At 44.8% G+C, this 288,358-nt stretch overlaps 1 protein-coding gene and 2 long non-coding RNA genes across 3 annotated transcripts in view; 1 reads left to right on the top strand and 2 right to left on the bottom strand.

Annotated features, from left to right (window-relative positions):
• The window catches only part of LOC146813109 (uncharacterized), a 26,223-nt gene extending 10,185 nt beyond the window's left edge, over nt 1–16,038 (bottom strand). The window contains exon 1 of the long non-coding RNA XR_014966011.1: nt 15,801–16,038. This is a non-coding gene — a long non-coding RNA (uncharacterized LOC146813109). The remainder of the gene's footprint in view (nt 1–15,800) is intronic.
• A 29,812-nt stretch (nt 16,039–45,850) lies between these two features.
• LOC146813110 (uncharacterized) lies at nt 45,851–167,382 on the top strand. The gene is made up of 7 exons (XR_014966012.1): nt 45,851–45,918; nt 86,599–86,684; nt 91,643–91,811; nt 92,541–92,637; nt 128,892–128,977; nt 166,136–166,208; nt 166,793–167,382. It is a non-coding gene; the product is annotated as an uncharacterized LOC146813110 (long non-coding RNA).
• Nucleotides 167,383–173,848: 6,466 nt separating this feature from the next.
• On the bottom strand, nt 173,849–174,775 carry LOC146813111 (olfactory receptor 5V1-like). The gene has a single exon (XM_085615265.1). It carries the CDS (start codon nt 174,773–174,775, stop codon nt 173,849–173,851), a length of 927 nt encoding a protein of 308 aa, XP_085471391.1.
• Between the last annotated feature and the right edge of the window lie 113,583 nt (nt 174,776–288,358).

The raw sequence follows: 288,358 nt of genomic DNA on the forward strand, positions 1-288,358 counted from the left end.
AATAGCCATTACAATCAAACACCACTGTGTGGTCCAGGTCCAGGTGCAATCCCTTTAAACTTATTCCCTATTCCCATCTTTTCAATATTATAAAATAGATATGTTTACTCCACTCAATCATCAAATGCTTTCTCTGCATCGAGGAATATGGCCAACGTCTTGTCCACATCGTCTTTGAGATGCCAAAGAAAATAGCACAGGTTTCTCAAGTGGGTGGGATCCTGACAAAGCCTTCCTGTATGCTGTGTACTAAGCAATACTTAACTTTATTCAGGTATTTAACCAGCATTTCTACAAAATGTTCATGTGTACATTAAGTAGAGACACGGGTCAATACTGGTTCACTCTGAGAGAAATTGGATTATTAATTGTGCAGGATGCCAGGGCTTTTCAAGTAATAGGGCCACAATTTCCCCTTACTGGGAACCAACCTCTCCATTGTAGCACTTGAATCTCTCTGGATAGTGAAGCAGAACAGTCTAAACCCTACTCCGGAGAGGTGGTGTGGCTAGTGGGATAGAGGTTGCTGGACTCCCAGGCTGTATAATAAAATATCCAGCCTTAGGGGTGCTTAACTTTTTTCTGAAAAACCAGGAAGCTCATAATTTCTTAGACCCTGTAAACTTATGATCACTGGCTTAATTACTTGGAGTGGGGAGCTGCTGGGATCTTGCAGCCATCCCACACTCTCTTTTATTCAATAGACATTGACGGTACCTCTGCCTTCCTTGGGCTAATACATCCTGTAAAATCTATGGGCTGCAGCTTTGTTTTTGTTGTGTGGAGCTTTCCATCCCATGACTTCTTTGCTATTAGTTCTTTTTTAAGTTTGTTTGAGACTTTTATTTACATTGTGCGAAGTTCGAGGAGCCTAACCTCAGCTGCCCTTGCCAGCTCCCCCAACCACCTGGAATCCTTTACTTCCAGCTAAGGAGTCGACTTATTGTTTCCCCCTGCCCACTCCATGTGGGCAGAGTCCCATGGTGCGGTGGCTGCCTCGCTCTCCGCAGATATGGGCAAGGAAAGCGGGAATGAGCACACTGCAATTTGGAGGAGAGCAATGGCACTCCCCCTATTGTATACCACATCGGGCCCAGGAATGGGGTTGCTTTCCTCTTTATTGGAGAGGCAAGATGATACTCTTCTACTTGGGGCATCAGAGGCCTGAAATGGGCTCCCTGGGTTCCTTGCTGCGTTGTTGAGGGCTGCAATGGTGAGACCCTTTCTCCTATCTCCTTGTGGGCTCGGAGATAGTGTCCTGGGCCCCTCTATTCATGAACTGGCCTGGGATCCCAGGACCTCGAAAGCTCAGCTTCTGGGATCCCATCCCCCTCCTCCTCCCTGGGCTCAATAATTCATAAATAATGAAAGCTTTGTGTCGTCCCACTTGCACTGGCTCACTCTGGGAGTTTTCGAAGGGAATCCTGGAGGACACCACAAGCTCAGTTTCTCAAAAAGGTTAAAAAAAATCCCTGACCTTAAAAGACCATAACTCGGGCCATGTTTGGCTGATCCGGATGGTCCTGGGCTCATTGTACTTCTGGTAGTGAGCTTTGACTACTAAGAGCAGTTTCAGCAGTCCTCTTGGCCTTGAAAGCAGAAAACATTGCAAGGAACTGATTCCACTGCCTCCCCGTACCAGTTTTTCCCCTGGTCTTTGTCTCCTTCTTTGGCACAGATGTCCAGATCTTCCCCCAATTGGTCTTTAGGGGATCCAAAGGGCAAGCATCCCTGGTCCTGGAGAGAGAGATCCACTAGTCCTGGTGTCAACTATAGGGTGAGTCCTTAGTCCATTAGGGCATCAGGGGCCTTCTCCTACCAGTTATCCATGGTGTTGTTGTTGCCACAATAACAACAACTCTCTCTCCCACTTGTGCAAGAGTTTTTGAATGGAGCTGAAAAGTTCTAGAAGCCAGGCATCCTTGGCCAATCCCAGGTTGTTACATTACCCCTCCAACCCTATCCCAATGGTCCTGGGCAGCATGCTGGGACAATTCAAGATTGCACCACCAGGCACCCACTGTTCACATCTCCTCTGGTGGCTGCCAGGATCTTAGTCACCAAACCTCAAAGTGGAGCCAGCTCCTGTGCTGGCTCTATGGTCTGGGCTTCCTTATTCAGTGTGCATGGGTTGTTCCAACCCTGGCACAGGGTGAAATGTAATGTTTAATAGATGCAGATGTAAGGTTAATCTCAGGTGAACACCAAACTAACAACAGAGTCCCCCCTCCTCACCAGGCTACATGTGCAGCTGAACATGTGTAACCAGCTAAGTGCCCCTTACCTTAGCTGTGTGACAGCCACCTTATCTTTAAAGGCAGACACTGATGGTAAAGAAACATACTCCATTTACCATATGATCACGCGCGAACCCCCCGTGTATGTACACCCGTGTACGTGTCGAACCCCCCGTGTATGTACACCCGTGTACGTTTGAGTCGTACCCCCACCTGGGGGTACGCACCGCACATACACGGGTGGGGGTACGACTCGAACGTACACGGGTGGGGGTACGACTCGAACGTACACGGGTGTACATACACGGGTGGGAGTACGACTCGAACGTACACCGGTGTACATACACGGGGGGTTAGGCGCGTACATACGGGGGCTGGGGGGGTGGTTAGGCGCGTACATACGGGGGCTGGGGGGGTGGTTCGGCGCGTATGTGGGCACATGTCTCCATGGTTGCAATGGGAGTTTGGTGCAGACGGTGTTTTTTCCATACGGTTGTGACATCGGACGCACGGGATGGATCGTACTTGCGCGGTCGGACTTCAATTTTCACGTTTGTATGGTAAATCGTCCGGGGAAGTGTCGGACACATTTTCCGACCCGAGGACGTGTGGGGAATTATTCCCAACGCAATTCGTATGGAGTTTTTCCCATGCGAATCGTACTTGGCAGTTTGTACGGCTCTTGTACGATTCGTACGGTAAAAAGACCGGATACGAGTCGTACGGGGAACATTTTTCCAGGATCGTAATCGGCACCTCTGTGTTTGAAAATTAGGGGTGGGCGGAATTTGTGAAATTCACTTTCGCAAACTATCGTGAAAATGTTAAGAATCTCTGCAAACACGCGGAAATATCGCGAAGTCGCGGAAGTTTTTTTCCCGCCCGTTCGCGGAATTTTCTGCGTGATCACGGCTCGCCAACTTACCCATGCGGTTGCTCACGGCGCGGCATCTTGTTTTCACTTGTCTCGCGGTGCATGATTACGAGAATAAAAACGTGATCTCGCGACGAATAACGTTACTGCTGGCGCGAACTGTCGTGAGACAGTGCAAATGGCAACCAACAATCCAATATCTCGTGGAGAATGCAACCGGAACGGGAAAACTTGTCGGCTAACGCGGGGATTCAGGCAAGGCGATTGCGCGCATGCGAGAATGTATTTTTTTACAGCGCGAGCAAGAAAAAATTTCCGGTAAGTTGCGGATTGCGGAAATTTTTACATTTTAGTGCTCTCCATGGAACGCGAAAATGTCAAATTATCGCAATTTCCGCGAGCGGAACGGAATTTTCACCCAGGCCTATTGCAAATACCACTTTTAACACGTAGGAATTTTCTTGGTTAGCCATCCCGTGTGCCTCTGATAGTTTGTGGATTGACTGTCTGGCTTTAGAGTGACAGGGCTGGGGATGTGCATTCACTGTAGACAGCCTTGAGGGGTTTGAGGTGTGCCTTACCTTTCCTGGATGAGTCAGGCCTGGGCTAAATAGACCTGGGCTGCATTTAGAGTAGGAGGAGGTAATTTCATTTCACCCAAATGGTCCTTGTCTGCCTTATACAATGCTGTCTTCATCTCCTGCCGGTAAGCTGTACCAGAAAGGACAGAAATGGTTTTGAATGAGCACAGAGCCTCTCTGACACCGGAGAACAAAGAGAAAAGGAATATAAATATTGGGGGCCAGATCCCAGATTTTTAGATGACTTCTGGAATTGAATAGGAACCTCTGCCAAGGAGAAGAGCTGGGAAAACTGAAGGAGAAGTACTGCCCCTTTGCTGTGTGCTGTTTGGGGTTGGCCTACAGTGGCTATTTCTGCCAAGGAGAGGACAAAGACTTTTCTGTGTGCTGTGTATCCTCCTTGAGGAAGATCTCCAAGGGCTTGTAGTAGAGCTTGCCTCCTGTTCTGAAGTTTCAGGGCCACAAAGACTTCACCACCAGCTCCCCTGAACTTCCTTGCTGGGAGTTCTGCCCTGCCAAGAGTTGCTTGTGACTGTCTTGGGCCTCTGGAGGTTGTTCCTACTATTGGGAGTTGGAAAAGCGACGCAACTACGAGAAGCATGGTGCATCAGCATCTGTTTCCAATGCATCACCAAAGAAACTAATGCAGCACCAGCCTGCAGTTGGAGAAATCACTGCACGCCGAATCCCAGGCACAGATCTCCAAAGTCTGAGATCACCGTACCGATTCCAAAGCAGGCCCTGATGTGCGGCTGCAAGAACCAACGCATAGTGGGACTGTGGCTGAAGAAACCAATGCTGTGCTGTTGCCCCCGCTGAATCGAGAACTGCTGCATCCCCAAATCCCACGCATCACACCAGTGTGCCAAGTCTACAAAGACACCTGGCCGCAGTAAGAAAGTAGGTATAACGAGAAGGAAAAAAGACAAATTGTAAACAATGCTCTGTGCAAACACTTTTTTTTAATTAAGTAGATGGTGTCACAGTAGCAGTACCTTGCTGGTCTCCTAGGGCCATTGGACTTTGATGTGACTATGATTAGTAGAATCACAACAACTGTATTTCTTCCCCACATATACTGCTTTCACACAGAGCTGCAGGACAGCAGCTATCCAATACGTCACCCTCGTCCACTATTCACAACCCATGAGGAAGGGTCTTATGACCTGAAATACATTTGGTCAATTGAACATTACAACATATCGACAGTGCTGAATATGTAGATGTAGATTTAAAATGTTTATATGCTGGATTTTTGAAGATACTCCTCACAAATATGATTGGGAGAAAAAAAAGACTTAATTGAATAATAAAGACATCAGGGTCCTGAGAAAATTGTTGCTTGAAGTGTATAGACTCATTAAATCAAAAGAAGGTGATACTGGGGCAGGCAAATGGGGATCCACTACCGGCATGTTGGCCATTGTATCAAGTAGTACAATACAGGGACATTGTACAACCTCGTCTCCACACAAGTTAATAATGGAGAAAATTATACAGACGAGAGTGCGCAGTTGGTACATTGCGTTTGAATACCTACAGATGCCTCACAAAAAAGCACTCACAGTCTGGCAGAAAATAATTATTTTTCTTTTAAAGGCTTTTATAGGAACTAAGTTGACACTTTGAGTGGGCAAATATAAAAAAATTACCTCTCAATAATGAGTAAGGCATTATGCTCTATGGAGTACAAGTTTTGGTGCTAAATTAATGAAGGCATGCTAACCAGCGCATCGGTTACTTTGTTGCTGTCGCAGCTGGGGCAGCTGTAGTTGACAATTATCTTTCTTAAATTCCTGTGGCCCTGTTATTCTTTAAATGCCTTTCACTTTCTACCCTGACTCCAAATAGGCAGATGAATAATAAATATGATACTACGTAACACACGTCACATATAAAATGTGGATATTATTATCCTGTCTTCCAAAAGTTGATAGTGGGGAAAATGATGCAAAGCACTATAGGGAAAGGAATGGGCTATATAGATTGTATTTGTCACGTTTGTCAGAGTATCCTATATGCCAAACGTGAAATCATATCAGGCGCTTAGTCCCACTTTACTTACTGGCCTTGCCCACTACCACAAATTATGACCAAGAAATTAATTTGCTTGGCAGTAAGGAAAGTAAACTTGACTTACTCTACTGCAAGGTAAGGTAGAGGCGTTAGGCAGTAAGGTAGAGATTTTGCTACAGAATACAGGGGTATCCCTGATCACCGATTTGTCATGCTCCTAAGATTTGGCTTATTCAGTCACTGCAGTTGACGAAAGTGGAAAGGGAAAAATCTGAACAGACGTAATATAAATCTGTTATGGGAAACCATGAAATATATTTTGGAATCACTTCACATGGCCATAAAAAGATGGCACATGCCAAGAATGGATTTTTTTATTTTTTGGTAGGCTGGGACTGAAGAACTTAGGAAAGAATAAAGGAGTGAAGTACTAGGAGGTGACCTAGTGGGTGAAAGGAAGCACACCTTGTGTGTTCAGTTTGCAATGCATTGAGAACTTTGTAAATCCTGCATTAACTGAAGCAGATGCACATTGTAAAGCCAATACTGCAGTCACAAATTGAAAACCATACTGCACTTCGGTCTTGGGTGGCAAAATGCTATTGGTAGGGAGGCGGGTGATGAATGATGATGGGTGGGATATCTGCCTCATATCTGCCTCACTTTGCAAATACAATGAGTCAAGGGATTAGAACAAAAAGTAAAATACCCCCACCTTAAACCATGACTTTGATAAACCACCATACAAAGCATGGGAAGTAGGTGAGCACCATGTTCCTCTTGAGAAGGTCTCACTTGTTTATTTATCCAAGCAATTATTCATTCATCCTTTCATTCTTCTATATTCACCCATAGCCATCATGATTTAAGCTTTACTTTCTCTCATCGAGTTGTGCACCAAAATTTCCAATCCATTATCTATCCATTCAGTATCCAACCTTTCTTTCAGCCTTCCTTATACCCATCCATCCATTTACCCAATACCCACCCACGCATCCATTTACTCACCCATTCATCCTTTAACTCATATACCATCTCACCCATCTTTTCTTTTAACATTGTGCTCGTTTCCATCTCCATCAAGGCAAACATTTTGTGTGTATATTATGTGAGCTTTTGCTGAGTTACAGCTAGAAGAGGCCATAATTCAACCACTGATGTAGCTGGTAATGTGGGGGGTTCATGATCATGAATCATGCCACTGCCCTTGTAGCTCGTGCATATAATAGTAATTTTCAATAAGCAAGCAATGTGCCTTACAAGTGCCTATCCCTGCCGCCGGTTCTATCCCTCCAACTGAATCTTCTTTTCCTCCTGCAGCAGCACTTGAGCCTGCGGTACTCTGTGTGGCTAGAATTAAACAGTATAAATTTTTGTCTAATATGCCTCCCCTTAATTTTTTAAATAAAAAAATACAATTGCAATACATCACTACAGTTTAGTTAGCACTGCAGTATCTTTTATCAAGAATATCACTCTGTGCATTTTGTTGTTTGAGAATATTAGAAAAGCCAGGTAGTCAAGCCAACCAAAAACTTTTCATAATGGAGGGGTAGAGCTATAGCCTATAATGATAATGACTTTGAGTCACTGAAGCGCAAGGAAGGGATGGAATAATAATGGTCAATGAAAGACATATGGTGTTGGTTGGCAAATGTACTGGGACTTCATACTTTCCAGCCATGCTCCACTGTCATGAAAACTGCTGGTATCCTGTATAAATGAATTACTCAGCTCAACATTCGGTGGGGAGGGAAGGGAAGGTCACAACTCTGTTGTTAACTATTAGAGCATGATCAAGAAGAAGAAAGCCTTCTCAACAAACTTACATGGTGCCCAATTACGATGTTGGACGGACCACCACCGACAGTCCGTCCGTGGCAGTTCTTTCGACATCTGAGCCGTGGTCCCACTGCCGCATTATGATGCGGGCAGTTGGAGGCAGAGGGCGGAGGGACTGACTGATGCCTACGACAGGCTCAAGGAGCCCATTGATGCATCGGTCTAATGCCCTACAAAGGGGGCGGTGCCTGTGGAGGCATCGCAGTAGGGATTACAATGTACCTTTTCCCTCTGCCTTTCAATGGCAGTCCAACCGCCATGTAAATGCAGATGGAATTGGACTTTTGGGGCCCCTAGCAGGACCCCTGTCACCCAGGGGCTTCTGGTATGGACCATACCTCATGTGCCTGGCACCAAATGGTGCCCGGCACACAGAGCATGGATGTTTGTAAACATACCCTTTACTATTGAAGCTTGTGCAGCAGCCCTTTTCCTGCTGGTAGCACATGCCACAATTGTTGATGTAAGAAATAAAGAAGGTAAAAATAATAATAGATTAGTGGTACAGATAATGAATACAAAGTTATTATGACAGGCAAATGCAGTAGCATTGTACTTATGTAAATTTGATCTCCTATAGTACTAGTATCGACTAGCATTGAGTCAGCCATACTAACCCTAAAATCCCTATTCCAAATGTCCTTAATAAAAACTACATTTGGAACTAATGCATTGCAGTGAATGATCTTAGATTCTATTCTCATTTCTCAACACCCTTGATGGACCAAATCAGTCTCCCTTTTATGAAACGCACAGATGCATACCGCACATTACTGTGAAATTGCTTGGGACTGTAAGAGCTACATAAAGAAACAGAGAATGCTAAATCACTGAAATCACAAATTCACGATGATGAAAGGAAGACAGTGTAGTCTGCAAGGGATTTCTAAATATTCAGCCAAAACAAGTGCCAGTGAGTATGATTACACAGTGCTGAGTACCTGCCTAGCTCAAACTGGATCAAACTGGATCATACAATAATATAAACTAAACATAACTTAACTCTGAGTGTGAGCAGCATGTTATTTGGAAAAAAATGTTATCATTGTCATTCATCATTGATAACTTTATTTCGGTCAAAGATCATAAAAGTGCAGATAAAATACATACAAAGCACGTAAGAATAAAAACAAGATAAAAATAGAGTGGTAAAAAGACATTAAATTCAGAGGTTATCAAAAGTCAAATTTAAAGGAGAAAAACTTTATCTATCACATATTTACAAAAAGATTTGTCTTCTGCGCCACATACTAAGAAGAAAACGAGATACGGCAAAGACAATAGGAGGATGGGTATCATAGATCAAAACCCGACAGGCCTGTGCAAAATGGCAAAATCCAAGATTCCTGCATATCGGGATTAACCAGCATTTCCTAATTCGAGCATATGCGGGGCAAAAAAACAAAACATGAGAAACATCTTCGCTTTTGTAGTTACATGTAGGACAGGCTTCCCCTTCTGATTTGGCCCATTTAGAGGTAAAATGCCTAATGGGCAGGCTACCATGCCTCAGTTGGAGGTACAGCATCCTCGCAAGAGGCGGTTGTATTACGTCTAGAAGTTCCTCAAATCGGGGTTCCATTTTTACTAAGAGGAACTCAGCAGACAACCTACCCAATGTTGCAGATTACTGCAGATTTGACAGATTCTGCCGCCTCGTCTGAATTTGAAGATCAAATTTCGTCATTCCCGGACAAGACAGCTCAGGGGTCTCCCAAATCTGTGGAATACCTAGCCTCTTACTAGAAGCCTTGATATGGAGCAACCATGGGATATTTTGATTTTTTAATTGGGGCCAGATCTCCAAAAACTCAGCTCTATAAGGGGCCAACTCAGGAACGGACCACAACCTCTTCCAGTATAACATAGGTCTTGCAGCTACGAGCTCATCTATCGGCTCCAGCCCCAGATCAAAGCGTAGGGGAATGAGTGGTGTACTTAGTGGTAAGCCTACTAGATTCCTCGAAAAATTCTGCTCTGCCCTCAAAAGTTTGGAAATTTTTTTGTGGCCCCAAAATTCAGCACCATAAATTGAGGCCATTCTTGCTTGGAGTCGATAAATTTCTAGGGCCGGGGCTACCGGTTTAAGATCGAATATCCTATGAACTTTGCTAATACCTCCACTCATTTGCGTTAGTTTAAGGGCCGATTTGGAGATTTGAGGGCCCCATTCAAAATTCTCTGTTATGGTTATGCCAAGATAGACAAATATTTTGACCCGCTCCAAAGGGATCCCGTTAAGGACAGGGTTCGGTCGAGTCCGCCTCGGGGGATTGAAGATCATATACGCTGGAGGCCCGATGATGTTTTGGATAGCAACAAGGTGTCATCCGCCAACATCAGAGCGGGCAATCTCCCAGTCGCTAGTCTGGGAGAATCACTGTCTGTAATACCAGACAGATGATCAACCAAACCATTTATATATAGACTGAATAGCGTTGGGGCCAGGACACAACCCTGGCATACTCCCCTTAGGACAGGGAAGCATTTAGATAGATCCCCATGCCTCCCGCATCCAACCCGGGCATAATTGTTAGTATGTAATCTGATTAATGCTGTCAAAAGGTAGGGCGGGAGTCCCAGGTCTGCGAGGACCTCCCATAGCTTGGCCCTGGGGACAAGATCGAATGCTGCCCGCAAGTCAACAAACACAAGGTAGAGGCTGCCACCCTCCACTCTTGCAGTTTTCCAAAATAAGACCTGGAGGTGGAATATTTGGTCCAGAGTATAGATACCTGACCTAAATCCTGCCTGAAGTGTTGTTAATACTTCATTTTCCTCCATCCACCCCAAAATCCGATCCAGAATAATCCTGCCCATTAGCTTTTGGGTTGTATCTATATCATTGTAGAACACAAACACAACATATAATTAATACTGACTAAGCCCCACAATCTTCATGCCTAGCAGGTCGAGCCGGTCCTGCTACCGGTCAAGGATATCTGCCCAGCGGTGTGTCAGTTGCTGGGAGGTGCGCTGGACTTTGCTGGTGCTCCGCGCATACCCGGGCACCCTCTCCAATACAGCGATGCTCCCGCAGGGGATATCTGCTGCCAGGCTTGCCACCTGCTGTCAGAACGGAGGGAAGCACTGTATAAAAGAAACTATTGTTTTCACCTTCACCTCACAAAAGATTGCATGGGGCTGCACCCTTTGGTGGCGCTGCCATCCACAGGGTAGGTGGCTGCTCGCATTTCAGGGGGGCCTGGCATTGCCGCTACCTTGTTTGTCCTTCTCTGATATGGAAGGAAGAAAGGAAGGAAGGAAGGAAGGAAGGAAGGAAGGAAGGAAGACAAATAAGAAAGTAAATGAAAACAAAAAAAAGTAGAAAAAACTCATAAGAAACATGAAAAAAATGAAAAAAAACAGTAAATACACTGACACAAAAACACACATTACTATAATAAAAAAATTAATGGGTAGATTAATTAGGGGTGCAGAGGGTTGAAAAGATTGAGAAGGGTTTCAAAGACAGGCCAATCGCCATCAACAGAACAGGGAAAACAAGATGGCCATGCCCATGCAAACTGCACGGTGCTGTTCATGCGCAATTTCCAACATGAGAACATACTCTGTGCTTCATATGACGTTAAGATGCAACACAAACAGGCTCCAAGAAACTTTGCCCCCCCCCCCGCAGAATTCTGTGTAGCGCTGCAGACTTTTTCGACCACTTCAAGTAGTTTCACTCAGCCAACTCCGCTCGGGTCTAATCAACACAACACACAAAAAAGCTAAAAGTACATAGATCCATAATTTACTTTTAATTACTTAAAAGCATAATTCATTACAATAATGAACATCTAATTAATATAGCTCTTATTATTTGAGTACCCACCCAAACAAAAACAACTCAATATAAAAGATAAACATATCAATGTATTACCAAAAAACAGATCAAAGTTTTTCCTAACATTTATATACCTTAAAATATACTAATCAGTTTTCTTAAAATCTACACAATAAACATCATCAATATATCATTTATCTGAACAAAATGCTAGAACAGAGATCCTCAAGGCTTATGCTTCTTTATAACACATCATAGTGCGAGAAAAAACAGGTGTATATCAACCAGTAGAAGGACAAAGAGGAAACATAACATAGTAATCAAGTAAACAAGCTGTAAGGCATATTAATCAAATTAGCAAGCAATATTACCAATGTAAGGTTGCAGATTCCCAATTTAAAATGGTTCTAAGGATGATTATCTGGCTGTTCTGATACAAAGGATACAAATGTCCCTGCACCAAGGCATAATCTCATTTTATTACTATTTTAAATTCTTTTCATTAGATCATGAAGTCAAAAGACCTGTATAGCTCTAATAACTGCAAGTAACAAACATTTCCTTTTTGTAGCAACATTTCTACAAAAATAAGTCAATGAGGCAGTGTCAATGAACAATGTTTGCAGAAAGGACAAAGAGGGGTAGCTACTCAATCCTGGTTGTTAACCTGCAATGTATACCAGTCGGCACCTGGCCGAACCTGAACTCCAATGTCCACATTCTGATATCAGTGCTTTAAATATCATGAAAGTAGATGTATCCAATAGGTAAAGCAGGTTTTCTTCTAAATCACAATTTCTGGATTTTTCCTTTTCACTAATTTTCATTTGGAGAACTACAATTCTCTGTGTTTCTTTTGGTGATATACCCAGTCTTGCAACAAAATGATGGAGATTTCCAACCGAAGGCACTATTTCCTTTTACTGTAGATGATATCTAACTAACTACCTGAACGATTGGTCAGCCAAGTTGATAAGACAGGCCCAATAGTTAAGGATCTTTTGTTGGTAATTATATACTACATTAGTCAGTCCCAACTTGAGCCTCACTACACTATTAACTTAGCCTCTTGAAAGACCTAGCCATCTTTTCCAAATATTCACGGGCAGATCTACAAGAAAGTGCCGCAGCGCGGCACCAAAAGCTCTTCGGCAGCACCACGCTGCGGCACTTTCAGAGCACAGGAATGCGACATATTTACAATGATATCCACTGAGCTAGCGCACAAACAGCTGCCATGCGGTGGCGCAGGCACCCTTCCACCATTTTGCAAGGATGCCAGCGCCATGGGGAGATTGTTTTTGTGCAGGAAGGGGCACCTTCCTGCACAAAAAAAAACACTACAGGCATCTTCCTCTTTCAATGCGTGCTGTAGAATGCAGCACATATTGAAAAGAAAAAAAACGAGGAGAAATGAAAAACATTTCTCCTCGTTGCGACTCGTGGCACAGCAAACTGACGCATTACCAGATTTACAATTGCTAGTAAATCTGGAAATGTGTCTGGTTCCATGGGTGTTGCGTGAGAACACCCACAGCAACACCCATGGAATGCCCCTTTCACGCAAAGTGCTGCGTGTAAAGGGGCCATATTTACAAGGACAGGAAAAGCCACACAGGGTAGCTTTTCCTGTCCTTGTAAATATGATACAGAGAAATACGCTGCCAGTGTGTCACAAAAAGTGACGTACTGGCAGCGCAAGGGGCTTGTAAATCTGCCCCTCATTTCTAATAAGATGAATTATGTTTTACCCTGAGAGGATTTCACAGCCATACAAAGGCAAAATGACTAATTCTACAGACTTCTACAAATTATGTCCCAATTCAGAGTCTGATAAACATGTATGAGGTCTTAGTATCTGATGTCACTTGTTGTGATTTTACACCCAGCGGGGTTCACTTCCTGTTATGTCACATGAATTGTCACATGTCGTGACATCATGGGCTGTGATGGCACGCGTCCTGATTTCACTTGCATACTTCCTAACATGTTTAGTCCCCCCTCTTCTGTTTTTTAGGACATTTGCCCTAGGCCCCAGGCACTATTAGTAATAACACAGACACGGTATCTTAGTTGGTAGAATTGGCCCAGGGCACGTGCTCCCGGCCCCTTTTTAGGTCTCGGCTAGGCAGCGCATGCGCTTTCTCGTCGAGAGATGCTGTATACAGTATTGTGGGGGGAAGCCCCGCCCACTTTCCGTCTATGTTTTCATTGGCTTCAATTTTAAATGCTGCCTTCTGATTGGTTTTCCACTCGTTAGTCCCTCCTTCAGACGGCCATGGCATAATTTGTGCTCATCCGATGCTATTGGCCCCTTTACTCAAACATTATTTTAAGCCCTATGTCTCCTCCCTGCCCCTCCCGCAGTTCGTCACTTCTCATCCCTCCATCATCCCTTCCACTCCCGTTCTTGCTTTTTTAAATGCCCGAAGTCCCATTTATAATGCAATACGTCTCATGTAAATGCGAGTCGTATTGCATTGCAAATGCTTGTTTTAAAGTAGTGCCTGACGAAGCCGTAGTGTACTGGAAGAGAACCCTCGGTTGCTCCGAAAGTCTTGTTCTTGACCCGAGCTGCTTCAGAGTACGTGACTCACACAGGCACAGCTGCCTTTAATTACCGCACTTTCTGCTACACTATCATCAGCATGCAAGGATCCACACTGGCACTTCCGACAGTGGATGCCTTCCACCACTATGCTCCCATTTCCCTCTATGCCTCAGCCCAGTGCTGGCTTTAGGGTGGCGCGGGTGGTGCCGTCGCAACTGGCGCCAGCTTTGGGGGGGCAAAATTTGCGCATGTACACCGAAAGCATGCAGCATTGTGAGTTGGAATGGAATGTGCTGTCAGATTGCATAAACAAAATCCCCTGAGTTCCGTGGGGGGTGCAGTGCTTAATTTGTGCTAACTGCCAGAATGTATTTTTCAGCACTAGCATACTGCTACTGTCACGGGCCGTATTACCAGTAGGAAAAAATAACTTTCTATGTAATTACCCGTACTTGCTCCAGCATTCACACCATTGGCTTTGGCGAAGACTGGTGACGTTATAATCAGCAAGGCATTTTATCGCGCCTCAGTCTTGCCTACCTCCGATTGGTTAACAGAAATTGGGGAGGGTGAGCTCTGTGGGACGAGCGGTGTGCGATGCTATGTGCACTATAAGACTGATTTCAGAGCGCACGTTCGGTGGTTATGGCACCTACAATGTGATGTGTTGTGAGACCGAGCATGCTCTGGCCCTATTTCCCAACCTGTACCGCTTGTCTTCTCGGCTGTCTGAAGTTCCTTTTTAGGTCTCGGCTAGGCAGCGCGCATGCGCTGTCTCTCCGAGACTTCTAGTAATCTATATGCTTGGAGAAACTCCGCCTATTACCGGGTAATTGCTCGCAGCTTGCCATTGGTTAACTTTTGCATTTTGTTTGTAAGAGTGCCTATTATTGGCTCTTGGTCCGATACATAACTTCCGTTAATTCCGGAAGCAGCACCGCCTAACTACAGTCTCGTTACACAGCGTAATTGTTTATTTTAAAATAGTGCGCATTAACATGCGCGCACTACCTTATATTATACGCATGCGCCAAAAGTACCCCACGTATAATCAGAGCGACCGCCATGCTTTATCTTTAAGTACAGCTGAGAGTCCCCGTTTGAGTCTCTGACAGTTTTAGAAAGAGCTCAGAACGCTCCGCCGTGAAGGACCGAGCACCCCTTCTACTTCAAAGCCCTGGTTCTACCAGACAGTTCCAGGTTCACGCCCTTGGCCAGCTGGACAAGGTGCTGCCTTGGAACTGCCGGTCACTCTGATATATACTGCAGCACCGAGGACGGCTGGCAGCACACTGTGAACAGAGCTGCGCACTTCGGCACTGAGGACAGAATCTAGTGAAATGCTCTGATGGGTGAATCTGATATACTTTAAACAGCTAGCATAGCACATTCCGGGCTAAGCTGACCTGCGTCTTTACTCGCAACAGCTTCCTGTGCTCATTTCGGACAGAGCTGCTCTTCATCAGCACAGATCACTGCTCCAGGAAACATTCCTGGCAGAGCTGCTTCAGGATCGCAGACAGCTCAAGTGATCAATATGGGCTTAGCTGCTCTTCATTAGCAAATAGGACAGTTTCAGGAAACATTTCGGACAGATGTTGCACCTCATTCATATCTTCAATGAGCTTCACTGAGCTTATGTGAAGCAAGACTTTAAGTTGACGCTATTCTATTGTTTCAAAGTGTGCAGTGCGCTGGCGGCTTTATAGAACATAGAAGCCCTTTTCGAAGCACAAACAATACTCTACAAAATAAAGAAAGCAGGATTCCTTCATGAAGAACATTTCAAAATGTAAGAGCTAAGCTGGCGCACCAGACTAGTAAAGTTGCAATCCATAACTGCAAACTGCTGAAAAGCGCTTTTTTCGGCACTCGATAGAGTTACATGAACACAGACGAATCAACTTACTGGACCGGAAACCGCTCTCATACACAACTGTGTATCTTTTCATTAGGTTTTGAAACTCCACCTTTGTTTTAAAATTGCTGATTAAAATTGGAAGCAGCGCCGATAAATCATCCGATTCTAACAAACATTAGCGCAATGGGTAGTTGCCAAGGGCCTTGAGTCTCCTTCCTGACACTTGATGCTGAGGTTAGCTTTCATGTAAGGATGACCCGGCACGCCTGCTTCTCGCTGCCTTACGCTTATTTGTGTGGTTGCTCAGTCTTGCGACTTCGTTGCGCATGACAGCATGCGATGCGTTCAGGGCACAAGTCCTAAAAAAAGAAGTGGGGGGACGCTGTCACCGGAAGTGACGTCACAACAGGAATCTCATGAAAAGAAGTGGGGGGACGCTGTCACCGGAAGTGACGTCACAACAGGAATCTCATGAGTATTCATATGCCTTTAGATGACGGGGCATTTCACAGCACTGCTACCCCTGGTCTGTTCCTCGATGTCCTTTGCAACCCCCCCTCCCCCCCCACTCCCCCGAGGGGGTGCCCCAGTTGCACAACGAAGTGCACAAGATACAGAAGGACACACATTCCAAGCGTTAACCGCCAACGCCTGCTCGCTCCGCCTCCCAATCACTCCAGCCTGCACACACCACCGGTGCCTCTTAAAGTCTCCAATTACAAATATTAGCATATCTTTGGTAATTTACGGGAAACTTCCCTCCCACCCGGGCTCTCTGCTCACACAATGCTGTCCAGCTTTTGGGCAGGGGGGACGGCGTCCACCCGGAAAAACCTGGTAAAATAAGTGGGGGGACGCCGTCCACCCGCGTGGTACCCCGACTCGAGCCCTGGATGCGTTTATATAATTCAACTGTTCTCATGTTATAAACCTGGGTGATTGATGATTGGCTGAGTCAATCTACCGAGGTTCTAATCTGTGACCTCCATATTTGAATTTCACACCGATTTCCTCAAGGTGTCTCTATCCTCCTGCTATTGTAGACTTTTCAGCTGAAAGATAAACCATTGCAAAAAAAGATCCGCACACATGCCAGTACTCGTCCACACTAGAGAAAGATTTTAAAAAGCCCCCCCTTTTTAGGTCTCGGCTAGCTAGGTTCAACATTTACATTCTGGTGCCCGTGCATGCAAGACATTTCGACTTCCAGGGCTTGAGAAAAAGAAATGCATTTATTGCATAATAATGTAGGGTTGAAGGAGACCCGTTCATACGAAACAGGAGCCTTGGGGAATTCTGATTTAAATCAGTAAGGAATAGGGTCTCAAACTGTGTTTCAGCAGCGAAACGCGGTCAATGGAACCATGCAGCAAAAGTGGGCGTCACGATTCATGCAGTGGAAAGGCACAAATACAAGAAATTGCATTACTTCAGTAAATACAGCCTGGAAAACTGTGGCTTGCCACTAATTTGATGGCACTTTTTTCACACCAACCTAGTGAAAACCAAACGTGTTCCAAAGGCCATTTCCGAAGCATCCAATAAAATTTAATTTGTTTTGTGTGCTGTGTAGGAACAATCTACACTATTGATCTCTTAAGAGTGTGTCCCCTCGTTCTAATTTAGAACATTAGACTAAAAAAGGATGATGCCGGAGTCCAGGCCTCAATGTGTAAAATTACCCTTCTAATTACTCATGCTTAGATTCCCCATCCAGCATTATGCACAGTGATCAATCCTGAAATGACACGCATATCCTTCCTTGTCCACGAAGGAAGATTATCGAGTAGAAATGTAATTGGGTTACTCATCTTGTCCTCTGGTTATTTGAGCATTTGTTATAGCCCTAACTTTGGGTCAGTACTGGGGCAATCAGAGATTAGTGCACATACTGATTGGTACTGCACCCTTTCCCTGATTTGCGCACATTAGAACAGTAAGTGTTTCTGTACCCACAATAATGTGCTGCATAGGTAAATACATATAAGATCCAAAAGCCGAGACCGATTGCATTGCAAATGCTTGTTTTGTGTGTGTGCACTTTTTACCCCAAAAAGGACACTTGTCCTTAGCCACAATCCTAAATCAATGACAGCCATTTGATCATAAAGTATGATGGCAGCTCTTTCTGCATTTACCCCAGTCTGAGTGTAACTACTCTTATCTACACTACATTTTGTAATACAAAATATTGCAGTATTTTCCTCATACTTTCATGAGAAGGAGCAATCAGGTTATTAGTTGTGTTAACAAATGTGAGTTCTCACCCTCTAACCTCAAACATGACAACATCTCCTTATGAAATTCTGCACATTGCAGTAGATGCAGATTGAGACGTCCCTACATTGCCTCTTTAAAAAATAACAAGTATTGGCAAGCCAGTAGGCTTGCTTTTAATGTGCTAACACATGCACACACAAGCATACATAAATGTTACTTGAATGTTTTAGCATATGTTAGTTATCATTATTAAAGCCAGTCCTATTGGCTTTGTAATTGCTAAGCTGGTACTAGTTGTCCTAACAGTGAGCAACACAAGCCAACAGCACTGCAGGCCTTTGCTACGTGTTTCGGAACTCAGCAGCAAAGTGGGCGGTACCAAAGGATGAACTTGTTGTCCTAGGATGAAACAAGCATTCTTAAAGCCAATGTGCAGGGACACTGAAATTATGCAATTCTGCAGCCAAATTTCCTATATAATCCATTATATATTGCAGAATCTGCAGATTTTCACCCCAAAAAGTTTTTGTAGTCCAAACGGATCAAAAGTTACTAAAAGCGTGGCGCTGTGTCTCTGCTTAGTGGGTAGCCCTTTGCAAAAATTTGACTGGCTATCTTTCAACTGCTTATTGCTGTATTCTATTCATAAACTGCTATTAATAATAAGGTGAAGTATTTGCCCAAACAATGTTACCATGTTTAAAAATGGCAAAATAATGAAGAAATATTATGGTAAAATGTGCCACATTATGCCGCATAATTTCTCTTTCATTGGTGCATAATTTAGTCAACCCTGACCACATAATTTGGCCCTCCCCTGAGACATATTTTCAGTGGTTCTGCCAATAGGTCTTGGGTTTTCTTTACCAAAGTGGTGCCAAAGCCAATAGCAAGGACCCCACCATGAATCCAAGTCCCTCTTATAGTCCTCCTGCCAAGAGTACTATGTTTGCAGCCATATGGCATGAACTTTAGCATGAGAATCATACTTTAACTTCCCCCTGCCAGTACATCTGACTATCTTGATTTTGACATACCTGTGTAAAGACTGAACAAGCTAAAAGTGACATTGCATCAAAACCAATTCTAGTCACCTGGCCATCTATATAGGAGACTTGCCAGTGAATCCTCCCCCCCCTACACTGGCAACTAGGGGGGGGGGGCAGCGACCCTGTGGCCCGCCACACTAGTTGAGAAGTACACATCTGCCAGGACACCGATGTGGGACTGGGTGCAGCCGGTAGCACGGCTTGCCGACCCACATATGGACAGCGATGAGCCATCGTCGTGGATGCCGTGGTGTTAGAGTGAGGACAAGCTGCATGCACGCCTACCTGCTGACAATCCTGCCATCACCACTGTGGGCCCACAAAGCTTGTTTTCCAGTCACCGCTGAGGCCACTCTGCCTCACATGCTACTCTGTCCCGGCAGCCCCATGACATAAGGCGGCGGTCACACACAGCCGCTGCAATTGAAGTGCCGCCCTGTGGTGCCCTGTGCACCATCCGGCTGTCCTTCTCCAGCCATGCTGAAAGCTCTGCTCCATGACGCAAATCACGTGAGTGCATCCTGCCATCTGTCAAGGTGCTGTAAAGTGCGGTACACAGTTTTAAGCAGGCCTCATCATTCTGAATACCAAATTGAGGAGTGTATATGCCACTAAACCCAAGTCAGACGGGCCCAGCATGTCCACTGCCTTAGTGAATCCTCATGCCCCAAGTCCAGTGAAGACATCTCTTTTGCTCACAGCCCCCAACGCTGAGATATCCGTCCTCACCACTTACTCATCCCCTTGGACAGGTGGCTTTCCTCAACACCACAGGGATAGGACGGTGCTCATGCTGGGAGGTGCCAGAGATGGTGAGACCCCACCCATTGTCTATCTTGGCAGCCATCCCAGCCCTGGAACCCTTCATAGTGGATGGTGCACCATCCACGCTGAAGCCCAAGTGAAAGGACTGGACAGAACGATTGCAGTTCTATTTTGAGGGTGCTGACATCTCTCTCGAGAGACGACGAGAATTGCTACTACATCTGGGAGGGAAGGATATCCACAGAATTTACAAAGCATTGGTGGAAGCTACGCCAAAGGCATACAATACACTTCTGAATGTCCTCCATGCTCACTTCAAGCCTATGGCCAATAGAGATTTCAAATGCTTTGTCTTCGGGCAAGCCCGCCACGAGGCCGAGGAACAGTGGCGGCCGCTCCATTAGGGCGTTGGAGCGCCACCCCACTGCTTTCTTTCAGCACGAGAAGCAGAAAATAAAATGGTATTTAAATTCCATTTTATTTTATGCTTCTCGGGCTGGGAGAAAGCAGACGGCAGGGGTATGCCTGGGTGGGGGCGGGCGAAAGGGTGTACCTGGTTGGGGGCGGGCGGGTGGGCGGATCAGGGAGGAGTGACTTGCACCACTCTGAGTGCCCTGACTGCCTGGTCGGCCCTGGGGCCGACCAAAGCAGTCATGCGCACTCTACATTTTCTCTATGTAGGCAGAAGAAAATTGCATCCCTACTGGTGCCGGGCTGGGCGCCGCCCAGGACTCTGCACCAATCACAATGCAGTCATTGCAGCGTTGTGATTGGCTTACAGCCTTACAGGAGTGGAGGGAGGCAGGGAGCGGCATTCAGGAGCAGCGCAGCAGAGGCGCCCAGTCAGGTAAGTTTTCTATTCTTAAAAATGTATTTTAACGTCCTCAACGCACCCCCACGTGACCCCTCTGTAACCCCTTCCTCGTATTGTGAGCCGTGACTGATTTCCTTATTATTGCATTGCGAATCCGTGTTTTCCTTGTGCACACCGGCATAGCTCCACTGCGAGCAGCGCTTTGAATAGACAGGTGCTGTCCCTTACTGAGTCGCTGCACTTATTAATGTGAATGGGGTCGTACCGGCACTTCTCAGACGTAAACGGGTACTCTAAATAGCGAGTACTACCATCTTTATTTCCATTTAAAGAAGTGTCTGAAAGGACCCCCCACCACCACGTTACGGGGGGAGGGCAGCTAATTAATGCAATAAGTGCCCATTACCAGACTTGCCTTAGGACCGTTTCACCATTGGTGCACCACTCTCCCGATCTTACCCCTCAGGACTGCGCAGAGACAAGCGGCACGTGCAAAGACTGCGCAGAGACAAGCGGCACGTGCGGGTGTGCTGTGTGTGTTTTAGAGGATGGAATGTGAGTGTTAGGGATAGCAGGAAGAAGGATTGCATGCATGACAACTTAGAGGTTGGCACTTTGTCATGTTCGTAAAGTGCGAAAATGTCAGGTGCTGTTTGTTCTGTGGCGCTGACACACTAAAACGAACAGGTCGCCTTCCTTTGAATGGATACCGTAGACTGTAAATCTAGTTGTGCCGCATTTCCTCATATCAAGGACTGTGGGCAAGACGTTGTCCTGTGCTGCACTCATGTGTAGGCAGACGAATGGCCTCCTTCTGTCGCTGGAAGATTTTCACAGCTTAGCACTCAGGGCACGTGCTTTCTACAAACCCAACCGCCCCTTTCTGGTGCAAGAAAGCACATCTTTGCTGCACTTAACTTTTGCAGTTTTACATTGCGGGAAGGTATTGGAGCCCGCTACAAGAGCGCCGGTTACAATACACAAGGCCACATTCATTTTTTAGGTCTCGCGAGCCAAAGGCTCGAAGAGACATTTTATATGTGGGTTTTTCAAAGTGCTACCCAGTCTTTTGGCTGGCCTAAACCTTGAGTGCACGAGATCACATGCACGTGCACAGCTGCTCCTCAGCTCATTGCATTCCCCCCTCCCTTCTCACCCAGCCCTTTGATGCTCTGCTCGATTACTTTCCCTTTCGCCGTTTTGACCCTTGCATTCCCCCCTCCCTTCTCACCCAGCCCTTTGATGCTCTGCTCGCATCTCCCTCCTCCCTGGGCGTGAAGGGAGACAGAGCCATCCTGCTTGATTGCCGTGTCTGGGATCACTTTAATGAAATGCAGCGCTCGCTCCCCTGCTTTCACTAGGCCCGTTTGGCTTCCTCGCGTGTAGATTTTACAGTGTACACCTACATAACTCGCATTTTGTTTTTTATTTATCTTTCTTTATGTTAAGGCTTTGTGTTTTGCTTATTGGTGTATTCTTCTGCTGTTCTCAAAATATAGCGCAAACTCGACTTAAAGGTATTGGAGCGCTTTACATGAGCCTCAGTTCACATGCATTGTGAGATTAAGTGATTTGCCCAGGATCACAGGCTCTTGAACCAACGCCAAGACTGGAACCTCCCAGCCCTTTGATGCTCTGCTCCATTGCTTTCAGATAGGCGCTTCGCCTCCTTGTTAGGGATAACAAGCGCTATAAAAATCCAATTACAATAATATTTTGAAAGGATGCATGCTGGCAGACTTCAACAGATGAAGCACACCGCAGGGAAGGAGAGCATATTTAAGTCAAGGTTGTTTTCTGGAATAATGCAAAACATCTTAAATATTTTGCGAGGGAGCAAACATACGTGCGGATACATGTAGAATAGTGTACACCTACATAACTCGCATTTTGGTTTTTATTTACCTTTCTTTATGTTAAGGCTTTGTGTTTTGCTTATTGGTGTATTCTTCTGCTGTTCTCAAAATATAGCGCAAACTCGACTTAAAGGTATTGGAGCGCTTTACATGAGCCTCAGTTCACATGCATTGTGAGATTAAGTGATTTGCCCAGGATCACAGGCTCTTGAACCAACGCCAAGACTGGAACCTGCTTTCCCAGTTCCATAGTCGCAAAGCAGCCTGGACCGTAATACTACATCCTGGGTAGAGGATGGGAAGGAGGGGGAGAGACAGAAGCCACACGAAAGCTCGGCTCGCTATGAGCTCGAGGTTCCAACAGCACCTCGAGCTGAGCCAGGCTCGAGCTTTCAGTGACTTGCCCGCCTCGAGTTGCTAAGCACCGGTGCCCAGAGGTGTGGCTCCCTCACCAAAGCACAAGTCTGTCTTTTTCTAACACCCTTTGGGTAGGGGCCAGTAGGGCATTTCTCTTGCTCGCGTGAATATCACTCTTGCCACTGATTTCTGATCTGGTGGCCAGTGAGTGAATACGTTGTACAGAGCGCTTTTGGATGTGAGTGTTATAGAATAACTGCTGATTTAGACCCCACTTCTTGTTTGTTTATGGAGCAGAGAGGGTGGGAGGACCTTAGTTTGGCAGCAGAAGTACAACACTAGAGCATGTTCACAAAAGTGGGCTAGTAGTGTCCTATTCATGAAAGTGAATTAAATGGGTTGACTTATTAACCAGGGCTAGTTTGCATAGCGTTCTATTAGATAAAGTGTAGCATAATCGTAAAAAAACACGCCGATTTCTGAAAATCCCTTTTCTACACCCTCCAACAACTTCCTACAAACGCCCACTCCGTTATGGATACTCTGCATCCGCCCTACACCACCACTACTTGCACTGCATTTGTAAGGCATTTATTAACCAAGTCTCGCTGTTTGGAAGAAGGCCTCCTTGAGGCAGACTGAGATGCAAGATTGTGGCGCCCTAACCCCAGCCTGAAACTGGTCTGTTGCTTATTAGGTCTAGCTGAGACAGCGAAAGCTGTCTCTTTGACACATTTTGTAAGTGGATTTTTGAAAGCGCTTCCCCTGGCATAGAGCTACAGTGCACGAGGGGTGCACGCGCGCAAAGCAGCCATATGGCTTTACGTCGCTATCCCTGCCTCTTTGACCCTTGCATTCCCCCCTCCCTTCTCACCCAGCCCTTTGATGTTTGGATAAAATAATGATTAAGCTACTTTGCAGGCACTGATGTTAAGCACAACGCTATGTTACACTGCGGTTACTTCACGGATTGGAGACAACTTTATGTAATGGGCTAATGCTTTCGGTGAGAATATTAAGGAAGAGTGACCACGGAACTGTTCATTGCCTACATCAGATTTGGGTGCATCTGACTAAAGCAGGTGAGGTTACTTTAATATGGGGGCTGGGTTATGTTACATTTGCAAGCCACTTAAGAGTCCACTCTCTGACCCAGACAGTTCCTCTCGCCATCCTTCTGTAGTATTCTGTGCTGAAAGATAACATTTCACAAGTCTGAAAATGCACATTTGAAGCCAGATTTTAACAGGTATCTCCTATGATATAATCAATATTCATCAATCATTTACAAAGCTCAATACACAGCTACTAAACAAGCTGTAACTACTTGTTAGGATTTGATTCGTGCGGAACAGACTACAAAAAAAATATGTATTATTCTTTTGGGAAAGAAAGAGCGCCATTTGGATTATACGGCCATAAACCAAATTGTCTGTCCATGCTGAAATCAAATGAGCCTTAATTATCCAACTCAAAGATGTCCTTTTATCAACTTCATTTGGGTTGACAGTCAGCATTTAAACTTACGAACTACAGGTTATACACAGATCTCCGCCATTGATGTTCAGCTCACTGATGTCGGGTTCTCGGCGATTGCCGTTACCCGACATCCCACGAAGCACGCACAACATTGCCGGGATCCTCACTTCCGGCTGGAAGCTGAGCCCCGGTCTAGTTCTTCTCCTGCCACAGGCTGGTCCTGGAAGCACTTCCGGGGTAAACGCCTTATCTCCGCGTTTCCCGCCGGCTCTGTGCTTTGAATTCCAGTTCCGAGGCTTCAGCGACGGAGGAGTGTTTCTGTCCGCTACCAACACGAAGGTACTTACGGTGTTGGGGGTTCCCGCGCAGGAGCGCTCTCGTTCTGGCACCATTGCTGAAGTGCTACAGCTGTAGCATTTCGATCGGCAAAGAAGCAGCGCAGCAGCGTTGTTGAACTTGTTTCTGTGGGTGAGCAGCGCAGGAGCGCCTTACTCACATTTCTTTGTTTTGTTAGCAGCGCAGGAGTTCTTGACTGTGTATTCGGAGAGCGGCGCAGGAGCGCTTTACGTGCTATTTGATACACCGCGCAGGAGCGCTTGTTTGTTTGTTTTGATATACCGCGCAGGAGCGCTTTACGTGCTATTTGATACACCGCGCAGGAGCGCTTTGTTTGTTTGTTTTGATATACCGCGCAGGAGCGCTTTGTTTGTTTATTTTGGGACTACCGCGCAGGAGCGCTTTACTTGTTTACTTTGGGGGAGCCGCGCAGGAGCGCTTTACTTGTTTACTTTGGGGGAGCCGTGCAGGAGAGCTATTATTTGGTTACAGTTAGGGCTTCTGCTGAATCACCTTTAGTAGGAGAGTCTCGCTGGATTCCGGAAACAGAAGCACTGGTGAGTCCCGGCAAGAAAACAGTTGTGTGTGTTTTAGGGATAGTCTGGAATAGCCTGGGGTTAGGTTACCAATCCTGTTATTGTTTGTTTTCCAGCTACCCCGGGATACCCTGCACGCTCCATTCCCATACCACCGCCCTACGTCCTTAATCGGCTCCCATCCTTGTGTCCATCTCATCCCTGTTGAGTTTCCTATCCAAGGGGGGTCAGGTTGGTACACGGACGGGCGCTCTTGTCGTCTCTGCGGAATTACTTCACAAGCAAAGGTAAGTCTTGTGGGGTACTTGACAGAATTCAAAGCCCACGTTTACTATTCCACCCAGACGACATGGGCGACCCGGAAGTCACCTTGCAGGACATAGCAGTCATGTTGGCTGCCATGCAAGCCGAGAACCTTAGTCTACGCCATGATGTAACGTCCATCCAGAGTCACATGGCATCCGGGGTTTCCAGTCCTTGGGGCACTACCCCTAGTTCCAGAGTCATACAAGAAGGGCTGTTGAGGCCGCCTACCTTCACCTTTGGGGGGGCCCCCGCAGCTCCCACTCAGAGCTCCGCCATTCAAGTCGTAACACCTCATCAGGTACAACTGGCACCACCGGAACGCTTCTACGGCGATAGTACCAAGTATGGGATATTCCTCCATCAATGTCACCTACATTTCATGGCCAGAAATACGGCTTTTCCTGATGATGCCTCCAAGGTCGCCTACATCTTATCATACATGGGAGGTGACGCCGCTCAGTGGTCCATTTCGTTTGTAGAAAACGACGATCCCATGCTCCACCACTTGCCGACGTTCACAGAAGCCATGCGGCGGATGTTCGCTCGCCACACCTTTGTGCAGGCCGCAGATAACGAGTTGCTTGGCTTAAAACAAGGCAACCAAGATCTCCTGCATTACATCACCCGTTTCAGCCGGCTGGTCATCGAGGCTAATTGGCCAGAGGACAAGAAGGTGTCAGTCTTCTATCGAGGATTACGTGATGACCTGAAGGACCTCATCGCACAGTTACCCGACCCGCCTGAGGAAATAGGTCCTTTCATCGACTTGGTGGTGAAGATGAATTTTCGTCTCCAGGAAAGAAAGACCGAGAAAGGGAAGGGCAGTGAAAACCGGTTCTTATCCTTTGGAGAAAAAAGCGTTGAGAAAACAAAGGACGAAGCTTCCCCCCAGGGTGAAGCGTCAGAACCCATGCAGATCGGGGGCATACGAGGGCCGTTGACCGCTCACGAGCGAGAAAAGAGAAGGAAGCAGAACCAATGTCTGTATTGTGGGAAAAGCGGACACTTCGTCAGGGAGTGTCCAGTGAAACCCTCTAAATCAAGGGGCAGACGGCCGTTTGCGTTGCCCATCACAAAAGGCGATCAGATGGGAAACGAGACAACCCAGTAGACAAGGGGATCCGTCCTCTGGGTTCTTCGTATCACACTTCAGTGATCCCCGCAGTATTCGATGGCAGTCATCATGTAGGCATCGAAGTCTCCTTACAGAATCAGGCGGGCAGAACCTGGTTGGTAACCGCCATGCTGGATTCCGGTGCGACAGGCAGCTTCATTGACACCGGTTATTCGAGTGCCTTGGGTATACAAACCGTGGCAAAAGAACAACCCGAAGCAGTCAAGGCTGTTGATGGAACGGACTTGACCTCTGGCCCAATCCGACATCAAACCGAAAAGATGTCCATGCTTCTTGCCAACCAACATGCTGAGTCCATCAGTTTCGATGTTATCGACGCTCCGCAATTCAAGGTTATATTGGGGTTGCCGTGGTTGGTGAAGCACAATCCCCGAATCGATTGGGCGGCCAGAATAATTCACCTGGATTCGGAATACTGCTGTGAGACCTGTTATACGAGGGACAATCGTCTGGGGGCTCGCTCGGTGCAGGCGAGATCACTACCCGTTGATGGCATGGGGTCGGTTTCCCACACAACCATACCAGAGGAATATCAGGATCTGGCAGAGGTGTTCGATAAAAAAGGAGCCAACACCCTGCCACCACACCGGTCGTTTGACTGCCGCATAGATTTAATCCCTGGCTCCACGTTGCCATGCAGCAGAATTTATTCTCTCACAGAAAAGGAGAACATCCACCTTCGATCCTATTTGGATGAGTACCTGGATAACGGGTTTATTCGCCATTCCAGGTCTCCGGTTTCCTCTCCTCTTTTCTTCGTGTCGAAGAAGGAAGGTGATCTGAGGACCTGCATTGACTTTCGGGCGATGAACGCCATCACGGTGAAAAACCGGTACCCCCTGCCTTTGATCACCAATCTACTGGATCAAGTAAAAGACGCCTCCATTTATACCAAACTCGACCTGCGGGGTGCCTACCATCTAGTAAGAGTCCGGAAGGGGGACGAATGGAAGACCGCGTTCCGGACGAAGTTCGGTCTCTTCGAATACCAGGTTATGCCTTTCGGACTCTGTAACGCCCCCGCAGCTTTCCAGTACTTCATCGACGAGGTATTGAGGGACTTTATAGATGTCTTCTGTATCGTCTATATAGACGATATTCTGATTTATTCCCGTAACATCGCTGAACACGTGCAGCATGTGCGTTCTGTCCTCCAACAGCTAGGAAGACATCGTTTGTACGTCAAACTGGAGAAGAGCGTCTTTCATGTCACCTCTGTGGAGTTCCTGGGACACATCATAACACCTGAAGGTATCCACATGGACAACAAAAAGGTAGAAGCCATCTTGTCTTGGCCTTCTCCGGAATCCGTAAAAGGGGTTCAGCGGTTCCTAGGCTTTGCCAACTACTACCGCAGGTTCATCACCGGTTTCTCCGCACTGGTAGCTCCCATAACACGCTTGTTGCGAAAAGGTGTGCCATTCGGGTGGGAGCAGAACGCTGAGAGGGCCTTCCAAGAACTAAAAAGACGTTTCACCATAGCCCCCGTGCTGGTGCATCCGGACACGGAGCAACCTTTCATCGTGGAAGCAGACGCCTCGAAGGACGCTATAGGAGGGGTGTTGTCCCAACGAAGCACCGACACAGGACAACTACATCCGGTAGCTTTTTATTCCAAAAAATTACAACCAGCGGAACGCAACTACACCGTGTCTGACCGGGAGCTGCTAGCCATCAAAACGGCGTTCGAGGAATGGCGCCACTTCTTGAAGGACGCCAAACACATAGTGACCATCTACACCGACCATCGGAACCTCCAGTTCCTGCGTTCAGCCCGTGCCCTCACAGCCCGACAGTTGCGATGGACCTTATTCTTTAACGAATATAACTTCGTGATCACGTTCCGACCTGGAAAGGACAACGCCAAGGCCGATGCCCTCTCACGGCTGGACGACCATGACGAACCTGCCGAAAACCCCGAGCCGGTTCCCATCATATCTGAAAAACATTTCCAGGGCGTTATAGCATCTACAGACTTCCTAACTCAAGTAAAAAGGGACGTGAAGCGGTCCGATCCGATAGGCCTGGCCACAGACAGCGATGAGGTGACTTGTGTGGACGGATTGCTGTTCAAAGGGGAACGGTTGTGCTTACCTGGGGTACCAAGTCAACAAAAAGCAGTCCGTATGTGCCATGATCATGTCCTTGCCGGTCATCCTGGCTATCACAAGACACTCGAACTAATACAAAGACAATTTTGGTGGCCAACACTGGTGTCCGACACAAGAACGCATGTAACGAACTGTACCATCTGTCTGTTAGGCAAGAACAGCTCTGAGCCGTCGGTTGGTCTGCTGCGTCCCATTCCGGTGCCACCGTTTCCCTGGCACACCGTCTCCATGGACTTCGTGGTTGACCTTCCCATCACCAAGACTGGACACACCACGGTTCTCACCATAGTCGACCACCTCTCCAAAATGGCGCACTTCGTACCCTTGTTGAAAGTACCCACGGCGAAGGACCTGGCCCTGGTTTTCGTGCACGAGGTGGTTCGCCTCCATGGCATTCCATCTGTGGTCATAACGGACAGGGGCTCGCAGTTCGTATCCCGTTTCTGGAAAGAAGTATGCAGACTCCTCGAGATGGACGTGCGCTTATCCTCAGCGTACCATCCCCAGACCGATGGTCAGGCCGAGAGAACAAACCACACTATGGAGCAGTATCTCCGATGTCTGTTGCTGATGGTGGAGAAGGAATGGTCTGCGGTACTATGGTTAGCAGAATATGCATACAACAACAGCAAGCATTCGGCCATTGGCATGTCCCCCTTCTTTTGTCTCCATGGTCGTCACCCTCGCACATCTGCTTGGGAAGTCCCCCGGGACAGCCAGTTGCCTACGGTGCGCGCCTATCATGAGACTCTACATAGACTATGGCAGCAGGCGCGCTTTGAGTTGGCCAAGGCGAAGGACGCCTACAAGGCGCATGCGGACGCCCACAGACAGAAGGAGCCTGAATACAGAGTGGGTGACAGTGTGTGGCTTTCGATTCGGCACATCAATGTGCATGGTCCCAAGAAACTGTTGCCCCGTTTTGTGGGTCCCTTTGCCATCGACAAGGTGGTTAACCCTGTGGCCATGAGGCTCTCGCTCCCATCACACATGCGGATTCACCCTGTATTCCATGTGTCCCTTCTGCGGGCGGTCCGCTCTGACAACCCAATCCCCTCTCCTCCTTCTCCTGTGGTGGTGGCGGGCCATGTTGAATATGAGGTCAGGGCCATCTTGGGGTCTCGCCGGGTGCGAGGTAAGCTTTTCTATCTGGTGGACTGGAAGGGTTACGGTCCGGATGAGCGGTCTTGGGAGCCCTTGTCCCATGTGCGCCATGCTCCCGTTCTGATCCGTGCTTTTCATCTCAGTCACCCCCTGTGCCCTCGCCCTGCTTGTCCCTTCTAGGTCCGGGGGGTTCGGGGGGGGGGGAAGTCTTTTGGGAGGGGGTTCTGTCGGGTTCTCGGCGATTGCCGTTACCCGACATCCCACGAAGCACGCACAACATTGCCGGGATCCTCACTTCCGGCTGGAAGCTGAGCCCCGGTCTAGTTCTTCTCCTGCCACAGGCTGGTCCTGGAAGCACTTCCGGGGTAAACGCCTTATCTCCGCGTTTCCCGCCGGCTCTGTGCTTTGAATTCCAGTTCCGAGGCTTCAGCGACGGAGGAGTGTTTCTGTCCGCTACCAACACGAAGGTACTTACGGTGTTGGGGGTTCCCGCGCAGGAGCGCTCTCGTTCTGGCACCATTGCTGAAGTGCTACAGCTGTAGCATTTCGATCGGCAAAGAAGCAGCGCAGCAGCGTTGTTGAACTTGTTTCTGTGGGTGAGCAGCGCAGGAGCGCCTTACTCACATTTCTTTGTTTTGTTAGCAGCGCAGGAGTTCTTGACTGTGTATTCGGAGAGCGGCGCAGGAGCGCTTTACGTGCTATTTGATACACCGCGCAGGAGCGCTTGTTTGTTTGTTTTGATATACCGCGCAGGAGCGCTTTACGTGCTATTTGATACACCGCGCAGGAGCGCTTTGTTTGTTTGTTTTGATATACCGCGCAGGAGCGCTTTGTTTGTTTATTTTGGGACTACCGCGCAGGAGCGCTTTACTTGTTTACTTTGGGGGAGCCGCGCAGGAGCGCTTTACTTGTTTACTTTGGGGGAGCCGTGCAGGAGCGCTATTATTTGGTTACAGTTAGGGCTTCTGCTGAATCACCTTTAGTAGGAGAGTCTCGCTGGATTCCGGAAACAGAAGCACTGGTGAGTCCCGGCAAGAAAACAGTTGTGTGTGTTTTAGGGATAGTCTGGAATAGCCTGGGGTTAGGTTACCAATCCTGTTATTGTTTGTTTTCCAGCTACCCCGGGATACCCTGCACGCTCCATTCCCATACCACCGCCCTACGTCCTTAATCGGCTCCCATCCTTGTGTCCATCTCATCCCTGTTGAGTTTCCTATCCAAGGGGGGTCAGGTTGGTACACGGACGGGCGCTCTTGTCGTCTCTGCGGAATTACTTCACAAGCAAAGGTAAGTCTTGTGGGGTACTTGACAACTGAGCCCGCTATTTTAACAACTTCTTGTTCAAAGCAGAAACATTATGAATAACATTCATTGGTTGCATCTGGTGAGAAACAAACAATCCTCTGCAACAGTGCAGGGTGAGAAAATAAAGTTGACCTCAGAAAGTATGCATTACCTTCACATACCTTGAAAAAAAACACTAATAAGCGCCGACAAACTTTACATAAATGGCACCTTAATTTCATTTATTCATTAAAACAAATTCCACAACTAAAAAACTAGCATCAGCTACCTAGCAACACCTTCTTAAAGCTTGAAGAGGTAGGTTGTTTATATCATCGGGGGTGAGGGGGGTCCACATATATGAAAAGAATTTACCTGCTGTCACATGCAAACCTATGAAGCTGCAGCAATCTGAAAACTGTGGCAGCAATTTTACTAATTTAGATCCACCGATTGAGAGGCCTCCATAGCCAGAGTGAATGACAAAAGGTGACTATCGCAAGGATACATTACTCTTGCATAAAAGCTGTAACCGTATAAAATACACTAAAAGTATATGGGATAACTTATTCCTAAGAATGACTATGAAACGATCAGAGAAGCGAAAACACCTCTGCAACTCTTCAAACACTTAAATAACTTAAGCCCAGAGCTGCCATCACAGTACCACAAGCACCAAAAACATTCAAGGGCAAGGTAAGCAAAAAACAGTCTTTGCACAAAAAATAAGCACTCCAACAATGCCTTGACACTGTGCGAAAGCTCTCCTCACCTTGAATTCTAGTCAGATCACTATGTATTTTCAGACGCTGTTCCTTTAGCTATATCAAAATACACCTGCAGCAAGAACAGCTCCAGCATACTCTGTTTATAAGCACACTGAACCCATATTTTGTAAAAAGTTCTTGCACGCCCTCAAACCATTGCACAGAAAAATATCAGCACAACAGCGGGAGGGGAAAAGGAGCCTCCTTAGTTTCAGCCTGCTGAAAAAATACGAGTGAGAGAAAGGAGTCACCACAAGCCAGCTAAGAGAGAGACTACGCTTAATAGCCTGAACTGATCAATGTTGATCTTGGTCAAAAGGCATTGGCTGCCTGGGAAATGGAGGAAAATCCAAACAACTTATAGTCAAAATACCTAATTTACCTAGGAGGAACAGAGCTAAAGAGATGAGAATACATCCTAATGGGCTCTGCAACAGGATACAGAAGTCGGTCTCTCCTCACCCTCCACCTCCGTCTCTCCTCACCCTCCACCTCCGTCTCTCCTCACCCTCCACCTCCGTCTCTCCTCACCCTCCACCTCCGTCTCTCCTCACCCTCCACCTCCGTCTCTCCTCACCCTCCACCTCCGTCTCTCCTCACCCTCCACCTCACCCTCCACGTGTCTCTCCTCACCCTCCACCTCACCCTCCACGTGTCTCTCCTCACCCTCCACGTGTCTCTCCTCACCCTCCACGTGTCTCTCCTCACCCTCCACACGTCTCTCCTCACCCTCCACGTGTCTCTCCTCACCCTCCACGTGTCTCTCCTCACCCTCCACGTGTTTCTCCTCACCCTCCACACGTCTCTCCTCACCCTCCACACGTGTCTCTCCTCACCCTCCACACGTGTCTCTCCTCACCCTCCACACGTGTCTCTCCTCACCCTCCACACGTGTCTCTCCTCACTCTCCACACGTGTCTCCTCCTCACCCTCCACACGTGTCTCCTCCTCGCCCTCCACATGTGTCTCCTCCTCACGCTCCACGTGTCTCTCCTCACCCTCCACACGTGTCTCTGCTCACCCTCCACACGTGTCTCTGCTCACCCTCCACACGTGTCTCTGCTCACCCTCCACACGTGTCTCTGCTCACCCTCCACACGTCTCTCCTCACCCTCCACACGTCTCTCCTCACCCTCCACACGTCTCTCCTCACCCTCCACACGTCTCTCTCCTCACCCTCCACCTCACCCTCCACATGTGTCTCTCCTCACCCTCCGTGTCTCTCCTCACCCTCAACGTGTCTCTCCTCACCCTCCACGTGTCTCTCCTCACCCTCCACACGTCTCTCCTCACCCTCCACACGTCTCTCCTCACCCTCCACACGTCTCTCCTCACCCTCCACACGTCTCTCCTCACCCTCCACACGTCTCTCCTCACCCTCCACACGTCTCTCCTCACCATCCACACGTCTCTCCTCACCATCCACACGTCTCTCCTCACCCTCCACACGTGTCTCTCCTCACCCTCCACATGGGTCTCTCCTCACCCTCCACATGTGTCTCTCTTCACCCTCCACACACGTCTCTCTTCACCCTCCACACGTGTCTCTCTTCACCCTCCACACGTGTCTCTCTTCACCCTCCACACGTGTCTCTCTTCACCCTCCACACGTGTCTCTCTTCAACCTCCACACGTGTCTCTCTTCACCCTCCACACGTGTCGCTCTTCACCCTCCACACGTGTCTCCTCACGTGTCTCCTCCTCACCCTCCACATGTGTCTACTCCTCACCCTCCACATGTGTCTCCTCCTCACGCTCCACACGTGTCTCCTCCTCATGCTCCACACGTGTCTCCTCACGTGTCTCCTCCTCACCCTCCACATGTGTCTCCTCCTCACCCTCCACATGTGTCTCCTCCTCACGCTCCACATGTGTCTCTCCTCACCCTCCACACGTGTCTCTCCTCACCCTCCACACGTGTCTCTCCTCACCCTCCACACGTGTCCCTCCTCACCCTCCACGTGTCTCTCCTCACCCTCCACATGGGTCTCTCCTCACCCTCCACACGTGTCTCTCTTCACCCTCCACACGTGTCTCTCTTCACCCTCCACACGTGTCTCTCTTCACCCTCCACACGTGTCTCTCTTCACCCTCCACACGTGTCTCTCTTCACCCTCCACACGTGTCTCTCTTCACCCTCCACACGTGTCTCCTCACGTGTCTCCTCCTCACCCTCCACATGTGTCTCCTCCTCACCCTCCACATGTGTCTCCTCCTCACGCTCCACATGTGTCTCCTCCTCACGCTCCACACGTGTCTCCTCACGTGTCTCCTCCTCACCCTCCACATGTGTCTCCTCCTCACCCTCCACATGTGTCTCTCCTCACCCTCCACACGTGTCTCTCCTCACCCTCCACACGTGTCTCTCCTCACCCTCCACACGTGTCTCTCCTCACCCTCCACACGTCTCTCCTCACCCTCCACGTGTCTCTCCTCACCCTCCACGTGTCTCTCCTCACCCTCCACGTGTCTCTGCTGAATGCCGCACACTGCTGAACGCCGCACACTGCTGCACGCCGCACACTGCTGCACGCCGCACACTGCTGCATGCCGCACACTGCTGCACGCCGCACACTGCTGCACGCCACACACTGCTGCACGCCACACACTGCTGCATGCCGCACACTGCTGCTCGCCGCACTCCGCTGCACGGCACACACTGATGCAACCGGCACACTGCTGCATGCCACACACTGCTGCACACTGCTGCATTACTCACTGCTGCATGCTGCACGACACTGCTGCACACAGCACACTGCTGCACGCCGCTGCACGTCACAGTGCTGCATGCCTCACACTGCTACACGAAACACTGCTGCACGCCGCACACTGCTGCACGCTGCTGCACGTCACAGTGCTGCATGCCTCACACTGCTACACGAAACACTGCTGCACGCCGCACACTGCTGCACGCCGCACACTGCTGCACGCCGCACACTGCTGCACTCCACACACTGCTTTTATGCGAGTTTATGCTACTGACATTGTAAATGACAATGCCTTTTATTTGTTTTAAAACCAAAACATAAATAAAAGGCATTGTAATTTTACAATGCCAATAGCTCAAAGTCTTAGAAATGCGAGACCTATTGCATTGCAAATGCTTGTTTTCTATGGCACAGGGAGATTAAGTAATTTGCCCAGAATCACAGGATGTTAAACCGAAGCCGAAACTTCGTTCCATAGCTCGAGATTTATAAACAGGAAGATTCATGTTAAAATAAGCAACCGCTCATCACACCCTGGAAGCATTTATGTATGTTTCCACTTTGGCTCGCTGCTAGTCATACCTTTGTTATTTATCTTCTATGTTCTATTTTGACTTGCGTGGAAGACATTTTTTATGAATTGTATAGCCCACAATTCAAACGTAAATAACAATCTATTTTTATATACACCAGAACAGAGCTGCCCTGCTTAGCACAGGAGTCGTGCAAGAATTACTACAAACAAGCAGGCTGCAGCTTGAATAAGCCAGTTGATTTCCCGGTGTTTTTTTATCCATTAGTTATTTTTCTTCAATGATTGACTGATAAAGATCCCAGGGAGTTTGTAGCCAGTTATTAACACGAATAGACACTTTGAATCCCCCTTGTTTAAGCAGTAATACACAATAGTGACATTTATATTTAAATGGTCTCTGGAAATTTTACTTTAAAAAATTTAGAAATCCTTCATTTTGTGCAGCTGTTCTGGAGTGGGTAACTCAGGTTGTGCAGCCTGTGCTGCTGTCTGGTCTTCCTAAAGTCAACATAGCTTGGCACCTTGCGGTTGATGGTCCGGGGAGGGGGCCCGGGAAGAGGCCAGTTATAAGGCGGCCTCCTGACACAGGCCCTGTGAAGGGAATCATTCGGCTCTGGCGGTGGCTGAGTCTCTCCACCCGGTTGGCAGGTGGCTGTTTGCCGTGCGCGTGTGGTGGTGATTTGCCTGAAGGTGGCTCCTGGGCTGTCCTTACTCCAGCGCTACAGTCTTTGATAAATATACGGCACAACTCTTAAGTCCCTTTGTTAAAGAGACTGCATGGTTCTTCCATTTCTGTGGCAAACCGACAGCTCTTCCTACCTCTCTGAAGAAAAACTGCCCATGTAAACAAACACCCTGGCATCCGGTTGTGCCACAGGAACACTGCACTCACTGTTGTGTGTGGAATCCAGTTTGTTGAAACATTAAAGTATTGCAGAAGTGTCACATTCGCAGCAGGGATAATATAGATACGGACCGCTGCTGATTTTCGTAGGTTTTTGAAAACACACTTAGCGGTCTCCAGGGAGCCGAGGAGCGCTTGTGTTTCTGTTTTGCTGCCGAAGCATGCTGAGCCCTCTCTTTATGGCTGGAGGGCACTACCCTGGACCGGAGGGGCCTAGTCAGAGCACTATCACAGCACTAGAGTGCACTGAATACTGTAAAGTATTTTATTTGTCATGTTTCTAGTGGTACAACTTCCCACTCTAAAAACTATCACTCTTTGAAGTGCAAAGTGTTTATAGAGCGAGAACGCAGACTGGTGCAGAAAATGTTTCTCACTCTGAAGCTACAGAGCCTGCCACGCGTGATGCACCTCTGAGAAGCCTACACGCTGAGTGCCAGCACTGGGCCTAGCTTCAAAAACATAACAATAGAAATGTTTCTGACGCTAAGCCCTGCTGGCACACAGTGTGTATATTGCTCAGAGGTGTGTGGCACTGGCAGGGCCTAGCTTCAGAAACATTTCTATCTACATGTTGTTATATGACATCCCTTTATTAATGTAATAACTGCACTTTCACGATTGCTTTATTAACCTTCTTGCTTCTGAAATGTGCTTGAAAATGCACCATGTACCCACTCTTTTTTCAAAATGTTCGTGGGGGAAACCCCCCCCCCTGAATCCCCCTGATGTTGGTTGGGCACGCTAGCTGTGCTTGCTCGCCACGGTGCACTCCGACGGAAAGTTTACGCCTCACCACTTTCAAATGTCACCAGCCACCACTGCCAAGGAATCTCTCGACACATTCCATGGACAACGAAAAGATCTTGCAAGCACCTGCGGGTTCCAGGATGAGCAGGAAGAAATTCGCTCTCAGATCATACAAGAGTGTCACTCCACAAAATACGAGAGACAATTCTCTAAGAATTGGGGACGTCCCTGCAGGACATTCTGTTGATAGGGAGGTCTAAAGAGTTGGCGAAAGCGTGAGCCTCGCATATGGATGCTGCCCTCAACTGACCCATGATAACAGAGCAAGTCAATGGGACCAAGACCTGCTTGACATCAACGCCTCCAAAGCATTTCCAAGGAAGAAAAAAAGAATGTGAGTGTATGGTCTAAAAGATGGGGAGGAGTCTGGCGGTGTTCATGAAGGAAAGAAGGACTGTAAGTAGGCGACAGCGTATTTGTGTGTTTGTATCAGTGGTGGATTGGACATAAGTAGTCACTTGAAAAGGACAACTTTGGGAAAAAGGGTTTCTAAATGTGTAAAACGATGTTGAAAAAAGTGTGTACAGGAGGAAAGACATTACAGAGATTCAATAAGTCAGTTCCAAAAACGATCTTGTCATGTAAGTAAATATATCATTTCATTACTGCATCATGCCCCACATGCCTGAGGTGTAAATCTAGGGTTCTTGAAGGTAATTCAAAGCAAAGAAATACTTTTTTCTGTTCAAGTCGGTTGCTTGCAGCCGTTTTACTGTGAGTTCAAAGCTGTTACATCGCAAATGAGCGAAAGCAACAACAACTACGGGGTCACAAGACAGAGAACACCTTTTGAGGAGGATGGAGTCCGAGTATATAATCAAGCTTAATAGAAAACACCCTGGAGGGCTCAACCGGGATGAGGAACTCCCACATAGCCCTACCTGACCAATACACAAAATCCTGTCTGGGGTGGTGCATGCACCTCCCCTGGCAGGAAACCCTTTGTCCACGTCTCCCAAGCTGGAAGGACTCCCAGCAACAGGAGGGCAGACTTGTGTCTGTGGTGGCAGCATCCATTTTGTGGAGCTGAGGCTATGTCTGATTTTACCCGGGTTTCAGGTACTGTACATGTCGTGTCCCTCTAGAAGGGTGGAATGCTAACCCCGTCGCCAGAATTGGCGAGGGGTTAGTATTCCAATTCGTATGACACCTTACTCGACATGTTTTGATAAAGCCAAACCAAAGATAGCATTTAACCGAGAGGTTCATAATGCACTTAAGAGTATATGGTATGACAATATCTGGAAACGGTAGAAGGAAGTTGTTCCGACCACTGCAGACAGGCTCAGCTCATGCCAGAGCACCATCTCACATGGAACCAAGCACTCTGTCTTCAGGATTGTTAAGGCCTGCCATAGGAGTGACTTATAGGTTAACATGTGTCCCATTTAAGGTTAGGTATAGGTATACTACACCTAAGTAAGAGGTGGTTACACCAACTAACCCCAGCTGAGTGATCAGCCAGTTGTGCCAAATTGTTAGGCCAGGCCAGGGGTGGCACAATACATGCTTCAGCCCCTGGTAGGCCTTAGATACACCAATGCCCTGGGTACCTAGTGTACACTGGTACAGGGGCTCACAGGGTGATCCAGTTCCAATTGGTTATGCACCTAAAGTGCATAGTGTCAATTTAGTAGAGAGAACAGCAGGCTGGGGGTCTGATTAGCAGACCCACAGCCTCAATATGTCAAAAACCAGTGAAGCAAAAAGCAAAAATTTGGGGTGACCATAGGATAGCAGACCCTACTCTCCTACAGCCATACATTACATTGTGTAAACACATGTATGTTACTTTTACTGTTCCCCCGAAGAAAGGTTCAAAGAAACCCGAAATGCATTTGGAATCTAATTACAAACATAGCGGAAGAACTGCTATTGTATGATAGAATGTGATTTAGCATTGGTAAATTTTATGTACGTAAAGGCCACATTGGGCCTCGTGTATTATTGTAAAGCCTTTTTTAGGCCGAGCACTCGAGACCTCTTGTATATACTCTAGTATTTACTTTAGTATATATACTTTAGTATATACTTATATGTGTATGTACTTTGTGGGCTCTGGGGATCAGCCCTATGACTTTTCTGCTTCTGCTTAGGGGCTTTTTTTCTGTTCTACTGCGTCTATTTAACTTTCTTGAGAGAAAACAACCAGCAGAGGTCAGTAGAATACCAGCATTGCATTCTGCTGAGGGACTTTAAAAAAAAAAAAATTCTGCCAACTGCCTCTATTTAACTTTCTTGATAGAAAATGACCAGCAGAGGTCAGTAAAATACCAGAATCACTTTGGCATTCTCTAGATTCAAGTCCATAGAAATTGTCTTCCACGAGCACACGTAGACAATCATATTTTTTTCAAATCTTATATTTTCAGTAATATGAACACAGAAGGCCCTGCTTTTATATTAAAAACAGAGCTGAAAGGCAATATTTCTCTCCATGAGTTCCCCTTACCTGATGTGTCATGCAGTTTGGTGCTTATTTTCCCTCCATGTTAAAGATCAGTAGATGTTTCAGCACCCAGTCTAATGTGCTGCAGGGCTAATTACATATAAGGTCCCAAAGGCGAGACCGATTGCATTGCAAATGCTTGTTTCTCTTGCTTACAATGAAAAATTAATGAAGAAAAAACGAAACGTAGAAATAGAGCATAAATAGATGCATATTGTATCAGATGAAATTGTTGAAATATTTACTTTATTGTTAGAACCCTAGAGGTCTAGAGTGGTGCACATTATGTTGTGTGCACAGTTTTCTGTGCACCTTTCAAAGTAAATTATCATAGGAACACGAGCAGGTCCCATCACAAGGCAGCACACAATGGAATAAAACTTATTAAATTAATGAACACAGATTAGAGCCGAGTGCAGGCGGAATACACTGTTTTTCAAATATCATTGTTAGCTCTTAGCCATTGTGGAGATTTAAGACTTGAGACTGAGGATTAAGCTGCAGTCAAAGTTATATCCCTGTAATTTGGCATTATCCACAACTGTCGTTTAGCAATCCAGGGAAGAAAACAAGTTTTAATCCATGCCTGGACAGGCATGCAGGATTTTGTCATCGAGATTAATAGGCATTCTGGTTCAGATGGATTTTGTTTTAGGTGGTGGTTTGTTGGACATCAACTTTTGAATTTTAATCAGGGTGTCGGCAATCCAGTATGTGATGTTTGGGGATGAAATCTTAAGGTAGATCTGAGTATTGCCTGATTATTGGTGATATAGTATACCAAAATTCCTGAGGATCTGTCCAAGAGGTTCTATATAGAGGGTAAATAGAGTAGAAGACAGATTTAGGCCCTGTTGAACCCCTTGTGGAAGGTTAACTTTGCAAGATAGGAACTCCCAATTTTAACTGCATGGGAGCATTTGGAGAAATAGGATGTTCCTTCAATGCCTATTGATTCTTTCAGGAAGTTAACCAGTGAGCTATGGTTGACTGTATTGAAGGCCGCTAAATGACCTAGAAGAAGAAGAAGGTAGGAGTTACCTGAGTTGAGAAATCGGAGTGCGTCATTGACCACTTATAGGACGTAGGTCTCTGTGCTGCAGCTCTGCCTGAAAAACAGATTAGAAGTCTTCCATAATATTGTTTACCTGGATGTGAATAGAAAGTTGTGGGGCTTTTCAACTGTCTACAGAAAGACATGGAAAGAGTGTGACAGGCTGGAAGTTGTTTAGGTTGTTTGAGTCTGCTAAGGCTTTTTCCAGGAGGGGGAGAGACTATACAAATTTTCAGATAGTGTAGGGAGGTACCTTGTATGACTGACAAGCTCACTAAATTGGTCCAGAAGCTAGCAGATGTTTGGCAAGCTGATGGATCCTCGGACAGCATCTTTTAAGAAATTTGCAGGTTTAAACTTGGCTATGATTTTGAGTAGCTTGGTCTCCGATATTTTGCTTTTGACAGACCTGTGCTCTGAAAAAATTGAATTGTTTCTAGCTACAGATAATGGAAAATAGGTTATCAGGATGTGCTGGGCACAGACACAATGAACATAAAGAGCAAGCATTGACAATGCCAAGACATGCAGATTGCATTGCATGCCTGTAATACGCACAGGCTAGCACAGGGCAGGATCATTATTCACTTTTTGTCAATTTATGAATGTGTGAATAGCCTGATTTCTCTGGATGGGGCTAACATGACGTGGAAGTCTTGTGAGTGTCCAGCTGCACATTTGGTGTGCGATTTCCCTTTCTTTATCTCAGTCAAAGATCAAACTGAGTTGCTGTGGTACTGCAGAACCTTGTAAGAGACATGGACACTGTTCCTCGTATGGACATTGTGAGTGTATTTTCAGCCAAGCTTAAGTGGAGAAGTTGTTAAATAGATGAATCTGCCAGTTTTCTGGTCTTGGGCCTAATTTATAACCATCCCAGAGATCTGCTTTCTTGCTAGAAGGTGTTATTTTACTTTGGTTGGTCACTGCTGTCCACCATGCTAGCTACCTCAGACAAAGGAGCGCCATCTCTCGTTATCTTCTAAGTGCTCAGTATCCATCTGCTAAGTTCTCCAACTGGTCTTCTCTCAAATCCCAAGAAGCTTCCGAAGGTGAAATGTTTATTTCCTCCTTTTGGCATTCTCTGTAAATCTGATCATCTTGGTGCAGAAATTGCGTATGAACAAAATGCAAGTTCATTATACATTGGATCACATCAATCAGTGGTGCAAAGCAAAATGGCGCCCTTCGCAGAACATTTTGATGAGCCTCTGTGACTGCCTTATCTTAACTGCTTTATCTCAAAGATATTCATTGTTCTTGAGCTGATTCGGGACCCCCTGAAGTGTTGATCCCCCTCCTCCCCAAGAGTTGACATCCTCCCTGCACAGCACTGGTTGCAAAGGCCTGGATTACACCCCTACTACCTACTATCAAGTAGTGGTTTACATGGACTCAGGAAGCGCAGAGAGGCCTCTAGTCATCCCTCTCAGTGTTTACTGGTGTAGATAATGGTGTGTTCACTAACAGCAGTACAGGCACTCGGAATGCGTCATTTGGAAGTCATGTTGTTTGGCAACACTGCTCTAATCAGAGCAAATTCAGGGTAAATTCAAGTAAAAATTAACAAATGGAAATTCATAGTTATGAGTCTACCACTCATAAAAAACCAATAACTAGCATTCAGTGGTGATACAAAGTGAAAGCATTGCCATTGTTTATGTCAAGTTAAATATTTCAATCAGACTTGTTGATTGTGTCATTCAGTATTCTTGTAGGGGAATCACATCAAGTCTGTGCTTAATCTCGGTACCTACAATCTGTGCTTGATCTGCTGCAGCAGATCCGGCCTGGAAACATAATGCAAACATCTGGAAATGGATCGTACTGCAGCACTGTGGTTACCGGTGTGGTACAAGTGAAAGGGAGGTTGTGGGGCAGTCACAAACACTAAGGGGCTGATTACGATGTTGATCAGAAAGCCTCCAACCGACACCGTCTCGGACTCGGTACTGACCGACAGGCAGATTGCAATGCGACTTAACACTCTTTGGTCGGATTCCCATTATTCCCTATGGGAGCTTAAACCGGCCGTACCACAGGCTCCTATGGGGAAATGGGGGCGGTGCGTAAACCCTGCACCCTGTCGCAGGTAGCCCATGGTGCCTGCCACACTGTAGAAAATAGGCCTCAGCTAGGCCTACCAGTGCAAGGGGTTCGCCCTTCTCTGCACAGAGTCCTCAGACTATTAGAAAGAAGTTGGCACAGAAACTGAAATAGAAAATACATAGTTTATTAAACCTCAGGAGGTGGAACCACATTCACCCAGCACCCTGTGGTGCTGAATGAAGGTAGCACACAAAGTAGAAGAACCATGGGTCTTTTATACCCACACAGGGGCTCAGGAAAAGAGCGGTGCAAGCATACATGAGAAGAGTTACATACATAGATGGTCATACAGAAATGCACCGTCAACAGTAAAGGAGGAGCTAGCAGTTGCTGACTCTGGTAGGTAGAAACAACCTGATAGTTACAGACTAAAAACAGATGCATGGACAGTTAGATATTCCTGCGCATGTGCAGGGTAGTATAGCCAGTCCTTTAAACAGAGCACAAGGGAAGACAAAATGGCTGCCAGAAATACAAAATGGATTCTACAAAATGTACAGGATAGCCTCTAAATACCAGATGGATTCTGCTAACGCTAATTTAATCGCAGCCAATTTACGACAGACGACCCTTTTAGCGTTAGCTGAAGACATCTCCCATAATCCAGTAGGAAAAATGAAAAATATGCATATTAATTTTTAATAATAATATTTTTTTTTTCCTCATAAATATCCTAATTCATTGCTAGGTGGGCATTTCTCATTCTAAATATTGTTAAGCGGGTATGTATGAGGTATAAACAGAAGTACAAAGGGAACAGAGAATTGGGTCATACAGATAGCAGGAGAGAGTAATTACTATTATCAGAAACAGAATTATTAGCTTTCTAGTCCTAAGCAAATACTAGAACCATCCAGTAAAAACATTTTCAAGGCTCCTATGCATTTCAGTTACCATCAATTTCAACTTCAAAAAATTTTCGCTAGACTTTTCCAGTGTTTCCTTTATGAGGGCTAGAGTATCTATCATTATACCCAATACAAACATTAAAGCAGTCAGACATATTATTTACAAAAATGATCCTGGATCCAGAGGACCAGGAGAACTACACAGGACCATGAGAATTAGGACGAAGAGCTGCAAAGGGTTGCTCCTCCTCAAAAATGGGACGATCAATGGGGTACATTTTCAAGAAAAAGAAAAAGAAGTCCTTGGGAAATTAAAGCCGCTGTACAACCCACCAGAGGAGAGTCTTCTCCCTGTGTCCGTTTGAGCCTCACAGGCAGGCTCTTGTTGTTCCCACGGTGGAGCTGCACAACTCGCAACTCAGGAATCATGGCCTAGTTTCAAGGGAAAAGTTTCTTCTTTCAGGATAGGGCAATCACCCACCAGGGCAAATGCGCTCAGCGATCCTGTCCAGTGTCTCAGGCAGTGCACCAGTTTTATTAATTTCAATCTAACAGGCACCAGAGACACAGCACCTGTACCCTGAACTCAAGTCCTTCCCTAACTCCTGTATTGCTCTGCTGGCACACTGCTCTTTCGTTGGGGCCATAGATCTTGGCCAACAAAGGTGAAAACTTTACAGCCACTTTAGGACCAGGATTCAGAGGCCTGATGCTAGGATCTCTGAAGCAACCCTTGTTTCAAAGGGGGTTACCTCAAGCAAAAACTTTCTCGCCTTCCTTGTCGGTCTGTGACTCTCGGCTGGGCATCAAAAGCTTGATCCACGATTTCTACTTTCTGATTTGTGACCCCGTCTTTCGCCCAAGATAGTAGCAGGGGTACTCTCATCACAATGCTTCCGGCCTTCTACCTTCACTGAGGTCCTGGTTGCCAGTAATGCCTGTGCTGGTTACCTTCACTTTGACTTCAAGCTGGACTGGTGCTGACTCCTCAAGCTGGATCTGATGTCCGCGCCCCTCTGGCAATGGTTGTAAAGCAGCAAATATCTATTGGTGGACAGAACAAAAGGTCTTTAGACAAGGCACAGAAATAATCTATCAACAGAGAGGATAGTCTCAGAATACTTCCTAGTCTAGGGACACCCCATATATTAACAAGGCACCTTGGAACCACTTTCATATATGTGAGAGTAAATAAAACAACAGCCTGAAACTATTGGCAAGTATAAAAGGAACTCTTTAGTGAACTGACAAGAGTAATACGTCACCCAATGCCAAGCAGTCAAGGAAGTCTGTGTTCATTTCTAAAGACCCTCAAGAAAAAGGAAATGTTATACACGTTTACTCCTAAACATTGCATTATTTGTACAGGACTGCAGATACTAATAAAATGATTTTTCTTAATTAAAGCACCTACATTGTATACTCAGGACCATGCTCTCATGTTATAGGAGCAACAGGAAAATCTAACACTGCTAATTTAACAAAGATTCTTATTACATAAAGAACTAAAAACTTCAACATAATGGGTACACGTTCTCCAGTGGAACATCTTGTGACTAACAGACTCCTATAAAACAATATTTTCCTCAAAAATGTTTGCTAAGGATCACATAGACCTCTTCCCTGCATTCTACATTTTCACAATCCAAACTATGCAACATTAGTTCTAGTAAGGACTGTCAGTTTATTTACACAGACTAGCTAATAAAACTAGCAATGCCCTTGCAAAACTGTATGTAGCATGAGAATAACAAACAATAGTGGTGTTGTCACCTGAGAATTTTCAAACAAAAACTACCCACAACTAGTTCCCCTTAAAGATCAAATAAGGAAGCAGCAATCTAGACTACTCATCCTCTCATAATTCCATCAGAGAGGACGGGTAGTAACATAGCAAAATATATTTATTCGTTTTATTAATGCTAATAATGTTTAAAACAGTATTACTGAATAGCCAATTAAATGTCTCATGGTTATTTCACAGACAGTTTAGACAGGCTCGAAAAAAATTAAGAAAAAGAGAGAGAACACATAAATTTGCCTACCCTTAATTTGTAGAGGAGCTAGCCCCCTCTCCCCAGTTTTGACAGTAAGAAACCTGTACCAGGTTTCATTCTGTCAACACTATCAACCCCAATTTGTAGCAACTGGGCATAAACAAACTCTGAGGAGCTAAATAGCACATTTCAGCTAGCCAAAGAATATATTCCTTTAGCAAATGTACTAGTGCAACATGAGGCCGCATGAATTCAAACTGAATCCCATTGCTTCCTGAATTCAACCCTAAAAACATTTATACTATATATATATGGCAGAGCCATTGTCTTTTAAAGAGAGGTCACATATACTATGTTCATTGAGTGCACACAAAAACTTGCTTTTACCAAAAAAAAGGTAAGCAAAAACCTCTTTCTTCCCCTGCCATTTCGTCTTTCAAATGTCGAAATGTCAAAGCACATGTGAAGCCGAGCCCTGCCAGGCTTCTAAATGTAGGAATTCGGCCTTTAACCTATGCAGCTGTTCCAGCTTGTATGCAAGGTTGTCATGCGGTGCTCCCAAGTCAAAGTGACCCTAGAGACCGAAGGCAGAGCAGCAAAACCCACTCTGTGTGTCTACCAGCAATTTCAGAGGTAAGCTTAATAACTTCTGCCAGTTTTTGTACATAGGTATATTGAGAATCAGGGTGCTGAGTGCTTGAGCAATATAAATGTCAGCTATGGAGTTTTATGCATACATATGTGCATTTACTTGAGTCTAAGGCAGTTTAAAAGCTGCTCTGACTGGAGAAATCTCATTTAAATAGTGAATTTTTACTCAATTTCGACTTTGATTTTTAGGGCACTTAAAAATTCATATCCTACAATGTTTTTGCATAATAGTCATCCCCAGAATGTCCTCTACATATCCCAGAGATGTGGCATCAGAAATGTATAATGTATGCCCTTATAAAAATGAGTTTTGTACGCCTGGATAAAGTGACATTTTCACATGTAATTGACCCCCTATTGCTGTATAGCACGGCTTGAATGCAATTTGGATGCTAGGAGGTCACAGTATCATTATTAGGCATTATAAATATTAAAAAACGAATTTAATGCACCTATTTGAAATCAAAAAATAATAAAAATATATGTATATATATATATATTTTTTTTTTTAAATAAATCTAATCATTTTGATGAGTCCACATATGAAAAGCAAGCTGCATCCCTTTGCCTATCATATTGAAACACATTAATTCTTAGCCCTAAGCACAGAAGCTTATCTTGAAACATCTTAAGTCTGAGCCACTTTTAAATGAAGGACAGTCATTATTATTTAACATCAAAAACCACTCTTATCCTTATTTTAAAAAAAGGCATTAAGAAAAGAAATCCCTACTGTCAATCTGCCCTCTGTTTATCAAAAATCATGAAACTATATTTCTAACTTTTAAAACAGCAGTCTGAAATGCCGCATTTTACAACGTGTTTGACTTTAGCTGTTCTCTGTGGCCGGAGTCCGCAGAGAATAGAAATAGTCTTGCTGACACAGCTGTTTGACACGTAAAGGCGTCGAATTCACACGCCTTTCAAGTCAACCTTTCAAGCCAACACAACTCTGTCGTTCTGTATAATGTGAATGCCTTTGAATACCCTATACAAAAGATAAATGCTGTGACATTTTGTATCTGAATTTAGTCTATTGTAAAACACACAATTTCGTTTTTCTCTTTACACAGGTCATCTTAATTTTAACTTTCTAAAGGTAAAACTCTTATCCGATAATCCATGTTAGCTTTGCGCCACAATTTCCACTGAGAAAATTAATTCTCAATTGGAAAATCGTTTTTATATAGGCATATAGCTCTTAAAATTTCAAGCAAGAGCATCATTTTACTTTTTGTCTAGGATTAATGCAACAGTTTAAAAAATAAAATAAAAACAGTTTTCTATGGAAAGTCTAAGTGGTCTTTGCACAAAATAGGGCCGAGGAAGGCTCCTTGAGTTTCGCTCCTCAGCTGCCCTGTCTCATCAGAGAAGCTAAAAATAGCCCCTCAGCGCAGAACCGGGCCACAGCGAGTGCTCCGGGCCCCCACCTCTCTCCAAGGCTGTCTTGCTGCAAGCATTACACATTTTCATGTCAGTAAAGCTTTCTAAGCAGTGATTTCACCTCCTGGTTCACTCCCCTATTTTTAGCCCCCACCTTACAGGCTGCAAGGTCAAAATCTGCCTTGCACAGCCCTGAAGCTGTCAAAGACAAAAAGCCTTCCTAATTTTATCTAAACTGCAATAATTTGCCCTATGGAAAAATTTATTTTAATATACGATTTCTTTTCAAGGGTCATAAATTTAAGTTCAATTCTCAGATTAGCAGGTTCAGCTTAAATTAGAACCTACAACCCTGTGGACCCAGCACATTGGCTCACTGAACCACCAAGAACACAAAGCTGCATAGGAACAATTTGCAAATTCGAAATACCCACAATTTTTTGCAAGCTAAACTTTTAACCGGTCCCTAATTACTCTTCATTAATATTTTTGTACATTAAGGGTGTCATCAAATCACAGGGGTTGCTCTTTCTCTAGCTACACCCCTCTCAATTTCCTTTTGCGACTTATTGATGGTGATGAGACCAAATTAAATTTACTCCTTAACAATTTCACTTCTCAGAATTCTTTCACATATTCACAGTCATTCAATCACACACTTTTTCCAGTGCTAGCAACATCCAAAACACAATTTACCACACCATAACATGTAAACACACATTTAACCCACAGATCAACACTTAAGATAGAAACAAAAGACAGCTCACAGACTGTACTTAAACCAAACCATTTGTAAATACTAGTTGCAAGTCATATTCACCAGATTTGGCTGGCAGAACACCAAAAAAACGCTCTGCATCTCATCACTTATGAATGTTACTAAGTGCACAGACCAGGATCCTTTTATGTACATATTTAGTTCCTCGGGGTACTAGTCACCACTTACAAGTATTTTTATTCCATAATGCGCTGTACATTATAGAAGAAATGTGTAAAGTGGACTGAGAGCGACCCCTCGTACAATACAGGGAAAGGGGTACCCAATAACAGGTATCAACAAGACAATCCCAATATTACCACCCAATGGTATAGTACTATAAAAATATCACACTAATATCACACAGTTTCCGGAAATATATCACATTTATTAAAAAGAGAATTTTGACAATAAAAAATCCTAAATCCATCAATACAGTACACATTAAAAACAATCAATTTGTATCAACATTCATTTTATACATTTTAAAAAATACAAAACACAAACTGTTATGAGCCCGCATAACAGAAAAACAGACAGACAGTGGACTTTGTCATCTAAGACACATCTAAAATGACCGTGATTTTACACCGTGATTTGGGATATATTTGAAACTGCTATCTCCAATCCTCTACGGCGGTCCCTTAGATTGTGTATATCTTTGGCGTCGACGCGTTTCGATGGTTTGAATTTTATAGGACCATCTTTATCAAGACAATTTTATAGGCTTAAGTTACTTCTGGCTTGATTTAAAACCTTTCGAAATACAGCCTGCTGCTATGTGCTCGCTTCCTGAAATAATTGAGGGCGGAAGGCTAGCGTTCTGGTTTCCGTAAAAGAACTTCAATTCCCAGAAGTACACAGACTTCAGTTTCGGTATTCGTAGATGCGCTTGTATAATATACCGCAGCGTATTTCTTGGTAGCGTGTTTCTTAATGAAAAATCAAATAGTTTTATCAGAGACTGGGGTCCATCTATCACACCCTTTTGGCACGTCTCGTAGTGGTTCCTTACGGCTCTCAAATGATTCCGCCGGTATGGAGTCTTATTGCTCCGTCTGTTCTCAGATAGTCTACCCTATGCGGCTATTTGTTAGAAAGGCTTGGCTCTAGTGATTGGCTCACTGGGTCACATGTCCATGCTTACGTGTGCATGGACATGTGACCCAGTGAGCCAATCACTAGAGCCAAGCCTTTCTAACAAATAGCCGCATAGGGTAGACTATCTGAGAACAGACGGAGCAATAAGACTCCATACCGGCGGAATCATTTGAGAGCCGTAAGGAACCACTACGAGACGTGCCAAAAGGGTGTGATAGATGGACCCCAGTCTCTGATAAAACTATTTGATTTTTCATTAAGAAACACGCTACCAAGAAATACGCTGCGGTATATTATACAAGCGCATCTACGAATACCGAAACTGAAGTCTGTGTACTTCTGGGAATTGAAGTTCTTTTACGGAAACCAGAACGCTAGCCTTCCGCCTTCAATTATTTCAGGAAGCGAGCACATAGCAGCAGGCTGTATTTCGAAAGGTTTTAAATCAAGCCAGAAGTAACTTAAGCCTATAAAATTGTCTTGATAAAGATGGTCCTATAAAATTCAAACCATCGAAACGCGTCGACGCCAAAGATATACACAATCTAAGGGACCGCCGTAGAGGATTGGAGATAGCAGTTTCAAATATATCCCAAATCACGGTGTAAAATCACGGTCATTTTAGATGTGTCTTAGATGACAAAGTCCACTGTCTGTCTGTTTTTCTGTTATGCGGGCTCATAACAGTTTGTGTTTTGTATTTTTTAAAATGTATAAAATGAATGTTGATACAAATTGATTGTTTTTAATGTGTACTGTATTGATGGATTTAGGATTTTTTATTGTCAAAATTCTCTTTTTAATAAATGTGATATATTTCCGGAAACTGTGTGATATTAGTGTGATATTTTTATAGTACTATACCATTGGGTGGTAATATTGGGATTGTCTTGTTGATACCCATTATAGAAGAAAGACCATACTTAATATACATATCCCTATTAGGCGTCCCCTCCGGGGGGGGCCAGCTGTGCTTCATCAAGATTCAAGGTACCATTCCAAAAGCAACACATCTTTTGAAGTGTGCTAAAGACAGGCATGCCAAAAATAGTGCAGAATATGCAATATTATAATCAAAGTAGCACTTAAGGTACCTTTAGTACGATGTGCCGTTCAAATCAATTCAGTTAGAGAAAATTCTCCTCATTACCTCCCTATGTGAATTGCAAGTCACATATATCAAAACAAACCAAGTTGGCCAACACAAAATATACCATACTCAAAGCCACAGTAAGCGTTACTAAACTACCTTACCAATCACAGGCATCAAAACCAACAGCAAGCGCCGCAGACACTTACCAATCACTTGGTGTCCAGATTCATCCTGCCAAGTTCTAAAATCGACCAAATGGTCACTGCACGGTGAATCAACAGAAGAGATCTCAGTCGAGGACCGGTGCCACCTGGATGGTCAGATCAGAAAGAAAGGAAAAGTCGCCGTGGATGCCAAGACTCTGGTCTTATCGGGCAGTGATCACGTCCAGAGCGAGATTCCAATCCTTCGTCGCGACCAATCCTTTGGGCATCCGAGTCACCGATGAGCCCCAAGTTGAGGCGCCAATTGTAGAAAATAGGCCTCAGCTAGGCCTACCAGTGCAAGGGGTTCGCCCTTCTCTGCACAGAGTCCTCAGACTATTAGAAAGAAGTTGGCACAGAAACTGAAATAGAAAATACATAGTTTATTAAACCTCAGGAGGTGGAACCACATTCACCCAGCACCCTGTGGTGCTGAATGAAGGTAGCACACAGAGTAGAAGAACCATGGGTCTTTTATACCCACACAGGGGCTCAGGAAAAGGGCAGTGCAAGCATACATGAGAAGAGTTACATACATAGATGGTCATACAGAAATGCACCGCCAACAGTAAAGGAGGAGCTAGCAGTTGCTGACTATGGTAGAAACAACCTGATAGTTACAGACTAAAAACAGATGCATGGACAGTTAGATATTCCTGCGCATGTGCAGGGTAGCAGAGTCTAAGTATAGCCAGTCCATTAACCTCTTCAGCGCGGCGCGGATTTCCGCGCCACGCTGAAGATTCCGTGCGCGGGCGGGGCCATGACGGAACGGTTCCGTCATGCACACAGCGCAACCAACGTGCATGACGGAACCGTTCCGTCATGCGCGTCGAAGGGGTTAAACAGAGCACAAGGGAAGACAAAATGGCTGCCAGAAATACAAAATGGATTCCACAAAATGTACAGGATAGCCTCTAAATACCAGATGGATTCTGCTAACGCTAATTTAATCGCAGCCAATTTACGACAACACAATGCGGAGTTTTATAGGGGGTTCCTTAGGTACTGAAGGAAGTGGCCCGATTAGGGTCACTCGGGTCACCAATGACCACCTCTCAGCCTTCCATACCAAATGAAGAGTTGGTCAGACAGTAGATAGTACAAACTAATAACTGTTTATTAGATACACTCAGAGCGGAGCCCAGTCTTCCAGTCTCTAGGAGTGCTGCAGAGGGACTAAAATCATCAAGTAAAAAGGATACATTGTGTACATATTGCAACTGGGTTAAAACACACACACTGTGGAATTTTCCAAGCAGATGCAGTTGGACAGTAAAATACAAAAAAATGATTTTCGATTCTCATATCTCGCACCACCTAATACAACCCAAGGTCTTTTCACCCTGTACCCGCCACCAGAAAAGTGGGAGAGGGCCTCTATCTAGTGAGAAAGGTATGCACTAATATGAACAGTCTTCATTAGTGAAGCAAAACCTAACTTCGCGGAAATGAAACGTAACAAAGGCCTTTTCTCAGAAATAGCAAAGGATTCGTTTTGTTCATGGTTCAAAATGGCATCTAAAAGGGTGCAGTGAATGCTAACTTTACATAGGAAATGCACAAACACTAATATTTCTATTCTAACAGACCCTCCTTTTAGCATGAGCTAAAACATTTTCTGGCAACAAAAAGGAGAGCATAAAACCAAGAAAACAGGAATCTTATGAGCATTCCATGGTCTCTGTATCGGGCAAGGACCCTGTAAGGAGGGAATACGTCTCAAACACCCTCAACTATGTTCATGAGGTCATCTATTTCTTTCTGCACCATAAAGTCAGCGTTTGTATCATCAAAATAGATATTTTCCATTTAGGTGTGAGAATGGTGGTGCAACAGAAGGGAAGGCACTGAATAAGGGCACAGCAAGGCACCAATATCACAAGCATGTAAATCACCTTTTCAAGGATCCAGCCCCAACTACCGAAAAGAGACCAACTCCAATTCCCACTTTCCATTCCCTTGACATTCTCGAGAATATCAAGAATGTGCTTGGTAATATTCTTTTCCATATTTTTGATCCCGACCACACACTGGTCTCCCACTACGGCGCATGCATCATCAGTCTTGGCTAAGATGAAATCAACCTCATATTTAGTCTGTTCGGAATAAAGCCCCATGCTTTTCAACTGAGTGGTGATGTCGCATAAAGCTGCCACGGTGTTATTAGATAACATTTGTAACCTGCACCCAAAATATTCACTGGCTTTCTCAACACGAGCCATGACGGTACCACCAAAAGTGAAAATGGAAGAAAGGATGTCCCCAAAGGTGATCCCATTACTGTAAATATTGACCTCTATATCGGTCACTTCCTCACAGAATTCTTTGGTCAAAGTCCTTTTAACCCAACGGATATTAGGCTTAGCGTATTTACAGGGTACACCTAAGGGCAACACCATTCCAAGAGCGACATCGTCTGTACCATTATGAATGTTGGAATAGGTACGGTTAGACAAAAAGTAAAACCCGAGGTGTGTATAAATCAGCCCTTTATAATCTACTGCAGCATATCTGGTGTTCATTCCAAAAGACTTGGATCTTTGTCATTCACTAAGGGAATTGTGTTCTTATATAACACCATTCCAGAACAGTTGATATACAAAGAGGTGTCCGTACTATTCACGATAGGGCAAGAAGAAGGGTACTAACCAACCTCCTGTCTATCAATTCCTTGTAATGCCAACCCACCAGTGTGACATTCTGTTTTTCTATATAAAAGTTGTCGCAATATGTGTTGTTCTTAAAACCCAGATAACCCATTCTCAGTGGCTTTCTCTAATATGGACAAGGACCTGGATTGCCAAAACCAAAAACTCCCTTCACTTCTGTAAATTGTGGTGGGTGAGTATAAATATAATTCACAACGGACAATGGGTATGCAGTCCATAAACTAGTGATTGACCCAGTGGGGTAACAAGCGGTCCCTTCTCCAAAGAATCTCTTGTGCGTATCTAGAAACACATTACTTGGGGATGTTCTCTTCCTTGTTGGGGAAATAACTGTAACCTTGGTATGTAAAGGCACATCCTGATCATTTTACAAAACCCATGACACCCCACAAAATGTTATTAGCAGTAAAACCACAAGAGCAACTGATGATATATTCTGTTTGAGGGTCAACACCATATTATACTGGGGAGAGGGTGTAGCCTTGCGGCTAGAGCGGTCGACGTCGAAGCTGAGGAACCGGGTTTGAGACTCGGCTACGACACTCAACATCCTGTGATTCTGGGCAAATCACGTAATCTCCCCGTGCCTAATAAAAAAAATGTATGTGTCCATGTGTTACGAAACTGGTGCTATCTAAAGCGCTCTGAAACCCGATTTATCGGGTCTAGTTTGCGCTATATAAAACTTGCCAAATAAAAAAAACAAGAATCACTGGCTGCTCTTCCTCGGCAAACTGTCAGCCAAAAGCATGCATAACGAATGATAAAGAGAAGATCAAAAATGCAGGAAGAACATATAAGTTCCCAGTGTCCATCAGAGTAAAATGAATGCATGGGGGCTCCTGCCCCCCATGAAGCCCAGCAGACTGCCTCTTACCCGGGGCTATTTTCAATAAAATGCAGGGGGGCCTTGCTCCCCCCTGCCGCAGGGACAACCACCTTCCCAGGGCACAAATGAAGTAAAGGCGGGGGTTGTTGCGGCCCCCTGTCCCTGGGGCCAAGCTTCTCCCCGGGGCTTCAGAGCAGATGGGAGGAGGACCCCTTGATGGCCCTGGGGACCGCCACCCCCTAGGGCTGGCTCCAGCAATGTCCTGGAGGGCCCACCCCCAGGACATTGCAGTGTGCTATGGCATGGAGGGAGCACTGCTCAGTTCATACAATAACAAACTCAGCTTTGCTTCATGGAACCGAGAGCATTGAAAATTCTCTTACTTCCATAAGCAAAGTAGAGATGCATTTGGGCAGAGGGAGCTGCATGTCTGCAGCTCTCTCTGCCCAAAAGCAATGTTGGCTCCTGCAGGGGGCAGGGAGCCGGGAGCCAGCAGGGTCTATGGGGGCTTTGAGGCTTCCCCATCTGTCCCCATTATTGTGGCCATGCCCTGGGGAATGGGATCCCCAGGCCAAAAAAGGCCCGGGAAGGGGGGGCCACTAAGCCTCCTCCTTTTTAAAATTTAAATAAAGAAAAATGGTAGGGCCATGGGGGATGGGGTCCTCTGGGCCAAAAAGGGCCTGGGTTGGGGAGCCACGCAGGCCCCCTACCCATTTTTATGTAAAAAAAAAAACAACAGAGAATGTGACCATGCCCCAGGGGATGGAGTCCCGGGGCCCAAACTAGCCCAGGGAACTGAGTTTCCAATCGACTCTGGTTCAGCAATTCCGACCAACCAATTGCGATGTTTCCGAACACCGTTCAGTCGGACTCCCATTGACTTCAATGGGATCCTGTGTTTCGACCGAAAACACAGGCTCCCATTAAAAAACAGGGCGGGTGGAGAAAAGCTTGCAGCCTATGGTGGGTACCCCATGGTGCCAGCCAAATTGTGCATGGTTGTAAAGAGGAGTCCCATGGGTACACTCACAGGCCCCAACCGGAGGCTTCCGGGTGAAGTGGGGCCTGCTACGGGCCCCCAAAGTCAGTTTGCGACATGTGATCCGTGTCGGGCAGACCGATTCGGAAAGGCTGCCCAAATACGACATCATAATTCATTGGTCAGAAATGCGGTTGGTAGAGTTTTACGATTCAGCTCCGACCGACTCGGAGTCTCCAAATGCCAATCGGAACCGAGTTGGAAAGACCGAACGGTCAACTTCTATCATAATCAGTCAGACAAAAACATGGGTTCCGGTACTGGTTGGGAAAATCCGAATGCCATTCCGACCCTTTCCAACTGACATCATTATGAGGCCCTCAGTTGTTACATTCCCTTCAGATAACCACACACCAACCATTTCCCTAGTTTAGGGAGTGCTAAGAAAGATCAATTCTCAATTCTCACTTCACATTTACATATATATCTTTAAATTCAAGAAATGTATTCATTGATATAACTTGTCAAAGCTTGACAAGTAGAGGATTAGAAAACCCCAAAGAATAGTGTTGTGGAGGAGTTCTAACTGTTAGCACACAGATGCAAGCATCATATGTAACCTTGTGCATGAAAAGCAGTGTCCACGGGAAAACACATATGATGCACAGGTCTTTTACTGTACCCTCTCTGTGTACCTTGTTTGTGGGTGGAGTTGTATGTAAGTGTGTGTGTGAGTGTGTACGTCCATGTGTATGTTTGCATCTGTCTGCGTGTGTTATATGTGTGCCTTTATGTTGGTATGCATCTTTTAATTGTGTGTGCTTGTATATGTGATATGTCTGTATGTTTATTTTTATGCATATGTGTTGGAGGGAGGACCACCGGGGAGTCGGGGAGACTACTCCGGGGCACCTTCCTACCGCAAAGTTATAGCCGAGCGCCGCTGAGAAGACCCCTAGGGGAGGTCCTTCTCCTATGTTCGCACTAGGCCCAGTAATACCACCACACAGGACTCCGAATCAGTTGCTTAACTTGGTTCTTTATCAATAGTAGTATGTGCAATATTTACAGTGGGATCGAGGGATCCAGCAAGAGTCTCAATGTCTTTAGAGGGATAAGGTAGCGGGACAGTCTTAGTACCAGCCAGGTACGGGAAGGCTCTGCGCCAGACCTTGAGTGCTGGTCTCGGAGCGGCTCGGACGTGGAGAGCCGCGACGGCGTCTGCAGGGCTCGGGTGGTAGTTCCGCTTGGGTCGAGCCGCGACACAGTCAGCAGGGCTCTGGTGGTAGGTCCGCTTCGGTCGAGCCGCGACGAGGTCAGCTGGGCTCCGATGGCAAAGTTCAACAAGGTCAGGCCGCGACAGCGTCAGCAGGGCCCCAAAGGTTCGTGAAGGTCTTTAAGCACGGTGAAGCCGCGACGTCGTCAGCAGGGCTCAGAAGTGGGTTCAGGATGAGTCTTCTTCCGTAGGGTCAGCCGCGATCTGATCAGCAGGGCTCTTGACTCCAGGATACAACTACTGTCCTGCTGTCGGGTCGCCCCAGTTATAGGACTGGAGCCCTTTGATGTCCGGACCCTTGCGCCCGGAGGGGGCGGAGAGGCCGGGTAGGGAGCGGCCAGATGCCCAGCAGGAGAGGCGCCAGGCCCCAGAGAGCTGTGGGGCGATCGCACCTAGGGGTGGAAGGACGGTTGGGGGTCCCATCGATACTGCCCTCCGCCGGGAGTGGGAAGGGTTCACGTGGTATCCCCCTGGCCAGGGGTCGCCGCCTGGATGTCGGGCCTCGCTGGGACAGAGGCCGGGTGAAACGGGGTCATGCAGGTGGTCACGTGGCGTGATGTATAATCCAAAATGGAGGAGCCCCGAGGTGCATGGGACCTCGTGCGGCTTGGCGAGGGGGAACAGGACCACGCCACGAGGCCGGCTCCCACACGCGTCCCCCCCAGCTGAAGGCAGGGAGAGTCACCCATCTCCTTGGGGGTTCTCCTCGCCGAGGCGGAAGAATCTTGATAGGCCATCAGCGTTGGCGTGGTCGTTACCGGGCCGGTGTTCCACAGTGAAGTCCATCCCTTGCAGCGAGATGGACCATCGCAATAACTTGGGGTTCTCACCCCGCATTTGCATGAGCCACCGCAAGGGCCGGTGGTCAGTTTGGACCCTGAAGTGTGTGCCGAAAAGGTAGGGCCGGAGCTTCTTGAGAGCCCATACCACGGCGAAGGCCTCCCGCTCGATGGTGCTCCATCTCTGTTCTCGCGGCAGCAGTCGGCGGCTGATAAAGGCCACAGGTCGGTCGAGGCCCTTGGCGTCTAGCTGGGAGAGGACCGCCCCGACCCCGTACTCCGAGGCATCGGTCTGGACTACAAACTCCTTGCTGTAGTCAGGGGCCTGTAGCACAGGGGCAGCGCACATGGCCGCCTTGAGGGCCTCAAAAGCGGTCTGACAGCGGGGCGTCCAGTGCACTACCTTGGGCTGTTTCTTGGAAGTGAGCTCCGTCAGGGGGCCCACAATGCTGCCATAATCCTTGATGAATCGTCGGTAGTAGCCTGTGAGGCCTAGGAAGGCCCGGACAGCGGTTTGGGTTGCGGGGGGCTCCCATGCCTGGATGGCGTCGACCTTTAACTGGAGGGGCGCCACCTGGCCACTCCCCACCTGGTGGCCCAGATAGGTCACAGATCCTTGACCGATCTGGCATTTACCGGCCTTAATGGTGAGTCCGGCTCTCTGGAGAGCGGCCAGGATTTCCCTGAGGTGTCCGAGGTGCGCGGCCCAGTGGTCGCTGAAGACGGCAATGTCGTCGAGGTAGGCCGCACTGAAGGCTTCTAGTCCGGCCAGGACCTTGTTCACGAGTCTCTGAAAGGTCGCTGGGGCGTTCTTCATACCGAAGGGCATTACCCAAAAGTGGTAGTGCCCATCGGGGGTGGAAAAGGCGGATCGTTCCTGGGCGCCGGGAGTGAGCTGGATCTGCCAGTACCCAGCGGTGAGATCAAAGGTGCTTAGGTAGCGGGCGGCCCCTAAGCGATCGATCAACTCGTCTGCCCGTGGCAAGGGGTGGGCATCGGTCTTGGTGACTGCGTTCAGGCCCCGGTAGTCGACACAAAACCTGAGTTCCGGGGCAGTGCCGGGGGCGGTAGCCTTCGGCACCAGGACCACCGGGCTGGCCCACGGGCTGTCGGACGGCTCGATGACTCCGAGGGCGAGCATCTTGGTGACCTCGGTCCGTATGCAGGCTCGGACTCGGTCAGGTACTCGGTAAGCGCGGTGTCGCACAGGGGGACTGTCCCCAGTATCCACGTCGTGGACGCACCAGGAGGTCACCCCGGGCGTGAGAGAGAAGAGGGCAGCGAAGGGTTGCAGCAGCTTCTGGCAGTCATGGCGCTGTTCTGGTGTCAGGGTGGCGGAGAGGCGGACGCCCTCCAAGGAGCCGTCTTGGGCCGAGGACCCCAGGAGGTCTGGTAGGGGCTCGGAGTCACTTTCGCCCCCATCGTCGGTAGCCAGCAGCAGGCTTAGTTCAGTTCGGGCAAAGTGGGGCTTGAGCCGGTTGGCGTGCAGGACCCGGAGGGGGTTCCTCGGGGACTCCAGGTCGACTAGGTACGTGACGGGGCTCTTCCTCTCAACTACCTTGAAGGGCCCGGTCCACTTGTCCTGCAGGGCGCAGGGATCCACGGGCGACATGACCCAGACTTGCTGGCCCGGCTCGAACTCGATGGTTGAGGCATTTTCGTCATACCAGCGTTTCATGTCTTCTTGGCTGGCTTCGAGGTTGGCTTCTGCCAGGGCCCGGAACTTCCGAGTCTGGTTCCACAGGGTCAGGAGGTACCGGTAGATGTCAGGAGGGGCATCTTGGACTTGCGCCTCCCAGCCCTCCTTGACCAGACTGAGGGGCCCTCGGACGGGGTGCCCGTACAACAGTTCGAAGGGGCTGAAGCCCAGGGATTTCTGGGGTACCTCCCGATAGGCGAACAGGAGGCAGGGCAGCAGGACATCCCATCTTCTCCTCAGAGGCTCTTCCAGGCCCTTGATCATCCCTTTCAGGGTTCTGTTGAACCGCTCGACCAGTCCGTTCCCCTGGGGGTGGTGAATTTATAGGTGACCCCACATTGTTGCCAGAGTGATCTCATGTATTTTGAAATAAAGTTCGTACCCCTGTCGCTCACCACTTCTCGGGGGAACCCCACCCTGGAGAAGATGCCCATCAGGGCCCGACCCACCACTGGAGCTGTCACGGTGCAGAGTGGGATGGCCTCGGGGTACCGGGTGGCGTGGTCGACCAGTACCAGGATGAAGCGGTGTCCCAGGGCGGTTCGGGGGTCGAGGGGCCCCACGATGTCGATCCCCACTCGTTCGAACGGGGTGTTGACGGTTGGAAATGGTTGGAGGGGGGCTTTCACCCGACCCCCCGTCTTCCCGCTAGCTTGGCAGGTCGGGCAGGACCGGCAGTGATGGTCCACATCTCTTCTCATTCGGGGCCAATAGAAATGGGTCACTAGGCGGCTGTACGTTTTGTCCCGCCCGAGGTGTCCGGCGAGGGGCACGTCATGTGCCAGGTTCAGGAGGAACTCTCGAAATCGGAGGGGGACCACCAACACCCGGCCGGCCCCTAGTTCGGCGACTTTCTGCTCGCTATACAATAAGTCATTGTCCCAATAGACCCAGTGGGTTCCCGTGGGGTCCCCCGCAGCCTGGGCGGCCGCTTGCTGTCGGGCCCCCTCGAGGGACGGGCAGGCCTTCTGCTCTTGCTGGAATTGTTCGCGGGTGGGGCCCCCGTCGTGGCGCCACTGGGCCAGCTCGGGGATCTCGCTGAGGGAGGCGGCCTCGTCGGTTGAAAGTTCGGATGGCCCGGCCTCCTCGTCAGGTTCCTCCGTGCCGGAGGAGGGTGATTGTTCGGGGCCCGCCGGCTTGTCGGGGGCCGTGGCAGCGGCTGGTTGGGCGGTCATGGACCGGGTGGTGGCGCAGGCCCACTCGGGCAGTCCTAGCATCCCCAGATGCTCTCGGCGTTCCACCTGGGCCCAGGGGGAGCTCTCTAAGTCATTCCCCAGGAGGCAGTCCACTGGGGCGTCGTCGTGGACAGTCACTTTTAGGGTGCCGGACACTCCTCCCCACTCGAAGGGGATCCTGGCCATCCGGCACATGCTCTCGGTGTTGTCCGCGGTCCGGACAGGGCACAGGACATGCGGCAGGATTTGTTTGGGGGTCACCAGGTGGCAGCGGACAGCGGTCACACTGGCCCCAGTGTCCCGGAGGGCCTCGGCCCGTCGTCCATTGATGGTGACCCACTGTTGGTACTTCTGGGTGTTGCTTGGGATGGCAGCTCGGGGCACCATTTCTCGGGAGCCCAGGCACACAAGCAACATGGCGGCTGGTTCCTATTCGGGGGACCCGCCGTCGTGGTTTTCCTCCTCGTCTTCTCCCTCCCCCAGGGCTGCGGCGGCTATTTGCCGGGGAGGGGGCCCGGCGGTCCCGTTCCGTCGGTTCACGGGGCAGGCCGGGTCGCTTGCATAGTGGCCGGTCTGCTGGTAGCCGAAGCAGGTCACTGTCGGTCGGGGTCCAGGCCGTGCGATCGGAGTCCCCCTTCGGCCCATGGTCGGGGACGTGTGGTTGGTGGCTTGGCCTCGTGGCGGGCTTCTGGGCGGCCCGGCCGGGAATTCTCTACTGCGGTGGGACCCCCCTCCTCCGCCTCGCTGGCGGGGAGGTCCCGTGGTACTCCGTTGGTAGTCCCCCACGGGGTTCCGGGGGACCCGGGTGTTGACCCATCGGTCTGCTTCGGCGGCGAGCTTCCGGGGCTCGGTCAGTTTACTGTCCAGGAGGTGTTGCCTTAGTTCAACAAAGCAGTTGTTGGCGAGGTGCTCCCAGACAATGAGGTCGAACAGTTCATTGTATGAGGTGACCTTGCTTCCCTTGATCCATCCTTCCAATGCTCGGCTGAAGAAGTCCACGTATTCGACCCACGTGGTACCGGGGAGCTTCTTGCAGCCCCGGAAGCGCTGCCGGTACATCTCGGCTGATAGTCCGTAGCGTGTCAGTAGGGCTTCCTTCATGTGGTCGTATGATGTCATCACCGCGTCAGGGAGTTGCAAAAGGGTATCCCGGCCCTCGCTGAGGAACCTCCCCCATAGGCCGGCACCCCAATCCTTCCGGGGTACCCGATGGGAGGTCATGGCTACTTCGTACGCTCGGAACCATTGCTGGATGTCGTCATTTTTATAGTACTCCTTGACGACATCCTTGGGGATGTGAACCTTTGGCTCGGTCAGTGGCAGAGCGTCCCGGGCTCCGGGGGCGCTGGTCTCCCCCGTTTTAGCTTTTAGTTCAAGTTCCTTGAGGCTCCTCTCGTGCTCGAGGTTGAGCCGTCTCTCCTCTAGTTCCCAATGCCGTTTCTTTTCCTCGATTTCCTCTTGCAGCCGTAGTTGTTCCAAGGCTATTTTCTTCTCCGCCAGTAGGAGCTCACCGTCCAGCCGGAGTCGGGCGAGGTCCATTTCGTGTGTCCGGACCCTCTCCCGTTCCCGCATTTCTTCGTGGGAAAGGCTGGTTTCGGGGACGGTTCGCCCCCCATCTGTCGGGTTTGGGGTTGGCAGGTTTTCGTCCCGGGCCGAGGTCCCTTCGGCTCGGGGTGGAGTGGTCTCGGGTTCTACCCAGGCTTTCAGGGCTTTCTGCATTTCCTCCTTGGTGCCCAATCCTGTGGTTGGGATCCCTTTGTCCTTGCAGAATTGTTTCAGTTCTTTGTGGGTGTATTCTTCCAACCTTTCCGGCTGGAAGGTTGCGGCCACGGTTGCTTCTTGGCCGTCCATGGTTCCCTTTTCTTTCCGTCTGGTTAGGTAGTGGGTGCGTTACTGGCCTGTACGATTGCGTCTTGCTCGGATCCCGTCGCTGGCCACCAAATGTTGGAGGGAGGACCACCGGGGAGTCGGGGAGACTACTCCGGGGCACCTTCCTACCGCAAAGTTATAGGCGAGCGCCGCTGAGAAGACCCCTAGGGGAGGTCCTTCTCCTATGTTCGCACTAGGCCCAGTAATACCACCACACAGGACTCCGTATCAGTTGCTTAACATGGTTCTTTATCAATAGTAGTACATGCAATATTTACAGTGGGATCGAGGGATCCAGCAAGAGTCTCAATGTCTTTAGAGGGATAAGGTAGCGGGACAGTCTTAGTACCAGCCAGGTACGGGAAGGCTCTGCGCCAGACCTTGAGTGCTGGTCTCGGAGCGGCTCGGACGTGGAGAGCCGCGACGGCGTCTGCAGGGCTCGGGTGGTAGTTCCGCTTGGGTCGAGCCGCGACACAGTCAGCAGGGCTCCGGTGGTAGGTCCGCTTCGGTCGAGCCGCGACGAGGTCAGCTGGGCTCCGATGGCAAAGTTCAACAAGGTCAGGCCGCGACAGCATCAGCAGGGCCCCAAAGGTTCGTGAAGGTCTTTAAGCACGGTGGAGCCGCGACGTCGTCAGCAGGGCTCAGAAGTGGGTTCAGGATGAGTCTTCTTCCGTAGGGTCAGCCGCGATCCGATCAGCAGGGCTCTTGACTCCAGGATACAACTACTGTCCTGCTGTCGGGTCGCCCCAGTTATAGGACTGGAGCCCTTTGATGTCCGGACCCTTGCGCCCGGAGGGGGCGGAGAGGCCGGGTAGGGAGCGGCCAGACGCCCAGCAGGAGAGGCGCCAGGCCCCAGAGAGCTGTGGGGCGATCGCACCTAGGTGTGGAAGGACGGTTGGGGGTCCCATCGATACTGCCCTCCGCCGGGAGTGGGAAGGGTTCACGTGGTATCCCCCTGGCCAGGGGTTGGCGCCTGGATGTCGGGCTTCGCTGGGACAGAGGCCGGGTGAAGCGGGGTCACGCAGGTGGTCACGTGGCGTGACGTATAATCCAAAATGGAGGAGCCCCGAGGTGCATGGGACCTCGTGCGGCTTGGCGAGGGGGAACAGGACCACGCCACGAGGCCGGCTCCCACAATATGTGTTTGTGGTGGTGTGTTGTGCTGGTTATTCTTTCGAAGAATAGCTGAGATAGCGACAGGCTGATTGAATGCCAGCAATCCACCATGGATGGTGCACCACATTCAGCTGAGCGGTAAACCTTCAGCTTTAGTTAATTTGACCTTTGACCCTAAACCAGGCAGGTCACTCCCCTCACCGCCACGCAGCCCCCTGTGTCGCCGCACCTCCACTGGTATTGTATTGTCTCCTCTGTGCCCTTTGCTTGTTGCACCCTCTCCTCTGTGCCCCGTTTTGATTCTGTACCCCCTGTACTTGTGCCCTTTGCTTGTTGCACCCTCTCCTCTGTGCCCGGTTTTTGACTCTTTAACCCCCTTACTTGTGCCCTTTTTCGCTTTGCACCCTCTCCTCTGTGCCCCGCTTTTGATTATGTACCCCCCTCGGTGCCCTTTCGTTTTTGTGCCCCTCCCCACGTCGTCCCCTGCCTCGGTTTTCCCGCCGCTGCGTCCCTGCGGCCCCGCCCCCTCGCCTCCCATTGGCCGCCCCGCTCCCACCTCCCAGCTGCTCCTCCCTTACTCTGTCCCTCATATGGAGGCCGCGCAGCCAAAGGCAAGCCCGTCTGCGCCCATCTGCGCCCGTCCGCACCTGGACCGCGCCCAGCGCCAGAACCCCTGGCCTCAGCCGATGCCAGGGCACCCGTCTGAGATACGATACCGCCGCCCTAAATGCTTTCAACACCGGACTACCACCTGCCTGCTACCAAGCTACCCCGAGGCGCACCCACGGACCCTTGTCTGTCAAGCCTGCAAATTCACATGCCTCCGAACCTGCCCCCCGCCTGCCAGACCAAGCGACAACAACAACCACCTGGCTTAGATGCATCCTCCTCAACACACGCTCCGTCCACAAGCACGCCGTCGAACTCTGGGACCTCCTCGACACAACAGCACCCGACGTCGCCTTCCTCACAGAAACCTGGATGAACGCTTCCTCGGCCCCCGACATCGCCATAGCCATCCCAGACGGCTACAAGATCACCTGGAAGGACTGCGTCAACCAAACCGGAGGAGGAATCGCCATCATCTACAGGAACACCATCAACATCACGACCAACGCCGAAGACACATTCTCCGACGCCGAACACCTACACTTCCAGATCCACACCGACCCCAAGACCACCCTTAGAGGAACACTCATCTACAGACCCCCGGGCCCGCGCACACAATGCACCGAAACCTCATCAGTCCGCATGCCCTAGCCTCACCAGAATACATCCTCCTAGGGGACCTGATCTTTCACCTGGAGAAAAACAACGACAACAACACCACCACCCTGCTCGACAACCTCGCCAGCCTCGGACTCAAACAACTGGTGAACACCCCCACCCACCTCGCTGGCCACACACTCGACCCCATCTTCTCCACCGGCAACCACATCTCCTTCAGCCACTCCACCGGACTACACTGGACCGACCACAGATGCCTTCACTTCACCTTCAAAAAGACCACATCCCACCACCGCACGCAACGAATCCCCCGCAGATGCTGGAGCAAAGTCAGCACTGACCAGCTCCTCTCATCACTGAACTACAAAACAATGTTCACAAGGAACTGATTTGAAAATAATCATCTATCACATACAACATCAATAGTTGTGTTTGAATTAATCTCTCACAGAACAAACATGAAGTCAATAATAAACACAGTAAGCCTACACACGACCTTTCATAATTTACCAAGCCTCAGCCGAGATCTTTTATTTAACACAAATTTTTCATTAAATCACATATAAAAACATATTGTATATACACAACTCCTCTCTTTCTTACATTCGCAGTGCAAAGTGAACCCCAGTGAAGAAAACCATAACCTCACAAAAATAAATAAACAAAAAATAATGAAGGTGTAAAAGGTTATTGGAAAAATTAACAAGGACAGTTTGTAAACAATATATAATAATTCAGTCAAAGCTGTCTCTTATTTCGTTTGTCGACGGCGTTTCGACCCACTTCTAAATACCGGGTCTCATCAGGACTGTAAATATGGGGACTGGTGGAGGGAAGAAAAAAGAGGGCAAGTATAACTATATTAGAATCAAATTACTAATATATACGGTTAAAAACCTTAAAGGTATTGTGGATTTTTAATTTATGGCTTACCAGTTTTAAGCATACAGTAGTCCTTGTCGGATCCAGTATGCAAAGAATGAGCAAAATAGAGGTTTACGTCCAAACCTATAGGTAAGGAACATATATTTATTTTAATTCATGGTGTGAATTCAATTATAGAGTTAATCATCGAATCACCACGGTGTAGTATATTTATATGTACTTACTTGGACTTTTTTTTACAAAATTTTATTTCTCATCCACGGATAAGGGTCAAATGGTAGACCGAATATATGGCGATACACGCTTCCCTACAAATAAGGAATAGTTGTTGTTAATTGTTTTTCATGAATATTCAATCATGGGGGTCCCAAAATAACACCACAGTGTCGTGAATTTCTTTAAAACCACTTACTTGGGCTTTATATTATTATTCCTCCATGAATATGATTCAGAGGTGCCCCAAATATTCAGGGAGATACGACCTGTTCTTATCTCGGCTTTTCTGTAATGTATCGAAAGCATTAATCAATACATAACTCACCACAGAGTCTCCACGCTAAAAAAACGACTCTAATTACTTACATATCGAATTATCTGGAGAGAAAGAAACGTTGTCCGTAGTCAGGAAGGGCACTGACTATTTGGCCCTAAACCCAGTGCGTGGTTACTCCGTATCGTGTCCGTAGCGAAATGAATCTCGCTGGCTCCCGGACCCGGAAATGAGTGAGGACTTTATCTGTCAATCCCGGCCGGAAAAAGGAGGGCGAGAACAGCAGCCATCTTATAGTGGCTAGCGATGTTCCACTCCACTACTTAAAAAAGGGAATCTTAGATGAGGGTATGGCATATGCTGTAATAATAAAGTCCTAATCGTGAAGATGCAAGAATATTGTACCTAAAAACGACATATCAGGTAACTTTTTTCATTTATGAAAGGTCCTGGTCTATGTCTGAAGGGACCGGTAAAGGCGACGAAAATCGTGGCCATTTTAGATTGGGAAAAAACGGAGGAGGGGAGACTCTTCCCAATTGTCTAGTTAACAAGAAAAACCGGTGAGAATCATGTATTACATATGGCATTTCCATGGATACATACTGAATTTCAATAGTTACTGATACAAGACAAATTTAACAATCGATATACTTTGTGAAGAACACTCCTATATAAGACGCCTCTTTAAATCAGACGAAGGAAAAAACTAAATTTTACAATGTATTCCCATTATCTTTTAGGTAGATAAACTAATTCTTACAATGTTAAATCGAAAGTTCACCCATTCATGTCATTTCATTTCGAAACGGCCACGAAACCCAATGCCATGTGATATCCTTATTTTCACAATATTTCATTTTGGACTGGCCATGGATATACATACAGGGTCAAATCAGTTTGTGATACAGTCCTTTGACAGACGTCATCAATATCATAATACAATCACAGTTTATCAATTCACATCATTATCCCGTTGTAACAACCATGTCTGCATATATGACAATTACAACACACATAAATCGATTTATCTATATTTTCTGAAAACATTTTCTTGCCGATTCACATCTCGCTAGTATGACATTTGCTGAGATCAAGACATGTGATCCTATATAGTTTAGTCTAGATGTTATACTGAGATTTACTCATTGACTGAACCCTGTCAAATATTTAGTGTAGGCTAATGAATTTTCGCCACTCCTCAAGATTATTTAAACCATTTTTGATAGACCCACACTTGTCTATCCATTTACATTCCAAAGTCTGGAGAATCAGGGACATGTCACCACCTCTACGTGGAAGTTTAGCTTTCTCCACCACCTGCCAAGTTAAATCATTGGCTGTGTGGTCCTTTTCAATAAAGTGATCGACCAAAGGGGCATTCAACACTTTGCACCGGATACGGCTCCTATGTTGGCCGATCCGCGGGAACTGCGTGGCCTGCAGCCTCACAAGAGAAACAAAATTCTTTGAACATGGCGACATCAAGACCAAATTGCATGACCTAACAAATTGCTCAACCTCTAATGTCATTTACTGCATTTGGTGTCCTTGTGATCTAATTTATATAGGACAAACTATGCAACCAGTAAAGGCGCGGATCGGCCAACATAGGAGCCGTATCCGGTGCAAAGTGTTGAATGCCCCTTTGGTCGATCACTTTATTGAAAAGGACCACACAGCCAATGATTTAACTTGGCAGGTGGTGGAGAAAGCTAAACTTCCACGTAGAGGTGGTGACATGTCCCTGATTCTCCAGACTTTGGAATGTAAATGGATAGACAAGTGTGGGTCTATCAAAAATAGTTTAAATAATCTTGAGGAGTGGCGAAAATTCATTAGCCTACACTAAATATTTGACAGGGTTCAGTCAATGAGTAAATCTCAGTATAACATCTAGACTAAACTATATAGGATCACATGTCTTGATCTCAGCAAATGTCATACTAGTGAGATGTGAATCAGCAAGAAAATGTTTTCCGAAAATATAGATAAATCGATTTATGTGTGTTGTAATTGTCATATATGCAGACATGGTTGTTACAACGGGATAATGATGTGAATTGATAAACTGTGATTGTATTATGATATTGATGACGTCAAAGGACTGTATCACAAACTGATTTGACCCTGTATGTATATCCATGGCCAGTCCAAAATGAAATATTGTGAAAATAAGGATATCACATGGCATTGGGTTTTGTGGCCGTTTCGAAATGAAATGACATGAATGGGTGAACTTTCGATTTAACATTGTAAGAATTAGTTTATCTACCTAAAAGATAATGGGAATACATTGTAAAATTTAGTTTTTTCCTTCGTCTGATTTAAAGAGGCGTCTTATATAGGAGTGTTCTTCACAAAGTATATCGATTGTTAAATTTGTCTTGTATCAGTAACTATTGAAATTCAGTATGTATCCATGGAAATGCCATATGTAATACATGATTCTCACCGGTTTTTCTTGTTAACTAGACAATTGGGAAGAGTCTCCCCTCCTCCGTTTTTTCCCAATCTAAAATGGCCACGATTTTCGTCGCCTTTACCGGTCCCTTCAGACATAGACCAGGACCTTTCATAAATGAAAAAAGTTACCTGATATGTCGTTTTTAGGTACAATATTCTTGCATCTTCACGATTAGGACTTTATTATTAGAGCATATGCCATACCCTCATCTAAGATTCCCTTTTTTAAGTAGTGGAGTGGAACATCGCTAGCCACTATAAGATGGCTGCTGTTCTCGCCCTCCTTTTTCCGGCCGGGATTGACAGATAAAGTCCTCACTCATTTCCGGGTCCGGGAGCCAGCGAGATTCATTCCGCTACGGACACGATACGGAGTAACCACGCACTGGGTTTAGGGCCAAATAGTCAGTGCCCTTCCTGACTACGGACAACGTTTCTTTCTCTCCAGATAATTCGATATGTAAGTAATTAGAGTCGTTTTTTTAGCGTGGAGACTCTGTGGTGAGTTATGTATTGATTAATGCTTTCGATACATTACAGAAAAGCCGAGATAAGAACAGGTCGTATCTCCCTGAATATTTGGGGCACCTCTGAATCATATTCATGGAGGAATAATAATATAAAGCCCAAGTAAGTGGTTTTAAAGAAATTCACGACACTGTGGTGTTATTTTGGGACCCCCATGATTGAGTATTCATGAAAAACAATTAACAACAACTATTCCTTATTTGTAGGGAAGCGTGTATCGCCATATATTCGGTCTACCATTTGACCCTTATCCGTGGATGAGAAATAAAATTTTGTAAAAAAAAGTCCAAGTAAGTACATATAAATATACTACACCGTGGTGATTCGATGATTAACTCTATAATTGAATTCACACCATGAATTAAAATAAATATATGTTCCTTACCTATAGGTTTGGACGTAAACCTCTATTTTGCTCATTCTTTGCATACTGGATCCGACAAGGACTACTGTATGCTTAAAACTGGTAAGCCATAAATTAAAAATCCACAATACCTTTAAGGTTTTTAACCGTATATATTAGTAATTTGATTCTAATATAGTTATACTTGCCCTCTTTTTTCTTCCCTCCACCAGTCCCCATATTTACAGTCCTGATGAGACCCGGTATTTAGAAGTGGGTCGAAACGCCGTCGACAAACGAAATAAGAGACAGCTTTGACTGAATTATTATATATTGTTTACAAACTGTCCTTGTTAATTTTTCCAATAACCTTTTACACCTTCATTATTTTTTGTTTATTTATTTTTGTGAGGTTATGGTTTTCTTCACTGGGGTTCACTTTGCACTGCGAATGTAAGAAAGAGAGGAGTTGTGTATATACAATATGTTTTTATATGTGATTTAATGAAAAATTTGTGTTAAATAAAAGATCTCGGCTGAGGCTTGGTAAATTATGAAAGGTCGTGTGTAGGCTTACTGTGTTTATTATTGACTTCATGTTTGTTCTGTGAGAGATTAATTCAAACACAACTATTGATGTTGTATGTGATAGATGATTATTTTCAAATCAGTTCCTTGTGAACATTGTTTTGTAGTACAGTGTACTTACCCGGTTCGCAGGGACATAAGGGTTGCTCTTGTAACTTTGAATACCTCTCATCACTGAGCCAGAACCAGCCAGCCAACACCGCAGACACTAACGACGAAGCCCACAACCTCACACAGTGGATCATCAACTGCGCCGACAACCTCGCCCCATTGAAGAACCCCCCAGGCAAGACCGGCAACAGGAAAACCCCCTGGTTCACAGACGCCCTCAAAGAATCTAAGAAAACCTGCCGAACCCTTGAAAAAATCTGGCGCCACGAACGGACAACAGAAAATATGAGAGCCCTCAAGAATGCCACTCGCGAACACCACCAGCTGATCCGCACCACCAAAAGGACATCGTTCAAAGAGCGGCTAGACAACAACAACCACAACAGCAAGGAACTCTTCAGCATCGTCAAAGAGCTCTCCAACCCCAGCGCCAGCAACAACGACATCACACCGTCACAAGACCTCTGCAACTCCCTCGCCACGTTCTTCCACCGCAAGATCGCAGATATACACGACAGCTTCGGACCCCAGACTCCGCCTCCAGTCACCGAACCAATGACCCCCGCCAGCACCCTCAGCGCCTGGACCCCCATCAGCACTGAAGACACCACCCACATCATGAACACCATCCACTCTGGCTCCCCCTCTGATCCATGCCCCCATCATATCTTCATCAAAGCCGACATCATCATCGCACCCCACCTCCGGAACGTCATTAACAACTCCTTCACGTCAGCCTCCTTCCCTGAGAACTGGAAGCACGCAGAAATCAACGCCCTTCTGAAGAAACCCACAGTGGTCCCCAAAGACCTCAAGAACTTCCGCCCCATCTCTCTTCTTCCCTTCCCAGCAAAAGTCATCGAGAAGACCGTCAATAAACAGCTGACTGCATTCTTCGAGGCAAAAAACTCGCTCGACCCGTTCCAATCCGGATTTCGAGCCAACCACAGCACCGAGACCGCCCTCATCGCAGCCACCGATGACATCAGGACCCTGATGGACAATGGAGAAACAACCGCTCTCATCCTCCTAGACCTTTCGGCAGCCTTTGACACCGTATGCCATCGCACCTTAACAACCCGCATCTTCAACACTGGTATCCAAGGAAAGGCCCTGGACTGGATCACCTCGTTCCTCTCCGACAGAACCCAGAGAGTCCGCCTCCCTCCCTTCTGCTCAGCGGCCCACGAGATCATCTGCGGCATACCCCAAGGCTCCTCACTCAGCCCAACCCTCTTCAATATCTACATGAGCCCCCTCGCCACCATCGCACGCAAACATATCACCAACATCATCTCCTACGCCGACGACACCCAGCTGATACTCTCCCTCACCAAAGACCCAGCCACCGCCAAAACCAACCTCCAGGAAGGAATGAAAGACGTCGCAGAATGGATGAAGATCAGTCGCCTGAAGCTGAACTCAGACAAGACGGAGGTCCTCATCCTCGGGCAATCCCCATCCACCTGGAATGACTCCTGGTGGCCCACAGCGCTGGGCTCCGCGCCAACACCCTCGGACCACGCACGCAACCTGGGATTCATCCTGGACTTCTCCCTCACGATGGCCAAGCAAGTCAACGCCATCTCGTCCTCTTGCTTCAACATCCTGCGCATGCTCCGATAAATCTTCCGATGGATCCCCACCGAAACCAGAAAGACCGTCACCCAGGCCCGCGTCACCAGCCGATTGGACTACGGTAACGCCCTATACGCAGGAACTACATCCAAACTCCAGAAACGACTTCAGCGCATACAGAACGCCTCCGCACGACTCATCCTCGACATCCCTCGCCACAGCCACATATCCACCCATCTGAGAAACCTGCACTGGCTCCCCGTCAGCAAGAGGATCACATTCAGACTCCTCATCCATGCACACAAAGCACTCCACGACATGGGCCCCGAATACCTCAACAGCCGCCTCTTGTTCTACACTCCCACCTGCCAGCTCCGCTCTGCCAGCCTCGCCCTCGCCACCGTCCCTCGGATTCGCAGAACCATCGCAGGAGGAAGATCATTCTCCTACCTGGCAGCCAAGACATGGAACTCCCTCCCCCCACACCTACGACTGATCCAGGACCATCTCGCCTTCAGGAAACACCTCAAGACCTGGCTATTCGAGCAATAGCGGCACCCCCCCCCCCCCTCAGCGCCTTGAGACCCTCACGGGTGAGTAGCGCGCTCTATAAATGTATTGATTGATTGATTGATTGATTGAATTTAATATGCTAGATTGCCACCAATCCCCCTCTCTATATTCCCACACACCATCAAACAATTAAGAAAAAAATAAGAGTCCTTCCAGAAATATCACAATACACTGAACTGACTTAAAAGATATGCTGCATAATGGGATACCAAACTATGATCCTACCACCAACTCCCAATGCCCCGGTTAGGTGTCCATTCCCGTAGAAGCTCCTAAAAAGTAGTACAACTGTAGCATCCTCTGCAGCTGGGGCAATAAATGAATTCTTGGCTTGATATTTGGGTATGGGGGATGAGGCTCACCACAAGTAGAAGTAGACAGCTATAGCTGCAATTAAAAAACCCACAGATTTACATCAACTATTTATTTCCTTCCGTACAGAGTAATACATAATACTTCTATGCACACCTTATGCAAATATAGTGCCTCAGGCAAGAATCATGGGACATTAACCCAGATACAATCAATACAGTGGGTTGTGCCTCTTCTGAAGAGAAGTGCCATTTTCCCTGGAAATCAACCATTTCCTGTCTCTTCATAACACATAGGGGTATATTCTCAAGAACGTGTGATAACCATCGCAAAAGTTACTTAACGCAACCCTCAACATCACAGTCTAGCGCAGGAAAATTACGAGTGTTAACCAAGCATTCTCAACATGGCGGTACCATGCGATATCACAAGAACACAGAGAGGGTGAGGGACTATCACTCTTGTTCCCCCTGGTTAAATCAATTAAACAACAAAAGAGTGACAAGGGGATAGGGAGCAAAAAGAGGCACGGGCAAAAACCAAAAATATTTGTTAAAAGAACCCTCACTCACCAACCTAGTTGGTGACATGCTTCATCATCGGGTTCCCACCAGAGAGGCCGAATGCCTCTCTGGTGTGCTGCGACGCCTGTGTTACAGCGGAGCTGGTTTCTGGTTGTGAAGGGAAGTGAGATTAAAAGGTAAATGATTTTAACCAATGACAAGTTTATTCTTGGCAAATCAAAAACCAATAAAAACGTGAATTGGGCAAGATCTGGCTAGTGATGTTAACCAGGGCTTGACCAATTTTTAGGTCGACATGTTTCTGCTTTTGGTGCCCAATCGGCTAAGCTTTCATCAGGACCATGGGAGTCTCCACGGCGGTATGCACACTCTAAGGCGCACCCTAACCTGTGGAGATCAAATGGTAAAACTCACGGTTTTACCCAGGAGCCTCCTAATTATCCGGGGCTCAGAATGTCTGAAAAAGAAAATAAGACAGACAAACCACATATAAAGAGACATACAGAGACAAAACATTGTTTGATTGCAGTTTTGAAACGTGCTTTAGTGAACAAACATTTTTTGGAACCGTGCTGTGGAGCGAAAGTGGGTGTCTTGGTAGCGATATTAGCTATCAACACCTCAATACGAGTGATTATTCATCGTACATAACTTGTGAAAATGTGGACTAATATTCACAAGACAAAAAACACTACTTGTGTCTACATTCGATTACATCAAGTGAGGTCAGAACTACTGACAAGGTGCAATCGTAGTGGCTAAATGGCCGGAGTGAAGGTCGAACATATAGCGAACTCGTGAAGTGGCAGGCATGCTGAAAAACAAGCGTCTGTGGTGTTTGCCAGGCGCCGTTGCTCCAAAGCATGTCTAACGATAAAAATAGCTGCATGGAAAAACCAAATGGCCCTCTTACTTATGTTGTAGTTGTTACTAACATCATGGGTCCGGGAGGGGGGTAGTGAGCTATAGTATCTGGCGAGATAAAAAAGCAAATCGTAACTGTTATCATCTGCTTTAGGAATAGAAGTTGGAAGGAACCTAATGCGGTGTCAGAAAAGCGGTTCGTCAACTTACTTCCATGCTCGCACACTCCCGCGATCAACCTCGATCTGTCCTCCTCGGCCCGGATCTTAGTGAGTGAGCGGGGAACCCGGAAGTAAATACTTCCTGGTTCCAATCACGTGATTGTTTCTACGTACGTATGCGTGTAACCCAAAGGGGCGGGTGATTCCGAATGTTGAGGATGTATTCCTATTGGTCTTACCCTCGTGATTGATGCAACAGGAGGGGCGGGTAATGACGAATGTTAGGGTCGGATTCCTATTGGCTCTCCCCTCACGATTGGGAGGTTGTGAGTTGGAGCGTTTTTCCGTCAAATACTACCATTAGAAAAACGTGATATCCATGTCTGACTGGCAATGGACTGATCTTGATTTCTTTCTTGAATGACAATATCCCTTGGGGTTCCATTTTGAAAAACTGATTCAACCATACATGACATCAACTCCTTAGTAGCCTCCGTGTAGTTCTTGGAACCGCACACTGCATTCTGTGTTTGTTGCCAGCACGATTTACCATGTTGACATTAACTCCCTCGTTCATGGCTGCCCATAGATATTCCTTATGATGCGATATATGCCAACCCGGGTATATTAACATCCAGGAAAATAGTCTTTAATTTGAGATTATACGCTGGAAACTTACGTTTTAATAAACGTTTACATCAAAACAACCTCCAAAATACGAAGGGGAAGCACTAGATCACAATCACAAACATTCCCATTGCTAGCCCCTTCAAACTGCATCACACGCATATGCACATAATAATTATTACAATTGGAGATCAGACATGGATATCACGTTTTTCTAATGGTAGTATTTGCCGGAAAAACGCTCCAACTCACAACCTCCCAATCGTGAGGGGAGAGCCAATAGGAATCCGACCCTAACATTCGTCATTACCCGCCCCTCCTGTTGCATCAATCACGAGGGTAAGACCAATAGGAATACATCCTCAACATTCGGAATCACCCGCCCCTTTGGGTTTGTAACGCCCTGAACGTCTCAGGATCGTTTAACAGACACGATAATGAGGACGCAACCACTTGTGAAGGGTTAGTTATTTTAATGAAGGCAAAAACAATACAACGAATAAACAAAAGTTATAGTCACTGGAATCCTCCAGGCTAAGTACGTTACCAGCCCACAGCACGGATGGTCCTAACCGTCCTCTGCATATACGCCGATCCCGGCGTATGCCAACAGAGGGCAGAAATGAAATGGCCGACAATGCCAATCGGTAGGCTGTGAGGGGCACGACGAGTGTTGGGGAGAATCGAGGAGTCAGGGAAACACCCAGCCGGGGTCTCTACCTGAAGGGAGCAGCCGCTCAACCTCTTCCTCAGACTGCACCGGGACGCGGAGTCACCTCCTGGTGATGCGTCACCGATACCCCAATCAAAAGCAAGAAGACTGAACCGAGAGCAGCCGCTCGATCGATCCTGTGGACTTCCGAGTCCGTAACGCGGCAAACACCTCCTGGTGTGCGTTACAGCTGGCAGTCCCTGTATCTCTGGTCGGGCTGGGAGTTACGACTCCAACCAGCAAAAGCGCCACTGCGCTTTGACTCAGCCGAGTCAAAAAGCGAAGCTCAATGGTTGACCGGTAGAGCTTCCGGGTCCTTCACAGGTGATGATGGGGCAAGACACGGCCCAGGGAGTAACGACTCGACCTACCTCCGTTCTTGCCTTACTGGAGCACCACTCCGGAACACTGCTCTTCACGAAGCAGGTACGTCGGTGTAAACACAATATCCGACAGCCTTGTACCTCCCGGTTCCTCCCTTTATAGGGCGTGTTTTCCTTGAGTTATGTAACAGCTCTCCTGTTTACATAAGGGCGTGTTTTCCCTTGAGTTATGTAACAGCTCTCCTGTTTACATAACCTCTCAACCGCTAAGCATCCTGGGAGATGTAGTCCGTTTACGCTGGTTACCGTTTTCCTCCCCTCGCATGACAGGAATTCTTGACAGTACATCCTCCCTCTCAGCGGCTCCCCACGGGTCCAGCGCTGGCAGGAAAACGCCGATGGAACAAGGAGACCAAGCGCGGAGCATGAACCCCTTCAGCCGGTTCCCATGAATGCTCCTCCGGGCCATAGCCTTTCCACGCAACCAGGTACCACAGCTTCCCCCTGCGCCATTTGGACGCCCGTATGCCCGACACTTCATACTCCACCTCCGACTCCACGCATACCGGCCTAGGTGTCCCAGACGGCTTGGAGGGTGCTGGTTTGAGCAATGATACATGAAAGACAGGGTGTATCCGCAATGACTGGGGCAAGCACACCTTCACGTTCACGGGACCCATACACTTGGTAATTCGATAGGGGCCCATGTACTTGGGATGGAACACACTGTTCTTTCGAAACCTCATGTTTCTTGTGGATATCCAGACGTAGTCTCCAGTGCGGTACAGTGGCCCGGGCCTTCTCTTCCTATCTGCCGCAGCCTTGTATCTTCTCTTGGCCTCTATTAGGACAGCCCTTGAGCGCATCAACGTGTCTTTTATGTGTGCCACCCTGTCCGCTGTGGCGGGAATCCTGTCCTCTCTGAACGGATGTAGAAATGGCAAGAACCTGGGATGTTGGCCATAGTTGCTATAGAACGGAGATGACTGTGCGGAGCTGTGAGTGGCGTTGTTATAGGCTATCTCTGCAACCCATAGCAAGTCGACCCATTCTTCCCTGCCCTTGTCCACAAAACATCGCAGATACTGTTTGAGCGTTTGGTTCAGGCGCTCGGTTTGGCCGTCCGTTTGAGGGTGGTAGCTGGTGGACAGGGCGGTCTTAACATGCAGCGCAGTGCACCAAGTCTTCCAGAATTGCGCAGTAAACTGCGACCCCCGGTCCGACACGATCACCCCAGGTAATCCATGCAGTCGTACCACATTCTTTAGGAGTAGTGACGCCAATTCCCCGGCCGTAGGGACTCTCTTGCAGGGGATGAAGTGCCCCATTTTCGTCAAGTAATCCACCACCACCAGTATTGCCGTCATCCCCTGGTCTACCGGTAGGCCCACCACGAAGTCCAGTGATATGCTATCCCATGGTCTATCCGGGGTCGGAAGTGGATGTAAGAGCCCTTGGGTTCGGCCATGGTCGGCCTTCATGGTAGCACACGTAGGACACTCCTGTCCCCACCTCCTGACATCCACTCTCATGGTTGGCCACCAGAAATGCCGTCCCATGCTAGCCACCGTTTTTTCAAAGCCCAAATGACCTGCGCATGGAGAGTCATGGCACCAGATGAATGCTTGTTTCCTTAGCCTAGGCGTGGGTATCACTAGGCACCTGCCCTTCAGGGGTATCCCGTCCTTCAGCTGCCATTCTCTGTGACTGAGGAGCCACCTCCGCCATGCGAATGACCTGATCCCTCTCTTTATTCCCCTCAGGAAAGTATCCGGTTGGATAACCCCCAATACCATCCTCGGGGAAATGATGGAACGCTCGGTTGCAGGCAATGGTTCCTTAACTGCAGATTGACGGGACAGGGCGTCCGCCTTCCGGTTTTCCGTCCCCGGCCGATATGTGATGCGGAAGTTGAACCCCGCAAAGAAGATCATCCACCGCAGCTGCCTGGGAGAAAGGTGTCTAGTGGCCGTCATGAACTGTAGGTTCCGATGGTCCGTGTACACCGATACCACATGTCTTGCCCCCATCAACCAATGCCTCCATTCGGTGAAGGCGTCCTTGATTGCGAGAAGCTCCTTCTCCGCAATATGGTAGTTGCGTTCGGCGTCGTTGAGTTTGCGGGACATGTACGCAACGGGATGAAGCACCCCTGTGTCGTGGTTGCGTTGGGACAAGATAGCCCCCAGCGCCACATCCGACGCGTCTGCTTCCACCACGTAGGGGAGATCCGGATCGGGGTGAGCCAACACCGGCGCCTTACCAAAGGCGCTTTTCAGGGCCTCAAAGGCTTTGTTCGCTTCAGGGGACCAGACAAACTCCTTGGACTTCCTCAGTAGCTGTGTGATTGGGGCCACCACTCCTGAAAATCCATCTATAAACCGCCTGTAAAAGTTGGCGAAGCCAATGAAACTTTGGACGTCCTTCATGCTTTGGGGCACCGGCCATTCTTTCACCGCCTTGATCTTTCGTTCTGCCATCTCCTGTCCCTCTGGACTCAGCATCACTCCGAGGAATTCCACGGATGTGACGTGGAAGTCACACTTGCTGAGTTTACAAAACAGCATGTTTTCCCTCAGCTTTTGGAGCACAGCTTTGACGTGGTGTACGTGCTCCTCCACACTGGACGAATAGATGAGGATGTCGTCGATATATACGACCACGTAGATATCCAACTCCTCTCTGAATACCTCATTCAAAAAGTACTGAAAGGCTGCCGGGGCGTTGCACAGACCGAACGGCATGACGAGGTACTCAAAAAGGCCGAACCTGGTCTTAAAGGCGGTCTTCCACTCGTCTCCGTCCCTCATGCGCACCAGATGGTAGGCCCCTTTCAAATCCAACTTGGTGTAGATACGAGCGTTCTTGACCTGTTCCAGAAGTACACTGATGAGAGGCAAGGGGTACCGATTTTTTATGGTTATCGCATTCAATGCCCTAAAGTCCACACAGGCTCTCAGCTCCCCATTAGCCTTCGGGATGAAGAAGAGTGGCGAGGCGGCCGGAGACTTGGACGGGCGGATGAATCCTAGCTTGAGGAGTTTATCCAGGTACCCCCGGAGATGCACGTTTTCAGGCTCCGTCAGGGCATACAGCCTGCCGCTGGGAACGCTGGCCCCTGGCACCAGGTCGATCTGGCAGTCAAACTGTCTATGTGGTGGTAGCACTTCCGCCTTCACCTCATCAAATACATCCTCAAAACTGTGATAAGCCTGGGGGAGAGCCACATCTTTTTCTGCCGCTGTCGCCACCGTCTGACTCCCGCTCTCATCTGCGTCAAGGGATTCCGTTCTTATTCCACAATGCAGGATGCAATACGGTGACGTCATTTCGATGCGATGTGTTGGCCAATCCACAAAGGGGTTGTGTTTCTGTAGCCACGGCAATCCCAATATGACGCCATATTGGGGCGCTCGGATGATGTTAAAATCGATTTGTTCCAAATGGTTCCTCCCATATCTCATCGGAAGGACCCCCGTGTGCTGTCCGATGGGCCCCGTCACCAATCGCCTTCCGTCTACCGCATAGACGTCTTCGGGTACTGCTTTGGGAAGAAGCACTAGCCCTAGCCTGCATGCCTCGTTGTGGTCCATAAACATGCCAGTGGCCCCTGAATCCACCATGGCCACAACGGGTATCCACTGGTCATGCACTCCCACGTACACCGTGATAAACAGGTGTCGTTGTCCCTTAGTGACCGAGTTGGAAAGTGAAGGGATGGATGAGTGACTCCGAGATGCCCCTTCTCTGGTCTTGGAGTCCTCTAGTTTTCCGCCGGTATGTCCACCACGGCTGTTTCGACCGGTTGGCCCGATAACGTGACGTCTTCGGTTTGGCAGGGCATTCACGTACGTAGTGGCCTTTTTTGCCACAATATAGGCACAATCCTTGTTTACGGCGTGACTCTTTCTCCGTGGCTGTGAGGCTCGCTCGTATTGCGCTGATGTCCATGGGTTCTCCCTTGGATGCGGTGGAAGTTTCAGGACTTCCCACCGTCACATAGGATGGAAGGGATTTTCCTTTTCTCCCATGATCCCCTTTTCTTTCACTCAGCCTATGTTCCAGCCGTAATACCAGGTTGATAAGGCCCTCACATGTCTTGGGTTGAGGGTCAATATGAGCCACGACGTCTTTGAGCTCATCGCACAGCCCGTGATGGAAGAGCGCCGTCTGTTTAGCAACAGGCCACTTGGTTTCCGCAACTAGCCGTCGGAACGCGTTGAGATACTGCACCAGGTCGTTGGATCCCTGTCTCAACTCAAGCATTTCACGGTCCGCCGTGTACGAGTCAGCCCTTCTGTCGAATACCTTCAGGAATTCCTCGCGAAAAGCACCCCAATCACATAAGATGGGGTCGTCCCTGCTCACCAGAGGTACGGCCCATTGTGCCGCGTTTCCAGCCAAATAGGAAATAAGGAAAGCCACACGAGCCTGACTCGTGGGGAACACCTTTGGTTTGCACGATAAATGTAGCGCCACTTGTGTGAGAAATACCTGCACTGTGTTAGGATCCCCACTGTACCTCTCTGGTGTTGCCAAGGGGATGGCTACCGGCATTTCCACTACTACCGCAGGGGTCTGGTTCGTGAGGGAGGTGCTGGGCGTGAGCGGGTCCAATTGGATAGCATCCAGTCTGGCTTTTACATCGGCTGTTTCTTGCCTAGAGGCAGCCACTTCAACTTGCACGGTCGCTAAAGCAGCCAGCACATCATCAAGTGTTGCCATGTCTGTTATCGCCCGGGAGACAGTTAGTGTTATTACGGTCGGATATTTTGTAACGCCCTGAACGTCTCAGGATCGTTTAACAGACACGATAATGAGGACGCAACCACTTGTGAAGGGTTAGTTATTTTAATGAAGGCAAAAACAATACAACGAATAAACAAAAGTTATAGTCACTGGAATCCTCCAGGCTAAGTACGTTACCAGCCCACAGCACGGATGGTCCTAACCGTCCTCTGCATATACGCCGATCCCGGCGTATGCCAACAGAGGGCAGAAATGAAATGGCCGACAATGCCAATCGGTAGGCTGTGAGGGGCACGACGAGTGTTGGGGAGAATCGAGGAGTCAGGGAAACACCCAGCCGGGGTCTCTACCTGAAGGGAGCAGCCGCTCAACCTCTTCCTCAGACTGCACCGGGACGCGGAGTCACCTCCTGGTGATGCGTCACCGATACCCCAATCAAAAGCAAGAAGACTGAACCGAGAGCAGCCGCTCGATCGATCCTGTGGACTTCCGAGTCCGTAACGCGGCAAACACCTCCTGGTGTGCGTTACAGCTGGCAGTCCCTGTATCTCTGGTCGGGCTGGGAGTTACGACTCCAACCAGCAAAAGCGCCACTGCGCTTTGACTCAGCCGAGTCAAAAAGCGAAGCTCAATGGTTGACCGGTAGAGCTTCCGGGTCCTTCACAGGTGATGATGGGGCAAGACACGGCCCAGGGAGTAACGACTCGACCTACCTCCGTTCTTGCCTTACTGGAGCACCACTCCGGAACACTGCTCTTCACGAAGCAGGTACGTCGGTGTAAACACAATATCCGACAGCCTTGTACCTCCCGGTTCCTCCCTTTATAGGGCGTGTTTTCCTTGAGTTATGTAACAGCTCTCCTGTTTACATAAGGGCGTGTTTTCCCTTGAGTTATGTAACAGCTCTCCTGTTTGCATAACCTCTCAACCGCTAAGCATCCTGGGAGATGTAGTCCGTTTACGCTGGTTACCGTTTTCCTCCCCTCGCATGACAGGAATTCTTGACAGGGTTACACGCATACGTACGTAGAAACAATCACGTGATTGGAACCAGGAAGTATTTACTTCCGGGTTCCCCGCTCACTCACTAAGATCCGGGCCGAGGAGGACAGATCGAGGTTGATCGCGGGAGTGTGCGAGCATGGAAGTAAGTTGACGAACCGCTTTTCTGACACCGCATTAGGTTCCTTCCAACTTCTATTCCTAAAGCAGATGATAACAGTTACGATTTGCTTTTTTATCTCGCCAGATACTATAGCTCACTACCCCCCTCCCGGACCCATGATGTTAGTAACAACTACAACATAAGTAAGAGGGCCATTTGGTTTTTCCATGCAGCTATTTTTATCGTTAGACATGCTTTGGAGCAACGGCGCCTGGCAAACACCACAGACGCTTGTTTTTCAGCATGCCTGCCACTTCACGAGTTCGCTATATGTTCGACATTCACTCCGGCCATTTAGCCACTACGATTGCACCTTGTCAGTAGTTCTGACCTCACTTGATGTAATCGAATGTAGACACAAGTAGTGTTTTTTGTCTTGTGAATATTAGTCCACATTTTCACAAGTTATGTACGATGAATAATCACTCGTATTGAGGTGTTGATAGCTAATATCGCTACCAAGACACCCACTTTCGCTCCACAGCACGGTTCCAAAAAATGTTTGTTCACTAAAGCACGTTTCAAAACTGCAATCAAACAATGTTTTGTCTCTGTATGTCTCTTTATATGTGGTTTGTCTGTCTTATTTTCTTTTTCAGACATTCTGAGCCCCGGATAATTAGGAGGCTCCTGGGTAAAACCGTGAGTTTTACCATTTGATCTCCACAGGTTAGGGTGCGCCTTAGAGTGTGCATACCGCCGTGGAGACTCCCATGGTCCTGATGAAAGCTTAGCCGATTGGGCACCAAAAGCAGAAACATGTCGACCTAAAAATTGGTCAAGCCCTGGTTAACATCACTAGCCAGATCTTGCCCAATTCACGTTTTTATTGGTTTTTGATTTGCCAAGAATAAACTTGTCATTGGTTAAAATCATTTACCTTTTAATCTCACTTCCCTTCACAACCAGAAACCAGCTCCGCTGTAACACAGGCGTCGCAGCACACCAGAGAGGCATTCGGCCTCTCTGGTGGGAACCCGATGATGAAGCATGTCACCAACTAGGTTGGTGAGTGAGGGTTCTTTTAACAAATATTTTTGGTTTTTGCCCGTGCCTCTTTTTGCTCCCTATCCCCTTGTCACTCTTTTGTTGTTTAATTGGTACCATGCGATAGTCAACAGATAATGTGTCAAATGTCAGCGGTAAAATCAACAGCATGCCCCAAAAATGTGAAACGCGAATGCAAAAAATGATGCGATTAGGCCAATCGAGGTACAAAAGTAGCGAAAACCAGCCACAGGCCTGCAAATCCCACACGTCTGGCCGGAAAATGCACTATAAAAACCACAGAAACAACACACCAGGAACAAGCCAAAGCATGTAGCAACATGGATGCACCCTGACTGAGCGCAGAGGCCAATGCGAACCCCACAACCCCCACAGACCACCAACAAGGAACAACGGGGACGGCCGAGGAGAAGAGGGAGAGGAAGATGGGGTGCAGTGCGCAGCAAAACCAGATCAGTGTCACGGAAGTGACAGAACACTACCATCAAGTGACCCACAAGTAGACCACCTGGAATGCAGTCGGAGTGCCGAGGAGGCCAATAGGCGCTGGCATGATGTGACAACCTACACCAGGCACAAACCCGCTGCCAACAGGAAGGCTGCAACAGCGACAGGAGGTGGCAGTCCTGCACCACAGGAGGAGCTGGGGGAAACCGAGGCCACAGTCATCAGTGTGGAGACGGTGCAAGGAGTAGGGAGTACGGACACAGCTCAAGAGGACCTGACACAACATCAACAGGGTGAGTAATGACCAGGGACTGGGGGGATGGGGGGAGATGGGCAAAATGACACACATGCACAGCGAGGTGTAGCACACTGCACACCCACAAATACCCAGGACCATGTCCCTGATCCCCTTGGCACACTGCAGCACACACACACATAGCAAGAACAGCACACCCACATTGACGACAACGTGGTACAATGCGCAAAGCCGACACTGCAGAACAGAGGACACAACTGGCTCCGCACATGCACAAAAACATGCCTACTACATCTGACAGAGCAGGAAACTGTGAAATGGAAATGTACGCATACGACCTCACATCTGTTATGTAGTCCGAATGTACACTGTCCCGCAGCAGTATTCAGCACCTCCCAAACAGTCACAATGTACATTGTCATACAGTCTGCATGTAAACCAGAGCAATGCGCCAACATACATGTCAACACAATTAAGCCTGGGCATTGAACTACACTCCGTTCGCGGAGCTTGCGAAGTTTAGGTAACTTCGCGATTCGCATAGAGCGCGAAGTTGCACATTGCTATGCAATCTAGTGTGTAGCGTAGTAGTTTTGCTTCCTCGCGCGCTCAATATTCATTCTCGCGCGCGTGGTAACGTCTTACAGTGATTCTGCGATCGCCAACTTGCTTTTCTGTCCATTCGCGAGCGCCACGAGATTTGTAATATGGCTGCCCAAGCTCACGAGAGTGTGCGAACGCGGACACATCATTCGGGCGCGCGAGCTGACTTTCGGCAGCTGTCTTGGTAAGATCGCGATCCCGAACATGCAAAAAATACAATCTGGCGAAGAATATCTCTCGAGCTTCATAAAACCTTCTCTAAAATTATCATTTTGCTCAGAAAAACTCCTCAGATTGTGATTTTGCTGTAGTCTTTTGTGTAAGGAGGAGTCCTTTAAGTTTTTTTTAACTCTTTTTTTCAAGAGGAAGGAAGTGCCCCTGAGTCTACAACTTCCTGTTCCTGTCCAGCATGCTCCTCCCAGTGCTTTGTGCATGTGCTGTTCACTTTCATTTGGATTTGGAGCTGGAAGGATCACTTTTTGTGTCTGTCTGCTGCATCATACCATTGGATTGGATTTATTTGAGGACTTTTTGATTTGAGATTTAATTTACTACAAGTATGTTGGAGAATTGGTGTGTTTGTTTCATTGGGGCTTGTTTGTACCTACATTTTTCTGGGATTTTCATTGTTTTTAAAAATTATTGTTGTGGCGGGTGGCCTGTACTTTCAATAGGGGCCTAGTTGTTTTTCTCTGCAATTTCAGCCAGTAGGGTACCCATGGGTCCATGTTTCGTGGTGTCTGTAGAATTTCAACATCATGTAGTGCATGGATGGCATAGGATTGAAATGCTAAATGTGGCTGTGGTGTATTTCACTGTTGGTGTGTGTGTGTGTGTGTGTGTGTGTGTGTGAAATACCTTTGTTGGATGTGTGTGCTTGATGTGTAACTTCTTTCCAATCCTTTCGTAGCCCTGTTGATTTTCATTTTTGTATTAAAGCTGTGTTTAGCAGGCCTCCTTTGTCCGGTCATATATTATAGGCCTGCTTCAGTTCATTGTTTTCCATGGCCTGTTGTGAATGTGAGTGCCCATGTGGCTTGTGGCAATTTTGTGGTGGTAGTTTAGTAGTGTGTTCTTCTTTTTCCATAAATGCCTGCATTTCTTTTCTTTGTTCCCCTTGGCTTATGCTTGTTGTTGTTATGTCCTCCTGGCCATGTGTGTGGCGAACATTTTGTGAAGGCAGGCATTGTGCTTTTGCCATAGGCTTACATTGACTGTTCCAAGCTTGTGGCCTAGCCTGCCAGTAGACCCAGAGGTAGTCAGCCTCAAATCTTTGGTGCGTTATTTAAATTTACAGTTTGTGTTGTCAGTTGATTTTTTTTATACCATGGATGGCTTTGGATTTTATTGCAAAAGGTGTTTTTTGGGGTGGAATAGCAGTTTTTGGGTGTGTGTTAAATAAATAGGGCTTTTCAGCCAGTAGGTAACCCTAGGGATTCAGCTCGCGTACTTTCGGTAACTCTGCACAGCGCGACAACGCGGACTTACAGTTTTCGTCATTTTCGCGCTCTCAATATACGTGTTCGCGCACGCAGCATTTGCAATCTGGCAAACAATATCTCGCGAGCAACATAAATCCTTCTCGAAAACGCTGATTTTGTGCATTTGTCTAAAAAAACTCCTCAGGTTGTCATTCAGCTGTAGTTTTGGAGCACGGAGTCACTTTTATTTTTAAATAAATATTTTTATGAGAGGAAGTAAGTTCCACAGACACTACAACTTCCTGTTCCTGTCCTTTGTAATCACTTTTTGGTTATTATTGCGGTGGGTGGCCTGAGCATGTGTGTGGCGGCCATTTTAGGAAGGCAGGCATTGTGCTTTTGCCATAGGCGTACATTGACTGTCTTCCATTTCTTGTTGTTGTGGTTGTGTGGCGGCCATTTTGTGGAGCCATCCAAGCAGTGTGCTTGCTTTTGCCATTCTATTCCAAGCTTGTGGCCTAGTCTGCCAGTAGGCCCAGAGGTAGTCATCCTCAAATCTTTGGTGCATTATTTAAATGTACAGTTTGTGTTGTCTGTTGATTTTTTTTTACACCATGGATGGCTTTGGATTTCATTGCAAAAGGTGTTTTTTGGGGTGGGATAGCAGTTTTTGGGTGTGTGTTAAATAAATAGGGCTTTTCAGCCAGTAGGTAACCCTAGGGATTCAGCTTGCGTACTTTCGGTAACTCTGCACAGCGCGACAACGCGGACTTACAGTTTTCGTCATTTTCGCGCTCTCAATATGCGTGTTCGCGCACGCGATAAAGCCTTTTTGTGCAGTTCGCGATCCCGAACACGCAGCATTTGTAATCTGGCAAACAATATCTCGTGAGCAACATAAATCCTTCTCGAAAACGCTGATTTTGTGCATTTTGCTAAAAAAAACTCCTCAGGTTGTCATTCTGCTGTAGTTTTGGAGCACGGAGAAGCTTTTATTTAAAAAAAAATATTTTTAGGAGAGGAAGTAAGTCCCACAGAGACTACAACTTCCTGTTCTTGCCTTTGTAATCACTTTTTTGTTATTGTGGTGCGTGGCCTGGGCATGTGTGGCGGCCATTTTGTGGAGGCAGGCATTGTGCTTTTGCAATAGGCCTGCATTGTCTGTCTTGTATTCCTGACCTTTTCTTGTTTTTGGGAGTGGCCTGGCCATGTGGTGGCGGCCATTTTGTGGTACCAGCCACTGTGCTTTTTCCATAGGCCAAGCTTGTGGCCTAGTCGTACATTAGGCCCAGGGGTACTACTCATCAATCATCACGGGTGATGGAATTTAAACAACTGTTTTTGTGTTGTGCGTTAAATTTCAACATCATGTATGGCTTTGGATTGAATTGTAAAATGTGGGCTTTACTTTTTTTCGGGGTACATTTCACTTTTTGGGTCTTGTAAATAAATACCTTTATTTTTTATGTGTATATGTTCGTTGTTGTTGCTCCCTGATGCTGCATACATCCCATAAGATGCACACATTTTTATTTAGGGCAAACAGGCTAGACTACATTTATGTTTTTGTTTTTTGCTATTCTTCTTCCTGAGTGTACACAGTACAAGTACACCAGGAGCCCTGGCCTTGTCAGTCTCTTAAATGGCTATACTGTTGTTGTTCACTGACTTCATAAATGTAATAATTGTGACCACCCACCAGAGACTAAGACGTTATATATTATAATATTGATCTTTTGACTGATGTTCTTCTGGCTTTTTTGCTTTTAGGTGCACAAAAGACAGAGGAGGTGTGTCATCATCATCGACCGTTGTGGTGCCAGACCGACGTCCTGCTGCTGTATATGACGTGACGTGTGAGTGACCTGACCAGGCATCTCTGTAACTTGTAAAACTGAGTGCTGTTTTTGAAATCTGAAGAAAATGCCCCCAAAGAAAGCAGGTAGCAGGTCCTCCGGTACCAAGAAAGTTGTCATGGAGAAGAAAGAACAGAAGAAGAAGGAAGTGTTACTTAAGTCTGGTGTGCCTCCCAAAACCTTTTTTTGGACACCAAAAATGACGCCTGCAGCAGCGGTGTCGGGGGGCCAAGCTGGGGGCAGCACCTCCACATCAGTGGGCCCAACCCACCAACCCAGGCCCAAGCAGATGAGTGTGGAAGAGGTAGCCAGCCTTATGGTGGAAAGCAGTGATGCTGAGCCTGAACTAAACTTATCGCTATCTCAAAGTAGTACACAATCCACGCAGGAGGGAACACAGCAGATAAGTGGTCAACAGCCGCAACCACCGCCTGCAATAGTAGCTGTAGTTCCTCCTGAAGTAGGGGCAGTTCAGGAAATTGAGCTTCATGCAGAGGAAGAAGAGGAAGCCACTCCTTTAGAAGTTCCATTGGCTTCCAAATCCCCAGCAAGGAAAAGGAGGGTTAGTACATCAAGTTCTTCACCAAGCCCCCCTTCTGATGATCTAGATGCCACTTGGAAGTCACAAACTGAGTCTGAGAGGGAAAGACGTCACAAGAGCAGGCATGGGAAAAGGAAGGTTCCAGAAAGCCTTACACTTATGGAGGTTGATGTAGAAGAGCAGGATGATGATGATGATGATGAGCCAGTCATCACGAACATCACTCCCGGGCCTGAGGAGATGGAGACCAACATTTTTACATTATCCAAAATGGCCGCGAGGGATGTAGCACGCATACCTCCAACACAGGTAACACCAACACGACCTCCAGCTTCCATATTTACATTAGCAAAGGGCCGGCAGTGTCCTACATCCAGCACATGCACCACCTCCGCAGAAGTAGGTAGTGGTACTTCACAGAGTCAAATTCAACACACACCCTCCAGTTTGTCGGCATTGGAAGTGGGAGTGGCACCTCCAGCAGGAGACAAAAGTTAAGCTCCCAGTGTGGGACTTCTTTACGGTTAGCGGAAAGGAGGAGAACATTGCTATATGCTCCGTTTGTCATACCTCTGTTAGTCGTGGTAAGCTTGGTACAAACTATGGTACCGGAGGCCAAATGACCCATCTGAAAAAACACCACGCAATCCAGTGGGAGGAGCACCTTAGTCGCATGAAAACTGGAACCATTGCTGTTGGGCATAAACAAGTAGAAAGTCCGCTCACGGTGGAACAGGAAGAAGAGGGAGACATTCTCTGTGGTAGTGGTACACAAAGTAGCCCTGTCCCCAGCACTGCAGTGGTAACGCCCACATCCTCAGCCACATCTCATTGGCACAAGAGTAAGAGTCAGCCTGATATACCAAGGAGTACTGCTGGCCCAAAAAGTGCGACGTTGACCACAGGAAGGAATACCATGCAGCCTACCATTCTTAGCATGTTTAATAGGCCGGAGGGGCAGTACGAACGCAACCACCCAATAGCACGTTTGTACAATGCGAAGCTGGCTAAAATGTTAGCACTGGACCTTCTCCCTTTTTCCTTTGTTGAAGGGGTGGGTTTTCTTGAATTTGTGACCACCATCTGCCCAAAATGGAAAGTTCCCAGCCGCTACTATTTCGCAAGAGTTTCTGTTCCAGCACTACATCACGACGTGCTGGAATTACTTGGAAAAGCCTTAAAACAGAGTGCTGTTCAGAGTATACACCTGACAACAGACATGTGGACCAGTTGCCAAGCCACTGATTACATGTGCATCACTGCACACTGGGTATCTTTTTTGGGTGTTAAAGATAAGATATCTGACGGTGTTGTTGACACCGCTGAGATTTTTAAAGACACTCGCAAACATGCAACTGTAGCCATGTTTGCTATGGAGAAATCTCATACTGCTGCAAACATTTTGGATGAGTTTAAACGCAAGGTGTTTGAGTGGCTGCGACCAAGAGGGCTTACCATTGGTTTTGTTGCCACGGACAATGGCAGTAATGTAGTTAGGGCCATGAAAGATGGTGGCTATTTCAGGGTAATCCAAAAGAGAGTGACAAAGTGCACACCAGTTTTTTCAAAATGTTTTTCAAAATTGCGTTTGTTTGCGTGCTGCCCAGAATCGTGGTCTGCCCAAAGCCACGTACTTGTAAAAGACATTGAAAACAATGGGGTGATCTTTCACCCCATTTCTGGATGCACAGCGATAAGTATGTGCATACCAATATTGCAATATGTTAAACAAAGTTTTTCTCCAAAGATTTATTCAAAGTTCATCAAAGTTATTCAAGGTATCCAGGATTTATCCATAGTCACTTGTGAGACATCTTACTTTCAACACTGTAACCTCAAACGCTACAGACATGCCGTGGCCCATGTTTGACACACTGCATTACCATTGTTGTTCAAGACTTTCTGAAAAATGAAAGCAAACTCAGCAGCTTACTGACCACCTGCAGAAGAATATGCACACATTTCAACCATTCTTTTAAAGCCCGGAAGCAGCTGAGGGTCATTCAACGTGAGCATAAAATGCCAGTCAAAGCACTCATCCAGGAGGTGCCAACACGTTGGAACTCAACGTATTACATGCTTGAGCGTCTGTTTGAGCAGTACATACCACTTAATGCTTATGTCATGAAAAGGTCAGGAGATCCTACCGTGAAAGGCATGACTGTTGAGATGGCCCAATGGGACCTCGTCAAATGCCTGACAGAGATGCTACTTCCTTTTGAGGTCTTCACACGTGAAGTGAGCAGGGAGGACTGTACTATGGGCCAAGCTATCCCATTGTTGTACATGCTAGAGCAAGAGCTGAAGGAGGTGTCAGAAATGTACGCAGGTGTGGATGACAAAGTAGACGCATATTATTTGGCAGACACCTTAGTCGCTCGCTTATCTGACAATACAAGGATTCAAAATAACATTGTGTCACATCCACATTACATTACTGCCTCAATTTTGGATCCACATTACAAATTATTGCTGCGCAGTAATGAAGTAATTCCTTTTTCAGACGTGGATGTTGCCCAGTACAAAACTTTGATAGCTGAGGAAGCCACTGACTTTGAAAACAAACAGATCTTAATTAGAGGCCCGCCCCCCCAGGGCAGAAAAAGTACTGCAGGGCACCCAGAGTCAAGTTCTACTTCAGAGGCCGAGAGCAGTGCGTTTGCCTCCCAGCAGTCAACAACACTGCCAGCAATAACATGAACAGCACCAACAGAATCATCAGGCACATTTAAAAAAACAGCAGGTGATTGGTTTCTACGGAAAGGGTATAGTATGTCCATGACTGATGCAAAGGCAAAAGAGGCCAAGCAAATCGGAGCACCCCTGAACATTGAGCGGATGGTTCAGGCCTATCTAGATAACACAACAGAGGTCTTCATGGAGCAAAGCCAATTGGTGTATTGGTATGGGAAAAGAAGCCAATGGCCAGTGCTCAGCAGGCTGGCGATAAAGTATGTGGCTTGCCCTGTTGCAAGTGTCTCTTCAGAGCATGTTTTCAGTGCTGCTGGTGCCATTATTACTGTCAAAAGGACCAGTCTCTCGCCCAAAAGTGTTGAGAGGTTAACCATGATCAAAATGAATCAACACTTTATACCACCGGAGTAGAAAATACGTGAATCACAGTAGGAAGAGGAGAGCGACTTCGATGAAATAAGTAGTGGGTTGTTAGACGTACTTCTGTACGAACCACCAGAGTTTGAGGACGAGCTCCTCTTCCCTGACAACTAGGCTTTCAAATTGTTCTCCCTTCCTGTATTTGTGTGTGACAGTGTATCTGTTTTTCTGGTTAAAAATCTAATCACAACAAATCCATCAACAGTCTCCTCTTTTTATTTCCCTATTGGAGTTGCACGTCTGTGCATAACTGTCCACTTCACTCCTCAGGGTCCTGCTCCATCTTCCTTACTCTCCCTAAATACATTTCAAGCAAGCCAGACATTGGATGGAGATGGAGAATAGTACAATACATGTTGCCTCTAACAGTCCCTCCATAAGAAGTGAAACGTGACTCCAGCTATATTCCGTTTTGTTTACAAGCCGAAAGAAACTCATCACTGACTGTCAGAAGGCTAGGCAGGCATCAGATCTGGCAGCCAATGAGAACAGCAAGACAGGTGATTATTGTGAATGATGGCATGCATTGCATTGGATGCTGGCTGACTATGAATGAATGTGCATGAAGTAGAACTATACTAGTTTATCGACAAAGTAAAAGTGACTCAGGTGAGGTGACAGTTAATGTTTCCTTGTTATTTATTAACCACATTGTACTCCTACCACTGCAGGGGCCGTCCAATATCCGTTGCAATTTTGGTATATGGAATATATTATAAACTTAATCAGTCACTACAGACTGAGTTGGTGTTGGAGAATACGTACCACTCGGTCATCATCATGATGCTGCTGAGCATACTATCTTTGCACACAGTCAGTTGGATCGGAGATAATTGATGGGATAACTGTGTTTCATGGGCTGACTTAAAAGGTAAACAGTTTGAACAAGAACCACAGCAGACCTAGGCTAGATGTCCGTGTAGTGGTGTGGACTGGAGTAGAGTGTAGTGGTATGAGGGACAGTGGCGCATTGATTTAGTCACTTCATTTGGAAAATGCTAGGTTAATGCAGTGCATATGACATTTGTCTGGCTTGGTCAAAATGTAAGTAAGGGGTAGGGTGCCTGGCCTGTGCCGCAGTTCTCCTGTTCTGTGGCTGTGCTGGCTCCTGAGTCCTGTCCCGTTGTTGTTGTAGCTTAATGCTGTAGAGTAGACACTATGTATCCTATCCAAGCTGCCTCAGTCTGAAAGTGTTCTCTCCAGAGTCTTGTCTTCTCTTCTTGCACTCCACTGTAATTGAGTTTATTGTTTTAAATGCAGTAAGTTTTCAATACCCCGTTTGTTTTTCCATCTACACTTACAGGCTGGCCTTTAACCTGTGCTATAGTGGGAGAAACGACTCACACTTACCTTACCAATCCGCATCAGGCAGGCAGTGGTAGCCAAGATTGATGTGCGGAGTGTCCATGGAAGGGAGGACCAAGAGGAATGACGAGAATGATGCAACTCCACATTTGGACCAAGATAATACAGTAACTTTAGTATCATTCATCATTCGTCTTTAAATTTATTTGATTCCTTTTTTCTCTTCAATCATTACGACTGTGTGTGTTGGTTTGTTTGGTAATTGATCCCTACAACTATATTTTCATTTCCTTTGCTAACTTGAAAAATAAAAGTAAGCCCGGTACAGCATGTAATTTGGTTCGGTCTGAGCTCTGAGGGCGGCAGACAGGCAAGGCAAATTTCATATTAATAATTTCTTCCCTGTACTGTCTCATTGGGTAATAGTAGTTAGTAAGTACAACTCATTATCATTAACCATCAAGTTCTCTTCCTCAGCATGCATGCATTTGCTTTTTCTCACTTTATACTTTGATTTCTTTGATAATGGATCATGGTCATCTTACAAGATTGTGTTTTACTTTTGTTGTGTCCATGCATACTGTCTGTTTTTCTTTCTCAAACCTTTCCCAAAACCCCACTTCCCATCCATTCATCAATCCCTAACCCTCTTCCCCAGGGCTGTGTGATTTATATTGAGGTGTGATGTGACTACATTAAATGTACACCAACAATTGATCACACGCTTGCTGGGGCAGATGTGGTGAAAGCAACACTAATTGAATTTCAACTAAGGCTGGGCAAGGATCTTCTTCTGCTTGCCCACCCATGCTGTAGTTTACTTTGTGTTCTACTACTCCTCCCACAGTCTCTCAGTCAAGTGACTTTCTCTTTCTTATTTCAAATGCTATTGCCAGTGTCTACTACTACCACCACAATAATGGCATCTTCTCCGTTCATTTGGGAAACCAACCATGCAGCCATCAGTGTGCCGAACTTCATCATCAATCACAGGTAAGATAAGTTTGGTGGGAGGTATGGACTAGGAGGAGAGACTGACAGTACTATTATGATAATTAAAAATAACTCAGTGAGGGGTACTGCATCTATCGACTTGTGCGTTACAAAATCGGCAGATCTTTTAAATCAAACACTGGCTGTGGGCATGCAGCAGCACGGAAACAAAGTAACAAACCATGTAACTTAGATTGAATTCGGAAAACTGTAATCCACCACAAAACATTAACATCGTATAAGTAAATAGTATAAAATTTAATATCCTCTAAAAAAAATAAACTATCCCCCTCTGACCTAACCCACCCCCCTCCCTAACCCCAACCAATGTCCACAACGAAACGAAACGAAAGTCCAAGAGTCCCAATGTTCGAACGAATCCCCAATGCCCAAAAACCCACCCACCAACAAAAGGAATTAAAAAAGGGGCAAATGACAAGGTCCTTTATAGTCGGCGGGCCTTCAGGTGTTTGTCCACCAGGATTTTTACCCGCTCCTCTAGGTTCTCCACTAAGCGGGCCATCCGGTGGAGCAGCCGGCGGTGAAATGCCCTGCAGTTACATGCAGGGTGGGGGGCAGCAGTGGTCGAGATGGAGGCGCGGCGGCGGGCGGCTGCCGGACCACGGCGCTGTGAAACTGGAGGCAGGGCCTGACTGGGGCCCGGGGCATTGAAGGAGGCTGCAGCTGCAGCCGCCTCCTCCTCCCCCGCCTGAGCCACCAGCCGGCAAAAATTCTTCGCAAATGGCTTCCAGTTTACGGTGCCTGGCCCTGGTGGCCAACTCCTTCCGAGATGGTTTTAGTGTGGATGTGGAAGGAGTATCTATATCAAGAAAGAAAAAGAGCATGTTGTAGCCAATACTCTTAGCAAAACAGAAACACTAAAATCATTCAACACATAGTGTCACAGTATCACTAGCAAGCACAGTTCATAGCATTTGTGATTTGGTGGTAAGTATCTCTACTCCTACTTCCTTGGACTCTAACATTTGTGGGAGTTTCCAACATTATAATCGTACTATGTACTCCGGTACACCAGTCGTGTCGTTCTTATCTCTAGTTTAGCGCAATTACATAACCTTGTTGTAGCAGGCATGCCAGCTCAGTCAGTTAAGCTTGCACCGAAGAGAAACAGATATTAGCCACATGATGCAGACTCACGTTAGTTTTATTTACTACTACTGTCTGCAGGTGGGGAAGCTCATATTTTTGTATGACGCCTTACGGCCGGTGGCACTGGCCATACTCTGTCTGTTACATGAGGGCAAATGCACAATTTCACTTACACCCTGCCCTGGGTACTACAAAAAGGCTGATTATTTATCTGATCCAATGATCATTGCTTATATTCATATTATAGATGGTAATACAACATCAGGTCAGTAGCGGTCGGTGGTGGGAGTGCTGCCGGGCGGTGACGTGGGAAGGTGCAGGGTGGGGATAGTAAACTATGGATTAAGGACAATCACAGGTAATTAAACAATACATTAAAAAAAAAAAGATTGTTGCACGCACTGCATCGCATTCGGTGGTGCAGTGCGCACAATGTAAATAATTTTATTTATTTTTATGTTGATTACCTGTATTTGGCCGTAATACACAGTTCACTCGCAAGTGCCACCCACCCTGCCCCTCCCCATGTCACCGCCCGCCACCACTCCCACCACCAACCGCTACTGCAGAGAGTACTTTGCTTTCATTGATTGTGTAACCATAACCATAAACAACAGATAGGCCACCCTTTGCAGGATGGCTGACCCAATCGAAAATACATTAATAATAATAGGTAGGGAGTGGTCCCCAGAGTGGGAGGAAGGGGCTTCCGCTTGATAAAATATTACCTACTGGCGGTCGCCAGTAGGTAGTTATAGTTAGGACCCTGTTTCCATAGGAAATCCGCAACATTCTATTTTGAATAACTTTGGCGCCGGTCGACGAATCCTCGCGAATTTCTCAAAATAGGTGGGGCGCTACGCTCCGCTCCTACCCTGAAAGTCTCGGGGGGATTCGTCAAGCGGGGGCTGAGATAAAAGGGGGGTCCCAAAACGCGTTTTTCCCATGCATTTTTCCATAGGACCTTTAGACAGGGCTACAGCCCGAACGGCTGAACAGAATTACTAGAAATTTGGCAGAGAGGTAGTCCTCAGGTCAAGGAAGTGCCTTTTGTAGGTTTGGTGTAAATCTGTTCAGTAGATTCTGAGAAAATAGCCTTTAAATCAATATATATATCTGAGCCAGCTTACGGTACGCTTACCGTAAGCTTACCGTACGCGTACGGTGGCGTGCGCGAGCGCGATTCTGATGGGCTGTTACATCTAAGTAAACATTCGAATCGGTCGAAACCAGGAAGCGGCGGCCGCCATTTTCTCTCTCGCACTCTGAGGGGGGGGGGCTGTAAACAAAGGCAAAAAACATATAAAGGGGCTGTTTAGACAGCGCCCATGCACATAGCCATGTTAGTTGAGTCCTCAAAGATCCCCCAAGGCCAAAAACGGTAAATTTTTATTTTTTGAAAATTTCGCCGATTACGCTTACCGTACGCGTACGGTGCGCTTACGCTAAAAATTTTAATAAAAAAAAAAAACACTCTCTGTGCATGGCATATTATTGTCATCACTTACAAATTAAATTTAACAGATTACCTATCACAAGGAAGCGCATAATATGTCCTCCATGTGCGCACGGTGCGTAACGTGGGCACGCGGTGCGCGTAGCGCACTGCGTGCCCACCTTGCGTGTACGGCACTAACTGCGTAAAGTGGGCGCGTGGTGCGCGAAGCGCACCGCGTGCTCACTGTGCGCGCACGGTGCGCGAAGCGCACCGTGCGCGCACGGAACGAACTGCGTTAAGTGGGCGTGCACGCCACGAATGGCGTAAAGTAACTTAGCATTTAAAAAACCGTACAAATTCACTGAAAAAACCATAGGTTTCACACACGTTATAGTTAGGAATTAGCATTTAAAAAACCTTGCAAATTCACTGAAAAAACCATACGTTTCAGACATGTTATAGTTAGCGGAAATTTTACTGATAAAAAACCAATGAAATTCCCCCGTTATAGTTAGTGCAGGCAACTATAACTCACGCGACCGCAATCTTCTGCTGATGACATATGTGTCTTTATGAAAAAAAAATATTTGTAATATATGTATAGCTAAAAATTTATGGAAGAAGACATGGGCAAATAAGTGTCTAAATACAGTATTAGCATCAGCAGAGGATTGCGGTCGCGTTAGTTATAGTTGCCTGCACTAACTATAACGGGGGAATTTCATTGGTTTTTTATCAGTAAAATTTCCGCTAACTATAACATGTGTGAAACCTATGGTTTTTTCAGTGAATATATATATATATATATATATATATATATGTATATATATATATATATATATATATATATATATATATAAAATTCACTGAAAAAACCATAGGTTTCACACATGTTATAGTTAGCTGGACATTTCACTCGTGAAAAACCAATGAAATTCCCCCGTTATAGTTAGTTCAGCTAACTATAACTCGCGCGCCCGCAATGCACTGCTGATGACGTCACATATTACATCACTCATGACATGGTCAGTGACATCACTCATGACATCACTGATGACATCTCAAATGACATCACTGATGACATCATCCAGTGAATGTGAGTTTTTCTGAAAATTACATATGTTTTATATATGTATATCTCAAGGTCGATGGAAGAATAAATGGGTGTATAAGTGTCTAAATGGATGATTTGTTTTTGAAAAATTGATTGTATAACTGACTGATTAAGTGTATCTTAGTGAATACATGGATACATGGCTTAGTGAGTAATGTTTAAATGTGTAAATATCTGTATCAGTCTCTCACTTTGGGTATAAGTGGCTGCATGGGTTGGTGAGTAGCTACATGAGTGTCTATATAGGTTATTAGTTGGTTTTTTGAGTATCAGTATGAGTGTCTGAGTGTCTGTATGGTTTGGTGGGGGGTATCATGTAGTGCATAGGTGCATGAATGAGTGACTCACTGTTTGTATGTGTTGAAGACAGCATGTGTGCAGGACTGTATGGGTGGATGAGTGTGTGCATGGGTGTGTTAGTGAGTGATAGACTGTCTCAATAGTGTCTTTATGAGTAACTACATATGTTTTAAACTAGTATATGTGACTATTGGTGTATATAAGTGAGTATTTGTGAGAGTGAGAGATTGAAAGAGTTCCTGTATGAATAAGTATGTGTTTCTGTATGTGATTGTTTAAAAGACTAAGTATGTGTAAGTTTCTGTAGAAGTAAGTGTGGTGGTGTGTGTATAACTGTATATGCAAGTAAATGGATGTTTGATTCTTTATTAGCATGAGTGACTATGTGTGTGAGTAACTCTATGGATGAGTGGCGTTGTGTCACAGGATGCATAGGTGTGTGAGTACATATGATGAGTGAGTACATGTATGAGAGACTGTATAGGACTGTTGGTGAATGAGTGGATGTGTATGTGGATCTTAAAATTACTGAATAGGTTGTTGTAACTGGTATTGGTATGTCCATTGTTTTGAACATTGTAGTTTCTATTTTTGAATATGTGTATCAAAGGTTATATTAGGGGAAGAGGAGGTCTGCCACTCTATCACAAGGATGATGTCATCAGTGATGTCATTAGTGATGTCATTTGAGATGTCATCAGTGATGTCATGAGTGATGTCACTGACCATGTCATGAGTGATGTAATATGTGACGTCATCAGCAGTGCATTGCGGGCGCGCGAGTTATAGTTAGCTGAACTAACTATAACGGGGGAATTTCATTGGTTTTTTCACGAGTGAAATGTCCAGCTAACTATAACATGTGTGAAACCTATGTTTTTTTCAGTGAATTTGCAAGGTTTTTTAAATGCTAATTCCTAACTATAACGTGTGTGAAACCTTTGGTTTTTTCAGTGAATTTGTACGGTTTTTTAAATGCTAATTTTTGTATTATTTAATTAAAAAAAAAAAATTTATATTAAAAATAAAATTCCTATGTATTCATTTATACATTATCTGTATCTTTTTTCATTTTTTTTGCTTTTTTAAAAAAATTTCAATTAGGTTAAAGTTGAACAGTTTTTTTATTTTTTGCAATTAATTTTTCTCCACTTTTTTTTTTTTACATAAATTCTTGGAGTGCGCGCTCTGAGCGTGCTCCTAGTCCAATTTCGTAAGTTTTTTATGAATACCGCCGTACGTTATTTACGTACGCAAATATACGTTATAGTGCGCGCTGGGAGCGCGCACCCAGTACGTATGCGTACATACTTACGCATGCGTGCGTGCGTCCTATGCGCTCCACGCGGTTTACTTCCGCATACGCTAAAATTACGCGCAATAACAGTCGCGTATACGCGTGTTCAACGTATGCGCGCTACGTACGCGCATATGACGTATGCACATGCGCTCCTACGCGTTCGCGCGTACGTAATCACGAGGTGCGCGCTCGGAGCTTGCGCAGTGCGCGCACCTCGGGTATATGCATAATAAAACAGCACTTCTTATTGGTTATCATTACTTTCAGTTTCTGATTGTTTCAACACCACACCCAATCCCCTCATGGCAAGTCATGTGATCAAGAATCATCACTTTTGATTGGTTTGAAGTACTTTCAGTTCCAGATTCTTCCCAAACCACACCTACTCCCCTCATTATTAGTTCTGATTCCTTTGGAGAAGGAGCTATTCTGTTGTTGAGAGACAATGGCTGAACAGCAACCATCTTCAGACAGTGACCAGTACACTCTTGAGAGGCAGAGGAACAGGAAGCAGAAAGACAGCTTTATATGGCAGTTTTTCACTTTTCCAGAGGGACAAAAAAAGGTAAATGCACCTAAAGTTACATGTGTACTTTGTCAAAAAGTCTTGTCACGTGGGAATCCTAACAAGAAGTATTCTTTTAGCATTCACACTATGTTGAGGCATGTTGACAAAATGCATCCAGTGACTTTTCGTCGAGCTTCTGGAGCAAACCCTCCACCTGCTCTACCGACGACATCTGCAGCAGCTCAGCCGAGCACATCTTCGGCAGCTCAGCCGAGCACTTCTTCTGCAGTGGTGCCTTTGCCTTCTTCAACACCTCTTGTTGGAACACCTTGTTTTGCTAGGTTGTCCACACGCTGCACTGATTGCGGTAAACTTATTTCTGTGTGTGAGACCAGTCTTGATCTCATTCAGAGAAAATTTGATGCCCATGAGTGCAAGTAGGCCATAGATGAATTTTCTTTTTTTTCGTTTTTCTCTTCCTGTTTTCCTACATTAACTCAAGGGCTCTTTTAAGAGCCACTTAGAAACTAAACCCCCCCCAAAAAATTTTTGAGGGATTTTTAAAATTTTTTTTTTAGGTGGTAAAATTGTTTTGTACAGATGTTGCCAATTCTCTCTAAAATTTTGGTTTCAGGAAGATTAAATAGGAATTTGCTAAATCAAAAGGCAAACGTTGCTTGAAAACCAATTCAGAATCATTACACAGTGTCCAGCCTTTTTCACATTTAAGAAAAACTGTGTAATGACCAGAAGTTACAAAAGGCCCATCATGGAAAATTATTGCAACTGTGACAAAAGTTTTGCCAGAAATTGATAATTGCTGTCCTGTAAATTTCTTTATTAAAGTGTCCAATTTTGTTCCGTCAGCTCTACAACGTTGCATCATTAAAATTACATACTGACCATATTTCTGTAAAAATAACGTGGAAAACATGTCAGATTTGCATTCAGAACATTCCATGTTGTGATTGGCATCTTTAACTAATTTACTAAAAGTCACTGATTTACTCTCTGGTAATGGTAAAAATATGAACCTTTCTGATTCAACATGACTACTACATGTGTTCATACAGTTTTCACAGCAATGTTCCCATTTGTAAGAGGCACCGAATAAGTTTTCTACTTCTACTCCTTCATCTTCAAGTACGCTCAGTATATATATTAAGAATTCCTGTGCATCTTGCTGGACATTTTCTTTAAACTGTGTAGATCCAGAACCTACATCTAAAAGATTTCTAACATCAGAAGCACTTTCTATTTTAGTTTTATCAATACTCAGCTTCTCATAAAGGAGACTCTGCAGAGAACACAATCTTTTTCCATGATTTACTATTATCTGTTCTAGCAACTTTTCAAGATAAAATACAACATTCAGCACTACATTTGCATAGCAGTTGACACCAGAGCTATTTTCAAAATGGCAACCAACAACCTCTTCAACACTGTTCTTTTTCTTTTTCCTTGCTATCACATCACTGTCCTTTTTTTTTTGTTCTGTTCATCCACATTACAGATATTTTCAAATCTCCTTTTCCGAGAAGCAACATGTTTTTCAATCACAGGATACTGACCTAAATGAGGAGCATAGGTTCTTCTTAATCTGTTATACTCCTTTACACAGTTTGTATCAGCACTAACTTTTGAGTCATCAAAGTCTATCATAAATAAACCAGATAATGTTTTCACTCGTGACAAAGCAACTTATGCCATACCTTCTTTGAACACAGTTGAACCAATGTTTACAAAAGCACTATCTACAGTCAATCCTTGAGACTTGTGAATAGTTACAGCATATGCTAGAGAAAACGGAAATTGCTTCCTATGCACATATAAGTCTTTCACAAGCATGAAACGAACTGAACAACGACAAATGTCTTTAACTTCTTCTATCTGATCAAATTTTATTTTTAAACATTCAATTCCATCTTTTTTCTGGTAATTAATAAAACCCACAACTCTTCCCATAGCTCCATTCACTAAACCTTTTTCTACATCCAAATTTCTCCTTAAAATCACTCGACAATTCATGCAAACATATAGATTTTTTTCTAATCCAGCTGTTTTGGAAATATTCTTCTCTAGTGAATCCAATTTATTTTTCAGTTTGCCTGTTAATGTAAAAGTAATTCTTTCATGCTGAATTTTGTCCTCTGCTTCCATTTTCTTAATCTCTTCCTTTTCCAATTTCAAAAGTTCCTCATTGAATATTGAGCACTCACGTCGTGTTGGCATTAAGCAGATTACAGTATTTTTCTATGCAATGTTCTGGTATATTTTCTCTGCAACTATTTCTTCATTTGGAAATAAGTTATGTAGCAACCGACTCTGTAATGCTTTTTTGCCAACTTCTGTGAGTAGTCCAATTCTGATATCTTTCAGAATACTTGCATAATCTTCGTCGTTTGCTTGTCTCATATTGGTAGTGAGTTCTTTGTACTCAAAGAACGACCAAATATTCGCATTACCAATGCTTCCTAATGACTTCTTCGTGTCTTCATGTGTCACAGTATTAAACACTGGTTGTCCTTTAACTGGAGTGAGCTGCAGAAGATCCCCAAAAACTATGACGTGTTTTCCTCCAAATAACTCGTCATAGTCTCTCTTAAGAATTTGTTGCATTCTTAAATGCACAAAGGCAAGCATTAAATTTGAAACCATGCTCACCTCATCAATAATGAGAACTTGCATCTTCTTCAACACTCTTGAAACTTCGAGGCATGCTTCTCCAGTTAGCTTGTGGTATTCTATTTTGTTCTCATGCTCCACTGGTAACATTAGCAAGCGATGTAAGGTAATTCCTTTTATGTTATAGGCTGCTAACCCAGTTGGAGCAGTTACCACACAAGACAAATTTGAAGCTGTTTTTTGCTGTAGGTAGCTTCTGATGACTTTTATTAAGAAACATTTACCAGTTCCAGCTTGTCCACTCACATACATCCTGATTGGTTCAAATGATGTGCATGAGCACTCTTTCTTTTCATGTAGTAATCCATGATCAATTTTTTGGATGACTTCTTCATAAATTTCTTTTTGTTCTTCATTCAGTTGTTGTTCCAGATTTAGTAAGTCGATTGAATCTTCCTGTGCTTGATTCATAGCCGTTTCTACTTCAGTCATGGCTACTGCAGCTTCATTTTCTATGATTGATTGTCCTAGGGGATCTTGACTAAGTGTTCCTGAACTTTGGCTGTCTTGAGAACTGTCTCTAGCTACTTCAGCTGCAATTTTTGCTTCCTGTTCATTTTCTTCATTTAACATTTGGACATAAGTTGTGAAAGTACTGCATTCTATGCTGTCTTTGCTAGCATTAAAAGAATCTTCATAGCTTTGAAATTCTCCCAGTAGTTCGTCCTCTGAACGCCATGGTTTAAACAGCTGTAAAAGAGCCAAGTAGTAAAATTCCTTTTTGTCAGTAGTTTCGCAATTGAGCTTCCTGTGATTTATCAAACTTCCTTTTGTTTGCTTCACCAAACATCCTTCCTCACCAATGACTTTATATTTTCCATTGTTGATGTCTTCTGTGGCTTTCCGTGAATAAATGTAGTTCTGCAGCACTTCATAGAGACACATGTTCTCAAGATGATGACTTCTCTTTGGGTAATATGTGTCCAACATGTTTGATTTCAAAATATCTGTACTTTCTGGGTCATTCTCGGCCAAATATTCAATTTCTCCAACATATTTCAGTACCCGATTTCTCATTCCTGCAAGGCCTAAGCTTACCCAAATTATTCTTCTGGATTTCGAGTAAAGACTTGCAGATGATAACCTATCTGAGCATTCGTAGGATCCAATTTCTCGATGCGATAACATCTTTAAACTGAAACTGTACAGCTTCTTACTGACAGTCTTCTCGTGAGAAATCTCTTCCCACATTTCCTTCAATTCTGTTTTCTCAGATTTAGTGATGTAAGATGTCACATACCGAGCAACAGCAATAGAATTGTCTGCCACATACTGAATATCCATGTTAGCATTCCACATGGATAAAATGACTGGGTTGAAGTCATTTATAAATTTTGACTCTTCATTTCTTTTTAGGTTGTAGGTATTTTTGGGAGATTTTCTGGTTATAGTATGTCGCACAGCTGACATAAAACTGTTAACTCTTCCTTTTGAAAGAACAGGTCTAGGAAATCCAAATCGACACTTTGTGTAGAATGTATCTTTTGTCTTGTACTTCCGTCGACAGTATTTTCCACACCGATGACTTTGGAAACGTAAAACTTGCTCTTTTAACTTTTTCTCTTCTGTGCTTTTAGGTATAGCACATGTTGCATATTCTTCAATGAAAGATAACACTGCTTCATCAGTATCTGTTCCAAACTTTGGGGCATCCTTGATCCACAACAGCATATGAATATGAGAAGCACCTCTTGCCTGGTACTCTTTTGTCCAAAAGAAATCCACTACTTCTCCAAGAGGTGGATTTTTTTTATTGCAGATGAAGGACATCATAGCCTCAAATCTATGATTGAAATATCTGCAAACATTAACTGGATCCAATGAGCACAGTTCTCCAGCTGTCTTGTATTCAATGTTTTTAATGTTTGAATTTGCCTCTCTTAGAAAATCCAGTAAATCATCCCAAGCGTACTCGGCACAGCTTACGGTTAGAAACCATGTAGGAGTTCCTAAATTCCGTAACATGCATTTTAATTCACCATGGCGTCGGTACCAATATTCATTTGTCCCACGCTGACAAGCCATCAGATTGATCAGTTGTGTTTCCAAATGATCATCTCGGTGCTGCACTTTCTCCATAAAATCCTTAGCAGACACATTTTGTAAATGTACTCCACTTTTTAAAATGTGATTTACTGCATAAGATAATGCAGACAAGTCGCTTTCAAATAAAATATGGAACAAATAAGGAATACTTTGACGAAATCTTGGATCTTCTGCATATAGTCTTGTAGTCCGATACTCAGAAGCTCGAATCTGTTCTGGACGTTCATCGTATCGTCCTCCTTTTCCTGTAGGAAACAGCTGAGGAAAACATCGAGCTTCCAAGCTCTCCTCCCATACACTCACGGGAGTTCCTTTTGCTTTCTTCATCTGAAACAGATCAATAGTGTCTCCCATAACTTCTTTTGAATGAAGAGGATGTATGCTAAAATGTTCATAAATTTCTTCTTCCTTTGACTTTTTCAATTTGACCAGTTGGTGTTTCTGTGTCTTCTTTTAAATCTTCTTCTTCTTCTTCTATATAAATTGATTCATACCATTTATTATTTTTTTTCACATACAAATTTGCTCTTTGTACTTTTCGTACATCCACCAGCTCCTGCCAAATCTTCTTATTCTTTGTCGGTACACCATTAACCAGAATTACTAATGGTTCAGTTTCCAAAGTATCTGCATCAATAGTTTCCATATTTTTTTTCAAATCCAAGGGCAAATACACCACTCTTCCTTTTAAACCTCAAAGTAAATCAGAAGGAGGTAATTTACCAGTTTTGGGCTCCATACGTACTATGGTCTGGAACGGATGAACACATTGAATGAGTATAGACTCATATGTATTTAATTCAGAAAGTTCGGCAGGAATAGCATCCAATTCTAAATTATTATGTACAGCTCTGGTCGGCATTCTATTTTCTTCTAACTTATTATAACAGTATTTACAAATACGCTGATCTTCACCCAATTCAAAACAATTTTCAAGAAATATATATGTTGCAAAATCCTTCCACTTATAATTATCTTCATTTTCACTTTTTTTATACAGATCAACATTCCTTGTTTGAATTTTATAATGACTTCTGCGGCAACAAATACAAGTAATATTTGGTCTTTCATTAGAGGTGATAGTAAATTTTGTCATTTCATCCTCAAAATTTTTAGTAATAATGAGTTCTACATTCTGTTCCTCATTTTCCTCATTTACTGTGTCCTTTTCTGCACTTTCTTGTTCTGGACCAAAGTAACAAAACTGAATCTCATCAGTAACCTTCACTACATCTGATACAGATCCACGGAACAGAGCATTATTCAACTCATTCAACTTTACTGCTGGACTTTTAGCAAAATACAATGTTCTCACAAACTTTCTCATTTCAGTATGATGAACAGCCAGCATCCTAAAATGATGAAAAACACTTTTACACACTTTTCTAGATAGACAAGCCAGAGAATGTCCCTGCAAACCAGTATTTTCTCTCACTCTGCATGGATCTAGTGTTTGAAACACCTTCATCTTCTGTTTTACACTCTTTTTACTATATTCTCTTAGAAAGTCACGTAATTTATCAATAGATTCCTGACGCACAGTACAAATACTACTACAGTTCCAAGTGTACACAGGGGCTTTTGGACGTCTCCCCATAGCCTCAGCAGCCATTACTTCTTCCTCATTTCTTGGGACCATTTTCTCTTTTTGCATCACACAACCATCCTTAACCTCATATGCTCTACCATTGGTGTCAACTGCATGCAACAAACTATTACTTTGAAGATAACTCTCTTCATTAAAAAATGGTTCAGTACTTGAACTGTGTTTCCATTCTCCCAAGAACACTTTACAAAAGTTACTTTTTTTCACTTCTCTTTTCCTTTTGCTTTGTGACTTCATTGCATTTACTAATTTATCTAATCTACGCATCCTATTCAAAATTAGAATAAAAAGTTTTCTTTTTATTTCCAAAGCCTTACTTACAATATTTTCTATAAAAAAAAATTTCTTAATAAATTTTGTTTTTTTCTTATATTTTTTCACATCCTTTAGCAAATTTAACATCACTCTTCTATGAAACATTTTTCGACGAATGTTTTTAAAATCTAATTTTCGTGTTAAATCAGTTTGACATACTTCTGATTGTACATTAGCTTTTTTTTGCTGTTGACTGTGTTGTTGCTTTGTACATAAAACTCTCTTTGTTTTACAGTTATTTTTGCCATCTTTTTGTTTTTTGAAAATCTTTTTTAAGAAATCTCTGCTCTGCTTACCAGTAGACTTTTTCTTTTTGCCATCACCAGCTTCTCCTGCTATTTTTTTTTCCCAGTTTTGTCCCGATATACTTGTTGTTGCTTTTCTTTCCTCTTTCTTGTCCTTAAAGGCATTTTTATTTTCACTGTTGCTCAGCAATACCTGCAAGGAACTAAAAAAAAATCCTTTTTGAAATTATAATTCATTAAAATATTTTTTTTTACTTTTCATTTATTTCAAATGTTTTTCCATTTGTCTCTCATTTGTGATTTACTAATTTGTGCACAGTGCTAACCACCACAGTTGAAAAAAAACAAGCTGCCCCTTTCCTGCAAGTGCATTTTTTAACAGAACAACTGCAACACAAATTATATCTGTGGCCACAATTCCTGTGCGCACACAGCCTCATGGTGTGCTTCTAAGCAGAAAACAGAATTTGATTTGCAAATTCAAAGCACATTTACTACTCTGGTAGATCAAGTGATAATTGCTGTTACAGCCTTACACATTTTCCTTGTATATCACAGAGGCAAAAAAGAGCACATTTCCTAACAGCTACTTCATACCATAAGTATCTGCAACCTGGGTGAGTGTTTAGAGTAGAGCAAAGAAAATGAGGCCTTGGTGACGTTGAATGTGTTTGCATTACACAGTGCTATCTGAAACAGCACACAGAGCTGAGTACTACACATGAGAGTGTTGGAGAAGCTGCTGCATGTGTGCCAAGAGTGTGTTTCTGAAGACTGTGTATTGTCTGGTGCAAGACAGATGAGCAAAGAGACTTCCAGAACTGCATAAAGACTGCAGGGATATATGTAACAGTGCATGTTTGCTAAGGGATAATTTGTGTAAACACAACAGGCTGCCCCTTTCCTGGGACTGCATTTCTTACTGAACAACATCTTCACAAATTAAATCTCTGCCCACAATTCCTGTGCGCACACAGACTCATGCCATCATTTTACACACATAACACAGGCTGCCCCTTTCCTGGGACTGCATTTCTTACTGAACAACAAATTCATAAATTAAATCTCTGCCCACAATTCCTGTGTGCACACAGACTCATGCCATCTTTTTACGCACATAACACAGGCTGCTACTTTCCTGGGACTGCATTTCTTACTGAACAACATCTTCACAAATTAAATCTCTGCCCACAATTCCTGTGCGCACACAGACTCATACTATGTTTTTTGGAACAAAACAGTGTCCCTGAATAGTACCAAATTACTGTTACTGCCTGACACATTTCCCATATCATTTACAGAAGCAGAAAACAGCACAGGTCCTAACAGCTCCTTAACACCATGACCATGTGTTACAGGGTGAGTGATTATACTAGATCAATTTAAATGAGGCCTTGGTGACATTGAATGTGTTTGCATTACACAGTGCTATCTGAAACAGCACACAGAGCTGAGTACTACACATGAGAGTGTTGGAGAAGCTGCTGCGTGTGTGCCAAGACTGTGTTTCTGAAGACTGTGTATTGTCTGGTGCAAGACAGATGAGCAAAGAGACTTCCAGAACTGCATGAAGACTGCAGGGATGTATGTAACAGTGCATGTGTGCTAAGGGATAATTTGTGTAAACACAACAGGCTGCCCCTTTCCTGGGACTGCATTTCTTACTGAACTACATCTTCACAAATTAAATCTCTGCCCACAATTCCTGTGCGCACACAGACTCATGCCATCATTTTACGCACATAACACAGGCTGCCCCTTTCCTGGGACTGCATTTCTTACTGAACAACAACTTCATAAATTAAATCTCTGCCCACAATTCCTGTGTGCACACAGACTCATGCCATCTTTTTACGCACATAACACAGGCTGCCCCTTTCCTGGGACTGCATTTCTTACTGAACAACATCTTCACAAATAAAATCTCTGCCCACAATTCCTGTGCGCACACAGACTCATGCTACGTTTTTTGGAACAAAACAGTGTCCCTGAATAGTACCAAATTACTGTTACTGCCTGACACATTTCCCATATCATTTACAGAAGCAGAAAACAGCACATGTCCTAACAGCTCCTTAACACCATGACCATGTGTTACAGGGTGAGTGATTAGACTTGATCAATTTAAATGAGGCCTTGGTGACGTTCAATGTGTTTGCATTACACATTGCTATCTGAAACAGCACACAGAGCTGAGTACTACACATGAGAGTGTTGGAGAAGCTGCTGCGTGTGTGCCAAGACTGTGTTTCTGAAGACTGTGTATTGTCTGGTGCAAGACAGATGAGCAAAGAGACTTCCAAAACTGCATGAAGACTGCAGGGATGTATGTAACAGTGCATGTGTGCTAAGGGATAATTTGTGTAAACACAACAGGCTGCCCCTTTCCTGGGACTGCATTTCTTACTGAACAACATCTTCACAAATTAAATCTCTGCCCACAATTCCTGTGCGCACACAGACTCATACTATGTTTTTGGAACAAAACAGTGTCCCTGAACAGTACCAAATTACTGTTACTGCCTGACACATTTCCCATATCATTTACAGAAGCAGAAAACAGCACATGTCCTAACAGCTCCTTAACACCATGACCATGTGTTACAGGGTGAGTGATTAGACTAGATCAATTTAAATGAGGCCTTGGTGACGTTCAATGTGTTTGCATTACACAGTGCTATCTGAAACAGCACACAGAGCTGAGTACTACACATGAGAGTGTTGGAGAAGCTGCTACGTGTGTGCCAAGAGTGTGTTTCTGAAGACTGTGTATTGTCTGGTGCAAGACAGATGAGCAAAGAGACTTCCAGAACTGCATGAAGACTGCAGGGATGTATGTAACAGTGCATGTGTGCTAAGGGATAATTTGTGTAAACACAACAGGCTGCCCCTTTCCTGGGACTGCAATTCTTACTGAACAACATCTTCACAAATTAAATCTCTGCCCACAATTCCTGTGCGCACACAGACTCATGCCATCATTTTACGCACATAACACAGGCTGCCCCTTTCCTGGGACTGCATTTCTTACTGAACAACAACTTCATAAATTAAATCTCTGCCCACAATTCCTGTGTGCACACAGACTCATGCCATCTTTTTACGCACATAACACAGGCTGCCCCTTTCCTGGGACTGCATTTCTTACTGAACAACATCTTCACAAATAAAATCTCTGCCCACAATTCCTGTGCGCACACAGACTCATGCTACGTTTTTTGGAACAAAACAGTGTCCCTGAATAGTACCAAATTACTGTTACTGCCTGACACATTTCCCATATCATTTACAGAAGCAGAAAACAGCACATGTCCTAACAGCTCCTTAACACCATGACCATGTGTTACAGGGTGAGTGATTAGACTTGATCAATTTAAATGAGGCCTTGGTGATGTTCAATGTGTTTGCATTACACATTGCTATCTGAAACAGCACACAGAGCTGAGTACTACACATGAGAGTGTTGGAGAAGCTGCTGCGTGTGTGCCAAGACTGTGTTTCTGAAGACTGTGTATTGTCTGGTGCAAGACAGATGAGCAAAGAGACTTCCAAAACTGCATGAAGACTGCAGGGATGTATGTAACAGTGCATGTGTGCTAAGGGATAATTTGTGTAAACACAACAGGCTGCCCCTTTCCTGGGACTGCATTTCTTACTGAACAACATCTTCACAAATTAAATCTCTGCCCACAATTCCTGTGCGCACACAGACTCATACTATGTTTTTGGAACAAAACAGTGTCCCTGAACAGTACCAAATTACTGTTACTGCCTGACACATTTCCCATATCATTTACAGAAGCAGAAAACAGCACATGTCCTAACAGCTCCTTAACACCATGACCATGTGTTACAGGGTGAGTGATTAGACTCGATCAATTTAAATGAGGCCTTGGTGACGTTCAATGTGTTTGCATTACACAGTGCTATCTGAAACAGCACACAGAGCTGAGTACTACACATGAGAGTGTTGGAGAAGCTGCTACGTGTGTGCCAAGAGTGTGTTTCTGAAGACTGTGTATTGTCTGGTGCAAGACAGATGAGCAAAGAGACTTCCAGAACTGCATGAAGACTGCAGGGATGTATGTAACAGTGCATGTGTGCTAAGGGATAATTTGTGTAAACACAACAGGCTGCCCCTTTCCTGGGACTGCAATTCTTACTGAACAACATCTTCACAAATTAAATCTCTGCCCACAATTCCTGTGCGCACACAGACTCATGCCATCATTTTACACACATAACACAGGCTGCCCCTTTCCTGGGACTGCATTTCTTACTGAACAACAACTTCATAAATTAAATCTCCGGCCACAATTCCTGTGTGCACACAGAGTCATGCCATCATTTTAGGCACATAACACAGGCTGCCCCTTTCCTGGGACTGCATTTCTTACTGAACAACATCTTCACAATTTAAATCTCTGCCCACAACTCCTGTGTGCACACAGACTCATGCCATCATTTTAAGCACATAACACAGGCTGCCCCTTTCCTAGGACTGCATTTCTTACTGAACAACAACTTCACAAATTAAATCTCAGACAACAATTCCTATATACACACAGACTCATGCTGTGTTGGTAGGCATAAAACACAGGCTGCCCCTTTCCTGGGTTATCAATTCTTACAGAACTAATGCTTTTTTCAAATGTGCTGCCATTTTCCTCTCTTTTCTTTCAAAGTGATTTCTGCTAAATGCTAACCATCACAATTAAAAAGAAGCTGTCCTTTTCTTTCAACTGCAAGTCTTACTTTTCAACAGCAACACAAATTAAATCTCTGTCAACAATTCTTCTCTGCACACAGACTCATGGTTTGATGGTAGGCACAAAACAGTATTCCTCATTGTTACCAGTACACATTAACTTATGGTGAAAACATACTCCATAATATTTTACATATTCAAAACAGTTAAATATCTCCCAAAACAGAAAATGTATTTCACAACTTTAAACAAATAATCACAATTCTTTTTTCTATATCTAAATTTACCACAAACACCCCCTCTCAAACTCATAACTCACCTTTAAAATTAGTTAGTTGTGAAAGAAATGTGGCAGTCACACAGCAGTTTATCAGACCAGAATCTCTCTGCTGAACACCTCCCTCCTCTCAGTAGAACCAGTTAATGGCATAGTTTCCCTCTCTTTTTTCACACATATACATGTTAATTTCAAATCTCAGTGCTTCCCACATTTTTTCAAATAAAAGCACACATTTCTATTGGTTGAAAACTTCAACCCCTTTCCAAATGTACCCTTCCCCCAACTTGTCTTCTGCCTGCTACCATAGCAACAGGTCATGGAACACAGGTGTGAGCAGAGAGGTCAGAGGTTCAGCAGACAATGTTTCATTTCCAAAGAGCAAGAGTGCTTGACTTTTCAAACCTAACAGCAAATCCAAACTAATGTTCTTTGTTCACACATTTTTCTAAACCAATACAAAACATGCTTTTTAAAATTTAAACATACAGCCTAGTTTTTAGTGTAGAATGGTTTGAAACAGCCAATGAGTTCTTTTTATAAAAAAAAGTATGTGTGCCCCCATTTTTCAACTGTCTTTCATTTGTTTTTGCCTTTCTACTGAAAGACACCTCCTGAGTGCATCCAGATCTCCTTTGAAGATGTTCACAGTGTGGATTGTAGGTCACAGCTATGTCTTCTGGAGTGAAACATTTGCAGAAAAAAGAGGTATGGTGAGAGACCTTGCTTTGCCAAATGTAGACATTAAATGGATTGGTCAGAGAGGGTTAAAGTGGCACCAATTAATGCCTTTGGTGAAAACCTTTCTATATCTCCCACAGCCTAACCTTATTATTGTGCACTGTGGTGGAAATGACCTAGGCACTTTAACTGGGGTAGGTCTGGAAATGCTTATTAAGGACACCTTTGTGCAATTGATGTTGCTTTTTCCACAAACTGCCTTCGTATATTCTAACATATGCCAAAGGCAAAAGTGGAACTGGTCCAACCAATTTTGTCCGCAGATTGACAAAGCAAGGAAGCACATCAACAAATCTATTTCTGCTTTCCTTAGAGACTATGGTATGGGTTCTATATACCACAACAACTTGCGTTACAACATGCAAGACATTTATAGAGGAGATGGTGTACACTTCACTGATGAAGGCAACAGAGTCTTCCTCTTGAACTTTAGACTCTGCATCGGTACTTACTTGTAGGTACCAAAAAACAAACAATAAACACAAGGGCTCTTTTTAGAGCCACCTTATATCTAAACACTTAAATGCGATTTTTTAATATTTTTTTTTTAAAGTTTTTTTTCGGGTGCGCGCTGGGTGCGCGCACTCGGCGATATTTTTTTTCACTGTGACCCCCTTACAATGCCTAGTGGGTCAATATCTCCCCACTCTGCCCCCTTTTCAAGTTCTCCCCCTTTGTTTATCACACCCTCTTTATGCGAGAGACAAAATGGCGGCCGCCGCTTCCTGATTTCCACCGATTCGAATGTTTACTGACATCTAAGAACCGATCAGAAGTGCGCTCGCGATCGGCAAGGTGCGCGCACAGGACTTGCTCAGTGCGCGCACGGTACGCGCGTACAGATATATATATTGATTTAAATGCTAATTTCTCAGGAAATACTGAACAGATTTACACCAAACCTGCAAAAGGCACTTCATGGACCTTATAGCTACCTCTCTGCCAAATTTCAAATAATTCTGTTCAGCCGTTCGGGCTGTTGCTGCGACTAAAGTCCCTATGGAAAAATGCATGGGGAAAACGTGTTTTGGGACCCCCCTTTTTTCTCAGCCCCCGCTTGACGAATCCCCTCGAAACTTTCAGGGTAGGAGCTGAGCGGACCGCCCCATTAGTTTTGAAAATTTCGCGAGGATTCGTCAACCGGCGCCAAAGTTATTCAAAATAGAATTTTGAGATTTCCTATGGAAACACGGTCCTAACTATAACTACCTACTGGCGACCGCCAGTAGGTAATATATATATATATATATATATATATATATATATATATATATATATATATATATATATATATATATATATATATATTCAATGAAAAAACCAAAGGTTTCACACATGTTATAGTTAGCTGGACATTTCACTCGTAAAAAAACAATGAAATTTCCCCGTTATAGTTAGTTCAGCTAACTATAACTCGCGCGCCCGCAATGCACTGCTGATGACGTCACATATTACATCACTCATGACATGGTCACTGACATCACTCATGACATCACTGATGACATCTCAAATGACATCACTGATGACATCACTGATGACATCATCCTTGTGATAGAGTGGCAGACCTCCTCTTCCCCTAATATAACCTTTGATACACACATACAAAAATAGAAACTAACATTTTCAAAACAATGGACATACCAATATCAGTTACAACAACCTATTCAGTAATTCTAAGAACCACATACACATCCACTCATTCACCAACAGTCCTATACAGTTACTCATACATGCACTCACTCATCATATGTACTCATACACCTATACATCCTGTTACACAATGCCACTCATCCATAGAGTTACTCACACATAGTCACTCATGCTAATAAAGAAACAAACATACATTTATTAGCTTATACAGTTATACACACACCACCACACTTACTTCTACGGAAACTTACACATAGTTAGTCTAAAAAACAATCACTTATAGAAACACATACTTATTCATACAGGAACTCTTTCAATCTCTCACTGTCACATATACTCACTTATATACACCAATAGTCACATATACTAGTTTAATAGATATGTAGTTACTCATAAAGACACTATTGAGACAGTCATTCACTCACTAACACACCCATACACACACTCATCCACCCATACAGTCCTGCACACATGTTGTCTTCAACACATACAAAGAGTGAATCACTCATTCATGCACCAATGCACTACATAATACCCCCCACCGAACCATACAGACACTCAGACTGATACTTAAAAAAAGAACTATTTACCTATATAGATACCCATGAAGCTACTCACCAACCCATGCAGCCACTTATACACAAAGTGAGAGACTGATACAGATATTTTCATATTTAAACATTACTCACTAAGCCATGTATTCACTATGATACACTTAATCAGTCAGTTACACAATCAATTTTTCAAAAAAAAGCATCCATTTAGACACTTATATACCCATTTATTCTTCCGTTGACCTTGAGATATACATAAATATAAAACATATTTAATTTTCAGAAAAACACACATTCACTGGATGATGTCATCAGTGATGTCATCAGTGATGTCATTTGAGATGTCATCAGTGATGTCATGAGTGATGTCAGTGACCATGTCATGAGTGATGTAATATGTGACGTCATCAGCAGTGCATTGCGGGCGCGCGAGTTATAGTTAGCTGAACTAACTATAACGGGGAAATTTCATTGGTTTTTTACGAGTGAAATGTCCAGCTAACTATAACATGTGTGAAACCTTTGGTTTTTTCATTGAATTTCTAAGGTTTTTTAAATGCTAATTCCTAAATATAACGTGTGTGAAACCCATGGTTTTTTCAGTGAATTTGCAAGGTTTTTTAAATGCTAATTCCTAACTATAACGTGTGTGAAACCCATGGTTTTTTCAGTGAATTTGCAAGGTTTTTTAAATGCTAATTTTTTTTTTTCATTTTTTTTTTACATATTTTTATTATAATTTTCTATCCTTTTTTAAAGACTATGGTTAAATTTTAAAAATTCTACAATATGTTTTTTTTAACCATTTTTCTAAAATAAACAGGTAAGATTTATTAGTATAACATATTGTTTTTTTTTTGTAATTTTTTTTTAACGTGCGCGTACGGTAAGCGCACGTCTTGCTTTCATTACGTTAGATTTCTACGCTGTTTGCGTTCATTTACGCAATTTGCGTAGACGTACGTCACGCGCGCGCAGCGCGTAACGCGTACGCTGCACGCGCTTGTTACGCAGAAGTGAAGGGGCGTGCCTGTTTTGCGCATGCGCGCGAGCGCGTGTCTTTTTTACGCCCATGCGTACTTTTACCGTAAGCGCACCGTAAGCGTAACGTACGCGCACGGTGGGTCATGTGATCATGAAACACAACTTTTGATTGGTTGAAACTACTTTCAGTTCTAGAACTCTCCTACACCACACCCATTCCCCTCATTTCTGCTTGTGATCCCTTAGGAGAAGGAGCTGAGTTGTCTTTGTGATACGATGGCAGAACAGCAGGACTCTTCTGAGAGTGAGGCTAGCAGCACTACCTTGAGGCAGAGAAGGAGGAAACAAAAGAGCTCTTTCATATGGGAGTATTTTTCTTTTCCAGAGGGCAAGAAAAAGGTAAATGCACCCTTAGTGACTTGTAAGCTTTGTGGCCTTGTACTTTCAAGAGGGAATCCCAACAAGAAGTATTCCTTCGGGAATCACATCATGTTGAGACACCTTCAAGATGTACACGGTAGGACATTTGCTCGACATACTGAAGGTAACCCTTCAGTAAGTCAACCAAGCACATCCACAGCAGCTCAGCCTGGTCCATCATCTGCAGTGCCGAGTCCATCTTCGGCAGGTCAGCTGAGCCCTTCATCTGTGGGGGGAGCATCTCCTTTTTCTCGTCCTCTGGAAATCAACCATCGGTTTTCGAGGGTTTTAGTTCGGTGCGCCACTTGTCATGATCTAATTGCTCATAGGGAGACCAGTGTTGCCCTAGTGAACAATTTAATAGATCAGCACATTTGTCGTAGAGACTAATATTCCCACTCTTTCTTTCCTCTGTCCCTGCATGAACACAACAGCTCTTTTAAGAGCCAACCTTACCTTTTAACTTTTTTTAATATATTTTTTAAAACTTTTTTTATTTTATTTTTACCGTACGCGTACGGTACGCATAATTTTTTTTTTTTTTTTAAAAACACTAAAAATCAATTATCACATTACAAGGTCCTTGAGAGACTACAATGAAAAACTGAAAATGTGATTGTGGAGAAGTGGAAAAAAGGGACCATGAAATTTTTGACTTACCATACCCACTCAAAAAATGATTTATTATTTAAATTTAATTTAAATTGCTTTAAAAATGGTTCTAGTTTTCGAAAATTTTCTATCTCAATCTGAAAAAAAAGAAAAAAGTATTAATATTTAATAAAACATTTTATAATACAGTACACATATTTACATATTTTCCCCAAAAAATGTTTGCCTTTTTTTTGCTGTTTTCAGAATATATTGCATTTCACTATAAATTGTGAAAGCAATTGCATTCATCATTTAACAGCGGGCAAAAAAAAAATTAACAATCTCAAAGATTGTTTTAAAAAAGCCCACAATCTCTTTTTGCATAAACATAACATTATAGAAATGCATAATATTCTAAAAAAATATCATCTAATATCAATACTTATTTCTTTAAAATACCGTCTGACATTTTTGTTTCAGAAGTATAATCACAAAAATGTATCTCAAATAACTCCACAATACATCTGGTTCCATTTCCTTTAGGCCAAATAGTAATTTTAAAATTCTTTTTTGATTAAATTTCCAATGGTAATCCAATAAAAATCTAAAGTTTAAATTGTACCGATCTCACCGATTGTCTGTAACATTTTGGTTTCCGAAAGATTAATTAATAATTAAATAAGTCCACAATAGAATTGTTTACCTTTCCTCATGGCCAAATAGTAATTTTAAAAATCTTTTTTGAATAAATTTCCAATGGCAATCCAATAACATTCCAAAATTTTAAATTGTGCAGATGTTACCGATTTTGTCTAAATTTTTGGTTTTCCAAAGTTTCATAAAAAATTTTAAAAGTCCACATTACAATTGGTTACCTTTCCATTAGGCCAAATGATAATTTGTAAAATCATTTTTTTTTTAAATTCCAATGGTAATCCAATAAAATGGTAAAATTGTTTTGTACAGATGTTGCCAATTCTCTCTAAAATTTTGGTTTCAGGCAGATTAGATAGGAATTTGCTAAATCAAAAGGCAAACGTTGCTTGAAAATCAATTGGGAATCATTACACAGTGTCCAGCCTTTTTCACATTTAAGATAAACTGTGTAATGTCCAGAAGTAACAGTAGGTCCTTCATGGAAAATTATTGCAACTGTTACAAAAGTTTTTCCTGGAATTGATAATTGCTGTCCTGTAAACTTCTTTATTAAAGTATCTAATTTTGAACCATCAGCTTTACATCGTTGCATCATTAAAATTACATATTGTCCGTATTCCTTTAAAATTAACGTTGAAAACATTTCAGATTTACACTCACTGCATTCCATGCTATGATTAGCATCTTTAACTAATTTAGCAAAAGTGACTGTTTTACTTTCTGGCAATGTTAAATATATGAACCTTTCAGAATCAACATTAGAGCCACATATATTGTAACAGTTTTCACAACTATGTTCCCATTTATAAGAGAGACCAAACAAATTTTCAATGGGAACCCCTTCTTTTCCAGTACCTGAAGAAAAAACATCAAGAATTCCTGTGCGTCTTGCTGTACATTTTGAGAAAACTGTGTTCGTCCTGAACATACATCTAAAAGTTTTCTAATTTCAGTAGCACTTTCTATTTGAGTTTTATCATTACTCAGCTTTTGAAAAAGGAGACTCAACTCAGAACAGAATCTTTTTCCCTGATTTACTATTATCTGCTCTTGCACACTTTCCAGATAAAATACAACATTGAGCACTACATTAGCGTAGCAGTTGACACCAGAGCTATTTTCAAAATGACATCCTACAACCTCTTCTTCATTTTCCTTTTTCTTTTTGCTTGCAATTACATCACTCCTCTTTTTTTTCCTCCTCTCTACATCTTCATTACAGATATTCTCATTTCTCCTTTTACGAGAAACTACACGTTTCTCCAACACAGGATACTGACCTAAATGAGGAGCATAGCTTCTTCTTAATCTATTATACTCCTTTACACAATTTGTATCAGCACTAACTTTTGAGTCATCAAAGTCTATCATGAATAAACCAGATAATGTTTTCACTCGTGACAAAGCTACATAAGCCTTACCTTCTTTGAACACAGTTGAACCAATGTTCACAAAAGCACAATCTACAGTCAATCCTTGAGACTTGTGAATAGTTACAGCATATGCTAGAGAAAACGGAAACTGCTTCCTACGTACATATAAGTCTTTCACAAGCATGAAACGAACTGAACAACGACAAATATCTTTAACTTCTTCTATCTGATCAAATTTTATTTTTAAACATTCAATTCCATCTTTTTTCTGATAATTAATAAAACCCACAACTCTTCCCATAGCTCCATTAACTAAACGCTTTTCAACATCCAAATTTCTCCTTAAAAATACTCTACAGTTCATGCAAACATATAGATTTTTTTCTAATCCAGCTGTTTTGGAAATGTTCTTCTCTAGTGAATCCAATTTATTTTTCAGTGTGCCTGTTAATGTGATAGTAATTCTTCCATCTTCAATTTTGTCCACTGCTTCCAATTTCCTGATATCTTCCTTTTCCAATTTTAAAAGCTCCTCATTGAATATTGAGCATTCACGTAGAGTTGGCATTAAGCAGATGACACTTTTCTTTTCTGCAATGTTCTTGTATATCTTCTCTGCAACTATTTCTTCTTTTGGAAATATATTATGTAGCAGCCGACTCTGTAATGCTTTTTTGCCAACTTCTGTGAGTAGTCCAATCCTGATATCTTTCAGAATACTTCCATATTCTTCATCGTTTGCTTGCCTCATATTAGTAGTAAGTTCCTTGTACTCAAAGAAGGACCAAATATTTGCATTACCAATGCTTCCCAATGACTTCTTTGTGTCTTCATGTGTCACAGTATTAAACACTGGTTGTCCTTTAACTGGAGTAAGCTGTAGAAGATCCCCAAATACTATGACATGTTTTCCACCAAATAACACGTCATAGTCTGTCCTTAGAATTTGCTGCATTCTTAAATGCACAAAGGCAAGCATTAAGTTTGATACCATGCTCACCTCATCAATAATGAGAACTTGCATCTTCTTCAATACTCTTGAAACTTCCAAGCATGCTTCTCCAGTTAGCTTGTTGTATTGTATTTTGTTCTCATGCTCCACTGGTAACATTAGCAAACGATGTAAGGTGATTCCTTTTATGTTATATGCTGCTAACCCAGTTGGAGCAGTAATCACACAAGACAAAGTAGAATCCGTTTTTTGCTGTAGGTAGCTTCTGATGACTTTTATTAGGAAACTTTTTCCAGTTCCAGCTTGTCCGCTTACATACATCCTGATTGGATGAAATGATGCTTCCGGTGATTTATCAAACTTCCTTTTGTTTGCTTCACCAAACATCCTTCCTCACCAATGACTTTATATTTTCCATTTTTGATGTCTTCTGCGGCTTTCCGTGAATAAATGTAGTTCTGCAGCACTTCATAGAGACACATGTTCTCCAGATGTTGACTTCTCTTGGGATAATATGTGTCCAACATGTTTGATTTCAAAATATCTGTACTTTCTGGGTCATTCTCGGCCAAATATTCAATTTCTCCAACAGATTTCAGTACCCGATTTCTCATTGCTGCAAGGCCTAAACTTGCCCAAATTATTCTTCTTGATTTCGAGTAGAGACTTGCAGAAGATAACCTATCTGAACATTCGTAGGATCCAATTTCTCGATGCGATAACATCTTTAAACTGAAACTGTACAGCTTCTTACTGACAGTCTTCTCGTGAGAAATCTCTTCCCACATTTCCTTCAATTCCGTTTTCTCAGATTTAGTAATGTAAGACGTTACATATCGAGCAACAGCAATGGAATTGTCAGCTACATACTGTATATCCATGTTAGCATTCCACATGGATAAAATGACTGGGTTGTAGTCATTTATATTTTTTGATTCTTCTTTTCTTTTTAGGTTGTAGGTATTCTTAGGTGATTTTCTTGTGATAGTATGTCTCACAGATGACATAAAACTGTTTACTCTTCCATTTGAAAGAACAGGTCTAGGAAATCCAAATCGACATTTAGTGTAGTATTTATCTTTGCTCTTGTATTTCCGTCGACAGTATTTTCCACACCGATGACTTTGGAAATGTAAAACTTGCTCCTTTAACTTTTTCTCTTCTGTGCTTTTTGGTATAGCACATGTTGCATATTCTTCAATGTAAGATAACACTGCTTCATCAGTATCTGTTCCAAACTTTGGGGCATCCTTGATCCACAACAGCATATGAATATGAGGAGCACCTCTTGCCTGGTACTCTTTTCTCCAAAAGAAATCCACTACTTCTCCTAGAGGTGGATTTTTTTTATTGCAGATGAAGGACATCATAGCCTCAAATCTATGATTGAAATATCTGCAAACATTAACCGGATCCAATGAGCACAGTTCTCCTGCTGTCTTGTATTCGATGTTTTTAATGTTTGAATTTGCCTCTCGTAGAAAATCCAGGTAATCATCCCAAGCGTACTCAGCACAGCTTAGGGTAAGGAACCATGTTGGTGTTTCTAAATTTCGTAACATGCATTTTAATTCACCATGGCGTCGGTACCAATATTCATTTGTCCCACGCTGACAAGCCATCAGATTGATCAGTTGTGTTTCCAAATGATCATCTCGGTGCTGCACTTTCTCCATAAAATCCTTAGCAGACACATTTTGTAAATGTACTCCACTTTTTAAAATGTGATTTACTGCATAAGATAGTGCAGACAAGTCGCTTTCAAATAAAAGATGGAACAAATAAGGAATACTTTGTCGAAATCTGGGATCTTCTGCATATAGTCTTGTAGTCCGATACTCAGAAGCTGGAATCTGTTCTGGACGTTCATCGTATCGTCCTCCTTTTCCTGTAGGAAACAGCTGGGGAAAACATCGAGCTTCCAAGCTCTCCTCCCATACACTCACGGGAGTTCCTTTTGCTTTCTTCATCTGAAACAGATCAATATTGTCTCCCATAACTTCTTTTGAATGAAGAGGATGTATGCTAAAATGTTCATAAATTTCTTCTTCCTTTGACTTGTCCACTTTTTCAATTTGTCCAGTTGGTGTTTCTGTGTCTTCTTGTAAATCTTCTTCTTCTTCTTCTATATTAATTGTTTCATACCATTTGTTATTCCTTTTCAAATACAAATTTGCTCTTTGTACTTTCCGTACATCTACCAGCTCCTGCCAAATCTTCTTATTCTTTGTAGGTACACCATTAACCAGAATAACTAATGGTTCAGTTTCCAAAGTATCTGCATCAATAGTTTCCATATTTTTTTTCAAATCCAAGGGCAAATACACCACTCTACCTTTTAAACCTCTCAGTAAATCTGAAGGAGGTAATTTACCAGTTTTGGGCTCCATACGTACTATGGTCTGGAACGGATGAACACATTGAATAAGTATAGACTCATATGTATTTAATTCAGAAAGATCAGCAGGAATAGCATCCAATTCTAAATTATTATTTACAGCTCTGGTCGGCATTCTATTTTCCTCTAACTTGTTGTAACAGTATTTACAAATACGCTGATCTTCACCCAATTCAAAACAATTTTCAAGAAATATATATGTGGCAAAATCCTTCCACTTATAATTATCTTCATTTTCACTCTTTCTGTAGAGATCAACATTCCTGGTTTGTTTTCTATAATGAGTTCTGCGGCAACAAATACAAGTAATATTTGGTCTTTCATTAGAGATTATTGCAAATTTTGTTATGTGATCATTAAATGTCTTACTTACAGAGGGTTCTACATTCTCTTCCACTTCTTCCTCATTTACTGTGTCCTTTTCTGCACTGTTTTGTTCAGGACCAAAGTAACAAAACTGAATTTCATCAACAACCTTCTCTACATCTGATACCGATCCACGGAACAGAGCCCTATTCAATTCATCTAACTTTATTGCTGGACTTTTAGCAAAATACAACCGTCTCACAAACGTTCTCATTTCAGTATGATGAACAGCCAGCATCCTAAAATGATGGAAAACACTATTACACACTTTTCTAGATAGACAAGCCAGAGAATGACCCTGCAAACCAGTATTCTCTCTCACTCTGCATGGATCTAGACTTTGAAGCACCTTAATCTTCTGTTTTACACTTTTTTTACTATATTCTCTTAGAAACTCACGAAATTTATCAATAGATTCCTGACGCACAGTGCAAATACTACTACAATTCCAAGTGTACACTGGGGCTTTAGGACGTCTCCCCATAGCCTCATCCGCCATCACTTGTACCTCATCTCTTGGAACCATTATCTCCTTCTCCATTATGCAACCATTTTTCACTTCATAAGCACGACCTCTGGTGTCAACTGCATGCAGCAAACTATTACTTTGAAAATAGCTCTCTTCATTAAAAAAAGGTTCACTACTTGAACTATGCATCCATTTTCCTAAAAACACTTTACAAAAGTTTGTTCTGTTCACTACTCTTTTCCTTTTGCTTTGTGATTTCAGTACATTAACCATTTTATCTAATGTACGCATCCTATTCAAAATTAAAATGAATAGTTTCCTTTTTAATTCTAATGCCTTTGCTGCAATGGCTTCAATTTCTTTTTTTCTCTTGTAATATTTTGCCTTTTGCTTATATTTCTTCACATCCTTCATCAAATTGGACATAACTCTTCTCTGAAACATTTTTCTACGTATCTCTTTAAACGCTGTTTTTCTGTTTAAGTTAATCTTTATTGTTGCAGAAGGTATATTTGCATTAACTAAATTCTAAATTTTTTCCTGTTTTTTTCTATTGAAAACATTCTTTCCAGTACAGACATTTTGTACATTTTTCCTTTTTTTGAATATGTTCTTTAAAAAATCTTTTGTCTGCTTACCAGAATATTTTTTCTTTTTCACAACATGAGCATCTCCAACTAACTTAGGTCCTCCAGTTGTCTTCAAATATAGGTTTTTTTTGTGGTCTTTCTTTAGTCTGAATTTTGTAGGCATCTTAAATTTTGTTCACTGCTCTTCAGCAATACCTGAAAAAAACTAAAAAAAAATTCCTTTATTTTATTTAAATATATTACTACATTTTTTATGATCTTTTGAAATCTTAAAATACTATAAACCCCTTTCCTATAAATGAAAATCACAATAACACCTTCACAAATTAAATATCTAAAAACAATTCCTGTGTGCACGCAGAGTCATGCTTTGAAATTAGGCAGAAAACGAAATTTCTTTGCCAATTGCAAAGCATACTTACTACTCTTTTTTTTGGCAAGTGATAAACACTTTTACAGACTGACACATTATGAATCCACTTTTCAGAATTCTTAAAAAAGCACATGTCCAAACTGCTTTTTCAGACCAGCACCATGTGTAACCTGGGTGACTGACTACACTCCAGCAAGGGCAACCAGCCTTATTGATGCTGAATGTATTTGCATTACTGACTGAAACCTCAAACCCCACTCGGTTGTGAATACTATGCATGATTCCACAGGATAAGCAGCTGGGTGTGTGCTAAGAGTCTGCTTCTGCACAAAAAAATGGCTCCCCCTTTCCATCTAATGCAAATGTGAAATCACCAGAGCAATACGCAATAAATCTCTGCCTGTAATTCCTCTTTGCACACAGAGTCATGTTTTCACATTAGTCACAAAATGAAATTCCTTTGCCATTTTGAAAGCACACTTACTACTCTTTTTTTTGGCAAGTGATAAACACTTTTACAGACTGACACATTTTGAATCCACTTTTCAGATTCTTAAAAAAGCACATGTCCAAACTGCTTTTTCAGACCAGTACCATGTGTAACCTGGGTGACTGACTACACTCCAGCAAGGGCAACCAGCCTTATTGATGCTGAATGTATTTGCATTACTGACTGAAACCTCAAACCCCACTCGGTTGTGAATACTGTGCATGATTCCACAGGATAAGCAGCTGGGTGTGTGCTAAGAGTCTGCTTCTGCACAAAAAAATGGCTCCCCCTTTCCATCTAATGCAAATGTGAAATCACCAGAGCAATACGCAATAAATCTCTGCCTGTAATTCCTCTTTGCACACAGAGTCATGTTTTCACATTAGTCACAAAACGAAATTTCTTTGCCATTTTGAAAGCACACTTACTACTCTTTTTTTTGGCAAGTGATAAACACTTTTACAGACTGACACATTTTGAATCCACTTTTCAGATTCTTAAAAAAGCACATGTCCAAACTGCTTTTTCAGACCAGCACCATGTGTAACCTGGGTGACTGACTACACTCCAGCAAGGGCAACCAGCCTTATTGATGCTGAATGTATTTGCATTACTGACTGAAACCTCAAACCCCACTCGGTTGTGAATACTGTGCATGATTCCACAGGATAAGAAGCTGGGTGTGTGCTAAGAGTCTGCTTCTGCACAAAAAAATGGCTCCCCCTTTCCATCTAATGCAAATGTGAAATCACCAGAGCAGTACGCAATAAATCTCTGCCTGTAATTCCTATTTGCACACAGAGTCATGTTTTCACATTAGTCACAAAACGAAATTTCTTTGCCAATTTGAAAGCACACTTACTACTCTTTTTTTTGGCAAGTGATAAACACTTTTACAGACTGACACATTTTGAATCCACTTTTCAGATTCTGAAAACAGCACATGTCCAAACTGCTTTTTCAGACCAGCACCATGTGTAACCTGGGTAACTGACTACACTCCAGCAAGGGCAACCACCTTATTGATGCTGAATGTATTTGCATTACTGACTGAAACCTCAAACCCCACTCGGTTGTGAATACTGTGCATGATTCCACAGGATAAGCAGCTGGGTGTGTGCTAAGAGTCTGCTTCTGCACAAAAAAATGGCTCCCCCTTTCCATCTAATGCAAATGTGAAATCACCAGAGCAATACGCAATAAATCTCTGCCTGTAATTCCTATTTGCACACAGAGTCATGTTTTCACATTAGTCACAAAACGAAATTTCTTTGCCAATTTGAAAGCACACTTACTACTCTTTTTTTTTGGCAAGTGATAAACACTTTTACAGACTGACACATTTTGAATCCACTTTTCAGATTCTGAAAACAGCACATGTCCAAACTGCTTTTTCAGACCAGCACCATGTGTAACCTGGGTGACTGACTACACTCCAGCAAGGGCAACCAGCCTTAGTGATGCTGAATGTATTTGCATTACTGACTGCAACCTCAAACCCCACTCGGTTGTGAATACTGTGCATGATTCCACAGGATAAGCAGCTGGGTGTGTGCTAAGAGTATGCTTCTGCACAAAAAAATGGCTCCCCCTTTCCATCTAATGCAAATGTGAAATCACCAGAGCAATACGCAATAAATCTCTGCCTGTAATTCCTCTTTGCACACAGAGTCATGTTTTCACATTAGTCACAAAACGAAATTTCTTTGCCAATTTGAAAGCACACTTACTACTCTTTTTTTTGGCAAGTGATAAACACTTTTACAGACTGACACATTTTGAATCCACTTTTCAGATTCTGAAAACAGCACATGTCCAAACTGCTTTTTCAGACCAGCACCATATGTAACCTGGGTGACTGACTACACTCCAGCAAGGGCAACCAGCCTTAGTGATGCTGAATGTATTTGCATTACTGACTGCAACCTCAAACCCCACTTGGTTGTGAATACTGTGCATGATTCCACAGGATAAGCAGCTGGGTGTGTGCTAAGAGTATGCTTCTGCACAAAAAAATGGCTCCCCCTTTCCATCTAATGCAAATGTGAAATCACCAGAGCAATACGCAATAAATCTCTGCCCGTAATTCCTCTTTGCACACAGAGTCATGTTTTCACATTAGTCACAAAACGATATTTCTTTGCCAATTTGAAAGCACACTTACTACTCTTTTTTTTGGCAAGTGATAAACACTTTTACAGACTGACACATTTTGAATCCACTTTTCAGATTCTGAAAACAGCACATGTCCAAACTGCTTTTTCAAACCAGCACCATGTGTAACCTGGGTGACTGACTACACTCCAGCAAGGGCAACCAGCCTTACTGATGCTGTATGTATTTGTATTACTGAGTGCAACCTCAAACCCTTAAAGTATTCCTTATTTTTACCAGTACACCTTAATTTATCGTGAAAACATAGTCCATATTATTTTACATGTTCCTCACATTTAAATTTCTCCCAAAACAGAAAATAATAAACACAACTTCAACAAAAGGAATTCCAATTCTATTATTCATTTCTTAATTTACCATATACATCCCCTCTCAAACTCTAAACTCACCTTTTAAATTAGTTAGTTGTGAAAAAAATGTGGCACTCAAACAGCAGATTATCAGAGCCAGGATCTCTGTTCTGTTCACCTCTCTCCTCTCAGCAGAACCAGATAATGGCAAACTCCCTCTCTTTTTCCACACTTATACATGTTAATTTCAAATCTCAGTGCTTCCCCCTTTTTTTCAAATGTAATCACACATTTCTATTGGTTGAAAACCAACCCTTTTCCAAAAGTACCCTTCCCCCAACTTGACTTCTGCCAAGTACCCTTCCCCCAACTTGACTTCTGCCTGCTACCATAGCAACAGCTCATGGAACACTGCTGTGTGGAGTTAGGTCAGAAGTTCGCCACACAATGTTTCAATTCCAAAGAGCAGGAGTGCTTGACTTTTCAAACCTAACAGCAAATCCATAGTACTGTTCTTTAGTAACACATTTTTCTGTACCAATACAAAACATGCTTCTATAAATTTACACATACAGCCTAGTTTTTATTCTAGAATGGTATGAAACAGCCAATCAGTTCTTTTTTTTATTAAAAAAATATGTATGCCTCCATTTCCAAACTGTCTTTCATTTCTTTTTACCATTCTACTGAATTACACCTCCTGAGTGCATCCAGTTCTCCTTTGAAGATGTTCACAGTGTGGATTGTAGGGCACAGCTATGCCTTCTGGAGTGAAAAGTATGCAGAGAAAACAGATATGGTGAGAGACCTTGCTTTGCCAAATGTAGACATTAAATGGATTGGTCAGAGAGGGTTAAAAGTGGCACCAATTGATGCCATTGGTGAAATCCTTCATGCAAATCCAACACCTTGACCTCATAATAGTGCACTGTGGTGGCAATGACCTAGGCACTTTGACTGGGGTAGGTCTGGAAATGCTTATGAAGGACACCTTTGCACAACTGTTTTCACTTTTCCCTAAAACTGCCTTTGTGTTTTCTAACATATGCCAAAGGCAAAAATGGAACTGGTCCAATCATTTTTGTCCGCAGATTGACAAAGCAAGAAAGCACGTCAACAAATCTGTTTCTGCTTTCCTCCGTGACTATGGTATGGGTTCCATTTACCACAACAGCTTGCGTTACGACATGCAAGACATTTATAGAGGAGATGGTGTACACTTCACTGATGAAGGGAACAGAGTCTTCCTCTTGAACCTTAGACTCTGCATCGGTACTTACTTGTAGGTACCAATAAAAAATCGCTTCATAAACACAACGGCTCTTTTTAGAGCCCCCTAATATCTAAACACTTAAATCTGCATTTCATTTCTTTTTTTTCTTTTTTTTTACCGTACGCGTATGGTGAGCTTACCGTACGCGTACCCCGCGATTTTATTTAAAAATCAATAAATGTTTTCTTTGTACTTTTCTGTCCTTCTTTGACCCCCTTACAAATGTTAGGGGGTCTGTAACTCTCTTCCTTGCCCCCTTTTCAAGATATCACCCTTTTTTACCGGAGTGAAATACACAAAATGGCGGCCGCCGCTTCCTGGTTTCGACCGATTCGAATGTTTACTAAGATCTAAGAGCCAATCAGAATCGCGCTCGCGCACGTCACCGTACGCGTACGGTAAGCGCACCGTAAGCACACCGTAAGCTGGCTCAGATATATATATTGATTTAAAGGCTATTTTCTCAGAATCTACTGAACAGATTTACACCAAACCTACAAAAGGCACTTCCTTGACCTGAGGACTACCTCTCTGCCAAATTTCATTAAATTCTGTTCAGCCTTTCGGGCTGTAGCTTTGTCTAAAGGTCCTATGGAAAAATGCATGGGAAAAACGCGTTTTGGGACCCCCTTTTATCTCAGCCCCCGCTTGACGAATCCCCCCGAGACTTTCAGGGTAGGAGCGGAGCGTAGCGCCCCACGTATTTTGAAAAATTCGCGAGGATTCGTCGACCGGCGCCAAAGTTATTCAAAATAGAATGTTGCGGATTTCCTATGGAAACGTGGTCCTAACTATAACTACCTACTGGCGACCGCCAGTAGGTAATATATATATATACATATATATATATATATATATATATATATATATATATATATATATATATATATATATATATATGACGTGCTTGCAAACTACTGCAAGTCTACTGTATTCTGATAATACTAGCTATAGTCCCCTACGCTTTGCTACTGTGGCGCAGTTTCTTTTACATTTTCTTCAAAGTAAGAATCTCCAGTGACACTTTCCACCTATACTGTCTATTGATGATAGTACATCCAAGCATACATCCATTAAAGTAAACATTTATCCTTCTTTTTTATATATCTCATACTTAGTTGGTTTCACCAACAACCACCCATGCTTCTGCTCCTTCCTTGCTTGCCTTGACTTTGAGTTTGAATTTGAACCAAACACCGCTGATTCTTGCTATCTAGCACTACCCACCCATACTGTGTCGCCCACCCAGGCAGGCATTCTCTTTCACCTTCCACCCATCCTTCAACAACCCATGCATCTGATCTGATTACTATCAGCCACCTATGCATGCTTCCAACAACATATCCTTCTCTGCCAGTCAGTCATATTACTTATCTCGTCCGTCCTTCCACCCTTAGTTCTTTCCCTCTTTGTTCAACACATCCATCAAGGTCATCTGATCTGAGTTTGTCTTCTCCATAAAACCTTCACAGCTGATTTTGGAGTCAAATAGAAGAGGCCATTGGTTACTCAACTCACGCTGCTAATGCTAAGTAAAGGGTGTCTTCTTCAACCGTTGTATAATGTTCACTACAACATAATAAGTCGCACAGTACAGTGAAATAGTGAACACACTTCCATCTAGTAGTAATGTCAAGAAGTAATGAATAACTTACCGCCGCCGGCCACTGCTGCTGGCTCATCCCCTGCCTCTCCTGCAGGTGCCACCAGTTCTCCTGCCCCCTCCGGAATGGCCGCATCGCCGCTGGCCCCGCCGGCACTGGTGGATGGTAGTGTGCCTAGAAAAAAATATCACAAATTTTTAGATGCCTGGAAACCTCCCCCTATTTTAATAGTGTTCACTTGGAACATTGAAAAAAAAGTTAATCCAACATACATCAGCACTAGACAGTAAGTACAGTCAGACATTAGTAGTGATATGGTTCCTAGGTTAATCTAGTCCTACTCTACTCTTTTAAAAGTTAGCCTGAGCCATGTGTAACCCTTTAAGATTCATCATGTCGACTACTATTCTTTTGGTGCATATTTAATTATACCTGCCAGCTTATTGACATGTGCAGTAGACGCCTTTGAGGCCACTTGACTGTTGCGTACAAGTGAAGAGGTCAAACAACAACCCACTTATTGAGTTTGTTTAGTCCATATTGCTTAGCCATCACATACATGTTACACTTTTTGCCATGACTGCAAAATGCTTGCATTCACCAGTATACTATCTAACGGCTAACGCGCAACATTTTTCTCATATAATAGGCGGAAGATTCCCTTCTACAAACAGAGATTTACAGAGCATATTATGATGCAAGATGATGTAACCAGTATTTCTACTACGTTCTACGGTGAGGGGTCTGCCAGAATTCAAAAGATCTTGGCTCTTGTTCTTGTTGTCATGCACTTGTAAATGTTTACTGTTTTAATCTTAGGCTTTTTGCTGGCTTATTGACTATGGCTGTAGTAAATTAAATTTCATATTAACGATGTACAGAGTTTGTTACTTGTTTCAAATAAACGTTTTGAACCTACACATAGTGGTATTTGGTGTGGTGGGGTGGACTTACACAAGTGAGTGAGCAAAATGGTGTTATTATGTTCTGGGTTGTCTGTCTCAGTCATCATCAACATTGTGTATCTTCTTCGTGGGGGGAGTCGGGAGTGGGACTCTAATGTGAGACACTATAGCTAGTCGGTCAGGGGATCGTGGGTTCTTCAGACTGAGGTGTGATCAGTACGGTCCAACCTCCCATCACCAACATCCTATTTTGTTGTGCATAGTTCTGTATGTGGCTCTGCAGAATCACTAGACAATAGTAGTATCATGTACTATCCGATCAAAAATACTAGTCAAATATCTGGTTGGCAATTTTGTTTGTGGTAATTGTCAAAGCCTCAACATTGAGAAGACTAGAAGAGGACGCCCCAAAGGACAGGACACAGTGGCTAGAGCTATTGGTCAATCAGAGTTTTATTATTCCAAAGAAAACCTTCAATAAAGAGTGGGCAACTGTGCAAGCTTCGCTACAGACAGAGTAATATTTTAGTAATAGTAGTAGTAGTAGTACAGAGAGTCATAGCAGAGGCAGTTAGAAGCAACTTAGTTAGAGGCAGGGATAAACAGAATTTGGAAACAGATAGTCAAGGTCAAAGTAAGCTTTTGTAAAAAATAGAATTAGAAAGTAGAACCATAATTTATAGTTCGGAAAAAAAAATGCATTACAAGTTAGGGAAATATAAATGTCAATATAACCACTGGAGGATTTACTGGGGCCAGCAGCAAGAGCCTCGGTAGAGCGCGACTACGCGAACTACGCCCAGGGTTAAACACAATGTCAACATGCATCTCCCCTTCACATTGCAGAGGGGCACACAACATCTCCAGCAGAGCACAGAAGACAACATATCTGTGATGCCGGAGAGGACCGCCACACCTTCGACACCGACACCCTACAACAGCCCATGGACATCCCACGCAACCCACCACCAGGTCCCGGGCAGCCAAGCTACTTAGAGGAGAACACAGAGCCTGCAGCAGACCAGACAGCAGGAAGCACCCGCAAGCACAGTTGGCTCACGACACTTCACCCACACACACATGGCAGCCTTAGTGCCATGTGTGAGCACGCCAAAAGGAGGTGGCCGAACAGGTGTGGGTGGGGTCCGAACCCATGGAAGGCGAACTAGATCACATACTTTGGTGTCTATTACCCTTCAGGGACTACCCACACCCCACAAAGGAGCCCCACACTGTCATAGAGACACATGCAGATGCACATTCACAGTACAGAACCACACCCAGGGGCACGCAAATAGGAGTCACACACCCAAGTTGGCTCTGTGTACGACGGCCCAGGCCACCCCCCTTACGAATTGAGAGGGTGACGACAAAGCTACATGTCCAAGCTCTAACCCACTGCCTGAGGTGACATGTCTGCATCTGCTGTACACAGCACAATGTAATATCATAGGGCCTAGGGCCCTCGTGCATACAACAAGACCACAGGGACACACGCAGATATTATGTTGAACTGGCTACTGGCATGTGCGCCCGGCCCCTTTATTGGACGGGCCACAAATACAGTGACTCCTGTGCTGGATGTGTGTAGGGTGAGTGTAAGCCAGCCCACACGGAGTGCTTGGTGCTGGCAACCACTTGAACAGTGGACACCAGTGCAACGGAAACTGAAAAATCTGCATAACAGAGTCAACTGCTGAGCAACATGGAGGGAGCCAGAGAAAGTCCAGAGGACACCCAACATGCGAACAGAAGTGTCTGTGAGTTGCAGTGCACTGAGGTTGGGGCACTACAGCTGAGCGCACCCATGTGAAGAAAAAGTCTCGGATTGTGTCCCTTCGAGATATTCCTGATGCAGATGCAGTGGGGTGTGTTAGACCTGCATCATCTTCCTCATCAACGTCCCAGGTCTCCCACACTGCTTGAGGTGACATTGCTGCGCAACCTCTCCACAGCACAAAACTCAATCAGTAACGGACAATGGCTTGCGGTGCGCTGAGTCAGTGGCACCTGGAGTGCTGAGCAGGGTATCAGTGTGATGATGGCATCCACGACAGGTGTGAGCAACTCCTTAAGTCTGTCAGGACCACAGTTTTGACTCTGGCAGATGGCGGTTGGAGGTGGTCCTGGCAGTGGTGGCGTGTGCCTCCTGCGGTTATGCGACGTCCAGGCCGGTCTGGACTTGATTTGATGTGTGAGACCCGGTGGACCGCATTTGAGGCCGTAGGAAGCGGACAGCGCAGGGCCACAGACACATGGCGTTGATGACCCTAAGGCCATCGCCTCAGAGGCCATCCAATATCTCAGAAGAAGGGGTCCTGGACCTGATGAGCACAGAGCTAGTGGCCCCGGCTGCACAGCTGCCGGCACAGGCACTCTGCCACGGGACGGTGACTTGCAGTGCACTGAGATAGGTCCACGCGCAGTGATCGGGTCCTCATCGATGTCGAAGGTGAATGTGGCGGAGGCTTGCGGGGGACAGAGGAAGGTGTCCTCCAGGGCATGATGCGGAAGGTCTGATGTTATCCGGAAGCAGCAAATGGTGGAGTGGAAAGCGACAGCCTCGTTTTCACCACCACTTCGGTATCAGCTACATGAGGATGAAACCTAGCCCCTAGTCCATAGACTCAGACGCCACCAATGTACGATCAGAGAGTGTCCATGAATGTCAGGGAACAGACTTAGTGGCACCGGTGCTAAGAGGGGATGCAGTCTGCGATGATGCCGGTACACTGATATGAACTACGCTATAGCTAAATCAAGACTCTGTGACCTACTGGACTGCAGTGTAGGCCGGAGGCAGCGGTCAGCAGCGACCCACACCCACCTGTCATTGGCTCACGATGCACAGAGTTAGTGACACAAGGGCAGTTGTCAGCAGTGTTCGATCACCTCCGTAATGATGATCCTATTCCCTTCGGACTGCAATGCATCATCCTCTTACGCCTCTCCTTGCGTGCGATTATATGTATACTGCCTTTGAATAATCGATGTTCAGTTCCAATTCTGTGGCCTACTTGTGCGCAGCGTAGGCCAAGGGCAGTAGTCCACTTAGGCCCACAGACACGTGCGTCTGTAATGCTATGATGTATGATGTATGATGTGTGACTTGGTGGCACCACATCGAAGGGAGTATAGTGACATAAACTCTGCCTAAATAATGTTCACTGCCATGGTGTAATTGTGGTAAATATTCTTTTTACCTTGACTGAATTTCATACGGAATCTAAAATAAAGTAGAATAGCTCAGAATAACAAGAGGCAGAATCCGTGGTATAAGAGATTTTCTGAATGGGCTTTATTCCAAAATGGCCGACTCGAGTGGCGGCCTTCAGGTTCCGTCACCACGAGGGTTCAGGAAGTGAAGTACAATACTTTATTGACAAGAAGTAACTTTTATAGCTCATACATTACAATGAAATGAATGCAAAAGGCGTAACAATTGATAAGAAAAATGACATAGTGGTACGTAATCGAAACTAGGCGTAATAAGGAGCAGAAAGAAACATGATTGGCTCTGATTATCATGCATAGGTGGATCTATAAGATAATACTTAACATAGATGCGCGCGCAACAGCATGACGTGTGATTGACGTGCAACTAGGGGGTGAAGGGGACTTGACATTTAGCTCTACATGTGGAGACGAGAAGTCTGGGGGGTCGAGTCAACCTAATCCTAAATCATATCTAACATCCTATGTTTAGAGAACTATGTTATCCACAAGAAAAGACTCTCGGACAGAATCTATTCTATACTGACTGTGTGTGCGTGTACAAGCGTCTAAGTGTCTATATGAGAAGCGAGGGGCAGAAAACTTTCCATGGCAACAGGGCTATGAATTACTTGCAGGAGGACGGAAAGGCCGAGTCCTTTGCTTGTGAGCTTAGAGGAAATGTTTACCTAAATCACTGGACAGGAATGCATCGGCTGAAGAGCAAAGTAGATAATTCGAAGGTGAAATACAGCTTCTTGGCAGGCAGGCAAAACTGGCCGAGGCAGGCACCGTTAGCTGCACAGGGAGTAGGACAAAGTTCATGGATACAGATGCGAGCTCAAGCTGAAGCTGTCAGAGACAGAGAGCAGGGAAGGCTTTAAGGACAGGATCGGGCCTACTTGCCTGAACTGTAAAAATGGAGTAACTTAGCCATATAAAGTCGGTGGCCTTTCATACTTAGGAATCGAATATCCAGCCCATTGATGGCGGATCTGACAGAGAACATGTTGACGGTGGACGCACATATGTTTGCGTTTTGGAAACTGGAACTGGAGGGAACATACATGTACTTGTGACATGCACATAGAACCGTTGGGGTCCAAGATAGGGGACATAACTGATCAGGAAAATCCACATTTCCACATTCCCTCCTTGTCCCCTACTTGCCCTTCAAGAGATATCAATCTTCATCATTCCATCGATTTGCTCATGGAGCATCATTTCTTCTTCCTTCTTCTTCCGGCATTTTGAACGAGAACCTTGATATGGAATGCATGATGTGGCACACAGACCACAAATCGCTGGTCCACATTGCAGGCATAAACAGCAACTGAATAGTATGAGAAGGCCAATACCTAGGAAGGATAGGACCCTCCATCCAAAGGTAGATAATACACTCCAAAACCAACCGGACCAAGTCCAGGTGCCTGGATTCTGGTGTATCTGGCTTACAATCTTATGAAGGCGAGTTATGGCTTTATATACAGATGGCGAATTTTCTGGTATGAATATGCAGCAGCTGGATCCGATGACCCTGCAAGCTCCGCCCCTATCGGCCAGGATGACGTCAAGGACAAGACGATTCTGGAGAACAACAATTCTCATCACTGATTGTTCCTCTGTCAGATTGCCTAGGGCGGCTATAGTCTCGTTTACTACAGCTTCGAGAGTCTTGGTTAGTTTACGTATCAGCTTACTATTTGATATTGTACCTATATAGGGAAAGATACCTTTATTGAAATCTACATACTTGTCCCATGCCGTCTCAGTATAATCGACAACTGGGAGATCTCTTCGCTCTCTATTGTGTACTAAATGAACATTCCGATAATAATCAGGTGGAGCTAGGAAAACAGGTGGCAGAAGGAATGCTATGTAACAGGTACCATCCCAATCTAGAGGCAGACGCATATATGCCGTCTGACCATATATAAAGTAAGAATGGCGAGAAGCTTTAAATGAAGATTTACCTTGATCACTATATTCTACTGTAGTAACGCATTGGCTATGGCCCATATGTATGGAACCAACTTTTCTTACACATAATTCACCCTTAACTGGAAATACTGTCATAGTGGGCAGAATTAGTTCAATTTCGGATTTGACATTCAGAATCATAAGATTAGGTGTAAAATTACCTAATTTATACACTTCATTTTCTAGATCAGTTCCTGTTCTACTGGGGCGACCCTCCTTATTAGGATGACAGACTTTGAATAAAACTAGATTCAGATTTCCCCATATCCAATGTTGTTGATAAACTGCTGTGTCTGGGTCTATGGAATTTAGTAAACTAAACCATGCTCCACAGGAGCCATTGTGTGTGAACGGATGTGGAAAGAAAGGCAGAACTCCTTTGTTATTCTGATAGGGAGGGAGTCGGCCACACACCCAACAATTGGTGGCATTACTAGTCTGATGGGAATGATGTAACATACTAATGAAAGTGTTATTGCGCAGCGCAAATCTATAAGATAATTCATGTGGCGGTAGGTCACTAAAGGAATGTTCAGCAGCAACATTATAAACATGTCTAGAAATAGGATGATATATGTGCAAAATCACACTCGTAATAATTACTAAAACACTCAATAAAAACAAAATTAATAATGTCCTCATACAGTAGCTACGCAGTGATTTACAATACGCCTGTCGTTTCAACATTTCTCGGGTATTTTCTCTACTCAGGTCCAAGGGATACATGTCGGAGACAATTCAACCGCTTCACCTTGGAGAGGACTTAAACAATCAAATTGCTCGACTGTTTGGGCCTAAGCTTTAATTTATAGCACTGAGAGTCATTCTGTTCAACAAAAGGAAGTTTTGAATCAGTCTGTGAGGGAGTGCAGGGCACAGTGTCTATATCCGAGGATAGTCCATGAAATTTCTTAATGTTGCTGGAAGGTATCCAGCCCTTGCGGCCCTCAACTTTCACGGCTGTTCTTGTGGTCAGCAGGACTAGCTTCGGTGCTTTCCACCTGGGCTCCAACTGGGTCTTCCGATCAAAATTTCTCACAAACACCAGATCCCCCGGAGCAACGTCATGGGGTTTCACCTCAGTGTTGTCAGGAAAAGCTGCAGTTACCTGTGAACGACAAGATTGTAGTGCAGACATCAAGGAAGCCAAGTAATCTGTCAGCATATTACAATTAACATCAGTTATTTTACGTGGTATAGGCGTCCCCCACATATTTGGTGGTCTTCCGAAGATCACCTCATACGGGGATAGCCCTGTTCGAGAGTGTGCTACCATTCTTATGTAAAATAGTGCAACTGGTAATGCTATTATCCAGTCAACACCTTTCTCCTTACATATTTTAGACAATCTGATTTTCAAAATTTGATTATGTCGTTCCACGAGACCTGCTGCCTCGGGGTGTCGGACACAGTGGAATTTCCACTGATATCCCAACAAAAGTGAGACATGTTTCATTAATTCGGATGAGAAAGGCTGGCCGTTATCTGAATATACAACACGTGGTAAACCGTACCGCGGGAAGAATTCTCGAACTAACTGTTTGGCAGTAGTCGGGGCCGTGTAATCTGATACTGGGTACGCCTCAGTCCATCGGGAGAGAGCGCAGACAACTACCAGAACATATTTGAATCCTCGACATCGTTCCATCTGGATATAATCCATTTGGAGCACTTCAAAAGGATGGTCAGGAGTCTGGAATCCACCCTGTTCTACGGGAACACTTTTTCCTGGGTTGAACTGACAACATATCATACAGGTACGGACTTTTTGTTTAGCTGCTGCTCGTAAATGTTTGTTGAACCAAATGTGTTGAATGCTATCTAGCATAGCTTTCTCTCCTAAATGCGCTGGGCTGTGAATTGTAGCTATAATGGCTTGGACCATAGAGTCAGGAAGAAACCATACAGATTTCTCCTTCGTCATCCATCCCTGATCTGTCTGGATCCCTCCTAGTTCAGTCCATTTCTTTAATTCCTCTGCAGTAGCATGTGTCTGTATGTCAATTACGTCAAGTGCGGGATCCTTAATTGTCATACACTGTGTTGGTGTCTGAACTATTGGCTTTGTCATGTCTAATGTGCGATTCTGAGCAGTCTGTTTAGCTGTTCTGTCAGCTAAATCATTGCCTTGAGAAATGATATCAGTAACCTTCGTGTGTGCTTTACATTTCATAATCGATATGGCAGTTGGTAGATGTATTGCGTCTAACAAGGCATGAATGAGGGTTCCGTGCTGAATGTGGGCACCATGGGAGGTTAAATAACCTCTCTCTCGCCACAGCACGCCGAAGTCGTGTACAACTCCGAATGCATAACGTGAGTCAGTGTATACATTAACTTTCTTATTTGTGGCTTGAATACAGGCTTGTGTTAGAGCAATAAGTTCTGCTGCTTGGGCTGACAAAGTATCTATACAATTTGTCTCAATAACTTCAGTGTCTGTTGTGACTGCATACGCGGCCACTAAGTCTCCTGTACTTGCTCTCATGCACGATCCATCTACATACAACGTCAGGTCTGGATCTAACAATGGAACGTCTGTCAAGTCTTGTCTAGGTTTTGTCTTTATTTCAATAATTTCAACACAATCATGAGCTAGTGGGTCTGTTCCAATTACAGGTAATAGTGTAGCAGGATTCAATGTATTACACCGTCGGATCTCTATGTGTGGCTGAAACAATGTCAGTTCATAACCGGTAAGTCTTGCTATGGTCAAGTGTTGTGTTTGTGTTCGGTTCACAAGAACTTCTACTGCATGTGGTACTTGTACTGTCAATGGATGTCCTAACACTATGGCATCGCTTTGTCTGATTGCTAAAGCTGTTGCTGCCACTGATTTCAGGCATGCGGGCAAAGCCTGAGCTACGGGATCTAATGTACTGGAAAAATAAGCACATGGCTTGCGTGATCCTGCTTGTTCCTGTGTGAGTACTGACAAAGCAGTACCTTCGCGTTCTGTGACAAAGAGTGTAAAATGTTTGCTATAACATGGTGTTGCTAAAACAGGTGCTTGACATAAAGCTTCCTTTAAGCTTTCAAAAGCTTGTGTATGTTCCTGAGTCCAAGGGAGAACAGTCGATGTGGCTGCCTCCTGTGTGGTTAACTGAATGAGTGGTTTTGCTAGAAATGCGTACTGAGGGATCCACTGCCTACAATATGAAGTGAGGCCTATGAAAGCCCGCACCTCCTTTTGTGTCTGGGGTATTGACATGTTAGCAATTAACTGGATGCGATCTGGTGTAAGCTGCCTTCCCTCCTTGGACAGCGAGTGACCAAGATAAATAACTCGCTGGGCACAGAATTGCAGCTTAGAGGGAGACACTTTGTGCCCCTTGTCGGCTAGAAAATGTAAAACTGTCAGAGAAGCCTTTTCACATTCAGGTTCGCTTCTCGCGGTGATCAGCAGATCATCGACATATTGAAGCAGTGCAGTATTGACTGGCATGTGGATACTGTCAAGTTCTCGTTTCAGTGCTTGGCTGTAGATGCTGGGGCTTTCTGTGAATCCTTGGGGAGCGCGTGAGAATTTAAAGCTGCGCCCATTTAAACTGAATCCGAACAAATATTGGCCTTCCGGATCTATTGGGACGCTAAAAAAGGCATTCTTGAGATCAATTACAGTAAAGAATGTTGCTTCGGAATCAATTGCTGTCAATAATGATGATATATCGGGGACCACAGGAAATTGTGGCACAATGCACTTGTTTAGTTCCCGCAAATCAATAACCAATCGGTATACTGGCGGAGCAGTAGGGTCAGTTCGTTTAAGAATCGGAATTATCGGTGAATTACATACATTGGAGTCTGTTTCTACAACTACTCCTTGGGCAATTAACTCATCAATGATTTTCAGCAAAGCCACTACAGCATCTTGCGGTAACTTGTATTGTCGCATTCGTGGTAATACCACTCCTGCCTTGAGTGTAACTCGGTATGGTGTAATGTTCATGCAACCAACATCAGTAGGGCCTTGTGCCCATAGATGTGCTGGTAAAGTCTGTAGTCGGGGATCCATGTCTCTAGACACATAGTGACCTTTAAAATCACGTAAAAACAACCTTATTCCTCCCGGAGAACAACATATTATGGCTCCTAGGGCTTTCAGAGTTTTAATTCCTAACAAATTTTCTGGGCATGATTTAGTAAGCAATAAATCTGTAGTTCGTGTCAAAGGTCCTATCGTAAGTGGAAGAGGCTGTGATACTTCGTTAACAATAGGTTTTCCTGAAAAACCAAGGGAAACATTTTGAGAGCCTGAGAGGGGTGCCCCTGGAACTTCACTACGTTTTATAGTTGTACGACTTGCCCCTGTATCGAGTAAGAATTTTCTATCTTGACCTAATAATTCACTATGTACATAAGGTCCTTCTTGATCTACAGGAATCTCGATAAGCGGTAAGTCAACTTCCCTCTCTAGGCTGGTTCATGCGTAACGCTGATACTCAGGATATTCATACTGTGCAGTCTGATACATTTGTCGTGTGGTGGTTTGTGTGGCAGTAACAGGCAACGGTGGTGCAGCTGGCACAAACTGTATTGGCTGTTGTGCGGCTGGCATGGCCTGGGAATGTGCCAAATGTGGCATAGCTCCTTGTTCATTCTGATCTTGTCTGAGTGGCCGTGATCTTTCTTGTGTTTTACCTATGGCGATATTGTGTTTTAAAACTGGACAATCGTGTACGTAATGACCTGGCTTTTTGCAATAATTGCATGTTCCTTTTACAGGTCCTGCTGAATCGGACTGTGTCATACCCTTTTTATGTCCTTCAGCCGGTACTGTCTGAGACACTAGCATTTTCATTTTTGTATCTTTCATACGTCTTTGTTCGTGTTCTTGTTCATCTCTAATTCTATTGTGATGATACTGTAACATTTGTAGCATTTGTGACGGAGTGTTACTTTGCCAGGTACTCTCGAATTTCAATATTCTATTCTTTACTGGAGGTAATGCATTTTCTACTAATTTTGTCACAAATAAATGTGGATACGACTCACTACTTGTTTTTATACCACTATTTATTCCAAAACATTTTTCAAATCGGGCATAATAGTCACTTGTGTCTTCATCATGCTTTTGTTTACAGGCCGTGATTGCACCCCAATCTTCCTTTTTCGTAGTTAACAAACGTGGCAGTACTTGTACTAGTAAACCTGGTAATGCTTTGACTTTATCCCCGAGCCCTGAACCTGCAGCTCGGGCCTTTTCTTCCGTTTCTAATGCTGTCCAATCTATCTTTTGGTCTCCCACTTCCCACTCCTTTTCTTTCAGTTTTTCATAAATACCAGCAGGTAAGAGCACCTTTAATATCGTCATAATATCAGGATAGGTATACTCTCCCATCAGCAACATGTCCTTAATTTCTCGGTGGAAACCCGCTGGGTCTTTGTCATGACTTGGTACTACTTTCTTCATTTCTAACAATTCAATTTTTGATATGGGTGTGTATACAAATACACGGTGAAACTCATTGTCTTCGCCTTTTATTGGGTGTACTTCTCGTAAGGGATTTTGTCTATCCATATAATACGGCGTTCTTTCTCTGCGGGGCAGCGGGAAAGAATCCGGATTTATAAAAAGGACATACTGTTTACGTGACACTAATATTTCTTTAATCAACTTGTTACTAGAACCTCTCCATCTGTTCGTGAGTAGTTCCGTTAATATATCAGGTAAAGGACCAGGGTCAGCATGTTGGCTCTTATATAGTATAAGGAGTTGCTGAATCATATAGATTCCAGCTAAACGTTGTTCATCTGTACTAAGGTTAAAAAACGTGTGTGCTACGGTCTCATCACCGTATTTTTCAGGACTGTCAATCCAGTGAACGGCTGATCTGGCCAATTCTTGCTCATCCATGGAATCGAGGAGGTGGTAACCCCTTCGTTCTCGTAGTAGTTTATCTGCGGCTTGGAACAGATGTTCAGGAGACTTTAAATTTATTACAGGCGTCGGATACGTTCTGCTATTATTTGGACATACAGAGTGTATGGGATCAGAAAAGCATCTAGTATTATCACAGGATCTTCCTCTGCCTACGTATGCTATGGTTTCTGACTGTCTTGCGGAATTCCCTGATTCGGAGACTTCATCTTGCTCGAACTCGTCTGTTTCCAATTTTTCTTCGTGAATGCGTTCTATTTCTCTACGGATTTTTCGGCACATGGCTATTATACAGTTTTTCTTATCGTGTCTCCCTTCTGATATATTCTGGCTCCATCTTGTAAGAATAAGCATTGTATTCGGGTCTACCCCCGGACGGTCTTGATTTCTGATCACGCAGTTTATGAGGAAACGTAACAGTTCCCCCTGTATCTCTACTTTCTGGAATTCCATAGCTCTGTTAATACATTCTGGGTCTCGCCCTGTTTGGACAAAATGATATATGTTATCTAGATGCGTAGTCATTCCTGGTAACCTCGCTAAATACTCTGCGGCTCGTCTGATACGTAATGATGCCAGGACCATTTCGTCCTCTTTACCGACCACCGGGTCATATCTACAATCTATAAGGAGTTCCTTAAGCGTACGTTCACTTACGAATTTGGGTGTACGTGAATGCGCTGATTCTTGAAAAATAAGTTTATTTATTCTAGGTGGCGTAAAAGTATTGCTTGCACCTCCCGTGGCCCCTTCAGGGGCGTCGGGTGTGAAAGGATTCGTCGAACGTGACACAGCAACTATAGGTGTCGATACCACTGTAGAATCGATTGCGGGGACAGATGCGGAAACAGACGTGCTTGCCGGAGCTCGCGTCGGAACTTGCTGTTGCACGGGGACAGATACCTGATCCTGACGTTGAACCCCTCCGCCAGACGGTCTATGTGGTGTGGGGTTAGCATACTCGGGAGCTGCGTCATCTAGATACGAGGAAAGAAAAACATCTTCTGCGGTTCTGGGATGCCCTTTTGGATGTACCTTAATTGGAAATAATGGGGGTGGCAAGTCTTTTGGCATCTCTGGAACAGCCTTAGGTAGTCCTTCGGCTAGGAGGGGATACATACCACTCATAAGAGCGTTTCTTTGTCTATCTACTTGTTCTGATTTTACTCGGATACCTTCCTCAATTAATATATTTTCTTGAACTTCCTTTGAACTTTCTTTACTCCTCTCTTCCTGTCTACGTGCTTTTTCTGTACGTCTATGAGATTCTTTACGCCATAACTCAACAGCGTCTTTCTGTGACTGTCTGACTTTTCTTTTCCATAACTCTTCCTCCACTTTCATGATGCACTCTGCATCCCAGGTTCCCGCTGCGGGCCACCTTTGACTTTCCGGCAATCCCTTGGTATAATCTACCCACAGATCAAGAAACAATATGGCATCTAAGCCATGCTTGTGATACATAAAATGCCCTGGGGTGTCCCTAGGAGGAATAGGAACTGCTTCTTCGAGCACCCCTTTTCTGGTAGTAATCTGTCTTAACTTCGAGAAGAGCGGCATCTCGACAACTGATCTGATACTTACTCTTGAATTCACTTAATACGGAAAACACAATAATGAACGGTGAACAATGAACAATCATTCATACCACAATATGCAAGACATTTGAACACTTTGAACATTTAAACATTAAACATTTTTAAAAAAAAAATGACCGACGATGATGACAGTCTGCATGACTAATCACCAAGCTGAATTCTTGACAATAACTGAATACTTCGGAATACTTGATATACTGCTAAACAGTACATATACACTGCTAAACAGTGCAGACCGGATTTGTGTAACCAAATCCGTCTTGACCGGCACAACCTATGTGCTGTCAACACGCCTCCCCGGCGATGGTACTCACCGAGTAGCTCCTTGAAACGGAAGGCCTCAGAGAATGAACGGGACTCGATGACTGCGGACAGCGGACCCTCTGGACATCGGGATTTCGAAAACCTGGTGGGCCTCTGTATACCTCGGATCTTGCTCTCTCAGCTAGGCTCTGGTCGGGATACTTCGCACTTCTCACCGCCTCGTCTGGGTTGATCGCAGCCTCAGTCGCCCCCGCTTGACCGGAGGGAGCTTACAGGAAATCCTGCTGGTACGCGTTTATGGTCCGTCCAGCTGTGGCAGGAGACCGGGCCTGCAACGCACCGCCGGCGCGTGAGATGAGAAAGTGTCCCTGTTCGGGCGCCATTATGTGGTAAATATTCTTTTTACCTTGACTGAATTTCATACGGAATCTAAAATAAAGTAGAATAGCTCAGAATAACAAGAGGCAGAATCCGTGGTATAAGAGATTTTCTGAATGGGCTTTATTCCAAAATGGCCGACTCGAGTGGCGGCCTTCAGGTTCCGTCACCACGAGGGTTCAGGAAGTGAAGTACAATACTTTATTGACAAGAAGTAACTTTTATAGCTCATACATTACAATGAAATGAATGCAAAAGGCGTAACAATTGATAAGAAAAATGACATAGTGGTACGTAATCGAAACTAGGCGTAATAAGGAGCAGAAAGAAACATGATTGGCTCTGATTATCATGCATAGGTGGATCTATAAGATAATACTTAACATAGATGCGCGCGCAACAGCATGACGTGTGATTGACGTGCAACTAGGGGGTGAAGGGGACTTGACATTTAGCTCTACATGTGGAGACGAGAAGTCTGGGGGGTCGAGTCAACCTAATCCTAAATCATATCTAACATCCTATGTTTAGAGAACTATGTTATCCACAAGAAAAGACTCTCGGACAGAATCTATTCTATACTGACTGTGTGTGCGTGTACAAGCGTCTAAGTGTCTATATGAGAAGCGAGGGGCAGAAAACTTTCCATGGCAACAGGGCTATGAATTACTTGCAGGAGGACGGAAAGGCCGAGTCCTTTGCTTGTGAGCTTAGAGGAAATGTTTACCTAAATCACTGGACAGGAATGCATCGGCTGAAGAGCAAAGTAGATAATTCGAAGGTGAAATACAGCTTCTTGGCAGGCAGGCAAAACTGGCCGAGGCAGGCACCGTTAGCTGCACAGGGAGTAGGACAAAGTTCATGGATACAGATGCGAGCTCAAGCTGAAGCTGTCAGAGACAGAGAGCAGGGAAGGCTTTAAGGACAGGATCGGGCCTACTTGCCTGAACTGTAAAAATGGAGTAACTTAGCCATATAAAGTCGGTGGCCTTTCATACTTAGGAATCGAATATCCAGCCCATTGATGGCGGATCTGACAGAGAACATGTTGACGGTGGACGCACATATGTTTGCGTTTTGGAAACTGGAACTGGAGGGAACATACATGTACTTGTGACATGCACATAGAACCGTTGGGGTCCAAGATAGGGGACATAACTGATCAGGAAAATCCACATTTCCACATAATCAAGACTCAGTTCCAAATGTGTGGCCTACTTGTCCGTAGTGTAGGCCGGAGGCAGCAGTAGAGTACGTCAATGAGAAAGGAGTAAAGCGGGCCTGTGTCGTGGGGGCCGGGATGGTCTGAGGAGGCTGCCAGTGTTGTGGGCTTCGGGCTTGGAGCTTGCACTGGCACGTGGTGGGCCCTCGGACACACATGCCGGTGTCGGAAGATGACAAGTGTGACCTGGCTGCGCAGGGGCGGGCCTGACGGGTTTGGGCCCAGTAGGCCGGGGTACGGCAGGCGCACAGGATCGCAGACAACTCCCCTCAGGAGGACGGCGTCAACCTCGTGGCGGGGTGAGAGGCGCCGCCCTGGCAGAGACATTGGGCATTCCGGAAGAGGACCACACCCAGGGCTACGTGCTTTTTATTCACCTCCCTACGCTGGCCTGGCATACGCCGGGCCATCACACTCCGCTCACGCTTACGGGGGGGGATATAACAGGCAACATTTCCGCGAACTCCCCCACTGGCTGGGGTGACATGGTTGCGTCCACTGTCCAGTACACTCCATACACCAGCGGTGTATGTCGCCATGGATATGGGTGTGTTATGCATACTGCGGTCTGTCCAGCACATCGCCGCCACTCTTGGCATTGTGTACTTTCCCAATCATGGTTCTCCTGCCTCCTTCACACACGCCTGGTTCCCAACTCTCCCCACATTCCGCTATTGTGTGGCTGAGATGCCATGCCACTGATGGCTCAGGTTCACGGCTTGCCCAGGCTAGTTGTTCTGTCGTGTCTGGTGGGTGGGCATGTTGTATTGAATGTTGTATGTGATTTTGTGATGTGTGCATTGCCAGAGTTGTGAGTTGCATGGTTGTGGAGTTGAGGTGTGTGGGGTGTTCATTTGGTACTTGGCAACGGGCAGTGCATTCACATTGGTGCCATCCTGGAAGCGCTAGTTGATGATGGACTGTCGGAGGATGATGGAATCATGCACACTGGCTGGGTGTTTGGTGACGACATTGGTGGAGATTCGATGGTGTTCGGATGTTGCCTGCATATTGATGTGAGATGTGTGCTTTCTGTTGCGGTGATTGTGTGCTGTGTCACCAGGGGACACAAGTAGGGCATGTGTGCTGTGGATTGCCCCCAACAAGTGCATGCATCCAGCTATGGCGTATGGGCCTTGCTTGGTCTCCAGCAGATCCTGCGCATTGTGGTGGACGTATAGATACTGGGGTACCAGGCTGATGATGGCATCCAGGACAGGTGTGGGGGACTTGGATGCGGCTGGCTGTGAGACTCCTCCGACTCTGCCGGTTGTTGGTTGGGGGGTACCAGAGGCCTACAGGTGCAGCACAGCCAGCAGCTTGGTGTGGGGTGGGATGTTGGTTGTCCACTGTGTTGATGCCGTCGGCCTGTTGGGTAATGATGGTCAGGATGCGTAGGATGGTAGTCCTTTGGAGCTTGTGGTGGGCAATGGCCTTCCCAGGTGTTGGGTCTGTGAGGTTGGTGCGTTTTCAGCAGGTCGCTGTCTTTGTCTGCGCTGCCTCAGTGTTGGTCCGGGTGGGGGGTGGGGGGATCGGGGGTCCTGGGGGTGGTGGTGGTGGTTGTTGTTGGCCTATTGGGGCTCCGGGCTGCATGTTCAGTTGCCCGGGTGCATCTGTTGTTCTTCAGGTGTGGCTCTGGGCTGGGCTCCATTTTGTGGTGCAGGCTGTCGTCCGACTTTGCACCAGGTCAGAGCAGGTGTTATTTTCCTGATGCTAATGCGCCTTATCGCCTGTTTTGTGTTCTTATCGCAGATCTGGCTGGTCGTTGAAAATGTTGTAGAGTGGTGTTGTCCAGGATTTTGGCACAGGAACGCCTACTCTGCATCTCATTAGCGATAGTTGCGGGGGTCATCTGTGGCGATGTTTTTTGCAGCTGCTATAGCGGGTAAACTGGTGCTGTGGGATGTTAACACCAGCTTGTGATTGGGGCGATAAGTTTAGTGCTTCTTTGGCTACGATAAAGTGCGTTGACTCGGCGATAGATCCTTGTAAATATGCCCCTCAGTCATTTAAACTTCGTACGAGATCACTGGCCCTCTGTGTGTGGACAGGGTACAAATAACACGTATTTCTTTACTACATGATCTTTCTTCACACATTTTATTGCAAGACATTGGCTCATATTTTGCAGTCTCTTTTTCTTACTGTTTATTCACAACTTTTGGGGGACTACAATGCTCATAATGTATTTTGTTGAAAACAGGAAGTGACAACACAAGGTCCAGTCATATTAGCTCCACCTCTTTTGCTGTTGCTCACTACGGTAAGTGTTGTGAATACCTATTCAATTTACTGGTGCTTTATATCGATCGATTTATGAATTGTATTGCTTTCTCTGATTCATTTGTGAAGGTTTTTTACTTTTGCTCCTCCGAGAGCACCTTCCTTCCATCAGAAATGTGAGTGTATTTAGTTTACTTGCACCTTCCACGCTTGGCGCAAATGCTTCCCTTAAGCGTTTCTACTGCTTTATCCTTTGTTTGTTTTACTCATGCTTGAGTGAGTTAATCCCTGAATTACACCTTCTGTGCTCTGGTGAACAGAGGCTTCCATCAGGCATGACGTTGTAGTAAAACTTTGTTTACTTTGGGTTTCTTCGTTTCCCTGCCAGTTTCACTGGCAGGTGCAAGTTAATGTCTTAATTGCATGTTGTCAGCTTTGGCGGCTCCTGTTCATTTCATTTTGCTTTTTTGTCATTCATCAAGCCTTAGCTGGCACAAGTTCTATATGTACATTATTATTGCTGATAAATTACTTTAAATATTCCTATTACCTTAAAACAAAAAAAAGGAATAAAAGATTGTGAGGGTTCTGTTCTCCTAAGAAAAAAAGATATAAGTGCACAAAACAATTAATTATAACCTCCAGGAAAAAGAGATATGTGATGATAATGTCTCAAAGAAGGAGGAGCTTTTGTAAGCAAAACCTATATGAGTTCTTAGACTCTTCTGTTTCTATATCAATATCCTATTTCCTAGTCAGTGGTTACAGCCATTTCCTCCTATCTGTTTAAATCAAGGGAAGGGAATTAACCAAGAGTAAACACTGTGATACTAACTCACTTATGCACACTCAATAAATAGATAATTAACTTTATTTTGGTTCAAATGAACCATAAACGTGTGCAGTACAAATATTGAAAAATAAACTAATAATAGGACATGCATCAAGAAAATACCCCATATATATTTAAGACATTTCATGCTGCTAAAAAACCCCATAAAACAGCAAAAACCTCAAAAAGTCCTAAAATGTGGGCTAAAAAGTGTCAGTAATGCCATTTAATGGGCCTGAGCTAGTGGGAACTATTATAAAGACCTGGAACAAATTCTAAGGGGACGATTATGATGCTATCGGAAAAGGCTCCGACCGTTGGTCGCAGCCTTTCCTACAGCATCGTAATGTGCCGGTTGGATTCCTTTCCACCCCCTTCATTACAATAGAGGCAGTTGGAAAGGAATCCGACCGGTCATTCCGACTGGCTTCCAGCAGGCTCGGAAAGCCCGTCCACCAGTCAGAATGCTGTCAGTAATCCCAAGGGCGGCTCTTTCCACCATTGGGATTACAATGTTGGATTTCGGCAGCCTTTCTGTGTCGGCCTTTCTGACATAGAAAGGCTGTTGTATCTCGACTCGATTGGTGCATGGCCTCAGGTTGGAGGATGAAGGGGCACCTATGGGGCCCCCCTGTTGTTCCCAGCACCTTAAAGGGGCCTGCCACGGGGTGCAGGGAAGAAATGCACCCGCCATTTTTCAATGGAAGCATGCATTCTGGCCAGTTTACGGCTGAAATGCATGCTCCAACTGAAAAATGTAGGAATGCAACTGAACGGTGTTCTGTCACATCCTAATTGGTCCATCAGGGCCACAGACCGGGTGTCGGTTGGTCCCGTGACCGAGACGATGTCGAGCAGAGGAAACTCCCCCTCTCGGTCACTAATTCCTACGGACGCAGTGGGCACTCAGAATAAAATTCAGCACTGCGTAAATGAACAATTCACTTCCGAAATTATGCAGATAACTAAAAGCTAGTTTGTGGGGTCTGATTCCTGATACTTTTAAGGTTGGACAAATAAACTGCCCCCTTTGTGTAGTATACAGAGTGCAGAGCCCATTACAGGGGCAAAGGGGAAGTGAGGAGACCCAAGTACCCTGGATAGGAAATGCAGCCAGAAAGTGCATGGTATTTAGGTGGAATCTGGCCAGTAGAAATGTATTTGGCTCTTGTGAAATTATTTGGAGATACCGTGTAGGATGTAATTAGGCATATAAGGGTTCTTGCAGGTCCTCTACTGTCATGACTATCTGTTACACGGATTGTTTTAATGTATTGGAGCTATTTCATTTTGGGTATGAATGTGAGGGTATCTGATAAGTGAAAATATTCTGGAATGCCTAACAGTGCAAAAGTATCTCTTTTTTTTTTTATTTTTAAATACTTTCTTGGTTTTCACAGGGTATACAGAAAACATATACTCGGTTAAGCGAGGGTGTCCAAATTTACATGTGCATATAAAACATGTGTAATGTGCCTTTAAGGACCCCATGAGCCCAATCAGGCGTCCAGTGGTAGAAGAGAAAAGGGCAGGCTAAGGAAGAGGGAAAGTAAGAGAAAGGAGTAGAGGAGAGAGGGGGACGGGCACGGTTAGACGATACATATTTTGGCACATGGGAACAACATTGGCAACTTTACATACTTTACATACTTTGACGTACTGGTATGCATAATAAAGAATGTTTCGCTTACTTACAATAGTACAGGTGCAATGGCTTTGAGGTCACCAATTTTGTTTCTGTGGTGAGGGCTTTGTTCATGGGGGTTCATAAGAGTCTAGAAACGTGTCCAATGAGTTCCATAACGACCTGGAAGACGGCTTCCAGGGGGAGTTTTGTAGTACTATGTTGTCCGCCCCTCTGGGATGGATGATCCAGTTTAACCAGCTCTTGTATGTAGTCTTAGTACTGTCCTTCCAATTGGCAAGAACCATTTTCACTGCCGAGGTTAGTAGCAGGTCCAGTAAGTTTTTGTCAGAATCATTTCTGAATTTTGTGTTTATGCATGCCGTGGGCAAGTTGAAGGAGTCTCTGACCATAGTACACTCAAAAACACCACTTATGAGGGCAAAGACTTTGTCCCAAAATGATTTGAGTACTGTACACTGAAAGATAAGGTGGGCTAGTCCCCTGTCTCTCGATTACAATTCCAGTATATTGCATCCTTTCTCAGCCCTAGTGCAAATAGTCTGGCCAGAGTCCAAAATGCCTTGTGTAGTAGCCAGAATTTGGTTTGGGAGAGAACCAGGGAGATCTTGTTACGTGAGACGGATCTCCATATTGCGGCCCAGTCCTGTTCTTTTGGTGGCTCTGGGTGCAGTTGCCCACAGAAGGCTATAACCTTACCATTAAGTGTAGAGGATTTTGGTCGGAGGAGTTTGTATACTTGCGAGACTTGGTGGACCAGTGTGTTAATATTTGTCACAAATAAGGAGATTGACGGTTGGGCGGTAGATAGTTTGCCTTTTGTGAGGGCCGATCTAATTTGTAAGAAGTTGTAAAACTCCAAGTCCGCCAGACCATACCTCGCCTGGAGGGCTGAGAATGTAATTGGATATGTGTTGTTTTCTAGTTGATGGGGGAAGAGTATTCCTTTCCTAATCCATGTGTCCAGGGTTAGGCTTTTGCCTTTGTACCTTATCTTGCTATTGGCCCAGAGTGGTTCCAATTTAGACCCTTTAATACTATACTCCAGCTTTTTATCGACCTTAAGTAGTGCTACTCTTGTGTTTTTAAAAATGGATTTGGAGGTAGTTGGGTATAATCCATTTGTTGTTAGGAGTGCAAGGGGGCTTAGATTATTAAGAATGGCCCTCTCAACCTCTAGCCATGCCGGGGTGTAGCCGGCAGGTGGAGTAATCCAGTAAGAGCCTTGTTTAGCCAGGAAAGCCAACTGATATAGCCTGAAATCCGCTAAGTTCACCCCTCCTAGTGTTTTATCTAGCCTTAGTTTTTTGATACTGCTCCTTGCTTTTTTCTGCGCCAAAGGAAGTTAGATATGAGGTTATCTATTTCGCAGTGCAAGTCGTCTGTAAGGAGGAGCGGGAGCATACTGATGAGGTAGTTAACCATCAGGGTGATCATCATTTTGATTGTCTCTATTCTGCCCCACTATGTAATGAATTGTGGTGACCATGCTTCCAGAAGCTTCTTTATTTTCTCTAATAGTGTTTTCTCATTCTGGTGTAGGGTCTCTATCATGTTGTTACCAAATTCAATGCCTAAGTATTTGATGTATCCTGTTTGCCATGTTAGCCCCGACTCTCCAAGGATATCTCTTGTGCAGTAACTGTTTAGTGGCTTAAGTTTTGATTTCTATCTGTTGGGTTTGTACCCCGAGAGGCTGGAGTATCTAGGTATTGTGTCCATCAGGGCATAAATTGTTGACCTTGGTTGTTCTGTTACAGTTAGTATGTCATCTGCGTAGGCGGCAAGTTTTATTTGGACGTCATTGATTTCCACCCCCTTAATGTTAGTGTTTGCTTTGATGTCCTTGATAAGGGTTTCTAATGCTAGCAAAAATAAGGATGGGGATAGTGGGCACCCCTGTTGTAGCGTGAAAGGCTCAGAGAGCGACCCATTAACGACAATACGGGCAGATGGATTTCTATAGAGGGCCATAACCATGCGAATATAGTCCTCTCCTAGGTTGAAGGCTTGCATGCAGCGTCCTAGGAAAGCCCAAGAAACCCTATCGAAGGCCTTCTCGACATCTAAGGTGATTGCTACTACCGGTTCAGCCTTAATGGCGGCATGCTCTAATATGTGGCACACCGGGTGGGTGTTATCGTTAGACATGCGAGTACGGAGGAAGCCTACTTGGGAGTTGCTTATTAGTTTTGGGAGAACCGAGTTGAGTCTGACCGCTAGGATCTTAGCGTAAATTTTGCAGTCTACGTTAATCAGGGATATAAGCCTATAGTTTTTCGTTGAGAGATGGTCCTTCCCTTCTTTCGGGATGACTATTATGTTAGCTTCCGTCATAGTTTGTGGCGTGGAGCCTTTAGTAGCTGTGTGGTTAAAAATGTGTTTCATTGTTGGTTTTAGTTGTTCTAGGAAGGTTTTGTAAAAGGAGGCTGTAAACCCGTCCAGGCCAGGGGCCTTATTGTCTTTTAGGGATCTGACTGCCATTTCAATCTCTGTGTAACTAATTTCCTGACCTAGCTTATTTTTCTCTTCTTTGTTTAGCTGCAGCAAATTGAGTTTTTAGAGGTATTTGGTACATTAATCTAAGTTCAGGGGCTGTTCATTCTTCCTGATTGAACTCTTTGAAGATTCTAAGGATATCTTTGTGTTTGGTATGTTTTCTGTTGTCAGGGTCTTTAATGGATGAGATAGCGAACTGGTTGCATTTGTGTTTGAGATAGGAAGCAAGCAATTTCCCCGCTTTGTTAGCTTCGCATAGATTGAGAGCTCTAAATTTATTAACCCATAGACCTGCCCTTTCACTTAGGATTTTGTTGTACTCATATTTTTTTGTGTTAGTGATGCAAGAAGCTCGCTATTCTGTATGGAAGTAGCGTGGGCTTGCTCCAAACTTTTGATCTCCTGTTCTAGCTGGTTTAATCTCAAGTTGGACCTCTTATTGATTTTTGTCTTTATTCCAATTAGTGTACCTCTGATGGTAGCTTTTAGTGCATCCCAGAGCGTAGTAGTGCTAGTGTCTGGAGTGTCATTGTGTTTAAGGTAATCTGTTATAACCCCCTCAATCTTTTTTTTATCAGCAGGGTCTGAGAGTGCATTGCTGTTAAAGCGCCATCTCTTTGGAACATCCTCATTGTGACACCCAGACAGTTTTAGGCTAATACACAATTGGTCCGACACCAGTCTAGGGGCTCTGTCTGTGTGTTTGATTAGTCGTGTGTGTGAACCGGAAATGAGGATATAGTCTAACCTGGTGTAGGAGTTGTGTGGGTTAGAATAGAGGGTGTAGTCTCTGGTGTCTGGGTGCTGGAGACGCCACGCGTGCTTAAGGTTATATTTGGAGCATAGGGTTTTAAGTGCAGCATGTGAGCTCGTGGGGTGGTATTGGTAGGTGGATTGTCTATCTGTTATGTGATCTAAAGGGATGTTGAAATCCCCTGCTACCACCATGAGGTTGTTTTGGGGGAACCTTTCCAACGTGCTGGACACCTTCGACCAGAAGGCTTTATCGTCCGTGTTAGGGCCGTATATGATTGCTACGTGAATTGACTCTTCTCCCCTTATCAGGTGTGTGACCAGGAGTGTGCCCTCATTGTCATAGGCATCCAGGACAGGTGTGGGGGACTTGGATGCGGCTGGCTGTGAGACTCCTCCGACTCTGCCGGTTGTTGGTTGGGGGGTACCAGAGGCCTACAGGTGCAGCACAGCCAGCAGCTTGGTGTGGGGTGGGATGTTGGTTGTCCACTGTGTTGATGCCGTCGGCCTGTTGGGTAATGATGGTCAGGATGCGTAGGATGGTAGTCCTTTGGAGCTTGTGGTGGGCAATGGCCTTCCCAGGTGTTGGGTCTGTGAGGTTGGTGCGTTTTCAGCAGGTCGCTGTCTTTGTCTGCGCTGCCTCAGTGTTGGTCCGGGTGGGGGGTGGGGGGATCGGCGGTCCTGGGGGTGGTGGTGGTGGTTGTTGTTGGCCTATTGGGGCTCCGGGCTGCATGTTCAGTTGCCCGGGTGCATCTGTTGTTCTTCAGGTGTGGCTCTGGGCTGGGCTCCATTTTGTGGTGCAGGCTGTCGTCCGACTTTGCACCAGGTCAGAGCAGGTGTTATTTTCCTGATGCTAATGCGCCTTATCGCCTGTTTTGTGTTCTTATCGCAGATCTGGCTGGTCGTTGAAAATGTTGTAGAGTGGTGTTGTCCAGGATTTTGGCACAGGAACGCCTACTCTGCATCTCATTAGCGATAGTTGCGGGGGTCATCTGTGGCGATGTTTTTTGCAGCTGCTATAGCGGGTAAACTGGTGCTGTGGGATGTTAACACCAGCTTGTGATTGGGGCGATAAGTTTAGTGCTTCTTTGGCTACGATAAAGTGCGTTGACTCGGCGATAGATCCTTGTAAATATGCCCCTCAGTCATTTAAACTTCGTACGAGATCACTGGCCCTCTGTGTGTGGACAGGGTACAAATAACACGTATTTCTTTACTACATGATCTTTCTTCACACATTTTATTGCAAGACATTGGCTCATATTTTGCAGTCTCTTTTTCTTACTGTTTATTCACAACTTTTGGGGGACTACAATGCTCATAATGTATTTTGTTGAAAACAGGAAGTGACAACACAAGGTCCAGTCATATTAGCTCCACCTCTTTTGCTGTTGCTCACTACGGTAAGTGTTGTGAATACCTATTCAATTTACTGGTGCTTTATATCGATCGATTTATGAATTGTATTGCTTTCTCTGATTCATTTGTGAAGGTTTTTTACTTTTGCTCCTCCGAGAGCACCTTCCTTCCATCAGAAATGTGAGTGTATTTAGTTTACTTGCACCTTCCACGCTTGGCGCAAATGCTTCCCTTAAGCGTTTCTACTGCTTTATCCTTTGTTTGTTTTACTCATGCTTGAGTGAGTTAATCCCTGAATTACACCTTCTGTGCTCTGGTGAACAGAGGCTTCCATCAGGCATGACGTTGTAGTAAAACTTTGTTTACTTTGGGTTTCTTCGTTTCCCTGCCAGTTTCACTGGCAGGTGCAAGTTAATGTCTTAATTGCATGTTGTCAGCTTTGGCGGCTCCTGTTCATTTCATTTTGCTTTTTTGTCATTCATCAAGCCTTAGCTGGCACAAGTTCTATATGTACATTATTATTGCTGATAAATTACTTTAAATATTCCTATTACCTTAAAACAAAAAAAAGGAATAAAAGATTGTGAGGGTTCTGTTCTCCTAAGAAAAAAAGATATAAGTGCACAAAACAATTAATTATAACCTCCAGGAAAAAGAGATATGTGATGATAATGTCTCAAAGAAGGAGGAGCTTTTGTAAGCAAAACCTATATGAGTTCTTAGACTCTTCTGTTTCTATATCAATATCCTATTTCCTAGTCAGTGGTTACAGCCATTTCCTCCTATCTGTTTAAATCAAGGGAAGGGAATTAACCAAGAGTAAACACTGTGATACTAACTCACTTATGCACACTCAATAAATAGATAATTAACTTTATTTTGGTTCAAATGAACCATAAACGTGTGCAGTACAAATATTGAAAAATAAACTAATAATAGGACATGCATCAAGAAAATACCCCATATATATTTAAGACATTTCATGCTGCTAAAAAACCCCATAAAACAGCAAAAACCTCAAAAAGTCCTAAAATGTGGGCTAAAAAGTGTCAGTAATGCCATTTAATGGGCCTGAGCTAGTGGGAACTATTATAAAGACCTGGAACAAATTCTAAGGGGACGATTATGATGCTATCGGAAAAGGCTCCGACCGTTGGTCGCAGCCTTTCCTACAGCATCGTAATGTGCCGGTTGGATTCCTTTCCACCCCCCTCATTACAATAGAGGCAGTTGGAAAGGAATCCGACCGGTCATTCCGACTGGCTTCCAGCAGGCTCGGAAAGCCCGTCCACCAGTCAGAATGCTGTCAGTAATCCCAAGGGCGGCTCTTTCCACCATTGGGATTACAATGTTGGATTTCGGCAGCCTTTCTGTGTCGGCCTTTCTGACATAGAAAGGCTGTTGTATCTCGACTCGATTGGTGCATGGCCTCAGGTTGGAGGATGAAGGGGCACCTATGGGGCCCCCCTGTTGTTCCCAGCACCTTAAAGGGGCCTGCCACGGGGTGCAGGGAAGAAATGCACCCGCCATTTTTCAATGGAAGCATGCATTCTGGCCAGTTTACGGCTGAAATGCATGCTCCAACTGAAAAATGTAGGAATGCAACTGAACGGTGTTCTGTCACATCCTAATTGGTCCATCAGGGCCACAGACCGGGTGTCGGTTGGTCCCGTGACCGAGACGATGTCGAGCAGAGGAAACTCCCCCTCTCGGTCACTAATTCCTACGGACGCAGTGGGCACTCAGAATAAAATTCAGCACTGCGTAAATGAACAATTCACTTCCGAAATTATGCAGATAACTAAAAGCTAGTTTGTGGGGTCTGATTCCTGATACTTTTAAGGTTGGACAAATAAACTGCCCCCTTTGTGTAGTATACAGAGTGCAGAGCCCATTACAGGGGCAAAGGGGAAGTGAGGAGACCCAAGTACCCTGGATAGGAAATGCAGCCAGAAAGTGCATGGTATTTAGGTGGAATCTGGCCAGTAGAAATTTATTTGGCTCTTGTGAAATTATTTGGAGATACCGTGTAGGATGTAATTAGGCATATAAGGGTTCTTGCAGGTCCTCTACTGTCATGACTATCTGTTACACGGATTGTTTTAATGTATTGGAGCTATTTCATTTTGGGTATGAATGTGAGGGTATCTGATAAGTGAAAATATTCTGGAATGCCTAACAGTGCAAAAGTATCTCTTTTTTTTTTTATTTTTAAATACTTTCTTGGTTTTCACAGGGTATACAGAAAACATATACTCGGTTAAGCGAGGGTGTCCAAATTTACATGTGCATATAAAACATGTGTAATGTGCCTTTAAGGACCCCATGAGCCCAATCAGGCGTCCAGTGGTAGAAGAGAAAAGGGCAGGCTAAGGAAGAGGGAAAGTAAGAGAAAGGAGTAGAGGAGAGAGGGGGACGGGCACGGTTAGACGATACATATTTTGGCACATGGGAACAACATTGGCAACTTTACATACTTTACATACTTTGACGTACTGGTATGCATAATAAAGAATGTTTCGCTTACTTACAATAGTACAGGTGCAATGGCTTTGAGGTCACCAATTTTGTTTCTGTGGTGAGGGCTTTGTTCATGGGGGTTCATAAGAGTCTAGAAACGTGTCCAATGAGTTCCATAACGACCTGGAAGACGGCTTCCAGGGGGAGTTTTGTAGTACTATGTTGTCCGCCCCTCTGGGATGGATGATCCAGTTTAACCAGCTCTTGTATGTAGTCTTAGTACTGTCCTTCCAATTGGCAAGAACCATTTTCACTGCCGAGGTTAGTAGCAGGTCCAGTAAGTTTTTGTCAGAATCATTTCTGAATTTTGTGTTTATGCATGCCGTGGGCAAGTTGAAGGAGTCTCTGACCATAGTACACTCAAAAACACCACTTATGAGGGCAAAGACTTTGTCCCAAAATGATTTGAGTACTGTACACTGAAAGATAAGGTGGGCTAGTCCCCTGTCTCTCGATTACAATTCCAGTATATTGCATCCTTTCTCAGCCCTAGTGCAAATAGTCTGGCCAGAGTCCAAAATGCCTTGTGTAGTAGCCAGAATTTGGTTTGGGAGAGAACCAGGGAGATCTTGTTACGTGAGACGGATCTCCATATTGCGGCCCAGTCCTGTTCTTTTGGTGGCTCTGGGTGCAGTTGCCCACAGAAGGCTATAACCTTACCATTAAGTGTAGAGGATTTTGGTCGGAGGAGTTTGTATACTTGCGAGACTTGGTGGACCAGTGTGTTAATATTTGTCACAAATAAGGAGATTGACGGTTGGGCGGTAGATAGTTTGCCTTTTGTGAGGGCCGATCTAATTTGTAAGAAGTTGTAAAACTCCAAGTCCGCCAGACCATACCTCGCCTGGAGGGCTGAGAATGTAATTGGATATGTGTTGTTTTCTAGTTGATGGGGGAAGAGTATTCCTTTCCTAATCCATGTGTCCAGGGTTAGGCTTTTGCCTTTGTACCTTATCTTGCTATTGGCCCAGAGTGGTTCCAATTTAGACCCTTTAATACTATACTCCAGCTTTTTATCGACCTTAAGTAGTGCTACTCTTGTGTTTTTAAAAATGGATTTGGAGGTAGTTGGGTATAATCCATTTGTTGTTAGGAGTGCAAGGGGGCTTAGATTATTAAGAATGGCCCTCTCAACCTCTAGCCATGCCGGGGTGTAGCCGGCAGGTGGAGTAATCCAGTAAGAGCCTTGTTTAGCCAGGAAAGCCAACTGATATAGCCTGAAATCCGCTAAGTTCACCCCTCCTAGTGTTTTATCTAGCCTTAGTTTTTTGATACTGCTCCTTGCTTTTTTCTGCGCCAAAGGAAGTTAGATATGAGGTTATCTATTTCGCAGTGCAAGTCGTCTGTAAGGAGGAGCGGGAGCATACTGATGAGGTAGTTAACCATCAGGGTGATCATCATTTTGATTGTCTCTATTCTGCCCCACTATGTAATGAATTGTGGTGACCATGCTTCCAGAAGCTTCTTTATTTTCTCTAATAGTGTTTTCTCATTCTGGTGTAGGGTCTCTATCATGTTGTTACCAAATTCAATGCCTAAGTATTTGATGTATCCTGTTTGCCATGTTAGCCCCGACTCTCCAAGGATATCTCTTGTGCAGTAACTGTTTAGTGGCTTAAGTTTTGATTTCTATCTGTTGGGTTTGTACCCCGAGAGGCTGGAGTATCTAGGTATTGTGTCCATCAGGGCATAAATTGTTGACCTTGGTTGTTCTGTTACAGTTAGTATGTCATCTGCGTAGGCGGCAAGTTTTATTTGGACGCCATTGATTTCCACCCCCTTAATGTTAGTGTTTGCTTTGATGTCCTTGATAAGGGTTTCTAATGCTAGCAAAAATAAGGATGGGGATAGTGGGCACCCCTGTTGTAGCGTGAAAGGCTCAGAGAGCGACCCATTAACGACAATACGGGCAGATGGATTTCTATAGAGGGCCATAACCATGCGAATATAGTCCTCTCCTAGGTTGAAGGCTTGCATGCAGCGTCCTAGGAAAGCCCAAGAAACCCTGTCGAAGGCCTTCTCGACATCTAAGGTGATTGCTACTACCGGTTCAGCCTTAATGGCGGCATGCTCTAATATGTGGCACACCGGGTGGGTGTTATCGTTAGACATGCGAGTACGGAGGAAGCCTACTTGGGAGTTGCTTATTAGTTTTGGGAGAACCGAGTTGAGTCTGACCGCTAGGATCTTAGCGTAAATTTTGCAGTCTACGTTAATCAGGGATATAAGCCTATAGTTTTTCGTTGAGAGATGGTCCTTCCCTTCTTTCGGGATGACTATTATGTTAGCTTCCGTCATAGTTTGTGGCGTGGAGCCTTTAGTAGCTGTGTGGTTAAAAATTTGTTTCATTGTTGGTTTTAGTTGTTCTAGGAAGGTTTTGTAAAAGGAGGCTGTAAACCCGTCCAGGCCAGGGGCCTTATTGTCTTTTAGGGATCTGACTGCCATTTCAATCTCTGTGTAACTAATTTCCTGACCTAGCTTATTTTTCTCTTCTTTGTTTAGCTGCAGCAAATTGAGTTTTTAGAGGTATTTGGTACATTAATCTAAGTTCAGGGGCTGTTCATTCTTCCTGATTGAACTCTTTGAAGATTCTAAGGATATCTTTGTGTTTGGTATGTTTTCTGTTGTCAGGGTCTTTAATGGATGAGATAGCGAACTGGTTGCATTTGTGTTTGAGATAGGAAGCAAGCAATTTCCCCGCTTTGTTAGCTTCGCATAGATTGAGAGCTCTAAATTTATTAACCCATAGACCTGCCCTTTCACTTAGGATTTTGTTGTACTCATATTTTTTTGTGTTAGTGATGCAAGAAGCTCGCTATTCTGTATGGAAGTAGCGTGGGCTTGCTCCAAACTTTTGATCTCCTGTTCTAGCTGGTTTAATCTCAAGTTGGACCTCTTATTGATTTTTGTCTTTATTCCAATTAGTGTACCTCTGATGGTAGCTTTTAGTGCATCCCAGAGCGTAGTAGTGCTAGTGTCTGGAGTGTCATTGTGTTTAAGGTAATCTGTTATAACCCCCTCAATCTTTTTTTTATCAGCAGGGTCTGAGAGTGCATTGCTGTTAAAGCGCCATCTCTTTGGAACATCCTCATTGTGACACCCAGACAGTTTTAGGCTAATACACAATTGGTCCGACACCAGTCTAGGGGCTCTGTCTGTGTGTTTGATTAGTCGTGTGTGTGAACCGGAAATGAGGATATAGTCTAACCTGGTGTAGGAGTTGTGTGGGTTAGAATAGAGGGTGTAGTCTCTGGTGTCTGGGTGCTGGAGACGCCACGCGTGCTTAAGGTTATATTTGGAGCATAGGGTTTTAAGTGCAGCATGTGAGCTCGTGGGGTGGTATTGGTAGGTGGATTGTCTATCTGTTATGTGATCTAAAGGGATGTTGAAATCCCCTGCTACCACCATGAGGTTGTTTTGGGGGAACCTTTCCAACGTGCTGGACACCTTCGACCAGAAGGCTTTATCGTCCATGTTAGGGCCGTATATGATTGCTACGTGAATTGACTCTTCTCCCCTTATCAGGTGTGTGACCAGGAGTGTGCCCTCATTGTCATAGGACTGTGAATCTAGTGAGATGTTGGATCTTTTCGATAACAGGGTAATTACCCCCCGTTTTTTTTAACAGCAGGCAAGCAAGCCATCTATGAGATCCAGTTACCTCTAATGAGTTTTGCGTCTTCCCCAGTCAGCTTAGTTTCTTGTAGAAGGACTATATCCCCTTTGGTTTTTGGCAAGGTAATCTAGAATTTTCTGTTGTTTGATTGGGTGGTTAAGACATTTAACGTTTAGGGACACTATGTTGAGGTCAGTTGCCAGGGTGAGTGTGTTATTGCAAGCCATCAGGTGGGATGTTGTGTGGTCGATACAACGGCACTATTTCTCATGGATCACCCAATTGCTATCTGGGTCCAGGAGGGGAAAAGTGATGCTAGGAGGACGCTCCCTCTCCCCCCTAGACCTGTTTCAGATGTGTTTTCCATGTGTCTCAAGTACACTCTGGGAAGCCTTTTCTGGTAGACTTGCGGACCGGACCTCCCTTCTTGGTCATACAATAAGAAGTGCCACCCACCATTTATAGGCGAGATAAAGGTAAGAAAAAAAAGCTAGAAATTAAAGAAAGTAGAGAAAGCACAGACTAAGAAGCCCAACAGTACGTGAAGCATTCTGCAACCACTGGGGTTCTCCCCCACCCACTCCCCACTCCCCCTCCCAACCCTCACCTCCCTGCAGACCTCGTATGTCGGAGGTGCGACAGCAGGGTCGTCATTCCGTCTCTTGGAGAGTAACTGATCGGTAAACTGTATCGTTAGTCTCCCCACGTGTATGCCTGGCATGGTTACCTGCAAGGCACCGAGACCGAAGTAAGCACTCCGGCCATGAGGCTGAAGTTGTTTGAACTTTCAAGTCATAGATATCGTAGATACCTTGCCCCCTACCCAGAGTCATGTTATAGCCAGTTTAAAGGATACTAGTGTAATGTCATAGAAAGAGTAATATCTTCACTTGTCCTGGGTACAACATTTTAGGGTTCCTTTTCACACAAGGTAGCTACTGAGGTAGATCATGTTTGACGTTTCCCGTCATAGATATCGTAGATTCCTAGCCCTCTAGCCAGAGTCATGTTATAGCAAGTTTAAAGGATATGAGTGTAATGACATAGAAACCTTAATAACTTCACTTGTCGTGGGTACAGCATCGTAGATTGCATATTCACACGAGGTAGCTACTGAGGTGGTTCATGAGGTAGATGATAGGGTAGCTAAAGAGATAGGTGTTGGTTAAGTTTCCATATTAGCTGTGGGTCTCGTGATGCTATCAAAGGCGGTTGTTGCTGCCTCTACATCACGAGCCAGGGTCTGAAGACGATCTTCTCTTGCTAGAGGCAGATTGGGAAGCCTCCATATCTTGAATTGTCGAGCCTTACAGAAAAGACGCAAGCTCCCCAGGGTCATTGAAGTAGTGCTGTCTCCCTCCGTCAGCTACCCTGAATTTGGTGGGGCCAACGAAGGAGAACTGCATATTCCTGCTTCTGAGTTTATTGCGTAGTGCAAGGAACCCTTTCCTGGTGTCTACTGTGGTCTTGGAGTAGTCTTGAGTGAAGATGATCTTGTGTCCATTCCATATGATCAGGTGGTTTTTCCGTGAGTGATTAAGGATAGCTTCTGTGTGTTCGGCCCTCAGTTGCTTGAAGATGATGGGTTGGGCAGCTGGGCCCTTCCCGGTATCGCTTGGCGCTGATTTTACGTCTGCGCTCTGTGCAGTTCGCGCTAACGATGGCAGCTGGTAGGGATGGTGGTTTGCGCTAGCAGGCTCATTCTTTTACCACGAGGGAGAGGCAGGCAGCATTGTCTGGACCTCACCATCTGCTCAATTGTTCAGCCTTTCTGCTAAAGTTGCCGTTCAAGGTGCAGTGTGCTTTCTGTTACCTGCTCGCATCCTTCAGCATGCCCCTCGTCTGGCGGTGCTTGCGGTGTCCACAGCTCTCGGCGGTTTTCCTCTTAGGTTTCAGTTTCACATTTGAAAAAACTGGGTCGCTATGTTCCTCAGCTTCTTGCTCTTTTTCTCCAGAGTGTCCGCCGGGGTTTTCCTTCCCTCTCAGGCACTGGAGATTGTAGCGGTGGTGCCCCCTTGGCAGTGGTGTTTCCGATGCACAGATTTTCCATTTTTATACTCCTCGCACTTGCATGCACATCAGGAGCGGTGTTCTTTCTCTCCGATCCGACGCAGCCATTAGCTGTGCCGTCCAAGCCAAGCCCCGTGTAAAAGTATATCTGATGTATTTGAGCAATGGTATATCTAAGGCCCTATCCATGGCTAAATAGTCGGCCAGCATGGATCTACAAAAACGATCCTCTTCATCGTTTCATACTCTGAGCCAGAGTAACAAAGGCTGCACTTGGATGTCGTCTTCTATATTTTCTATAGTCTGTAAACAATTACTGTTAGAATACCCCCATGCACCATCCCCAAATGTGGCGATGCAAAGGCACTTCTTTTTCTAAAAATATATAATAGTTGTTTCATTCGTCTTTGCCCCAACCGTTGGAAATTCTAACACTTAAATTAAATTTGCAGTTAAGACCAACATCTAGAGGCACACCTAAATATGTAAAACTGGGAACTTTTATAATCTCCGAGTCACCAAGCACAAATTTCCTCATTTTAGTTAACTGTAGGCCACACGTCCTTATAAAGGACTTTATTCTATTTGTCTGAAGGCCCAGATTAGTCATGAAGGTGCTAAAGGCATGCAACAAAGATTGAAGGCGTTGGCTGTTCTGGCTATGAGGTCTGTGTCATCAGCATAGACTAGAACAGGGTCCTGACGCTGTCCAATTTTTGGTAAATCTCTCCCTGTGTGACAGAGAAAATCCTCAAGACCATTATTATTCTGGAACAGAAGAGGAAGGGAATAAGAACACAGCCTTGCCTCATCCTAAATACTGACGAAAAAACCTCTGTAAGTTCCTCATCACTGCTATATCAGACTTTTGCTTGAGGTATCAGTGTGAAGCCTGCGAAGGAGCATTATAATTGAAGTATCATCCCACAAATTTACCATGGTGACCCAAAAATTTGACCTATTGACTGTATCAAGTGCACATGTGAGGTTCATAAAGGCAAGATGGATGCATCCTTTTTTTCTGCTTTTGTGTATCTTTGCACAAGGACTGTTAAATTCAGGGTCTGCTCAATTGTGACCAGGCCTAGATGGAACCCAAACTAAGCCTCAGATAGATAGTGTGTTTCTGCTACCCAATTTTCGAGTTTGGCTAGTGTTACTCTACCAAGAATTTTTAACAAACTATCCAGCAAACAAATTGGGCGATAGCAGTGTGGCTGGCCATTGTCACCCTTCTTAAAAATGGGGATGATAATCGCCTCCTGCCATGTTTAACTATGGGACCAACTAGAGTGGACCTTAAAGCATTTGCAATTCAAAGTCCCCAGAATTGCGGCAGAGATTCATAAATATCAGACGGAATCATATCTGGACCTTGGGCTTAATATGGCCGGAATAACAACTGAGAACTCAATTGTCTTCCTGAGGGTAACCACCAAGTCCTGATCTTGACCCATTAGGGTTTCACCCCCGTCTCATTGACTCTCTTTTCACTATTACTAAACATTTTCAAGAAGTATTCCACCCAATTGTCAGCCATATAAAGATCTCAACTTTGGGGGTGTCCTCTCCTGACAGGTCGGGTAAATTAACCATCTCCAGGCTCTTACATCTTTCATAGCGGATGCTATTTTAAGGTCTTGCCAGGCCTTTTCTTCCTTATAGAATCTCCTTCCTGTCCTAATTCATTCCTGATCCCGGGAATGAGCCTTAAGCATTGTTTAAGAAGTCTATGGGCTTACGAACATGCCTTGGTAATCCACTGGGGGCTTTTACTAGGTCATGTTCTATCCTTTTGTTAACCTTTCAGCCATATAGTCTGTTAGAGAGGAATAAGCCTGTCTAATGACCAGGGGATTTGCTTTATTCAGAAGAGTAAGATCTATTTGAGTATGATTAATTATCCAAAAATCTCTAAAGAATTTATCCTTATCAATTTCCCCCCATTTTATAGTCAATCCCTTAATTTTCTTATAACCTATCATATGCTATGTAGTTTTGCCCAGTCCTAATTTAATGCCAAATATTAGAGGGTTATGGTCACTTTTACAACATGCCAGTACATTAAAACCATTTATAGCTGCTCGAACAGTCTTTGAAATGAGGACGTAATCAATCACCAAGCTTACACCAGCCCGACATATGAAGGTTTTTGTTTGTGAACCGTATCAGTAAATTCCTGAGCAAACTGGTGGGAGTTTTACCCAACAACCCTGTTTAAAGCATCCCCGTAGGGGGTATGTCTAAAATGTATAAGGGGCTTTTCCAATTAATTACTAATTCCACAGGATTCAAGCAAATTAATATCACATATTTGAACATTAAAATCACCTGCCCTAACAGCCAATAGCTCCTTTTGATGCTCACTTTGAGTTTTATGCAGGAGGTCTTCTAGTTCATCCACCACCTTAGTTACAGCAGGTCAAAAATGTTGTGGAAATAATTCATCAGAGGAAGATCAAATGAGTTGGTCAGTTTGAATAAGTAAGAGCAGATGAGAATTTGTTGAGAGAGCAACTTCTGGGCTGCTACCTCAGTCAGGGACACAGAAATACAAGTGGCCAGACCCATTTTGGCCCGGCCTGCCTTTAACCCCTTCAGCGCGGCGCGGATTTCCGCGCCACGCTGAAGGTTCTGAGCGCGGGCGGGGCCATGACGGAACGGTTCCGTCATAAGCACAGCCCAACCGACGTGCATGACGGAACCGTTCCGTCATGCGCGTCGAAGGGGTTAAAGGTGTCGCTAGGACATGGAAAATAATGCTTCCAACTAAGTAAGGTGGGTCCAGCAGCCAGGTCTCTTGACAGCATACATCTAAATACCACTCCACTATCTTTAACCAGTCCGGGTTTCCTAACTTGGAAAGCAGGCCCACCACATTCCACAAAATTACTCCACTGAATTTGCCATCCTTGTTTCTATATTTGGGTGTCGAACACAGCTTGTATTCTGGGACCACATATTTTTCCTCAACGTGCACTATTTCCTCTGGCACACTCATGATGAAGGTTGCTGTCCTGCAGGGGAATTTGGATTTTTATCCAAACTGGATTGAATATCCCATTAGATGCTCTGTAAAGAGTACATATGTTATGTTTAATGCGTTTGGTAAAGATGATGACAAGAATATGGTACAACCTAAAAAAGCTAAATCTGATTAACTAAATATTTTGGGGGATACCGAAGGAAATGCTCTCTTTCACCAGAGCCTAATAAAACACCTGAACCCACCAGAGTGAGTCCTTCCCCCCCTTTTCAGATGAATATATAAGAGCACATATTATGTCCCTGATTACAGAACTACTAGAGTGAAAATGAAAGCTGAGTGCCTGAGACCTACTGTTTTGGGAATGGCTCCGGAGACTCCAGTGCTAGATGGAAAGACTGCATCCTATTTAGCCAAGGAAAGACCCCAAAAAAGGTTTTGTTAAGTCATGGTATTCATGTCAGGATAAATTGTTTGAAGTGCTAGAACTGGTAGCCAAAATACTGTGTATGACAGAAGAGGTTGATGTGGTGTTTCGGGGAAAGCGCCAGACCCAGCCATTGTTTCCGATTGGAGACAGATCAGAATGGCTTCTGGGGAAAGCTAATGCAGGTCTCTGTTTTGAGGATAGACCCTAAGGAACCAGAGTGTTCCTCACAGGGTGTTCTGTTTGGAGGGAGATACATAAAAGAAATAAAAACTTACATGGTTTTACATCACTAGACAAGGTGCACTTCTCACTGATGCATATTTTCAGGCGGGTTTCTCCCCCGGGCCAATTTGCTGGCCTTCCACAGTCCTTCAAGCCCTATTATGAACAGCAGGGTGCCCTCGCCAGACTAATCTTTTGCCCCCAGAGGAGGAGAGGTGGATGTTTCATGCCATTCAGAGGACAAATGAGAGGAAGAAGAGCCTAAGTTCAGAGATCTATCCTTTCCTGTGGTGAAAGTGGAAGGCTGGTTACCTTTACTCCTTTACAATGTCAGCACATTTCACAGGATTCCTTAGTACTACACACAGTAAGGGGATTCAGAATAGATTTCCTTGCTCCTTTGGTACAGTCTAGGATGCCTCATCCTGTGCATTTTCTTAGCAAGATAATTTATCTGAAGACCAGATCCACAGGCATTGGCCACGGATGCCTTCATACAAGCTTGTCTCACAGAACCCACTATGGTTCCCCCCCATTCTCAATGAGATCAAAGTGTCTGGCACATATTCACAGGAAGCTAGTAAGAGTGGTAGTAATGATTACCCTCAGGAGAACCCATCCTTATTATCCAGTTCAGTTGTAAAGGTTTGCTTATTATCCAATCCTTTTTCTGCATTTCCCCCCCATATTCTCCCCAGAACCTTAGGTTTTAACACCTGTTCAGGATCACCCCAGGGGGGTGATATCTTTTCTATTTTATTGTGTGATTTTGGAATAAAAAGATTGCTACACATCCAGCTGGACATATCCTGGATAATATTTGTCTCTCCAGACTATTGGTTCTTCTCTTATTACTTAGGGACCTGTGTTCCTTCAAATACAGATTACTCCTGGTGTCTATTGATTCTTGGGTTCCCCTTGAGTGCACTTAAACCACAGATTATATCAGAACATCTTTGTCTAAAAGCACAGTCAAGGCCTATAAGTCATCATGGGGGCCTGGAGCAGTGGGTGTGTGGAAAGGGTAGATCCCATTTCATGGGATGTAATCACTGTTCTTTACCTCTTAGCTACTTTAGCGGACAATGATAAATCATGCAAAACTGACTATGGGTACAGATCGACTCTGCCAGCGGGTCAGAATAAATTGGAAGTTTAACCGGTTGGGAAACATCCTTTGGTCTGTAGGCTTATGAAAGGCAGAAGATCGTCCAGTCTCCCTAAACCTAAATATAACATTAAGCAGGAGGTCAATAAAGTGTTGGAGATGTTTTAATCTTAGGGGGCATAATGACTTTGTGTAAGTTACACTTATTTTGGCTAAATTGGTAATGCTTTTATGCTTGGTATCTTTTAGGAGGGTATCTGATGTTAAGGCACTCAACACATTGAGGATAAGTTTCACTCTGGATGGTATCTACTTTAATATGGTAAGATGCACTAACTTCTTTTTTTACTAATATTATATTCACTAGTTGTCCCTTACATCTTATGCTATGTGTGGTAAGATGTTTCAAGAGGTATTTAGAGGTCACTGTCATGCGTAAACTACAACTTTGGCATAGTTCTACAAAGTTTGTCTTCCCACCCACGGGTATGTATTAATATAACAATTGTCCCAAGAGACTCATTCAAAAGTAGTTCCTTCTTATGTGTCTTAGAAGGAACCCAGACTTACTCAGACTTATTCATCAGACCAAAAGTAATTACAAAGAAGACAAAACACACGACTGATATAGGTTGCATCTTGTAATGTTTTGACTCCAATCAAGTGTCATTAACAACAAAATAAGTGATCATAGCGCAGATGATGCAGTACCCCAATGGTGATTATATCTGCACAAAGAACATAGATGATAGATAATGTACAATTCCCAATGGTTGTATGCATTAATTGATAACATTCATAGCAGGGCTTCCATATGTCAATGTGAAATACCTTGAAGTAAACTTACAAGTAAAAATCAAGAGCCACTATCTTCCTGCTGTAATTTTTTCATCTCTGTGTCTCTAGTGCTGTCAATGACGTAGTCCTTGATCTGAGAGACCATCGTTGGACCCTGATGGTTTCATAGCAGACCCTTGAGGATTTTGGAATGATTTCTTTCTCTTTTGCTTTGGACTTTTCTTTTTTCTTTTTACTGTTGATACTTATTCGTGGTCTCTGAATCTCTCTTGCAACAAGAAAAGAGGTGGAGCTAATTTATACTGGACCTTATATGCCTTTAAGTTGTGGTGTCACTTCATGTTTTCAAAAGCCTGCATTATGGGCATTGCAGTTCTTTTAGAGTTGTGAATAAACAGTAACAAAAGAGACTGTATACAATTCTCCTCCTGTCATTATTAAGCAGGAATTGTTAGGAGGATCTGCAATTGCACGTGAAGCGCGGACACAGTCATTATTATCTCAAATTGAATCACAAATATTGAACTCTGAGCCCTGAAGAAGTCTCGACAGAGACGAAACGCGTTGGCTAAAAAAATCATTTGTATGATCTTTGGATTTTAAACATCTGAATATATTATATGAATAAAGAACAATTATTTTGACCACAAGCAAATTTTGGACCTGCTTCTTCTACTATTTGTAATGGACATTTCATGTTTCAATGAATTTTAATGAGATCTTCTAAATGATGGGTGCTAATCACATTTGATGTTTTATCTCAAATGTTGTTTAGGGAGTAAAGGAGGGGCCTCTATAACTTACCTCCCTGTAATAACCCAAAAAAGATTAATTATTCTGTTTCCATTTATACGTTTACTCTGCTTTGAACTTGCCTGTAAACACTCTAAATAATGTTATTGACACAGCATAGAACAACTTCTCCAGTTACATGTGATGCATTGATTGAGATTACGAACAAATTCTCCAACTGGTTAAAAAAAATTCTACAGAGCTTGTAACCCACACCATCACAGGATTATCTAGAACAGTGTTTCCGAAACTGTGGGTCATGAATCATTGGTGGGTCACATGCCATTTTTTGGTAGGTCGCTAACGTCCAAGCAATAAATAAAGATGCCTTTGAATTCTGCATTTATCTTGTCACATTTGCTGTGTTTAAAATCTGAGGTCAAATGTCAGGCTATGTCTTATTCTGCTTATACATTTTAACTCAGGGACTGGTGTTTACAATCTTCTCTCACTTTGCTGTCAGAGAAATAAAAGTAAAGTGAATTATGTGGCAGTCTTCCTGGGGTATGAAGTGTGAAAGGAAGGAAAGACTAAAGGATGCCATTTTTTCTTAACGTGCCACAAAATGTAAATAACTATAAATTAACTGTACACGTTCAGCATTTAGGAAAGTAATTTAATTCTGAAGTTTAATGTAAACAGAGATTTTAATAGGATCTGATCAAATCAAGACACATTAATTAGTGATGTGCAAATAATAAATATTCACTGAAACCCAATTTCCAGACATTATCATTGGTATGCAATACAGTGTTATTAGTAAAACGATATGTCTGTGCAAATTTTGTGGCAATTACATTGGAAAATGTGCTGTCTATAAATGACAGTGTACTATCACTCAATGCTGTATTTGCATTATAAAATCGCCTGCCTCATGTCCATTAAAGATAGGTAATCTCAAAAACTTGTCGTACTAAAATAGTTTGGGAAGCACTAACCTAGTAGGTACTTTGTCAGTGGTCGACGAATGGTACCAAAATTAATGGATTGTGCATTCAATCCTATAAACATATAGGTTCCTTTTACTAAATGTGGGCAAGACACCTACTTAAAGGTACAGCATACCATAAACAGCTGTTTGAGATATGTTTCTTCAAATAATTATACAGTCATCAACAATACAGTTATTCTGGTATCTTCTAAAGATTTCCCCAATATTCACATGCTTTGTTTGTTCTTTTTACATATTGACTATATGGCACTTTAATCCTGCAAGGCCCAATAGCGTTCATTTGCAAAGCTGAGGGCTCTGAATCGTGTTTTTTTTAAATGTTACGCATTGGACTTTTCAAATAAAAGAGCAAATCAGGGTCATCACAATCATTTGGCACATTATGGTGGAGTTATGGTGGAACTGCTGAAAGCCTGAAGCCCAACCCGTATTTCATTGTAAACATCTCAATATGTACCTCCAAGAGGAGACTCATTTCAAGCAGGATTGTGCCCCTCCATCAGTGAAATAAGACAAATATTCTGCAAGTCTAGGTTATAATGTCTAAACCCTCCCCTCAGGCACCTTTCAGGTGCACCTATGGATATGGAAGTGTCCAATGGTGGCATGTGTTTACAATGGAGCACGTGGGGGCATGAGTGAAAGGCAGAGCCACTGGGTGAAGCAGCCACTCCATCTTTCACACTGTAGGCGGACCGCTGCCTGCTTTAAAAATGGGGATACCAATTCCTATGGAAGCGAGTGCAGGGAGGGGCTGCATCTGCCTGCAGGAGGATGCATGGGGTTAAATTAGAAACCTTGTTTACACATTTCAGAGTGCTCCTACTGACCGTCGCTTTGCCTCTGCGCCCATGTCCATACGACAATGTGGTCAAAGAGGCATTGTGTTCCATCAATTGCATGGGGCCAGTCCCCCAGGCAAATGTTGGAAAGTCCCCTTTGCATTGTGCTGGGGCTACATGTAGAGCCGGCACTATCTGCATTATGGAATGGGCCTAACACGTGCCTATGACCTGTTCCATAATATTTAAGTGCCCAATGGAAACAATAAACACTGCACATGCCTGTTGCACCAATGGGGCACTTTATGTAAAAGGCTCTAAATGTTCATGCCCAATCACTACAACAAGGACCTCTAGGATTCAGCCGACCACCTTTGGCATTGTGTATTCTACAGGATTGACAAGAACATGGCTAGCTCTAAGGCCTTCATAAACCAAGCCTCCCACCGTTGCATGCCATGTTTCAGAAATTTTGAGTTACTGTAATACATAGACACAAAAAATGTCAAATCATTCTACAGTAAAACAAAATCTCCATCCCTAAGTTCATGCAGTAAATGAGGAACCGACTATATCTGTTACTTGTCAAATGGGGCACCCATGAGCTAGCGCCTGCACGAGGGTCAATGCTTTAATGAATGGTGGTTCGCAGTCTACAGCACCTGTTCCACCTTTTGCTATGCAGAGGGCAACTGGCCTGCATTTGAACGGTGGTCACAGATCACCTGCCGATAGATGCAACAAGTCACTGCACCCACCTGCACTGGAATGCCCGGGAGCTTTCTGTGACTTCCTTCTCCCCTTCTGAGAGTCAGCTTCCAGGGTGCACTCACTGTGCATCCCGTCAGTATTGCACATAGTCAGTACATCCCCTGACAACTTCCTCCCCCATGTGTATAAGAACGGACATGGACACAAGGTGTTTCAACTTTTGTATGGGGCGATGTCCCTGTACAAATAACAGAATGCCTTTTTGTGACTGTGTCATTGTGTAATGTACACCAGTACAGTCCATATTATAGAAGGGTCTGGGCAAGTATTTGCAGACCCTTCTATAATACCAAAGACCATTTGGAGACCAAAAGGTAGGCGTGAATGCGTGTTGCACCCTCAGGGCACTTACTGTGATACAGTCCATGATGTTATAGTGTTAACTACACCCTATTGAAAAAGCTTGAAACACAGAGTGCCACAAAACCTCTTGTATGAGTATACAACGGAACTTTCATCACACCCCTCCCAATGCTACTTCTCATGGGATGACTTCTGTTTCATTTGTAAAGAACCTAGTATTGATTGTAGCAAATATTTCTAATGATATACAATTATTACATACTTCCTGGAGTTTCTTACTCCTGGACAGGACTCCACACCTGCCTGCTTTAAAGGGTACAGTCTAGTGGCAACAAACTGGCATCAATCTACCCATGAGTACTGAGGATGATTTAAAGATCCTAGTAAACCACAACCAATAATTCCACAAGTACCAATAACTGATATAGTGACAATAGTAGTCCATTTCAGTGTTGCTAGGTGGTGGTTATGGTTGAAGGTAGCCCAGATGGATATTCATCTAATGGCTGTGTTTGCTAATTTTCATAAATGAATCTATACGTGGGCACATGAGCAACTCCTGTAATTAAACATTGTAATACGTTTTTAGGATGACTTTGGTTTTACTCTGAAACCTTCCATGCTGAATTACAAAATAATAATATATATATTTAATTGTAACACATTGCCTCTGTGACCAGATTTATTTTCTGAATGACATGGTGTCATATACAGTTGGATGCATGACTGGTAGAATTTAAAGTTGTGTGACTCAAGTGCAACAAAGGCTTCAGTAATATTTACAGAGCCACGCAAGGCTTTGTAAAGAAATGTACACAAGCAGATGCTTGAGCTGAGTTACGTTATATTTCATCTTCGGAGATGTTTGATCGGTGGAAATGGACTTTTCCATGAATCCACCCATGGGTTTTGTTGCATTCCCAGATTTTCAAGGACTTGTAAACCTGTGAATGTGTCAAAATGCTACGCCTTCCCAAGTGAGGCATGACAAGGAGATATGTGTAATTCTTCTCTTTAGTTCCTCTTACCACATGTGCTGCATTCAAGCACACTTAGAAAGAGGAAGATGCCTCTTAGGGTTGTTGTTTTGCAGGAAGGATCCCTTCCTGCTCAAAAGCAATCCTGCCTGTAATGCAGGCACCTTTGCACTACGGTGCAAGGGGGCCTGTATTGTCACTCGGCAGCACACAGTGCACCAGTGCACCAGCGCAAGGCGAGATCATAAAGACTTTATATCTCTGTGAATTATGGAACATTCCGCTCTCTCTTTCATGCCTGGTACTGCAGCAACTTTGCTTGCTGCCCTGCATTGCATGACAGTTTAGCAAACTTGCCCTTGGGGTTGTGCGTGAGGACCTCAGTGGTGCTCACAACGTGTCACTGTGAACTTGTTGCTGCGCATAGCCATGCTTGTGTAGCAGAACATAGTAAGATTAATAGTGTTGAATTTAATTAATACATATACAAAATGAGTCCTGCTTTGAAAGACTGACTTATTCATATGTAACTTCATACGTCTTATACTGCTCTATGACTCAAAGCAGTGGATGAAACAGGGGGTTAGATGCAGCCCGGATTGCTCTCCTGAAGCTGACGTGGCCCGTGAGCCTCTTGGATTAGAAGGGTTTCATCGTTGGAATGTTTGCACCGAAAACAGAGCACCATCCATCTGAGACTTTGATTACTCAGGAATGTTACCTAGGAGTACTGACCTTCATCTGAGGTTCCATATGAGACTTGGATTACTCAGGAATGTTACCTAGGAGTACTGACCTTCATCTGAGGTTCTATATGAGACTTGGATTACTCAGGAATGTTACCTAGGAGTACTGACCTTCATCTGAGGTTCCATATGAGACTTGGATTACTCAGGAATGTTACCTAGGAGTACTGACCTTCATCTGAGGTTCCATATGAGACTTGGATTACTCAGGAATGTTACCTAGGAGTACTGACCTTCATCTGAGGTTCCATATGAGACTTGGATTACTCAGGAATGTTACCTAGGAGTACCGACCTTCATCTGAGGTTCCATATGAGACTTGGATTACTCAGGAATGTTAAACAGGAGTACCGACCTTCATCTGAGGTTCCATATGAGACTTGGATTACTCAGGAATGTTAACAAGGAGTACTGACCTTCATCTGAGGTTCCTCCGAGGCTAATGAGTCTGAAGCTTTTGTTGCAGGGACATGAGGTGCCCCCCACGATCACAGAATGCATTACAATACATTTCTCTGTGGATAGAGAGGCTGCAAAGGGCCTTTAGGGTTACATGAGACTGAAATACTTAGAACTTGATATACACCCTTTTGGGAGTCTCAAACCCTGCAATTCACAAACACACAGTGTCTGCGATTACAATTTTAGCAAAGTTGTCCTTATTGTACGATAGCTTTTGTAACTCCTTTGGATTGAAATAGGAGGGGGCACTAATGGATGCCCCCTCATATTTACAATTCAGAAAATAATTTATCAATGGTTTGTAATTGCAGTTGGTCAGACAGCGACCCTAAGCTGGCATGTTACCTAGTCTGGAAAGTGGAAAGCCAACTCTGTGGGAAGCTTGTGAGTGATGTTGGGGGTAACAGGCAGTTCTCCCATGTCTTCCCAAACGCAAGGCATTTTTTTAAGCAGCCTGTGTCCCTGCAATGGGAAGGGGATGCTTTTAAAAAATACAGCGAGGTCTGCAATCCCTTGTAGTTTGACATCCCTAAATTTGCAGCCATTCGCAGCCATTCACAAATCGAAACCTGCCTAATCAATATTCATTAGGAAGGTCATTGTGCAACCACCAGTAAATTGATCGTTTTTATGTCTCCTATTAATATATCTCACATTGCAAATTGTATTCCATTCGCATTCAGATGGGAGTTCACACTGCACATCCCAGGGTTCTGAATTGGAATCGTCTTGTATAATGTCCCCCTTCAGGTGGAGCAATTTACCAACTTTCATGGGTTCCATAACAGATACAATTTGTACTCCATGAAAAAAGTGGAATTTGTAGCTTTTCTCGAGGACATTGTCTATGCAGAATGTCCATGTGTAGGATTGTTTGCATGTTTAAATGAAAGGCAAAAGTGGTATTGGCACATTAACATTTTATTATTCGCGAGGCCATTTTTTTCCAATGGAAACTCCCTTATGCCACAGGAGTGATCATTCCACATTCTTACCAAAGAAGCAAACTTATAAATGCTTTCTGGACCGTAGATAATTTGCATATGTTTTCAGGGTGGTCAATAAGCCTTGGCACACCTTTAGGTGACCACTTCAATTTAGAGGTGACCTTCAACTATTTTGAGGTCCAAAATATTTCGAGCCTTGTCCAACCATATCAAATGTTTTATGTTTTGGACTATCTATGCTGTGTAATGTTATGCCAACGTTCTGTGGCTGTGTTATTCCACCTCCCTTTGTTCCCTACCAACCCGCACTTTTAAGCAAGCCCCAACATTCCATGCATTCAATAGAATCATGATTGGTAATTTACTTGCACAAAGTGCAGTTTTTGTACTCTGGTCTCAACCGAGATGCCCAAAGTGCATGCAGATTGAGTCCTACAATGTTTTCTTTGCTTTCCAGAGGGCATTTTTAAAGTCTTTATTTTTTATAGTATATATAAAAGGGTTACACAGTGGAGTAATCGCAGTGTATGACAATGATAATAACTTGTTTTCATTCATGGAAAAAGTTGATGTTGGTCGTATGTATGCAGAACTCAGAGACCCATAGAAGAGAATAACCACAGTGAGGTGGGAGGTGCAGGTGGAGAAGACCTTTCGCCTCCCCTGTGCGGATTGGATTCTAAGGACGGCCATGATGATGTTGACATAAGATATCATCACTAAAGAAAAAGGCAACAGGCCCATAACAGACCCAAGGATGTAGCTTGCTGTCTCTATTGTCTCGGTGCTGCTGCAAGAAAGCGTCATGAGGGCTGCCATATCACAGAAGAAGTGGTTGATGGTGTGGGATGAACAGAAGGAGAGGCCTGACAGAAGTATGATGTGTGGTATTGGGTCGACAAGGCCAACTAGCCAGGTTCCCACTGCTAGCCGAATGCACACAGCCTTGCTCATGATGGTCATATAACGCAAGGGATTGCAGATCGCCACATACCGGTCGTAAGCCATGATGGCGAGGAGGAGGAGTTCTGTAGATAAAATAGCTAGAAAAAAATACATCTGGAGCAGGCATTCTGTAAGGGAAATTAAGTTTTTTCCCTGAAAGAAATGTGCCAGCATATTTGGTAAAATAATTGTCGTGCAATTGATGTCAAGGAAGGACAAATTTGTGAGGAAGAAATACATAGGCGTGTGCAAATGTCTATTTAAATAAACATTTGCCATAATAAGAAGATTTCCAAGTAAAGTTATAAGGTAAATTACCAGGAAAGTTACAAACAGGATAGTTTGCAGCTGTTGCACACCCTCAAAACCCACAACGACAAACGTGTTTGCTTCAGTTTGATTTTCTCCTTCCATTTGGTGATGGAGGCACTCAGGCAAGGATGTTAGGAGCAGCTGTGATAAAAAATACAAATGTCACATTATCCATCACAAACTGACATAGGTGTTGCAGAAATGCGGATACTTGTCAGGCACAATTTAACCATGTTCAATAAGAGACGCAATATTAAATTATGAACACACGATCACACTCTCAAGACACCTGCTGATAATAATTAATAATTCACATATTTATAATTCAAATTCGAGAATGTCTTTAATTTTCAGTCTCTTTGATCCATTGTCCATTCCTGATTAGACTGATTATTTAAATTCCTGGAACAGATTTGTATCATTAATGGTCAATATCTACCAACTCGTCTCCCTGGATAAGTTTAGAAATTTGATTTTCTTTAGGTCTGGCCTAGCTGTTTCGCCAGTCTTAGGTTCAGATTTAAAATACATACATACATGAATGCATCGAGCAGGGGTCTCCAACCTTTTATGTAATAAGAGCTACCTACGTTCACTGAAAATCCACCTGACCCACTAATAATATCAGAGATGTAGTAGTAGCCACATCAGACAAAATCATATTAGTGGCCATCATATACTAAATTATCAGCAGCATCGTCCGGTTTAGGACAACAGCAAACAACAACAATCTAGTAGTAGAACCCGAGTTTTTTAGTTTGAAAGATTTCAGTGAAAATAGTGCCAAAAGGCATAAAGCACTTTCTGTGATTATCTGGTAGTGCCAGTCCAGGAAAAAGTCTCAAGTTCAGACCAACAGCGACAGAGCACGGGCTGGCTACATGTACTCAATCAGGCCCACTGACCAAAGTACCATAAATCTTGGTTTGTGGAATTGTTAGAAATGGGATTTCTGGTTGGCTAGGGCTTGCACCAAAGCCAGGCAGAAACCACCACTCTAGTCAGGGCAAGGAAGTTACACGCCAAAGATAACCCCTGCTCACCCCCTTGGTAGCTTGGCACGAGCAGTCAGGCTTATCCCGGCGGCAATGTGTAAAGCGTTTGCGCGCGCACCCAGCAACAACACCCAAGGCCCACCACAAAAGAAACTCCACACAATGTTATATATAAAAATAGCCTTTGTATTATACCAAAACACATTAGATAATATTCACACAATGTACACTGTGCCAACTGGCACTGGGCAGAATTTTACAAGGGACTATTTACACAGGACAGGGCCACATGGACCACTGTCAGAATCAGCACAAATCACCAAATGTACATGTAGGACATATACTAACTGTAACACAAATTAGCATGGTAGAGCACAACCAGTAACTACTGGCGCAATAATGACCTCAGCACCATCACACTAGCATCAGGTATAAAACCTATCCTGCATCTATCACAGGGGCATAAGCACATTATGCAATTTCTCATTAGTCTAACCCAGGGGTCTTCAAACTGTGGGGCGCGACCCCCAGGGGGGCCGTGGAGTGATGCAAAGGGGGTCGCGCCTTCCCAGTCACACTTCTGCTCAGGCCCAAGGGCTTCAGCCCCCCCCCACACTTCCCCCGTCCTGTTTCTCAGCCCGGGCTGCTGCAGTGAAACTTGAGCTGCTGGGGGCTCAGGTGGGCAGTGTCTGGATTCCTATCTCCGGCACCCCGTGTTTTTTCACAGGTCTTTAAAGACCATTTAACATGCCTTTGTAAACTGCTTACAGAGGCTTAGGTTGTTTTGCTGGTTCCAGTACCCCCTGGGTCCCCACTGTGCCTATTCCTTACATTTGGATTTTACATTCACTGCTGTAGTGTGAGAATGCATTTCATGGAAAGGAATACAAAGTTGGCTTCCTGGGGGCGCCGTGAGTGAAAGTTTATTGTGCTTTTGAAGCACCTGCTGCAGCGTTTCTTTCCCCAGCAATTACCAGGCCTCACATAAATGTCAAGATAACTTGTGTGATTAATTATCTTCCTGGAGAGAGATCAGAATGTTGTATAGTTGAGGTTTTGACTTAGGTGATGTTAGTGCAGAGGGTTAATATGCCTGCTGCAAAGAACGTGTACCAAGTAGATTACAGAGTGCGAATGATGTGAAGAGATCAGCAGGTTACTGCTTTCAAAAGAGACATCCTTTTGTTACTTGCAATTTATAACTTAAAGTCCTAATAGAGAATAGTGAGCTATTAACTTTCATCCTAGAACAGCATGCACACTACAAAGAATACATTATTAGACCATTGATTAATGTTGCAAAAAGGGTTAATTTGGCTAGAAATCAATTCTTATTATTAAAGGAAACTCCCAACTATGCTGTTTCTTTTTCGACTCTGCGTTTGTGCTTCTCCACACCAAGCACTCTTGAACTATACTGCCTACCAGTATGGATGACATGTGACTCCTATACTTTTAGTCCTTTGGCTTATGTAACATTTCCTATACACTGATTTACACACTTATGATTGATTGTCTCTGTGTAATGTGTGTGTGATGCAAAGTGCTCGGACACCCTACACTGGTATGAGTGGCACTATATAACTAATTCAATGCATCTGAGAGTGTGGGGTTATGGAGACTTGGTCACTGTTAAAGGGTGCTAGTGAGAGAATCCGTGGTGGGGGTGGTCATTGTGGGGGGCACCAACAAACATTGTCGCACAGGGCACCACCAGCACTAAAGCCGGCCCTGGGAAGTATGCACAGATAAGCGCTGAAAATACCGCTTTAGGTGACTGCTTTTTTTTGTACCGACTGGGCCACCAAAATAATCTGCTGGCAACCCTAACCATAGGACTGGAAGTTTGTTGCAGGATCAGCACATTATTTATTTCCTTCACCCTCGATCCCCGATTAATGCCGCAATAGTTTAACTTAGATATTAAAGTCTACGCCCCCGTCAATAACATGCTGAGTTACTTCATGGGTCTGGGAATGCACCCTGCATTCAGACAACTCATTCCTCATTCTCGCCCTTCATTGTCACGCTCACCTTGCACTCACAGCGATCACAATGCACTCACACTGATCACCATGCACTTGCACCATTCACCCGCTCACCTTGCACTCACAGTGATCACAATGCACTCACACTGATCACCATGCACTTGCACCATTCACCCGCTCACCTTGCACTCAGTGATCACAATGCACTCACACTGATCACCATGCACTTGCACCATTCACCCGCTCACCCTGCACTCACAGTGATCACAATGCACTCACACTGATCACCATGCACTTGCACCATTCACCCGCTCACCTTGCACTCACAGTGATCACAATACACTCACACTGATCACCATGCACTTGCACCATTCACCCGCTCACCTTGCACTCACAGTGATCACAATGCACTCACACTGATCACCATGCACTTGCACCATTCACCCGCTCACCTTGCACTCAGTGATCACAATGCACTCACACTGATCACCATGCACTTGCACCATTCACCCGCTCACCCTGCACTCACAGCGATCACAATGCACTCACACTGATCACCATGCACTTGCACCATTCACCCGCTCACCTTGCACTCACAGTGATCACAATACACTCACACTGATCACCATGCACTTGCACCATTCACCCGCTCACCTTGCACTCACAGTGATCACAATGCACTCACACTGATCACCATGCACTTGCACCATTCACCCGCTCACCTTGCACTCAGTGATCACAATGCACTCACACTGATCACCATGCACTTGCACCATTCACCCGCTCACCCTGCACTCACAGCGATCACAATGCACTCACACTGATCACCATGCACTTGCACCATTCACCCGCTCACCTTGCACTCACAGTGATCACAATGCACTCACACTGATCACCATGCACTTGCACCATTCACCCGCTCACCTTGCACTCACAGTGACCACTCTGCTCTCAAAATGCACTTGTCCTGCTCACACTATACCTCAGCCTGCAGTCACACGAGTACACTACTCATCCTGCACTTATGTGACACTTCACTCACCTGTCCCCCTCACTACTCAATATGCAACTCACTCAAACAAGCCCATCAGTAATCATACATTCATTCATCCCATTCTGAACTTGCATCCGCACCCAAAATGAGAGAGGACAGCAAGGGAGTGAGAGAATTTGATTGAAGAGGTCAGGGATGAGGAGAAATGTGAATTGCCAAAGAGAAGTGTGGACACGCAAGAAGTGAGTGTGATCCAAAGGTGAGGGCTTCTGTTAGAACAAAGGGGAGATGTGAAAGAGGAATGGGGGGACTGGAGAGGTGTAAGATACAAATAGACAAACATTTGAATGGAGAGACGAGGTGAATGAGAAGTGCTGAGGGGCACGGGAGGTGACAGGGCCAGAGAGGCCATGAGATACATGTGAGAGACTGTTAGAGATGAGGGCAGTGAAAGGACAGAATGGCAAGAGGTGATTAAAGGTGAAGTGAGAGGTTGAATGGGGAGAGTTCAGAAGTTGTAAAAAGGGGTGAAAGAAAATGACCTGCAAAGTGAGAGAGGGATCCGGGGTTAGGAGAGGAGAGAGGGATGGAAGGGAGGGGGTGAAAGGAAAGCTGCATGGGTAAAAGGCTTAACTCTACACAAAACCGCCAGGGTTTTAAGGGACCCCTGCTTCTTCCGGTCAGGGCCAGGTGAGCTTCTAATGTGGCAGCACGTATTGCTGCAGAGTGGAAGGCCCTTCACAAAGGTTGACTTGAAATCTTTCTGATGATAATTGCTGTATTTTGGTTATAAATGGGTACTGATTGGGTGAAATCTTTCCTCAGCGTTACTGTGTGTAACAAATATCAAAATAATGAAGCAATGCTATCCCAAAATACGCGGCATCACATAACCTTATTTACATTTTCATCCTACGCAATTTAGTCAACAGGTTTAGACATTTTTGTCAAGAGGGGGTCCTTACGCCTCAAAATGTTGACAGGGGGGTCTCGGCATCCAAAAGTTTGAAGACCTCTGGTCTAACCCATTAGACCTAACCACCTAAGTATATCTACACTAGGGGCGTACATCGCACAGGGAAGTATTATCTCCCTAACATCAACCTAAACAGGTGAAACAACCTCCTAGGCAGAAATGACCACATTTAGACAGAGGTATAAGACACAGGGTGCGCAAAACATGCTATACACAGTACATTTCCTAACACCCAATCACATTAGCATGAATCGCAATAACACCTCAATCACATTAGGGTCCAGGTCGCACCAGAACCTAAACGTAGCAGCTGCCCACTACTTGCTGGGCAGCTGGGGACAAGCACAGGGCCTAAACGCTGCAGCTGGCACTAAGTGCTGCGCAGCTGGGGGAGTAAAATGAGGCTTGGGCTCTCAATGGCCCTTGCAATAGTGTCCAACACGTTGGAGCCACCTAGGCTCTGAAAACAACATGCCCCCATAGCGTTGGAGCCACAGAGGCTCTAAAGGAACAACCATGTCCCTATAGCGTTGGAGCCTTTCCTGGCTCTGAAAACAATTAGGCCCGTGGGAGCCACGCAGGCTCGAGAAACAATTATGCCCCCTTTGGAGCGGCCCGCTATCAGACGGGGCCGCCCCAGAACTCATCACTCTACACCCAGTGCCTTCACTGGCACTCAGAAATAAAGAAAATAGATGGCCCAGCAACGTTGGAGCAGCCCCCTATCAGGCGGGGGCTGCTCAGCACATGGACAGTGACTCCATGCCTCGACCGACACACCCAACACCAGCGGATTCCCGCCCCAGCCCTGCTTCACTCACCGGGCTTCGGGCAGGACTCTTCTTCGGGACTTCTCCGGACACAGCAGGTGGCAGGCGGGGCTCTCTCTTGCTCATGAGAGCCTCACCGAGGGTTCAGCTGCCCCATTCTTCACCCGGGCCCCCTCCTGGGACCTGGGACTCCTCAGGGGTATTTCTCTTTACAGGCTTCACCGGTGCCATGGGCGGGGCTCTCTCACCTTTGAGAGCCTCGCTGGCGGCGGCCGCACTTCTCATTTGCCCGGGCCCCCTCCTGGGACCCGGGACATAGTTCCTCACAACTCGTGGAGGCGGGGTGGGCTCCCGTTCTCCACGCATGCGGCCATTCCGTCTGGCAGCATTTCCGCCTGGTGCCCCGCCCACGTCCCGGGTAAGGCTCGCCTGACTTCCGGGTCGCGCCGAGCACGGCCCGGTGAGGGATTTGTTAGCGGCTCGGATCGCAGCGGTGAAACGCGGGGTGGGCTCCCGCTATTAAATCAAACAGGCGCCATGAGGGGTAGCCTCCCTCCGAATTGGGATATAAAGCAGGGTGGGCACCTGCTCCATTATACAGGCACATATTAGCGGGGTGGGCTCCCGCTGGATCCTGAAGCACGGGGGAATCCCTACAACGGGGATTCTATCTCTATCACTGACGGCAGCTGAGCGCTGCGGAGCTCCAGCACTCCTCGGGCTCAAAATAAATCATTATAGCGCTCCCAGGGCGCTAGAAGCAAGGAAAAAGAGATAAAGCGCCCCCCAGGCGCTTGGACAGCAACAAAAAGGTCCTGGAGACCTCAGGGGGGCAATGTAGGGCCCAGGGGCCAGCACACAGGGCCCTCCAGCAAGGAGGCAGCCCCCATGGCGGTCCCTCCTGGGCCCCACCAGCAGCAAGCCCCCTCCTCCTCGGATGCAAAGCTGAACCAGGCGCTAGAGACAAAGTCCTTGAAGTCCATCAGGCATCCAGGGGCTGGGCAGGGCCCAGGGAGGCAAGCCTTCCCCTGGGCCCCTAGTAGCAGCGCGCCCCTGGTAGATTCGAGTCAGAGCAAGAACATTTTGTAAGGGGACACAGCCCCTTTTTATACACATAATACCTTTGTCTCAAGGTGCAGGGGAGGGGCGAACCAGATGCAACTGGTTCTTGAGCACTTTGTTTTGCTCAGCCCCTCTCCCTATTCACAGGACAGGCCAGGGTCATCAGTCGCACCACAGGGGGCGGAGCCAGCATTGTGTGGGGAAAGCCCAGCCCTATTCAGGTCCCAGGTGTACTCCTCCCACCCATCTGGCTGCTGATCTCCCCACTCACCACTGGGTGACTCCTCCTGACTCTGGGGATTCCCTAGCCCGTCACATGACCTCAGCCAGCCAATCGCCAGACAAGGCACTTATCTCACACTGCACACAGAAATGCCAACTTCCAGAAGTGGCACTTCCACACTAGGTACATTGACGCCGCACACATCATCGCGCAGCATTTCATCAGACGAGTCCGCACATACCAAACTCGGCCCTGCACTCCCCACGCATCAGGAATTAACATGGTCACTCAGATCCCCCATGCATTCCTATGGGAGGGCAGGTCAGTCTCACTCAATGTAACCCAGAGCACACGCACTTTACACTGGGACACAGTGTTAAAGCGCCTAGAGGCCTAAATCCACTAGTACAACACAGGAAAAAGGCTAGGATAATGCAAAAAGTTCTAGGGGTGAACTTGCCAGAAGGGCCAAGTCCAACAGGAATATTGCTAGGATCCACATCAAAGACGAGTTGTGCAGCAGAAGCGATGCATCAGTATGAGATGTGGAGAGGATTCAGCTTTGTAGAGGGTCATGCCGATGATAGGTTGCAATTTGAAGTCCTGGGTCGAGGATGTGTTGTACAGTCAGGGCGATGCCTGTGTTCCCGAGAAGCTGTGAGGGTGTGGGATGTAGAGACTGTCGTCGAAGCTGACTTTGATGATAGATGCAAGCGCCTGCACTCAGAATGCACCATGCAGTGGTGGTCTGATGCTACGATGGGTTGCCATGTGGGTCTTTGCGATGGTTCCTTGGAACTCAGCTGCAGTGAATTGTTGGGTCTGCTGGAGATTGCACTGTGTGGCAGAGGAGATGTGCTGGTGCCACACGATCCACAGAGGGTCGCAGAGCTCCTTAGGACTACTCCCAAGTGTCCAGGACTGGGGTGACACCACTTGGCAGGTGTTAGAACTGGGGGTCTCTAGTTGGCAATGGTATACACATTTGTTCAAATAGGGACCCTTGCTTCTAATTCAGGATAAGGGGATTACACTCCTAGATAACCCCTGCTCACCCCCTTGGTAGCTTGGCAAGAGCAGACAGGCTTATCTCAGAGGCAGTGTGTTAAGCATTTGTGAACACATACAGTAATACAGTGAAAACACTACAGATGGACACCACACAGGTTTTATAAAAAATAGGTATGCTTAATATAGACTTAACACAAGACCACAAACGACAAAAATACACAATACAGTACTTAAGATTGACTTAAAGATGGTAAAAGGTATTTAGTTCAAGTTGATGATAAATGCGACACATTTCTCACAAAAGTACCTGGATGCGTAACGCAAAATAAACAAAAGGCTCACAGAGGGAGATGCGTCGGTTCCATGCTCCGGGGGAGATGATGCGTTACGCCTCAATGCTTGTGCAGAGTAGGGGATGCGTCGTGATCCTTACCGGTGCGGGGTGATGCGTAGGTTCTCGGCCTGTGGCCCGGTTGTGATGCGCAAGATGGTGCCTCGATGCGATGCAACAATCCTGGTGCGATGCGAGAAGATGGTGCCCTTGATGCGACGATGCGGCGGCGATGTGGTGGTGATGCGTTCACGCCCTGGCAGCCTTGCGACAACTCTGTACTTTGGAGCCGCGACAGGCCCTGCGACACGCTTCTCCGGCGAAGTGATGGCGACCCTCTCAATGGCGTCACGCTTCTCCAGTGATGCGACAGCAGACAGCTTAGACGAAGACATGCTTCCTGAGAGTTGCGGCGGCGGCACTCTTCTCCGGCGATGCGATGACTACAGCTGCAGCGGCGACACGCTTCTTCTCATTGCATCGCACTTCCAGCTCCCAGCGACACGCAGGTTTCTGTAGATAGAATTCCCAGCAAGGAAATTCAGAGGGGAGCTGGTGGTGAAGTCTTTTGTCCCTGAGACTTCAGCAGGAGGCAAGCACAAGTTCAAGCTCTTGGAGAAATATTCTGTAAGATGATGAAAGTCCTTTGAAAAGTTCCTTCTCCTTTCCTTGGCAATAAAGACACCATTGCAGGCCAACCCAGCAAACAGCACACTGGCAGAGGGGCAGGTCAAACTCCTGCAACTTCCTTAATTCTTCTCCTTGGCAAAAGGTTTGTCTTGTTCCCAGAAGTGATCTAAAGTACATGGGTCTGGGTCCCAATATTTATACCCCAACATCCTTTGTTCTCTGAAGCCAGAGAGGCCTCTGCCTAGTCCAAACCAGTTCTTGAGCACTTTGTTTACAGGGCTCCTTCTTTCCTTTCACAGTGCAGGGCAGAAACATCAGACGCCCCACAGGAGGGGGAGCCAGCATTGTGGAGGGAAAGCACAGCCCTCGAGCACTTTGTTGACATGATTCCTTCTCTTCTTTCACAATGCAGGGCAGAGACAACAGCCCGCACCCCAGGAGGTGGAGCCAGCATTGTGGAGGGAAGGCCCAGCCCTGGAGCACTTTGCTGACATGATTCCTTCTCTTCTTTCACAGTGCAGGGCAGAGACAACAGCCGCACCCCATCTAGATGCAGATCTCCCTATTCACCACTGGGCTGACTCATTCTGTCTCCTGGAATTCCCCAACCCTGTCACTCAAACTCCACACAAGGAATACACAACCTAGCAGAGGCAGGCTTTGGATAGTTAGACAAGAAAATACCTACTTTCTAAAAGTGGAATTTTCAAACACAGAATGTTAAAACCAACTTTACTAAAAGATGTATTTTATCATTCTGAGTACCCTGAGTCAGTTAGGATTATAAAATGTAATAATATAACTGCCCATTCTGGCCCATGGAGAACAGGTAGCCTTGCAATAGTGAAAAACGAAAAAGTCTGTAATTCACTATTAGGACATGCTACACACACCAGGGCATGTCCTACCTTATACTTACAATGCACCCTGCCCTTGGGCCTACCATATGAAGAAAAGGGAAGGTTTAGGGACTGGCAAGTGGGTCCACTTGGTTATTCAGCATGGCAGTACCAGACTGCACATAGGTTCTGGCAGACCTGAGACACACTTTACAAGCTGCTTCTGTGGGTGGCACAACCAGTGCTTCAAGACCACCAGCAGCATTTGATTTACAAGCCCCGGTGCACACATGGTGCACTGTACTAGGGTCTGACAAGTAAATCAAATGACCCAATCATGGAGTCACTAATCAATACATCAATTTAACATAGGGAGCACTTGCACTGTGGCACTGAATAGCAGTGGCACAGTGCCCAAAGCATATAACCGGCAAAAACATATCAAAAACAGAGGAGGCAATCCGACAAAATGGAAGGGAGACTCACGCCAATGATGCCGGGTCTAACAGCAGGGTATACACAAAGATGCAGGAACAGGGAAAAGTTTGTTGGAAGCCTGTTGTGGCCCTGAGGCTTTACATCAGGAGGCTAGCCACTTGCCTTTGGAGTCACTCTTTGGTTCTGGGTTCAAGAGATGCAGGTCCAGTCCTTCTCACCCAGGCAAGAGGACAGCAGTCCAGCAAGGCAGTAGTCCAGGAGGGCAGCATTCATGCAGAGAAGCACTTCTTTAGCAGCACAGCAGTCCTTTTCCCCGCAGAGAATCCATAGGACCAGTGGTGTTTTGAAGAGCTGGTGTCTGAGGTCCAGTATTTATTCCCAGATGTGCCTCTAAAATGGGGGAGAAGCTTCTGGAGGTTTCCTTATGAAGTCCCCAGGCATCCTGCCTGTCCTGTCCTGGCTCCAGACTACTACAGTGGATATGCAGCCCTTTGTGTGGAGGCAGGACAGAGCCTATCCAAATGTAAGTGGGGCTAATAAACAAAGCCCAACTGTCCGCTACACCCAGGTATGTGACCAGAGACAGGTTAAAGGCAGTAAATGGCTAAGGCAAGACAAAGGCAACTTTCTAAAAGTGGCATTTTCAAAATTGTAATTTAAAATCCAACTTCACCATAAATTGGATTATTTCATTATAATTCCAGAGACCACACATGCACGGATTACCTGTTCCATTTGGAAATTACAGCTTATTAAATGTAATAAAGTAACTCCAATATTATTCTATGGGAGAGGTAGGCCTTGCAGTAGATTTAAAATGAATGTAAGATTTTTTCACTACCAGTACATGTCCACCTTTTTAAGTACACTGTAACCTGCCCTCTGGCCTGCCGAGGGCCTAGGCTAGGGGTGAATTATATGTATTAAAAAGGAAGATTGAGGCTTGGCAAAAGTTTGTTTTGCCAGGTCGAAATGGCAGTTTAAAACTGCACACACGGACTGCAGTGGCAACACTGATCCATGTTTTAAAGGGCTACTTAAGTGGGTGGCACAATCAGTGCTGCAGGTCCACTAGTAGCAATTAATTTACTGGTCCTGGGCACATGTAGTGTCACATTACTCAGTACTTACAAGTACATTAAATATGCCAAACGGGGATAAGGCAATGTTACCGTGATTTAAAAAGGGAGCATTTGTACTTTAGCACTGGTTAGGGGTAGTAAAGCGCCCGGGCCAGCAGAAATAAGATAAGCAAAAGCAAAATGTTTGGGGGAAGACAATCCTTAAGCTGACTAAGTCTAACACAACCATTAAACACTGAGCATCACCATATGAATTCCGAAAATACACACTTTTTCATTTCAAAACACAGTTTTAAATTGTTATATGCATATAATATTTCAATTAGGCAAAAGCTCATATTTTAGTTCACTGGACTGCAAACTTACAGGTCACTGGAGGGTTTACAGTAGCTCAAGTGCCACTCATTAGAGAAAGCCTGACATGGAGGTGCTTTCGGGCCGTGTTCTTGTTTGACAGGTTTGTTCATTTACTATTCACATTTTATTGCTTCTATTCACACCATAGGAAGGAATTCAGATTGGCCCTCCTCTCAATATCAGCTGTCAGTTTATCCAATAAGGAAATTAGATTGTTCCTCCTAATGTGTTTTCCAAATCTATGTTAACTAGGACCCCCAGGTATTTCAGATTGATTTCCTTCATTGGAAGGGAGAATTGCCAAGTGATGGTTCCTCTTGGTGGGACTTCTTGTTAAAGTCCCAACTTTTCATCCAGTAGGTTTTGGACATTGCAAAAATGCAAGCTATGTTGCAATATTGCAATATTGGGAGGAGCATTTCCAACAGAGAGATGATGTTGATAGTTTTGCCCTGAATAGCCTCTTAGTAGACCACTGCCACTTTTGTAGTATCATAAAATATCACAGTTTCATTTAGGCCTCCCTGAGTCCTTTATCACACATCCCATTCTTCTTTGGGGATCTCTAGATGCAGTCTATGCACCCACCAATGCTGTAACTTGTTGAAAATGTGATCCATTATTATTATTATTATTATGCAACTTATAACGCTCAGACTAAACCCGAAGGTATCAAGGCGCCTATCAAAATCAATAAACAATAAACAGAATATACAAAGCACCACTACGGGAATGCACGTGTAAAAAGGTGAGTCTTAAGCGCGGATCTAAAAGTTTGCAGAGAGGGACTGGATCTTACTTCCAAAGGGAGGGCATTCCACCACTTAGGTGCCAGGAAGGAAAAGGCCTTGCCTCCCCATCTTGCTTTTCTGACACGGGGTACAGAGAGGAGAAGTTTGTGACTGGAGCGAAGATTTATACTGGGGTTATGCCGAGAAAGAATGGATCCCATGCTTGTAGGGCTGGGTTTAGCTAAGGCTTTATACACCAGGCACATGGATTTGAAAAGGATCCGGTATTCAACGGGGAGCCAGTGCAGTTGTTTTCGGGCTTCGGGGGCAGAGGCACGTTTTGGTAGGTCAAGAGCCAATCTCGCTGCCGCGTTCTGGACCACCTGCAAGCGCTGTAGAAGACTCTTGTTCAGCCCTGCATACAGCGCATTGCAGTAATCCAGTCGCGAACCCAAAAGAGCGACAGCAAGTTGCTTTCTTGCCTGGGGTGACAAAAAGTGCCTGATTTTCCTCAGAATGTGGATAATCCCCCAGCAGGTCGAAACAGTCCTGTTGACCTGTTGGCACATACTAAGGTTGGGGTCAATCATAACTCCCAGGTTTTTTGCTGACAAGGTGGGCTCGGGACATACGCCCAGCGAGTTCGGCCACCACTCTGCCGACCAGATCGGTTCCTTTCCTCCAAAGACCATCACCTCCGTCTTCTCCCCATTCAGTTTTAGTGAATTGTGGATCATCCACTGGCCAACTGCCTCCATGCAAGATCTAAAATTGGCGGCAGTTGATGTAGCTGGCTGGGAGAGAGAGACTAAGATCTGGGTGTCGTCCGCGTAGGAAACTACCTCCATCCCAAAAGATCTAATGAGTCTGGCAAGGGGGGTCACATAGATATTAAAAAGGGTAGGACTGAGCGCTGACCCTTGAGGGACCCCACATTGCACAGACAGGGATGGAGATAGAAACGATCCCAGCATTATCCTTTGTTCTCTATGGTCGAGAAAAGAGGAAAGGAGTCCCAGAGCAGGCCCGCGGACCCCAATCTCCCTCAGGCGAGATGTTAACACCACAGGAGACAGGGTATCGAAGGCCGCTGTGAGGTCTAAAAGGATCAGGAGGGAGGTCTGACCCTCATCAACTCTAGTGCGGATGGTATCCAGCACTATGGTGAGGGCAGACTCAGTGCTGTGTTCCCTCCTGAAACCATGCTGGGAGAGATCCAAACAGCCCGAGCTCTCCACAAATGCAGCCAGATGTTTATTTAGATGGGCTTCGAGCATCTTTGCGGGAGCCGGGAGCAGTGAAATGGGGCGAAAGTTCTTTAACACCCCGGGGTCCAGAGAAGGCTTTTTAAGCAAAGGTTTTACAACAGCATTCTTCCACTGCTGGGGAAAAATGCCTTCCTTCATCGCTCTGTTCATGATGTCAACCAGAGGAGGAAGGAGAGATTCTCTGCACTGCTTGAGGATCTTTAGCGGGCAGACATCCAACGGAGAGCCAGATTTAGTTTTATCAAGCAGGATTTCAAGATCCTGACAGGAAAGGGGAGGAAAGGAAATCAAATCCTGATGTTGAGAGGATTCAGCAACACTGGGCTCAGGGAGAGCAGGCAGCAAAGGAACGGCGGTCAGGGATTTTTGGACCTCCAGAGCAGCATAGATGTCGGCAATTTTTGACTGGAAAAAGGCGGCTATCTTGTTGCACAGGTCCTGAGAGGCAACCACAGGATCCGGTGTCTGAAGGGTCGTAAGGGAATCGACAATCCTAAAGAGTTCTCTAGGAGATGACAATGAGGAGGTGAGTGCCGTGAAGTATTCCTGCTTGGTCTTAATAACTTCCAGTTTGTAATTTTTAAGCAGGACCCTATGGGCTTCTCTATCCTTAGGGGCCCAACTAGAGTGCCATAAGCGTTCCTGCCTTCTTACTTCCTGTCTCCGAAGCCGGAGCTGTTCGGAGAACCAGGGAGCTGAAGGTCTTTTTCTAGCAGAATAGCAAGACCTTGCAGGAGCAAGTTCCTCTAAGGCCTCAGCAATGGTATTTTCAAATATAGAGACCGCAGTGGAGGTATCTGCCTCCTGAGGAATGGACAGACTGGTTGTCCATGGATGGAGGGAATCTTCCCTGATCTTTTTGAGGTTCCTTCGCACTTCCATGGTGCTCGAGGCCCTTCTAATATAGCCCCGTGAGGGATACATCATATTAAAGGGAACGGCCAGATGGTCCGACCAGGAGAGATGGAAGGGGCTGGCAGCTGTCAGCCTAGGGTCGTTAGAAAAGATGCCATCGAGCGTGTGCCCCGCTCGGTGGGTGGGACCGTTCACCAGCTGGGTGAGTCCGCAGGCTGACATTATTTCTACCAGGGAAATAGTGTCGTGAGCCTCCAATAGCTCAAGATGGAAATTGAAATCACCTAGAATGGTCAGATTTTGTCGGCCAAAATAGGGTTCCAGAACCTGCATCAATTTCAGCCCAAATCCTGCTCTTGGGCCAGGGGGGCGGTAGACCAAGATTCCATTAAATGCTGGATTAGCAGAATCGGAGAGGGAAAAATATAGGACCTGGAATGTGTCCTTGGGGTCAGAAAGGGGTATAGTGTGGCAGTGAAATTTGTCCTGATATAAAATAGCCAGACCACCGCCAACACGGCCTAATCTGTCAAATCGAGTTAGGCAGTAACCCTCAGGGACCGCTTCAACCAGATCAGGACCCGAGGAGTCTTTGGCCCAGGTCTCCGTAATAAAAACCCAAGAAGGTGTTTTATCTAAGACCAGTTCCTTGAATACAATGTTATTTTTAATGAGCGAGCGAGCATTGAGAAGAAGACAGGACTCGCTGGGATTTTTAGATGTTGATAAAGAGCAAGACTCCGGAGGAGCAGAGGAAAGAGAAAGCAGAGGCTCATCTGCATCAATCGGAAAGCACGCACAGCTAGGACATGTCAAATAATCCTCAGGTCTGTAGCGATGTGAGCAAGGGGCAGGGGCGGGCTTAAGCTGCAGCATTTCCCTTAAAGAGTATTTCAGGACAGGGGCGCCTGCCTTGTAATGGCCAGTGGTCCAGCCGTCCAGCCCGTCCTCAGCGCGGACGGGCGCAGACGGGCGCAGACGGGCAGGACTCAGGCACGACTCCGGCGCAGGTTCGGCGCGTCCGCTGAACGCGTCCGCTGCGCGGAGGCATTGCCTTCCGTTTTTATAGTGGCCAATAGAGAGCGTGGAAACGCTGCCCCAAACCAAGATGGCCGCCAAAGTCGATTCTACCTGGCCGAGGCTCGGCTATCTCAGCATCCAAATCGGCTGAGGGTGATCCGAGTATCAGGGTGAGTGCTAAGTTAAACAAGCGGGGGGCAGGGGGATAATTTCTGCCACTTTTACATCAAACAGAGTAAATCAGTCACAATTACTAAACAGTGCAGCTAAGCTTCGTTTTTCAAGCCAAGTGCAGTGGAGTTAAAAGCTAAAAATACGGCGAGGATTTAAAAGGTGCAAAACGAAATTATAATCAAACAAATAAAGCAGCAACCTCCCGGCTTCCGCCTCAGGAGGGGATTAAATGCACAGCGAATAGGAGTGCTTGATAGGGGATGTCCTTTTATAGTGGCCAATAGAGAGCGTGGAAACGCTGCCCCAAACCAAGATGGCCGCCAAAGTCGATTCTACCTGGCCGAGGCTCGGCTATCTCAGCATCCAAATCGGCTGAGGGTGATCCGAGTATCAGGGTGAGTGCTAAGTTAAACAAGCGGGGGGCAGGGGGATAATTTCTGCCACTTTTACATCAAACAGAGTAAATCAGTCACAATTACTAAACAGTGCAGCTAAGCTTCGTTTTTCAAGCCAAGTGCAGTGGAGTTAAAAGCTAAAAATACGGCGAGGATTTAAAAGGTGCAAAACGAAATTATAATCAAACAAATAAAGCAGCAACCTCCCGGCTTCCGCCTCAGGAGGGGATTAAATGCACAGCGAATAGGAGTGCTTGATAGGGGATGTCCTTTTATAGTGGCCAATAGAGAGCGTGGAAACGCTGCCCCAAACCAAGATGGCCGCCAAAGTCGATTCTACCTGGCCGAGGCTCGGCTATCTCAGCATCCAAATCGGCTGAGGGTGATCCGAGTATCAGGGTGAGTGCTAAGTTAAACAAGCGGGGGGCAGGGGGATAATTTCTGCCACTTTTACATCAAACAGAGTAAATCAGTCACAATTACTAAACAGTGCAGCTAAGCTTCGTTTTTCAAGCCAAGTGCAGTGAAGTTAAAAGCTAAAAATACGGCGAGGATTTAAAAGGTGCAAAACGAAATTATAATCAAACAAATAAAGCAGCAACCTCCCGGCTTCCGCCTCAGGAGGGGATTAAATGCACAGCGAATAATGAGTAGTCTGTACAAGCCAAAGACAAATCCTTTAAATGTCCATATTCAGATATTAGAAGATGGGTGAATTGTCAGTTTATGAATAAGCAGAACCCAACCTGCTCAGCAAAAAACTTTGAAGTTGGTAGCATCGCAGGAATTGGATGGACGAGTGGTTATATTCTGTTTGTCACTCTGTGAATGTTTTATAATTGCTGTCTGATAATAAGTCTCTAATCATTTCTATGCCATGATCTTTGTGTAGAGACCATAATATAATGGAATGAGCTATGTTTTTTTCCCGTTTTCTAGAAGTGGTGTGTTGGCATACAATCTAGTGCTCATACCCACATATAAACACACCCTTCTCAAGGCATAAAGTGAGGAATTAATGATGGGATTTGAACTGGCAGGACAGGAAGTCTAGTACTGTACAGTGTTGCAGATTTCTGGAGTGCATTTCCACATGCGCATACAGGGTTATCTCTGTGCAGGTATGCAACATATATTTGACTTGGTCAAACGGATAGGTCACCTGGTTTTATTTCATTTGAAGGAGACCACCAAATTCCATTAATATATCCAGTTTAGTGGGCTTAAGCGTTTGCGTAGATCCATGCCTAGAGCCATGCCATGTAACCTTGTTCTTCATCATGTGTTCTATTTCTGATTGGTCTCTTTCCATTAGAAAGGAGAGATTCCAAATGATATCTTTGTGATACAGCTTGTTGAAGGTAGTGCCTTGCATGTATTGCACTTTATCTTATATCCAGAAAAACTGTAAAATCTCAAAATCACAGAGTTAAGAACATTAATGAATGTCTGAGTTTAGAACAGTGTGACTAAGATGTCCGCTATATACAGGAGTATTTTCTACTCACCACCTGTTATGGATATGTCTTTTATATTTTTTCAGTTCTGGGTTGCTATAGCTAGTGGCTCTAAAGCCAATAGGAAGAGTACTGGGGCAAGTGGACACCCTTCTTTCAAGCTTTAGGTGATTTGAAAATGAGCAGATAAATAGCCATTACAATCAAACACCACTGTGTGGTCCAGGTGCAATCCCTTTAAACACTGAATGAACTCATTCCCTAGTCCCATATTTTCCATAATATAAAATAGATATGTCTACTCCACTGAATCAAATGCTTTCTCTGCATTGAGGAATATGGCCAACATTGTCTTTGACATGCCAAAGAAAATAGTACATGTTTCTCAAGTGGGTAGGAAAGGATCTATTCCTGAAAAAGCCTTCCTGTATGGTGTGTACTAGCAATACTCAACTTTATTCAGGTATTTAACCAGCATTTCGGCTGTGTACATTAAGTAGAGATAAGGGTCAGTACTGGTTCACTCTGAGAGAAATTGTATTATTAGTTGTGCAGGATGTGAGGGCTGTGCAAGTACTAGGGCCACAATCTCCCCTTACTGGGAACCAACCTCTCCATTGTAGCACTTGACTCTCTCTGGATAGCGAAGCAGAACAGTCTAAACCCTACTCCGGAGAGGTGGTGTGGCTAGTGGGCTAGAGGTTGCTGCACTCCCAGGCTGTAAAATAAAATATACAGCCTTAGGAGTGCTTAACTTTTTCCTGAAAAACCAGGAGGCTCATAATTTCTTAGACCCTGTAAACTTACGATCACTGGCTTAATTACTTGGAGTGGGGAGCTGCTGGGATTCTGCAGCCATCACACACTCCCTTTTCTTCAATAGACATTGGCGGTACCTCTGTCTTCCTTGGGCTAATACATCCTGTAAAATCTATGGGCTGCTTCAACTTAACAGAGCATTATCTCACCCTACCCCACAGGAGCATGAATACACAATGAGGGGCTTGTGCTGCAGCTTTGTTTTTGTTATGTGGAGCTTTCCATCCCATGACTTTTTTGCTATTAGTTCTTTTTTAAGTTTGTTTGGGACTTTTCTTTACACTGTGCGAAGCTCGAGGTGTCTAACCTCAGCTGCTCTTGCCAGCTCCCCCAAGCACCTGGACACCTTTACTTCCAGCTAAGGAGTCAACTGATTGTTTCTCCCCTGCCAACTCCATGCGGGCAGAGTCCCATGGTGCGGTGGCTGCCTCGCTATCCCCAGACATGGGCAAGGGGAGCGGGAATGAGCACACTGCAGTTTGGAGGAGTGCAATGGCACTCCCCCTGTTGTATACCACATCGGGACCAGGAATGGGGTTGCTTTCCTCTTTATTGGAAGTTCAAGATGCTACTCTTCCACTTGGGGCATCAGAGGCCAGAAATGGGCTCCCTGGGTTCCTTGCTGCGTTCTTAAGGGGTGCAATGATGAGACCCTTTCTCCTATCTCGGTGTGGGCTCGGAGATAGTGTCCTGGGCCCCTCTTTTCAGGAACTGGCCGGGGATCCCAGGACCTCGAAAGCTCAGGCTCTGGGATCCCATCCCCCTCCTCCTCCCTTCCTAAATAATGAAAGCTTTGTGTTGTCCCACTTGCACTGGCTCACTCTGGGAGTTTTCAAAGGGAATCCTGGAGGACACCACAAGCTCAGTTTCCCAAAAAGGTAAAAAATCCCTGACCTTAAAAGACCATAACTCGGGCCATGTTTGGCTGATCTGGATGGTCCTGGGCTCATTGAACTTCTGGTAGTGAGCTCTGGCTACTAAGAGCAGTTTCAGCAGTCCTCTTGGCCTTGAAAGTAGCAAACATTGCAGGGAACTGATTCCACTGCCTCCCCGTACCAGTTTTTCCCCTGGTCTTGATCTCCTTCTTTGGCACAGATGTCCAGATCTTCCCCAAATTGGTCCTTAGGGGATCCAAGGGGCAATCCTCCTTGGCCTTGAAGAGAGAGATCCACTAGTCTTGGTGTCAACTATAGGGTAAGTCCTTAGTCCATTAGGGCATAAGGAGCCTTCTCCTACCAGTTATCCATGGTGTTGTTGTTGCCACAATAACAACAACTCTCTCTCACTTGTGCAAGAGTTTTTTAACGGAGCTGAAAAGTTCTAGAAGCCAGGCATCCCTGGCCAATCCCAGGTTGCTACATTACCTCTCTAACCCTATCCCAATGCTCCTGGGCAGCATGCTGGGACAATTCAAGATTGCACCATCAGGCACCCACTGTTCACATCTCCTCTGGGGGCTGTCAGGATCTTAGTCACCAAAACCTCAAAGTGGAGCCAGCTCCTGTGCTGGCTCTATGGTCTGGGCTTCCTTGATCAGTGGGCATGGGTTGTTCCAACCCTGGTACAGGTGAAATGTAATTATTAATAGATGCAGATGTAAGGTTAATCTCAGGTGAACACCAAACTAACAGAGTTCCCCCTCCTCACCAGGCTACCTGTGGTAGTCTCACATGTGCAGCTGCACATATGTAACCAGCTAAGTGCCCCTTACCTTAGCTGTGTGACAGCAGCCTTATTTTTAAAGACTGACACTGGTGGTAAAGAAACATACTCCATTTACCATGTGATCACAGTGGGTGAGACACGGTAGTGAGACTCACCCACATTAAAATGCCCAAATCTGGGTGATCAAAAATGCAAAGACATCCAGGCTTACTAAATGAATGGAAACCAATTGCAACACACTAAATAATTTCCATGTTTGGTTTGAGGATCAGGAAGACTTTTGCTGTGCCAAAATCCAACTGGAACCCCCTCCATCTCTGGCTTCTATAAATATTTTGCGTATTAGTGGTACAATTAATTCATTATTAAAGTTACAGAATTCCATGGGGACTCCATTGTATCTGCATGTCTTTCCCATTTCCTACACTCTATGGTACTAGTAAATGTATCTTCTTATGTAGCGTCATCTACTTGAGACTATGATACTGATACAAACATGGGGCTTTTAGAAACCACTAACAATCACTGGATGATGTCATTTGAGATGTCATTAGTGATGTCACTGACCAAGTCATGAGGGATGTAATATGTGAGGCCATAAGCAGTGCATTGCGGGGCGTAGGTTATAGTTAGCTCAGGGAACTATAACTGCTAAATTTCTTTAAATTTGTATTAGTGAAATACCAGCCTAACTGTAACATCCCTGTAACCTTTGTTTTTTTCAGTGAATTTCTAAGTTTTTTTAAAGTTCTAATTCCTAACTACAATGTCCCTGTAACCTTTAGTTGTTAAAGTGAATTTCTTTTGTTTTTTTATGTTCTATTTCCTAGCTATGATGACCCTGTAACCTTTATTTTTTTCAGTGAATTCCAACAGTTTTTTAAAATGTATTTTCTAACTGTAACCTGTTGAGGTTTTGTGAAATGAGCATTGTGCCCGAATGAATCCTGCACTGCATATTTACACAAGAAGAGGCAACTTTTTTGCGCAGTACCTCTTATGTATAGTGAGTTTCCTATACTGCATCTGTGTAAAAAACGCCAAGGAAATGTCTCCAGTTGCCTTATACGTCATCCTGGGATAAGAGGGGAAGACGTTGCATACCGCTAATGTATTTGGGGGGGACCAAACACTCGTGACTTCTAAGCAAGTTTACATGCTTCTAGTTTTTAAAAGTTTATAACACAATCTCTGGTCTGAGCAGCAGATTACAAAAAAAATCCACCTCATCACAGTCACTGCGTGAGATATTGCACTCAAAAAAGCAAGGATGCAACCACCTCTTTCACATATTACAGAAGTGGAGCTTCATTGTTGACACCTGCTTTGTTTATATCTGTAAGTGCTTCCCGTTGAGGTTTCATTTCAGTGAAATGCGCATCGTGCCAGAATGAATCCAGCCCTGCTTTTTATTCCGAAAAGATGCCACCATTTTGTGTAACATCAATACCCAATTGGAGTACTTTGTAGTGGCTAATTAGTAAGTAGCACCTCGTAGTGTAAATATATAGTGCATCTCCTACATTTGAGCTGCTTAAAGGATGCAGAGGAAATGTCTTCAGTGTCCTTTTGTGTCTGTAACTTTGCCAATGTAATTGTTACTCGAGTATCTTCAACAGATAACTTTACAAGGTGAAACTGAATGGAAAACACACATGCTTTACAGAAGTAAGTGCTTCTTTGTTTGGTGGAGATGCAATCGTATTCCTAGACATCAAGAACCTGTTGCCAAAATTGTCAGACACTGGGGGGCCTTTATTAAGCTGTGAAAAGTATAGGAAGACACTGCATACCACTAATGCATATGTGGCGGGCCAAATAGGTGCAGTTTCTAGGCAAGTTTACCTACTTCTAGTTTTTAAAAGTTTATGAAAAACATCTCTAGTCTCAGCAGCTGATGACAAGAAAGAACCCCCTCATCACAGACACAATAATTTGGATATTGCGCTCAAGAAACACAAGGATGCAAACACCTCCATCACAGTTTACAAATAACTTGTTATGGTGGAAATACAGAGAAAACACACTTGGATGATATGTACTTTACACAGTGCTTCTTTTTTTATAATTATGGAGGTAGGCTATGTGGCTCCCCTCCCTGGGCCAATTTTGGCCCTGGGGAGTCCATTCCCTGGGGCCTGGTCAAGTCACCTGGGTGTCCCTTAGGCACCCAGTGTGGAATGGGACCACGGGGAGAATCAAGGCCCCTATGATTCCCTGCTGGCTTATGCCTCCTGTGGGAACCAGCATTTATCTGAAAGTCAGGGGGCTGCTGAAAGGCAGCTCCTTGTTTATCAGAGCAATGTTTTCATCTGTATCTCTTCACACATATTAGCTTGCAGGGAAACACATGAAAAATTCACTTTCTGCGAGCCATAGTTGTTTGGCACCGCCAGATTGCAGAAAACAAAGTTATGTTTGTTTTTGCTTGTAGGAGCTGTCAGCTCCCGCCAAGCAAAAGCAAACAACCACCTCCCGAGGGAGGGCACCTTGGGAGGAAGCAGGAGCCGGCCCTGGGTGGTAATGGTCCCCAGGGTCATAAATGGCTCCACAAGGGGGGGCCATGAGGCCCCCCTCCAACCTTGAACTTAGCCCCGGGGAGGTGGTAGTGCCCGTGGCCGGGGCTCTGTAAAGGACCCCCTACATTATTTTATTTCAGCCCTGGATAAGTGATGGACCCTTGGGCTGCAGGGGGGCAGCACAGGCCCCCATATTAATCTTAACTGTTTAGCCCTGGGGAGGTGATGGTCCCTAGGGTGCCGGCAGGCCCAGCAGGCCCTCCTGCACATATATCGTTAAATGCCCCAGGGAGGTGGTGGTCTCTGGGGCTACAAGGGGGCTGAGCAGGACTCACCACATTAATGTAAATTGTTTAACCCCGGTCAGGTGGCAGTCCCCTGGACCACCATGCTTGTTAGGATACAAGGGACATCATTTCCCCACTGGCAGTGCTCTGAGAGGCACGTTTGCAGCGAGGTGGAGAAAGGCGGTATGGCCTATGACCACCTCTCTGCAATCCATCTGTGTGGGACTTACTGGAGGTAACATGAAGTCTTGTTGGCTACCACGCACCCTCAGCAGCCAAGGGGACTTCATCCCCCAACCAGCAGTGTGCCAAGAGGCACAATTGCAGAGTGGAGCAGAAAGTGGGCGGAGTCTCTCACGTCATGCCGGTAGCATTTAGTTGTTTCTTTTTTTTTATTATAAAGGAAGGGGCTCTCTTCCCTGCGCTGATTTTGGCCCGGGGACCCCATCCTAGCAGGACTGCCCTTCATTTATTTTCTTAATGTATAAAACAAGGGATGGTGGCTGTGAGACCCCTCTCCTAGGCTGACCCCATCCCCCGGGGCCTGGTCACAATACTGGGTGCCCTGGTCCCACTCATGACCATGTCATCAGCAGTGCATTGTGGGGGGTGAGTTATAGTTAGCTATATATAGAACGGCTGAATTGCACAGGATTTGTACAAGTGAAATCTCAGCCTAACTATAACGTTTCTGTAACCTGTGTTTTTTACGTGAATTTCGAAGGTTTTTTAAAGGCTAATACCTAACTATAAAGTCCTTAAAACCGTCCTCAGGACCTGACCCATTTTTTATTTTATAATTGTTATAAAACAGGTTTTTTTTCCATTTCAAAGGGAAGGTGGGCCATGTAGCCTCCTTCCCCAGACCGATTTATGCCCCGGGGACCCCATTCCCTGTGTCCGAGCCACTGTTTAAAGGTATTTTGTATTATTTTAAAGAGGGGGCTGCGTAGCCCCCCTTTCCTGGGACAGTTTTGGCCCCAAGGACCACACTCCCCAGGGCCTGCCCTATATTTTATTTTTTATTTTTTGGAGGGGGGCACACGACCTCCCTCCTGAGGCCAGTTTCGGCCCCAAGGACCCCATCCTCTGGGGCCAGGCCTTATGCTTGAAAAGAAAATGGGTAGGGGACCTGCATTGCCCCCCTGCCTGGGCCAATACTGAGCTGGTGACCCCATCCCCCGGGGCATGGCCACAACATTGTGGACAGCTGGGTAGCCTCAAGGCCCCTCTGGACCCTGCTGGATCCCAGCCTTCTGCGGGAGCCGGCATTGTTTGTGGACAAAGGGATCTGCAAACATCCAGCTCCCTCTGCCCAAAAGCAATTCTGCTCCACTTCATGGAAGCGAGATTATATTTCCTGCTCTCGCTTCCATGAAAATGGGCACTGGGTCTGCCACCACCTACTTTTCAAAAGTCACCTGCGTCAGTGGTGCCAGAAAAGAAAAAAATACAGGATATTGCTGTGGGCATGTTTAGGTAGGAGGGGCCATACGACCACTACCACTCAACAGCATGTTTGTACAATGGGGAGCTGGCAAAAATGTTAGTGCTGGACCTCCTCCCTTTTTCTGTTGTGTAAGGAGTGGGATTCTTATAATTTTCAGCAGCCATCAGTCTGAAATGAAAGTTTCCAAGTTGGATCTATGTTGCCAGAGTTGGTGTTCCAGTACTGCATCATGATGTGCAGCAATTGGTTAAACACGCTTTGCAGAAAAGTGTTGTTCATACTATCCATCCAATGACAGACATGTGGACCAGGTGTCAGTCGACTGATTACACATGCATCACTGTACACTGGATCTCATTTGTAGGGGAAAAGCAAAAGCTAGCTGTGGATCTTGGCCCTGAAGAACGTGTTAGGAGAGTTCGGTGGCATGCAACAGTAGCCATGTTTGCCATGGAGGTATCACATACAGCTGCAAACACCTTGGATGAATTTAACAGTAAGGTGTTTGAATGGCTTTGACCCAGAGGTCTCAGAATTGGATTTGCTGCCACAGACAAAGGCAGTAGTCAAGGCCATGGCAGATGGTGGCTATTTCAGGGTCCTGTGTTTAGTACATTGCATCAACATGGTTGTGGAAGACTTTCTCGAAAAAGAAGACAGTCAGCAACATACTGACCTTCTGCAGAAGAATAAGCACACAATTTAGCCATTTGTTTAAAGCCTGGAAGCAGTTGTGAATCATTCAGTCAAAGCTCTTATACAGGAGGTGTCAAAACACTGGAACATGACCTATTACATGTTGCAACATCTGTTTGAGCAGTAAAAACACATCAAAGACTATGTCATTCAAAGAGGAGGGGATACAATTGGGAAAGCTATGACTAAAGATGTAGACAAATGGGACCCAGTTAAATGCCTGACACAGATGCTACTCTCTTGTGAGGTTTTCACACAGGAAGTTAGCAAGGAGGACAGTACAATGGGCCAAGCTATTCCATTGTTGCATCTGCTACATGACCAGCTAAAGAAGGTGTCTTAAAGGTTTGCACTTGCAGGTGTGAATGAAAACACAGAAGCAAATGCCTTGGATGAGAGCTTAATCTTGTGTCTGGCTTGTAATGCAAGGCTGTGAAATGACAACATCGTGTCCAAACAATACAACTGTGCCGCACTACTTGATACACAGTATAAAAAATTATGCCCACTTTCATTCCTTTTTCTGAAGGGGGTGCTTTAAAGTACAAGAGGTGGATTGTTGAATAAGCCAGAGACTTGGAAGAACAGAACTCCAGCAACAGAAGGACTGGACCCAAGCTGTGCATGGGATTGGTATCAAATGACAGGGCTTAAGTCCAGTGCAGAGGAGATGGCTAAAGTGGCCAAGGAAGTGGCAGCACCAATGATAATTCAGAGGATGTTCCAGGAGTATCTGAATGATCCAACAGAGGTGTGTGTGGATCAAAACCCATTGATGCATTGATCATGGGTAGATCCACCAATGGCCGGAGCGCATCAGGCTGGCAATAAAGTATCTGGCTTGTCCTGTAGCCAGTGTGTTTGCTGAATGTGTGTTCAGTGCAGCTGGCACAGTTATTACAGTGGGAAGGACTAGTCTCTCACCTCATAATGTGGTGAGATTGGCCATGATCAAAATGACCCAACATTTCATACCACACAATTACACTATTCCTTAAACAGTACAGGTGGAGGAGATTGGTCAGAATCAAATGTGTTAGCTGACCAACTTCTGAGTTTGAGGATGAACTATACTTGCCGGACTGACTATGCCAGTCCCCCCATAGAACTTTTTAATTATATTTTGTTGAACTTCTTTCTTTGCAAAATAAAAAGTAGCTAGTGGAACATTATGTTGCTGCCCCACCATTTTTTTGTCACATATATAGCTGGAGTAAAGAAGTCTCTACAATTCATTCATGACATTGGTGACAGTGCCTGCCTCCCTTGTATGCCTGTCCTTTTTTGCATCACTTAGCAGGGCTGCCCCAGAAGATCATTGATTTACAAGAGTGCCAATACCAAATTACAATGTGTTGATTGTGTCAAAGATACAAATATGTGCCTAGTAACTAAGCTACCCGTGCTTGGATTGGAAGAGGTAACTATAACTATTGCAACAATGACTAAGTGATTGTGAGTGACAATTGATTTACATGATGGCAGACAGTTCAGGAGGGTGTTCAATAAATTGTAAACTTGATTTTGATGAATTGCAATGTTTGGTGATTATTTTTCCTGAAGATGATGGGCCTTTACAAAATTACTTTGCAGAAATGTACCTGTACAGTCCACTCCTATCCTTTTTCCCATCACCTAGAAGGGCTGACCAAGAAGATCATTTGATTTACTAGACTGCCAAATTCCATTGATTTGCTTGCATCAGAGAGGAGATATAATTATGTACCTACCACCATGCTTGGATTGAACAAGTAACTATTGCACCAATGAGTGATACATTGTTGAGTGATTGTGAGTAGCAGACAGTGAAGGAGGGGGTTCAACTAATTTGGAAACTTGATTTCGGTGATTTGCAATGTTTGGGGCCTGATGGGCAATCGTTTTTCCTGAAGTCGATTGGCCCTTTTACACTTAGCGAGATTTACTTGCAGGGTATACTTCTTTTTTCTGGTTTTCAGAGACCAGACCAGTCATGTTAGCTAACAAACGTAAACCTATACAAAATACTGCAATTCTTTTTCCCTTCCTGTTCTATATCAGCAGTGCACTACACATCTATCGTGCTCTGGTCAGGCCTGGGACGGAGTTACTCGGAGTCAGAAGCAGGATAGAAGGACTCAGGGCAGGACTGTGTCAATACACACATGAATAAGGAAGTTATCAGCTTCAAAGGGAAACCATGACTCTGAGGCCTAGTACTCAGCTATGTGAAATTGAGAGAGGTACGTTGATTTGGTAAATCGTGCTGAATGTGTGTGTTGCACTGGTGGCAAAAGTTAAACTCAGAGTCCTCTCATTTTTTGCTCTGCTACTGAGTCTGCTTGGTACAGTCCTCATGAAGCTTACCTTCCTTCTGTCCTTCTCCTTGACTGTACCAAGTCAAGTCAAGGAAAGCTTTATTTGATTGTTAATATACCAATCATAAAAGCACATACAATAAAAACAAATAAAAATGTCATTATAAACTTAACAGATTTTGATATAATTACACATTAAAAATGGATCCCGCACCATCAGGGGAGGTAGTGCCCACAATTTACACTTCAAATACCATACTTTTCCTCAGCTGGATCGCCTTTTTTAAAAACTTGGCCACCCTTCATGCAGTGTGTTCATCTACCAGAAGCTGCAGCCAAATAAAAGCTGTTACATATAGTTTCTGTTTTACAATCTGCAAGCCTTCTCGTCTCCTGCATGAATGAAAGGTGAAAACTGAGCTCAACACTCCTGCTTACCTACCGGACTAGTCCAGACAGGCATCCAAGAGTGACAAACATTCCTGAGGAGAATGCAGATGCACTACCCAGTTTGGCAATACAGTATCATTTTTAACAATCACATTTTTAGAACTGGGTGGGTTCACATCTCCATAATTTGATAGTTTCAAACCTAGAAGACTGAACATTTGGTAACTGATAACATGGGTCTCTGGGGCAGAAGGACTGTTTGCAATGCATTTTTACTGAGATGTGTCATATTCACTCCCTCGTTTCCTTTCACCATAGATTAATATAGATGATGTGCTGCTCATTGCCCAGATTAATATTGTCCTTGTGCCGTGTTTGCCTTTGTCACACCTTTCCCCAAATCCCGTTTCCCATCCATTCATCAAAACCTTAACCCTCCTCCCCTGGGCTGTGTAGTTTATTGAGGTGTAACTTAATGTATACCATAAATGGATCACATACTTGGTGGGGCAGATGTGGTAAAAGCGACACAAAATCACTTCAGGATCTTCTATTACCTAAGCAATAGCCCAAACTGGCCCCATTTACCCACCCACACATAGAAGTGATCCATATTTTAGATATAAAAGAACATCGTTCATCAGCATCATCATTCAGGCCTTGTGTTGTGTGAACGCTTAACCATGTCTACTCCAAACTTTGGGTCCACTTTTTTCATGGCTCGAGGATTTCATAACTTTAGTTTAAATACTAGCTCCTCATTGTTCACAAGAGGTTACTATTGCTATTTTTTGTTATATTATCACTATCAGGTATTCTTTGTTGTGTCATGTAGTAGGCTGGTCTCAATTCTTTGTAAAGCCAAGATGTAATATATAACCCACTAACTCAGTGTTTTTAATTCAATTTAATTGCCTGCAATGGATAATCTGTCCAGTTAATCCTACAGTCGGAGATTACCTGGGTGGGAGTGGGACCTCGCTTGTGAAGTTCTGATGCCTTTCCTGTTGTTGCTTCATCTATATTCAAGTAAGAGAACTATGGAGTGAAGTCAACTAGTTAAGTTAGTAAGTAAGCAATTAACTTCTACTGCAGATAAGTAATCATTTATCTAGCTTGTTGTAGGCAAAATAGTTCATGGCAACATCCCCCCAATGGTCATGATAGTTACATAGGGTTGTAAGACAAGGGTACATAACTAACTATAACTAACCAGTATACACTTTTAAAAGCAGATTAAAAATACAGGCTGCGCAGTGCAAAGTAGAAGTAAAACACAAATAAACTTCAAACATAAAGTTTGGTCAAATAATGTTCTCTTTCATTTTTTACAAAAGAAATCCAACCTCTCCACCCACAATAGGCCCACCACTCTCCCCAGACAAATTGACTTGTCCCCAACCAATGTCCAAGAAAAAGTCCAAGAAAATAACACTTAGTCCAAATTCCCTTCCCACCGTCTCCAACCATAACAAGTCCCTCCCACCACAAAGATTTTAAAAAGGCTTAGAAGGGGGCATTGTCCAGACGGATGTGGAGCTGGTACAGGCTATGCTCTATACTCCCTAGTCAGCTTTGAATGCGGTTGAGCTGCTGCAGGAGGTGATGCTCTAATTGCCTGTACAAGCAGGAGGGGTGACAGTCAGGGCCCCTGACAGCTGTTGGTGGCACTGGCGATGTGTAATGGTTGGGAGGCTGGGGCTGGATTGCTGAACTGGGGCCTGGGTCAGAGGTAGCTAATTCTGCCTCTTCAACCTCCAGGGCAACCAGCCACCGGTATTCAGACATGATCGTCTCCAGCCTCTGCTGCCACAGCCAGGCCACCATCTCCTGCCTGGTGGATAGTGTTAGTGGATCAGCAGTGTTAGATGTGGCATCCTTGGTGTGGATTTCCCCTGTATTTTTGCCTCTGCCTCCGGTGTTTTTGCTGTGTGCTGGACTTTGTTTTTGCTGGTCTAAATGCTTTGGGCACTTTGCCACTGCTGATCAGTGCCAAAATACAAGTGCTCCCTTTGTAAATTGTGACTAAGGATTGATATTTCCATGATTGGCTTGTTTGACTTACTACTAAGTCCCTAGTACAGTGCACTGTGTGTGCCTAAGACTGGTCATTGCAGTGTCTGTGAGCAGTTTGGTACTGCCATGTCGACCTGGCAAGTGCACCCACTTGCTAGACCCTAACCTTCCCTTTTTGTACATGTGAGTCACCCCTAAGGTAGGCCCGAGGTACCCCTCTGGGCAGGGTGCAATGTCATTTTTCACTATTGAAAGGCTATCTGTCCCATAGGGCAGAATGGGAGTTTATATACAGCATCTCATACATATAACTTCCCATTGGGACAAGATAGGAAGATGAAGTTTAGTATGACTGAACTCAGAATCTAAAGATGCATCTTTTAGTAAGGATGATTTTTACATTCTCTGTTTGAAAATACCACTTTTAACACGTAGGAATTTTCTTGGTTAGCCATCCCGTGTGCCTCTGATGTCTTTGTGGATTGACTGTCTGGCTTTAGAGTGACAGGGCTGGGGATGTGCATTCACTGTAGACTGTAGAGGTGTGCCTTACCTTTCCTGAATGAGTCAAGACTGGGCTGAATAGACGTGGGCTGCATTTAGAGTAGGAGAAGGTAATTTCCTTTCACCCAAATGGGCATGGTATGCCTTATACAATGCTGTCTTCATCTCCTGCTAGTAAGCTATACCAGAAAGGACAGAACTGGTTTTGAATGAGCACAGAGACTCTATGACACCAGAAAACAAAGAGAATGGAATATAAATATTGGGGCCCAGATCCCAGAACTTTAGATGACTTCTGGAATTGAAGAGGAACCTCTGCCAAGGAGAAGAGCTGGGAAAACTGAAGGCGAAGTACTGCCCCTTTGCTGTGTGCTGTTTGGGGTTGGCCTACAGTGGCTGTTAATGCCAAGGAGAGGACAAAGACTTTTCTGTGTGCTGTTTATCCTCCTTGAAGAAGATCTCCAAGGGCTTGAAGTAGAGCTTGCCTCCGGTTCTGAAGTTTCAGGGCCACAAAGACTTCACCACCAGCTCCCCTGAACCTCCTTGCTGGGAGTTCTGCCTTGCCAAGAGTTGCTTGTGTCTGTATTTGGCCTCTGGAGGTTGTTACTGCTATTGGGAGCTGGAAAAGCGACGCAACTACGAGAAGCATGGCGCATGAACACCTGTTTCCAATGCATCGCCAAAGACACTGACGCAGTACCTGCCTGCCGTTGGAGAAATCACTGCACGCCGAATCCCGGGCACCAATCTCCGAAGTCTGAGATCGCTGTACCAATTCCAAAGCAGACCCTGCTTTGCAGCTGCAAGAACCAATGCATTGTGGGACTGTGACTTAAGAAACCAATGCAGTGCTGTTGCCCCCGCTGAATCGAGAACTGCTGCATCCCCAATTCCCATGCATCGCACCAGTGTGCCAAGTCTTCAAAGACACCGGGGCGCAGTAAGAAAGTAGGTATATTGAGAAGGAAAAAAAAGACAAATTGTAAACAATGCTCTGTGCAAACACTTTTTAAAAATTAAGTAGATGGTGTCACAGTAGCAATACCTTGCTGGTCTCCTAGGGCAATTGAAATTTGATGTGGCTATGATTAGTAGAATAACACTAACTTTATTTCTTTCCCACACATTCTGCTTTCACACAGAACTGCAGGACAGCAGCTATTCAATACGCCACCCTCGTCCACTATTTGCGACCCCTGAGGAAGGGTCTTATGACCTGAAATACATTTGGTCAATTGAACATTACAACATATCGACTGCGCTGAATATGTAGATGGAGATTTAACATGTTTATATGCTGGATTTTTGAAGATACTCCTCACAAAAATGTTTGGGGACAAAAAAAAGCCTTAATTGAAAAATAAAGACATCAGAGTCCTGAGAAAATTGTTGCTTGAAGTGTAAAGATTCATTAAATCAAAAGAAGGTGCGACTGGGGCAGGCAAGTGGGGATCCACTATTGGCATGCTGGATATTGTATCAAGTAGTACAATACAGGGACATTGTACAACCTTGTCTCCACACAAGTTAATAATGGAGAAAATTCTACAGACGAGAGTGCGCAGTTGGTACATTGCGTTTGAATACCTACAGATGCCTTACAAAAAAGCGCTGACTGTCTGGAAGAAAATAATTATTTTTCTTTTAAAGGCTTTTATAGGAACTAAGTAGACACTTTGAGTGGGCAAATATAAATAAATTACCTCTCAATAATGAGTAAGGCATTATGCTCTACGAAGTACAAGTTTTTGTGCTAAATTGATGAAGGCATGCTAGCCAGCGCATCGGTTACTTTGTTGCTGTCGCAGCTGGGGCAGCTGTAGTTGACAATTATCTATCTTTAATTCCTGTGGCCCTGTTATTGTTTAAATACTTTTAACTTTCTATCCTGACTCCAAAGAGGCAGATGAATAATAAATATGATACTACATCACACACGTCACCTATAAAATGTGGATATTAATATCCTGTCTTCCAAAAGTTGATAGTGGGGAAAATGATGCACTGCACTATAGGGAAAGGAATGGGCTATATAGATTGTATTTGGCACGTTTGTCACAGAGTATCCTATATGCCAAACGTGAAATCATATCAGGCGCTTAGTCCCACTTTACTCACTGGCCTTGCCCACTACCACAAATTATTTCAACAAATTAATTTGCTGGGCAGTAAGGAAAGTAAACATGACTTACTCTACTGCAAGGTAAGGTAGAGGCGTTAGGCAGTAAGGTAGAGATTTTGCTATAGAATACAGGGGTATCACTGATCACCGATTTGTCATGCACCTAAGATTTGGCTTATTCAGTCACTGCAGTTGACGAAAGTCGAAAGGGAAAAATCTGAACAGACGTAATATAAATCTGTTATGGGAAACTATGAAATATATTTTGGAATCACTTCACATGGCCATAAAAAGATGGCACATGCCAAGAATGGATTATTTAATTTTTTGGTAGGCTGGGACTGAAGAACTTAGGAAAGAATAAAGGAGTGAAGTACTAGGAGGTGACCTAGTGGGTGAAAGGAAGCACACCTTGTGTGTTCAGTTTGCAATGCATTGAGAACTTTGTAAATCCTGCATTAACTGAAGCAGATGCACATTGTAAAGCCAACACTGCAGTCTCAAATTGAATTGAAAACCATACTGGACTTCGGTCTTGGGTGGCGAAATGCTATGGGCAGGGAGGCGGGTGATGAATGATGATGGGTGGGATATATATCTGCCTCATATCTGCCTCACTTAGCAAATACAGTGAGTCAAGGGATTAGAACAAAAATTAAAATACTCCCACCTTAAACCATGACTTTGATAACCACAATACAATGTATGGGAAGTAGGGGAGCACCGTGTTCCTCTTGAGAAGGTCTCACTTGTTTATTTATCCAAGCAATTATTCATTCATCCTTTCATTCTTCTCTATTCCCCTATAGCCATCATGATTTAAGCTTTCTCTCATCGAGTTGTGCACCAAAATGTCCAATCCATTATCTATCCATTAACTATCCACCCTTTCTTTCAGCCTTCCTTATACCCATCCATTCATTTACCCAATACCCACCCACGCATCCTTTTACTCACCCATTCATCCTTTAACTCATATACCATCTCACCCATCTTTTCTTTTAACATTGTGCTCGTTCCCATCTCCATCAAGCCATAATTTTTAGTGTTCATTCTGTGAGCTTTTGCTGAGTTACAGCTAGAAGAGCCCATAATTCAACCACTGATGTAGCTGGTAATGTGGGGGGTTCATGATCATGAGTCATGCCACTGCCCTTGTAGCTCGTGCATATAATAGTAATTTTCAATAAGCAAGCAATGTGCCTTACAAGTGCCTGTCCCTGCCGCCGGCTCTATCCCTCCAACTGAATCTTCTTTTCCTTCTGCAGCAGCACTTGAGCCGGCGGTACTCTGTGTGGCTAGAATTAAACAGTATACATTTTTGTCTAACATGCCTCCCCTTCATTTTTTTAATAAAAAAATACAATTGCAATACATCTCTACAGTTTAGTTAGCACTGCAGTATCTTTTATCAAGAATATCACTCTGTGCATTTTGTTGTTTGAGAATATTAGAAAATCCAGGTAGTCAAGCCAACCAAAAACATTTCATAATGGAGGGGTAGAGCTATAGCCTATAATGATAATGACTCTGAGTCACTGAAGCGCAATGAAGGGATGGAATAATAATGGTCAATGAAAGACATATGGTGTTGGTTTGAAAATGTACTGGGACTTCATACTTTCCAGCCATGCTCAACTGTCATGAAAACTGCTGGTATCCTGTATAAATGAATTACTCAGCTCAACATTCGGTGGGGAGGGAAGGGATGGTCATAACCACGGCCACCCTCTTGTTACCTATTAGAGCATGATCAAGAAAAAGAAAGCCTTCTCAACAAACATACATGGGGCCTGATTACGATGTTGGATGGACCACCACCGACAGTCCATCGTTGGCAGTTCTTTCGACATCTGAGCCGTGGTCCCACCGCCGCATTATGATGTGGGCAGTCGGAGGCAGAGGGCTGATGCCTATGATAGGCTCAAGGAGCCCATTGAAGCATCGGTCTAATGCCCTACAAAAGGGGCGGTGCCTGTGGAGGCACCGCAGTAGGGATCACAATGTACCTTTTCCCTCTGCCTTTACATGGAAATCCAACAGCCATGTAAATGCAAATCAAATGGGACTTTTGGGGCCCATAGCAGGACCCCTGTCACCCAGGGGCTTCTGGGATGGGCCATACCTCATGTGCCTGGCACCACATGGTGCCTGGCACACAGTGCATGGATGTTTGTAAACATACCCTTTACTATTGCAGCTTGTGCTGCAGCCCTTTTCCTGCTGGTAGCACATGCCGCAATAGTTGATGTAAGAAATAAAGAAGATAAAAATAATAATAGATTAGTGGTACAAATAATCTCTACAAAGTTATTATTACAGGCAAACACAGTAACATTGTACTTACGTAAATTTGATCTCCTATAGTACTAGTATTGACTAGCATTGAGTCGGCCATACTAATCCTGAAATCCCTATTCCAAATTTCCTTAACAAAAACTACATTTGGAACTAATGCATTGCAGAGAATGATCTTTGATTCTATTCTCATTTCTCAACCCCCTTGATGGACCAAATCAGTCTCCCTTTTATGAAACGCACAGATGCATACCTCACATTATTGTGAAATTGCTTGGGACTGTACAAGCTACATAAAGAGACAGAGTATGCTAAATCACTGAAATCACGAATTCACTATGATGAAAGGAAGACAGAGTAGTCTGCAAGGGATTCCTAAATATTCAGCCAAACACGTGCCAGTGAGTATGATTACATAGTGCTGAGTACCTGCCTAGCTCAAACTGGATCAAACTGGATCATACAATATTATAAACTAAACGTAACTTAACTCTGAGTGTGATCAGCATGATATTTGGAAACATTGTTTTGCATTGTAGAACACAAACACAACATATAATTAATACTGACTGAGCCACACAATCTTCATGCCTAGCAGGTCGAGCCGATCCCGCTCCCGGTCAAGGATATCTGCCCAGCGGTGTGTCAGCTGCTGGGAGCTACGCTGGACTTTGCTGGTGCTCCGCGCATACCCGGGCACCCTCTCCAACACAGCGATGCTCCCGCAGGGGATACCTGCTGTCAGGCTTGACACCTGCTGTCAGAACGGAGGGAAGCATTTTACAAAAAAACTATTGTTGCCACCTTCACCTCACAAAAGATTGCATGGGGCTGCACCCTTTGGCGGCGCTGCCATCCACAGGGTAGGTGGCTGCTCGCATTTCAGAGGGGCCTGGCACCACCGCTACCTTGTTTGTCCTGCTCTGAGAAGGAAGAAAGGAAGGAAGGAAGGAAGGAAGGAAGGAAGGAAGGAAGGAAGGAAGGAAGGAAGGAAGGAAGGAAGGAAGGAAGGAAGGAAGGAAGGAAGGAAGGAAGGAAGACAAATAAAGTAAATGAAAAATAAAAAAAGTAGAAAAAACTCACAAGAAACATGAAAAAAATGAAAAAAACAGTAAATACACAGACACAAAAACACACATTACTATAATAAAAAAAATGATGGGTGGATTAATTAGGGGTGCAGAGGGTTGAAAAGATTGAGAAGGGATTCAAAGACAGGCCAATCAACAGAACAGAGAAAACAAGATGGCCATGCCCATGCAAACTGCGCGGTACTCTTCATGCGCAACTTCCAACATGAGAACATACTCCGCGCTTCATATGACGTTAAGATGCAACACAAACAGGCTCCAAGAAACTTTGCCCCTCCCGCAGAATTCCCTGTAGCGCTTCAGACTTTTTCGACCACTTCAAGTAGTTTCGCTCAGGCAACTCTGCTCGGGTCTAATCAACACAACACACAAAAAAGCTAAAAGTATATAGATCCATAATTTACATTTCATTACTTAAAAGCATAATTTATTACAATAACGAACATCTAATTAATATATCTCTTATTATTTGAGTACCCACCCAAACAAAAACAACTCAATATAAAAGATAAACATATCAATGTATTACCAAAAAACAGATCAAAGTTTTTCCTAACATTTATACCTTAAAATATACGAATCAGTTTTCTTAAAATCCACACAATAAACATCATCAATATATCATTTATCTGAACAAAATGCTAGAACAGAGATCCTGAAGGCTTATACTTGTTTAAAAATATCATAGTGCGAGAAAAAAAAAGGTATATATCAATCAGTAGAAGGACAAAGAGGAAACATAACATAATAATCAAGTAAACAAGCTGTAAGGCATATTAATCAAATTAGCAAGCAATATTACCAATGTAAGGTTGTAGGTTCCCAATATAAAATGGTTCTAAGGAAGATTATCTGGCTGTTCTGATACAATGGATAAAAATGTCCCTACACCAAGGCATAATCTCATTTTATTACTATTTTAAATTGTTTTAATTAGATCATGGAGTCAAAGGACCTGTATAGCTGTAATAACTGCAAGTACCAAACATTTCCTTTTTGTAGCAACATTTCTACAAAAATAATTAAATGAGGCAGTATCAATGAACAATGTTTGCAGGGTGGCTTTTCCTGTCCTTGCAAATATGGGACAGAGAAATGCGCTGCCAGTGCGTCACAAAAAGTGACGTACTGGCAACGCAAGGGGCTTGTAAATCTGCCCCTTAGTTCTAATAGGACGAATTATGTTTTTCCCAGAGAGGATTTCACAATACAAAGGCAAAATTACTAATTCTACAGACTTCTACAGATTATGCCCCAATTCAGAGTCTGATAAGCATGTATGAGGTCTTAATATCTGATGTCACTTCTTGTGATTTCACACCCAGCAGGGTTCACTTCCTGTTATGTCGTGACATCATGCGCTGTGATGGCACGCGTCCTAATTTCACTTGCATACTGCCTAACCTCTTTAGTCCCCCCTCTACTGTTTTTTAGAACGTGTGCGCTAAGCCCCGGGCACTATTAATAATAACACGGACATGGTATCTTAGTTGGTAGAAATGGCCCAGGGCAGGTCCATCCGGCCCCTTTTATTATCAGAGTCACATGTTGTCTGATGCCTGTGTTGAATGAGTGTGAAGTGGGGTGTAAGCCAGCCCTTGGGGTGTAGCTGGTGTATAGGAGCCCTTTTGTACCGCTTTGTTCACCATAAGTTGGCAGGGTATGCTCAGACGTGAGTCCCTAGCTCACTTTGCCACTGGATTTAAGCAAGCCTGGCTGAAGATGGCTGAAATGCCACAAACCGGTCCTAGGAAGCTTGTTTCCGGTCCAGGGAAGGCATGGCTTGGCAGTTCGGGCTGGACTGTTCCCATGAGGCACAGGGTCAGACTGATTTGCATATGGCCATGTCTGAACTGGGGTGGCAGAGTGGGCTAAAGAACGGTGATGGATCAAACCCAGATCTGTTGACTGGGTGTGAGTGTTTGATTGGTTCTGATGCTCCGTCCATCACCACCCCCTTTTGTACCGCTTTGTTCACCATAAGTTGGCAGGGTATGCTCAGACGTGAGTCCCTTGCTCACTTTGTCACTGGATTCAAGCAAGCCTGGCTGAAGACAGCTGAAATGCCAGAAACCGGTCCTAGGAAGCTTGTTTCCGGTCCAGGGAAGGCAAGGCTTGGCAGTTCGGGCTGGACTGTTCCCATGAGGCACAGGGTCAGACTGATTTGCATATGGCCATGTCTGAACTGGGGTGGCAGAGTGGGCTAAAGAACGGTGATGGATCAAACCCAGATCTGTTGACTGGGTGTGACTGTTTGATTGGTTCTGATGCTCCGTCCATCACCACCCCCTTTTGTACCGCATTGTTCGCCATAAGTTGGCAGGGTATGCTCAGACGTGAGTCCCTTGCTCACTTTGCCACTGGATTCAAGCAAGCCTGGCTGAAGACGGCTGAAATGCCAGAAACCGGTCCTAGGAAGCTTGTTTCCGGTCCAGGGAAGGCATGTCTTGGCAGTTCGGGCTGGACTGTTCCCATGAGGCACAGGGTCAGGCTGATTTGCATATGGCCATGTCTGAACTGGGGTGGCAGAGTGGGCTAAAGAACGGTGATGGATCAAACCCAGATCTGTTGACTGGGTGTGAGTGTTTGATTGGTTCTGATGCTCAGTCCATCACCACCCCCTTTTGTACCGCTATGTTCGACTTAAGTTGGCAGGGTATGCTCAGACGTGAGTCCCTAGCTCACTTTGCCACTGGATTCAAGCAAGCCTGGCTGAAGACGGCTGAAATGCAAGAAACCGGTCCTAGGAAGCTTGCTTCCGGTCCAGGGAAGGCATGGCTTGGCAGTTCGGGCTGGACTGTTCCCATGAGGCACAGGGTCAGACTGATTTGCATATGGCCATGTCTGAACTGGGGTGGCAGAGTGGGCTAAAGAACGGTGATGGATCAAACCCAGATCTGTTGACTGGGTGTGAGTGTTTGATTGGTTCTGATGCTCCGTCCATCACCACCCCCTTTTGTACCGCTGTGTTCGCCATAAGTTGGCAGGGTATGCTCAGACGTGAGTCCCTTGCTCACTTTGCCACTGGATTTAAGCAAGCCTGGCTGAAGACGGCTGAAATGCCAGAAACCGGTCCTAGAAAGCTTGTTTCCGGTCCAGGGAAGGCATGGCTTGGCAGTTCGGGCTGGACTGTTCCCATGAGGCACAGGGTCAGGCTGATTTGCATATGGCCATGTCTGAACTGGGGTGGCAGAGTGGGCTAAAGAACGGTGATGGATCAAACCCAGATCTGTTGACTGGGTGTGAGTGTTTGATTGGTTCTGATGCTCCGTCCATCACCACCCCCTTTTGTACCGCTATGTTCGCCATAAGTTGGCAGGGTATGCTCAGACGTGAGTCCCTAGCTCACTTTGCCACTGGATTCAAGCAAGCCTGGCTGAAGACGGCTGAAATGCCAGAAACCGGTCCTAGGAAGCTTGTTTCCGGTCCAGGGAAGGCATGGCTTGGCAGTTCGGGCTGGACTGTTCCCATGAGGCACAGGGTCAGACTGATTTGCTTATGGCCATGTCTGAACTGGGGTGGCAGAGTGGGCTAAAGAACGGTGATGGATCAAACCCAGATCTGTTGACTGGGTGTGAGTGTTTGATTGGTTCTGATGCTCCGTCCATCACCACCCCCTTTTGTACCGCTTTGTTCGCCATAAGTTGGCAGGGTATGCTCAGACGTGAGTCCCTTGCTCACTTTGCCACTGGATTTAAGCAAGCCTGGCTGAAGATGGCTGAAATGCCAGAAACCGGTCCTAGAAAGCTTGTTTCCGGTTCAGAGAAGGCATGGCTTGGCAGTTCGGGCTGGACTGTTCCCATGAGGCACACGGTCAGACTGATTTGCATATGGCCATGTCTGAACAGGGGTGGCAGAGTGGGCTAAAGAACGGTGATGGATCAAACCCAGATCTGTTGACTGGGTGTGAGTGTTTGATTGGTTCTGATGCTCCGTCCATCACCACCCCCTTTTGTACCGCTTTGTTCGCCATAAGTTGGCAGGGTATGCTCAGACGTGAGTCCCTTGCTCACTTTGCCACTGGATTTAAGCAAGCCTGGCTGAAGATGGCTGAAATGCCAGAAACCGGTCCTAGGAAGCTTGTTTCCGGTCCAGGGAAGGCATGGCTTGGCAGTTCGGGCTGGACTGTTCCCATGAGGCACAGGGTCAGACTGATTTGCATATGGCCATGTCTGAACTGGGGTGGCAGAGTGGGCTAAAGAACGGTGATGGATCAAACCCAGATCTGTTGACTGGGTGTGAGTGTTTGATTGGTTCTGATGCTCCGTCCATCACCACCCCCTTTTGTACCGCATAGGAGCACTAGGCCAGTGATCAGCAGGTCACTACATGCACCAGCCCCATCCTAGGCAGAAGCAGACGGGAGCAGAAGGAATCTGTCTGGGACGGGTGGAGGTTTGGGCCTGGGTAAGTGGGAAAGAACGAGCCCTGGAGCACGAGCGCACCCGGCAGCTCGCTTCTGCGGTCAGCCAGCGACCAACATCAGAGCTGCATCATGTCACATCACAGGGGGGAGGAGCGCATCCGAAATTCAACATTCTAAACAACTAATATAGGTAACGTTAAAAAATAATAAAAAATATTAACAAAAACAGAATTAAATGTCTTCTGTGTATTTATTTCAAAGCTATACATTCATACAGTCAGTGCCCTTATGTTTTCCACCCTTGCAAAATACACGAGAAAGCGCCACATCTGAGCCCCTCTCTAAACTTCCGAATGCAGATGCGCTGTCTCTGCCTCGGCGGACATGATTGGACGCCTCTGAGAGCCTGGACGAATCTCTGAAGGAGAGTCAACTCTGTTCACCAATGGGAGCAGCGACAGAACAGTTGCCCGCTTCTGTCACTCTTGAGAGCGTAGTCAATAGGCAGGAAAAATCCTTAACCCTAAAATAACAAGCATTGAAAATGGAATAGGTCTCGTCTTTGATTAAGTTAAAGCCATTTGCTTTGCTAATAGTATTGTATAGCAAAGTAAATGGCTTTAACTTAACGAAAGGCGAGACCTATTCGATTTTTAATGCTTGTTTAGACTTTGGCACTAACAGTACTATACATCTGTTTGATCTAATTTGTTGTACGTATTCAGTCTCCTAGAATCAGACTCCTAGAAAAAATGGATCCATAATGCGCTTCCAGGAATATCCTGAGAGACTTCTTTCAGTTGTTATGACTATTTTTTGCTTCTGGTGACATCAGTTTCCAAAAGAATACTTTGTTTTCTCCAGCATAACCCCCAGAACACGAAATTACTTAAACTCTGTGCTGGCAAGGTTCATGACATTAAAACGATTCTCAAAACTGCAACGCAATCACCGTCCATGGCGATGTGTTTAATGGCTTAAGGTTCGAGGGTCTGCATGGCATATACATATGTACAAGTTGCTGCTGAAAGTTAGTATCAACTTTTACATATTGTTTTCAGTTTTGCTAAGAGCCAGCATGGCACTGGTGCTGCCCAGCATGGCACATTATCTATCCAGAAATATAAAGCAAACAGACCCGTAGTACTACAACTGTCAATTCTAGTTTGAAACAATATGCAACCGATATTTTGCTTGTATATGCCCAGCAAATACACTTCACATCTGCGGTTTGTCTCGGCTCTGCCGTCAGTGCCCGGGCCCAGGGACATCTTAAGGATTTTGGAGGCCCTAGGCCAAACGTATTTTTGGGGCCCCTGTTAGGAACAGTTTTGAATTCCTCATTCAATGTCAGCTCGTTCATGCAGTCTTTGGCCAGATCACTAACAGGTACATTAGTCCAAATTCTAAATGTCTTTACATCAAATATTCAGGGATAGTGATGTGTGTTTTCCACATTGTATCACAGCATTAGCTCACTAATTATGCTGATTATAATCTCTGTGACACCCTTCCATTTTCATACGTGAGGTCTTGTTTTGACCTAAAAGAAAGTTTTTTGTATGGCTGTTGCATGAAACGAACAACATTTCTCTGCAAAATATCTGTACTAGTCTCTCACATATCGCCCACTATAAAAATAAATTAACGAAAACATGGTATTTAAAATAAATTGTTTAAGAATTAGTACAGGTCAAAAAGGCAAGACTCTCTGCAGAACAGAGCTGGCTCCGTCTGGGGGCCCCCTGAAAGACTGGGGGCCCTGGGCCAGAGCCCACTTTGCCCATGCCTTAAAACGTCTCTGCCCGGGCCTCTCTCCTTGGCTGGGCTGTGGAAGGGGCAGTACAAACTCCATGCTGCCTCCTCGCAGCTGCTGCACTGATGGTATTATCACAGGCTTGGCTTGCTATTGGCTCTGATTACTAAAGTAATCGCACCGAGCCCCCTCCTCCCTCCCGCCCATCCCCTGCCTTGCTTATTGCTCTTTTCGCATCTAGCCCGCAGTCAGCCACACGCACTCCAGCCTCTGGAACCGTTATCTCTATTCTTGCTCCCAGTCTTTGAATTTACAACTCTGTGGCTGGTGGGAGCATGTTCCAGCAGACATCAAAGCCCTCCTGTTTATGCAAGGAGCGTGCTCCCGCGACAAGCCCCAAGGAGCCTTGCGCCCCACCGGCTCACTGGTGTCTGCAGCGAGCTGGGTTTATGAGCCCTGCTTTGCGCAACATGCCGTGCGCGGCTCACATGCTGCATAGAAAAAGAAGCACATACAAGTTAGCAGACCAGGCACATCAGGCAGAGGTAACAGAAAGAAAATAAATAAGCGCAGCCGTTGCGGACCGCGCTTGTGCATGACCCGATGAAAATTAACAAGCGCGGTGAAAGTGGCCCGCGAAGAAGCAAAAGTATGCACATGCAAGTTAGCAGACCAGGCACAGCAGGCAGAGGTAACAGTGTGGGGTGGGCAGCGTGGCTCCTGCGACTGTTCTGTGTAGGCCCTCTGTGGGGGCATAGAGGCCTCGCATCCACGCACTGTCTCAGGGAAGGAAGGAAAGAAAACAAGCATTTGCAATGCAATAGGTCTCGTATTTATGCGAGTTTAAGCTATTGGCATTGTAAATGACAATGCTTTTTATTTATGTTTCAAAAACAAAAACATAAATAAAAGGCATTGTCATTTACAATGCCAATAGCTCAAACTTGCGTAAATGCTTGACCTGTTGCATTGCAAATGCTTGTTTTTTGGTAGGCATGGAGAGATTAAGGGATTTGCCCAGACTCACTGGGTTTTGAGCCCATACCTAGACTCGAGCCTGGTTCCACAGCTCAAAATGCGGCAACTCTGGCCGTTAGGCCACATCCTGTCCCCCACTGGTAAGAGTGAGGCTAGCATTCCTAGCACCCAGTGTGTAAAGATGCATATGGAAGGCCTGGATTACAAAAAAAAATGTTGTGAAGGAAAGTCAAGAAAAGGTATGGAGTTCAAGTTATATGTTATGATTAAGAAATGGGTAAGAAGATACATGGGCATAAGAGCTGTGTGATACGGAAGTTTATAGTGATCTTTAACATTACTAAGAGGAGCCAGAATGTTTATAGTCTGTGCCTAATGTAGTTGCCCTTCTTTCTTTCAGAGTCTTAATTTTATGCCTACATTGCAGCTGCATTGTGCGATCTCCCTTTTTAAAAAGTCTTGTAAAATGTAGAAGAGGTTGTTCAAGCATGAGAGACAAAGTGGAATAGATATCCCCCAATAGGATGCTATCATCCCACAGGCAGTGGCGGCTGATGATTTTTCACAGTGGTAAAGCGTGGGGTAAAACCGCTTGCTGTCACATAGTGGATAACTCATGTGGAGTGGGGCAGATCAAAGCATGCAGAGCCCATTATCTGTAACCAGAGTCGCAACTAGAGCCAAATTTCGGGGTGCTAAGAAAAAATTTCGGGGGCGGCTGAATCTTTTAAGCCATAGGCAAAGTGGAACTGCAGGTGCTCTTAGAAGGGGTGAAACAACAGCGAGGCCTCATTAACATACAAATGGTCTTTTAAAGACCTGTGAAATGCTTGAGCGCGGCTGTGTGCGCGCCCTGGACGCTGTCTCATCCCGGGCTGCCACACACGACGGGGGGGGGGGGGCGCGGAGGGGTGCTGAAGCCCTTTGAGTCCAATGGGTGTTGCGCGCCTGTCTGTAACTGAGATTTACGAACACTTCAAAGTGGTTCTCGCTAGGGTCTTAACTCTTAGGCAAGCACACGGGTGAAATACATTTAACACCACTGCCCTGGTTCCTCCTTCGGGGCTCGGGACAGCGGATAACCTGAAAACGTAATGTTGGCTCTGATGAGAAGGCAGCCCACTAACCCAGGCTTGGGACCCCACCACCCCTCCCCCTCAACTGCATGAGCTGTGCAAAAACCGGGAGTTTCTTTTAATGTTGTAAGCAGACTGGTGTGCATCCAAGCTCCTTCCCACATCCAACTTTAAGGATTAAGTCATTTATACACATGTAGCTGTCTGATTTAATGCATGATACCTACGCCAAAGTGCCACTAAATATTTTCTGTGATTTTTCATATTTTTGCTTCTTTTTACATTTTGCCATGATCTGCTCATACCCTAACATTCCCATTACAGAATCTTACTCTATTGGCATGTATAATATGCAATAAATCTTAAACCCAAATGTAAGTGTATACACACATTCTATTACTGGGTCCTGTGTATTTTTCCTGTACAAAGAGAGTGAAATGTGTTTGCGGTGGGCTGTAGGGTGACTTGCAGCTTTTTGTTCCATTTACTCACCTCACCACCTGTCTCATGGGTGTACTCCTGGCATAGCAAGATAGCGCAGGAGGTTCAGTACTTGGTGCTGACTTCTGGTGCAGTCTATACCATGATTTTGAATACCGACAGGTCAGCTCAGACGTTCATCCTTCTAAGGCGGACAGAGTGAGTACTGTCACGTTGGGTAATAATAACTCCTCTTCTTTACAGCGGTTAGAAATAACTAGTTCATCCGGGGGATGGGAGCCCACGGCAGGTCCAATAAGCAGCGGACTCGGCGGCTCTTGATCTCAGCGTTGCACATATGCATTACTCATAGGGAATGAGGTAATGCCCTGCACAGTCCGGAGAGCCGGCCCTCTGTCTCCAAGTGCTGCGCGCGCTGCTCTCCGGTGACGACATCAAGCCCTCCTCAACCCAAACCTAATTACGAACAAGAGCTCCGATGCTTTATTCAGCCATGAATTCTAATAGGACAGAGAGCGACTGGCAGGGGCTGGTCAATGAGATGAGAGACTTTAACAGTGCAGAGGGGGGCGTGTTGGGGGTATATGTGTAGGCGTGATGCGTTTTTAAAATGATGTGGCTGCATTTTACGTAACCCGAAAACAGGACTATGGGAAAAAAAAGATAGCAAGGCAGGGAGTGGCACAGTGGTGCGGGCCGCAGTTGTAAAAGTCAGGGAGAGGGTGACATTGAGAAAGGGAAAGATAGGGATCAAAGGAAACAAGCAAGAAGGGGGTGGCAAATGGTGTGCACTTTGATGTCCTCAGTGGCCGCGCGGCTCACTGAGGACATCAAAGCAAGTGATCAGGCAGTGCTTTTCAGGCTGCCAAATGGTGCGCGTGCCCGGGGCACATGCACTGTATTTGGAGGCCTGAAAAGCCACTGTTTGCACTTCCAAAACTCGCTTACTATAAGTCTCGCCAGAACAGCGCTAAAGCGCTGTCTCAGACGAGACCTAAAAAAGTAAATAAGCAAGCGCGGCCTTTGCGGACCGCGCTTGTGCATGACCCGATAAAAATAAACAAGCGCAGTGAAAGTGGCCCGCGCGGCAAATCAATGAAATAAACAAGTCACAATGTTACAAGCGCGGCCGAAACGGACAGCGCTTGTACAATTACGTAAATAACAATGAAAAACAAAAAGAGTGCTTCAAGGCTTTTGAAGAAGACCGTGTAAATCCATCAGTAAACGATCCAATCCCGGTGGGCGGGGCCAAAAGGAGACAAGGCGGCAACAAGGAAGGACTAGGAAGCCTCCTTTACAATCAGAAGCCAGCATTTTGCATGGAAGCTGACGCTGGGCAATTAAAAAGATGGGCGGGGCTTCAACTCCGCCTCCCAGAGCTTCGGAATCTGAATTGATTTCAAGAAGCTCTCGGATGCCGAGGTCAGCGCATGCGCGCTGCTTTCGACAGCAGAGACCTAAAAATCCTATAACAAATGTCTATAATTTGTTGCCCCAAAAAGCCAACAGAGAGATCATATTCGGTAGGCCAAACCCCCCAGTGTACCTTCCAGATTTGTCAGTGGTCTCTTCATGCCCACTCAACTGTTGCTTTAAACGGGCAGCTGCTGGTGGGTTTGATCTGATGGAGGTCCCCTTGCCCCCCTCCGACCCCCCATTCATGATTGGAGGCAGCCAGTTAGCCTGGTCTATCCGAGTACACTGCATTACCCACTAGGCTATTTTTTACAGCTGGAACAGGACCGGGTAGTACCTTCCGCAGAAGAGGCCCCTTATTGAATGGGCGCTTCTCTGTACTTAAACTGAATGAAACAAAGACTTATGATTATCCTTCATTCAAAAAACAATTTGGAGAGAAAACTGGCCAAATATAATGTATATCTTCATGAAAAGTTACAAAGACCGTTGTATTTTCATGTATATTTATTTTATGAACATCAACATAACATTAATATCGATGCATTACAAGGATAGTCAGAGCAGAGGCCTGCTGGCCTCAAGTAGTGCACATCTGGGCAGATGCACTGGAGCTGGGGGTGCGGCAGGTGCTGCAGCCCATCATAGGAGGCGGTTCAGAGAGATAGTGGACACAGTGAGGAGTTTCAATCCGCTTTCCCTTCATACACCATTGTCAGCGGTAGTCAAGCAGAGCCCCGAGGATAAAGTTTAATAAACCATTGCCAGGTGTCCCTAAGTCAGGGGTCTTCAAACTGTGGGGCGCGACGACCCAGGGGGGCCGTGGAGCGATGCAAAGGGGGTCGCGCCTTCCCAGTCACACTTCTGGCCAAGCCCAAGGGCTTCAGCACCCTCCCTCTTCCCCCGTCCTGTGTTTCAGCCGGGGGGGGGGGGGGGGGGCTGCAGTGAAACTCGAGCTGCTTGGGGCTGGGCAGGGTCTGGAGTCTTATCTCCAGCACAGAGTTTTTCACAGGTCTTTAAAGACCATTTGCATATTTACATGCCTTTGTAAACTGGTTACAGAGGCTTAGTTTTTTTCTGGGTTCTACAAGGAGGCGCCATGAATTGCCTAAATCCACATGAGCCGTACCCATCTTCACCTCTGATTTTTTTGTATTCTTTACTTACCCTGACGTTTCGTACTCCACATCCTTCTATCATGTTCTCTGGTTATGTTTTCTTCACCGATACTTATTTGATCCTTAATTCATTTGCAGTTTTTCAAATGTTTCCTCTACTAATACTTCCCTCTCCTCTCTTTCATTGTCAGCCACCGATTGCCATTCCACGGACACCCCATAATTTCACTTCCCCTCTCAAGACCCAGGGATAGAGACAATGCATTTCCTGTGCCCCACGATATTAACCACCGACTTGAGTGACAGAGGACTTTGGTCTAAGAGACCAAACCAGCTGCAACTAATGCAGAACATGCAGTAGCAGCCACACACAGCGCAGAGCCTGGCAGACACGACGCGGAAATAACAACCCCTCCGTCTAAAGCACATTTAAAACAACGCAGCATAAACTTCAATGTCTTCACTTTCAAAACATATAATGGGCAGAAATTAGGTTGGAGACGAGCTGTTTGCTTTGAACCAGACAACCAAATCCAATCAGAGGCAAAAGCACGACTAAATGAACCGTTTTTCAAAATGTGTTGAATTTATTGGCGTCAGAAGAGAAGAGTCACATCTGTGAGCCCTCTGCCTTGCGAAAAAGCTTCAGCAGAGCCCACATTTGACACCAATTTCAAACTCCTTTGACCACTTAGATGTGCTGGAGGGCATTTAGGGGCACTCAGTGCTGCATGAGTAAAAATAAATAAATAAAAATAAGCGCAGAAGCCACATTTGTTAATGGGAGCCAGCCGCCATCGTTGCCGAATGCCGGAATTGCTTGAAACAAAGACTGCCTAATGTTCGTTCCTTCTCATGCCTCTTTCTTCCACCCCTTCCTCCCTCCACTTGCTCTCTCTCCTTGTTGCTCCTTTTAATTCCTGCGTTCTCCTCGGCACTGTTATCCTATCTGTCTCTTCCTACTCTCCTCTCTTTCCTGCCTTTCTCGCTCTTGATCTCGGTCGAAGTCAAATGATAATAAAAAATAAGTCCTAACCCCACAAAAATGAGTGACGCTTCCCACCACCTGCAACTTCCAGCAAATTGTGGCATCTCAATAAAGGAGCCATGATAGAAGTAGTGTGTAGAGATAAACAAAAAGACCTAAATTCTCATCGAATGCAAAATGTAGAACATGACTAAAGTAGAAAAAAACTTTATCAAACTTGTTCAAAAATTCTCCGGGAGGTTTTCATGAATGGCTTAATGTACTGCTGAGGAGTGGGGGGCAGGAAGGAGTGCCTTCCAGCACAAAAACAATCAATTGAGGGGATTTCTTCTTCCAATGCATGCTGTAGAATGCAGCACACATTGGAAGAGGAAAGAAACAAGGAGAAATGAAAACATTTGTACCTCGCAATGCCACCCCTAGGGTGGTGTAGCATTCTGACGCATTTCCAGATTTACGATTGCTCGTAAATCTGGAAATGCATCAGAGGACATGGGTGTTGCATGGGAACACCCACAGGAACACCGGGACGATATTTACAAGCAAAGGTAAAGCCACACAAGGTGGCTTTACGTGTGCTTGTAAATATCACTCAGCAGGTTGCGCCGCCTGTGCGACACACTACGCGATGCAACGGTGGTGCAAGGGGCTTGTAAATCTGCCCCCATGGGGTTTTATGCAAACTATCACAGAGTGTCCCTCTCTACCTAAAAGAAATATGGCAGAGCCTTTATTCCCTTATGCAGAGCTTCCTGGGCCCCTCACTGCTCAATATGCAACTCACTCAAACAAGCCCATCAGTAATCATACATTCATTCATCCCATCCTGAACTTGCATCCGCACGTAAATTCATACGCCACCTCACTCACCCTGCTGTCACTCCTCTTGCCCTACTCTCACACTGTTGCATCGCTCACCGTGCACTCACATGGGCACTCTTGTCACCCACACAGTGCAGAGGGTTAATGTGCCTGCTACATTGAACATGTACCATGCAGATCACAGAAATGAGTGTGAGTAAACTATTAGTAGCGCTATAAAAAAATGAAATGTTTGTTAGAAAGGTGCTATAGAGAGATGAGGTGCATTGTTGGTGAGTGGCAGTGAAGGAATTCATGGAGAAGGAGGAAACGGGGGTGGGGCATCAAAAAACACTGTTGCACGGTGTGCGACCAGTGTTAAGACCAGCCCTGGCTTGGAGTGTTAGCACCCCCCTCCGAAGTTCTGGTCTAGTGACTCCCCTGCTTCTGCCTATTATTATTTACATTTGTAGTACGCTACTGTTACCAAAAGGTGTCCTGGGGGTAATAGCCATCTGCTGCCTGAAGGCAAATGAGAAACACACAGAAGGGGAAGGAGAACCAGCCAAATGGGGTAACCTACAGAGCATAGAGAAAGGTTTTTATATCTTCCTAAAGAATAATAGATTCTTGGTGGAGCGAAGCAAAGGAGGGTGCACGTTCCATAACTGCGCGGCCTGCATCAAAACAGCGAGACAGACAACTCATGCCTTCTTGAATTAGGGAACAATAAGCAGAGTGGCACATGCCGAGAGGAGCATACGGGTCCGACCTGTATGCTTGGTGAGGAGAGATGAGAGGACGAGAGAGGACAGCAAGGGAGTGAGAGAATTTGATTGAAGAGGTCAGGGATGAGGAGAAATGCGAATTGCCGAAGAGAAGTGTGGACACGCAAGAAGTGAGTGTGAGCCAAAGGTGGGGGCTTCTGTTAGAACAATGGGGAGATGTGAAAGATGAATGGGGGACTGGAGAGGTGTAAGATACAAATAGACAAAAATTTGAATGGAAAGACGAGGTGAATGAGAAGTGCTGAGGGGCACGGGGAGGTGACAGGGCCAGAGAGGCCATGAGATAAATGCGAGAGACTTAGAGATGAGGGCAGTGAAAAGACAAAATGGCAAGAGGCGATTAAAGGTGAAGTGAGAGATTGAATGGGGAGAGTTCAGAAATTGTAAAAAGGGGTGAAAGAAAATGGCCTGCAAAGTGAGAGAGGGATCCGGGGTTAGGAGAGGAGAGAGGGATGGAAGGGAGGGGGTGAGAGGAAAGCTGCATGGGTAAACTGCTTAACTCTGCACAAAACCGCCAGGGTTTTAAGGGACCCCTGCTTCGCCTGGCCAGGGCCAGGTGAGCTTCTAATGTGGCAGCACGTATTCCTGGAGAGTGGAAGGCCCTTCACAAAGGTTGACTAGAAATGTTTCTGATGATAATTCCTGTATTTTGGTTATAAACGGGTACTGATTGGGTGAAATCTTTCCTTAGTGTTACTGTGTGTAAAAAATGTCAAAATAATGAAGCAATGCTATCCCAAAATACGCGGCATCACATAACCTCATTTACATTTTCATCCCACGCAATTTAGTCAAACCTGTCGCGTAATTTGGTCCTCACCTGCCTCATAATTCCAGGAGCCCTGCCCACAGGTTTAGAATTTTTTGTCAGGAGGGGGTCCTTACGCCTCAAAATGTTGACAGGGGGGTCTAAATTGACATTCTGTTGCTTCAGTGAGATGCCCTTTGCTAACAAACAAGTTTCACTCTCAGGCCCTATGAATGATGAAAGGAGGAGCAGCATGAAAAACAAAGTTACAAATATATCCTTTTTATATTCTACAAATGATGACAATTGGGCTGACTTGGGCTTTTTTATTATGGACTGGAGCGGCAGGAAGGTGAGAAAACAAACCGATGCACATGTATTTCACGCTTGAGCGCAAGCAGACGCAAACCCCTTCTAATCTGAGAAACGCGCGCGCCCCACTCCAACAGCACTTCCTTTTCCTCATTCGATGCGCTCACTCGTTTAGTAACACTAGATTTTTATAGAACACCTTTAGTTTTAGTGAGCTGCATGTGGGCAAAGTTTAGCACAAAGGCCAAATACATACATTAAAGAGAACAATACATTCTCCTCAAATGTTCCATGAACAGGGGCACCTTTAATTCCATCCCATCCCCGTCCAGCAGCAGGGCACACTTGTTTATTTTATGGATGTCCCACGGATGAGGGTCTCTGCCTCGTGCACAGGTGACCGGGGGCTGAGGCAGTGCCCAGGGTCCTCGATGCAGCTCCAAATCAAGGGCAAAGCAAGATGTCACCAGAGGAGTTTGATGGGGAGGTTTCATCCAACGCCGTGGATCATCCACCAATCAGAAATGACTCCCTGGGACTCACAAACAATATGCCAAGCCTGGTCCCATCTTTCACACTTGTCGCTGGATCACAAAATAGTGCATTCTGGAGCACACATAGAAAGAGGGAAATGCCTCTCAGGATTGTTTTTGTGCAGGATGGCGCCCCTTCCTGCACAAACAAATCCAGCCTGCGACAGAGGCGCCCTCGCACCATGGCGCAAGGGCGCCGCAACGGCACCAGTGCAGAGAGAAAGGACAGGAGAGCACCATACTGCTTAAATACCGTGCGTAGGGCAGTGCAGCAAATGGCCCTGCAGCGCTGCCCTACGCCAAAATCCCACAAATAATCCCCTTGGCCCTCAAATAAACTGAAGATCTAGGGGAAAGCAAAATGTCACCATAGTACTTTGATGGGGAGATTTCATTCATCTTGTTAGCTCATCCTTCTATGAGAAATGAGTCCCTGGGCTGAGTAAACAATATGGGCTGCCTGACCCCTTCCCACTCATTTGACACTGGAGCACAGACCATGCTCTCCATTCCCTTTTTGTTGCACAACCACAATAGCACTTACCAGAGCGGTGCATTGATGTGTGAGGTTAGCTCTGCAGCACTCACCGTCTGCTGCCCTCTTCCCACACAAGCAGCAACAATGTTGTAAAACGGATCTGATCAGAAGTTTGCACTGGTGAGTTCGTTACATGAAAGAGATAATTCAGTTTGTTGTCTGGGCACTAAAATGGTCAACACATATATTACAATCACATTGGGAAATACGTTAAACTAAGGAATCCGAACATTTACTAAGCACCCCATGAACGCTCATAATTTCTTTTAAAATGAGGCTACTCACCTTGGGGAAGAGGACACAAAGTGTCAGCTGGCAGGCACAAGGTCACACCACTTGCTCGTAGTGTTCAAAATGTTGCTGAAACTCACATTTTAAAACATATATATTTTAGATTCTGTAAGATAGGAGTGGAAAGGAGACAGCTGGCCAAAGGGAAAGTGACTGCGGTCAGCTCCAAAAACAGAAATGAACAAAAGCCGCGATGCTCCTCAAATGCTCCTTCAGAAATCAGGCAATAAAAATAGATGAAGCAGCTGAGGAGAAATGCAAGCAAGGCGGCCTCTTTCTCAGAGTCGAGTCTTCCACTGGCACTGGACGACAACAGGTATTTATCTGTTCTGGGATTCTAAACTTGTCCAAAACAAAAAAAAGGTTTGCCAGGCAGCTGTGGGAGAAAGCAATTAGCACTTATTCCTTGATGTAAAATTGCTCCCCAAGACAATTTTTTAGTTTAACAACCTGCCTCAAAGCTTGACGTGGAAACTTTTCAGTGTAAATAAAGAAAAGTTATTTGTTCATTAAAAGGAGTGTCCTGTAAAGTTGTACTTATCTCAGGCAAAGTTTGTTAAGTTTCCCAAACTAAGGGGCATATCAACAAGGGCTTTATCTCTGCTTTTTTGGCTTTAAAAGCCAAAAAAGCTGAGATAAAACTAGCGCCCTATTAACAACAGGGTGCTAACATGCAAATTTAGCACCCTTTTACTCTACGCTTCCCCTTGCATCTCTAATGAGATGCAAAGGGGGCGTTCCAGAGTAAAATAATAGGAGAAATGTCGCTAAGCGACATTTCTCCTATTATCAAGAATGTCGCTAACCCTGTTAGAGACAAAAAAAGCAGCGCTAACCGCGGTTAACGCTGCTTTTTTACGTCTGGTATTTTTCTGACTTAGCCATGATATCCTATGTAAGGAGGATATCATGGCTAAGTTTGCCTGTCCCTATCAACAAGGTAACGTGAGATTATCGCTGGGTTTCCAGCGATAATCTCACGTTAGCCTGTTAGCATGAGGATTGATATCGCTATTGAGATAAGCGTTGCTAATAGCACGCTATCTCAGCGATAAAAATTCACACTAGCCGGCGATAATTATCCTAGCGCTAAGTGCGCTTAGAGATAATTATCCCCGGTTGTTGTTGATATGCCCCTAATTTTCATACCGTCGCACATTTTTTCACTCATATGCCTTCGAGTCAGACTCTTTTCTTTAGATTTACCCGCTGTAGAGTTCCTTCTCTGGACAATGACAAATGACCGCACAACTTTTCTCTGCAAGTTTACATCACGCAAGGTTATGACCTGCCTAGCACACTGCACAGCAGGAGAAACTATATGTGGCATTACAGCCAAATCGGGATTTCTGCAGGAACAACACATTGTCTCCCTGTGCACATTTCAATAGCAAAAAGACCCAGAAAGAGGGGCGCACCTCTGGGAAGCATTGTGGAAACTCAGCCCTGTATCCACAGACATTTGACGCAGCGCAGTGCAGCGCAGCGCAGGAACTGAAGCCGCTCACTGCATTGTGTGAAAGGGAGAGAGCAGACCCGTGCTTTATTCCCCCCAGAAATGGCACAGTTCTACTATCTCCCTGCCCTGGCAGACTTTGGGTCAATGAAGGCACATGGTGGAAAGATGCCTACATTATGGTCAGGATAGTTTTTGTGCAGGAAGGGCACCTCCTGTCCAAATAAACCTTGCAGGCTTTTTCCTCTTTGCACGAGCTCTGCAGTATCCACCACACAGGCAAGGAAGAAATAACAAAGAGAAATAAGGATATTTCACATTGCTGCACTAGCCTCAGGCAGGCGCACGATTTGGCACAGACCCATGTCTACCAATCTTTGTAAATCCGCCTTTGCATCAAAATCCATGGATGGATGCACAGGAACGCCCATGCGTCACCTGTGAAATGCCTCCATGATGCAAAGTAAGGCAAGTCAGTGCAATCCACTGCCTTGCGGTACTTTTTCTTTCGCAAAGCAATGCATTTCCTTGTAAATACCAATATGGATTTTGCATCAGATCTGCATCAAAAAGTGAGGCATACCTGAAGTAAAAACGTGGTAAATCTAGGCCTCAGTTTTCTGTGGTATTCTCCACTCTCTATGGCCCTACCTTAAAATTCTGCATCTCAAAGATACTGAACCTGGCAATATTGGTAAATTCAAGGATTGAATTACTGAAATACACATAACATTTAGGGGCCTAGTCACAGACTGCATTTTGTGGTATATTTAGTAGTACTACAATCAGTATACTAAACTACTACGAAATGCAATTCACAAAACCTACATGCATAGGCTTAGCCTCTGCTACTCCCATCTTTTTCTGCACATGTTAAAAAACATTTTAGTAGTAAATGAGGGGGGGGAGGTATGCGACTGGAAAATGGGGAATGCTTGAATCTAAAGGGGATGGAATTTGGAAGGAGTAAGGAGGGGTTTAGGGAGGATTAGACAGGGTTTAGGTAGGGTTAGGCGGGATTCAGAGAGGGTCATGCACCCACCACAAAAGAGTAGAGGTCATTGATATTCACATCTGCACTTCTAACAATGCAATACTCAAAAAAGGCCCCAAAACATTAGTAAATAATTCTAGCCCAGAAATGGAGTAAGTCCATCACTGCACATGGCCAACCGCTGCTACTGCACCATCCTCCAATAGAAAATAATGAAAGTAGGGACTTAAACTAGAAACCCCACAGGAAATAATGTTAAAGTAAATGAATTGTAATTATGAAAAATATAAATCAATAAAATTATCTAGCAATAAAGCATACTCGTTATTAATTAATTTTAAAATATATAAAATCTTTTTTCAAATTCAAAGATTAATGTAACATTAAAATTGTACTAAAATGTCACTAAACTTGTTTTAATTAATTTTCAATATGACTTTTAGTAATTACTAGTGCATAATACAAAATATAGCTTTAATATTTTGGGGGTTTTGTTTAAGAATTTTTATTTAATTTAATTTAATATACTTTATTTAAATATTGAATTCAAAATTAAATGAAAAGTTCTATATACATGTTTTATTTTGTTCAACATTTGAAAAAATAACATTAATATTTAGCATATTTTGTTTCACTAGTATAAGTTTAAAATGTAATCTGTTTTGTGCAGTTTCCATATAATTTAGGATTTGAAGCTCTTACGGTGCTGACCTAATTTAGTTATATATTAATAAAAATTAAGCTACATACATTTTAAAAAAAACATCGATAATAAAGTTGTTTTATTGTTAGTTATCTTAAGGTATAAGTATTTATAATTTAACTATTTTACATAATGTGATTTAAATTAACATTATTTCATATGGGGGTCCTATTTTAAGTTCTTGCCTTCATTATTTTCTAAGGGCGGGTGTTGCACAACTATTAGATTGCCAAGGCATGGTGTAGGACCTGCTATTGCTCATTTTTTGAAGTAGTAACATACACTTCAGAATTTTGCTCAACCCCCCTTTCAGGGTTGAAGCTATGTAAGTCTACATATGTGTCCCCCCTTTCAGCAACTGGCTTCTTTGACCAGCCATTAGATTGAGACTATTCATCTGCTGGCTCAGCCCAGAGGTTTAGTTCTTGAAATGGATTCATTAGAAAACATCCACTAACATCCATGCAATTACCATGCATGCACTACAAGGCACGCCATTAGCATGCATTTGAGTGTTTAACAGATTTACAAGTGCAGTCATTAAATGTTGGTTAGGTGAGAGTTTCCATAGGAAAGGCATTTCTTTTGTTTTTCCAATAACGTTGGTGCCATTTGATGAACCTGCAAGACACTTAGAAAAAAAAGTTCATTCACTTTGGTTCTTAAATGAAAAGCTTTATGTCGATCTGTCAAGGGTGGGCAAGAAAAAGAGGGGGTCCCTAAATTGTAATTGCAATGGTAATTCCAATGGAAAACCTTGCCTTTCAACACCAAAAAACATTTAAAGAGAATTACACCAAATTTGGCAAATAGTTAAATCTTTTCTCAGCGTTCTTTTTGGTGTAAATCTGTTCAGCCATTTTTGATAAATTAGCATTTAAAGAGTGAATTTGATGGGCGTGAGGGGGTTAACCCTAGGAAGCAATTAGGGATGATTGTCCCCATGGAAGCCAATATAAATGAATTAAAAAATAGGCCATTCTTATTGGACCATGGAGCTTTTTTCTCCTAATCTTCATTTTAGGACTGGTGCTGGTACTGTGATACCAAAGAATCTGACTGACTGCCTCCAACACTGAAGACCATGTTGCAGGCACCATTACAGACCTCATGATCCCAACTTCCCAAGGTGTGACCATCATGGGAAAAGGTATCGGTCATGAAACCAACAGCAAGCAAGAATCTATCTGTAGCATTGATTTACTGGAAAAGAGATTTTTATTCCCCTGCTTTAAAAATCAGCAGTTGTTTCACTTCAATTCATGTTGATTCTGTTGGAGGCTCATATTGAACCACAGCAGAGGGCGCAATTGTTGAAACTGCAGCATCAGGTTTACTCAGTGAAAGTGGCCCTTGGTCGTGAATCTTGAGGCACAGCAGGCTTCTCGGTCCCCAGAATGGGGATCAGGATTTCAGCCTTGCGGTACTCTTCTTGGGCTGTACATATCGACTCCTGAGGTACCAAAGGAATCTGTAGAATGAACCGATCACAACCAATATATATTTATATCAGTTAACACCCGGGATCGGCCCAATATGGTCAAGGTAAATTACACTGAAGTGATTATCAAAGCTAGTAAGGACAGTCTATGCTGTCATTGCAGCAGTTGAGTGTTTAATCTGTTGACAAATAATGCATTACTGCACATTCTTTAAAGCTTTGGTAAATAGGGCTGCTAGTATGTGTCAAAATGCTGCACCTTCGCAGGAGAGGCACAACAGGAGAAAGATATGTATGTCTCCTGGTTGTTTTCTCTTTCTCATTGTGATGCATTTTGCAGCACACTTATGAAGATGAAAACACAGCAGAGGGCTGGTTTTGTGCAGGAAGGTGAGCCTCCCCGAACAAAAACAACCCTACCTGCAATTAAGTCACCGTTTCACTGAGGTGCAGGGGCACCTGTATTGGTGCTAGGCAGTAAGAGCAGAAATTTGCCATAGCATGGTAAATATGGCACAGTCCTGCCCTCTCCCTTTCACGCAGCTCACGGCATTGCGTTGCATGAAAGATTTATAAATCTGGGCCTTAGTCTCTGTCATGTTTGCCTGCAGTCCACTTTAGAAGTGTGTGTGTGCTTACATTCATTGTTTTCCAGAAAATGTAGGATGCACAAGGCTTTCATTCCCTCTGCCTAATGTGGCAAGTAAGCTCTTCTTAAGTTAAGAAAATCCATTAGGGCATGTAACTTCCTTAGTATGTTTGGAGGCTGTAAAGTGCCATCATTCTGTAGGACGTCAGATACTAAACCTCTACCATGCTGGGTAGTTTGTATCATAGAAAATCACACTAAGATATGCAATTTGAGATTTCTAAAATAAAAAATTCTACCCATGTCTGGCAAAAAGGGTCACTATTCTGTCCAAACTAGTAAGGTGTTCAGTTAAGTCACTGTCGCAATGTAGATTTTGTCAAACAATTTTAGTGCCTCAGGATCTTCTCGTAAGATCTCCATATTCTTGCTGCAAAAAGTCCACGGCTATTCTTATACCCTTGTGGCAATCGTGTATGAGCGCATTGAAAACTGCTGAATATGCCAAGGTTAGGTATTAGGAATCAGGTTGTTTTCATATTTTTTCCTCACCATGTTTCTCATTATTCAAGTACTGTGAGTATTTTCTACAACTTGTGTTTATATATATGAATTGAAATTTCTATGATCTATATCTGTTCTATATGAATTATCAGGCATCAATAACGGAAAAAATGGGATGTTTGTGGTCGAATGACTTTTACACCTTGATAATGCAGTTGAGCTAAAATAGCTTTTATATCAGAATACTTATCCAACCTGTTTGGTAACAGTACAGCACAGGAGCCTGTTTCAGAGCCCACACTTCCTATTTGTCCCTGAGTTCTTCAGGTACTAAGAAGGAATATGTTTTCAGTTTCAGATCCTCCCCTTGAGATCATCCCTTACATAAACCAAAGCCCAGCCACCCTCTGCAAGAATGATATCATGATCATCTGATGAATGAGGCTGGCATATAGCTTTTATTGTTGTTGCTATATTACCCTCAATTTACATTTATTCATCATGAATCCTATCTGAAGGGATTACATGCCCACCCATATCAACATATATGTCTTATTTACTTAAGGGGACCACCACTTGTTCCTTGAGAGTCTGGTGAACTATCATCACTTCTCCTCTGCTGTCTAGAAGTGCTACTGCCAAAGTTCAATTCTGTATAAGCATTCAGCGTTTGCAGGCCATGCTTTTTAACTAGATAAGCCACTTTCTTCTACTTAAAGCGAGTCTTTGATTTTGAACCTTTTTCTTCCTTCTCTATTTTAGCTTCAGTTTCATGTCATTATTCAATTTTCTGCTTGATTTTTTCCCCATCTCTAAGATTCTCAGTCCATTGACTTTTTTCTGGCCTTTTTAATGTGCCAATAGTCCTTTAAAGAATTTGAAGAGCAGCCATCATTGATACTGATCTGACTATCTGATCTTATCATGGTCCGTCACATTGTATCCACCCCTACTAGCTTTGAACATTTAATGAGATCCCGACCCTTGTATTTTTGTATTGTTGCTTTGTGCTTCTTTTTAATTTCCAACATGTTCATTGTCTTGTCTGAACCCTCATTCTCAATGTTTTGGTTTGAAATGCGGTTCTTTAGTCTGTGAACCTAGGGTATCATGACCCACAGAGTTGTAAACTTCTGAAATCATTTTTTGAAGTTCCTGTCCATGATCCTAAAGGGCAACCACTGCCAATCGTTGGGACACTAACAGAACTGCAACTTCTCCGCAAACGTTACCCAGAGCTATTGAGGTGACTGTCTTGAAAATGCTCATGATGTTGTACATGTAGTGTTATATATACTCACACATATTGTTTTCTAAGTGGTACACTTTACAGGTGTTGCTCTCCCAAGTGGAACACACATAGTTAAAATCTATTTCCTTTCCTAGGATCTCTTGTGAGGATTTTCTGCTTCCAAGTGATTAGTCTTGAGAGCAATCCAGAATGTTAACTAGTCTTGCTTTGTGGGATCTTGGCCTATGATAGCAATATTAGTTTGTAGTCTAATTTCCTGCACCGTGGGCTGCACATGTTATGCAGGACCAGGAGCAAATGCTCCAGTGGCTGTCCATTGTAGTACAGACTGTTGAAGATGCCTATACCCATCCACTACCTGATGTGGTAACTGTCTTGCTTCTGGAACTGGCAGATTAGCAGTTACGTGAGGTAACTGGCTACCAAATCATGCTTGATGTTCTTGATATACTAATTGGCATTTTAAGTTACAGTAGGTTTCATATTTATCTCGGATTGCGCACAGTTTTGTATGTATGAAAATTCCCAGTATCAGGATCAACATGTTTCAAACGCCAAGAGTAGAATATTTCAAAAGGGCATTCCGCACATGCATTTGCAATGAGGTTACATCATCCCCTGTGTTAAGGACACCCCTAGAAAGAGGTGTTGTATGATTGGTGCCCTGAAATATACTCTAATTGGACAAGAGTTGTTTGCACCATTATTAAATTAACAGATTCAAAGGATGTCTCTGCTAACTGTAATAACTAGTTTCTTTTGTGTATCATCTAAAATTACTCAAAAGTCTTGAACGTGCCAGATGGCATGGCATCAAAATTATATATTTGTTTCCTAGATTCTCTAAGCTTAGACACATTCAATACTTGTAATTTATACATAAACTAGTAATATTTGTAACCTAATAAAGAGTTGCCTCAGAGAGATGAAATATGATAATTATAAGAGGAGAGGGTAGAAAAGAGCCCATTCTCAATGCTTGTGGGAAATTGTGCTGCAGGAGGGATGTCACTAGAAAACTGTGACAGGCAATGGCATTAGGACATGATTTCCTGGCCCTTCCACTATGCAACGGTCATTTTACAGTGGATGACACAGAGGGGGGATTAAAAAGGCATGCATGGACAGCCATCCAATGGCAGCATGAAGCAGACTGACCACACCTTTCCACTAAATACATAAAGAATGACATTCTGTTCCACCTCCCTTCTTTAACTGGGCCCACACACTAATTGAATGGAGTAATAAGTTAAATATTCCTGACCTTATTAACTGTGCTTTAGCCCTAAGACCTTCTTAATCAGGCGACACCACTATAGACACTCATCGTTTAAATTTCTGGATAACTACGCTCAGCAGTACATTAACCCCCCCAGTCATTTTGAGAAGGAACCAGCTATCCAAAGAGTCAGCCCCCTGGTAAACACAAGAACTAGCAGATTTACATCTTCACTGTAGACAATTAGACAGAAGATTGAGATAAGCATGTAAAACAGAGGAACTAAACCAGTTCAGAATGGCTCTTAAAGCCAATCACCAACATATCAAATTATAAAAAAAGACTACTATGCCAAACTACTAGTATGAGCAGGATCAGACCAGAAAACCATCTTCAAAATTGTGAAATCCTTCACTCATCCAAAAGTATTAAAGAAAGACATTCCTTCTTCTCAGATTTTCTGTGACCAAATAGCCAATATTTTTTAACAAAAAAACTCAGAACTTACAAACAGATTTCAATATGGTACCTACTCCCCCTATAGACTTAATACCAGATTCCTCCAATATTGGACCTCGCTTTCAGGCCTTTCACAGTATCAGTTTAGACCAGTAATGCCAAGCCATTCCCTCATGTAAGTCCGGATCTTCCTTTGATGCATGTCCTCCTGAAGTACTTCATTTCATCATTTATATCATCAATCCCATTATCAATAATACAATTAACTCCTCACTCCTATCAGCTGAAGTACTTGCTGACTGGAAAAGTGCTGCAGTAAAATCCCTCCAAACAAAACAAATATCTGATCCCACTACTCTTTCTAACCTAGGGCCCATTTCTTTACTGCCTAGTCTAAGTACAATTACTGAAAAACTAGTCAATAATCAACTAACTAATTTTTTTTTAGAAGAGGCGAACATTCTGCGCCTGCACCAGTTAGGCTTTTGGCCTAAACACGCCACAGAATACGCAATACTGGAAATCACTGAGACCTTTAAATTTGCCTTGGACTCTGGTAAAAATGCAGTGCGGATCTTATTAGATTTATCAGCCGCACTCAACACCACATTCCATGATGTTCTATTGCACTGTCTCAAAAGTTGCGGCTTTTCTCCTCTGGCCCTTGCCTGGCTGAAATGTATTCTCTCCGACTGCAGGCAAGTAGTTACTCTTGGACACTACTGGTCAACAGAAAAAGGAATTACCTCAGGTGTCTCACAGGTATCCTCTCTCAGCTCGGTGCTATTTAACCTCTTATGCTGACAATACACAGATAATCTTAGTGTTAGACAAAGAGTCCACCAACTCAGAAGATCAGTATACGTTTAAGTTATGCCTCACGGAAGTCATCCGCTGGATGCAAATTAGTCATCTCAAATGTAACACTGAAAAAACAGAGATCATGTTAGTAGGGAAGTCCAATCCATTTAATCCCATCCTGTGGTGGCCTAAAGCCACTCCTCCCCCACCCAATACTGTAGATGTGGTTGAGAATCTGGGAGTAAAAATCAGTAGCTGTGGCAAAGAAGTGCTTCAATTGGATAAAAACAAAAAAATAGTAATTTGACCTCATCCTATGCACTGCGAGAAAGACAGTGGCTATAGCCTGTATTACATTTTGATTGGACTACTGCATCAGTTTGTATGCAGGTACCATCAAGACGGAATTGAAGAAATTGTTGACAGTGCAACATGCTGCTGCACATTTGGTACTAACACTGCCTCATCGTTCCTCAGATTCAGCGGCCATTAAGGCCCTCCATGGCTACCCATCCACAAAAGAGTGTTTTTCAAGATCTTGGTAATCACATTTAGAGTGTCCAGAGCACTATTGACTAAATATTTAACTGCCAGGTTCATGCCTTATGTCACTCTCTGCTTACTTAGATCCTCGTCAGCCAATCTATTAAAACCGTGTCTCTTTCAGCTGTAAGACAAAAGGCAGCAAATATATGGCTGCCCTTGGGGCCAAAGTCTCGAACCTACTCTTCTGCCATTGAGATCCACGCATATAGAACCTCTTTTTAGGAAAATATTAAAAACCTGGATTTTGGCAGCTTCTGATTCTCTGTGCTTTTCACTTATTTGATCACCTCGTCATATCCCAGTTTCGCTTGGAATGCCAACTAAATTCCCACTCAGCGCCATGATGCTCCTTCGGAATACAATACAATACAATTGAGCAGTACCTTTTTATTTCACATTTTACCACATACAACATTGACTTGAATTTTCGTTTTCCAAATTGTGATTTTCTGTACTGTTTCATGCTACATTTAGCCCCTGTGTAAAATAAACTGTGAGTGGAGTTGCCTCTAGGTGTTCAGGCTGTTGGTGGGTGTTCATGAGAGGGCATACACATACATTATTTGAGCATGGTATGTTGTGGTATTTGATGCTATGTTGGATTTGGGTGGTAGTTGTATGTTGGAGGTAAGTTTGACCTTTATTTCTAAAGGTATGGTGTGAGTTCTATTTGAGATTTCCCTTTGTTACTTATTGTTTTTGGATGTTGCTTTCGTTATAGTTTGGGTAATGTTTGTGATTTTGTTTGTTTTACCTTGCTTTATTATAATTATTGTTCTGGATAGTTTGAATTGCTCTTATTTCATTAAAGCATCTGTGCATCTGGGACAGATGTCAGTGTCCTTATGTGAGGTATTTCTTGGTCCTCCATTTCATTTTCCCTTGAGGGAGGGCTTGTCTGGTGGTGTGTGATGCGGGCTTATGGAGGGCATGACCTATCAAGGCACAGTGTAGTTTCATGATTTCTTCACAAGCAGGGATTTGCAAAATCTGCTTCCATAGTTCCTTCTTGTTGATGGTGTTTGGCCAGTTGATTTGGAGGATTTTTCTCAGACAGGTGTTGATGAAGGTCTGGACTTTGTTGGTGGTGGGCAATGTTGTCCTCCAAGTTTCCGCTCTATACAGAAGGACCGATTCTACATTGGTGGTAAAAAGCTTGATCTTGGTTTGCTGCGTTATGTCCTTTTACCTTCAGAGCTTCTTTAGCTGAATGAAGGCAACCTTTGCTTTGACGATTCTTGCCTTGATATCGGGAACCAGACTTTTTAGTCTGGACTGTGTCCATCTTGTCTAGCTGATGCCAAGCAGGGCAAGTTTCTATTGTTTCCTCATTGCAGCACTTAGGCTGTCTAGCCTGTCTCATTAGTGGTCCTCACAATTCACATCCTGATGGTGATGATCTTACAGCATTGTGGCTTCCAGGGACCTCTAGCTTTCACCACAAGGCTTGATAGCTCTTGGTGAAGGAGATTCCTCTCTCTTCAAGGCAGGGGTGTGTTTTCATTAACATTTCTGTAGCTAGGATTTTTGTATATGGTGGGGTAGCTAGCCTCATGCATAACCCTCCTCTTTTCACAGCTTTGCTTGGGACCGGCTTTGGCAAAGTTACTGATAGCATGGATGTGATTAATGTGCAAAACCATCCCTATTGAAGAATGGCTGTGTGTAGTTTAGTGTTTTGAGAAAAATGCAGTTTATGCTCTACTGTAATGTATGAATTGTGTTTCTATGTAACTGTTAAAGTGGATCTATGGGGGTGTCTGTGTTTGATGTGGGTGAATCGTTACAAAAGTGAGTATTTAATGGATAAGTAGGGAACCATTTTTATTGGTAGTGAATATGCTGGGTGGTTAGAATTTTGTGCAGCCCTATAGATGCCAGAACTTTGTGTTACATGAATGTGAGGAAAATGTGTGATTTGAGGCAAAGTTTAAGGGTTGAAGGGCATTCTGGTAAGACAATGTAGTGCAATCCAGGCAAGTCACAGCAACTTGCACTCCTTTAGTGGTCTAGTTTTTAGAAAGGCCTGAAAATGGTAGATTTCCCTGGGTGCCAATACCAGAGCTACCTACATTGCAAAAATGGTCCAGTTTTCAAAGTGTATATTTGATGTCTCCACGTTGTGATTTGGTGGCCTTTCATATTGCATGTGATAGACCTAGCAGCAAATATTGAAGGGGGGGGACGGAGTGTGGAAACAGAAAATACTAGCCCATTTGTTATTATTAAGTGAATTTCTCTCCATTTTTGGCTTAAGATTTAAGATAGTGTGCAAGAAAGTTGATATTTATTTAATGCTGTCTTAATCACCTGATAGTATGGGTAACCCAAAATTTAGAGTTGTTCGAATAACTTGTATTGCTAAACTCATTATCTTGGCACATTTAAAAAATAGATAGACTTCCCTCATATCCTTTTTTCTTTCATTAGAGTTTACCTCGTAACAGATGCATAGTTCTTGTTTCTGCAAAAGACACACAATTGATGGACGGAATGCAGAACAAATCAAAACATTCACCCCCAGTCAAGAGATCTGGGTTAAATCCATCATTCTTTTGCTCACCATGCCACCCCAGTTTAGACCTGGCCATATGCAAATCAGTCTTGACCCTGTGCCTCATGGGATCAGTCCAGCCCGAGCTGCCAAGCCAGGTCCTCCCTGGACTGTAAACAAGCATCCTAGACCATCAATAGTTCTTTTTTCATTAGTTCTTGTTTCTGGGTCTCCTGGGTTTTAGACAAACAAGATACACCGATTACGATGTTGGTCAGAAAGCCTCCGAGCCTAGTCGGAAGATTTCCGACCAACATGCTTGGTTTGCAGCCTGACTGCCAAATTATGATGTTGGCAGTTGGAACGTAAACCTGCCAGTCATTCCGATGCGGTTCACACCGGCTCGCGGAGTCTTTTGTCCAGTTGGAACTGCACCGTAATCGCCAATGGATGGCGTTTTCACCGTTGGGATTACGATATTGTTTCCGACAGCCTTTCCATGCTGGCCTTTCAGATATGGAAAGGATGTTGGAAAGTGACTATGGGAACCCCGCTCAGGGCCCCCTTCCCTTCTTGGTCTACAGTTAGTGGCTAAGGGAGCACCTAGGGTGCCCCCTGTAAATCCCTGCACTGAGTGGCAGGCACCATCACGTGCCTGCTACAGAGTGAAGGGTTTTACACACACACCTATTTCTTCATGGGAGCCTGTATTATGGCCGGTTTATGGCCACAGCACAATCTCCCATAGAGAAATGGGAGTACTTTTCGGTCTCATTGTAATCCGGTGGTGGGAACTGCTGACCGGAAGTCGGTCGGTCCCAGGACCGCAGCGGTGTCGTCGGTGGCAACTCCGACCGACATGATAATCGGCCCCATAATGTCCCTTCAAACAGAAGGGTCTGAGGGAGATACCACTATGTTGCATTTTTTTTTATCAGAAATTGGGGCAAAACATAACAAACGAAAACATACTTATTTGTATTTCTTGTTTGATTCATATTTTAATACTGTATTTGTTTTCTTTGGGCCGATTTGTCCCACGGCTGAATTCGGAATGCTGTCTATTTATCAAGAATGTATATGTTCCTGGGTTTGCCCATGAGTTTGACATCTCATCCCATTACAAAGTGCAAGGAGTTAGAAACCAGAAAAGAAGGAAAAATGTGCTACCATTTTTGAAAATCCCACAAATGTAGAGAAAAAATTATTTTTTGCAAAAATACCAAATTATGCCATATTTTTGTTTTTTTCTCGGGTCTCGGATCTCTTGAATCTCTAGTATCTCCAAAATTTGGGAATAAGAATCCAAGTTTCAGCTAGACACCTTTTTGTGGAAAAAAGAAGTTATGAAGGGTTAAGTTCCAACCACCACAAACATCTAAAATGGTCTCAGCATCAGAGGAAAACACCCCTCCCAGTTAAGGGGATAAAATAGATGTATTTGTAGAAATTAAGCATGTAAATAACTTTTTGGGTTGTATCGTCCAGAATACTTAGGGCCTGATGATCACACCTGTTTTGCAGTTGTGTTAATATTGATAAAAACTATGTTGATTTACACCATGATATATGTACGTATTATAACAAACTTGCATCTCCATTGTTGAATTCACCCGATATAACCTCCGCCTCTAACTTGAGTCATGGTCAGGCAGGTCCTGTGAACAAGGCCTGAATCAACTGATTGATGGATCACAGGTAGGGGGACATGTGACCCTTAGACAAGTAAACAAACAGTAAAATCCAGATCGATCCCACAGATAGGCAGTGACACCACAATGGTATCAGGAGATTGACCCCAATAAAACCTGTTTGGCCGGAAGGGCGTGCTTTCCCAAAAACACCATGAAGTCACATGCCACACTGAGTAAGGAACACATAGCCAATCAGATCACCTCATGCACACTACAAGCAGTGATCATGCGCTCCTCATGCCAGAATCTGGACACATACCCACTGTCCCTGCATTGTGTAGAAACACAGTTGAGGCCCACCTGCCACTCTCATCAAACGACCAAAATTATGGACCAGTGATTAGGCCCAGATTTCTGTCTCCAAAGCAATGCACAAATCATTTTATGATGCTGCATATACAGTATAAAATGACGGCCGAAACCATTGCTTTGAGACACTCATCAAACCCTGACTCTGTTGCCTGTTCTTCCGGCCTAAGCGTTTATTAATCCAACTGTTCCTGTTTTGCCAAGCGCCTCTTGTCTTTCATTTCTTCAAGGTAAATGTACATCTGTGCAACAGCTTTTAAAATCCCCTTATATTTGCGATTTAGATCCAAATAGGTGTCAGTTCTTTGTGATCACAATTGCTGTACCAACCATTGATCAGTTACGAACCTGAGTTGGCATGGCAACTAATTTGGAAAGGGTAAGCTATCCTTGTGGGCTTCATGTGGAAGGTGTCAGGGAAAAAAAAGAGACAGGTTCAGAGGACCGCTCCCTTCCCCCATGTACTTACCAATGAAAACATGTTTTTAAAAACATCCGGTGTCCCTATAATAAACAAGAAAATCTTTTAAAAATGCGAAGGATGATGTCTACTTTCCATGCCTGCATTTTCAGCCAATCATAGGGATTCACAAATTGTGACCTGTCTAATTAATATTCATTAGGGAGATTATTTTGCAAACCTTTGCAAACTTTTTTGTTGCGTCCTATGAATGTATAGTTTACATCAAAAACTGCCTTTTAATTCGCATTCCAGTCAGTGGGCAAAGTGCATGTGTGGTTTGGGTACTGGAATACTGATTTATGTCATATGTTTCCTTAATTGAACAGATGCTTCAATGAGCCTCCTTAGAAGTAAAATGACTGGAGAGCAAACAAAGCACTATTAGATGAGGCTACTCTATACAAACCAAGATGGGCTCTGCTTGTGACCAATTTAACAATGAATATTTAACCCTATACTGGGTGGTGGTAATTCATTTTCGCGCTGGTGTGAATAATAAGGGGCATATTTGAGGTCTATGTGAGGTTTCAGTATTTATTTTAACCAGGAGATTTCTGGGTTCCTAACAACTAACATTTTAGAATGAACAACTCTGTACAAGCATGTCAACCTGCATTTGGGCAATTAATGCTAAGGCTAAGTCGAGAGGAAATGGGCAGATGGAAACAAACTAAATATATATGTTTAGAAAAAATACTAAACAAGAAAAACAGGCAGATCTATATTTTAATCACTGCAGCGAAAATGCAATAAGTGGAAAAAACTGGAAAGTCTCATGTGTCATCTACATCTGCTGTGTCATTGCACATTCTACAGCAACATGTGAGTATTTAACATTCATCTTGCATTGCTATTATTATTTTTATTATTAGTCAGTTGTATGATAAATTCTCAGTTATTGGTTCTTTATTATTATGGGACACAGTCTTCAAACCTTGGCTTTGAAAGTGTGCAATCTTACTCATACATGTGGAGCAGATTACTGACTTCTGTACTTTAAAAAAAACCAAACATATTTTATTGAGTTTTCATGGTACCACTTGGGCTGTTGCCTGACATATACCAAATTAAGACAGGATAGTGGCAAAGTACCAAGCTTGTAAACATCATTGGCTATAACCTGCATATATAACAAGAACACGAACAACAACTTTGCACAGACATTTCCATTCCACCCACATTTAAGAGTATGTTTGAGTATCTGTGGCAGCTACAATGAAAAATACAAAATGTAATGTGTTATGGCCCGGAACGTCTGATGACGACTGCTCATCAAGGGGTTTGAGAGGGAAGGGGGGTAGGTCTTTACCTCGATATGTAGTCCATCCAGACCAAATTTTTATATGCTTCTCAGGGCAACCACGCGCCTGGAAGACCAATATCTCGGCACCCATGCATTTGTCTAATTATGTTTGCCATTTTCCTATTGCCAGGGGGTAGGTCCCCTTCCACAGCTGATCAATGTCGCACTTGGCAATAGTGAGGGCAAGGAAAAGCAGGTGTTGTTTGTATCGATTTCCCCCTATGTCATCAGTGCTATGGAATAGGAACAATCTAGGGTTGTGTGGGAGATCTCAGGACTGCACCTCTTTTAGACAAGCCGAGACTTTATGCCAGAAGGGCTGTATAGCGGTACAACTCCATACTGTGTATAGAAACGTCCCCTCTTATTTTTTACAGCGTAAGCACTGGGGGGATGTAATAACCCCCATCTTCCAAAGACGGAGACCTGTATAATAAATGCAATGTACGTATTTAAATTGAATGAGATGGTATCTAGAGGACATCGCCGCACCCCAGGGGCTAGCTATGGCCTCAGCCCAGTCATCGTCAGTCCAGATCTGGGATGACGTCCTTCCCGGCCCTTCTTGTCATGTGTAAGGTCGTAGTGGAGTGCGTTGTCAGTGTCTGGGAGATCTGTTGGATTTTGTGGGCTCGCAAATTGCCCATGAGGAGGTGGCCCTCCAGAGGCTGAAACTCTGGAAGATTGTCCAAGGTGAGAAGCATGGGGGCAAGAGCATGACGCAATTGGAGGTATATGTGTAACTGGGTTTTATGGAGTTGGAATTCCTCCTGCAACTGTTGGAAGAACTTTAGGATAGTGCCCTGCATAACATCCTCGAGTGTGGATGTGCTGACCAGGTCCCATTGGTAGAACCCCTTTATTATTGCCACCTGGCCCAAGTATGTACCATGCCACAGGGGTGTTGTCTAAGTCAGGCACCCATGCCATCCCTTCCCCCGACCGGTATACAGCCAAAGTTGAATCGTTGTTCTGCTAGCATGGGTAGAAAATCAAGGCTCTGTGTTCTGTATAGTACCTGAAGAAGGGGGACCCCCTTCCATAGCTGCATGTTCTAGAGCAAACGCCGGATCTGTAGGTGGATTGTACCACCATTCGTTAATGACCAATAGGTGAGAGGCCACATAGTATGCATACACGTCTGCCGCAGCAATGCAACCGCAGTAGGTAGACTGTGCACAGGTCTGTAGCTCCACTCTGATAGCCCCCCGCCCCACAGGAATTTATTATGTATGGCATTTATTTGCACGAACCATGAGTACGGTATATGATACAGGACATTTTTTAACCGATAAAGCACTCTGGGGAGGGAGACCATTTTAAAAATCGCTGACTGCCCATACAGTGAAAGAGGTAGAGATGACCATATTGTTGTCTCATCTCAGAGGCCGGCAACAAGTGGATTAATGTTACGCGCCCATGCAATCTTTGGACAGGGAGACATAAAGATACCCAGGTATTGGAATCCCTCGGTTGCATGAGTTAACTGGACTGCCCATGTACCTGTACCCTGATGGCCACATACTGGAAACGGCACAGACTTTGAAGGGTTGGTATGAAGCCCGGTGGTCCGGCCAAAGACTCAGAGGGTCTGTAGAATATGCAGTCCCGAAATCTATGGGTCTGTCATGAAAAATAGGACATTGTCTGCAAATAGCGCAATGCGGTCGGGTTGTGATCTCGGCCATTCAAAACCTCGAAGCACCGGATCCCAGCGAACCCAAACCACCAGGGGCTCCACCGCCAGGACAAATAAGAGTGGGGACAGAGGGAAACCATGCCTTGTACCACGACTAATCGGAAAAAAGGCAGAGCGATGACCAGCGATATGTAATGAGGCCATTGGTTCCGTAAAGAGAAGGGGAATGTATGCCAAGAAGAGCGGACCAAAATTGATCTCCTCCAAAAGCTGGAAAGACACTTCCAGCTGAGAGAATCAAAAGCCTTATCGATATTGACAAGAATTATGGCCGCAGGGCGGCCCGACTCTGGGGCCAATGCCATGGCATTATGGACCCGGCGAATATTATGACGAGTGGCTCGGTTAGCATAAAGCCAGATTGGTCTAGGTGGATCAGGTCCTGTTTACAGGTCCGCAGGCAATCCACCAGTACTTTTCCTAATAGTTTAGATTCAAAATAATTTAGGAAGCCAGGACGGTATGATGATGGGTCCTCCGGTGGTAGGCCGGGCGATAAGAAAAGAACAATCTCAGCCTGCCGCCAGTCTCGGGGTAGTATTTGCCGTTTAAGGGCATCGTGCATTACATCCAACAGGTGCGGGCCTAGTATGGACACATATGGTTGGAGGAACTCCATGGGAAACCCATTGAGACCGGGGGCCCACCACAGACGCATCGTGGCTAACGCCTCCATTAAGTCATCAACTGTAATGGGAGCATCAAGTTGGTCTCTCATCTGATCCATTAGTCTCCGGGGGGATATCCCAGAGACACTCTGCAATATGGGCCTCTGAGAACTGTTCCTTCTGAGTGTATAGTGTGGAGAAAAAACATGCAAATTCTGCAACAACCTCCTCAGGGGAAGTACGTAAGACACCATCCATTCCGCGAATGGTTGGGACGGTGGCTGGGGACCTCTCAGTTTGACACAGTCTATGCAACATTCTACTTGATTTGTCCCCCCCACTGGTATATTCGGTGTTGTGACGCTAACCAGATTTCCTTCGCCTCATCCATGAGATGCTGTTGTAGATGCCGTTGTGTGAGGAATAGATTGTGCTGAAGGGAGGGGTTGGGATTGTGTATATATATATATATATTGTGTCTCTGTATGTTGGTCCTCCATCTCGGCCCACTGGGCAGAGTGCTTACATTTGCCTGATAACTAATGTCTACCCCCGGATTGTGGGTTTTAAGGCTTCCCAAAGGTTTTCTTTGGACGGGGCTGAGCTAGCGTTTATGTCTAGATACTCCTGGATTGCTGTACCCAGACACTCGTGGTAATCGGGGTCTCAAAGGTGCCATGGAGACATACGCCACCTAAAGAGAGGTTTTTGAAATTGTAAGAGGAGTTTCACCGTGACTAGGGAGTGATCATATAACCCCCTAGGGAGATGGGAGACCTAGGAAAACCTGTGGATATGGCGTTGTGGCGTAAACATATAATCCTGTTGGGGTAAGGATCCGTGAACCGTTGACATGCATGTGTAGTCTATCTCAGTGGGGTGATATTAGAGCCATATGTCAGATCACCTTAGTGTGCCAGCAAGTAGGGATAATTTAGATGCAGCTGTGGGAGGGCCTACACAGGACCCATGCCTTCTATTGAGCGGTGACATGATATCATTCCAGTCTCCTCCCAGGAGAGTTAAGCTGTCCGGAAGCTCACTCCACAGACGCGTGATGTTGTCGATAAAAGTGGTCCCCAGATGCAGGGGCGCGGAAATGCTACTGAGGTTAATTTGTTCACCATTGAGTGTACCTGATAGGAGTACATACCTACCCCCAGATCTACCCAATATTTGCTATGGACAAAGGGAACGCAGCGGTGGATGAGAATATCTCTCCCACGGGAATCACTTGTAAATCCAGCATGGTATACCAACTGATACCCAAACCTGGCCAGGAAGGGGTCTTTGTTGCCCAATAAATGAGTCTCCTGTAGGAGAAGAATGTCAGCTCCGTACCACTTACCTTGTCAAAGGATAGCGCCCTGTTTGATTTTGTTGAGCAGCCCCCGGACATTCCAAGTTACCATGGTCAGATCACCCAACGGGGAAACAATTGCCTGAGTAACCATGTATTGTTTATAGATATATCCTTGGTAGCGAGCCTAGTGAGAGATGGATTGTGTGTCTGCACATGTATAAAAACATCCCTCATCCTCCCACCCCGATACTGCCAAAAACTAGGAGCATCTGTCGCAGTGAAGAGCGCCCTAGAACCCCAACCAGGGATCCCAGGGTCCTCCCTCCAATGGATCCCAACATTCCCATTGAACATTAACATTGGGGTACAAATGTCTGGTGATGGTCAACCACAGTGCACATTGTCCACGCCTTCTTGGTGCAGAATAAGCGGAGCAATTCGAGATTACGGACAGTCGGCAGGGACCAGATTGTGATAGTTAAGTCATTGGAGTGTTCAGGATGGCTGCTCAGGGCTGGAGGAGCGACGGTCGGATCCTGAGTGATACCTTTGCTTTGATTTTGTCCTGCGCAATCTATTTTGCTGTGAGCCTCTGTAAGAGTCAGATTACAGTGGCGGCGGGGAGTGAGGCTTCAGGTGGGCTTGCTCATCAGTCCAGGCAAAGACAGCTTCAGGCGTGTCAAAGAAATATGTCTTAGAGTTATATACAGCACGTAACTAGGCAGTATAGAGGAGCATGTATGAAATGTTAAGATCTTGCAGTCTCCATTTTGCTGCTGTGAAGGCCTGTCTTTGCTGTTGCACTAAGCGAGTGTAGTACGGAAAAATCATTACCGGCCTGGAGTCAAAGATGAGTTTGTCCTTATGCGATCTAGCGAACTGCAACACCGCATCTCTGTCTGCATAGTTAAGTAAGTTGGCAATGACTGGCAGTGGGTTTTCCCCCTGGGGGTGGCTTTCTCGTCAGTGCCCGGTGGGCCCTCTGAACCACGAAGCATGTAGATATCATATCAGCCGGTAGAAGATCTTTTAGCCACTGGGTGAGGAAGCGGTTCATGGAGCTACCCTCGCAACCCTCCGGAAAGCCCATGAAACGAAGGTTGTTATGTCTGGCGTGACCTTCAGCATCGTCTACCCAGGATGCCAGCTCCTGCGAAATCACTGTTAGCTTAGTGACACGTTGCTTTAAGTTTGTCACCATATCTTCTACGGAGGACACCCGTGTCTCGGTGATGCGGTTCACAGTCTTTCTCAGATCCTGGCACAGGAATGAGACTTCCGATCCCAGTGCACTGATCTTGGTGTCCAGTGTGTCCCTGGCCTTCGCAATGGCTGCCAAAAGAGACACATTATCTGGTAGATTTCCAGACGTGGCACCTCCTCCCATCGCCGTGGTATATTGGTCCAAGGTGCCTTTTTTCGAACTTGTGGCACCAGGCTTGTCCTTCCCGATAGCAGGGCCGCAAATTGGTAACTCCAAGAAACTTGGGGTCAACAGCAAGGAACTCTATGAGTCATGTAGGGGTGCGGTGACACCAGGCAACCCCACCAGGAGGGCCCACTAAGGGGAACACCACAAGCCCGGCCCTCACGGAAACTGACCACTACCAATCCACAAGCTGCACTGGGCCTAATCCAGCCACCGCTGCAGCCCACAGCAGCCTGCAAAGCAGGCCCCCCTACCGGGACCTAACATGCCAGACCACCAGCCCGCTGTGCGACCCTGGCAATCCCTCCATTTCCAGGCAGATCACTTGTATTGATGGTAATCTATGGCTCCTCGTGGGCGGCTGCCCATAGTGCAGGGCAATTGCCACCTGGGGTGGTTCACGACTCCTCCCACCCCCAGCAGCGTTGTCCAGGCCCAGCAGTAGTAGTAATAAGGGGCCGGCGCTGCCCTCGGCCAGTACAATAGGCCCCCCAGGGGGGAAAGGGGGTTAAGGCTGCTGCCGGTGCTCCAGCGCCGTGACCAATGGCTCAGGATATGACGTGGGCCTGCCAACCACACATAGCACAGCGCTGATCCAGACAGGCACAGCAGCACCACGGCACCCCACGGGCCTATTGCGCCACGCCAGCTAGGCAGTCCCGTCCCAGAATAGTGGAGAGGAAGCCCTGTGGGATCGGTGTACAGCGCCTTTTATTACAAATAAGTCACCCTGAAGGTAGGCCCTAGGTAGCCCATATGGCAGGGTGCAGTATAAGTAAAAGTTAGGACGTATACTTTTAAGCCCTGCATGTCCTGGTGGTGAAAAACAACTACATTTGTTTTTCACTACTGTGAGGCCTGCTTCTCTCATAGATTAACATTGGGAATTCCTTAATACACATTTTAAGCTATAATTCCTGATTAGAAAGGAGAGGCTCTGTCATGTTTTATATCTTTGGAATTGTAATGAGGAACCATCTTTACTGGTATAGTTGGATTTAACATTACTATTTTCGAAATGCAACTTTTAGAAAGTGGCCATTTCTCTGCTCTTGCAGCTGTGTGTGCAATCAGCTTGTCTCCAATACATGTCTGGGGTGGATAGAAGCTTCACTTTGTACATTCCTTCTAGACAGCCACATACACAGGAAGGTTAGGTGTGTCTGAGTGCCCACCTGCATTCTGATGTCTCATCTTGGGCAGGATTGGAGGGAGTAGCTGACACTTACACATGAAGAGGCAGTGTCCTGTCCCCACACAAAGGAGTGATTACCCCCTACAGATAGTCTAGAGCCAGTGATGGGAAGAAAAGGCTTTGGTGCATTTAAAAGACCCTTCTTTGAAGTTACCCAACTTCAAAGGCACAACTGAGTAGAAGTACTAGGCCTCTGACCCCACAAAATCAGACACTTCGGGACATATAACTAATCTCTTTTAGAAGAACTGCAGTGCTGCTGCAAGGACTGATACTGTGCCGGACTGCTGGTCTAGAAGACCTGCTTTTTGCTGTGCTGCTCTGCTGACTGCTGCTCTCTGATGCTGCTGAGGGAGAGCTGGACCCCGCCTTGCAACCAAAGTGATCACCAAGGCTTATTGGTTTTCCTCCTGATGCTTGACACTTAGGGCTAGGGCTATCACAGTCTCTACCCCTGGTTCACTTGGAGTGAAAATATCAATAAACACAGTCCAACTCGTGGTGAGATTCGCGCACTCACTTGTAAACTTTGTAATTAGTTAGCCCTATTTAATGGTGCCGGTTGGTAAATCCTCCTGAGTGTGAGGTATAGTAAATCAACAATAAATGCAATATCCCCTGAGAATGGGGAGCGTCCCCAATCTCCACTCAAAGTTTGAATTCAAAATAATTTATCCAAGATGTGATAAAGTAATTGCAAATATTATTTTATTTTATTTTATTTCCATGATTAGATTTGTATTAACTTTGCATAATCTTTTTAGTTCATTTTATTCAAACTGATATATCCGTAGGAAGAAACATTTTACAGCATTAGATTGAGTTCAAGTTTCTTCTATTTTCATAGGATTAAGCCCTTGACGAATGGCGCAGCCCCAAATGTATTGGGCATATTCCTGTTATGGATATATGAGTTTGAATAAAATAAACTAAAAAGATTATGGACACTGCAAAGTGAATACAAATCGAATCGCGGAAAGAAAAGAAAAGAAAGAGAATTTTTGCAATTACTTTAACACATCTTGAATAAATTATGTTGAATTCGAAGTTCGAGTGCAGATTGGGGACAGTCCCCATTCTCTGGGTATGTCTCTTTTTTTGTCCACGGGAAGTGGACCCAGATACTTGCACCAGGGAGATTGACACCACTCCTGTCTGCTTGAAGCAGAAGTGGCACATCAACCCTGTTGTTGGAGTAGAATTTGCATATCGCACTTGGGGTCTGACCAGCACCAATGCAACCGCTGCATCAACCTCCACATTGACCACCCATTACTGCCACCACTGAAGGATGATCAATGCATCCCTATGGCAAGTGTGGAGAAACCCGGTGCATCTGCTTGGAATCAATGCATCATGGACCCGGCGCTTCGTCTTCGGAAACCAATGCATCACCATCAACTACTTGGAGAAATTCAACACATCTAGTCAACTGTGGGAGTTAGATCGATGCATTGATCATCTCATCAGGCATGTCATTTTTGCATCAAGGACTAAGGTGTATTGATTAATTACAACAGTACCTTTGCTCAGTGGGCCCAGAGTGGGTCAGGTAGCCTGCCTGTGCTCCATCAGTGGGACCCTGAACTCTTGACCATTTCCTGTTCCAGCGTGACCAGATAACCCCTTAAGGCGCTGATTGCTTCTAAGCGCTATAACTGTATTTAGTCTTTTGAAATTCATATGTCAACTTCTACTTATTGGATTTTTGTCATTTTATTCTTGTTTTATTTGACAAAATCCTAATCTGTTTTCGTAAACCAGTTTTTTTGTGGGGCTTTCATTGTGTTACTGTGAGTTGTGCTGCACAAATACTTTATACATTGCCTCTTTAGATTAGTCTGACTGCTTTTTGCCAAGTGACAAGAGGCTGAGCACAGGTAATCTTTTAGTATGTATTAGAATTACACTAGGATTTTCTTTCCTTCTTGTACTGGTTGCATACTCTGATAATCACAAACCCAATTTTTAACAACCTCTCTCTGACTTGTAGTCAGTGCAGGGCATTCAAAGTGGGAGCTGATGAGGTACCAGGAGTTACAGACCAAACTTGTCGCTGTATTCTGAAACACCTGTAGTTTGGAAAGAAGGGCTTCATTCACCACAGCTATCAAGACATTACCATAGTCAATACAACTCATGGTCAAGGCTTAGATAAGAGCTCCCTTGGAACATAAGGGGAGCCACTGGAACACTTTTGTGTGTAGGTGCATGGTAGTAAATCTAGCAACCTTGGGTCTAACTAAGGAATAATCTATATGCAATAAAAGTGGAGTTTAAAGCTTGGGAAAAGGGTTTCAATGCCAAGTCAACATGGAAGTTTAAAACTGCATTCAGGCCACAGCGGCAGGCCTGGGACATGTTTAAAGGGCTACATAAGTAGATGGTACAATCAGTGCTGCAGGTCCACTAGTAGCATTCAATTTACAGGCCCTGAGTATATGGTATACCACTCTACAATGAACCTATAAGCAAATGAAATATTCCAATTGGGTACAAGCCAATTGCACCATGATTTAGGGAGAGAGCATAAGCACTTTAGCACCGGTTAGCAGTAGTAAAGTGCACAGAGTCCTATGGCCAACAAAAAAGAATTCAGCAAACAAATAGGAGGAAGAAGGCAAAAAGTTTGGTGATGACCTTGCAAAGAGGACAAGGTCAAACATGACCCCTCTCCAGCCTAAAGCCAGGAGAGACTGATCAATAACTTGATGGACTTCCTTATTTAGGTGATAGAACATGGACACTGGCCCACTACTGCCGAGGTATTGTTGGTAGATCATGTTGGATGCTGCGGGGAAGACCAGGAGATTCAGGGTTGCCATGTTTCCTTTGTCCAGAGTCATGTGGCCATCATCCATGGTAGCAATGAGGACAGTCTGACTAAAGCCCACATTTTAGTGTGTAACTGGGGTGGGCAATAGACCGTGGCTCGCCTTGAAGTGACCACCTTTAAGATTGGAGTATACCTCAATTATTTTCAGGTCTATTTTGATCAACAACATTTGGGACCCTGTACATCCAAAATATATGCTCACATTTTTTATGTGATTTTCTTTTCCAGGCAGGATTGTGCATATGTTTACGGTCTTTATTGCACCCCCTCCCCTATTTTGTCTAACTAACCTGCACCCTTAAACATGGCCCACAATTCAGTATTAAAATCCATGGAACTGTGACTTGTACTTTACCTTGAGTGCTGTTTTTGTGCTCTGTAATACAACTGAGTGACAAATATAACTGTGAATTGGGTCCTACGTTGTTGTCTTTTCTTTCTGGAGGGCTTTTTTAAAGTCTTTATTTTTCAGGGTGTATATAAAAGGGTTACACAATGGAGTAATCGCAGTATATGATAAAGACAATAGTTTGTTGTCATTCATAGAAAAAGTTGATGTTGGTCGTATGTATGCAGAACTCAGAGACCCGTAGAATAGAATAACCACAGTGAGGTGGGAGGTGCAAGTGGAGAAGGCCTTCCAACTCCCCTGCATTGATTTTATCTTAAGAATGACCATGACAATATTGGTGTAAGATACTACCACTAATAAAAAGGGCAAGACAACTATAACTGAACTAAGGATGTAGCTTGTTGTTTCTATCGATCTAGTGCTGCTGCAAGAAAGCGTCATGAGGGCTGTTACATCACAGAAGAAGTGGTTGATGGTGTGGGAAGAACAGAAGGAGAGACGTGACAGTAGCACAGTATGCATTATTGGGACAAAGAAACCAACTATCCAGGTTCCCACAGCCAGCCCAATGCACACAACTTTGCTCATGATGGTCATATAACGTAAGGGATTGCAGACAGCCACATACCGATCATAAGCCATGATTGCAAGTAGAATGAGTTCTGTAGACACAATGGCTAAGAAAAAATAAATTTGTAGGAGGCACTCTGTGAGGGAAAATATAGTTTTTTCCTGAAAGAAATTTGCCAACAACTTTGGTAAAATTATTGTTGTACAGTTGATGTCAAGGAATGACAAATTTGTGAGGAAGAAGTACATAGGGGTATGCAAATGTATATTTGAATAAACAATTGCCATGATAAGAAGATTTCCGATTAAAGTTATCAGATAAACTACCAGTAAAGTAGCAAAAAAAAAAGATTGCAGCTGTGGCATAACCGCAAAACCCACAACGACAAACTCATTTTCTTCAGTTTGATTTTCTCCTTCCATTTTCTTGAGATGGAGTCACTCATTCAGGGATCTTAGGACCATCTGAAATTAAAGAGACAGAATATTTTATTATCCAACAAAAAGTGTTAGTAAGACAAAAACTATTAAATACTGAACACACAAACACACTCGTAAGACAGTCTTTCGTTGGACATTTCTGGTTAGACTGATACTTTATATTTCTGACAAGGATATGTATCATTAACGTTTAATATCAACGAAATACCATTCAAGGAAAGGTTTGGTGAGTTCCTTTTTAGGTCTCGCCTAGCGAAGGCTGCGCTTGCGCAGTCTCGCTCGCGAGAGATAATGACTTGGGAGAAGAGGGGCTTGAACCCGCCCCTCTTCTCCCCTGTTCTCCATTGGCTGGCCTCGTAAATGCTGGCCAGCCACTGGAGAAGAGGTCCCGTCACTCCAATCATGCCCCGTCCTTTTCGGATCGGGGGGCGTGTTTTTTGCGAAAAGTCTCAGGGAGGAGACAACAGCAAAACACGCCCCCGAATCCGAAAAGGACGCTGCCTTTCTCCGAGGCATTTCTGCTGTGCCTCGGAGAAAGGCGGTGGTGTCCCATCTTTCACGCACATGCTCCTCGCCCTCGTCACTCCTGCCTGATCACCACTCTTCACCATTCACTCTTTCTTCCCCAAGACAAGTGTATAGACTTCACAGCTATGGAAAGATACTGTAAGTGCGCGATTTTCTTGTGTGTCTTTAAAAACTGCAATTTTGTTTCACTGCTATCTTCATGTCCGTTTTACACGGACCTGGGGACCTGTTCTGAAGCTGATTTCCTGGTGTGGTTTGAATGTCAGGGACACTGCGAAGTGGAACATTTTGTCTGTTTACATTTTCAGCAGCAGGGGTGTTGAACTTCACGCCTCCTGGCTCAATTGTATGTTTGGTTTTGTAACATGAAAAACATGCTTTGTTGCTCGTATAGAATTTATGCATCCTTCGCGTCGTTGGGTGAATCGTACATAGCATATAATAATGTGTTTACAAGCTTATGGCTGAGTGATTTTCACTTCCTTTCGCTACTGTGTACAAAGGTTATCGCCCAACGGAAACGCCTCCACAATAATTTAATACCGGGAACCAACAAACTGAATTTATTTTGAACTAAAAAAAATACATGTATCCACTTATTGAAAGCAATGTTGATGTGTTTCATAAAGCGGCAAAGGCGCATCACAACGTGCCCGTTTCCTGATGGGGGCAGGGCGGGCACGTTGAGCAGCAGCGAGCACTTCAGCCTAATAATACATTAGCAGACGGGGGTTACTTTAGTGCACTCTAGGCTACGAGGGGGGCGGGGAGGTGTGTAACCGAGAAGATTTGTCTTGCTTCCTCCCCCTCCCTCAACCCAAATGAGTGACTTGTCTGTTTTCCCCCAGGTCACTGGCTGAGCTCCTTATTTTGAGGCTGGTGTGTGTTTTAGGAAGAGGTTATTCAATTTTTAGCTGCTGCTCTCTCCCTCGGAAACACGCTCTCGCTCGCGCGCACTCTCATCGAATCTCCCAGTGAAGCACCTCCTATAACCGCCATAGCACATCAGACACTGGTATTGGGGGAGGGGAGACTCCTCTTCGCGTTCCCTTCCCCCTCCGGCTCTGGGACTTCCCTTTCAATCAGTTTAACGTTTCTGTGTCAAAGGGAACGACCTCCTGGGCAGAGAGAGGGAGTTTGCAGCTGCCCACCTCCTGAATGGTTGACAGGATTTACAGAAGAGTTACCATGCCGGGTAAGTAAAAAAAAAAAAAGAGCCATCGAAAGAGTCTGGGTTGTGCATCAGTGTGCCTTTCTGCAAAGAACGTGACTCCCCCCTCCCACCGCTCCTACAAGTGAAAATCTGGGACTGGGATCCCTCCCTTGGGGTGTGAGAGGTGAGTTTTTAGAGCGCATATTTAGGGCTTGGTGCTCAGTTGTTTTTATGATGGGTGGAACAACTTTCAGACTGTGCCCCTTTATATATACTGGGTGTTCTGTTGGATGTTAATTGCGATTGATTTTAATTGCATCGCACGTGGACGTTGGGGCTACTGTTTCATTTATTGACATATTAACCGGAATAACTGTGATGGTTGCTCCCTGTGAGGTCGTTGTGAATTCGTGGTTCACGCGCAATTTAGTGCACGGGGGAAGGGAATAGGACTGCATTCGGTGACAGAGCAAAATGTGTTACTGTCCACGTTTTGCAAGTAAACTGGTATATTGTCACTTATCGCCTCACCCTTTGGCCATTGTTTACAAACGTATTTGAAGAATGCACCTTTTAAAGTATTGTTTGGTTTCAAGTTATTCACGCTGCTGATGGTGTGTGGAGTTTTCAGTCACCTGACCTTGGGTGGAGGCGAGGGGTGGAACCGATTTATTTACAGTACCCCGAGCAGCTTTTTGTGGCGGTTTAATTCTGCCCTTAAAACACACACATTGCATGAGGTTAACTGGCCAACTTCCAGCAGGCCAATGCAAAAGATCAGTGCGGTGTTTTACAGACTGAGTTTGATGGGGCCTATAAAAATGTAGTACTTAGATTCATAATTGAGTGACTGACTCTGCGTGCTGCATCAAAGTTGTTGTTTCTTGCTTTGACTAGGCAAAGTAAGGATTTAGAGCTTTACTGGCTCTATGAGAAGCCCGCGTCTCTTTCTCCATTGTCACAATGTTGCTAGGGGCTAGAATGGCCAGGGAAGTTAGTTTGTTATTAAGTTAATCAGAGAACCACACAAAAAGTAGCCTGGCATGCACTGACCAATATTGACTGTGGACATATTGGGGATGTGTTGGAAAACACTTGGGTAATGAATATCTGTGATAGTGCTGCCTGCCAGGAATCTAGCACTAATGCCATCGACATGTATTTGATACAAGTGTTTAAATAGCTTAGTTAAGCAGTTGCTTAAAATTTGTGTTGTCAGGCTGTGCCCTCGTGGTTGTGGACAATGGTTTAATCTCTTGGGCCTTGTGCCCTACAAGAGTTTGCACACTTGCTTGTTTTTTGTACTTTACTAAGGCAGAATATCTTAGCACTGGCAGATCAAGTGTTTGCAGGCCCTGCAATAATTTTTGTCCCATGATGCAGTACTTTTTGTGCAAAGTAAATATAACTTTACACCTATAGAAGGGATCCACCAACAGCGAGTGGGCTACTTTTATGATGTGCCTGGTGTTGTCTGATCTGTTTATTCAAGGGCCAGTCTTGTTTCCTTATTTTATGTCTTGACCTTTAGGGTAGACCTGTGCAGACCCCATTGACATTACTTAGTTTGCCAGCCCATGCATTTAATCTGATTACCTCCATTCTGCTCTTCATTTGAATGAGTACTAGTTCCTTCTGAAACAATTGTGCAGCACTCCAAGTCCACGGAAGCGGAATTAGTTTAACTAAATGCAGTCAGTGTGTGTGCACAGACTGACATGGCACCTATTAAGTCACGTTAGAGTGCTGTGTATGCATACGGTATTTTAACCAGCTAACTACACCAAGGAGGTTGTATGATTAAAGTGCAAGATGGCGGAAGGATCAGAGTGCATAGGTTCAACTTTAAATCTAATATTTGAAAAGCCCGACAGGCGTAAAATTGGACCGTGAAATAACAGTGCAAAAACGGTAGTCCAAACGTTGGGGCAAATGTGAATGCAAAATTGCATCAATGCAGTCTTTGTCGAATTTTAACAGCATCTGTAATAAAGAGCTTAGAAGCAACAAAAAAAAAACATTTACAATACAACGGTCTCGGCATTGTTAAAGTTAGAGCTATTGGCATTGCTCAAGACAATGCCGTTTCTTTCAATGTTTTACCAAAGAAAAACATAAACAAAAATAATGTCATGAGCAATGCCAATAGCTCTAACTTTACCAATGCCGAGACCATTGCATTGTAAATGCTTGTTAGATCTTGGCCTAGAGACAGCTTCAGCTGTTCCATCAGCCTCATGTTTTTCAAAATGTAATAATAAAAATATATACATATGCTATCTATATATATGCATAGCGGGACTTTCCGTCAGCACTCTTCATTAACTAGTGCGTTCAACGGTCATTCACAGTTTGCTTCCGCAGTGCACTGAATAAGGCCTGGGGTAGCTGTCCAGCCCACCTCAGCTAGTGCCTGCTCGCTTCATTGTAAGTGTTGATATTTTGCTCTTGCACACATGCAAATCCGTCTAAAAAGTAGTTAACTTTGGGACCAAGATTGATTGTCCAATCTCTGTTTCTATTGCAGCTAGGGTTAAGATCATCTGCTTTTGGATATTGGTGTGGGAGGGCCTGGATGTGGCAGAGGTAGTTTGAGAGGACGCAGTGGAGCAGCTGCAGGGTTGATTATGACAAACCTGCAGCTGCTCTACTCAAGGCTTTGACTTTTCTTGAAGATTTCCTTCTTCACTTTTGAATACAACACAGCCTGAGTCTTGGCCCCATGCTGAAATGCAGACTTCTGACAAATGTAATATCTTGAACCAGTCCCTAGTCTGCCTTGTCCAAGCATCATCAACTTGTTTCGGACACTATTACTTATTTTTACCATTTGAACTTTGATAACCAGTCAACGTGGGTCACTCAGCTGTAACTTGTTTATGTCTGCCTTGCTGCCTGCTTTCACTGTATTTGTTGCAGTGTTGGTAATATGTTTGGGGGTATATCCCCATGCAAAACTACTTAGATAGATCCAGAACAGGTTGTCCATAATTAGGTATGCCTTTTCTTGCTTCTAGATCCTTTTGCATTACCATTATTTCATTAAGCAGGCTTCAAGTTAGGGTACCATCTGAACATCATTCATTAGGAATAGGCTGTTAGGTCGAACAGTAATTACTAATGGCCTTCATCACAACTTTCGCTGTCATCATAGTCCAAAGGGGCACCCTCCTTCTGACTTGTGCATTCATGAGACTCGTTTAGGGCTGGATCAGTCTTACTTTGTAATATAAATTGAACAGCTTTGGCTCCTCCGCTAAAGCAGAGGAGCGTCGCAGCCTGACCTAGGTTAGGGCAGGCCAGGCTGGGCTATGTGTCGCAGGGAGAGGGAGGAGGAGTGGTATAAAGCGTAATTAGGTGCTCATGACAGTTTAGCTGTCCGTCTTGGGCCGGCCAAACAATCATGCACAATTAGCATGTTTTCCACCCGGCTGTATTGCACAGCCAGGTGGTGAACATGCACAGGCTCCCACTCCCTGTCCTAGCGCCGAACCATGGCACTCAGACCAACCACACGCTGCTGTCATGCTGGTGAAAAAAAACGATGGATTTAGGCCAGGATCTCTGAACTGGGATGAATGTATGATATTGTTCCGCAATCTGTCCATCAATTGTTCTTTTTGTATTTGTCACCCCGAGTGAGATGGGTATGCCCAGACGTGGGTCCTGTGCTCTCCATGCCACTGGAGTCAAGCTATCCTGGCTGAGGAGGGGTGAAACCCTGAAACCGGTCCTAGGATGCTTGTTTCTAGTACAGGGAGGACCTGGTCTGGCAGTTCGGGTTGGACTGTTCCCATTGGGTGCAGGGTGAACACAATGATTTGCATATGGCTGGGTCCAAACTAGAATGGCATGGAGAGCAAAAAACATTGGATTTAGGCCCAGATCTCTGTACTGTGGTGAATGTATGACAATGTTCTGCATTCTATCCAACAATTGCTCTTTTTGCATTTGTCACCCCGAGTGGGACCAGTATGCCCAGACTTGGGTCCCATTCTCTCCATGCCACTGGAGTCAAGCTATCCTGGCTGATGAGGGTTGAAACCCCAAAACCGGTCCTACAATGCTTGTTTCCAGTCCAGGGAGGACCTGGCTTGGCAGTTCGGGATGGACTGTTCCTATAGGGCACAGGGTCAAGACTGATTTGCATATGGCTGGGTTCAAACTGGAATGGCATGGTGAGCAAAAAAGTGATGGATTTAGGCCCAGATCTCTGTACTGGAGTGAATGTATGACATTGCTCTGCATTCTGAACATCAACTGTTGTTTTTGCATTTCTAAAGCGGCTGCCATTGAAATTGCATGTGATTTCTTGAGTGACTCAGTGTTTGGTGACGTATAGGTGTTCCAAAGGTTCAGAGTAAGTTCAGATGGTTTTTGCACTACATCTACTTTTATACTTTGCTTGTTCTCATTCATTTCCATTGTGCTAGGATTTAGACCCTTTTTTTAATATTTAGCTCTGAGCTGCATATATTCTCAATTCCTGTAAAAGCTTCCCTTTGCTAATGCCGAGGATGCATTTTCTCTTTTCATTTTGTACATCAGTATATTTATAAGTGTAAACCTCATAATGGAAGACCAACGTTGTGCACCATTCTACAAAATCTGGTTCCTGATGCTTCCACCTATGATTTTTTTTTGCCCAGTGGATGCAATTTTTATGCTTGGGAGTTGGTAGTTTAGGACTGTTGCATTGTCCAAGGTATATGAGGCAGGTATGATGCAGCAATCTGGAAATTACATGGTGTTATTCTCTATGTCTTATCTGGTTTCCAGCAAGCACTTTGTGAACATGTTCCGGATGCGGATGAGCGTTCTGATGAGCTTGTCCTTTTGAATGCTTGGGTATACCCCTCACTCATTCCTGACAAGTTCCAACTGTCCCATGGTGACACATTTAACAAAGGTATCATTGGAGCTTTAAATAAACTCAACTGGCTGTGTTTAAAGGAGTCAGAATCAGATTATGACAGTGCTGTTAGTGAGCACAAATCAGAACTCAACCACGGAATGCAAGATCTAAAGATTGCAGAGCTCAAAGGTATTTTCAAGGCAGAAAGAAACAGGAAGCATTAATATAAATCCATGCAAGAGTTCAGTACACCGAGAAGTAGTTTGAGCAGGCACTTCAGCTTCATGAGTTGCTGTCCCATCTGGAAAACATTCTATCCAGTCCTCCCATCTGAAAACAATCTGGCCTGAGAGATCAGTCTTCTCTGTAGGTCCAATTACTACTTCCACTTTAACGATGGGGTGCACACTTTGCATCCATAAACTCCAGCACAATCTAGACACATCACACTGGTATATTACATTTATAAGTTAATCCCGGTGTAATGAGGAGTAACTGTGAGAACCCATCATTCTGGGTCAAATTAGTGATGAAATTCCCACATACGTGTTAATGACTGCTCCCATTTACCACCTTCTTTGAGCAGATAGTAAATGAAAATGAGGAACCTTTGCAAGACGATAGAAGGAAGAAGGTGTGGATAGTGACAGGCGGCATGGGAAGCAGGGTGCTGGGGGCGGTTTAATGCTCTTCTGTGTCCTAGCAGGGTGACCCATATGGGCATGAGGCTGGGAATGGACTGCACTGTTTTTTTGTTCATATTCCCACATCCGGAAAATCCAGGTGTAGGAACATCACCTCAGTTGTAATTCAGTGAGCGTTTCAAACCATTCACCAAGTGTGATAGTCTGACTAATCCATTAACATTAAACCAGACCTGGCTTGCTGGTATTCCTTAACATAATTTATAGGTGCCAGGAGAACGGTCATTAGACTTAGAAATAGTTTTTCCTTCAAAGTCCCTTTTGGAAACCTCTTGAAGAAGTGACATGTTATAGTATTAAAATGTATAGAGTGCCCAAATACCAAACAGTGTCTTGGCGCTAGCATTCCTGAATGAGCTGAGATCTCTATTTATTAAATAACCAAGTTTTGATAGCCTTCCTGAAGGCTTTCAATGACGGGATGGTCCAAATGGAGATGGGAAGGCTGTTTCAGAGTTTTGTGGCCCCCACAGTGAAACTTCTACCGCCCTAGTTCGATTTCCAAAACCTGGAGAGGAGAATCAGTTTTGCTCCTTCTGAGCGGATGCATCTGTTTGGAGGATACCAATGCAAAGAGTGCCTCAAGAACTGTGGGCCGGTATCATGACGTGCCTTATAAGTGGTACTTAAACCTTTGAAATTTATACGACTTCTAAGTGGAAGCCAGTGCAAATTTTGAAGGTGCTTTCCCACTGATTGAAACGTAAAGATCCCTAACAAAAGCCTAGCGACGATGTTCTGGATCATCTGAAGCTTACGTAACTTTTTCTCTGGTATGCTAAGATAGAGTCCGTTACAATAATGTTCTTGGTCACTTTGAGTAGATAAAAGCTGGATGGGGAGACAAAATTGTCCTGCGCCTCGATATACAGTTACTCATCGATGATTACTCCCAGATTTTTTGCTTTGGGAACTGGGGTGGGCACTGCTCCCAATTCGTCCGGCCACCAAATCTGCGACCAGATTGGGTAGTAGTTGCCAAAGAGGATTATCTCAGTTTTTCCTGAGTTCAATTTGAGACAGTGTAAGCTCATCATGGAGCTGACTGACAGCATACAACCCCTACATTTTTAAACCAGAGGTGTGGTGTTTTTATAAACGGACAGGACGATTTGAGTGTCATCCGCATGAGATGTTAGTGCCAAACTGAAGGATCTAATAGGCACTGCTAATTCTGATACATAAATATTAAAAAGGGTAGGGCTCATTGATGAGTACTGAGGAACCCCGCAGGGGAGAGTGAAGGAGGGAGATTAGTAACTGCCCGAGGCAACCGATTGTGTTCTTCCAAATAGGAGGGAGGAGACAAGTGCTAGAGCATTATCCTTAATGCCAAGAGCGCTCAGACGATTGAGTAAAAGTTTGTGGTCAACCAAGTCGAACGCAGCCGACAGGTCGAGCAGAATAAGAGCCGCAGCACCGCCTTTGTCTAAAACTGCTCTGATTTAATTGGTAGCTTTTATTAGGGCTGTTTTGGTGCTGTGGCCTGCCCTGAAGCCAAAGGGGTCTCGTCTAGATAATTTTCATGAAGGTAGATTGTTAGCTGCACGTTCAAGACTTTTCCCACTATCTTGGCTGTAAGTGGAAGACTCGAAATAGGCCTATGGTGGTCAGATCGGCTGGGTCAAGACTGGGTTTTTCAAGAGGATTGATGCCTTTTTCCAGATGGAGGGAAGGACTCCTTCCTTAAACATGGAATTGAAGATGGTGGTTGGATTTGGTCCGACAATCTAAGGAACCTGTTTAAATATCAAAGGGGGAAAAGGGTCATGGGGAGAACCTGATTTGGCTTGATTGATAAAAGCTGTTATCTTATCATTGGTTACTGGGCTAAATTCCGTGAGTACTGGAGACCTAGAGGGACGCTGTTCTACTGAAACTTGTGCCTCAGATCTTGGCCTGTTGTCAAAGGTGGTGTAAATTTGCTTTATTTTATTTTGAAAGTTATCAGCTAGTGAGTTGCAAAAAGCTTGCGACTGTTCTTTGTCACTCTTATCAGCTGGGAAAGTTCCTTGGTGGAGTTTTTTGCCTCCTCGATTAGCTTGGTGATTTGGGAACATTTTTCCTTAAAGATCAGATCTTTGTGTTCGAATAATAAAGTTTTGTACCAGGAGAGATCGTTTTCATTGTAGTTTATTCTCCAGCATCTTTCCTGCCTTCTGCATTCTTAATTTTTAGATCTAAGGGCTTCTGTGAACCAAGGAGCAGACGGGACTTTCCTGGTGCCTGAAGCTTTTTTGATAGGAGCTACATTGTCGGCTACCGACATGAGCCTATGGTTGAACTGAGCGGAGGCATGTTCCGCTTTCTCAGGTAGTTTAGTCTGGAAACAAAGAGATGGCGACTGAGCATGTAGTTGTCAACCTGCTTCTAGTTGCTGTGAGATCAAATGGGCATGTTGGAGGTGTTTGTCTTAGCGGTGAGTGGGATGTTAAGCTCAAAGAGAACTACAAAATGATCGGTCCAGGTTAATGGTAGAATAGTTTTAATATTAGTTGACTCACTGTTAGTAAAAGTTCTGTCTAGGGTATGGCCGGCCCTATGCGTAGGGCCCGTAACATTTTGACTTAGACCTGCCATGTTCATAATGTCTAAAAGAGAGGCAGTGTTGTTAACAGTAACTGCTTCAAGATGAAAGGTAAAATCACCCAGAATGTGAAAGGTATTTTCAAGGACACAGGATTCTAAAAATGGGTTAAGAGTGGTGAGAACCCCATGTATGGCCCCTGGTGGGTCATAAAGCAATAAGCCTTTAAAAGAGAATTGGTTAGCTATTTTTAGATTGAACAGTAAAGGTTTACAATCTTGCGAGGAAATAGGCTCAAAGGTGACTTTGTAAGTGTCCTGATAGATCAGCGCGTGACCACCTCCTTTTTTATGTGTTCTATCATGTCTAAATACTGTGAAGCCTGGTGGAATAGCAATACAGAAATCTGGGCCTGCTGCCTGGCCTGCCCATGTTTCTGTGATGACCTTTTTTTATGAATGATTTGACAATGACAATAAATTACATTGTTAGTCTAATGAAGATATGAATAGTTTGCTTTTTTAGAATGGATGCTATTTATATCTATTCATTGACTAGGTCTTGCACCATGCCTCTCTGTGGTTGGCCTTCAGCCTTTAAAATGGGGGTTGGGGCACAATGTTCTGCAACGCCGAGTACCAATAATCTGTGTAAACATAAACAACTGCACATTGGCTTTGTCTGTGCACAAGAGGGGTTGTTGATAGGATCTGTGTGCAACTCTTATCTAAAAACAAACCAGTCTCCACAACATTTGACCTGTGCCTAGCCACAATGTTGACATAATCTATTGTACTTGGCCATTGGGGGTGCACAGGAGGAGATGACACAATATCTGCAGCACCATGAGGATAAAACATATTGTTCTCCTTTGACCACACACACAGGAGCAAGACTAAGGATCTGCACTCTTGCCAGACTTTACACCCACTGTTGTGTCCTCTATCTGGTCACAGAGCCCAGTGCTGAGTTCCAGTGATCCAATATCTCTGCAAAACACATACCTGTGTTCAGCAGCTAAAGAACAAATTTCCAGGTTTTTGTTGAGAACCTGGGCTTAGCCTCCATATGGACCTACTCCACTGGTTAAAGTTTGGGTTGGAATAAGAGATGGACACAGTGCATGGCCTTCGGCTCTCCATACTAGTAGTTGGGTATAGGCCTTTGCCTTTGATCAAGCCGTTCATCTAACCAATTGTTGGACGTGGGACTCGATGCACTTTAACCCCGATAAACTGTGGTAAAATGTGTGCGCTCTTCCATTTAAACATGATGAAATTCATCATATTTGAAAGCGAGAGTGCAATTACCAGCACTGGTTTGCAGGGGTGAATGGCTAACAAAATCATGTTCAGCATAGGAAGGCCAAAATGTGGATGTATTTATTTATGAAGAAGTACAAAACATAAAAAAATCATATAGTGTGTTACAAGTGTATAGACAAGGTTTGTTAAATGTAAATAAACATTTGAGATACTCAAAAATCTAATTGAAAACGTGTTGTGTATATGTGTAAGAATGTATATAACATTTTAAACAAGAAGCTACATTTATTTCTGATCTAGAATTTAAAAAACAACTTACATGATAATCCTTTTGTCATTTAGGTGACTTAAGGAGCATGTGAAGGAGAAAGCCAACCACCTAGGCATAATTAGAGTAGTAGCTGGGCATGATACAGAAGGTACCAGTGGTACAGAGGGTGAGGGGGCTTGCAAGGATGCCAGAACTGCTACAGACTCTGAGGCTGCAACATTCACCAGTCCCTTGTGGTGGCAGAGCAGGACAATATTGGTCTATTTTCTCTCCCAGTATCTGCCACCACCACCAGTAACATCTCCACCCGCAGTCCTGCAACCACACACTTAATCTGTAAACAACCTTGGGTCTCTTTTGAATCAGGAGGGTCACCCCTGCACCCATGGCACCAGTACTGATGTGAGAAGAAGCACTTGCAATTTTACAAATCATCCGTGTTGGGCAGACTGCAGTATTGAATTCCATCCCGGGGGTTGATGAACACCTTACCCAAGTTATCACCATCCTGGATGTCATTTTGTTAGAAATTGGGTTTCTGGTTGACAGACAATGAACCCTGTCCAAGCAGGAACCACAGTCCTAATCAGGGTAAGTTACTACACAACCTAAATTATCCTGCACTCCCCTCTGGTAGCTGGGCACAGAGCAGTCAGGCTTAACTTAGGAGGCAATGTATAAAGTATTTGTGTAACACGGAAACAGTAAACCAGTGAAAACACCACAAAAGGCTCCACAACAGTTTAGAAAAAATAAAGTTTGATTTTATAAATAAGAAAAGACCATGAAAACAAAAATCCAAAGTGAAGTCAAGAAATGATTTTTTTTTTTAAATAAATGCAAAAATAGCACTTAGAAGCACATAGTGCCTAAAGAGTTAATTGGTTGCACCGGACTAGGTCAAAGTCAAACGTTCAGGATGACAGCAATGGAGGGACCCACTTAGGCCCACTGAACAGAAAGACCTAGATCTGTGTCTACAGATGTGGAGTGCAGCCGAGCAATGCGTTGGTGATCCCAATGCAGTTGGGAGGATTTTCCATACATTAGTAGTGATGCAACGGGTCAGTGAGCAAAGCCTTGATTCTGGAGTGCTGTACTTCCATAGATGATGTGCTGGGTTTCTCCATGCTTTAGAGTCGATGTGTAAATCTCCACACAGTGGCGGCGATGCATTGATTCTGATGCGGTTGTTCTGAGTGTTATGCTGCGGGTCCGAGTGCGATGCTCCGATACTATTCCAGCACCAGTGGTGATGTGGCAATTCTACTGTCACAGCAGAGGATGTGCTGATTCAAGTGGAGCAAACTCCTAGGTCCACTTACAAGGTCCCAGGACTCGACTCTTGGCAGGATAGACTCATAAGCAGATGAGCCCAAAGTTTTGGGAAGGAGAGTGGTACTTCTTCTGTGTCTCTGAGACTTAGGTGACAGAAGGCAAGCCAGCACACCCTTGAAGTCACTCTGGGGTCAAGTGATGCAGGTACAGTCCTTCTCCCCCAGGCAGAGAGAGGAAATCAGCAGCAGGGCAAAACAGCAAGGCAATAGTTCAGCAAACAGAAGAATTAGAAGTCCTTTAGCAGCACAGCAGTTCCTTTTCTACCGGCAGAGTGGTCACAGGTCCAGAAGTGTAGTAAAAGTGTATTGCCAGGGGTCCAGTACTTCTACCCAGCTATGCCTTTGAAGTTTGGGAGACTTCAAAGGAAGCTTTAAAGTACACAGAGGTCCACCCTTCCTGCCCCATTTCCAGACTCACTACAGGGAGGTGTGCAATGCTTTGTGTGGGGAAAGGACATTGCCCTTTCAGGTGTGTCAGTTCCTCCTCCCACCAAGCTCAGGATGAGTCATCAACAATCATATGGCTACTCAGTGACACCTACCATTCCTTTGTGTGTGGCTGTCTTGAGGGAATACAGGAAGCCAGTGTCATCCACCCTAGACGTGTATTACAGAAACAGGCAGAAGAAACTAATTGGCTAAAGTCAGTAAATTCCAACGTTCTCAATGTGCCATTTGCTAAGCTGTTATTTAAAATCCAACTTTACCATAAGTTCTTCTGAGTTTTATATAATGCAAACTTGACCCGAATGTATCAGATATCAGAGCGTTTTACATGAGCACCAGTTATGGTACACAAGGACACATTCATTTTTGTTAGGCACGGGGAGATTAAGTGATTTGCCCAGAATCACAGGATGCTGAGCGTCATTCCCGAGACTCGAACCTGGTTCCAAAGATTTGAGAACAACTGCCCTAGCCTATTAGTCCACATTCTCTCCCCTGTGTTTTGGAATTGTGTTTCCAATGACACTAAACCGGAAAAGTCTATCTCTTCAGAATTGGGTATTACACTTAAAAGGTATAATAAAGTAATCCAAATGTTAGCCTGTGGGAGAGATAGGTCTTTCAGTAGTAAAAAACTAAAAAAATGTGTTTTTCAATACCAGGACAAGTAAAACCTAAACGTACATGCCCTGCCTTCTAAATACAGTGCACTCTGTGGGTTATACAAGGCCTACCTTAGGGGTGATTTATCTGTTTAAAAAGGGAACGTTTAAGCCACCAAGAGGGTTTGCTTGCCAGGTCGACATGGCAGTGTAAAACTTCACACACAGGCTCTGCAGTAGTAGGCCTGAAACATGGATAAGGGGCTACTTATGTGGGAGGGTGGGTGTGTGAAAAACCAGGACTTTCTGCAGTGTCCCCACACTTTATTGTCTTGATACTGGTGCTTACTTACTCTGATTGTGCCCTGGGCCCTACTAACTAGGCCCAGGGTCAGTGCTCTGTTAAAATGTATATGGTAATTTGGTATTAATACTATTGCTATTACAGTCTACCTATAAACTCCTAGTATATGGTAACGCATATAGGTTTAGATGCCAAGCAGATTTAATGCACTTAAATGAGCATGCGGTTTTGCCAGCTGTCATTTTTAAAGCCAGCCCTGCCTTGCAGGCTGCTTGTAAAATAAATCTATTTCCAAATCCGACCTTGGAATTAAAGGTACTTCTAATGTATTCAACTACTATATATTTACATATAAGCCACCTCTAAGGTCTACCCTAGGTACCCAAGGGTAGGTTGCCATGTACGCAGAGACATTATAGAAGGTGATGTATATGCCCTGGAGAGGAAACAGTTATGTTATTCCCCATTGTAGTACATTAACCATATAGATTAACCTGTGAAGGCTTTTTTAACTTTAATAATATCCAACTATTGAGAAGACTAAGAGAAAATAATACTTCAAAGTGTTAAAATATTAGAATAACTCCAACAACTTTCCTAAGTTGGATTTATCATAACTCTGACAGAAAATACATTAAAGAACTTGTGTTTCTGATGTGGCCGAATGCAGCTTAGATGCAGTCTCTCCTGACTGGCCAGCTTTTGCGCTCTGAGCCAAACTGCTCTGATGAGGTAAGAAGTAGCCTGAAAGGAAACAAAGAGACATCTGGTGGGACGAGATTTGCAGCTGCAGACCAAACGGCAGGAAGAGGGCTGGGTAGCCAAACTGGTCTTCAAAGGAAGAGACAGTAAGTGCAGGAATCAAGCCCACCCCCATTTCCTACACCCCCAGCCAGACAGGAGCCCTTGTAACTGAATTAGCATAGGGACTGGAAGTGTTAGGGAAAGCTAGCCATGCCTGTTGGGGAGAGGGGGCAGTCAGACCTGAATCTTCAGCAGAGATGTTTTTGATATTTTTTTGTGGAACTGTGCTTTTGGGGACAAGAATATGGCACAATTCCAATGAAACAGTCATCACAGAGGGTGGCACCCTGCACCCCATTGTTCAGGGGTACTCCCATTTTATACCCGCTCAGAAACCTGGATAAATATGGCGAACTGCCCAGCAACTCACATCCCTGACTGGAAGAAACAAGATGAAGAGTGACTGCCCTGTTGAACCTCTGGTTTGCACCTAGAGGACTGCACTCTTCAGGACTTCACCTGCTGCACACTTTGGGCTTCATCAAAAGGAGAACTTTGCTTTGTTCTGAAAGTTTGAAGAGTGGACCCCCTTAAAGCAACTGTTTAAAAGAGCTGTACCTGTATCATCTCCACATAGAAGACCTGGTCTTTTGGGTCTTGTAGAACACATTTCCCAATGACCAACCCAGAGGTTCTGGAATGTTGGATTGGTGTTGTGGACACTTCAAGAGACCAAAAGGACTTTGTGAAAGAAGATCCATTTGTAGAGTTTTCATCAAACAGCTCCATAAGTTGACCAACCTGTCATTGAGAGGCAGTCCATCATTGTCGAACCGTGACCCAGTCTGAATTTACGATTCGTCCCACTGAAGATCCTTGAGCTCTCAGACTTCCAGGACTTCACCAAGGCCTCACGCTGAAGCAAGCCACCGTTGGTGACTCAAAATCCAGCTTGCCTTGGGGACCCGCTCGAAGTCGAGAGAAAAAGAACAGACAAATGACTAAGTGCGAAGGTCACATTTTGACCAGCCCAAACCACCCATCATAGCTGAGTTGCACTCCTTTGGGGTCAGCCTTACATTTTGACTTGGTCCCAGTCAGGAACAGCCAGATGTTCCTCGTTGGAGCTTTTCGATTTTAAGCACTAGGAAGCACACTTTTACATTCAATTTTTAAAAATGTTCATCCCTGATTCATTACATTAAATTGTTGTTGTTTTTGTGTCATTTTAATAATAATAATGTTTCCTATTTGGATACATTGGCGCTGTTTTGGTATTGTGTTTTGCGTCTTACTCATTTACTGTATGGGTGTCTTTTAATTCTTTATATGCCTGTCTCATAAGTAAAGCTTGTCTGCTCCCAGCTAAGCTACCAACGTAAGTACTTGACTGGACCTTATTTGTGTTTGTGGTGTCATTATTAGTTGTAGGTACCCACCTGCACCTACTAATCATCCACCTTCCATCAGTGCTGCAGGCCCACTAGTAGAATTTAATTTACAGGCCCAGGGCACATGTAGAGCACTTTACTTGGAAATATAAGTAAATTAAATATGTTAATTGGGGATTAACCAATATTACCATCTGTAGGGGAGCGAGCACAAGCACTTTAGCACTGCTAAGCAATGGTAAAGTTCACTGAGTTCTAAATCCAGCAAAAACAAGGTAAGAAAAATGGTGGGATCAGGCAAAAAGTTGGGAGAAGACCACCCTAAAGGTGTCAGGGCTAACACATTCACTCTGCCAAGTCTGCCCTACAGAGAGGATTATGCCCAGCAAGTGCCTATTCTGACACCACTGCAAACCTCACACCTCCTACCATTCCAGATCCCAACCTTAAAACGTCTCCTAGATCTCCTGGTATTTTCTCTTCCCGTAGTCAATACCCTGGCCCCATTCCTCACGCTAACACAATTACAGGCACAATACAAAGAGAAGATGACACCAAGCACAACACACCAAAAAAAACACATGAACTACATACACACAAATACACAGAAAAATCCAACTTATAACTATGCACCCAAACAACAGCTACATCACAACTAACAAGCACACTTGCTATAGCACATTCCCTATCACACGAAAATCCCGTTACCAAACTGCACGTACCCCATAATCCATTACCAACCCTGTTTCCTCCCAATCACCTAAACCTTCCCTTGTTCCTGAACCTACTGATCCCCCTAAATCCACCACTCATCTTGCTTCCTCCCATTCCCCTAAAGCCACATCAATCTAGAAAATGTTCCTTACCTCAAAATCCACCATCCTTCCTGCTTCTTCATATTCCACTACACCATCCCTTTGTGCTACCCTTACACCAAAACCTACCCTTATCTTTTTTGTTTCCCAGAGTTTTATATAGTGTGAATTAGACCCGAGACATCGGGTATCAGAGCGCTTTACATGAGCACCAGTTTTGTTACAGATGGACACATTCATTTTTATTAGACACGGGAAGATTACGTGATTTGCCCAGAATCACAGGATGTTGAGCGTCTTTGCAGAGACTCGAACCCGGTTCCCCAGCTCGGAGGTCGACCGCTCTCGCCGCAAGGCTAAATCCTCTCCCCTTACCAACATCACAGAACAAAGCACAGTTTAGGAAACAAACATCTACACATATACCAAAAACAAAACTCAGCAGCATACACCAAAACACACATCCAAAACAACTATAAAACAAACAACATCCCAACAATACAAACAGACATACTCACACACTCACATACACACTCATACACAGAAGCAGGCCTAGACACATCTACTAAAACACACAACTTGGAGGCACACAGCAGCACACTGACACAGTCACACACACAAGCAAATACAAATCGAAAGAAAACCTACACTAAAAACATAACACTTCTGAACATAATCACAAATTCGGACACCAGGCACCTTCCTACTTACTCCACCTACTCAAAAACCATCAACTAACCTTTCAACGCTACCTCCCATCCTGAATAAACCTTCCCTTACCTTGTGTGAGAAAGTAATCTTTTTTGCCCTGAGTACCCTAATACTTAGACTGATACTGGTGGTAACTGAATCCAATTGTGCCCTGCTCTCTGCTATCCAAACCAAGGACCAGTGCACTATGTAAAAGGTACATGGTAATTAGGTGTAATTACAATTGGTATGACAGCCTGCCTGTATGCCCCTAGTATAGTAAATGGGAGAGCATGCAGGTTTAGCACGCCAGCAGATTTGATGCACTTCTGTGTACACTGCTGTGTTGCCTGCTGTCATTTTAAAGGCAGCCCTGCTTTGCAGTCTGCTTTTAAAATTAAATTATATGCAAATTCGTCTTTGGAATTAAAAGTACTTCCGAAGCCTTAAACTACCTTATTGTTACATATACTTCACCCCTAAGGTATCCCCTAAGTGCCTCATGGTGCCCTGTAACTATGCGGAGGGAAATTTTAAAATATGTTGCAAATGCCTGGTGAAGGAACAACTGCCAATTGTGTTTTCCCCACTGTAGCACATCGGCTCCATAGGCTAACATAGGAATACTTTAATAAAGTATAACCATTGCCAGAAGTGAGCTAAAATCTACTTCAAAATGACAGAATAAACCCAGTAGTTTGCCAAGGTTATATTTCTTATAACTAACAAAGAAAAGAAGTTATAGAACTTACTTTTCAGATTAACCAAAATCCAGCTTTGCAGCAGCCTCTCCTGATTCGGCCAGCCTTTGACACACTGAGCCAAACTGCTCTGATGAGGCTTCAACTGGCCTGAATAGATACAAAGGACATCTGGTGGGGGGAGATCTGCAGCAGAAGAGCAAAAGGCAGGACGGCGGCGGAGTAGCCAAACTGGCCTTCAAAGAGGGAATTACAGTAAAACAGGACACACGCTCACCCCAACCTGTACTCCCAGCCAGAGAGGAGCATAACACTTTGAATGATATCAATATACAACTGGAGTCATACGCTAAAGAAATTAATGAAAGGAAAACAAGGAAATCCACAAAGTGCACATAACACGCTTGGTTTACTATAGCCTTATAGCCCGCCGTAGCGGGCTATACCGGCTGTTAAAGGCCCGCTGCAGCGTTAAAGGCCCGAGCCGAAGCCGAGGGACTTTAACAAAGCAGCGGGACTTTAAAAGCCGGTATAGCCCTGCTACGAAGGGCTATAAGGCTATTAGAACATTCTGCCACTAGAGGGCAGAATGTTCTAACAAAACGAAGCCTTCAGGGAGCACGAGGGGATTGAAATCCCCTCAGGCTCCCTGAAGTCTTTGTTCACACAAAGACACATTGGAATGTTGGTGCTCCGGGCTTATGCCAGCCATTATAAACCCGGAGCACTCCATTGTTTTCAATGGAGCTCCCAACATTCCAATGTTCTAATATCTCTTAGTACATTTATATTTTCGTTCATGCTCAGTGTAATGACGTCTGGGTCTAATGGTGCCCCTTCCTACAGGAGTGTAAGAAATTCAGCTACCCTTCCTATGCGTGTTTTTAATTCTCTTGACTTTGTTCACTACTTGCTTCCTTAACTCATGGAGGTCAAGATCCCTTGCATCATTATTTGTTTTACTTTCCAGAATGTTCCCCTGAAGAAGTGCTTGGTCCCGAAATGCATTGGGAATACTAATCTTATACGAGGATTCTAAGCAATTTCCATTCATGTATGTGAAGGACAATTTTTGAATATATAAACAAAATAATTTGTGAAGATGACATTCTTGAATACCATTGTGATGTAACATGGTTTAAAATAAATGTGAAGAATATAAAAAAAATCGCCAGAATTTCGTTTACTATCATTTAAGAAAAAAAAAACGGGGATTTCACCCCAGAGGAGTGCTTTATGGAGACACTGTTTTAAGTTTAAACAGCACTACCAGTAGTTAGACTACTATTTGACACCCTTTGGTCAGAGGGAGATACCCATCAGCACTCAACCATAATCAACAATTTTTACTTTTGATTACAATTTGATTAATTGGAATAAAAAGTGTGCCGCACAAATCTGTTGATTCTCGTAGTATTGATTAATACAGAATGGTGTGATGTAGGCTTAAAATGTAATGTCAATACTAAACACAATTTAAAAAAAAATCAGATTCAACATGTGAAGGAAGCTCCGGGAAGACACCGAGAACCCTTGTTAGTGTATCTGACCCCCAAAAAATGAGATCGCCATGAAGGCATACTTGCTGTTGCTAGAAAACCTTGATAGTTACCAACTCAAAACGTTAAAGCAATATTATCCACTCAAACACATACTGTACTATCTTGTTGACCTCTCAATTAACAGTTCATTTTTTTCTGAGCACAAATATAGATCCTCATTGTTCTGTGTTTGAACTCAATTCTTTTTATAATTCTGATAGTGTTCATAAGCACTGTTTTATCTGCTTCAGATTTTATTAAAATAAAAATAGCAATATTACCCTTTAACATGTATAAAATGCAAAACCAATATAAAGTGTGTTTTATTAAAAGACTATAAGGACAATCTACCTTTCATTTTTAGGTGGATTGCCTATCTCCTTCTTCACCACCATAGCGAGATACACTGTGACGCCATCCACAACATATTGCCAGGGTAAACAGTCTGAACATCATTATATCTGGAAGTGATTATCTTTCAATCAATCAATCAATCAGTACATTTATAGAGCGCACTACTCACCCGCGAGGGTCTCAAGGCGCTGAGGGTGGGGGGAGGGTGCTGCTACTGCTCGAACAGCCAGGTCTTGAGGTGTCTCCTGAAGGTGAGAAGGTCTTGGGTCAGTCGGAGGTGGGTGGGGAGGGAGTTCCAGGTCTTGGCGGCGAGGTAGGAGAAGGATCTGCCGCCTGTTGTTGTTCTTCTGGTGCGTGGTACGGTGGCGAGGGCGAGGCTGGCTGAGCGGAGTTGGCGAGTCGGGGCGTAGAACGAGAGGCGATTGTTGAGGTATTCGGGTCCGGCGTTGTGGAGCGCTTTGTGTGCATGGGTGAGGAGCTTGAACGTGATCCTCTTGTTGACGGGGAGCCAGTGCAGGTCTCTCAGGTGGTTGGTGATGTGGCTGTGGCGGGGGATGTTCAGTATGAGGCGTGCGGAGGCATTCTGTATGCGTTGCAGTCTTTTCTGTAGCTTGGCCGTTGTCCCTGCATAGAGTGCGTTGCCATAGTTCAGCCGGCTTCTGACGAGGGCTTGGGTGACAGTCCTTCTTGTTTCCGTGGGGATCCATTTGAAGATCTTTCGTAGCATGCGGAGGGTGTTAAAGCAGGAGGAGGAGATGGCGTTGACTTGCTTGGTCATAGTGAGCGATGAGTCCAGGACGAACCTTAGGTTGCGTGCATGGTCAGTGGGTGTCGGTGCTGTGCCCAGGGCGGCGGGCCACCAGGAGTCGTTCCAGGTGGAGGGAGATGGTCCAAGGATGAGGACCTCCGTCTTGTCTGTGTTCAGTTTCAGGCGGCTGATCTTCATCCATTCGGCGATGGCCCTCATTCTTTCTTGGAAGTTGGATTTGGCAGTGACTGGGTCTCTGGTCAGGGAGAGGATCAGCTGGGTGTTTTCGGCGTAGGAGATGATGTTGAGGTCGTGTGCACAGACGATGTCGGCGAGGGGGCTCATGTAGATGTTGAAGAGCGTCGGGCTGAGTGATGAGCCTTGGGGTACGCCGCAGATGATCTTGGTGGCCTCTGAGTGGAACGGGGTAGGCAGACTCTCTGGGTTCTGTCAGTGAGGAAGGAGGCAATCCAGGCCAGGGCCTTTCCCTGATCCCTGTGTTGTGGAGACGTGTTTTTAGGGTGCAGTGGCAGACCGTGTCGAAGGCAGCTGAGAGTTCTAGGAGGATGAGGGCTGCGGTTTCTCCGTTGTGGAGCAGGATTCTAATGTCGTCGGTGGTGGCGATGAGGGCGGTCTCGGTGCTGTGGTTGCTGCGGAAGCCAGACTGGGACGGGTCGAGGGAGCCGTTGGTTTCGAGGAAGTTGGTCAGTTGCTTGTTGACTGCTTTCTCGGTGACCTTCGCCGGGAAGGAGAGCAGGGAGATGGGCCGGAAATTCTTGAGGTCCTTGGGGTTTGCTGTCGGCTTCTTAAGGAGGGCGTTGATTTCAGCGTGTTTCCAACTCTCAGGGAAGGTGGCAGATTCGAAGGAGCTGTTGATGATGTCTCGGAGGTGGGGTGCGATGATGGTGTCTGCTTTGTTGAAGATGTGGTGAGGACAGGGGTCGGATGGAGAGCCGGATTGGATGGTGTTCATGATCTGGGTGATGTCTTCGGTATTGACGGGGGTCCAGCGACTGAGGAGGGCGGTGGGGGGCGTTGGTTCTGCAGCTGGTGGAGGCGTCTGGTTTGCGAAGCTGTCGAGTATGTCGGCAATCTTGCGATGGAAGAAGGCCACGAGGGAGTCGCAGAGGTCCTGTGAGGGGGGGATGTCGTTGGAGTTGGAGCTTGGGTTGGAGAGTTCCTTCACGATGCTGAAGAGCTCCTTGCCGTTGTGTGCGTTGTTGTCTATGTGCTCTCTGAAGGCCGTTCTCTTGGCGATGCGGATGAGCTGGTAGTGTTTGCGTGTGGCGGTCTTAAGGGCCTCGAGGTTTTCCGCAGTCCGTTCTTGGCGCCAGGCTTTCTCTAGCGTTCGGCAGGATTTGTTGGAATCCTTGAGGTCTGTAGTGAACCAGGTGGTTCTCCTGCTGTTGTGCTTGTTCGGAGGGTTCTTGATAGGGGCGAGGGTGTCGGCGCAGTTGCTGATCCACTGTGTGAGGTTTCAGGCGGCGGTGTTGGTGTCCGAGGCCTTGGCCCGGTGGGCCCTGGGCGAGGGCGGCGGTCAGCTGGTCAGTGGTGACTTTGCTCCAGCATCTTCGGGGGATCTGCGGCGGTTGGATGTGTGCGGTGAGTTTCTTGTACGAGAAGTGGATGCATCGGTGGTTGGTCCAGTGGAGAGTAGTCGTGTGGCTGACCGTGACGTTGGTGCTGGCGGAGAAGATGGGGTCCAGTGTGTGGCCTGCGTGGTGAGTCGGGGTGTTCACTAGTTGCTTCAGTCCGAAGTTGGAGAGGTTGTCGAGCAGGGTGGTGGTGTTGTTGTCGTTGTTGTTCTCCAGATGGAAGTTCAGGTCCCCCAGGAGGATGTAGTCTGTGGTGGCGAGGGCGTGCGTGCTGACGAAGTCGGCGATGGATTTGTTGAATTGTGGGCATGGCCCGGTGGTCTGTAGATGAGTGTTCCTCTGAGGGTGGTCTTGGGGTCGGTGTGGATCTGGAAGTGTAGGTGCTCGGCGGTGCTGAGAGTTTCTTCGGTGCTGGACGTAACTCTGAGGGTGTTCCTGTGGATGATGGCGATTCCTCCTCCGGGCTTGTTGGTACGGTCCCTCCTGATGATTTTGTAGCCGTCCGGGATGGCAATGGCGATGTCAGGGGCCGAGGAGGCATTCATCCAGGTTTCCATCAGGAACGCGACGTCCGGGGCTGTTGAGTCGAGGAGGTCCCAGAGTTCGATGGCGTGCTTGTGTACGGAGCAGGTGTTGAGTAGGATGCACTTGAGGTCGTTGTTGTTTCCTGGGCTGGTGTGGGAGGTGGTGGTTCGGGTCCTGGTGTAGCAGCAGTTTCGGCAAGAGAATGGTCCATGAGTGCGCTTCGGGGTGGCTTGGTAGCAGGCAGTCGAGCGGCCGGTGTTGAGTGCGAGGAGGGTGGCGGCATCGAAGGTCCGTCGTGCGTGGTGGGCCTGTCTCGGGCCAGGGGTTCTGGCGCTGGGCTTGGTCCAGGCACGGACGGGCGCAGAAGGGCTTGCCCCTGGCGCGCCTGTGGCGCGCCAGCGGCGCGGCCGCGCAGCGCCCTGCATTAAGAAGGGGTGGAGGGAGGGAGGAGCAGCTGGGAGGCGGGTAGGGGGAGCCAATGGGAGGGAGGGGGGCGGGGCCGCAGGGGACGCAGCGGCAGGAAAGAGCGGGAAGCGGGCGGCGGGGAAAGGAGGAAAGGACGGCGAAAAAAGCAAAAAAGACAAGGAGGCAACTTTATTCACTCGGGGGGGAAGCAGAGGGGAGCAGAGGCAGCACTACGGGGGATCACGAAAAACAGAAAGAAAGCGAGGTAGGCAGGGACACAATGCAATCAGGTGGACAGAAAACAAGCACAGATGAGCAGAGAGAGTGAAAGCAGACAGAACACAATTGGATGGACAGAGCAAGCACAAATGAGCAAAAAAAGAGAGAAAGCAGACAGAAACAGGCAGAGCAATACTTACAATACTTACAGCCCACCTCTGGGCCACCAGGGATGAGGTGTAGGCGGGAGCCTGTGGGTGGAGGAGGGCCTCAACTTCCAGCAGTAGCAGCAGTAGTGAGGGGCAGGAACATGGCACCAGCAGGGTGTGCTGATGCAGCGGGGGAGCGGCCTGGCCTGAAACAGGATCAAGGCTGCTCCCTCACCGCGCAGCGGACTGCATTAAGAAGGGGGGAGGGAGGGAGGAGCAGCTGGGAGGCGGGTAGCGGGAGCCGAAGGGGGGGAGGGGGGCGGGGCCACAGGGGACGCATTTGCAGAAAAGAGCGGGAAGTGGGCGGCGGGGAAAGGAGGAAAGGACGGCGAAAAAAGCAAAAAAGACAAGGAGGCAACTTTATTCACTCGGGGGGGAAGCAGAGGGGAGCAGATGCAGCACAACGTGGGATCACGAAAAACGGAAAGAAAGCGAGGTAGGCAGGGACACAACGCAATCAGATGGACAGAAAACAAGCACAGATGAGCAGAGAGAGTGAAAGCAGACAGAACACAATCGGATGGACAGAGCAAGCACAAATGAGCAAAAAAAGAGAGAAAGCAGACAGAAACAGGCAGAGCAATACTTACAATACATACAGCCCACCACTTGGCCACCAGGGATGAGGCGCAGGCGGGAGCCTGTGGGTGCAGGAGGGCCTCAACTTCCAGCAGTAGCAGCAGTAGCGAGGGGCAGGAACATGGCACCAGAAGGGTGTGCTGATGCGGCGGGAGAGCGGCCTAGCCTGAAACAGGGTGAAGGCTGCTCCCTCGCCGTGCAGCGGACTGCATTAAGAAGGGGGAGGGAGGAGCAGCTGCGAGGCAGGTAGCGGGAGCCAATGGAAGGGAGGGGGGCGGGGCCGCAGGGGACGCAGCGGTGGGAAAGAGCGGGAAGCGTGCGGCGGGGAAAGGAGGAAAGGACGGCGGTAAAAACAAAAAAGACAAGGAGGCAACTTTATTCACTCGGGGGGAGAAGCAGAGGGGAGCAGAGGCAGCACAATGGGGGATCACGAAAAACAGAAAGAAAGCGAGATAGGCAGGGACACAACGCAATCAGATGGGCAGAAAACAAGCACAGATGAGCAGAGAGAGTGAAAGCAGACAGAACACAATAGGATTGGACAGAGCACAAAAAAGAGAGAAAGCAGACAGAAACAGGCAGAGCAATACTTACAATACTTACAGCCCACCACTGGGCCACCAGGGATGAGGCGCAGGCAGGAGCCTGTGGGTGAAGGAGGGCCTCGAGCTTCCAGCAGTAGCAGCAGTAGCGAGGGGCAGGGACACGGCACCAGCAGGGTGTGCTGATGCGGCGGGGGAGCGGACTGGCCTGAAACAGGGTCAAGGGCTTCACCTTCCAAAATCTTCCAGTAGGTCTCCCTCAAGTCTCTCATGCCTTCAACTTTTCTGTTACCCACGCAGAACTTTACCAAGCAGAGCTCTTCCACCTGTAGCCGGAATTGGAAGTCAAATTATGCATCCAGTGAATGGCATTGTGTTTCTTCAAAGGAAGTAGGTTAATGGTAACATTGTATAAAATATTTCCTTTTTTGGGACCTGGGCAGACCCAGTACACAGTGCCACTGCAACAGATTCATTGCCTCCTCAGTGGTGTTCAATAATCATTTTATGACTGCATCCCAGAACACACTTACCACTGGACACATCCACATCAGCAGTGTAAGACGAGCAGCCCTACAAAGTATTCATGAGAACTATCAAATTGAGTTGTTTAATTGTTATTTTATATAGCTGAGGTGTAGTATACCTTACAAAGGAACTTATATCTGTGTTAAGTAGATCCTGGTGCTACTTTAGTAGAGGCAAACTTCTTCTGGATATAAACCCAGTGGAAGGAGAGGCACCGCCTAGAACTGACTTATGGGGTGGACAAAGCATTGTCCTCTACCCACTGGCTGACTGACTCATGGGCCTGTGAAGAAAGAGAAGACGGCATGCTCTGCTGTCTGAAGAACCTAAAGGAAGACTGAACCTGCTTGTGTTGAACCCAAGACCCCTGAAAGGACTCCAAGGGTCAGTTGGATGACCTACCATTTGAGCTACTGTGACACAACACGTTTTTAGAGACATTTTTCTGCTTTCCAACCGACCTGTCCCAACTGGACCTGACCACCACTAGCATCTCTAAGCTCCTTGACCCTTGGTTGTGGTCAGAGTGCACATCTCCTTTTCTAACCGCAGCCTTTACCAGACTTGGTGATCATGCTGACAACCATCGATGCTGACAACCATTTATGCCAAAAAACGTAATTTCTGGGCTGCCTGGACAACAAGCAGCACTTAAATTATGACACTTTCTCTCCCGAAACCTTTCTAAGTCAGAAGGTACATTTTTCACATTGACAAACCTAGTCCCTTTATCCTACCAGCTTTCAATCGTGGTTGGGATTAAGCTTTTTCTTTGATCTGGATCAGTGTGACCAGATACCTAATGTAGACTCTAAGTGCTTTTTGGCACTATTTTTAACTAAACCCCCCCCCCCGTTCTACATAATAATTTTTGCCATATTTGTGTCCTTTTAGTTAATAAAATATTCTCTATTTTTCCGAATTGGTTTTGATTTTTTCTTGTGTTTTGTTTTGATTTTATTATTGTTTGGCTACTGCATAATTACATATTACATTTAAGTTAAGCCTTTCTTCTGCCAAGCTACCGGAGGGTTCGGCACAGGGTTACTTAGTGTCTTTCATGGTTCATTCTGACAAGGAGTGTGATGCTTAATTAAGGTGAGTTTATGGTTTATGTCCATTGCACAGAACGGGTTAAGTCAATTCCTAACAGAAAGTCACAGGCATGGTTGTACTCAAAGCTACCTTTAAGAAACCCGAGAAACCCCTCTCAAATAAAAGGGGAACGCTGAGTGGTAGGAAATTTGTGCTGGTGCAGTGATCCCAGACAGAAATTTAAGGAAAGTGGGATTTTATTTAGCTAAATTTGAGGTTTGCAGAGGATTCCGGGTAGGAAAACGATGGGGGATCCCCACAAGTCACACCTCTCTGGACTACCCCGGGTGTCTAGTTTTCAGAAATTTCTGGGTTTGGTAGGTTTCCCTAGATGGCCGCCTAGCCCGGAACCAAAAATGCAGGTGCCACCCCTTGCAAAACCAGGTCGTTTTGTGATAATGAATTTTGATGTCTCCACAATACGTTTTTGGCCCTACCCTTTTGTGGATACTTGGCCCACTCACACAAGTGAGGGTACCATTTTAATTGGTAGATCTGGGGGAATGCTTGGTCGTAGGAAATTTGTGTTAGCTAGTGAACCCACAACTTTACCACACAGAAATGGGAGGAGAATAGGATTTTTTTAAGCTAAGTTTGAGGTTTGCAGGGTATTCTGGGAAAGAAAACATTGGGGGATCCATGTAGGTTACATCTCCCTGGACTCCCCCGTATGTCTAGTTTTCAGAAATGTCTGGGTTTAGTAGGTTTCCCTAGATGTCCATCAAACCCGGGACCAAAAACCTGGATGACTCAATTTCAAAACCAGGTCACTTTGTCATAAATAATTTTGATGTCTCTCCAAAACTTTTTGGGCCATTTCCTGTTGCAGGCACTAGGCCTAACCACACAAGTGAGGTACCATTTATTTCAGAAGACTTGGAGTAATGCTGGGAGGGTGGAATTTTGTGGCTCTACACAGATTCCTGATCTTTCCATCACAGAACTGTGAGGAAAATATGTTTTTTTGGACAAAGTGTGAGGTTTGCAAGAGATACTGAAAAGACGAATCTGGTGAGAGCCATTCAAGTCACCCCATCTTCTATTCCTCTGGGTGGATAGTTTTTACAAATGTATGGGTTTGCTAAGTGTCCTGTTAGAAATGGAGTTTCTCTTTGGCTAGGGTATACACCTAAGCCAGGCAAAAAAACCCCACTCTAGCCAGGGCAAGGAAGTTACACATCTAAGATAACCCCTGGTCGCCTCCTTGGTAGCTTGGCAGATCAATCACAAAACGAGACTCCACACAAGGTTATACAAAAATATCCCTTGTATTGTTCATAAAACACTTCAACCATAATCACATAAATCACTGTTCCACTAGGCACTTGTCAAGGTGTCACATAGAATACACAATCATTTTGCCAATCAGGCAATTGTCATAACAGCACTAGTAGTGCACTAAAGTAAATATTTGTAGAGTGTACACATCATAAATCCACAGTCACTGGGAACTATCCTGAAGCTCCTGCACATAACATTTCAGGGCATAAAATGCAGGCAATTATGCACAGGTACATAACATGCAGATTGGGTCACCCCTAAATCATCATTAGAGCATGAGACACAGTGACAACATCACATCGGGGACCTACTGGCAGTAGATACACAATGTATCCCAATTACCTTAAATTCCTAGAGCACAGCTCTTCTGGACTCATATTAGGCACTATATGTCAAAATTCAGGTCTCCCCATAGACTTCTGGGCCACCTGCTCGTCTACACCAGGGAATGCAGGGATTAACTTGGTGCTGCGAAAACACCCATGTCTGTTTTCCCCCTGAACCCTCAGGACTGTGAAGAACTATACGGCCGGTGTGCCAAGAAGAAACCAAAATGGTACGTCTGCCCTGACCCCTCATTCCTGTTGAGGAGACCGCCTCCATCAGGGCAAAGCCTTCCGCTCTTGCACCCCTGGGCTCCTCTCCTGTGCAAGGCAAGAACCTCTGTTGGGCCTGAGCCTTCCACCCTGGCTCTTCGAACTATGGCTGCCAGCAACCATGCAATGTAGCTGCTCAGTTTTGGCAAAGGGGGGAGACACCTGCTTCCTTGTTCTTCTGAGCAGCGGCAGCAAACGAGACCTCCCTGTAGCCGGCAAAAAACCTGTAGCGAAGTCTCCGTCGGGTCCATTCCCTTCAGCCTGGCCCTTCAGCACGGCTGGGTTCCACCCCCCAGTTTGAGTTACAAGGCAATGCAGAGGACTTCCCGGCTCAGGATTCCTTGCTGTTTTTTAGCCGGTTGGCATCCTGGGGCCACATAGAAGATCATCACTACAATAAAGGCCTGGCTATTAAAGAGAGTCAATCATTTTTCAATCTTAGGACAGGCTTCTGACGTGGGGATATCTACCTTTTAGCCAATCTCTGGCAACATGTCCAATTTACTCCAGTCCCAGAACCTCCAATTCAAAACATCTTAAAAAATGAACTGCAGTCAGTCAATCCGCAAATATATATCCTACCCCACAGCATGGGAGTGAAGAACACTTACAAAAAATAAGTAAAAGAGTAAGTGGGCACCTCACGTACGCAACACCAGGGAGGCTACCGGCAGGTTCTCACCAGAATGCCCACGTATATCATCATCGGTGCCCACTCACTGAAAAAACAGAATAGTGTCCAGTAAAGAGACAAAAGAGAAGAAAGAAAGAATTAACTGTCCCAAAACAAAGAACCCCGTGATTTACAAAGAACCATGTGTTCCATACAGTTAAAATTGAGATAAGACTCACAGTTGGGTTGCCCTCTTTATTCGCAGTCGTGAGCTTACTCAAATTAAAAGCACTGCATGTTGCTAACCTTTTCAAAGAAGGCCAACATGTTTCATTACCATTGCTTGTGTCGTGGCAAATTCCTCAGGGCGTAGAGTTCATTTATTCGCCTCACTGGACAATACATTTTGTGATGCGGATAGGCTGATAAAACAAGCAGAACAGCAGTTCTATATTATTAAAAACTGACCAACCAGATGGAGAACCAGTCAAACATGATATACATCACTCAATCATGAGTTTATGTAGTATGTATTTACCAGTTGTGGGCTGAGGGCATTCGTACCAGCCTCCACCATACCACAAGGGGTTGTGTTTGTCACAATTACCCCTATTAGAAAAGCAATTCTGTTACTTATTGTTACACCTGTGGAGAAAATATTTTGTTGTTACATAAATGCTTCATGTATTATGTAACCATCATCTGACTGGAGTGCTTAATTTCTATGTCGATGTCAAAGTGCATCTACTGTCATTTTTTTCATGTTAGATATTAAATATCCTCTACATTCATCCTTCTCATAGTGCCCATATTAATGCATATATACCAATGCATTATGTGACAGCATCTACGAGGTTCATTTTAACCTGTGACATTTCCATGTAGCAATTTGCGAGCCCTCTGGCTACATGAAGCATGCCCCCCCTCACCTCGGTTTATTGACACGCCCCATCTGGCCTAACTAAACACTAAGCCGGGCGTGCCATGCTTTCCCATAACACCCAAATATCTAGCGTTTGTCGCTCAAAGTTATCACGGAAACACCCACTGAGATAATATTGCCCGTACCGGATCACATAGAGCCTGCGCCCACACTCTTACCGCAATCGCGTCGGTTAGGAGCAGCGTCTCATCCCTGCTTCAGAGTACGCCAACATTGGGGGAGTTTTTAAAACCAGAGTTGAGAGTGCGCGCTCACCGCGCGCATCCCACGTGATTGCCTTGTATTGTGCAAACCGAACGATTACTCCCCATCATCACGGCAGCCATTTTGAAATGTGCAAGTCCTCATATGAGTTCATTCATTTCATGGGCTATATTACTAGCTGCGCTGTATTATTTCTCCTAGTAACCTATTCTTGCATGTATTCTTTCATTTATGATAATCAAATGTTGTGAAAGGAAATATTTATTTAAATTACATATAATGTATTATTTAACCTTATTCCTCACACTGCTACTTTTTACCCTGAGATGTATGTCCCTCATTACTGCATCATTACTGTGTGTCTGCTCATGGACTTTCATGTCCCATCATGTAAAAGGGTTTCTAGCAGAGTGCTTAACTCAATGATATCCTATTCATTTCATTCCAAACTCTGCAGCCAATTTAATACTGAAGTCTTTCATAGAGCCCTACTGTCTGCTTACTTTATTTCACTCAATGTGGTCATTTAATCCTGTTTGGTCTACTTTCTCAGAGCAAATCCAACGAGCTTCTTTTACTGCCAATATGTTTTGAACACAGTCACTGCCAGCTATTACCCTTTCTAAGACAACCCATTTTAGTGCTCGGAGATCATGTTTTTGTTCGCAGAAATGCTGCACCAAGCGTGTGGTCAGTTTGCCTGTTTTAATAGTGCTCAGATGCTCTTGGATCTGAACCTTAACTTTGCGGGTCGTTAAGCCGATATAATGTAGCCCGCACTGACATGTGAGTCTGTATATTACGTTATCTGTGTTACAGTTAGAGAACTTATTTAAGTGCCACGTTTTGCCACTCTGCAGCTGAACCCTGTTAGTTTTTTCTGTCAGCTCACATACAGAACAACAACTACAAGGGTAGTGTCCCACCGGCATCGTTGTCATTTTTAATTTCTGCAAAGGCCGTGTATGCACCACTTTGTCTTTTAAATTACTCGCATGCCTGAATGCGAATCTGGGTTGTGGCATTTTAAAATCGGCAGTGGACAGCAATGGCCAGTGTTTCCTCACCACTTGTCTTATCTTTGAAGCTAAAGAGTCAAACGTGATGACAACCGGCAAACAGTCACCTGATTCTTTAATGTTCCTTTCTAATACGGCCTCACCGTGTGTATTGCGGGCTCTCTTTTGTGCTCTATTAACTATCTTCTTAGGATAGGCTCTTTGTATCAGTTTGTTTGCCAGGTCTTCAGATTGCTGAGAAAAGGTCTCTACGGTGGAACAATTTTGTCGATATCATAGAAACTGGCCTACGGGCAAATTATCCTGCAGTGCTCTAGGATCACACAATGGGTAGTGTAGTAACGAGTTCCTATCCATCCCTTTCTGGTGGACCAAAGTACTCCGTTTTTTCTCCTGCACTGTAATGTCAAATCCAGGTAGACTACATGTTCGTTACTTTTCGTCCAGGTAAATCTCAAACAGGTGTCGAGACTGTTCAACCAATTCAAAAATTCAAGAAAGATGCTCTCTTCTCCAGTCCATATACATAACACATCGTCAATGTACCTCTTCCAGAAACCAATGTGTCTCTGGAAGGGGTTTGACGGATGGTACAAAAAATGCTCCTCAAACTGGCCCACATAAATGCAGGCCGGACTGGGCGCAAACGTTGCGCCCATTGATGTACCGGACTCTTGCATGTACAAATCATTTTTTATAACATAGATAAACATCTCAGGGTAAAAAGTAGCAGTGTGAGGAATAAGGTTAAATAATACATGATATTAATTTAAACAAATATTTCCTTTCACAACATTTGATTGTCATAAATGAAAGAATACATGCACACATAGGTTACTAGCAGAAATAATACAGCGCAGCCAGTCATATAGCCCATGAAATGAATGAACTCATATGAGGACCTGCACGTTTCAAAATGGCCGCCATGATGATGGGGAGTAATCGTTCGGTTTGCACAATACAAGGCGCTCTCAACTATGGTTTTAAAAAATCCCCCGATGTCGGATTACTCTGAAGCAGGGATGAGTATCTGCTCCTAACCGACGCGATTGCGGTAAGAGTGTGGGCGCAGGCTCTGTGTGATATGGTACCGGCAATATTATCTCAGTGTCTGTGTCTGTGATTTCTTTGGGCGACAAACACTGGATATTTAGGCTTTATGGGAAAGCATGGCACGCCCAGCTTAGAGTTTGGTGAGGTCCGATGGGGCATGTCAATACACCGGGGTGAGGGGAGGCATGCTTCATGTAGCCAGAGGGCTCGCAAATTGCTACATGGCAATGTCACAAGTGAAAATGAACCTTGTAGATGCTGACACATAATGCATTGGTATATGTGCATGTAAATGGGCACGATGAGAGGGATGAATGTAGAAGATATTTAATATCTAACATGAAAAAAGTGACAGTAGACGCACTTTGACATCGACATAGAAATTACGCACTCCAGTCAGATGATGGATATTTACTACATGAAGAATATATGTAACAACAAAATATTTTCTCCACAGGTGTACGATAAGTAACAGAAGTGCTTTTCTAATAGGTGTAATTGTGACAAACACAACACCTTGTGGTATGGTGGAGGCTGGTATGAATGCCCTCAGCCCCCACCTGGTAAATACATACTACATAAACTCATGATTGAGTGATGTATATCATGTTTGACTGGTACTCCATTTGGTTGGTCAGTTTTTAATAATATAGAACTGCTGTTCTGCTTGTTTTATCAGCCTGTCTGCATCACAAAATGTATTGTCCAGTGAGGCGTATAAATGAACCCTACGCCCTGACGAATTTGCCACGACACAAGCACTGGCAATGAAACATGTTGGCCTTCTTTGAAAAGGTTAGCAACATGCAGTGCTTTTAATTTGAGTAAGCTCATGACTACGAATAAAGAGGGCAACCCAACTGTGAGTCTTATCTCAATTTTAACTGTATGGAACACATGGTTCTTTGTAAATGATGTGGCTCTTTGTTTTGGGACAGTTAATTTTTTCTTTCTGCTCTTTTGTCTCTTTACTGGACATATTCTGTTTTTTCCGTTAGTGTGCACCGATGATGATATACGTGGGCATACTGGTGAGAACCTGCCGGTAGCCTCCCTGCTGTTGCGTACATGAGGTGCCCACTTACTCTTTTACTTATTTTTTGTAAGTGTTCTTCACTCCCATGTTGTGGGGTAGGATATATATTTGCGGATTGAATGACTGCTGTTCATTTATTAAGATGTTTTGAATTGGAGGTTCTGGTACTGGAGTAAACAGGACATGTTGCCAGAGATTGGCTGGAGGTAGATATCACCACGTCAGAAGCCTGTCCCTAAGATTGAAAAATGATTGACTCTCTTTAATAGCCAGGCCTTTATTGTATTGATGATTGATGAGTGGATGGCGGCCTGATGGTGTTTTCCCTCTAAGGCTTCTTGTTTTGAGGGGCCACATAGAAGATCCCAGGCTGCAGCAAAGTTCACAACGATGCAGGAACATGAGAGAGAGAGAGAGAGAGAGAGAGATTCTGCTGCTATAGCACAATAAGCCCTACACACACTGCATGGCAACAAGGAGTGCCCTTTTCTCACTTCGGGGCAGGTTGAGCCCACTCCTTGGACTCGGGCAACACTATTTCCAAAGCGCTTACCATGTGCTTTTTGCAGAACACTGGGGCAAACCGGCAAGGTAGAGCAGAGTAGCAGTCCCCCGGAGGTGCCTCCTGGCAGTCCGGCAGCCTTCCAGTTACAACTCCATGCAGTGACTCTATTCAAGGGGTCTCAGCCCCTGTACTTGTATTCAGAAAGTCTTTGTTCTGGGGGGCACTTCAAACACTGTTTAGAAGTGCACAACACCCCCATTCACATCTCAAGCCCTGACCCCAGACACACCACAGCGGGAAGGAGACAGCAATGTAGAATGCAGGAACAGCCCAATTCAGGTGCAAGTGCAACTCATACCATCTCTCCAAATGCAGACCAGGCCAGTTCAGGTGTAAGGGAAACTCCTCCCGCTACTCTAAATACAGTCAAGGTCTATTCAGTTTAGTGCTGTGTCACCCAAAAAAGCCAGGGCACACCTCAACCGACCTTGTGACTGTCTAGAGTGAATGCACATCTCCTCTCTCCTCTCAGTCAAAACAAGACGGTGGATACACATCCAGGCAGGGCACAAAGACTTATAAGACCACAGAAATGCCCACTTATAATAGCAGCATTTCTTAAATATTAATAACAAATCTCTTCACCAATGAGCAGGATTTATCTCTACTATTCTAAACATATCAAACATGTTCATGATACACCTCTCATTTCAGTAATTCCCACTGAAGCGCCTATCAGCGAATCCCCAAAGCAAACCTATGAGAGGGCAGCATCACAGTAGTGAGAAACCAAATATGCTGTTTGTCACTACCAGGACATGCCACACAGTTAAGGCACATGTCCTACCTTTTACCTATACAGCACCCTCCCCATACGGCTAGCTAGGGCCTAACTCAGAGGTGACTTATATGTAGTTAAATGGGGTTTTCAGACATGGCAACATCTTTAAATGCCACATCACTGTGGCAGTAAACTGCTCATGCAGGCCCTGCAGTGGCAGAGACCGAGACAGGTTTGAAAGGCTACTTGGGTGGGTGGCGCAAGCAGGGCTGCAAGTTTACTAGTAGCATTTAATTTACAGTCCCTTGGTATATGGGATACCACTGTACAAGGGACGTACATGTAAATTAAATATGCCAAACAGGTGTAGACCAATCTCACCAAGTTTACAAGAGAGTGCACATGCACTTTAGCACT

Source organism: Triturus cristatus, chromosome 7 (assembly GCF_964204655.1).
Source record: "Triturus cristatus chromosome 7, aTriCri1.1, whole genome shotgun sequence".
Classification (NCBI taxonomy): Eukaryota; Metazoa; Chordata; class Amphibia; order Caudata; family Salamandridae; genus Triturus; species Triturus cristatus.

Coding starts and splice junctions, on each gene's coding strand:
- LOC146813111 (XM_085615265.1), bottom strand. CDS start 174,775: ATGGAAGGAGAAAATCAAACTGAAGCAAACACGTTTGTCGTTGTGGGT.